General features: G+C 42.4%; 1 pseudogene; it reads left to right on the top strand.

Annotated features, from left to right (window-relative positions):
* Positions 1-4,663: 4,663 nt before the first annotated feature.
* On the top strand, positions 4,664-4,781 carry LOC126199722 (5S ribosomal RNA; annotated as a pseudogene).
* Positions 4,782-288,358: the final 283,577 nt, after the last annotated feature.

Consider the following 288,358-nt stretch of genomic DNA (forward strand, 5'->3'; position numbering starts at 1 on the left):
ACGTTATACGACATGACGTCATGTATCAGGTTTCTTTACGTGACGCAATGCGTTACATTACATGGCATGGATACTAACACACTAATACTACAAGTAAAGAAGCACGAATATGGCAAGATGTTTTGATTAAACGTCACCGAAGCTAACTCGAAAAGCTAGTTCCCTTCTTTTACATTCCCAACTCTGTCGCCATATTCGTCTTTTCTTGTGCTACGACAGGAGCATTTTTCATTCTGCTATTACATATAGGACAAAAAATTTGTTCAGAAATGAATCAGTGAAAACAAATACATCAAGTTACAAAAAATGGTTCAGATGGCTCTGAGCACTATGGGACTTAACTGCTGAGGTAATCAGTCTCCTAGACTTAGAACTACTTAAACCTAACTAACCTAAGGACATCACACACATCCATGCCCGAGGCACGATTCGAACCTGCGACCGTAACGGTCGCGCGGTTCCAGACTGTAGCTCCTAGAACCACTCGGCCACTCCGGCCGGCCTACATCAAGTTTATTGTAGTTTTATTAGGAATAAAGAAAATTAATTCCGTTAACAATAAATTGAGTTACATATGGTTATATAAAGTTGCGTTAAAGTAAAGATTAATTTTTGGCTATGTACAATATTTTTTCTTAATTTTACAGTATTACTTCGTTACACATTTGGAGGATAACAGTTTTAATAACATTAACCCAATTCTTCCATTTCTTTCGTATTCACATCAACTGCGTAATGTCTTCTTCCGTCTTCGACAATGTCATTTTCTCCGTCACAGTCATCAACGTCAGTAATAAGGATGTCGCCGGCCGGGGTGGACGAGCGGTTCTAGGCGCTACAGTCTGGAACCGCGCGACCTCTATGGTCGCAGATTCGAATCCTGCCTCGGGTATGGGTGTGTGTGATGTCCTTAGGTTAGTTAGGTTTAAGTAGTTCTAAGTTCTAGGGGACTGATAACGTCAGAAGTTAAGTCCCATAGTGCTCAGAGTCATCTGAACCACTTTAATAAGGGTGTCAGTGGGAACATCGGTACAGAGTTGGTCTTTGCGTAGTTTGCAAATAGCGGTCCACGTAACGCTTTTCATGGCACTATGAGCCATATGTGCAGTAAATAGTTTTCTACAGTTCCCAGATGCTGCTTCTTTAGTAGCCGACTTTTGAAACCTTTCACTCCCAGTGCAGTAGACGTGGTGGGTTGTTTCTTCAAGCTTGCACCTGCAAGTAAGTTCTCAGGGAATACAGTCGAGCAGATGCTTCCGAAAGAGGTAACGGAGTGAGCCTGAGTTATGACTCTGATATATATTTTTCAGTGACTTGATAGCGAAGCACATTACCGGCTATTTTTCATCTTCGCAGTACAGGGCTGCTATCAACTTCCGTCCAGCCTCACCAGCTACATCGGCAGTAGATTAGAATTGCTGAATATCTCTGCTGTTTTCTGTAGATTGGCTCTCATCTCTAGCACCTTGAGGAGTTTCATAAGTTTTACTTTGCTGAAAAACGACGAAGTCGCATCGCAGAAGGCGTATAGTAACAGATAGAGTCTTTCGATGCTTAGACAGCTTGAAATTTAATGGGCTGTAGACAACGCTGATCCGTGCTTGGCTCGTGTTCGTTCCATCTCTTATTTAACACACTGTTTTTAACGTACTGCCGCCTCGTTATGTTAATTTTCAATTACTGGTGTCACTGAGTTGCTGCCTCGCCTGCCCGTGAGCGGCAGCAGCAGCGCTTGTCGATATAGGCCCTGCCGTATTATCTTTGCTGGACTGCTATCACTTTCTGGCCGTCGTGTGTCGTCCAGTGGGTTGCAACGCGCGAGCAGTGCAGTTCGGACCTGACAGTGAAGTCAGTTGGAACTCGCCAGCAGTGGAGTTCGGACCGGGCAGTGTTTGAGTTGGCACGCGGCACAAGTTCAGTCGGGATGCGGCAGCAGTGAGGCCCGGACCACCATGACTCGCCCGACGGTTGCCGACACACACGATTGGAGTGGGGACGACTTTTGGTTGGTCGTCGGTCGGTCGTCTTGTCGGACGACGTGTATTTGGCCGGCGATCGGTTATGGGTTGGCTGTGTGTGCCGACTCGTGATTCGTCCTTGTTTTGCTCAGCCACTGCCGTTAGCTTTGCCTAGTTAGTTCTTCGTGCAAGTGTTCGTGAAACTGTGTGTAGTTTGTGTCCTTTGACTGACAAGTTATTTAATGATTGTCGGCGTACTGGCTCTGAACTGGCCGGTTGGCGTGGAGTAGCGAGGAACGACAGGGTAGCCATCACTCGCCCCAATTGCAGACACACGCGTTATAGTGGCAACTACTTTGCTTGGCCGTTTGGTCGGTCGTCTGATTAGACGACGTGTATTTGGGTCGTCCAACACGTATGGGTTGTCTGTGATCCGTTCTGCTTGTTGTTCCAGTCTCCGCTGTTGGCGTCGTTTGAGTTTTGGTGCAAGTGTGGAACTGATCTTGATCATTGGTCTGTTGACTGTCAGTTGGGTTCCCAGTGGATTGAAAATGCTTGCGCCAACTGCCTGTCTCACCTAGGCGAGAGTTAGTGTTTGAATTCCAGGCTGACCCTCGAACATCTCAGCGCCCTTGGGTGTACTACCCTATTTTTTTTAAAATTTGTTCTTGTTATTTGTACTTGTATGGCATCTAGCCGATTTTTTTACAATTAGAGTTGTTTTGCCCTTAAGCCTAGTTCCAAAGAACTGTGTCACCTAAGGCCTTTGGCATTTTAAAAAGTTTAATGTTGTTGAATTTTAAGTCTTGGGCCTTCAGCCGATTTTGAGTTTGAGTTGTTTGCTTTTAAGGCCTTCGTCCTAAATTAAAGAACTGTTTCACGTAAGGCCTATGGTATTTAAAAAAATTAATGTTACGGAGTTTTAAGTGTTAGGCCTTCAGTCGATTTGAATTTAACTTGTTTACTTCAGCCTAACTAAAGAACTGTTTTAAGATAAGGTTTGCGTTTTAAATTTCTGGTTATGCTTGCGTTTTAAGTTATTGGACTTGTAGGGCTTCCTATTAGGGTAGTGGCCGTTATTAAAGATGAATAAAATATATTATGTGACAGTGACGGCTAACTTGTATTTATTGCAAATTATCTCACGATAGAAATTAAATCATATTGAACAACTCATGAACGAAAACAAATTAAACAAATTGTACACTGTTCTTAGATATACTACACTGGTAAGATTGGCTCTCAGCTCTTAATATTAAGTTGATGCGAAGTTAGATTTAATTATGCCCCTGGATAAGCAAATGGTAAATGCGATCTGACTGCGTTATTTTAATCTCTTTTGTGTCTGAAATAATATGTACTTCAAACACCACCACCAAGAAACAAACCAAACAACATGCAAAAAGACAAATAACGAATAACGAATCGTAAGCAAAACTGCACGGATGCTCAGTGGATGGCAAGAACACGATCCAACAACTATTTCAGAACTTTACTGCCGGTGCTGCAAGTTTTACAATACCGTCTATCAGCGTGCTGGCTCCGTCGATATTGCTTGGGCGACGACTGCAGCTGCGAAGTCGCTGAAATGGGATGAGTCTCTCAAATATCTTGAGCAGAATAAACTACTCAGAAACTGCTAACAGCACAAGCCCTATATTTCCTCTAAATGGTATACAACGCTTTCAAGACTGGCTCAACAACCTTCAAGGTGCAGCCCAGTGTGTCTTGTACTAACGTGCAATACCAGTATGACAGCTCTGTGCACTGGTTGACTACGTTCAGTGGTGACTGCCAGCCTATAAGGCGGAATCAACTGCAATTATACTAGTAGTCAATGCAATGCCTATCGTGGACGCCGATGTCCTACTGTAGCTGCAGACTCTAGATCATACACAGCACAGTCTTCAGAATCTAAGTCCCTATCTCAGAGCTACCGAACTTTGCGACTGTCCACTTTCACGGCACAAGACGCTCTCCCCCTGCCTCGCTCTGAACCATGCTCTCTTGCGACAATCTTGCCGCCAAACTCTAATCAGCCAATCCCGACGCTGCAAAGGCTTCCCACATCTCCCTCGCGGAGTGATACAATTTCTCCACCTATCCAAAAATTACTCTGTTCAAACAGCGGGTGTTGACCCTCAGCGTTTCCCGCACTTTCTTATGAACTGCCCAATCAGAGCTCAGCCCATTTGCCGCTAAAACAGCACGCGACCGGGCGGCGGCAGCGCGTACGTTGGACGCTCTCTGTCTGCCGACATTTCCCCTCTCTATCTTACCTGGCATCCGGCGGCGTTCCTTTTGATGCTTGCAGGTCAGGGGCCGCATCCCCTGGGACCCGCGGCCCCTGCACAATGCTCTTCCGGCGCTCACCGGCCTTCGCCTCCCCGCCTCCACTGGCAAAACCACTTTGCTTACACCTACAGCATGCAACTAAATAGTATCATTACCAAAGCCCGTATTATTTCAGACATGTGTCTAATCATCACGTATCTCTAATACACCTAATAAGACTAATTAACCATTATATGGGTTTATTTACTTCAGATATGCAGAATAATCTGCGAAATGAACGTCACAAATGAAAGCCACCTTTCAGCCTTTAGTCGTTTTTAAATTAAAGTGGCTTTCAACTGGTAATTAAGTCCCAAAGATTAAAGCTGTTGTGTTACAAAAAATTTTTTTGGGCTCTTGTAACGTTTGAGGGCAACGGCCGTGCCGCAGTGGATACACCGGTTCCCGTGAGATCACCGAAGTTAAGCGCTGTCGGGCGTGGTCGGCACTTGGATGGGTGACCATCCAGGCCGCCATGCGCTGTTGCCATTTTTCGGGGTGCACTCAGCCCCGTGATGCCAGTTGAGGAGCTACTCCACCGAATAGTAGCGGCTTCGGTCAGGAATACCATCTTAACGACCGGGAGAGCGGTGTGCTGCCACACGCCCCTCATATCCGCATCCTCAACTGAGGGTGACACGGCGGTCGGATGGTCCCGATGGGCCACTTGTGGCCTGAAGAAGGAATGCTTTGTTTTTAGTGAGTGCTTGTAATGTTTGATCAAATATAAAGTTGTATGTTCGAGTGTAACTGACAGCCCCTTATTTTGGCCCCTTTCCGCAATTTATCCTATCTGTCCTCTCCTGCGGGATTAGCAGGGTGTTTCAGTCATGTCCGCCTTTGTGTGGCTTCAGTAGAAAAATATTGGGGGACAATGGGGCAGAAGCGGTCAGAATCACAAGAAGGGAGGAGGTGTCCCTAACTACCAGCTGGTTGTAATTAAAGTAGAGCAACTCATGGAAATTCAGCGTGGGTTGTAATTATCGTATGGAAACGATACATGGTAGATATGCTAACGCGTTAATGCGGAGCCGATTTAGGCTGGAAAATAAATTAGTTTCAACTGTGGCCAACAGGTGAGAATCTGGCGCTGTTCACTGTCCGTATGACCTTATGACATCCACGCATTATCTGACTAGTCATAACGTGCGTGAGCACTACGGCTCTTGAGAAGAGAGGCCGTGCGCTGTTAGTGAGACTGTTTTATGTGAACGTCAGCAATTGCAGTGCTGCATTGACAGAGTATCTCCAACAGAAAGGTCTGAGAAGAGACCCTACGTCGTGTAATGGTTTAAGGAAGACGATAGCGTGGCGTGGTATATGCAAGAGGGAGTCGTCCTATCCCAGTGGAAGTTACTGACGATGTTGCTTGTAATCTGGTAGTCAGGGAGAGGCAGCATAAGGCAACGATTGTGGATGGTGCTTTAATCAGCTACCGTTGGCTACAGTAAACACATACACTTTATTTGAAGAAATAACTTTCAATAGTCATTTTAAAAGATTTTACTACACTGACGGCTGAAGGCCTTACTAAGAAAGAATTCAAAATTCTTTTTTAAATTCGCTAACGGCCACAAACAACTTCAGAATACTCAACAGCTGAAAGCCTGAACTACAAGTGAGGAAGGCAGTTACACATTAACAAATACTAAGACATTTTCTTCTTAAACAATCAAAACCTGTAACAAGCTATAGTAACAGCTGAAGGTCTTATTATGAAAGAATTTGCAAATTATTTGTCGGCTGAAGGTCACAAGCAATTTCAGAATACTCAACGGCTGAAAGCCTGAATTACAAGTGAGGAAGGCAATTACACGTTACAACATTAGGGTAAATTTTAAACAATTATAACAACTTGACCAAGTAAGATGGAGTGGTCCACAGACAGTCCTCCCTGGATCGACCTGAGGAAGGTGACTACAGCTGTGTAAGCGGTGAGACAGGCAGCCAAGAGTAACGTTCACCTAAGGAGGGCAACTCAAACTAGAGACGGTTTAAACGCCGATCAACCTTCTTAGCAAATCCAACTAACGCCAGGTAACCAGTACAACCATGGAATAATGCAGGCGAGAGCGAAGTGACAGCACTACATCTCCAAAATGCAGTGTTTAAAACACCAAAGGGCAGAACGAACCACTATAACCCAGGTACACAACGAAAACAATTATCCATACCCAAATCAAGGACGCTGTCAAATTACACGCCATGCCGGACAGCATCGGAAAGACGAGCAAAAGTACACTGTCGCAAAATACGCCAGCTGGGGCGTTAGCGGCCACTAGGCAGTAAGATACCCCTGGTTGCACTTCAGCAATAATAACACAAAATCCAAACAAAGATCAAGCAGTAGAAGGCGGCTAATAGCTTCCGCCAACCTGACAGGCTCCACTTACTGCGGTTGGTCTCACTGACCATGGGAGCAGCAACACGCAAACAATAGAGAGACCACAAACACTAGAGGTTTCAGTACTGGATAAGGTTCACTCAACTTGATACATCCTGGGTTCGGTCTCGGCTACAGCCCCCCAGTCCGACAGTGCCTGCACGCCGCCAGCGGTCCTGACCTGCCCTTGCGCTGCGGACCTCCTCGCTGCTCTGTCCGAAGCCCAACTGCCCGACACAAACGACGACCCGGAAATACTAGTTGAGGCACCAAAGATAGTACCACAGTACTGGCTATCGAAAATCACTGCTGCTGCCACTCGCGGACAAACAATACTAGCTAACTCAGTGGTGCCATTAATACACTCCTGGAAATGGAAAAAAGAACACATTGACGCCGGTGTGTCAGACCCACCATACTTGCTCCGGACACTGCGAGAGGGCTGTACAAGCAATGATCACACGCACGGCACAGCGGACACACCAGGAACCGCGGTGTTGGCCGTCGAATGGCGCTAGCTGCGCAGCATTTGTGCACCGCCGCCGTCAGTGTCAGCCAGTTTGCCGTGGCATACGGAGCTCCATCGCAGTCTTTAACACTGGTAGCATGCCGCGACAGCGTGGACGTGAACCGTATGTGCAGTTGACGGACTTTGAGCGAGGGCGTATAGTGGGCATGCGGGAGGCCGGGTGGACGTACCGCCGAATTGCTCAACACGTGGGGCGTGAGGTCTCCACAGTACATCGATGTTGTCGCCAGTGGTCGGCGAAAGGTGCACGTGCCCGTCGACCTGGGACCGGACCGCAGCGACGCACGGATGCACGCCAAGACCGTAGGATCCTACGTAGTGCCGTAGGGGACCGCACCGCCACTTCCCAGCAAATTAGGGACACTGTTGCTCCTGGGGTATCGGCGAGGACCATTCGCAACCGTCTCCATGAAGCTGGGCTACGGTCCCGCACACCGTCAGGCCGTCTTCCGCTCACGCCCCAACATCGTGCAGCCCGCCTCCAGTGGTGTCGCGACAGGCGTGAATGGAGGGACGGATGGAGATGTGTCGTCTTCAGCGATGAGAGTCGCTTCTGCTTTGGTGCCAATGATGGTCGTATGCGTGTTTGGCGCCGTGCAGGTGAGCGCCACAATCAGGACTGCATACGACCGAGGCACACAGGGCCAACACCCGGCATCATGGTGTGGGGAGCGATCTCCTACACTGGCCGTACACCACTGGTGATCGTCGAGGGGACGCTGAATAGTGCACGGTACATCCAAACCGTCATCGAACTCATCGTTCTTCCATTCCTAGATCGGCAAGGGAATTTGCTGTTCCAACAGGACAATGCACGTCCGCATGTATCCCGTGCCACCCAACGTGCTCTAGAAGGTGTAAGTCAACTACCCTGGCCAGCAAGATCTCCGGATCTGTCCCCCATTGAGCATGTTTGGGACTGGATGAAGCGTCGTCTCACGCGGTCTGCACGTCCAGCACGAACGCATTACAAGACGCCAAGTTATGAACGGCAAGAACGCGAGACGCATACGGCTCATTGCTGTTACTATAACTGACCGTGCATCGTGTGTACTGGATAGTGCTGGTGCTCATGCAGTGTCAAGAGAATTCTCCATCCCTTAAGCAACAGTACGGGAAATTTTGTGGTCTATTTTACACTGGTACTCCTACAACATTGAGTCGGTGCAGTAGCTAAAATCTCATGATCCGCAGCGACGTTCTGAATATGCTCTCCAGCTTCTGGCACGGATCGAAGTTGACCTGTGGCCGAGCAATATTCTATGGAGTCACGAGGCTCAGTTTACTCTACAGACTACAGTGACTAGACTGCACTGTCGAATTTGGGGTACTGTTAGACCATGTATTCTGTACGAAGAGCCATTGTACTAGCCGTATTTGACCGTGTTATGGATTCACAAGCACCTTTACTCTCTGTCCGTTCTTTTTTGCAGCGAATATATCCAGAGAACCTGTCAAATGGACTGTGACTTCTGCACTTTATCGAGACATTTATGTGCAGCATGTTATTCCTGCTTTGGAACAGAGCAGTTGTTTGGAAAACACTGTTTTCAAGCGAGATGGGACAATACCTCATGTCGCTCGCCCAGTGAAAGATCTACTTAATGCAACCTTCCACGAACGTGTTATCTCCAGAGATTTTCCAAATGCATGGCCTGCAAGATCACCCGATCTGAATTCATGTGGCTTTTGGGTTATCTAAAATAACGTGTTTATCAGGGTTGTGTTCGGTCTCTACCTGTTCTGAAGGCCACAGGAACACATTGCTCAGATTGCACCAGAACTGCAGCGAGCAACTGTTGACCACGTCGTTTTACAGATGCAGCATCTTGTCGATGTCTCCGGTGCTCATGTTGAACACATTGTGTAAGGGCGATTAATAATATAATTAGTATTATGCCTTTCTCACCTGGTTCTCTTCCCACGTCCGATTCCTAATCCATTAGATATGACTACATTTCTATACGTCTTTCTTGCCTTTACAGCACCAGATTGGTGCCTGGTGACCAAACTCGGAACTAATTTTTTTCCAGCGTGAATCGGTTCCGTACTAAAGCATTAAAATATTTACGTAGTTGCGGTGCCATAGGCTAATTACAGTCCACACTGGATCTCCGTGAGCAGCTGCAATTTAATTACAACTACACAGTACAATTACAGTAGCGGCGTCATCATCACCTTGCTTAATATTGAAGGGCTCACAAGGGAACCTCCCCATCGCACCCCCCTCAGATTTAGCTATAAGTTGGAACAGTGGATAGGCCTTGAAAAACTGAACACAGATCAATCGAGAAAACAGGAAGAAGTTGTGTGGAACTATGAAAAAAATTAGCAAAATATACGAACTGAGTAGTCCACGTGCAACATATGCAACTTCAAGGGTAACATGCAGCCAGGAGCGCCGTGGTCTTGTGGTTAGCGTGACTAGCTGCGGAACAAGAGGTCCCCGAGTGAAAAATTTACTTAATTTATTTTCGCAAAGTTATGACCTGTCCGTTCGTTCATTGACGTCTCTGTTCACTGTAATAAGTTTGGTTTCTGTGTTTTGCGAACGCACCGCAAAACCGTGCGATTAGTAGACGAAATGACGTGCCTCTCCAATGGGAACTGAAAACATTTCATCGCAAGGTCATAGACCAACCGATTCCTCCACAGGAAAACACGTCTGATATATTCTATACGATACTGTTGACGGCATGTGCGTCACATGACAGTAATATGTTGTCGACCCACCTAACTTGCACGCTTGGCGAATGGGTAAAAAGATTCTTCTACCTTGCCCGATTTAGGTTTTCTTGTGGATGTGATTATCACTCCCAAAAAAGTGATCGCATCGGACGGACAGACGGACAGATAATAATTGTCTGTAAACAAAAAATTAAAATTTTCAGCCGCGAGAAGACTTGAACCATGGACCTCTTATTCCGCAGCTAGTCACGCTAACCACATTTTTTTTCCAGCTGGATTTATTAGTCATAACATTCCACAGTAGTACATATTATTCAACTGACATTTAAAATTAGTAAAACAAAGGTTCCTTGGCATTTAAAAATAAAAAAAAAATAAAAGTCTAAACCAGATAGTGATGTTCGTCACTTGATCGTATTTGTTTTTCAAAGATCAAATTGTCTCTCGTTTCTTCATGTTCTGAATCGCATCATCAAAAATGGTGTTCACATGACTGTTCTTCTGAGGAAGTTGGCGTATGTATCATAATAATTATTCATGCGTAGTAGCTTGTGATGCTGGTCGGAAATGTACGTCCAAAAATCTCCTTCGCTCCTTTCTTTACTGGACAGCAGGTAAAATACCGCGTGTCCCTTCAACCAGTTGACGGCATTTTTCTTCCAGGTGGGGTATAGCTCCTCTTCCGGGTATAAAAGGCACGCTGGCGTTATCAAATACGGCGGTTTTCTCTGCATAGCTGCTAATTTTTTTCTGACTGACAACCATATATTATTCGCATTTCCACAGACAAATTGATGTTCATCTGTATCAATCAGGTTGCAAGTGGTACACAAAGGGGAATCAGCCAGGTGAATGGAATGTAGTCTGGAGTTCGTTGGAAATTTCCTATTCACAAAGTAGTACCACAATGACCGCACTTTTGTTGGTAAATACGGGTGGTGTATGTTCCTCCAGATATCATGCCAAGAGTGACCGACGTATTTTTGTTCTATGATGTTCTTGGTCTGAAAGTTCATTAAGTTTTGGTATATTTTCTTGACTTTGATGACATCTTTCTCGGGTATTCCCAGTCCAATGTAGCTATATTCTACGAAGAAATGTTTTAGGTGGTAAAGTTCATTTGGGATGTGGTGAACGTCTATTGGGGCGTCCTGGCTGGCCGGCGCTATTTCATTTAACAAGAATGCGGTGACACTGTCGACTGACCGCTTCCACAGTTTATATGTTTTACAGACGTACAATGCTTGTGCTTTATTGTACACGTCTGTGAGATTCAATCCACCATTCCCAGTCGGTAGAGTCAATGTTTGGTACTTGACTTTGAAGATGTGGCCGCGGCTGACGAAATGGCCAAAAGCAGCCAAAATCCTGTTCGCCACTTCCCTCGGCATTGGCAGGGCTTGAGCCATGTAATTTAATTTAGAGGACAAATAGATGTTGACGAGAGCGACTCTTTGTATCTCATCAAGAGTACGGAGATTGTGCTGACGTATACAGGCACGGATGGTGTTGAGGATTCTTCTGTAATTAACTGCGATGGTCTGCCGAATATTCCTTGTGTACTCCACTCCAAGACATGTCATGGTGACAATTTCCTTTATTGGCCCATGAATGGGAACTCCTAATCCGCTTCCAATATTCATTATGCCAGACTTATTCCTATTCATTTTCGCACCAGATACTTGTTCATATTTATTTATTATGTCGAGTGCTTTCTCTATCTCGTCGTTGTCTTTGACAATAAATGCAATGTCATCGGCATATGCTCTGCAGACAATCCTACGGCCGCGTGTAGTGAATCCTTGTAGGTTGTGGCTCAGGCGAAAAAGCAATGGCTCGATTGCTATTGCAAAGAGTGACATAGACATCGGGCACCCTTGTCGCACCGAACTTTTCATTACAATGGGCCTACTGGACTGACCGTTTACCATAACTATCGATGTTGACTTCTGCAGAAGATTTGTAATAATGTTGATAAAACCTTGCGGGAAGTTCATGGCACGCATGGTGTGAAAAAGATAAGCATGATCGACTCTATCGAATGCTTTCTCAAAGTCCAATGATACGATGGCGCATTTTATTTTACAGGCTGCGGCAATGGAAATAATATCTCTGTAGTCGCACAGTGTTTGGTAAATTGATCTGTCTTTTCCTACGCTCGATTGATATGATCCAGTGACTGTGTTCAATACTGATTTTAATCTTTCGTTTATGATGCGGGCAAATATTTTATAGTCCGAATTTAGGAGAGTGATTGGCCTAAAATTTGTTACAGATTTTCCTGCAGGATGTTTCGGGATTAGAACAATGGTTCCTTCTAGGAAGTCGCGTGGGACGCCATTGGCGGGATTCATTAATTCGTTACAGATACACGCTAATTTGGGAATCAACTGCCTTCTGAACATTTGATAGAACTCGGCCGGGATTCCATCAGGCCCAGGAGTCTTATTTTTCGGGCTTCGTGTTATAGCGTCTGCGACTTCTTCTTCTGTAATTTCAGTTAACAAGTTGTTTGCTTCTACCGGGTCGAGCCTGCGTGTGAATCCCGTCATGAGGTCATTGTCCACCGGGATATCCATTGTCGTTTTGCCTAATAACTCTGCGAAGTACTTGTGAATTTCGTTCTTGATGTCACTTTGCTGCGTCAGTAACCTGCCGTCAGAAGATCTTAGTTCGGTTATTATTTTCCTGCGTTGCCCCTTCCTCTCATTAATCACATGATATATAGATGTTTGCTCTCCTTTTACAGCATCGTGAAGTCCTGCTCTTACTTTATGACCTTCCAGCTGTTTCCGCTTCAGTCCGAGAAGTTTAGCCTGAATCCGTTTTATTTCCACGAAGTTGGCGATTACGGACTCATCAGATTGATATAGGTCACGAAGGACTTGGAAGTAGTATTCCATCGTCCGTTTTTGCCAAACACTTTTCTCGCGGGAGTAATTCATCAGCGATTTTCTTATCGCGGGTTTCACACATTTCATCCACCATGCCAGTGCCGAGGTATAGGAAGTGAATTTGTTCTCGCACGCGTTCCATACGTTATTGAATATTTCGTGGTATTCAGGGTCTTTTAGATGCTCCACGTTCAACTTCCACAAGCCTCGTCCCCTGTACGTTTCTTGCCGTTTTAAGTTCATGGTACATATGTATGCAGCGTGATCCGAAAAGATAGTGGGCCATAACTCTGTCTGGAGAACGTGCGTTTCCAGGTCGACTGTTACATAGATCCTGTCGATGCGACTAGCGGAGTGATTCGTAATATGAGTGAAACCCGGCAATGCACCGTTCTTGAGCTCCCAGGTGTCAATTAAGCGGAGTTCTGTAATTACGGCTCCGAGTTCTGCACAGTTATTAAAATGCGGCGTCTGGTCTTTTGGAGACAGCACACAATTATAATCACCTCCAAAAATGATATGCTCGTAGCGGCCACCGAAAAGGGGAACTATATCATCTTTATAAAATTCAGCTCTTCGCCTCCTGTTCCCGGTGCCAGATGGTGCATAAATATTTATAAAACGCGTATTGTGAATGGTGACAGCTAGACCTCTGGCGTTTACCAGTTTCTCGACATCTTTGATGATAATTCCTTCTTTGGCGAGTATCGCAGTTCCGAGGTCACTGTCGCTCCCTGGATTTACGACTGCATTGTAACCTGTGATGGCAATCAGTCTAATATCTGTTACTTCTTGTAACATAATAACATCAATATCAGCGGCGTAGAGCATGTCTTGCAAGTTCTTAAGGTTTAATTCGCTACGGATCTTGTTTAGATTCAAAGTCCCGATTCTATAAGCTTGTAATGAATTCATGATTAATTAAGTAAGTATACAAGTCGTTATGGCCCACTGTCGACAAAGCCTAAGGTTTTCCATGTAATGGCCGAGACGATGTCTCGTCCCCCATTTGCTTGTCTTTCTGCACTGGAATCTTTCCTCCTGGTAGGTGTGACACTTCCTTCATTTTTCCGTGTGTATACCGTCAAATCCTGCATATGTCCAAGCAAATCTGAACATGTCCTGGAATTTTGGAGAGCGAAGTTGATTATGTGTTAGTGCCTGAACTTTGATAATTGACTGAAAATAAAAAATTAAACTTTTTGCTCGAAGGAAGACTTGAACCAAGAACCTCTTGCTCCGCAGCTTCACACGCTAACCACAAGACCACGGCGCTCCTGGCTGCGTGTCACCCTTGAAGTTGCATATATTGCACGTGGACTACTCAGTTCGTATATTTTGCTAATTTTTTTCATAGTTCCACACAACTTCTTCCTGTTTTCTCGATTGATCTGTGTCCAGTTTTTCAAGGCCTATCCACTCTGCCAACTTATAACTAAATCTGAGGGGGGTGCGATGGGGAGGTTCTCTTGTCAGCCTCAAGTTGTGCAGTCAATAGAGAAATGAGGCGCTGTTTATTGTGGTCGCACGACAGAAACAACTCTTTTGCCATGGTTACTGCACTGTTAAAACAGTTGTTCAAATGGCTCTGAGCACTATGGGACTTAGAACTACTTAAACCTAACTAACCTAAAGACGTCACACACATCCATGCCCGAGGCAGGATTCGAACCTGCGACCGTAGCATCAGCGCGGTTCCTGACTGAAGCGCCTAGAACCGCTCGGTTACAGCGGCCAGCTACTGCACTGTTGGTGGAGTTCTTTTGGTGGTTCTGCTCGGCCGCTCAGCTGGTTCCTTTACTTGTCACATCAGGGTAGCCATCGAACACAATCGTGATCTTTCTGCCACACCAACGCTTGATGTAATCTACATACTTTGTTATCATCGAAGAAAATAGTTCTTTTGCTTTCCATGCCATTCTATGCAAGAGATATCCTCCGTCTACAACGAACTCTACAATTTCGAAGTCAATTGGGTCTTCGAGGGGATCAAACAACTTGCAAAACGCAGCTTTTTGTGTTTTTCGCATACCTGCGCAGGCAGGGAACGGATGTTCTGAAAAGTAAACGAACGTTAGTGACCAACAGAAGTGACCATTCAAATGGAGGAAGAAAGTTGTTGATCGTTAACCATGCGATTGAATAAAGGCTGTATCTACTAACCAGCTAGGAATTTTTGTCACTTTTTCTGACTTTTTAAAGCACAACTTGATGCTCTACAGCTTTTCCCGTATAAACTTTTCCTTTAAATTGGCCAGTTCCCAGATGCTGCAGGTTTTGTAGCGACTGAACGAGTGTTTTTCGAGAACAGTGAAAATTGCCGGTCTCTCACGTAGCTTTTCTAGGGAAAAGCAAAGTTGTGATAAGCAATCGATGCAGCATTTAACGTTCCACATTTGTGCTAACCTTAGCTTTTTAGATTAAACGCTTAATATCTGAGAAATCTGAAAAAAAAAAACGAGACAAAGTCAGAGGTTTTCGTGGTTCTCTTCTCATCAGTGCCGAAGCTCCGCTCGGAGGAAACTGAGATTATCCGTATCACAGGTCTGCTTGAGTGATTAAAACAGTTTCTAAAATTCAGCTTGGAAGGCAACGCGCTTTTTGGAGCTAATTATATTGGCCTATACGGTTTCTGTCTCGTATCTGCAGTTCGTGTGCATGCACACAAGAAAATTACACTAATAAGTGATTTAGTTTTCATGTAAAGTATCCAGCTGTTCGCGTATTGAATACTGATTACTCTATTGATAGAATGTATCTTTGAAACGAATAATGGCGTAGAAAATACAAAGATTCGTATCGACGTGGATATATAACTGTCTACCATTCAACAATAAAGGGACTCTTGATGTGCAAAAAGCTGAATAGAATCATTCTCTCTATTTTGTCGCTTCATCGAAGCCGAGCGGTAATTGCTATTAAAGCAGCATGTTGCAAAAATACTGCACAATGACGTGACGAAAGTCATGGGATACGAGGTGTGGCTAGAAAGAAACCGGACTAGTACTGGTGAAACAATAAACCGAATGCAATAAGGCTGAAAGTCGCGTGGCCTGTCACGTGACTCTCGCTCCGCCTACTGCTCGAGTTTCATCTGCCTCCTGCACTCAGTCTGCCCGTGGCGTCTGTTTTAAGTAGTTGACGTTTTGTCTGTGCGTCGGAAAATGTTGAGTGTACAGAAAGAACAGCGTGTTAACATCAAATTTTGTTTCAAACTAGGAAAATCTGCAAGTGAAACGTTTGTAATGTTACAACAAGTGTACGGCGATGATTGTTTATCGCGAACACAAGTGTTTGAGTGGTTTAAACGATTTAAAGATGGCCGCGAAGACACCAGTGATGACACTCGCACTGGCAGACCATTGTCAGCAAAAACTGATGCAAACATTGAAAAAATCGGTAAACTTGTTCGACAAGATCGCCGTTTAACAATCAGAGCAGTGTCTGAGTTAACAGGAGTTGACAAGGAAAGTGTCGAACAAGTTTACCGATTTTTTCAATGTTTGCATCAGTTTTTGCTGACAATGGTCTGCCAGTGCGAGTGTCATCACTGGTGTCTTCGCGGCCATCTTTAAATCGTTTAAACCACTCAAACACTTGTGTTCGCGATAAACAATCATCGCCGTACACTTGTTGTAACATTACAAACGTTTCACTTGCAGATTTTCCTAGTTTGAAACAAAATTTGATGTTAACACGCTGTTCTTTCTGTACACTCAACATTTTCCGACGCACAGACAAAACGTCAACTACTTAAAACAGACGCCACGGGCAGACTGAGTGCAGGAGGCAGATGAAACTCGAGCAGTAGGCGGAGCGAGAGTCACGTGACAGGCCACGCGACTTTCAGCTTTATTGCATTCGTTTTATTGTTTCACCAGTACTAGTCCGGTTTTTTTCTAGCCACACCTCGTATCACCTAATATCGTGTCGGATCTCCTTTTGACCTGCGGGGTGCAGAAGCTCGACGTGGCATGGACTGGCCATGACATTGGGAGTCTCCTGAAGGAATATTGAGCCATGGTGCCTCTATAGTCTTCCGCAATTTCGAAAACGTTGCCGGTGCAGGATTTAGTGCACTAGCTGACCTCTCGACTACGTCCCACAAATGTTCGATGAGATTCATGTCCGGCAATGTGGGTGGCCAAGTCATTCGCTCGAATTGTCCCGAGTCTTCTGCATCCATAAAAATTCCGTCGTTGTTTGGGAATATGAATTCCATTAATGGCGACAAATGATCTCCAAACAGCCGAACATAACCATTTCAAGTCAATGATCGGTTCAGTTGGACCAGACGCACCAGTCCATTCCATGTAAACACAGCCCACACCATTATGGAGCCACCACCGCCTTGCACAGTTCATTGTTGACAACATGCGCCCCTGTCGTCGTGGAGTCTGCGCCAGACTCGAAGCCTACCATCAGCTCTTACCGACTGAAACTGGGACTCATCTGTCCAGACCACCGTTTTCCAGTCGTCTGCAGTCCAGCCAATATGGTCAGGAGCCCAGGAGAGGCACTGCAGGCGATATCATGCTGTTAGCAAAGGCACTCGCGCCGACCGGTCGTGTGCTGCGGTAGCCCATTAAGGGGCTCCGGAACGCCCTATACTTGCAATGTTAAAATAACGCTTATAAATTACATCTTTCCTCACAAAGTATTTGAGGTAGGAAGTTGAACTTTTTACAGATTATTTATTGGAATATGGGCTACAACTTAACACAGGGATTTTACAAAATTTTAGTTCAGTTATTAAAGATGATTTTTTTTTCAATTGTTATGAAAATTCACAACATTTTTTTGCAATTTGTTTATTTATATATTCAAAAATATACAGTTTTTTGGAAAAAAAGCTGTGATAAATTATGCAGAAGGTACTGTGTAACATTTACTGAAAGTTTGAAACAAATATGTTTGGAAGATCCTTAGAAAACATGTAATTAATATGAGAAAATAAAAGTTTTGGGAATCGAGCGACAAAGATTGGATTAACTTTTTAGTGCATTCCAGGTCCATAGGATGGATTATCTTCATCCTCTGCAAACTCCTCCTCCAGCTTCCTCTTGTTCCTCCTCCTATTTACTCTTGCTTGTATTTCTAGACTCTTTACAGCCCTGTCTGCAGCCCGAAGGCGTTCCTTGTCTAAAGCAAGCATCGCTCGTACCATGTTAGAACCTATCTTCATTCCCATATTTCTAAATACCTTGCTCCTTACAATGTTGCCATCATTGAAAGTCGCAACAGCATCATACACACCAAAGTGAAGTGTTTCTATTCCAACAAATACAGTCTTGGGGATTCTCGACCATATAACACTATTTACACTTTCACTGGGATTTTGAGTTTTTCCGTGAATACACTTTTTCAACAGTTCAGGTGCTGCTAAGTCTCTGAAAGTAGGTTTTATCACCTCCATTATTGCATGAGGCAGACTATGCTTATGAGTGTACACTTCACCAGTTAGCAATCCTTTGTTATATTTACACCAACTGTCTTCTTCTTTGGGACACAAGCTATGTTGGGGATTTTCATCGTCTTTATTGTTTACAGTAATAACACATACCTTTGGCTTTCCAACATTTCTCCTTTTCTTAAAAGCCTTCAGAGGATTTCTAATAACTTTACTTTTACTCATTATTATACTTCACCAAACCAGAGACTCAAGAAACACAATTAATTACGAATATTCTCGAGATAACGACAGAGTAAATAAACATGAAACAATCGACAATCACACCAGCGATATATATTGAACCATCACAGGTTAGCCACAACACAAACTTTATCTCACATCACTAAAATGTACCTGATGAACACGGATGTTAATAATAACACCATTTGAGAGCAGTTTAACAGCGCCACAGTAGGTCACGCCCATGTAGAACACATTTCAAAAAAAAATTTAAAAATAGTTGTAGTCTTCGGAATTGAATAAATTATATATCTATTAAAAGGTAATAGTCTGCAGATTCAGAAAACGCAAAAAAGTAAAAATTGAATTTTTCATGATTTTGAGCCTTTCCGGAGCCCCTTAACGCCAAATATCGCCGTACTGTCCTAAAGGATACATTCGTCGTACGTCCCATATCGATTTCTATGGTTACTACTAATAGTGTTGCTTGTTTGTTAGCACTGACAACTCTACGCAATCGCCGCCGCTCCCGGCCGTTTAGTGAAGTCCGTCGGACTCTGCGTTGTCCATGGTGAGAGGTAAAGCTTGAAATTAGATATTCTCGATACAATCTTGTCGCTTTGAATTTCAGAATATTGAATTCCCTAACGATTTACGAAATGGAATGTCCCATGCGTCTAGCATCATACAACCATTCCACTTTAAAAGCCTGTTAAATCCTGTCGTGCGGCCTTAGACATGTCGGAAACCTTTCCACACGAATCACCCGATTACGAATGACGGCTCATGCAATGCTGTGTTTGTACCTTATGTACGTGATACTACCGTCACGTGAATATGTCTATACCGCTGGCTCTCTTACCTCAGCGTATGTGATGTTGGCTGATGATTTCATTCCGAGAGCAAGAAACAAGACCCACAGCTCAAATCAGTTTACTCTCATTGCGCCTGGCATCTAGTATAATGCTCCCTAAATATGGAAGATTTGTGCACCGTAGCTGTTGCCGATGATGAGCGTAAAATAAATAAATAAAAAATAAGAGAGAGAGTTTTCTCTTTCATTGCCTCTGTTGCAAACGATTGTTCACAGATATAAGTGAATGGTAAGGAACACCGTCGAATTGTCTGCGAAAGCTCTTGCGCTTCCATTCGTTCCGATGTAAACGAGCTTATAGATAGCCTCACTCTTTCGAACTTTCGAGACTATGGCGTAAGTGTGTCACTTGCTACAATGAAGGATCTACATAGCAGCAATTGGTTCTGTGTGCACAACACTTTACAGATGTTTCTGCAAGTAAAAGTCGAGGGGATTGGTTTCAATACCGCCTTGCAGGGCTGATGCACGAAAATCCCGCGGTGCCGTCTAGGACTGTTGATAGTTTTAAAAATATTGGGTATCCGATGTGTCGACATTAAGAACGCTATAACTTCGACTCTCGATATCTCCGCAAAGGTATCGATATATTGATATCTCGAAGGGAAAGATATCGACTTACAAATAAAAATATCGGCTGCCCATTGTAAATACACTCCTGGAAATGGAAAAAAGAACACATTGACACCGGTGTGTCAGACCCACCATACTTGCTCCGGACACTGCGAGAGGGCTGTACAAGCAATGATCACACGCACGGCACAGCGGACACACCAGGAACCGCGGTGTTGGCCGTCGAATGGCGCTAGCTGCGCAGCATTTGTGCACCGCCGCAGTCAGTGTCAGCCAGTTTGCCGTGGCATACGGAGCTCCATCGCAGTCTTTAACACTGGTAGCATGCCGCGACAGCGTGGACGTGAACCGTATGTGCAGTTGACGGACTTTGAGCGAGGGCGTATAGTGGGCATGCGGGAGGCCGGGTGGACGTACCGCCGAATTGCTCAACACGTGGGGCGTGAGGTCTCCACAGTACATCGATGTTGTCGCCAGTGGTCGGCGGAAGGTGCACGTGCCCGTCGACCTGGGACCGGACCGCAGCGACGCACGGATGCACGCCAAGACCGTAGGATCCTACGCAGTGCCGTAGGGGACCGCACCGCCACTTCCCAGCAAATTAGGGACACTGTTGCTCCTGGGGTATCGGCGAGGACCATTCGCAACCGTCTCCATGAAGCTGGGCTACGGTCCCGCACACCGTTAGGCCGTCTTCCGCTCACGCCCCAACATCGTGCAGCCCGCCTCCAGTGGTGTCGCGACAGGCGTGAATGGAGGGACGAATGGTGACGTGTCGTCTTCAGCGATGAGAGTCGCTTCTGCCTTGGTGCCAATGATGGTCGTATGCGTGTTTGGCGCCGTGCAGGTGAGCGCCACAATCAGGACTGCATACGACCGAGGCACACAGGGCCAACACCCGGCATCATGGTGTGGGGAGCGATCTCCTACACTGGCCGTACACCACTGGTGATCGTCGAGGGGACACTGAATAGTGCACGGTACATCCAAACCGTCATCGAATCCATCGTTCTACCATTCCTAGACCGTCAAGGGAACTTGCTGTTCCAACAGGACAATGCACGTCCGCATGTATCCCGTGCCACCCAACGTGCTCTAGAAGGTGTAAGTCAACTACCCTGGCCAGCAAGATCTCCGGATCTGTCCCCCATTGAGCATGTTTGGGACTGGATGAAGCGTCGTCTCACGCGGTCTGCACGTCCAGCACGAACGCTGGTCCAACTGAGGCGCCAGGTGGAAATGGCATGGCAAGCCGTTCCACAGGACTACATCCAGCATCTCTACGATCGTCTCCATGGGAGAATAGCAGCCTGCATTGCTGCGAAAGGTGGATATACACTGTACTAGTGCCGACATTGTGCATGCTCTGTTGCCTGTGTCTATGTGCCTGTGGTTCTGTCAGTGTGATCATGTGATGTATCTGACCCCAGGAATGTGTCAATAAAGTTTCCCCTTCCTGGGACAATGAATTCACGGTGTTCTTATTTCAATTTCCAGGAGTGTATACTGCCCGTTTTAGAGCTGTGTAGTGAAGTATTGGTTTATATTAGATATTCAGTACATCAACAAGATAGCAGCCTGCCTGTGCCCGTTAGAGCAAGAGCTGATACGAAAACGGTGCACGTTCCCGCTTGGCGATAACCACTGTGCTAGCAACGGCAAATGCATTTAAGTGGCGCAAGACGTCCGATGGGTCTGTCCCTTGGTTTCGTCACGTATCGGATTTGTACGGATCACTTTAAGTCGACTGCCCTGTTTTTTCATTTCTACTAATGCCAGTGACCTCTCAGCTGTAGTGTCAAAATTGGGTGGTGAAGCTAAGCGTTGCGGCTTCTGTTGGTAATTCCCGAATGCCGTTAACGTCAGCATTTCCCCCCACACGTCTCCGTCCACCGTAAAGACCAGTCTTGTTGTTTAGATTTTTGTTCATTTACAGAAACTCTTTCTGAAGCATGCCGATGTGAAGTAATAGCAGAGTAGTTACGTTAAAAATTGTTTTATAACGCAACTGCTGTTCTTATTCCATTCACCCCCCCCCCCCCAAAAAAAAATCAACTGGACTTATTCTTTTGTGCCACCTATACTTACTTCACACAGTCAAAGAGAAACACTGGACTTGATGAAAGCTCAAAAAGTAGTAACACGCCTTCACGCAGTGAAAGTAAAATTGTGTTCTACTACAGTTTCAAAAGAACAATTTCAAATATTTACCGAAATTTACGAAAAACTGTAATATAAAATAAAAATATCGGCACGCGATATTGCCTCTTGGTATCGATATATCGCAGTTATATGTATCGCCGCTACATCGGCATTTTTGGGAAGTAATATCGATGTATCGATACACAGGTATTTAATCGACAGCCCTTGTGCACCTGTTATTTATCTCTCTGAATGGACGCATGCTCACGCAGACGCCGTTCCTATGGGCTTTTTTTTTTTAGTTGGGTAACGTTGTGTACCAAGCTATGTGGTCTGCAGCTCCACAAGGCTGATTATTTCCATGCGCTTGACAATAGACTGTCAACTTGTTCCTTTAATGAAGAAGGCGTTTACAGGAGCCGAAATAATGTTGCAGTCAAGAATACTGAAATGTGGCTACAAATACACTGCAATACAGCGGTAGGGCTGGGCAATATTGCTGACAGATCACGCTGTTCCAGGTATGGAGGAGGTGTTGCGAGTGTTGGCCACCAGGAGTGGAGGACATTTCTTGTAACCTGTCCATGTCTGCCCCTGTCCTGTTCTGTAATTCTGCCCTCTCAGTCTCGACGTTGCTTCGTCTTTCTCACACCGACAGCGCTGCAACGCAAAGTCACGTAATCTGAACGGCAAAACAATATTATTTAGCTTCAACTTCTAAACTTTGTGTGCATTCGACTTGCTCGTTGTCTACAGGAATGATGAATACAAAAGAAGCAAGGATTTTATAAATATGAAACCTATACTATGAGCGCGATGTAACACAGAAAGCAATATATACGAAGACAAGAACCTGGAAACGACGTTGTTGCTGCTGCCATCGTAGTAGCCGATATGCGGTTGTGATCCATAACTGTATTCTACAGACGAAGTCTGTTCAATAAATCCCGCAACATTCGTAATTTTGCGCCAATGGTGTGTTGGAGCGAAGTGCGGTTGGCATCTCTAACACTTCCGTGTTTAATTTGGAACTGCCGGAAGTTTCATTGTTGTATATCTGTTCAACATAAGACTAAATATGATGTAAACATTACGCCATGTATTCTTCTGCGTTTGCTTGAATCTCATAGGATTTCGTTTCTTATGGAGGGGAAGCCAAGTTGTGACCAGTACAGTCAAATGCGATCGTAGGTATACGTTTCATGCTATGTCACAAGCGCACAGACTGAGCGATAACGTGGGACAACAACTTTCCCGGCGCATTAAACTCTGACAGCACTGGCCAGCCAAATGGCGCTCCTAACCTGAAATGGTGTGAGCATTTGGAGTTCAGAGGTAAGAAGCGACGAGCAAAGAAACAATATGATGCAAGCGCGTACAGCGAGGATTTCACCGTGCTGTTGAATATTGAAGCCAATGACGGTATTAATTACAGTCAGTCGTCAGGTAATCTCTTAGCTCCTTCCTTATCCGTATCCGAGAAATACGTTTCAGTTCTGGAATTGTCATCTGCTGCGTTGATCACGAGTCGACCAACAACAGATCCATGAATTCACTCAGGCGCCAGATTTTCGCCTCTTCTTTTATGAGGTGCTGTTCCTAACCCTGCCAGTATTCGGCAGCGACATGTCAAAAACTTGCGTGCGTTAGTTCCAGTATGTCTGGCAGCTTAACAGACTTGTTATTTCCCGGGCGAAATCCCTTAACTTGTCTCCAGACCAGTTCTGTTTGGTTCAGGTTGTAATGGAACAGCGGCAAATGTAAAAATGCAGCATTTGTATGGTGTGCTCGATGCTGCAAAAATGATGGTTTTCTGTGTTTCTACGACACTTACGTACATTTGTGCTAAAAAACAATGGACGTAGTCCGAATGAAGAATATTTAGTTTTTCATTTTTGCCTTCAAAAATTAGACTGTTACGTTTTCTTAATTTAATTAACCTTTGATCATAGAATGAAGGCTTTCACGGCAGGTGTTGTCATCATTTAACTCTTCTGGGCTGAGATGCCGTGGTCCATACATAAGACTCTCTAATGTATGGACCACGGCATCTCAGACCGGAAGTGTTAAGTGATGTTAAGTAACCTTTATTGTCTTTCGTAAAATATCGGTAATTAAGAATTTATATTTAAGATGAAAACAGAAATATCCCGTGCAATATGTAATTAGAAACAAGAAGACGTGCATTATTCATAACAAATGATGATGGATTTTATAATTACGAGATGAACGTACTTCAAATTGAACGAGAAAAAAAATAAGACTCAGTCAAGACTTGAACCAGCGAACCATGGCCTGCAGTTTATTATAAAACTTCTATGCTACCGACACTGTTAGAAATACAATCTAAGTTGGGGTCTCAACTGTACGTAATACCCGGCGAAAAACTTCAGAGACGATTATCTCTGTGAATTTATGAAAAACATTAAGAACAACCTATTTCTCGGCACTATTTAACAGTGTTACAAACTCGTGTCTCACTGCGGAACAGTAAGCAACGTCAGACATTTTCACACTGCGTACTAACTGCGCGACAATCAGAGCACAACAGTGCAGAGGCTGTGACTGTACACGATTTTTGAAATAAAAGTTACATAGCTTAAGCGTGATTAAGAAATAAGTTGATGGCTGCTAATACATTTGAATATCTTAAAGTTTCATTTAACGTAACTGAGTAATTATGTGTCATACAAAGTAGGGCCTGCTTCCAAGAGCATAACACCAGTGGTCGGGTGCTATGGCTTCTGCCTAATCATCGCGTTTGCTTTTGTTTACGTCAGGTTTATTCTTGTGATGAACGGACTACAGTTATTGTTCAGTGCTGTGCTGAGTAGGACGTTGAGCGCGCAAATGGCATAGTCAGAAGAGTAATGTGACTGCATTAAGTTTTGCGTGAAACTCAAGAAAATCTTTACAGAGACATACGAAATGATGCAGAAAGCTTACGGTGAGGAGTGGTTAAAACGTACTCGGTGTTACAAATGGTTCACACAGTTTAAAATTGGCCGGACGGAAGTTAAAGATGACCCCCGTTCAGGACGCTAGCCGGCCGTTGTGGCCGAGCGGTTCTAGGCGCTTCAGTCCGGAACCGCGCTCGCTGCTGCTACGGTCGCTGGTTCGAATCCTGCCTCCGGCATGTCTGTGTGTGATGTCCTTAGTTAGACTTAAGTAGTTCTAAGTCTGGGGGACTGATGACCTCAGATGCTAAGTTCCATAGTGCTCAGAGCCATTTGAGCCCTTCGTTCAGGACGCTCTTCTCAGGTCATCATGAATTCGTGGCACAGGGACAAACCGTTAACCGTTTGTATTATCAGGACTTGTTGCGACGGCTCTTGCACCACGACAACGAATCCCAACATTCATCCCTATCCCCATGCCTTACTATTGGAAAAAAAAAAAAAAAAAAAAAAAAAAAGAAGGAAAAAAAAAGAGAGAGAGAGAGAGAGAGAGAGAAACCGGAAGTGTAAACGCCGTTGGGAGCGGTGTATCGATTGTGGAGGAGAGTGTTTCGAAGGAGATCATGAACAATGAGTAAAAGGTAAGGGTAGACAAATTGTGTGGGTAAAGTTCCGGAATTTTTTTTTGAACAGACCTGATAGATCCATAAGACATCTAAACTTTTTCGAGGCATCATCATGTGCCGTGGCAGCTCGTAGAAACGTTTACCAACATGCTACAATATTACAAAAATATATTGTTTCACTATGTCGTCGTGATATGTGGGACTTAATATTGTGGCAATATTATCTTTATCTAGTCCACTAAAATCAAGTATGTTGTTTATTATTTCCGCTGTGTTTCTTTATTAATGCATTAATATATTCTAGATCTTTCACTGAGCCTGTGCCTAACACAACATTGTTCCTGAAGAACAGACATAGGAAGCAAAAACTTGCGTTACAAACACCACAGCCCCAGACGCAACTCTATTCGTACCCTTTCATGATAAATTTCCTTGTATACTCGCCTCTTTTTGCCACCGCCTTTAGTCTTTTGCCTTATAAGGGTAGTAATCATAACTAAATTGAGTATATTAATTTTACATTTATGAAATGAACTGTTTAAATACAGTTAAATTTTGTGATTAATAGTTTAACATGTCGAGGAACAAAATAAAAAAAAATGGTAGGAGCAAGGATCAAACCCGAGCCCCCAAATTTTGAGCCAATGTGGTTGACACTGCACCACGGCATCAAAACGTCAAGTATTGCTCAAAAAACCCTCGTACTACGAGGTGTGGCAAGAAAAAAACCGGACTAGTACTGGTCAAACAATAAAATGAATGCAATAAGGCTGAAAGTCGCGTGGCCTGTCACGTGACTCTCGCTCCGCCTACTGCTCGAGTTTCATCTGCCTCCTGCACTCAGTCTGCCCGTGGCGTCTGTTTTAAGTAGTTGACGTTTTGTCTGTGCGTCGGAAAATGTTGAGTGTACAGAAAGAACAGCGTGTTAACATCAAATTTTGTTTCAAACTAGGAAAATCTGCAAGTGAAACGTTTGTAATGTTACAACAAGTGTACGGCGATGATTGTTTATCGCGAACACAAGTGTTTGAGTGGTTTAAACGATTTAAAGATGGCCACGAAGACACCAGTGATGACACTCGCACTGGCAGACCATTGTCAGCAAAAACTGATGCAAACATTGAAAAAATCGGTAAACTTGTTCGACAAGATCGCCGTTTAACAATCAGAGCAGTGTCTGAGTTAACAGGAGTTGACAAGGAAAGTGTTAGGCAGATTCTTCATGAAAGTTTCAACATGAACAAAGTGTGTTCAAAAATGGTTCCAAAGTGTCTCACAATTGAACAGAAGGAACGCCGAAGAATGATTTGTTCTGACATCCTGGAAAACATTGAAAGTGATCCCACCTTCTTACAAAATGTTATTACTTGCGATGAATCGTGGTTTTTTACTTACGATCCAGAAACTAAACGCCAATCGATGCATTGGAAAACTCCTGGTTCTCCACGACAAAAAAAGCACGAATGTCAAAATCGAAATTCAAGGCAATGATGATTGTTTTTTTTTGACATCAAAGGAATTGTGCACATTGATTGGGTACCAGAGGGACAAACAGTGAATCAGCATTACTACATTAGCGTCCTGGCTACCCTACGTGAGCGAGTACGGAGAGAACGGAACGATTTGTGGAGAAAAAAGTCATGGATCCTTCACCAAGACAATGCCCCAGCTCACAGTGCGTTGTCAGTGAAGACGTTTTTGGCAAAACACAACATTCCCATCTTAGATCATCCACCCTACTCACCTGATTTTGCCCCCTGTGACTTTTTTCTTTTCCCTAAAGTCAAGTCAGCTTTGAAAGGAACTAGATTTGAGACTGTTGAAGCAGTAAAAGAAAAAGCGACGGAAGTAATGTATGGATTTACCGAAAATGATCTGCAGCATTGCTATGAACAGTGGAAAATTCGTATGGAGCGGTGTAGAGACCGAGGAGGAGAGTACATTGAAGGAGATAACATGAAATTGTAAATAATTGTAAATAAATGTTTTCTCCAGCATCAGTCCGGTTTTTTTCTAGCCGCACCTCGTATACACGTCAATTTTTAGATAGCTTTTTACCTTTTCCTATGACGCACTCAGGCGAAATATTCCAGAACCTTGGGAGGATCATAAGGCTGCTTCTATTCACACGGTTTGAGCGTAATCCATGATCACCATCCCACGCTCTTCCTTATTAGATTTAAATCTTTAGTCGGTCTAACTAACTCTTTTGCTTTCGTTCAAGGTCTACTGGAAAGGGTCTCTTTAGCAGATCTACAGAATTCGCCATACTGCTTCCGCAGTACTTTACACGCACTTTCAAACAAAAATACTGACCTGTTGCTGTGGGCAACGTAGCACTCTCCTGCCAGAAAGAATGACGTCGCGTCAGAGAATGCTCCATCGAAAGCAGAGAAGGGAGTATCCGCGTGTCAGTAAACGATCTTCATGAAATTTGGCGGGTGTGTAGAGGCAGCGAAATAAAACTACGCATATTTTTTTGTTTGTGCCCAGTTTCACTTTTAAGATGTAAAACAGACCCGAAAAGGTGATTTGGCCAACTGGATTTGGAGGGAATATCTTAGAAACGGTTATATATAAAACATGTTTCTCATATAAAAGCTGATATGTAATTAACGTTCTTGAAAACGGAGTAATCGAATTCTATAATAATCTGAAATTTTGAAAAATACCCCGCAACTACTAATAAAACTTGAAAAATGAAAACTTTTGTTTCAATATAAACTGAAGAAGCTTTCAAGCTACATACAAACGGGTGTAAAAAGCTGGTGTCTGAAATACCATTTTTGTAAATATGCTGTACATAATGTGATGACAGAGTATTTTCAATCTACCTAATTAAAAACTCTAAACATTCGTTATTAGTTTAGTTATTTATTTTACTTGTATTTGTTTTATGTATAATATTGTTAATTTGCGTTTTACATTTTTTGTAGTTTATCGTTTCACAGTCACGTATTTTGTTAATTTAAAATTACATGCAACTCATTATGATATGAAATCATTACAATAAATATAATCTGTAAGTAAGTGCTTAAAACATAACGTTTTCTTACACAACGCATTTAAATTAAAGAAATTTATTTATATAATATACACAATAGAGAGCACAATATAAAAAAAATTCAGCGAGGTTTCAAATTATCATGGGTGATCTGATAAACATTCTGACCTATGTCAGGCATAATTCAGTACATCGAAATCCGTTGCGAAAAGAACTGATTACGTACTACTGACTGCAGCTTAATTAGACTGTATCTCAAGTGGAGTTTGACACCAAATCATACAACAGTAGTAGATTGGAAAATCTTTTCACAAAGTTCTTCCAACATCGAGAGCTGTTACATTTCAGGACAGTACATGTGCCGTCGAGTCCTTTGGGATCACCAGATTAGAAAGTCCCTAATCAGACGGTTGTTTAACAGATTTCGATGCTGTCACTAGGACATTTGGGGCTTCAAAAAGAGACTCTCGAAGTCTAGGACAAAACTCACCATTTGTTTCTTTGAAAACTGTGAAAAGGCGGGTGGTCAGTGTGAAAAACTGTTTTGACCATCATGCCCAGGACTGGAATTTTTTAGTCTCATGACCCGAAGGGCTCGACGGCACAGGTACACTCGTGAGATGTCTGTGGCTTTCGATGCTGGAAGAACTTCATGAGAAGATTTCCAGATTTAGTTCTGTTGAATGATTATGATACGAACCTCTATTTGAGAAACAATGTGATCAATCTGAACTTACTTGTACATAATAAATTCTCTCCGCCAAGGCTTACTAACGTACTGAAATATGCTTGATACAAATCGGGATATTTAGGAGATCACCCACGACAATTTGACATCCTACTGAATGTTGTCTTACACTGTGTTCTCTGTTATGTACATTTTGTGAAGGAATTTCGTTCATTTTTGGGCATGGTGTGAGAAAACGTTACGTTTTACGTATTTATTTACAGACTGTTTTTGTTGTAATTTCATATCATAATAATGAGCTGCACATAACTCTTAGTTAACAAAATGCAATTACGTAAAACGGTAAACTAAAACTAAAAAAAATGGTAAAATGCAAATTAACAATTTAATACATAAATCAAGTAGAAGTAAAATAAATAACTTGACTAATAATGAATGTTTAGGTTTTTAATTAGGTAGCACATTGTGTACACCGTATTTTCCTAAAATGGAATTTCAGAAACCAGCCTTTTACACATGTATGCATGTAGCTTGAAAGATTCTTTAATTTCTATTGTAGCAAAATCTTTCATTTTTCAAAATTAATTAATAGTTGCGGGGTATTTTGAAAAATTTCAGATCATTACAAAATTCGGCTATACAGTTTTCAAGAACGTTAGATACATATCAACTTCTACATGAGAAACATTTGTTAGATATCATAGTTTCGAAGATATTCCCTCCAAACCTAATATGGTAAATAACCTTTCAGGATCTGTTTTACCCCTTAAAAGCGAAACTGGGCACAAACAAAAAAAAATATGTTTTGCATTACTTTGCCGCGTCTATACACCCACCATGTTTCACCAGGAGCGTTTACTGATATTTGGGTATGTTCCTTTGTGAACTGATCGCAGCCCATCTGATTCACCTTTCAGCTCCCGACACTGATTTCTATTTAACTAGGAACGAGCGCTACAGAATATGTTTTTGTCCGTTTTATTTGGGTACTGGCACACATTCGAAGAGAAATGGCGTTATTTTAATATGATACCCAGGTCACATTCGAAGTACAATGGCATGTTTATAGTGCGTTACTTACAGTCTGCTGCAGCACATTAGCACATTACTGGCCATCACTTATCATGTGTGTTTGAGTGTTCATGGGCAACAACTAGCCAACGGCCCGTTTTTAATAGTGTCTTTTTTACATTACTTTTAGCATGCCATAACTCTGGTTGTAGATGCATAAAAGTTCTTAGTTTTCTCACTTTACTGGTGAACCACAGTTAGATAATAATATAAACATCTGATTCTTATTTGAAAATGTTTTAATGCATTCCAGGAGACTTTCCACCAAAACGTTGCAAACATGTGGCACCAACATACATACTGATGAGATGTGCACTCTCAAGACACATTGAGAAAACCATGCACACCCAGATATTCGACTTTCATTATATGTGCTGCATGTCCCAGTAAATATAGTTTCCATTGTTTCTGTGTCAGTATCAGCCTGATTCATGCACTGCTCCACGGGTAACACATAACACATTTCACAAATACAGATGAAATTATATAAATAAAATGGCTGTACTGATTTGACTGAAGGTTCTTACGTATCCTGTTGCTAATCCAATCTCTTTATAGGAAATTTTTTTCTCCTTTTTCCGAAATAAAGATTATGAGAATAATAAATGATCATTAAACATCGATAATTGGTACAGACATGACATAATAAATCTGTTGTTAGAGTTACGTGGGAGTTGTGGTGTCACCGCCAGACACCACACTTGCTAGGTGGTAGCTTAAATCGGCCAAGGTCCATTAGTACATGTCGGACCCGCGTGTCGCCACTGTCAGGATCGCAGACCGAGCGCCACCACAAGGCAGGTCTCGAGAGACTGACTAGCACTCGCCCCAGTTGTACGACGACGTTGCTAGCGACTACACTGACGAAGCCTTTCTCTCATTTGCCGAGAGACGGTTAGAATAGCCTTCAGCTAAGTTAATGGCTACGACCTAGCAAGGCGCCATTTGTACCATTGCATGAATCTCAAGATAGTCTCACTTGTATCATCAAGAATGCCGTATACCAAAGGACGATATAAAAGTTAAGTGTTCTAGTAGCTACGTTCTTTTCTTTATCACATTCATTACGAATCCTGTTCCAGACTTCGCGCCAGTCGGCGTGTGTGTACGTGTGCCCTTTCGGCTACCCGTCTCTGTGGACTGGCTGCCTTGTCAGTCCACTACAGGAGTAAACAAAAATGTGCTAGCAGCGACATACGATCCACAGAGCTCGCGCATTTGAAACTAACGCTTACTCACTAGGCTTGATTAATAACTAGGCTTGATTAATAACCTCATTCAAAACATGCAGTATATACTGATCAGCCAGAACACTATGACCACCGAAAAAATGGTTCAAATGGCTCTGAGCTCTATGGGACTAAACTTCTGAGGTCATAAGCCCCCTATAACTTAGAACTACTTAAACCGAACTAACCTAAGGATATCACACACATCCATGCCCCAGGCAGGATTCGAACCTGCGGCTGTAGCGGTCGCGTGGTTCCAGACTGTAGCGCTTACAACAGCTCGGCCACCCTATGACCACTGAGTTGTTATCGATACAAACCCGTCCAGGCACCCGACTGCTAGTCAGGCACACGCACGGTGCCTGTCGTATCAGTGATCGTGCCGTCCGTGTGTAGAATGGGTAAGGCGCGCGATCTATCTGAGGTTGACCGAGGGCAGATTGTGGTGGTCTGGAGGCTCCGCACGAGCGTTTCGCAAACTACAGGACTTATCGGGTGTTTCGTAGTGCTGTGGTGGGTGTCTTCAACACGTGGCGAAACCAAGGTGAAACTATGTCCAGACGTAAACTGAAATCATCGAGTAAAACTGAAGTGATATCAGGTGTTCCCCAGGGAAGCGTCCAGGGACCTCTGCTGTTCCTGATCAGTATAAATGACCTGCGTGACAATCTGAGCAGTTCTCTTAGGTTGTTCGCAGATGATGCTGTAATTTACCGTCTAGTAAGGTCATCCGAAGACCAGTATCAGTTGCAAAGCGAATTAGAAAAGGTTGCTATATGGTGTGGCAGGTGGCAGTTGACGCTAAATAACGAAAAGTGTAAGGTGATCCACATGAGTTCCAAAAGAAATCCGTTGGAATTCGATTACTCGATAAATAGTACAATTCTCAAGGCTGTCAATTCAACTAACAAGGGAACCTCCCCATCGCACCCCCCTCAGATTTAGTTATAAGATGGCACAGTGGATAGGCCTTGAAAAACTGAACACAGATCAACTGCGAAAACAGGAAGAAGTTGTGTGGAACTGTGAAAAAATAAGCAAAATATACAAACTGAGTAGTTCAAGGGAATATAGGCAACATTAAGGACGACGGGATCGCAGGAGCGCCGTGGTCTCGTGGTAACGTGAGCAGCTGCGGAACGAAAGGTCCTTGGTTCAAATCTTCCGTCGAGAGAAAAGTTTAATTTTTATTTTCAGTTTATGTGACAAACTCTTATGTTTTCATCAATTTTTTGGGAGTGATTATCACATCCACAAGAAAACCTAAATCGGGCAAGGTAGAAGAATCTTTTTACCCATTCGCCAAGTGTACAAGTTAGGTGGGTCGACAACATATTCCTGTCATGTGACGCACATGCCGTCACCAGTGTCGCATAGAATATATCAGATGTGTTTTCCTGTGGAGGAATCGGTTGACCTATGACCTTGCGATCAAATGTTTTCTATTCCCATTGGAGAGGCACGTCCTTTCGTCTACTAATCGCACGGTTTTGCGATGTGGTCGCAAAACACAGAAACTAAACTTATTACAGTGAACAGAGATGTCAATGAACGAACGGACAGATAATAACTATGCAAAAATAAAGAAAGTAAAATTTTTAGTCGAGGGAAGACTTGAACCAAGGACCTCTCGTTCTGCAGCTGCTCACGCCACCACTTTTTTTTTTTTTTTTTCAGCTGGATTTATTAGTCATAACATTCCACAGTAGTACATATTTTTCAATTGACATTTAAAAGTAATAAAACAAAGGTTCCTTGGCATTAAAAAAATTATAATAATAAAAATAAAAATAAAAATAAAAATAAATCCAAGTCTAAACCAGATAGTGATGTTCGTCACTTGATCGTATTTGTTTTTCAAAGATCAAATTGTCTCTCGTTTCTTCATGTTCTGAATCGCATCATCGAAAATGGTGTTCACATGACTGTTCTTCTGAGGAAGTTGGCGTATGTATCATAATAATTATTCATGCGTAGTAGCTTGTGATGCTGGTCGGAAATGTACGTCCAAAAATCTCTTTCGCTCCTTTCTTTACTGGACAGCAGGTAAAATATCGCGTGTCCCTTCAACCAGTTGACGGCATTTTTCTTCCAGGTGGGGTATAGCTCCTCTTTCGGGTATAAAAGGCACGCTGGCGTTATCAAATACGGCGGTTTTCTCTGCATAGTTGCTAATTTTTTTCTGATTGACAACCATATATTATTCGCATTTCCACAGACAAATTGATGTTCATCTGTATCAATCAGGTTGCAAGTGGTACACAAAGGGGAATCAGCCAGGTGAATGGAATGTAGTCTGGAGTTCGTTGGAAATTTCCTATTCACAAAGTAGTACCACATGGACCGCACTTTTGTTGGTAAATACGGGTGGTGTATGTTCCTCCAGATATCATGCCAAGAGTGACCGACGTATTTTTGTTCTATGATGTTCTTGGTCTGAAAGTTCATTAAGTTTTGGTATATTTTCTTGACTTTGATGACATCTTTCTCGGGTGTTCCCAGTCCAATGTAGCTGTATTCTACGAAGAAATGTTTTAGGTGGTAAAGTTCATTTGGGATGTGGTGAACGTCTATTGGGGCGTCCTGGCTGGCCGGCGCTATTTCATTTAACAAGAATGCGGTGACACTGTCGACTGACCGCTTCCACAGTTTATATGTTTTACAGACGTACAATGCTTGTGCTTTATTGTACACGTCTGTAAGATTCAATCCACCATTCCCAGTCGGTAGAGTCAATGTTTGGTACTTGACTTTGAAGATGTGGCCGCGGCTGACGAAATGGCCAAAAGCAGCCAAAATCCTATTCGCCACTTCCCTCGGCATTGGCAGGGCTTGAGCCACGTAATTTAATTTAGAGGACAAATAAATGTTGACGAGAGCCACTCTTTGTATCTCATCAAGAGTACGGAGATTGTGCTGACGTATACAGGCACGGATGGTGTTGAGGATTCTTCTGTAATTAACTGCGATGGTCTGCCGAATATTCCTTGTGTACTCCACTCCAAGACATGTCATGGTGACAATTTCCTTTATTGGCCCATGAATGGGAACTCCTAATCCGCTTCCAATATTCATTATGCCAGACTTATTCCTATTCATTTTCGCACCAGATTCTTGTTCATATTTATTTATTATGTCGAGTGCTTTCTCTATCTCGTCGTTGTCTTTGACAATAAATGCAACGTCATCGGCATATGCTCTGCAGACAATCCTACGGCCGCGTGTAGTGAATCCTTGTAGGTTGTGGCTCAGGCGAAAAAGCAATGGCTCGATTGCTATTGCAAAGAGTGACATAGACATCGGGCACCCTTGTCGCACCGAACTTTTCATTACAATGGGCCTACTGGACTGACCGTTTACCATAACTATCGATGTTGACTTCTGCAGAAGATTTGTAATAATGTTGATAAAACCTTGCGGGAAGTTCATGGCACGCATGGTGTGAAAAAGATAAGCATGATCGACTCTATCAAATGCTTTCTCAAAGTCCAATGATACGATGGCGCATTTTATTTTACAGGCTGCGGCAATGGAAATAATATCTCTGTAGTCGCACAGTGTTTGGTAAATTGATCTGTCTTTTCCTACGCTCGATTGATATGATCCAGTGACTGTGTTCAATACTGATTTTAATCTTTCGTTTATGATGCGGGCAAATATTTTATAGTCCGAATTTAGGAGAGTGATAGGCCTAAAATTTGTTACAGATTTTCCTGCAGGATGTTTCGGGATTAGAACAATGGTTCCTTCTAGGAAGTCGCGTGGTATTGCTTTTAGATGTCACGACGCCCAGCCTTTTCGAAACGTAACGCGATCACTGTTCACTATTATTGGAATAGTTCCACATGTGAAGGTTAAAAACCATGGAAATAAATAGTAGTCTTATTTGGTCAAATTTTAAAATACATTTCCATAAGGCACAGCTTTCTGTGTAGTGCAGTGCTTTCGTAATGTCGATTGTTCACTTCTGTATCCAGTGTTGAAGACGTTCATGGGAAGTGTGGTATTCTATTAGAGTTCCAGAGTGGTAATGGAAAATAATATTACGCAGTATTTCTCATCCCCAGCGAATGAAAAGTTTGAGATGTTTGAGGGTGACAATGAAAATAGCTAGTGATGAAAGTAAGGAAAAAAGCGGAAATGAAATCGCGGTGAATGGTGTGTGTGTGTGTGTGTGTGTGTGTGTGTGTGTGTGTGTGTGTGTGAGCAAGTTTTCACAGGAATTTTTCTTGTTTTGTATGCTAGAATAGCCCTCGTATGGTTTGAATTGCGTAGGCATAGCGAGTGCAGTCTCGGCAGAGAGGCTTCGCTGCACAGAGATGAGTTAAAGGTGGTCTTTGCTCTGCGAAGATGTGAGTCAGACTTATCTGTTGACTGCGAGGAGAGGAGGGGAAGCAGACAGTTCAGCTTTGATGTTAGATGTGAACGGTCGAATTTTGGTTTAATAGCAGTAAGGAACAAGTAGGGGCGATTTCAACTGGAAACTCGCCACCTCGAAGCCAATAAGTCCACTATCACCGAACATTGTACTTCTACGGGTCACTTGATGAAATACGACCAAACAAAAACTATGCCCAATTCTACAAACTTCTGGAGCTCCATCATCAATGAATCGGAAATACGACTGAGTCCCTTATTAGTCGAGACGACGGTTCCCGGTTAAATTGTGCAGGGAATCCCGTCATAGAAAAACTTCGAGCGTCGTTTGCCACGCGAAGACAATCGATTCGGTATCGATGGAGTCAGCTTCCACCGTGGAAGGCGCGCGTCGCAATGCGCACAGACCTGAGAACTGCCCTTTCGCAACGCCAACTCGACACACCACGCATGTGTCGTCGGTATTTTAAATACGTGAGCACGTGAGCTCAATGCATTTTCTGACAGTATTCACCTGAAGATGGCGAAAAGACACTGCGTCGAAATATCTTGGCAGCAAGTTGCAAACATTCGGCAGTTCACCCGAAATTTTATGGAAACATTAGATGAGTTTCTCCAAAAATTTCATGGAGTAACCGCATTTTCCACACTGATTTAAAATCAGGATTCTGGCAGATCTAATTACACCACAATTGTCGAAAATATACAGACTTCTTATGTCTCAGAATTTCTTATCAATTTTGCGAACTATTTTTCTGTCTTAATATTTCATTTACAACCTTCATCAGAGTTTGAAATCCGTTTTCCCTACCATTTAATGGACAGGATCACTACTTACACCGCCGGCCGCGGTGGTCGTGCGGTTCTAGGCGCTTCAGTCCCGAGCCGCGGGACTACTACGGTCGCAGGTTCGAATCCTGCCTCGGGCATGGATGTGTGTATGCTCTTAGGTTAGTTAGGTTTAAGTAGTTCTAAGTTCTAGGGGACTGATGACCTAAGATGTTAAGTCCCATAGTGCTCAGAGCCATTTTTAGCCACTACTTACACCGACGAAATACTTTTTACTGAGGAAACCTTCTCGAACTATTACTCGGGGTCCCGGGTTCGCTTCCTCGCGGGGTCAGGGATTTTCACTTGCCTCGAGATGACTAGGTGTTTGTATTGTACCCATCATTTCATCATGATTCATGAATGTGGCGAGATTGGACTGAGTAAAGGTTGGGAATTTGTATGGGTACTGATAACCGTGCAGTTGAGCGCTCCACAAACCAAACATCATCATCATCATCATATTACTGGAAACATTTTCAAATCATGGAATTACGGTCAATTTAAGCACATCAGAGTTTGGAAAATCATGTATTACATTTTTAGGTTATATCATTTCAGCTTCTGGTATTGAACCCGATTCAGACGAACTTCACACCCTTCGTGACGTTGCAGTTCTACTATTAAACGTCAAACTAGGCGTTTTTTAGGCCTCGTCAATTTATTTCGCCGTTTCATTCAGTACATAGCTCTGGTCACTCCAAGATTATATTAGTTGAGTGGAAAAAATTGAAATTGGTTTTTGGATGAACAAGCAGGAAAGAAATTTGATAAATTGAAAGAAGCCTTACTAAATGCATCTTTACTTTCTCACCCGGAACTTTCGCATGATTTTTGCATTGCGACTGACAGCTCAAAGACGTTAATGCGTTTCAAAAAATAGAGGAAAATGATGTTATTGTTACTAAGAGCCTTACATTTGCCACTCGTGTTCTTTCCGCTTCTGAATGAAGTTATTCAGTCACAGAACTTGACACATTAGCTCTCATTTGGGCTTTTACAAAATATCGATAGTTTTTATTTGGTAGACATACAAAAGTATACACATACCACCGTGCGCTACAATTTCTTATGATCGTCAAACCTTATCATGATCATTTGGGGAGGTAGGCATTATAATTATAGGAATTTCATTCCGCGGTTTTACACATCGCTGGAAAAGAGAATGCTGTTGCTGACGTCTTTCACAATATCTTGCTTGCTCATGGATGGTTCATCCACAGAATTCTGTCAGTCCAATTATAGTCTTCCATACATAAAACATTGCTTTCCAAAATTATGTTTCTGCTTTAAAGGAGATTGCGAAAGAACAAGATAAAGGTCCCATATGGAAGAATATCAAGCAACTGTTGGGAGACACAAACAGCTCGACAGCTAGAATTATTTTTTTGGTTAGGAACAACAATCTTTTCCAACATTTGAAACCTGACAACGATATGTGGCTCGTTTGCATTCCACATGATTTGGTCAACAAGTTATTTGGTACATTCATCTTAGGTATGCACACTACGGAGGGAGAAAAGTTTTCAGGTACTTTGTCAGACCTCGTACTTTCTCAACACAGGAAAACGCATATAACATGTTCTAACCAGATGTAAACTTTACCAAAAAGCTAAAAAATCCACCACATCGTTCCAGTTAAATTACATCATTTAGCATTCATGGGCCATTACGGACCCATTGCAGTCAGCAGACTAGGTTTTTCGTATATTTTTGTGGCTATAGAACTCACATCAAAATTTGTCTTTTACACCTCTTCGTAAAGCGACTGTGAGAACTGTTTCTGCAACATGTACCAAGGATTTTGCAAGAGAAGCGGAACTTGTCGACAAAGTTATCTCCGACAATGGACCTCGTTTGTTCGGTTCTTTGGATATGTACATTGAAAAATAAAAAAAAATGGCACCAACTTCCATTTTCTGATACCATGTTTCTTTTAACTTATCTGAGAGAATCGTGAGACATAGGAAACTTACGCGGACTGTGGGGTCACACAAAGCACACAGGATGGGATAGGTATATTCAAACCTTTTAGGACACCATAAATTCTTTACGTAATGATTTCACTGTCTCCGCATTTGGTACGGAAATACAAACTGCCTAGAAAAATCAAAGAAACGGTTCCTTTTCCAGAGTCACAATGCTTCGGACGTAATGACGGCATTTAAATTGCTCTTAAAAACATAAAACAGCATCAAAAAAGAGAAAACATCTACAGGAGAGGAAATTGGAGAATAAAGAATTCAGAGTAGGTCTAAAGGTTTCAGTCCGCTCTCACTAATTATCATGCAAATCAATGAACAAATTTCAAAAACTCTCTTTAATCTAAAATGGATCATTCCGTATTCGCCAAACAGCTCACCCGAATGCGACTGAGGTCGAAACATGGTGCACAAAAAAAGAAAAGAATCTCGTGGTGCATACGACATTTACAAAGTAAAACATTTCGTACAGTAATTCTTCGAGCATTGTTTTATGTTAGTCAGTACACATTTCTTAGCAAAGTCATGTTGTGACACACGTGACTTTCTCATTTACGAGTGGACTATTGAAAATAAGTAGAAATTAAGTCATGAGCCATCTCATCCTATGTATGTGCAGATCATTATTTTTCTCCCTTAGAAGACTCGCAAGAGGTTGACCATTTTTTTATTTCCTTACTTTGTTAATATGATTTATTTTAGTGTTGCAGATATAAATTATAATGTTACTTATAATGAAACTTGCTAGAAGTATGTGTCACACAAAGAGTCTGGCAAAGTTACATTGCAAAAAAGGAACCAGAAATTTTAGTCTAGTAGAAACGCGTAATTGCACAAAACCGTGAGCGTTGGAAGGTAACATTGAGCACTGTTTAAAGCAATGGAATTTTTTTTTACAGGCTGACACAGTGAATTACGCAATAATTGGACTGTATTTGGCATGTGTTGACAGTAAGCAATTGTGGATCAGACAGAGAAGTTTTGGTTGCATTTAACATTTTTTGTTTCTAACTGGAGAAGGTTTCTTATTTTCAGGATAGAGTGCTGAACAGAGTAATAAAGAGTTACAGTATGTGATAGAAGAAAAAAATGGTTCAAATGGCTCTGAGCACTATGGGACTCAACTGCTGTGGTCATAAGTCCCCTAGAACTTAGAACTACTTAAACCTAACTAACCTAAGGACAGCACACAACACCCAGCCATCACGAGGCAGAGAAAATCCCTGACTCCGCCGGGAATCGAACCCGGGAACCCGGGCGTGGGAAGCGAGAACGCTACCGCACGACCACGAGATGCGGGCTGATATAAGAAATTATGAGTTTATCAACCTTTTTGGACGGCATGATGTAGTCTCTGATTTTGTGGATTTATGACTTATGTATTTGAGGAGATATGTTTTAAGATTTCAGGAGATATGCAATGAGTTCAGGGACTGTTAGGGATTGCGTGATGATTTGCTCGTAGTGGACACTTTCAGTCGTTGTGGTTTAGTGATTTTTGTCTGGGTTAGATTTCTTATGAATGGAGACGAGGTGTGTCGGGAAATTTGATAGATTTACTATGATGAGGACTTTTTGATCTATAAGCATTTTTCTGTATGGATAGTGATATTTATGAGAGATGACACTTCTGTTCATATGCTTGATTTGACAACTATCTGGTTTTGCTTGTCCTAACAATTTTTCTTTCTCGCTTAACAGGTGAATGACTTTGTAACTTTTTTGCTCAGGTTAACAGTTTTAATTATGTTTGCTAAACCATGCAGCACAACTATTCTTTTCATTAATTATGTATAGCTGTAAGGCATTTTTTTTTGGTACCACTTTGTCTTTCTTTTACATTTCTGGTGTACTAAACATTTTTTAGATGATGACGATTAGTTAGCATGTGCATGGAATAAGCATCTGTGGCCATGTTTTCGCTTTCATTATGTTTTGTGATTGTCTGACGACTGACGCTTTAATATAAATAATTTCTTTTGACAGATACAACAATAACTTTGTGCGTAAACCTTTATTCCCTTCCTTCATCGACTTCCCTTCTAAATAGTTGATCGATCTAGTAATTTTTGTAGGAAATATTATTATGTTTTTGATTACTGTAAACTGTAAGTAAGGCAAACTTCAGGAAGCTTTTACTTTTGTAATTGTATTTTGACATATTTTCGTACGATAATGCTATGATTTTTAAACTCAATTCACATCTTGTATGCGTACAATGTTTTATTCGTGTTTTCTTATCCTGAATAGTGTGTAACACTGTTGTAAAGAATTTCATTTGTGTGGTGCTATGCAACCTTTATGGCAATTTGTCAACTTTAGCTATATATCGTGGAGTCTTGAATGCCACTACCAAACTCATTCTCTTATGGAAATTTACTTTAGGTTTTTGTTTGCATATCCGTACAGTAACACGCAAACATTTCAATTTTTATTCTAGCTTCTAATTTACTCATTTGTAACATTGTTCGTCTATTGTGTATTATGCTGCGTCAGATCATTCATGGAAATATTTAAACATACTCTTCTGCACTGTAAGACACATATGCAACGAATGGACGTTTTTTTACGACGACGATATGACAGGTCATTTCAGCTACATATATGCAATTATTTCAGACGTTTCGTTAACTAGTGCTAGGTTTCCACCTTGCTATTTAACTTTACAGTACCGTTGTAAGAGACATTGGTTCTGGAATATTTATGGACCAATACTACATCTTCTGAGCCTGCTCTTTGTCTCCTCACAAATAAACCAGTACAATGACGCAAGTCATACAATGTTTATGAACTGAGTCGTCGACAAAATGTGTCTACTTTAAGATACACTTCGACGAGTTTTCTTTAGTGGTGTACAGTTTTCGCAATGGTGGAAAAAACTGTGACATTTCAGTGAAGTTTTATCTTCATCTTTGTGTTGCAACAGAGATGTTAAATTAGACTCAAATATTGTGTGTAGAATAAAACAATCAACCAATTACCACAAATGATATTATCACATTTGTTTTCTTACTGATGCCTTGAGCAAGCTGAAGTTTATGAGGGCGTTTGTGAGCCTGTACAAAATGATTTAAAACAATTTGTCAAGGACTTTCAGTGCCCCTGGGCACGAAAATTGAAAACAATTTGCAAATATTGTGAATCGTGTTACCTTTTTATGCTATTACGGTTCTCAGTCCGTCACTTCTACATATGCACTTGGTTTTTTAATTTCATTAGCGAAATTTGCAGGATAATTACAGAGCTCATTGAAACCTAATGGTAGTCAAAGGAAGGCAGGATTCGGCTACGATTGTGGACGGGACCATAATCAGTTACTATTGGTTGCCTTTTACAGTTACACACAATTTATTTTAAACCACTAATTACAAACTGAACAATAAATAAAAAATACCACACGTTATTAATGAAGGAATAATAATGTAAATAATAGTGTTTTCAGTGAGTTACAATTCAGCAAATCACCATTAAATACAGATACAACTGAAGATGTTTTAAAAGCCAGCCACTGTGATCTGGGCAGAAGGCCTTACACGCCAGGAATGGCAATAAATTAAGAATTGTTTAAAACTCGCTGCAACTTACAAATTACATGTATTGAAATATTAAAGGCAAGTCACCACAAACACAGCAGACGGCATCAGACCCCAGGAATGGCAGTAAATAAGGTTCTAAAGGCTTACTGCGTAAATAAAAAAACTAGACTAAAATTTTAAAACAAGTACCCACAATCACGGATGAAGGTCTTACATGCCAGGAATGGCAATAATAAAAAAAATTGAAACCTGATGTAAAAAAGCAAATACAACAGGAAAAACTAATTAAAAAAAAACAAGCAACTGATCCAGATGATACTCCAGGAATCGACCTCTGAGAAAGTCCGGCAAGAAGCACTTTCGCGAGTGATGAGATAGGCAGCCAAGAGTTGTGTACACTTCACAAGCTGGTAACTCAGACTAATGGCAGTCTAACGAATGAGTAATGATAATCTTGCTGAAGCTACCTGATGGCCGATAAACCAAATGCAACGATGGAACAATACGCCGAAGCCGGAACCGGCGGTCTGCACTAAGTCCCTAGAATACTGTGTTTAGAGCGCCCCGAACGAGAAAGGAACCAGTACCACGAGAGAAGAAGAATCACCAACCGGCCTACAATCAAGAAAGCTGTCAAAACTACACGCCACCGGACAGCAGCAGCAAGGCGAGGAAACGTACACTGCCGTTACATACAAGTAGCCCCAGGGCAGGTAACTGGGCCGTTAGCGGCCACCAGGCAAGAAAAATTACCGTTGGTTGAACTTAACAAATAGTAACAAGTTGAGCGCAGTAAATAGTAATAAGAAGTCCAGGAAAGCTAATCAGCTCTGCCTTCCCCAAGCACTCCACTCGCTGCCCTTCGCCTCGGCAACACTACGAGCAGCAACACGAACCCAAGTCACTGGAGAATCACGAGATGTCACAATGGTGGAGGTTTCTCTAGTTGGATTGAAATGCACTCATCTTAAAGCTTGCTGCATCCAGTTTACGACGAGGTCGTGCACCCTCACGACCACAGCCCTTCCATCCGGCAGTCCATGCGTGCCGCCAGCGGTCCCGGCGTGTTCTGGCACTGCGCGGAACTGGCACCTCCTGTGTCTCCAACCCACTCATACGACCCGGCAAAACAACGACGTCGCCCCAAAGATAGGGCAACAGTTACTACATATCGATAATCGCCGCTGCTACCACTAGCGGACAGGCAACGCTTTCGAAACCGAGAGGTCCCAGTCAACACGAGAAGAACACAAACAACCGCAACCAAGCGATACCGTCTGGCCTCCAACAGAGGGCGGAAACCTACAAACAGCAGCAACGAGAGCCCCAGCACGGCTCACTCATCCCGCAAATTTCTGTCCGTAGAGAGCGAGCGATAGTGAAAGGTATGTGTGTAAATTTTTCTTGTTTTGGATATCTGTAATGGCGCTCATAAGGTCTGAATTGCTTAGACATGCGCGTCGACAGAGAAGATGCGCTGCACAGAGATGAGTTACAGGTGATCTTTGCTCTGCCAAGATGGGCCTCAGATTTATCTGTTGATCGTGAGGAGACGAGTTGTGACAGATACATGAGGTTTGGAGTTAGATGTGAACAGTCGACTTTCGGTTTACCTTTGTGAAGAATGGATTACTAGTAACGGTTAAATTCGTTTTATTTGCGGCAACGGTTTCATAATGCAACATTCTTGCATTAATTCAGAATGTCGACAACCATCAGCTGTAGAGCGAAATGACGACATTGAAAATTTATGCCAGACCGGGACTCGAACCCGGATTTTCCGCTTATCGCAAGCAGTCGCCTTACCATTTTGCTATCCGTACACTACTCACGGCCGGATCAAATCTTTCATATGTCGTGAACCATAAGTGTACAACTTGTACTCGTACATCCATTATGTACACTATGTGATCAAAAGTATTCGGCCACCTGACTGAAAATGACTTACAAGTTCGTGGCGACCTCCATGGGTAATGGTGGAATTTAATATGGTGTTGGCCCACCCTTAGCCTTGATGACAGCTTCCTCTCTCACAGGCATACGTTCAGTCAGGTGGTGGAAGGTTCCTTGGGGAATCGCATCCCATTCTTCACGGAGTGCTGCACTGGGGAGAGGTATCGATGTCGGTCGGTGACCTGGGACGAAGTCGGCGTTTCAAAACATCCCAAAGGTGTCTATAGGATTCAGGTCAGGACTCAGTGCAGGCCAGTATATTACAGGGATGTTAATGTCGTGTAATCACTCCGCCACAGGCTGTGCATTATGAACAGGTGCTCAGTCGTGTTGAAAGATTCAACCGCCATCCCCGAATTGCTCTTCAACAGTGGGAAGCAAGAAGGATGACATTCACCAGACATTCACCATACCCACACCCTGCCATCGGATCGGCACATTGTGTACCGTGATTCATCATTTCACACAACGTTTTTCCACTGTTCAATCGCCCAATGTTTTCGTTCCTTACGCCAAGCGAGGTGTGGTTTGACATTTACCGGAGTGATGTGTGGCTTATGAGCAGCCGCTCGACCATGAAATCCAAGTTTTATCGCCTCCTGCTTAACTGCCGTAGTATTTGCAGTGAATCTTGATGCAGTTTGGAATTCCTGTGCGATGGTCTGGATAGATGTCTGCCTATAACACATTACGACCCTCTTCAACTATCAGCGGTCTCTTGTCAGTCGATAGACGAGGTCGGCCTGTACGGTTTTGTACTGTACGTGTCCCTTCACGTTTCCACTTCGCTATCAAATCGGAGACAGTGGACCTAGGGATGTTTAGGAGTGTTGAAATCTCGCGTGCAGACGTATGACCCAAGTGACACCCAGTCATGTGACCACGTTCGAAGTTTGTGAGTTCTGCGGTGTGAAGCATTCTGATCTCTCTCGATGTCTAATGGTCGCTAATATGGAGTATCTGGCACTAAGTGGCAGCACAATACACCTAATATGAAAAACGTATGTTTTTGGGAGTGTCAGGATATTTTTGATCACATAGTGTACATTCCCATACATGTTAAACATTTTACTTCATTTCTTGGTTAGTCGGACATCCAGGTCGGTAATCTTTTTGCTTCTCACTTTTTGTTAGGATTTATCGATCGTTATGAGAGAAACAGATTTAAGAATTAGATTTTGTAGTTTTGTTTAAGGTAAGATTAAACACATGAAGTTTAATTTTTGTAATTCTTGGATTTTAGTTACGTGACTTCAGAGCTATTATTGAATATTCGTTAAACGTTATTAAGTAAAGTGATTGCTGTTGAGTTGATTTAACCGAGAGTCATTGTCCACACCCGAACAATCGATTAGTTTTCAATTTATTTGAAACCATTATCAAAACTTATGAACTAAGAATGATGGCAATGTTTCTAGAGAACGCTTTGCACCTTTCCGTATCTCAATAATTACATTTTGCAGTTCTGTTATGGAGACGTGCTGTAGCTACGAGAGCAGATTGCAAGCCTAGCTTTAAGGTGTGGTAATGCGCACCATTCAAAACAGGAAGCCCAAAGTTTAGCATCTTACAAACAGTTTAACATTAAAACACAATCAACAGTACAGATCTACTTTCACTAGAATACATTCAAACAGATAAAAGTTCACTTGACAACATTCCATATAGGTTCTGACGTCGTGGAGTTCCCTGAGGCAATTTTTATTTCAAGTAGTCGGATAAAGTGCACTTGTCTCGACCGCTACTTGCTTGCAGTTTTGTTTCTTTGCTGCGCTATTTACTAATAATGTGCATTTTCTTGCTGTCCAATGGGATAATTTCTGAAAATTTCTTCATTTATTTTGATTATTTTTCATTGCTATTGTAATTACCATACCACGCAACACAGTAAGTAGCAAGTTGCGTAGCAGTCATACTCAGCCAACATGAAAATTCAAGAAACAACAATACTTTCTGACGAGTCGCTTATTAATGCTACAGACACTAATTCAGAAACAACAATTTTTTGAGTTAGATGCTTTCTTACCAGACTGTCAGGTTACGAGGAGTACGGACAATACATAGAATTTAGATGGGAACATTTTGTAAAGTTAAATATTTCTTTTGATGATGAGACGCGAGACTCCAGATTAAAAGTTACAGATTCCACGCATTCAAACGGTACCACCACACAGACGACGCAAAATTTATCGAAAAACACAGAAATGAATGAAAACACAGGCGAAAAACCAGTTCATTAGACAACAGTTACCATGAACGCTTCGCACAAAACGAACTTGCGCTTATGCTTCAAGACTTATTACAAGAAAGTAATAAAACACTAGCAAATCACTTTTCAAGTCACCTCGAAAGAAAATTACACTAGAAGAAAATAACAAAATAATTTAATCATAATTACAAGAAGGTTGTTGCATTACTCTGTGTTGTGTGTTCTACACTTTAAGTATTGCACTTTAGGTCCTTCTTCAGTATTGTGAAGATATTTTTGCAGCAACGAAGATGATTGCGTTAAGAGACCGAACAACTCATAATTACATTATTACCTTGTATCGAGTCGTCGGAGGCCTTAAGGCCGTTACACCTAAACACGCAGCAGGTGTTTCTGAACAACCTCTGAAACTTTGTCACTGGAGTTCTGGGTAACCCTGTACACAGAGTGGAGACAAAAACATGATAATAAAGACAAAGTAGTGTAAAATGGTGTAAAGGACGCCGAATCGCGTAATATTTTTCCAAAAACCGCAGATCGAAAATGCACCCTTGTGGAGCAACGGCAATAAAGCGACAGCCAGTCAGCGGCAAGTGTACGTATGTTTGCATACGAACGTGTTTAGGAGTGTACAACAGGTCAGTTTTGTCCTACTAAGCGGCTGCTGTGTTATACTGTGGCCATGTCAAGTTTGTTGAGATGTTGGAGAGAGGAAATTGGAGCATTCGCAGTTTAAAAAAGAAGTATATAATTAAGACGAGGCTGGCCAAAGATACATTCATTGCAGATGAACATCACGCTCGAACTCTTACGGGAATGAGCGAGACGCCGCGAGTTATGAGGATAATGGGCAAGGGCACTATGTCAGTCAGTAGTGTGTGGCTACGTATAGAATTTGGATCTGACAGGAGGCGTGCTAGGGTAGTCCCCACAATTGCGATGACCGCTGCGTCTGGATGGCTTAGAGCTCAGAGTCTGCATAGTAAGTAGAAAACCCGGGTTCGAACCCCGATCTGGAACAAATTTTCAACTTTTACCCATTGCTGTGAATCAGAGCCCACTAGCAACTAAATGACATTAATTTCTCTGTGTCTTAATTCTAATGGCTGCAGGCTCAAAATGGTTTCTGCTCTCTTGGACATGTGCGAAAGCCAATTGTTAGCCTATCAACAGACTATGATAATACTAAAAAAGCGCATATTCCCACATAAAACTGCTTGTTAGCCAATCAACAGGCTGTAATACTGCTTAAAAAGCATATTTTTGTGGAAATATACGCTTTTTAAACAGAACAATGCCTATTGACGCTAACGAAATAAAAGTCTTGTCAGAATGTTCGTGGTGTCTGTTGCAGGGTTCTAGTGCGAATCGTTTTCTAGGTATCGTATTTCGGAAGGCTCTCACATTGACACTTGTACAGCAGCAATGGTAGCGCACACTAGACAACAACATAAGTTCCTACAACAGTTATGTTGATTCTGACCCATAACGAGACAACTGACCAACACAGATTGTGTTCAAAAATATCACCGGCAGCAGCAATAAACGCTTGCAGTCTGATAAGGAAAAAGTGCTGTACACGACCCAGCATTTCAGCGGAGATGTCCGAGCAGGTTGCAGTAATAAAAATGGTTGAAATGGCTTTAAGCACCATGGGACTTAACATCTGTGGTCATCGGTCCCCTAGACTTATAACTACTTAAACCTAACTAACCCAAGGACATCACACACATCCTTGCCCGAGGAGGATTCGAACCATAGCAGAAGCGTGGTTCTGGACTGAAGCGCCTACAACTGCTCGGCCACAGCTGCCGGCCTGCAGTAATGTATCGTTGCTTATCATCGGGTGTAGTTATTATGTACTTGTAGACAGCGTCTTTCAGCTTTTTCCACAGAAAAAAGTCTACAGGCGTGGAATCTGGGGAACGGGCCAGTCAAGGTACAGATCCACTGCGTCCAATGCAGCGATTTGGAAACAATCTGTGAATACATGTTGTAGTGCTACGTGCGTTATGGGCTGCACAACAATCATGTTGGTACCACAGGTCCCTTCCAGCCTGCAGAGGAACGTCTTCTTGCATCCATGGAAGATGGTTTGTTAGGCGGCTGTGATACCTGTGCGCGTTCTGTATTCCATTTATGAAAAACACAGCTTTGAGTTGTTGGTTCGCTATCGATGTTGCACTGACGTCAAGGCGGGAAATTCAAATTTTCGAGGGAAACAGGGCAGTTGAGCCATCTCCTCTATCCTAACTCTACTCACGCTATCTCCCACTCCGATGTCGTCACCCACCTCACCCCTGAAAATGCAGTCTCTCTCCAGTTGCCGGAGAGAAAAGTTAAGCCACTGTATTTGATTTATTTTCGGTGGGAAGCTATGGTAAAGATTGCTGCTATTTACACATCCATATGCATAGTGCTACATGAGTGCCTAAAATCGCAATATAGCTCAAATTCACAATAAAAAATTCGAAGTTAGTAGTTGGTGGACTCAAAATAAATAGTAACTCTACACAGAACGCTCTCATACCTACTAGTCGAAATAAATGAAACGGTGAGTGTGCTTAGTTTTTATTTGCTGCTGGAGTGAGGGACATTAAGGCACGTATTTTTTTATTTTCGTCACATTTCACAGCACAGCTCTATAATGAGAAACCCACACTGGTGTATAAGCACAGATGGGAGAATCAGAACTATTAGATATCTAAAAGTTGATGATATGTTTCGAAATCCACAACAGATCGAGGAAAACACACTGACACACAGCAGATCCGGTGTCTAAAAGATGCTTCTAGTATTCAGGCGAGAAAATTGGCTGGAATTTTCGGTGTCCTATAACATATGGTCTCAAGATGCTCTAAAGCCAAATTGGCAGGTGGTGGACAGCTTCCTACTTATAACTGCAGGAAACTTTTATGTTCTGTCGTTCGTTGATCCTAGCGTCATATGAGAGATGTTCACGATATTTCGAAAAATTAAAGAAAAATCTAATGGGAACGCTGCAGTGCTGTATAAGCTAGTACACATGAATTTAACGGCAAACTTCTCAAAAATCTTTCCTAAACGCGCTTACAGATCGTGAACAGAGACTGTACAATGGACGCGTGTGGAGTTGCCAGGCCCGGGTCCGTGAAGCGGCCGGCAAGCATGGCCTCAACTCCCGGGGAGACACTATGTGGAGTCCTATACGAGGTGTGGCTAGAAAAAAACCGGACTAGTACTGGTGAAACAATAAAACGAATGCAATAAGGCTGAAAGTCGCGTGGCCTGTCACGTGACTCTCGCTCCGCCTACTGCTCGAGTTTCATCTGCCTCCTGCACTCAGTCTGCCCGTGGCGTCTGTTTTAAGTAGTTGACGTTTTGTCTGTGCGTCGGAAAATGTTGAGTGTGTTAACATCAAATTTTGTTTCAAACTGGGGAAATCTGCAAGTGAAACGTTTGTAATGTTACAACAAGTGTACGGCGATGATTGTTTATCGCGAACACAAGTGTTTGAGTGGTTTAAACGATTTAAAGATGGCCGCGAAGACACCAGTGATGACACTCGCACTGGCAGACCATTGTCAGCAAAAACTGATGCAAACATTGAAAAAATCGGTAAACTTGTTCGACAAGATCGCCGTTTAACAATCAGAGCAGTGTCTGAGTTAACAGGAGTTGACAAGGAAAGTGTTAGGCAGATTCTTCATGAAAGTTTCAACATGAACAAAGTGTGTTCAAAAATGGTTCCAAAGTGTCTCACAATTGAACAGAAGGAACGCCGAAGAATGATTTGTTCTGACATCCTGGAAAACATTGAAAGTGATCCCACCTTCTTACAAAATGTTATTACTTGCGATGAATCGTGGTTTTTTACTTACGATCCCGAAACTAAACGCCAATCGATGCATTGGAAAACTCCTGGTTCTCCACGACAAAAAAAAGCACGAATGTCAAAATCGAAATTCAAGGCAATGATGATTGTTTTTTTTGACATCAAAGGATTGTGCACATTGATTGGGTACCAGAGGGACAAACAGTGAATCAGCATTACTACATTAGCGTCCTGGCTACCCTACGTGAGCGAGTACGGAGAGAACGGAACGATTTGTGGAGAAAAAGTCATGGATCCTTCACCAAGACAATGCCCCAGCTCACAGTGCGTTGTCAGTGAAGACGTTTTTGGCAAAACACAGCATTCCCATCTTAGATCATCCACCCTACTCACCTGATTTGGCCCCCTGTGACTTTTCTTTTCCCTAAAGTCAAGTCAGCTTTGAAAGGAACTAGATTTGAGACTGTTGAAGCAGTAAAAGAAAAAGCGACGGAAGTAATGTATGGACTTACCGAAAATGATCTGCAGCATTGCTATGAACAGTGGAAAATTCGTATGGAGTGGTGTAGAGACCGAGGAGGAGAGTACATTGAAGGAGATAACATGAAATTGCAAATAATTGTAAATAGATGTTTTTTCCAGCATCAGTCCGGTTTTTTTCTAGCCGCACCTCGTATGTTTTCACAACAGTGTCGTGGTCAATTCTGCAGAATCCAAACACAAATATGCACTCAGCCTCACCTGTAGAAATTGATTGTAGCAAACAGGAGCTGTTGCCGGTCTAGAACAATAGCACACTTTCGCATCAGCTATGGGTGTGCGTGTGTGTGGTATGTTGCTTCTCCAATCCTAAATAACGGACAGTGGCGGTAATTTCACAGACAGTCCTTCTTGAGATACAGCTCTCTAACCTATCCACTGTCAAAAATTCCCTTAAAAGTCCAAGAAAATGAATTAGAGCGTGACATATTCTTAGGCTTTAACTCTCCGACTGTCAGTTTGTAGTGCTTGGGTATAAGATAGTTGCCGAATTACTGTCGGGGCTATTTAAGTACAGTGACGCTGTGTGAGGTACCCTCCTCCAAAATTAATATATGTTTTTTTAAAACTAGCGTTCTTCTGCGCCATATACAGGCCGTACTGATTTCTGAAAGGTACTTCCATATCACTAGCATTTAGACACGATCAACTCGAGCAGTATGTTTCCTTAGTTTTAAATCAGAGCTTAAAAATCAGATTATTTTTAACAGAGGGATCTTCCTACCACATTCCTACAGAAGCTGGATGAGTCCGTGACAAAGTCACTGCCAGGAAGGTATATTTCCGATGAGAGTATGACTAGATGTTTGAAATTCTAAGCAAATAAGCGTAAGCTATACGAAAAAGAATTGTAAAGCCGTCGGCACACGGACCGTGCTGCCGAACGTTAACGTTGAGCGTGCCCAGTTCAACGTGCTGCTCAACGCTCAGGAACGATGCGACTTGTGCATACGGTGCGTGGACCCCAACGTGGTATACGCGATCGCAACGCACTCAAGCGGCAGTTGTGGGATGTTTCTAGCTCGTAAATCGCACTGTTTACTATACGAGGGCGCGTAAAATTCCCACGTTAGCTCTATTAAAATGCACATTTCTTCCATCGTCCACGAAAAGGAAAGTACCATGTCCAATCAATAAGGACACAGGCTTATAAAAGTTCCATTACCAGCAGTGCGTTACAAAATTGGAATACTTTCCGCATAAGATAAACATTATTTCATCATTCCCACATTTTAGTAAAACCCCAAGGTCAGTCTTACTTGATCACTGTTCGTACCCAGTAGCAGAATCTTTGCAACATGTCAATTACGAAGCGTAAAAGAAAAAGGAGAAAAAATACCTTTATACAAGTAGCGTAAGCTGTCCTTTAGATTAAGCCAATCGAACCAAGTCACCCCTCAAAAAAAGGTGAACTTGTATTTACATAAAATCAAACATTACAGTCTATACTTATATTAAACTAATAATAAAGTATCAGAACCTAATAAAAACGCGAATGTTAGGGAAAAAAATGTGTCGTGTCAGGACGCGAACCACCGCCCCAACAAAAAAACCTCATTAGTATACAATGATGCTATTCATTACGCTATACCAACATCACATCTGCTATATCTAATGATAGTACCTTACCTCTTGCCAAAAACTTTAATCGTAGATATTTTACTAACTGAAATTTAATTATAACACATTGTACCAAGAACAATGCGTTTTGGGTGGATCTTCAGTGTGTCGCTGCCTTCAAATAGCCTACTCTTATTATACGCAAGTTACAATAATTATTTTAACGCGAATATGATGTTTCTCATTATTTTATTGGAACGAATCACACAGTTAACAATGAGTTTTGCAGTGATTCTCAATTTGATGGTGCTCGGAACGGCATATATACGTATAGGCTTGAAATGAATGACAATATGGCGCGTCACAACTCTGTACTGAAGCGAGACGGCGTGCGTGTGACGTAGGTGGCGTTGTGCCATGTCATTGGTCAACGCTCAGACGCACGCTGAGAATATCTGACATGCCGGATATTGCTCTGCACGTTCGGAAAGACTCCCGAGCGTGCTATTCCATGCTGTGACGTCAGAAACTCGGCACGCTCAACGCTCAACGTTCGGATGCACGGTCCGTGTGCCGACGGCTTAAGAACTGGTCGCTACTGTAATATTCCAGATAGCTGCTCCATCAGAACAGTAGTTTTAACGTCAGCCATTTCCAGTCTATATGATTTGATCGCGTGTATTTAGATACTTTCTTGATACAACATTTTACAAGGGGTGGAATTTAACAGTTCAGCTCTTAGTACGGGAAACAGAGTTATCACTTTTTCTAGCTCACTGTTCACACGCGACATACCTACCATTTAGAAGGAGCATGCTATTTCTGACCTACATCCACCCCTATAACCCTACCTCTGAAAGGTCGAGAGTTATATTTTCTGTACGCCTTCTTTCTGTTTCTTCGAAAGTATGACCATTATTAAGGATTTTCGTATCGCATTCCTACGACAAAGCCGCTGTCAGGAGGAAGGCTTCCCGGTGAGGTGGTGAATAGACGTTTGAAATTCTAAGAAAATAAGCATAAGCTATAGGAAAAAATTTGTACGAACTAACAGCAACTACAATATTCTAGTCAGGTGCTCCATCAGAACAGAAATTTTTAACCTTAGCCATTTCCAACTTATATCGTTTGATTACGGGTCCTTAGATGCTTTCTTGCTGTTGTTACTGTGTATTCCTACTTCTACCATATTGTCATCCTCATTTAGAAGACATGGTTTCTCAGCTCTGACATACACGAACTTCAGAAATTTACCACATAGATAGTTTCTAAAGCCACGACACACGTCTCACAATCCTGTATCTGATTTCGAAATCTCTGCCTGGCCATGATGTAATATAACTGAAATCTTCCTGTATCTCCCAGCCTTGTCCAAGCATACCTCGTCCTCTTGTGATTCTTGAACAGAGTATTCACTATTATTGGCTGAAATTTATTGCAGAGCTCAATTAGTTTTTCTCCTCTCTCATTCCTAAAATCAAACCCACATTCTCCTGTAACCCTTTCTTCTTCTCCTTCCCCTACAACCGAATTGCAATCCCCCATGACTATTACTTTTTCATCTTCCTTTACATACTGAATTACCCACTAGATATCCTCATATACTTTCTCTGTCTCTTCATCTTCGACTTGTGATGTCGGAATGTGACCTGAAATATTGTTGTCGGTGTTGTTTTGCAATCGGTTCGGTTGAGAACAGCCCTATTACAGAATTTTTCCCAGTAACTCCTCTCTGCTCCATCTTCCTATTCATAACGAATCCTTCTCCCGTTATATCATTTTCTGTTGCTGTTGATACTACCCTGTACTCATCTGTCCAGAAATCCTTGTCTTCTTTCGATTTCACTTCACTGACCCCTACTGTATTTAGACTGAGCCTTGGAATTTCCCTTCTCAGATTTTCTAGCTTCCCCGTCCAATTCAAACTTCCGATATTACACGCCACGACTCGTAGAACGTTCCGTCTTTTTTCATAGTCTCCTCGCCCTTGGAAGTCCGCTCCCGGATATCCGAATGGCGGACTAGTATGGAATCTTTTGCTAATGGAGAGATCATCATGACACTTTTTCAATTACAAGCCACTTGTGTCTTTAACGCAGTGGTTTCCATTTTCTTCTGCTTCCTTATGCAGTTGATCGTTGCTGATTCTTCCGCCTTTAGGGAGAGTGTCCCACGCCCAGGGTAAGAGAGTGCCCTGTACCTCTGTCCAGTCCTCCGTCCTCCTTGATTAGTCCATTGGCTGAATGTGGGTGGCTTCTTACTCCGGAAGTCTTCCGCGTATGTGTACTACCCACGTGTCCCCCGATCGATCCACTGCTGTGGCCGCCCCGGGTACTCCTGCACTGAGGTTGGCCCTTCACCCGTGGTCGAGTGGGAGATCATTCCAAAGTCTGGCAGGCACCGTGGGGCCGATCGTAGGGCCTCCCCGGTTCGTTTGACGAAGGGGTTTCGGGCGTTATCTGTGGCTGTCGAAGTCTCTGAGACGGATGCAGTCGTTCACCCTGTTCCAGATGAAGCTTCTCGGCCCGCGAGGTCTGGGCATTCACAGAGGGTGAGTTTGCTGGTAGTTGGGAGCTCCAGCGCTAGGCGCGTAATGGGGTCCCTTAGGAACATGGCTGCCACGGAGGGGGAGGAAGCCAGTGTGCACTCCGTGTGCATACCGGGGGGAGGCATTCCGGATGTGGAAAGGGTGCTTCCGGATGCCATGAAGAGTACAGGGTGCAGCCAACTGCAGGTGGTGGCTCATGTCGGTACCAATGCGTGTGTCGCTTTGGATCGGAGCAGATTCTCTCTGGTTTCAGGTGGTTTTTTAGGTTAGAGGGTCTCAGGATACCACAGAAAGGGTTCCCATCTAAAAGGGGGCAGGTAAAACACAATAAGCCAGTTGTAGAAACGATCGATATTGTAGTTGTAAATTGTCATAGTTGTGTCGGGAAAGAACCAGAGCTCGAAGCCCTAATAGAAAGCACTGAAGCTTAAATAGTTATACGTACAGAAAGTGTAGTGGACTGACAAGGCAGCCAGTCCACAGTGACGGGTAGCCGATAGGCACACGTACACACACGCCGACTGGCGCGAAGTCTGGAACAGGATTCGTAATGAATGTGATAAAGAAAAGAACGTAGCTACTAGAACACTTAACTTTTATATCGTCCTTTGGTATACAGCAATCTTGATGAGACAAGTGAGACTATCTTGAGATACATGCAATGGTACAAATGGCGCCTTGCTAGGTCGTAGCCATTAACTTAGCTGAAGGCTATTCTAACTGTCTCTCGGCAAATGAGAGAAAGGCTTCGTCAGTGTAGTCGCTAGCAACGTCGTCGTACAACTGGGGCGAGTGCTAGTACGTCTCTCGAGACCTGCCTTGTGGTGGCGCTCGGTCTGCGATCCTGACAGTGGCGACACGCGGGTCCGACATGTACTAATGGACCGCGGCCGATTTAAGCTACCACCTAGCAAGTGTGGTGTCTGGTGGTGACACCACAGAAAGCTGGCTAAAGCCGGAAATAAGTTCAGCCGAAATTTTTTCAAACCAACTAACAGTGTTCAGAAATGACAGATTAAATACTGTTGGTGGTGGAGTACTTACTGCTATCAAAATAGTTTGCCGTACAGTGAAATTGAAGTAGATAGTTCCTGCGAAATAGTGTGGGTAGAGTTTATACTTGACAATCGGACTAAACTAGCGAAATAGTGTGGGTAGAGGCTATACTTGACAATCGAACTAAACTATTAATTGGATCGTTTTACCGACGTGTAAAGCCGGCGGTGGGAATAAAACGTCATCCGAAACTGTGCTGAACGTTTCTTCAGAAAATTATTTTGAAAAATTGGTTCATGAACCTACTCGAAGCCAAAATGGTTGCGAAGGCATACTTGACCTCTTAGCAACAAATAATTCTGGACAAGCAGTGAGTATCATGACGAATACAGCGATTAAAGACCACAAGGCAGTTGCTGCTAGATTGAATACCGTAACACCCAATGGTTCAAGCGGCTCTGTGCACAATGGGACTTAACATCTGATGTCACCAATCCCCTAGAACTTAGAACTACTTAAACCTAACCAACCTAAGGACATCACACACACCCATGCCCGAGGCAGTATTCGAACCAGCGACCGTAGCAGCAGCACTGCTCCGGACTGAAGCGCCTACAACGGCTCGACCACAGCGACCGGCCACAACAATCATAAAGAAATGCAAAGTACATCTATTTAAAAAAAGCTGATAAAATGCTCTTAAAATATTTTTAAGAGACAGTCTCCACTCCTTCGATCTGATCACCTAAGCGTAGAAAAGTTGTGGAATGTTTTCAGAGAGATAGTATCGACGGCAATTGAGAGATATATACCACATAAATTAGTAAGTGGTGATACTGAGCCGGCCGCTCATCTAAGTCCAGAATCTGGAGATGGCCCCAACTCGTTGCAGGCGCCTTTGTGCCAGAGGAGTCAGCCCAGCCTTTGTACACCACTTCCGAGAGTGGTCGCTGCCTGAAGAGGACGCCCTGATCATGCATCAGGCCAGCACGTGTAGGAAGAATTTGCCTCATAACCTTTGGACGCGGCATATGACCGACCGACCTCGCGGGGGATGTCTAGCACTCCGACTATATACGGCACAAGTGCTTCCGTTTTTGGAATCTGTGTGTCTTTGCGGTATATGTAGGACTGCCTGGCGGTCAATAGCTGTATGCAGGATGTGAAAGTGATGATTTTGTATGGTTCACGATATGAACTGTTTTTCCTATAGCGACGTGGCGATATGGCATAGTGCTACAATCCTTTGTAGAGATATAGCTTGACTTGATATCAGTTCCACGCCGAAAAATTCAAGCTTTCCTCGACAGTAACAGAGCATCTCTGGGCATAGTTTCTGTGTTTCAAGACCTGTAGACCACTTTTGCAGGTTTTAACTGTCAGTGCAATATGATCACTGGCAGATAGTTCTCCCACACCTACAATAGCATTTTGGCGGGTCAGTTCAGTAAAAGCCAATCAGGAAGCTCCATTCACAGTAAGTTCCATTACGTTAGAGAGTCTCAAGACATCCTTTATGGGGGGCATAGGAGCCCTACTGACTGGTCCGAACAAGACAGGGCCAGAACAAGGGATCTACGGAAAGTTCCGTGACTTCATAGAGTCCACTGAAGTCTCCTTTGTTCGAGTGTTCAGAGGTAAGTCCAGGCAGACCAACATTCTCTGGTTCGAGCAGGTGGGATGCTGTTCCCCACCCGCCATTGTGGCTTTAGAGCATCTGCAGACGAGCTGTTGTAGGACACCGAAAATTCCAGCCATTTTTCTCACCTGTAGCACAGTGCCTCGAATTCTAGAAGAATCATTTAGATATCCGATCTGCTGCGTGTCTGTTTTCTCCTCGATCTGTTGTGGGTTTAGAAATATGTCATCAAGTCTTAGACATGTAATAGTTCTGATTTTCCCATGTATGGTTAGACACCAGTGTGGGTTTCCCATTCTGGGGCAGTGCCTCGAAAAATGACTAAAATAAAAAAAAAATGTCTTAACACCCCTGACTCCAGCAGCAAAAATAAACTAAGTCCACTCATCGTTTCATTTATTTCGACTTTTAGGTTATGGGAACTTGCTGTGTAGAGATACTATTTATTTTGAATCCACCGATTACTAGTTTCAAGTGATATAGTGAATTTTTTTCCAGCATTATAACACCAGCCTTGTGACATCGTCTTTTTTGGGCCATATTGCGACTTTAGGCACTCGTGTAGCACTATGCATATACACTCCTGGAAATGGAAAAAAGAACACATTGACACCGGTGTGTCAGACCCACCATACTTGCTCCGGACACTGCGAGAGGGCTGTACAAGCAATGATCACACGCACGGCACAGCGGACACACCAGGAACCGCGGTGTTGGCCGTCGAATGGCGCTAGCTGCGTAGCATTTGTGCACCGCCGCCGTCAGTGTCAGCCAGTTTGCCGTGGCATACGGAGCTCCATCGCAGTCTTTAACACTGGTAGCATGCCGCGACAGCGTGGACGTGAACCGTATGTGCAGTTGACGGACTTTGAGCAAGGGCGTATAGTGGGCATGCGGGAGGCCGGGTGGACGTACCGCCGAATTGCTCAGCACGTGGGGCGTGAGGTCTCCACAGTACATCGATGTTGTCGCCAGTGGTCGGCGGAAGGTGCACGTGCCCGTCGACCTGGGACCGGACCGCAGCGACGCACGGATGCACGCCAAGACCGTAGGATCCTACGCAGTGCCGTAGGGGACCGCACCGCCACTTCCCAGCAAATTAGGGACACTGTTGCTCCTGGGGTATCGGCGAGGACCATTCGCAACCGTCTCCATGAAGCTGGGCTACGGTCCCGCACACCGTTAGGCCGTCTTCCACTCACGGCCCAACATCGTGCAGCCCGCCTCCAGTGGTGTCGCGACAGGCGTGAATGGAGGGACGAATGGAGACGTGTCGTCTTCAGCGATGAGAGTCGCTTCTGCCTTGGTGCCAATGATGGTCGTATGCGTGTTTGGCGCCGTGCAGGTGAGCGCCACAATCAGGACTGCATACGACCGAGGCACACAGGGCCAACACCCGGCATCATGGTGTGGGGAACGATCTCCTACTCTGGCCGTACACCACTGGTGATCGTCGAGGGGACACTGAACAGTGCACGGTACATCCAAACCGTCATCGAACCCATCGTTCTACCATTCCTAGACCGGCAAGGGAACTTGCTGTTCCAACAGGACAATGCACGTCCGCATGTATCCCGTGCCACCCAACGTGCTCTAGAAGGTGTAAGTCAACTACCCTGGCCAGCAAGATCTCCGGATCTGTCCCCCATTGAGCATGTTTGGGACTGGATGAAGCGTCGTCTCACGCGGTCTGCACGTCCAGCACGAACGCTGGTCCAACTGAGGCGCCAGGTGGAAATGGCATGGCAAGCCGTTCCACAGGACTACATCCAGCATCTCTACGATCGTCTCCATGGGAGAATAGCAGCCTGCATTGCTGCGAAGGGTGGATATACACTGTACTAGTGCCGACATTGTGCATGCTCTGTTGCCTGTGTCTATGTGCCTGTGGTTCTGTCAGTGTGATCATGTGATGTATCTGACCCCAGGAATGTGTCAATAAAGTTTCCCCTTCCTGGGACAATGAATTCACGATGTTCTTATTTCAATTTCCAGGAGTGTAGATGTGTAATTAGGAGTGATCCTTACTGAGTTTCCCACCAAAAATAAATCGAGTACACTAGGCTAACCTTTCTCTCTGGCAGCTGGAGAGAGGATTACCGTTTTCCGCCATTTTCAGGGCTGGGGCAGTGGTGGGTGGTAGATGACAACATGACAACAGATGACAACCCGTGGGGGACGGGTGAGTGCAGCTAGGGTCATTGAGAAGCTTATCTCACTCTGTGATTTATTCGCAAGGAAATCTTACGCTTTAGTTTGTGGCCTAGTCACCTTTTTAACTAACGAACTATGCTTTATCGTTTTCAATTTGTCCTGTCCTACATTTGGTGTTGGTAATGCGCCTCAGAATGCAACTATAATTACATAAGTTTCCTGAGGATATATAAAATTGCCTTTATTTAATTTCGTATGTCTCAATGACTTGCTGCAAGTCTTGCAATTGGATTTAATTTCTATGACTGGCGTGTTTCCAAAGCAAGCTACGCGAGTTATCCAATCACAGGAAGGGGACGTGCATATAATCCGAACCATGTGCCGTTTCTAGTGAATCTCCACGTCATTGAGTGGTGTGAGCTATGTTAAAAGGTGCAGTGAAGAACTCGACGTCCCGCCTCCTTTCAGGTTCGAGACACGCCTTTTTTGGTCGGATAACTAAGATTCTGAAAACAATGACAAAATTTTGCGTCGTAAGTATTCTGCATTATCGACACACATACGCAGTACCAGGTATTTGTTACTCATTACTTCGGTTATTCGATCTTATCTACATTAAAGTATGGCTACAGCAGGTACACGGGTGCACTGCGCCATTTCAAGTTGCTTGTTTTACAGCTTCCAAGGGCAACGAAAATGAGATATTCAGTGTTTCATATAGTTGCTAACCGAATTTTAAGATTCAAAATTCTGTTATAATCTACTCATTAAGAGGTATAATCTTATGTTAAAGACGAAACACAGTAAGTCAAGTATGAACACTGTATATGTATTCATTGCGCGCAGATCGCCCAAACAGACATCTAGCATTTGAGAACGACAGCACTTAAGTGACTTCAAACAGACTTCCTTAATAATTTCAAACCTTTTTCGAAACTTCCTCTCTACTCCAGTCAAATTGCAGATATACCTTGCAAAAGGTGGGGTAGAAGAGTTTATTTTTTCAACTCGTTCATATGGTTGGAAAGATTAGAAAACCGAGTTTTGCCAACAAAATTTCGCTTGGGAAAACTTTCTGCAGTCAAAAAACTTGGAAAATTTCGGCCTTTTTTAGTTTTTCAAAATATCTGAGTTTCATGTGCCCCTATCGCTATCGCTTTAACGTCTATTTTCTTTTTTAAAGAGCACAAAATTCTCTACAAATTTGATTCTTGCCATTTTTTTCTACTCCCAATGTCTAAGGCACTACAGCGCCTAATAAAATACCAATTTTTCAAATTTTAAGCATAGTGGCAAGATACCTTATTTTTGAACACTATTTTTTCTGTTTCTGTTTGTGTAGTATAAATACATTGTACATCATGTTATATGTTGGAATTAACCACCTCACGTTCAGGTATTCAATTTCTCTGTATGCAACATGAGGATTGCTGGGCACCCAACTATTGTGATTCTTACATCACTAACTCAAGTTCACTATGAGGCACCTCTGCCCTGATATTTGTAAAACTATAAATATAAAAATAGATCACACACACACACACACACACACACACACACACACACACACACACACACACACACACACACACACACAAAATAATTTGTCTCAGGGAACTGAACTATTATTAGCTGCAATAGGCAACCTAATTAGGTAGGTAATTATTCTTGTGTATAAAAGCCATGCAGTTGACATTGAAAATAAGTAGCTTTATTACAATTAAAATACATTGTCAGTTACTAAAAAATGTTGACAGTTCTGTGTGTGCAATACTTGTAATATCGCACTTTAGCGCACTTGAGACAGATATGAGCATCATATCCACCGTTTTGATGGGCCAGGTTCCTCAGTGTCACCAGAAATACCTTGAGTTACGGATTCAGGGTCTGTACGTAGAGCTGATCCCAGATTGACCTCTTCTTTAAACAGCGAGTTAGCCTCAGCAAGTTCGTTGATTTCGTCAGCGGTTTCCTCAACATCCTCCATAACATCTCCTTCACTGTCTTCATATAAAAATTTTGGCACGTTTTCACAGTTGACCCCAATACATTTCTTACAAACTGAAGAACATTTCAAACCCGCTTTTCTGCAGGAGCACGCTCCGCCACAGTTCAATTACATGAGCATTAAACAATGTGAAGAAGTGCTTCAGGTGCTGGATCTTGGCTCATTATAACGGGTATTGGACCGTGGTCACTGTGATTCCAGCCCCATTTCTCAGGAGGTTTCCAGTTTCCCATCCAACTTTGGACTTGTTGGTAAGTCCGCAACGAATGATGTGCAGCATCTTGTGTAGGTGGCAACCGTGCAAGATTCAGTTTGCTTTTTGTGGCAGACGTGGCGAATAGCTGGTACCGTAAATGGTCTAGTGTGTGGGAACTGCTGACACCTCCACTATACAATGCGATAGTAACCTGTTCTTCTGCTGTTATTATTTCTACACGGGTAGCTTGTGGTTTATTGAACGTGCAAAGGGCTGAGGTTAGGTGTTCATTTTTCGCAACAATATTGCAGCACTTAATTTTTCCTTGACCAAAAAAAGCGGATGTTGTATCGCTTCCGCTAAAGGCGTAGGTGAATAGAATATGTTCACTGTCAAACTTGTAAGCTGCAGTGGAAAACCACTTGTCTTCTGCATTTCTTCTTCCTGGCTTTAAGAAAAATAAGTTTTCATTGCCTTGCCCCAAACCGGTCATGAGCAGAAGCAGGTCAACATCTTCTCCTACAATGACAATACTTCCAAAATCTTTGGTTCTTGAAATGGCAGATGTTACAATCATAACGTCAGCATCTTCTTGTGCCTGGAGCAATTCAATGCTACACTCCAGAAATTCCTTTTTAAGAAGTGTGATCAAACGCATCTTGTTTCGTTCGTTGTACAAGAACTAGTCCTGAGGGGACTTGGTTCACCACCTCTGATTCAACCACAATGTCAACCGAAGAATGTTTTTTGGACCTACGAATCCTCTCAGCACTCTTTGTGCTACATTTGTCTCCCTCACATGGATACCCATCAAATACAATAGCAAATTGAGATCCAAAATGACGTTGCAGGTAAGAAACATAGCTTTGGGCTATTGACTTGAAGCAAACATTTCGAGTCCAAGTCACTTTGTGGATAAGGTACCCTCCATCAATGACAAAAAATTTACTCGGTCCACCTGACGAACGAAGGCCAAAGAATAAATACGCTTTTGTCCGCTAAAGAACAATTCCTACATACTTTTTCTTATAACTGATCATTAACGTCAATCAACTGTAGAAAATGTACGGCACCTGCATGCAATCGTATTACATATTGTAACACAAATAAACTTCACGCAATCCGACGTGAATGTCTTCGTAGTTACTGAATATGATGCTGTTTGTCCCGGCCCTGCAGCAGAGTGAGATGGTAAATTTCAATGAATAACATGATGAGTAATATGATTATACTACACAAATAGGAACTGAAATAACAGTGTTCAAAAATTAGGCAATTTGCCACTTTGCTCGAAATTTGAAAAAAAAAATGTCATTTTTTTACGTGCTGTAGCGCCTTAGATACTGGGAGTAGAAAAAATGGTAAGACTCAAATTTTTAGAGAATTTTGTGCTCTTTAAAAAAGAAAATAGACATCAAAGCGATAGGAGCAAATGAAACTGAGACATTTTGAAAAAAACTGAAAAAAGTCCGAAATTTTCTAAGTTTTTTGACTGCAGAAAGTTTTCCCAAGAGAAATTTTGTTGGCAAAACTTGGTTTTCTAACCTTTCCAACAATATGAACGAGTTAAAAAGATAAAATCTTCTACCTCACCTTTTGCAAGGTACAGGCTTTTTTGCTGACAGTTTCACTGGAATACTCTCTCATACTCCCCCACAAAACAATGAAAGAGAAAAAGTTTATTGCGTAATGCATTTTCGCTGCAGTAAAACTTCAGTATCAGGCATGACGTTTTGTTACTTATTTTCTGCTAACCCTATTTGCAACACATTTCGCGTGTTCATATATAACGGTGAATATACCTCCAAAATTATACCACTGTTCAAGAGATGTTGTTGTTGTTGTTGTGGTCTTCAGTCCTGAGACTGGTGTGATGCAGCTCTCCATGCTACTCTATCCTGTGCAAGCTCCTTCATCTCCCAGTACCTACTGCAACCTACATCCTTCTGAATCTGCTTAGTGTATTCATCTCTTAGTCTCCCTCTACGATTTTTACCCTCCACGCTGCCCTCCAATACTAAATTGGTGATCCCCTGATGCCTCAACACATGTCCTACCAACCGATCCCTTCTTCTAGTCAAGTTGTGCCACAAACTTCTCCCCAATCCTATTCAATACTTCCTCATTAGTTATGTGATCTACCCATCTAATCTTCAGCATTCTTCTGTAGCACTACATTACGAAAGCTTCTCTTCTCTTCTTGTCTAAACTATTTATCGGCCAGGCTTTACTTCCATACATGGCTACACTCCATACAAATACTTTCAGAAACGACTTCCTGACACTTAAATCTATACCCGATGTTAACAAATTTCTCTTGTTCAGAACCGCTTTCCTTACCATTGCCAGTCTACATTTTATATCCTCTCTACTTCGACCATCATCATTTATTTTGTTCCCCAAATAGCAAACTTCCTTTACTACTTTAAGTGTCTCATTTCCTAATCTAATTTCCTCAGCATCACCCCACTTAATTCGACTACATTCCATTATCCTCGTTTTGCTTTTGTTGATGTCCATCTTATACCATCCTTTCAAGACACTGTCCATTCCATTCAACTCCTCTTCCAGGTCCTTTGCTGTCTGTGACAGAATTACATGGTCATCGGTGAACCTCAAAGTTTTTATTTCTACTCCATGGATTTTAATACCTACTCCGAATTTTTCTTTTGTTTCCTTCACTGCTTGCTCAATATACAGATTGAATAACATCGGGGAGAGACTACAACCCTGTCTCACTTCCTTCCCAACTACTGCCTGCCTTTCGTGTCCCTCGACTCTTATAACTGCCATCTGGTTTCTGTACAAATTGTAAATAGCCTTTCGCTCCCTGTATTTTACCCCTGCCACCTTCAGAATTTGAAAGAGCGTATTCCAGTCAACATTGTCAAAAGCTTTCTCTAAGTCTACAAATGCTAGAAACGTAGGTTTGCCCTTTTCCTTAATCTAGCTTCTAAGATAATTCGTAGGGTCAGTATTGTCTCACGTGTTCCATCATTTCTACGGAATCCAAACTGATCTTACCCGAGGTCGGCTTCTACTAGTTTTTCTATTCGTCTGTAAAGAATTCGCGTTAGTATTTTGGATCCGTGACTTATTAAACTGATAGTTCGGTAATTTTCACATTTGTCAACACGTGCTTTCTCTGGAGATACAACGTCAGAAACATTGAGATGCGTTTCATACATTGAACTTCTACTCTTTAGATTACACAGCTCTACAAAATAAAAATTTTTTTTCGTTGCCACGGAAGTTTGAACGAAAATGGGATATTGTTATGATACTCATTCCGAGTATATTTGTACTTTTTCCAAATTGGCTCTGGTTTTTGAGATATAGGTTATTTGTGGAAATGAGAGTTTCATGTGCAGGGTCCATATATGGTGTAATGTATTTGCTACCTGTTTTTTAATTAGTGATATTGTACTATCTTTATTAAACAATTGTGCTCAGGGAGTGCATCTGTGTGGTTGAGGATTACATCATGCAAACATCACACTGTCAGCATGTGTTCAGTCCTGTTGTGCGGTGCGTGTGTTGAAGATATCGAGGGTTGGGCAGATTTGAATTCGGCGGTACTCGACATTTATTTGTTGGCCGAGGTAATCCCCGCAACAGCCGATAGGTAGCGTTCAGTGTAAACATGAAAAATGGCGATGGCCGAAAGTCACACACATGTGCAGTGCAGCTTCAAGGAGATAGAACCTTTTCATCGTGACGTAGCAAATAAGAGGTGAGTATCCATTTCACACAAAACAATTAATGATGTTTTTTGGATGTTGGATGTGATTGACATGCAAATACAAGAAAGTTCTGCATAATATGTAGTATTTGTGCAATTTTGTTTTAGGAAAACATGAGTTCTTCACGCCGTCTTTGCGTGAACCATCCAGATGAGTTCTGCTACATTTGTGGTGAATACGTTCTTCAAAAGAACAGGAAGAATATCACTCCTTTTGTGAAGGAAGCGTATCTGGCATATTTCGGAATTAAACTTGGAGATCAAGACAAGGCGTGGGCACCCCATAAAGTTTGTAAATGCTGTGTGGAGTGCTTACGGCAGTGGACAAAACGAAAAAGGAAAAGCTTAAACTTCGGAGTGCCTATGGTATGGCGAGAGCAGAAGAACCATACAGATGATTGCTATTTTTGCATTGTTAATGTGAAAGGTTTTAATAGGTTCAAAAAACGAAAGTGGGAATATCCCGATTTGGAGTCAGCAAGAAGACGGTGGTGCACAGCAACGATGTTCCTGTACCAACCTTCACAACATTACCCACGCTAACATCATCAGATGACGATGTGCACGGCGAGGAATGTACAAGTAGTGGTTCGGAATACGAAGGATGTGAGACACAACCCCAGCAGTTCGACCAGAAGGAGCTCAGTGACTTGATACGAGAACTCAATCTTTCAAAGCAAGCATCAGAACTCTTAGCATCCAGGCTTAAGGAAAAGAACTGTCTTCATCCAAGTGTTAAAATAACAGCTTACCGGACGAGAGAAGAAAACCTTCTTCCATACTTCAACCAAGAAGAGGTTATAGTGTATTGCAGCAATATACCTGGACTTTTACTTGAATTGGGGCTGCCGGAATATAGACCAGAGGACTGGCGTCTCTTCATAGACAGTTCCACTAGAAGTTTAAAATGTGTTCTCCTACACAATGGCAATCGTTACGCATCTATTCCAATTGCCCACTTAACAAAACTTTGTGACGCATATGCTAACATCAAGATGGTTCTGCAGAAAATTCAGTATATGCAGCACCAGTGGTTGATTTGTGTTGATTTGAAAATGGTGAACTTCTTGCTTGGACAACAAAGTGGATACACAAAGCACCCATGTTTTATCTGCATGTGGGATAGTAGGGCAAAGCACGAACATTGGAAGCAGAAAACATGGCCTCCAAGGGAACATATGGCTGTTGGTGAAGCAAACATCATTAATGAACCTCTGGTTAGTAGGGACAAGATTGTTCTTCCACCATTACATATTAAGTTAGGACTAATGAAGCAATTCACCAAAGCTTTAGACAGAAATGGTAATTGCTTCACATACATCTGCAATACGTTCCCTGGAATCAGTAGTGAAAAACTTAAGGCAGGAATATTTGATGGTCCTCAAATTCGCAGGATCATCAACGATACCAATTTTACAAGTGTCATGACTGTCACTGAAGCATCGGCCTGGAACAGTTTTGTCGCTGTTGTAAAATGTTTTTTGGGCAATCATAAAGCTCCCAATTACGAGGAACTGGTCAAAAACATGCTCACTAACTTTCAAAACTTAGGAGCTAACATGAGCATAAAATTGCACTTCCTTCACAGCCACTTGGATCGATTTCCTCGTAATCTAGGTGATTTCAGTGAGGAACAAGGAGAGCGGTTCCATCAAGATATGAAAGGAATAGAGGAAAGATATAAAGGAAGATGGGACAGGCATATGATGGCAGATTATTGCTGGAATCTGCAACGTGACTGTTCTGAAGAGACCTATAAAAGGAAAGCGTGCAGGAAGCGGTTCGTCATGGATGGAAAATGATATACTTATAGAGAAACTTTTCAATTATGTTTTATACGTGGACAAATGCCTATCAGGTTTTCATAGAAGCTATTTATAAAGATTATTTTCTTTTTCATTGTAGTTTGTAGCGATCGAGTTCAGTATTAGCAATTTTTTCTAATTTTTTGAATAAATCATGCATTATCTCAAAAACTAGAGCCAAACTGCATAAATGGTTGCTATATTCGTCCTCAGCATCACTAACCCATCCTAAAGCCACTCAAATATCCTTGGCAAGAAAATGAGTGTTGACCAGTGTTATCTGAGTGGAAGGTTACTGGTTACATAAAAAGCGCCTGAAACACGCCGTTACCACTGAGCAACGATCACTCTCGTGTTTGTTGACAAATTTATGATGCGACAGATGCGGCAACTGCGGACAGGCAATGGCCAGATGCTGCGGTTAAAAATATTTTTCGTTGTCAGATATTATTTCATGCTTAATATCATGTATCATAGTTTGGATGCTTCGGAAAATCTATTCCCCCCGCGGAGGTACTGAAGAGCTACAAAACATGTGTCACTTTATTACTGATTCTTAATATAAAGTGGCGGAATATGGCACTCGGCATTCAACTTAAATCGAGCACTTAGTAAACCCTTAGTAAAAAAACAAAAAAAAAAAAACAAAAAAAATGCGGAGTTACTGTGTAACTGGATTTTAGGTAACGTAGTAATTCAGTAAAACCTGAACCTTCTGCATCAGAAAAGGTTGTAGATCTTTGAGAATCAGTTTTAGGATTAAATCTTTGCCGGCCGCGGTGGTCTAGCGGTTCTGGCGCTGCAGTCCGGAACCGCGGGACTGCTACGGTCGCAGGTTCGAATCCTGCCTCGGGCATGGGTGTGTGTGATGTCCTTAGGTTAGTTAGGTTTAAGTAGTTCTAAGTTCTAGGGGACTTATGACCTAAGATGTTGAGTCCCATAGTGCTCAGAGCCATTTGAACCATTTTGATTAAATCTTTTTATTAGTACCATGTCCATAGGTAATACTACAAAGCGTAAGAGTCTTGTCCGCCATGACTTTTTCATAGAAGGGCTTTCAGTCTGCACAACACACGGATTGGTATCACTTACCTGGGCACTTTCACAATGTTGAGTTGAAGACGGCCGGCCGTTGTGGCGCTTCAGTCCAGAACCGCGCTGCTGCTACGGTCGCAGGTTCGAATCCTGCCTCGGGCATGGATATGTGTGATGTCCTTAGTGTGATGTGGTGAGTCATACAGCCACACCGCCGCCTGAGAGATCGATCCGCCGGATGCGATTCTCTCGATAAACGGAACAGAAGAACGGCTGTGCTAGCTAGAGTACACACCCAGTCGCTGTACTTACGCTCGCCGCGAGGCGCCGCTAGGCCACTTCATGTGCAGCGGGAGGGTAGTGCAGTTGTGCCAGTCTACAGTTGGTAGCCGCGCTCAGTGGTCAGCCAGCGACAATATTAGTTATCGTCTGCAGCTCAGTCATTGCTGCCATCATGTCTTTGTAGCTTCGTTCCAAGTCAGTCTTCAAATTCACCGGATTCGACATTCAAGATTACGAGAGATTAATTCGTCACTGCAAGATTTATGACTTGTAAGTTATGTCATTCTACAGACGCTTAGTCTAGCCGTGTCTTCTATAATTGTCAACGAACTGATCATAGACAACAGCAAAGTTAAGTAATAAATACTTTCCTATTTTGTACTCCTGCTAATTAATTGTGTTTTCCTGTTGTAGTTACCATAGCTGCCGAGCAGTCTTGGCATAGTAGAACCTACGTCTCCACCTCCTTGGCTACCTCATATTTGCCACCTCATGTTGATGGCCTCGATTATGGTGGAAGATCGAGAGCCATCACTTAGGTTAGTTAGGGCTAAGTAGTTCTACGTCTACTTACTGATGACCTCAGATGTTAAGTCCCATTGTGCTTAGAGCCATTTTTGTACTTGAAGACGAGGTAGGGGAGACACAGTAGTGTAGGAAACTGTGGTAGACGTTGGGTCTCTCATGGAAATTAATTATGATGGATAGGGATGGTAGGTCCAGAAATAGAAAATCCGTATTCGGCATTATATTTAGACGAATATTTTGCGACAAGCGTTGGACTACCTATTTTAAATAGAAATAGAATCAAATGGATATTTTTAATCGTTACATGGATAACAAGTAGATAAAAAATGTAAGTTCCAGGACAATAGGACAATTTTGTAAAAATAAAAAAATTGCTCGTTATCACTCAGGATTTTCTTATTTTTCACAAAATTGTCCTATTCCCCCAGAACCTACATTTTTTTATCTACTATCCCTTTTACCTAATGATAATAATATAATAATAACTATAGTAAAAAAATCATTTATTTTGTATACATTTCCCATAGGTGAATGTAATGTAATCAAATAAATGAGAGAATTAACTATTATTTTAAAAAATTTAAAAAAGCATTTTTTACAACTTTTTCTTAGTTCTAAAAAGTGAAAAACATGTTTTTTAATATTATACTAAAGAGTAAGTATATAAAAAGCATTTTTACAACTTTTCTTAGTCCCAAAAATTGTCCTATTTTTGACTTTTGTGAAAAACATGTTTTTTAAGATTATACTAAAGAGTAAGCATATAAAAATCATTTTTTACAACTTTTCTTAGTCCTAAAAATTGTCCTATTTTTGAGTTTTGTGAAAAACAACTTTTTTAAAATTATTTTTAAAACTGTTTAAAAAAAGCATTTTTAGATCATTTTCTTAGCCCCAAAAATTGTCCTATTTTGGACTTCTGTGAAAAACATGTTTCTTACAATTATAATAAAGAATAAGTATATAAAATTATTTATGTTCTGCTTTAGCAGCTATAAGATTATTATGGACTGTTGTTTGTAACATTTTTTTGAAGGACGATTTATTTACAGTTCTACCACATTTACAAGTAAGTTTAATTTTCTTACATTCTATGCATAAATAGCATAGTCCACCTGTTCCATATTTATCTTTGCAAAATACCTAATGTATGTAAGAAAATCACTTCACTTTACTTTTAGATACCTAGTTTCAGCTACTTTTTATTTTTCTGTTTTTTTAACCTTATCCACTTCTAGCTACTTTTTGCAAAAATAATAAATTTTTTCCTCTATAAATGGAAGCTGAAATTACAATGTGTGCTACAAATGAAAAGAAATATTCCTTAACAGAACTTTTGGGAAATAAAGTAAAACCAACTAACGAAAGATTTGGCTTATGGTTGCTTACAGAAAATTTAAATAATAATAATCTTATTACATATATTGGAGATATAATATACACAAATAAAGTACAAAAATTAGAAGGATTTAAACCAAATACAGAACCATTTTGAGATAATATTATGGTAATTAAAATAATAGATTTTATAGTTTGCGAAGGAGAAATGAAAAATGGAAAATTTCTTGTAAAAAAGGAAGCATATGGAAGTTTTAACAGTTTTTTAAGACCTATATTTTCTGCATTTAATTTAGCAAGACATGGAGTTAAAGCAAAAATTCCATATTTATTAGATTCCAATACACAAATAATTAAAGATACTAAACAAATTATTAACAAAGGTATAAAAATTATAGAACAAAAGTATAAAAATCCTGTTGATATTCCTTACAAAATAGAATTAGGAGATGTTAGACTCGATACACTTTTAAGAAAGTTACCAGAGATTTTAGAAGAACTTAAAAAGGAACATTATTATTTATTAGATTTAGACATAACACAGGATTTTGCAGGAATTTTTAACAAGGAAGAAATCGAATACTTAACAAATAATTTTAATTTTAGAATGCAAGGAGAATATAAAGAAAATTGTAATGTAATAGTTAACAACAATAATTATGTTGGAAAAGACTGATTAACATGGATTAATTCTAATTCTGTTCTAAAAGTGCTATATGGGATACAAATAAATCCTTCATTTTTAAGAAAATCTCTATTTTTCTTAATTTCTATAAATTTACTTCTATTATAACCTTTAACACTATATAGAGTTTTTTACCATTTTCGTCACCCAATACACATGAAATATGTAAACTTGTTTTTATCGTTTACCACAAAAGTATAAATATTAAAAACTCCACTTGTAGGGGAATCTATCCATTGTTGTTTAAAATAATTTTTTAATTCTTCTTCTTTATTTGTTGTTCCTTCTCCAAAGTATTTTTGTTTTTTTCCTTTAAAGATTGCGTTTTATCTAAATATTCTAGTTTTCTTTCTTGCATACTTAAATTTTCTAATTCTTGTTCTCGTTCTTTAGTAGATTGTGAATATGGTGTGTTAGTTGGTTTTATTTCTCGAATAGGAAACGTAAGCAGTTTATTAGTTGCATTTATTCTGTTTCTAGATACAAATGGAATAATATTGTTTGTGAAACTTCCTGGCAGATTAAAACTGTGTGCCTGTCCGAGACTTGAACTCGGGACCTTTGCCTTTCGCGGGCAAGTGCTCTACCATCTGAGCTACCGAAGCACGACTAACGCCCGGTACTCACAGCCTTACTTCTGTCAGTATCTCGTCTCCCACCTTCCAAACTTTACAGAAGCTCTCCTGCGAAACTTGCAGAATTAGCACTCCTGAAAGGAAGGATATTGCGGAGACATGGCTTAGCCACAGCCTGGGGGATGTTTCGCACGAGAGCTTCTGTAAAGTGTGGAGGGTAGGAGACGAGATACTGGCAGAAGTAAGGCTGTGAGTACCGGGCGTGAGTCGTGCTTCGGTAGCTCAGATGGTAGAGCAATTGCCCGCGAAAGGCAAAGGTCCCAAGTTCGAGCCTTAGTCAGGCACACAGTTTTAATCTGCCAGGAAGTTTCATATCAGCTCACACTCTGCTGCAGAGTGAAAATCTCATTCTGGAATATTGTTTGTGTTTAGTAATCCCAATTCTTCGATATTTATTTCTTTGGCTATTGTAGAAAACAAAGTATTAGATTTCGAAATATATGTTTCTCCATATTTTATAAAGCATGTTTCTTTTACTGAAATTACATTTTCTGTTTCTTCGAAAATTTCTGTTCAGTTAATAGGCAACAAGTTAAAACTAAATGCAGATAAAACAAATGTAACTAATTTTTCTCTTTATTCTTTATTATTTTTTTTAATTAGTATTTGTATTCCTGTTAATTTCTTTCTATTTCTGTTACCCCTATATACATATTTCACTTCCATACATGGCTACACTCGATACAAATACTTTCAGAAACGACTTCCTGACACTTAAATCTATACTCGATGTTAACAAATTTCTCTTCTTCAGAAACGATTTCCTTGCCATTGCCAGTCTACATTTTATATCCTCTCTAATTCGACCATCATCAGTTATTTTACTCCCTAAATAGCAAAACTCCTTTACTACTTTAAGTGTGTCATTTCCTAATCTAATCCCCTCAGCATCACCCGACTTAATTTGACTACATTCCATTATCCTCGTTTTCCTTTTGTTGATGTTCATCTTATACCCTCCGTTCAAAACACTGTCCATTCCGTTCAACTGCTCTTCCAAGTCCTTTGCTGTCTCTGACAGAATTACAATGTCATCGGCGAACCTCAAAGTTTTTACTTCTTCTCCATGAATTTTAATACCTACTCCGAATTTTTCTTTTGTTTCCTTTACTGCTTGCTCAATATACAGATTGAATAGCATCGGGGAGAGGCTACAACCCTGTCTCACTCCTTTCCCAACCACTGCTTCCCTTTCATGCCCCTCGACTCTTATGACTGCCATCTGGTTTCTGTACAAATTGTAAATAGCCTTTCGCTCCCTGTATTTTACCCCTGCCACCTTCAGAATTTGAAAGAGAGTATTTCAGTTAACGTTGTCAAAAGCTTTCTCTAAGTCTACAAATGCTAGAAACGTAGGTTTGCCATTTCTTAATCTTTCTTCTAAGATAAGTCGTAAGGTTAGTATTGCCTCACGTGTTCCAACATTTCCACGGAATCCAAACTGATCTTCCCCGAGGTCCGCTTCTACCAGTTTTTCCATTCGTCTGTAAAGAATTCGCGTTAGTATTTTGCAGCTGTGACTTATTAAACTGATAGTTCGGTAATTTTCACATCTGTCAACACCCACTTTCTTTGGTATTGGAATTATTATATTCTTCTTGAAGTCTGTGGGTATTTCGCCTGTCTCATACATCTTGCTCACCAGATGGTAGAGTTTTGTCATGACTGGCTCTCTCAAGGCCATCAGTAGTTCTAATGGAATGTTGTCTACTCCCGGGGCCTTGTTTCGACTCAGGTCTTTCAGTGCTCTGTCAAACTCTTCACGCAGTATCTTATCTCCCATTTCATCTTCATCTACATCCTCTTCCATTTCCATAATATTGTCCTCAAGTACATCGCCCTTGTATAAACCCTCTATATACTCCTTCCACCTTTCTGCCTTCCCTTCTTTGCTTAGAACTGGGTTGCAATCTGAGCTCTCGATATTCATACAAGTGGTTTTCTTCTCTCCAAAGGTCTCTTTAATTTTCCTGTAGGCAGTATCTATCTTACCCCTAGTGAGACAAGCCTCTACATCCTTACATTTGTCCTCTAGCCATCCATGCTTAGCCATTTTGCACTTTCTGTCGATCTCATGTTTGAGACGTTTGTATTCCCTTTTGCCTGCTTCATTTACTGCATTTTTATATTTTCTCCTTTCATCAATTAAATTCAATATTTCTTCTGTTACCCAAGGATTTCTATCAGCCCTCGTCTTTTTACCTACTTGATCCTCTGCTGCCTTCACTACTTCATCCCTCAGAGCTACCCATTCTTGTTCTACTGTATTTCTTTCCCCCATTCCTGTCAATTGTTCCCTTATGCTCTCCCTGAAACTCTGTACAACCTCTGGTTCTTTCAGTTAATCCACGTCCCATCTCCTTAAATTCCCACCTTTTTGCAGTTTCTTCAGTTTCAATCTGCAGTTCATAACCAATAGATTGTGGTCAGAATCCACATCAGCCCCTGGAAATGTCTTACAATTTAAAACCTGGTTCCTAAATCTCTGTCTTACCATTAAATAATCTATCTGATACCTTTTAGTATCTCCAGGATTCTTCCAGGTATACAACCTTCTTTTATGATTCTTGAACCAAGTGTTAGCTATGATTAAGTTATGCTCTGTGCAAAATCCTACAAGGCGGCTTCCTCTTTCATTTCTTCCCCCCAATCCATATTCACCTACTATGTTTCCTTCTCTCCCTTTTCCTACTGACGAATTCCAGTCACCCATGACTATTAAATTTTCGTCTCCCTTCACTACCTGAATAATTTCTTTTATCTCGTCATACATTTCATCAATTTCTTCATCATCTGCAGAGCTAGTTGGCATATAAACTTGTACTACTGTAGTAGGCATGGCCTTTGTGTCTATCTTGGCCACAATAATGCGTTCACTATGCTGTTTGTAGTAGCTAACCCGCACTCCTATTTTTTTATTCATTATTAAACCTACTCCTGCATTACCCCTATTTGATTTTGTATTTATGATCCTGTAATCACCTGACCAAAAGTCTTGTTCCTCCTGCCACCGAACTTCACTAATTCCCACTATATCTAACTTTAACCTATCCATTTTGCTTGAAAATGAAATCGCATGTCAGTTGTAGTGTAATATATTTGTCCAATGGATACCCGTTTATCATCTGCATTTCTTCTTGGTGTAGCAGTCTTAATAGCAAGTAGTGTAGATGTACGAGTACAGGCTGCAGTTGCATGGTGGACGACATATGGAAGTTTGGGTCTGGCCGTGAGCCGAGCTGTAAGGCAACTGTTCGCGATAAGCTGAAAATTCAGGTTCGAGCCCCGGTCCGGCACGAATTTTCATCGTCGTTATTCCATTCTAAGCTGATAGATGTCCAACTGCGAATTGGGTATATATTTGAAGTACTGTTGAAAAAGGATGATCGAGAGAAAGCAGCCTTCTATACCCCAGAAGGGCATAACGAATACGAAACATTAGCGGTGGGAATGGTAGACAGTGGAACTACTCTTCAGAGACTGATGCACATAATATCAACAAGACATTAGGGACACAAGAGGTCTGTACATTTGCGTGACATTTTCGTTTTCGGAGCTACGTTAGAAGAGCATAATAACAGACTTCGAGAAGCGTTTGAGAAGTTATGATCGCATCATTTAAATTTAAGGTTAACAAGTGTGAGTTTCTACGGAGATAGAGAGCTGACCTAGGGCACGTAATTACGACAGAAGGAGTAAAACTCGACCCACAGAAGGTGAGATGCTTCAAGAGTATCCAAGACACAGAACCACGAGGCAATTAAAGAGTTTCCTAGGGATCGTTTTATTGGATACTTCAGTCGGATAGCGAAACCGTTACATGAAATATAGGAGAAAGGATGAAACTGTGAATGATCGACTCAGTAATAAGCTCTCCAGGAACTGAAAGTACTTAGTGTCCCCTCCCCCACGTCCTTACAGCCTGATTTTACGATACAGTTTATAATTACAAGGGTTGCTAGTAAGCATTCGATCAGTACCTCATTGAGCCAAGGAGAATCAGGACAGGATTTGCAAACAGACTTTGTGTTGAGAACGACGAACGGCGCCGCGAGTGGATACACTCCATCAAGTCAGAGCTCTTAGCCACGTTGTGGGCAATAAAGCACTATCACTAAAGTGTATGGAAGAAAATTAATTGTATGGACTGATCAAAATGGTTCAAATGGCTCTGAGCACTATGGGACTTAACATCTGAGGTCATCAATCCCCTAGAACTTAGAACTACTTAAACCTAACTAACCTAAGGACATCACACACATCCATGCCCGAGGCAGGATTCGAACCTACGACCGTAACAGTCGCGTGGTTCCGGACAAGCTCCTAGACCCACTGGGCCACAGCGGCCTGCATATACTGTTCACAAACCCTTGAAGTGGTTAGCACATATAAGTGACGCATCATCAAGATTAACGAAATTCATAATTACGTCTTTGTGATAATACACAAAAAGGGATAAGAAAACAGTAGCAGGTGGATTGTCACCAGTACCAAAAGACCTCGTTGAAATCATTAGGAATGCGGGATAGATCGAATAGGAAGAACGAGACGACCAGTAAGCAGTGATTAGAGAAGAGGAAACTGGGTCTTTCTGAACCAAGTCCATGTTCACCGATTGGCGGACGCCGAGGAATCAGCCGGACATACGATCATATTAAAAGGTATAGATCATGGAAAGGTATGAAGAAAGACATAGAATGGTACATTCTAAGTTGCGAGAGCTATCAGAAGAACAAGATCACGCAGGTGAAGACGGGCATAGTGCTGATCGAAATACACAACCAGGTATACGCTCTTTGTGATATCAAAGTAGTCGGACCGCTTCAGATAAAAGAGAACGGGAACAGATATATCGTAACGTTTCAGGGTGCCTTCACGAAAGTAGTTGTAGCAGAGCCTACAGCACAACAGGATGCTGACACAAAGGCGCGAGTTTTTGTGCAGAAACTAATCTGGAATTACAGAATACCGTCGGTGTTATTCAGTGGCCAAGAAGAAAAGTTACCTAAGTGACATCGTAATGAGGTTTTATCTTTTACTGAAGATCGAAACGATTCAATCTTGTGCATACCTTCCGCAATGAATGGAGGACTCTAACAGAGTATCTACGCCATTGTGTGGTAACGAAGCAAGAAAACTGGTATGAACGGCTGCATTTTGCCATTATTGTATATGGCAATGCACCGCATTTAACTATGTTTACTCCATTTGAGCTATTTTCCGGCAGAATATGCAACATTCCCAGGATCCTATAGTGTGATCCAGCCAAAATACAACCTGAGGATTATGTAACGTAAGTGAAGGGAAGGCAACGCCAGATGCACCAGATGGCAAGGAGTTTTAATAAGGAAGGTCACCATAAAAGTAAGCAGTATTATGATCGCACCCCAAATCCCAAGGAATTCAATGTAGTAGTGAAAATATTATTACACGACGAAGGTGTGAGAAGAGACTGGTCAAAGAAGTTAGTAAGCCCATGGCGATGGCCTTTACATCTCGCAAAGGCTCGTGAACCAAATGTAACACCACAATTAATTTACAAGAAAATAACAACAGTACACGCGATCATTTTAAAGCAGTTCATTTAACTGTAGAAGTGTGATGTTGTTGTAAAATCGAGTTCATTTCCTCTGAAAGAAATGGAGTATGCTAAATTATATCTGAAAACTGTTTAAAGAGGGATTTGTGTAAAGGAATTCTAGAGATTTACGTCAGGGAGACAGTGTGATTTGTCTTCGAAGACAGGTCAACCCCGGTAACTTTGACTCTATTGGCCTAATCCGGGAAGCAGAAGCAAAGATTATGAGATGATAGAAGGAAGAAATCAGTGAGAAACATAAAAGTTTGATGCTTAAACGTCTCAGCTGCAGGATTCGGTGCAGAAAGTGAAAAGAAGATAAGAGCTACGACCATGTGTTGCTGAACTGTGATCCAGCTCATGGAAAATCTCACAAGAAGTGCACCCCCGAATTATAATTATTAGTGACTCCAGTGTTTGCTCACCAGATACACAAAATCAAAGATGAAGAGTGGAGGAGATCTGATTATTTATTGTACCTATTTCTGTTACGGGCAGGTATTAATTGTATCACCGAAAAGATCTATGTATGGTTATATTTAAGGAAAGAGAAACCTATGAATATATTTACGAGGGCTATCCACAAAGTACATTACGTTTAGGAATTAAAAATAATTAAAGTATTGGAATTTTTTTTATTATATACAGATGAAAGCCACACTTAAATACTACTTTTCTACATAGTTGCCATTTAAATTGAGGCCGCCTGCGCCTTCAACCACGTGGTTAATCAGTAACCCGGTAGAAATACGATTTTTGTGGATTTCCTGGAAAGAGGCACTACAATAAACTCTCAAAGGTATTGCCAAACTCTGCACAACCTCAGAAGAGCAATACAAAACAAGCGCAGGGGAAAGTTGGGGTCAAAGATCTTGCTGATTCACGACAACGCCCGGGCTCACACGGCAAATGCCACTCGTGAAGTTCTCGAATCTTTTAAGTGGGAGTTGTTTCCTCATCCGCCGTACAGTCCCGACCTGGCACCGAGCGACCTCCACTTATTCCCAGCAATGATGAAGTGGTTGGCTATGCAGCGTTTTGATGACAACGCACAGCTTCAAGAAGAGGTAACCACGTGGTTAAAGGCGCAGGCGGCCGAATTTTACGACGAAGGAATTTCCAAGCTCGTCCACCGTTACGATAAGTGCCTCAATTTAAATGGCAACTATGTAGAAAAGTAGTATTGAAGTGTGGCTTTCATCTGTATATAATAAAAAAATTTCCAATACTTTATTTTTAATTCCAAAACGTAATGTACTTTGTGGATAGCCCTCGTATATGTACACATTGTGTCACGTACATAAGTAACAAATGTAAAATTAGTATCTAAGATTTGAGGTCAAATCTTACCCCAGTAAGGGAGGTGGAACGATGGAATCGTGAAAAGTAGCCAAAAAAAGGAAAATCATCTAAGAACCAATGTTAGCTGTAAGCTTTGTAACTTAGGTAGAGATGCAGAGTGTAAACCGCTTTCGTCAGTCTATTAAGAGGTCACACGCGTTTGGAAACCACTGATATCACGGTCACTACCTGCGAACTGGAGGTAAAAAGGGAAGCAGTCACTTATCATCTACCAGTAAACAGCTCCAAACGCCGTATGTAGAGACTCTCAAACGCCAAGCAAAACAGTGTTCGAGTTTGGAAGTTGGAGAGTTCCAGCGAACAGGACAGATCCAGAGACAGCAGCCTCGGTTGAACGAGCCCACAGCAGGCACGATATGACTCAGCATTGAACTCAGTTAAACTTGTACGCTAAAAAGGACTTGCAAAACCTTGCCTGTGTGTACCTCTGGACTGGGGCTACAGGTTTCCATCGTACATTTGTCTACACGTATCTATGTCTCTGTGTCTCGTTTATTGTGGCGAGTACCTGAGAATAAGGGTTAGATTGGAACAGAAGAATCTACTACTTCCGTGGTTCACGGTCACGTCACATATTACATCACCTTAACAAAGCTATAGGAAACGCTGGCCATTTGTTACAATGAGCCTCCATCTATGTTTTACATTTACTGAAGTTATAAACCGGTCTGTGCTGTTTTGCATGTTCGTTGCTAACAGGTAAAAAACAGACCTGTAAACTAACCCAGAGTCTCGTTTCACCTATTATCTCCATATCTGCCTTCTGAGTCTAACATTCAAGCTGAAAAATCTTAGTTTAACTTCGTCGCCATACCAGTCCTGTATGTGGCCACTCGCTTACCAAGAAACTGGTGACCTTCAATCCTGTGTCAACTCTGATCTGAGCGTGAGCTACTAACAAGGGAACATTTACCCAGTATCAGTAACGATCTTGATGAAATTTGGCGGGTTTGTAGAGAGGGAAAAATAATGCAGTAGTATTTTTCTGTTTGTGTCCAATTGCACTTTTAAGAGCTAAGAAATACCCCGAAATGTAATTTGGCATATTAGGTTTGGAGGGAATATCTTCGAAACGATAACATATAAAAAATGTTTTTAATCCAAAAGTTGGTATGCAACTAACGTGCTTGAAAATCGTATAATCGAATTTTATATGATTTGAAATTTTGCAGAATACCCCGCAACAATTAATTAATGTTGAAAAATCAAAACTTTTCTTGCAACATAAACTAACCACCTTTCAAGGTACATACAGCCGTACGTAAAACACGGGTTTCTGAATTACCATTTTTGGAAAATACGCTATGAACAATGTACTGTCAGAGTATTTTCAACATACCTAATTAAAATATTTAAACATTCATTATTAGTCTAGTTTTTTATTTTACTTATATTTCTCTTCTGTTTTAAATTGTTATTTTACGTTTTACATTCTTTTTTTGTTTTTAGTTTACTATTTCGCACACACATATTTAGTTGATTGAAAATATTAAGTAACCCATTATTATGATACAGAATCATTACATCATTTCAATAATGATCATCTGTAAATAAATACTTAAAACATCAAGTTTCCTTACACCATGCACATAAAATGAACGACATTTCTTTATATAATATACACAATTTCCTTACGTAATATACACGACAGAGAACACAATATAAAGCAAAACTCAGCTGTACTTCAAATTGTTGTGGGTGATCCTCTAAATATCCTGATTTGTATCAGACGTATTTCAGTGATTGGTAAGCCGTGGCAAAGAGAGTTCGTTATGTAGTAGTGAGGCAGATTGATTATACAGTTTCTCAACTGGAGATTGACATCACAATTATTCAACAGAACTAGATCTGGAAATCTTTTCACAAATTTCTTACAACATCGAAGGCTGTATACATCTCACGACAGTACCTGTGACGTCGAGCCCTTCGACATCACCAGATGAACAAGTTCTTTGTCTTCAGATTCTCTATACGGTTCTTTCACATTAACACCCCAAAGAATCTAACAATAACAGACATTTTTTCTCCCTCAATAGGAAAGAATTTTGACCTGTCCGGATGATTGTTTACCTAACTTAGGTGTTGCAGCAAGGACGTCTGGGGCTTCAAAAGAAGTTCTCGAATACTCAGTGCAAACTCACTACTAGTTTCTTTTATGCAAACTCACTACTAGTTTCTTTTAAAACTATGAAACGACTGGCGGTTAGTGTGAAAAAATCGTTTCGACCTTTATGCTCGAGGACAAGAAACATGTTCATCTGATGATCGCAAAGAATGCGACAAAAAAGGGACAAACATAATACGTATACGGCTTTAAACATTGGAAAAACTTGAGAAAAGGAATTCAGATCTAGTTCTGTTGAATGGTTTTGATGTCAGTCTCCGCTTGAGAAACAATGTAATTAAGCTGTAGTCAGTAGTACATAATCAGTTCTTTTCGCCATGACTTACCAATGTGCTGAAATATGCGTGATGCAAATTAGGACATCTAGACGATCCCCCGCGACAATTTGAAATCCTGCTGAATATTGTTTTGTATTGTGTTCTCTGTCGAGTATATTATGTGAAGAAATTTCGTTTATTTGATGTGCACGGTGAAAGAAAACGCTATACTTTAGACATCGTTACTGTAAAAATTTCGTATCATAATTACGAGTTACTTATTATTTTCAATTAACAAATTACATGTATGCGACAGGAAAAATTAAAAAAAACGAGTGTAAAACGCAAAACAACAATTTAGAACATAAAACAGATACAAGAAAAATAAATAACATGACTATAATGAACGTTTAAATATTTTAATTAGGTATGTTGAAAATACTCTGGCAGTACATTTTGTACAGCATGTTTTCAAAAAATGGTGTTTTAGAAACCAGCCTTTTTACACTTGGCAGTATGTAGCTTGAAAACTTCCTTAATTTATGTCTAACAGAATTTTTCAGTTTTCAAAATTAATTAATAGTGGCGGGCTATTTTGCAAAATTTCAAATTATAACGAAATTCGATAATACAGTTTTCAAGAATGTTAATTACATATTAACGTTTTTTATACATAATCGTTTCGAAGATATTCCTTCCAAATCTAATAGACCAAATTACCTTCAGGGGTGTGTTTTACCCCTTAACCCTTTCAGACCCCTTGTCCATTTCAATGGACACTACTTTTCGAGAGTAATATCTCATATCTGAGAGCACAGATGTTTTTAGGATTGCTTGTACGTCGCAATGGAAGTCTTGTGGTTCAATCTGATGGGCGATCCTGCCATCTAGTGGTGAAGTCACGAAGTATTTGGACGTTGTTTGAGACAAGATGGCCGCACAGAGGAAGCATGTAAAAGGTGGTTACATATTTCGACCAATTTTACGTGTTTAAAGGTTAGAGTTCCCCTAGTTTTTAAGTTTTATTTGTCTTAGTAAGGTTTTGGATACTTTCTATAGCAAAATTAGATACATGCTTCGGAAAACACTGTATTATCGACGTTACAAAACTGATGTCCATTGAAATGGACATTTAGTCCCAATGGTTGTTTTTACTTGTGTGCTTGTAATGTGTCTCTGCTATATGAAAATAACTTCTGTGATGCAACTGCGCCTTTTTTTGTAACGTAGGGGACGAAACTAATTTATTTTATGTTACCAAAGGTTCAGTAGATAAAATTCCAAGCATTTATGTACAATATTACAGTAGTTGTACTTGATGTTATTACTTCAGACTTGGTATTTGCGTCTTGTTTCAACACTGTTCATGAAATTGCTTACATCTGACGTATTGATTTTCAGAATTTTATCATATTGAGATGGATGCTTCCCAAATACTGGATTTTCTGATGTCAGGTGAGGTTTCTGACTTAGAGCTCTCAGAAAACGATGAAAGTGGCCCTGATGATGCAGAATCTATTCCACAATGCACTAGACCTGGTATGTAATAATAAAACTATCAATCTCACCTGACTATTATATATATTTTGACCTGGTTGTTGCTATACTGCATTGTCATTTTTAGGTGCTGATGTAGTCACAAACTACGAAGAGGAACAACTGGAAGACGATAGTTGCAGCACAGAAGATGACCAAAATCATACCTATGCACAGGACTCAAATGTTGAAGACTCTATTATTCCATCTGAGTGGGTGTTTACTGAAAAAAGTGATATTAGATGGAGAAGAAAATCGCCTACACTCCAAAGCACACCTATAGGTGAAGAACAGTATTCAGTGCAGCCATCAGTGTGTGTTATGACATCCATTGAATATTTTTCAGAGTACATTTCTCATGCTTGCTTAGAAAATATGGTTGAAAAAACCAACATGTATGCATTGCAACATGGGAAAACATTTACACCGACAAATGTAACGGAAATAAAGGCTTTCCTAAGACTTCATATAATTATGGGATGCTTGAAATACCCCAGAGTTAGACTGTATTGGGATTCAGCATTGCATTTAGATCTCTTTGTGGAAAGTATTTCAAGAGAGAGATTTTTCCAACTGAGATCAAATTTCCATGTAGTTGACAATTTGGCAAGGCCCGAAAATTGCAAAGACAAATTTTACAAAGTGAGACCCATTTATGATTATATTAGACGTAGATGTTTATAACTACAGATTGAGGAAGAATTATGTGTTGACGAGGAAATGATTCCTTTCAAAGGTCATTTAGGACTAAATCAGTATTGTAAGGGAAAGCCTAAACCTTGGTGTATAAAACTGTTTTTATTATGTGGAAGAAGTGGTTTGTGCTATGACTTTCTGTTGTACCAAGGAGATACTCCAGAAATCTCTAACACTTTTGTAAAAAAGTTTGGTTTAGGGGTATCTATTGTTCTAAAACTTGTTGAGAGAATTAACAGGGAACATGCTTATTTATATTTTGATAATTTCTTCACAACATTCAACTTACTAGAAATATTAAAAATAAAAAATATATATGCAGCAGGAACAGCAAGACTATGTTGCATGCCAAATGCACCTTTCACCAGTGATAAGGATTTGAAAAAGAAAGGACGTGGTTTTTCTGAAGAAGTGGTGAGCATGAATGAAGCAGTGATAATGTGTAAAAGGTTTGACAACAGACCAGTAGTTCTGGCATCAAATTTTGTAGGATGTGGTAGTCAAGATGAAGTACAGCGCTGGGAAAAATCAAGAAAGACATATGTTTCTGTCTCACGGCCTGACGTTGTACGTCGTTACAACCATGCTATGGGTGGTGTTGACAAAATAGATATGTTAATTAGCATGTATAGGATTTTTATTAAATCTAGAAAATGGACATTGAGAATGTTGTTCCACGCTGTAGATTTAGCGTGTGTGAACAGTTGGTTGGAATACAAAAGAAATACTGAATCACTGGGAGAGAAAGAGACAATGGATTTGCTTCATTTTAAGATGAGAATAGGAGAGGCTCTTGTAAAAATGGGCACTAGTACCAAAGTGAAACGTGGCAGACCCAGTAGTGATTTACAGGACATAAAAGCAAAAAGAGCAAGAACTGAGATTCGTCCGGCACCAGAGATTCGGAATGATCTTACTGGACATTTTCCTGAGTACCATGATAATACAGAAGCTTCAAGGTGTAAAATGCATAGTTGTAAGAATAAAACTCATGTATTTTGTGAGAAATGTAATGTTCATCTATGTTTTGTCAAAGGAAGGAAATGTTTCAAAATGTTCCACCATGCAGGATGTAACAACCGTTGATACTCTTTGTCCATTACGATGGACATTCTGTAAAATGTAAATAAAATGTTTTCAGTGATTTTGTTGGATTTATTATGTTTCTAATACCCATTTTTACCTATTACAATGAATAGATATTTTTTTTCATGGCTGAGAATAATTTGGGTCTGAAAGGGTTAAAAGTGAAATTGGGCTCTAACTAAAAACACGTAATGCATTATTATGCCCTCTCTACACATCCGCCAAGTTTCATCAAGATCTTTTGTTAACACTTGGGAATGTTCCCTTGTAAGGAAGTACATCGGGACCCTCGTCGGGTTACGACGGCATGTTCTACAGAAGCTTCAATTTTCTTTCGGAAAAGGCTCCACTTGTTGGCCATAATGCGTTCCACCAGCGATCTAGCCGTTGATACCATGTTATTAAATAACCTTTTTTCCTCACTCATTGACAGTCCAGGAAATGGACGTATTAAATTTTCCAATAGGGGAACGGCGCCATCTCCAGTCAACACTAATGAGGCCCTCACTAAAGTTCCAGGCTGTTGTTTCGGTGGTGATCAGATCTGAGGAACAATCAAAATATTGTTGTACAAATCGCTTGTCCTGAATGTTCCACCATCTGTTTGCGTGCCATAGCCTCCAACGTCAATTGCTGTTAATCTCCAGCTAGCTTCGGCAACGGCTATTAAAGCAAGCGACTTTTTTTGCAATTGTAGTATAGTGTACCAGAACGAGGGGAGTACGAGAATTCCGTATGGTGTACATGTGTTGTGCAGCGGTTTGAAGTTGTGGTACAGTGGGAGGCAGTAGTATAGGCCCAAACGTTTCCCACATTGTGGCACACGTTTCATGCACATATTGTGCGACTGTAGTTACAACCATTCGAAACGCCTATGAAATTACTTGAAAAGACATCCCGACTGACAAATAGTTGGAAAAAAAAATAATTGGGCAGAATTTAACCATGCGATCTATCTTTGTAGGATTTGCAATACATTTGCTAAGGACAAGAAATATTGTATTCATTATAAAGTCTAGTTGTTTATTTGTGCGTTTATCCATGTCTGTATTTCTAGGCGAGGCGCGGAAAATTAATGGGGAATACGTACTCGTCACGTTCCACTCGAAACTGAAAAAGACACGTGCAGAACGTTCTGGTGGCTTGCGAGCGTTCCAACCTAACTGGCCATTGTACGAGGTATTGACGTTCTTGACAGACATTATGATTCCACTGCAGATAAAAAGCAATGTTTCACGCAAGAAAGAAACTGCACGTCAACAAGACGACGTACAATTGCCAACGGCTGCTACAGATACACAGTGTGTTTCAGCTGACGAGAGCAACCAGTGTTTATTAGGAGCCAGCTCTCGAAGGCTGTCAGAAAGTTCAGAAGGCCCCCTCATTCTCCCCACATCCAGACAACAAAAATAAGAGACCAAGGAAATCTACAAATACGCAGCTGCTGAATGCAGAAAAACAAAAACTGAAGCTTATTGAGAGACAAATGTCAAAATCGGTGACGCAAGATGACAGTTATCATTTTATACTGAGTATGGTACCCATCATGCAGAAACTATTGCCTGAAGTTCAAGTGAGAGCAACAATTAAAATACAACAGATTTCATTGGATCAGTTGCAACATTCTTCAGTCCTTTACACTGCACATTCTTTCATCTCGTGTTACGGGTCTGAAAATCCTCAAGCTGAGAGCGTCATCTCAAGCCCCACAAGCTTGTGGAAACTTTGACACTTCATGAACATTGTTTCGATTCCGTGTTGGATATGGTGAATTGTCAGAAATCGTTAATTTATGACAGTAAAAAGTGTTCTGTAAATTTAATAATTTATATATACCTGATGGAGCCCACAGTTAATGTCTTCCTTCTGTAACCTACTTGCAACAGAAGACGCTACGTAATCTGTGCCCTTTCTGAAGCAATTCCAGAAGTTACCTTCACCTTTCACACAGTTCTCATCTCCTTGATGGTTTTATGTACCCATACAGATTGATCTGAATTCTGAAAGCACTGTTTTCTACAAGAAATGATTTTACCAAGCCGAGGAAAACGACATCGTTACAAGACTGCTCAACTACCACCCGCTGACCAGATCGCGCTCCATTGAGTGCAGTATCAACTATCTATCGCAACGCTTTGGGGTCTCGGCTTCGGGTAGCGTCCCGTGACATCGCATCGCATAGTGGGCACTGTAAGCTCTAGCTAACTTGCAGGCTACAGTCAGCCAGGCTGCAAACGATCGTATTAACAGGTTATGTCAGTTCGACCAATAATTCGATTAATATAGACGTTCAGAGTCAATAATTTATCATTAGAGTACACAAAAGAAATAATTGCATAAACAGAGAATCAACCAAACCAAAATAGTACGACTATGTGCTGTCAGAAAAGAATTTCTTGATACAAAAATGGGTAAAAATAGCGTAGGAGACAACATAACTTGCAATGATAATCAATAATATAGAACAAAGAAAAGAAATCCCATGGAGCTGAGTGTCAGTCTCCTGCAAACTCGTTTGGCAACATTGCCCAAAAATAATTCTTTTTTTGTCTTTCTTCTGCTTCTTACCGAAGTAGCCTTGGGGAGCAGTGGTAGCTACGTTTTCCTCTTATCTCTTTATTCTCTCTATCACAGTTTTAATGAGATTTTTGCTTCCTCGTTTGCCTCTTTTGGCAAAAATTTAATGACACTGCGTATCTTCACTTGTGCATGATTATGAAGAACTTCCCCTGCAGATGTGGTGTGAGAAGACTCCGATGGCATGCTATGACGTAAATAGAATGCGTGAAACGCTGTGATTGGCAAGGGGCTGTCAACTTAGGCGGATCCCATTTCAGAGCAACGGCGTGGATTCGCCCAGTACTCACCAGGACAGCCAATACGTTCCAATAAAGCCGCACACAAAAATGCGATTTTTCATGCAGTCATACCTCGGATTCTGTTGATCACAGAGATAAGGCTTCAAGTGTTTTGGATAGCCCGTGGCCCAGTGACCATTTGTATACTCCTCAGAAGAACAGGCAAACTGAAGCTGTTCTACTATAAAGGGTCAAAATTTATAAATTTCATACTTCCTCCAGCCAAGGCAAATTGAGCAAATCGGTTGGTTCTTTTGCGTGGTCTTGGTTGGACATTTGGCAGCTTATAAAAGCACTATTTGTTCATGGGCGGTTCCTGAGAAAACCCAAAAAAACCCTTTTTCTGGCTGCGAAAAGAACGAGTTGTGGGTATGACTATGATTTCTATTCATGGCAAAGGCTCGAATTTTCTTCCGTATGCTCTTAAAATGATATTCTCGGGAAATTTGTATCTTTTTTCGGTATCCTTACCTGTTTCCGAGATCCAGAGGTTCAAAGTTATCGTACTTAAGCAGAAAATAGCAAGAAAACCCACTTTTTAGCAGTTTTTCACCATGAACCGCATTATCTAAATAAATAAGCGTAGCAGGTAGTTAAAATTTTAAATCTACATTCTTTACACGTTTTTTTAGAAACCCCAATTACCGGTTTTCGTATATATGTATCCGTTACAAAGATACACCCAAAAAACCATGATTTTTGGGTACTAAAAGTGCCCGTTGTGGGTATGACCATTTCCGTAATTTCTATTCATCACAGGTAGTCGTAATTGTTACCATAAGTTCTTAAGATGATGTTCGCAGTAAATCGTGAAAATTTTTTCGATGTCAATATCGGATACTGATATCGAGTTGTTCAAAGTTATCACGCTTACGCGCGTAAAATACACACGTAATATCCGTTGTGTGGTGTAACTGTATTTTTAGCTCACGTAGTGAAGACATGAGAAGGGTTATAGGGTCATCGCAAGTGTTCTGAGGTCACAAAATTATATTTTCAGTCAGTATATTTTCACCAACAAAACTTTACAATCCATTGTTTTGTACAATGAGTACTTCACACCTATAAAAACATGCCCGAAGTGCTACTGTAGTGACCAAGAAAGGACTGAAATGTGGCTTAAGACGTCTGAAAAGATTTCAGTATGACTTTAAAAAATTTTGCAAAACTGGAGGGTCTGAAAATCCAGTAACGTATTTCTAATAACATTTTTCCTCTTTTAGGATACGTAAGTCGAGTGTTTTTCATTAATTGTGATTGATCTGGAAAGTACACCAAAAAATGTAAAGCAAACGATTTTGTGTTACGCTTATTAATGTCCATATTTATTTGTTTTTTGTATGTGTCAAAGTATTTAAATGTGTAGAAGCATATAAATAAAATGTCAAAGCTTTACCGACCGACAGAATTCGTTTTATATGAGTAGCACACCCCGCTGCAGCGGGGCAAAGAAGGGAACCAACGGAAAAATGTTCCTGTCGCAGCACAAAAAATGAAAATATGCCCCTCTTTAAAAGACTCTGACAGAAAAGTGGGAATCAGTTGACTCAATCCTCATTCCGTCTTCGTCACCAAAAATTTTTGCATGCGAACATACTCGGGATGTTTTAGCGCAAAACATTCTAAACCCTTTCACTCAGACTGTCTTTGTAGTTAAGTCTTTGTACTCAGCATTTTCCGCACAACCACTATCTACATACATCTGCCTCTCACTGTCTCCTGTTTCTCCCAATGATTTACAGTATATCCTTTACTACTATCTCCACCATATCTCAGCAGCTCAAAAATTCTGGGGGCTTGGGGGGTTTATTTTTTTCCCTGCTTAAAATTTCGGTCCAAAATGAATCTTTCCCTATACCCACATGCTGAAATTCCCCGGTTAGGGAGAGTCCTGACTCCCACAAACCTATATATGGTTTCCAATCCGCATTTTTCATTTCCACTGTCTCCTCTCTCTTTTACTCCCACAGGCCCTATCTCCGTCCATCACACTTTCTCTTTTACTGCCACTTTGTCTCACTTACCATGAATGTGTCCTCTCTTTTTTGGTCCCACTGCTGTAGTCTCCACCCATCTCCCTTTCACTGCCGTTTTCTCTCTCCCACCATCACTGTCTCCTCTCTTTTTCTCCCACTGTCGCTGTCTGTTCTCTCTTTCACCGTTAGTGTCTCTCTGATACTGTCTTTCAACACAAAAAAGTGCGGATATGCTCGCGTGCGAAAATGTTTGGTGAGAAATACGGAATGTGGATTGAGATAGCTGGTTCCTCACCCTTCTGTCACATTCTGCTAAAGAGGAGCATATTCGCCTTTTTTTGGGATCCGGCAGTAGCATATTTCCGCTGGTGCGTTTCTGCGCAAGTGGCAGTTATTTAGTGCGATCTCGACTCTGCGTTCACTGAGGATAACGAATTGGATAAATATGAAAACTACTACTCAGCCCTAACCGGGCATAAACTGTGTCCGAGGAAGAAAGCATGTAACGAAGTGATTCAGATGGTAACTAAACGGTACCTCAAGTTTCGTGGAATATTCGTCACTGATTAACGATATGCAACAATCCCAGGGGCAACTCTTTCGTGTTTTCATTCCACCTTTTTTGCAAGTAAGAGTACTCTAAAGCGTGCCAATTGTATAGTCATTGAAGGATATGGTGCTTAAAGGACCATCCCCATGCCAGGTCTGTGTGCTCGAGGCTTGGGAAACGCAACTCACCATCCGGCGGCGACTCCTCTTGGTGCGTCAGGCATATTTAAGTTTAGTGCAGTACAGCAGTGGTTGTACTTCTTCATGTGTTTTAATAAAATATTTTTTGACATTTAAAATAAGCATCACAACTATACAGGGTGGAGAAAAACTGTCTCATCAAATTTTAGCCCTGGATAGTTGATGCCAGTAGGAACCAAAAGTAGTAATGTTGTGTAGGTCGATAACATACCATTTGTAAACTACGGCCAATTGACCGCGGGATTGTCTTGTTGCCGGATACGATGGATAACGTATGACCGCTAATACTTTGCCTGAGGGAAATCGCAACGTACTCAAGGCTACTCAAGGCTGCCCGCACTCTCGGTGGTAGCGTACCAGCCTTCCACTCTGGGGGCCTGGGGGCGTATCCGCCGGGGTTACGACACATCAACTGTAGTTTCATGATAAGACGTACTGGGAACAAACCCGTCGACACCAGCTAGTTCGCGTGCAGAAAGGCTTTTACAAATTGTGTCGGCCCTGAAAAGGGACATTGTTTACTTAAAGCAGGTGCTCGATCTGGCGACTCTCTGACGCGGCACAAGCATGGTAACGTCGAGCGGTGTTTTGCCGAACTCTTTCAAAGATTCCTGGCATTGTTCTGATGTGATTGGCGGCATGTTGAAATCGATCCATTAATTCCTCTTCGTTTCTAGGTGGTTCGCGTCCGGGTGGGTGAACTGGAACCTTGAAGAATCCCCACAGGAAAAAGTCTGGTGGTGTGAGGTCTGGTGATCGCCGGGCCATGTCTTACGAGCACCTCTGTCAGTTACCCGACCGTTTTTCTACGCAAGGGTGGGGCCCCTCCACGCCCACACCAACGTGGTGACCAAACCAAAAGTTCTACTGTCACCTCCGTAAACATGTTAGTTTTTGAATCAGGCGTCACAGGATGCGGGCTGTGATGTTGTCCATGCGTCTGGGTAAGATTACTCATTAACATGGTCCATCAGGAGATAGAAGTGGTCGAAAACGATTGGAGGGTAGCGGTTGTAAGGGCAGAGGAAAAAAAGTGCCAAGGCAAGAGCCAAAGGAAAAAAAACCTCTGCGACAGTAGGACGGGTAGTAAGGGCAGTAGCGGCTTGCTATCTGCGACAGTGCATGCAAGGTGTGGTTGTGTTAGTTCGAGGTTTCGTGCATCGTTACCTTTGTCGTTGTTGGAGCTTGTTGCGGCGCTTGCTGCAGTTGCTGCGTCCCTGCAACAGTTCAAGGTCGTTGTGGATTAGTGGGCGATCGGTCATAGATCGGCTCACAGACGGTGTAGGGGGTGTGTGTGTGGCTGGTTTGCGTGCTGTGTACAGTACGGTTTCCCTGCGGTTGCCTGTTTTTCGGCTTAGTCGCACATCTGGGTTTCCAGTAATAACTGTGTTGCAGGGGCTCGCCAGTACTGTCGTGTTAGCGTTCTATAGACCATAGATGTTCAGTTCCTAGCCAGCAATGTCTTTGGTCTGTTATGCTTCCATCTATGGTTGTGGTCGTAGTTACCCAGAGAAAGGATAAACGGGTTGCGCGAGTGTCTCGTGTTATTGTACAGTCGTGTGGAGAGTTTTTGGAATACCTGCAAGATAGTATCTAGCCGGTATTCCCGGTGAAGGTCCGCGATGCGTGTGTAGCGCGGAGCGTTGCTTATGATTTAGAGTACTTTGTTCTGTATGAGCTGCAGACGGCGCAGGCGAGTTGGCGCAGCGTATCCCCAGACAAGGGCTGCGTACGTCATCAGGGGTCTAATAAGTGTCATGTACATGGACCTAGACACCCTCCTGTTCAGTGTGCTACGCCTGTTAAGCATAGGGTAGAGCTGTTTGAGCCTCGCGTTAGCTTTGTTGGTCACGTGTTGAATGTGGTCCCCCTATAGTAGTTTCCTGTCCAGCCAGACACCGAGGTATTTGACCTTCTCGCGGAAACGTATTGGGCGTGTGTGTAGTGTTATTGAGTTGCAGTGCTGATGTTTGCGCAGTTGTTTCGGTCTTCTAGTGAACAGAACGGCCTCGCACTTATCGACGTTTACTCTAACACGCCATTTCACCAGCCAAGGCTCCGCCGTTCTGAGTGCGGTCTGTAGTCGTGAGTTAATGTTAGACGGCTTCCAACTTGCGCAAGGATGGCAGTGTCATCCGTGCAGATTGCTACCGTCGTGTTAGTTACCCGGCCGTCGAAGAGTTCATTTAAATATCCGCGCACAGCACGACTGTTATGCGGGCGCTCCATCATGCTGCAACCACATGCGTAGTCGTATGTCCAGGAGAACATCTTCCAGCAGGCTGGGTAGAGTTTCTTGCAAAAAGTGAAAGTAATTTTCCCCAGTAAGTCGAGGAGGTAGACGGACCGGCCCAATCAGATGGTCACCCACAATGCCTACCCAGATGTTGAGCAAAAATCGTTCCTGATGTCCACGGCCCTACGTGACGCGAGGATTTCCCCTTGCGCAATAATGAACGTTTAGAGTGCTGTAAAGGCCATCCCAATAAAAAGTGCACTCGTTGGTAAACAACACAATGGCGGGGAAGTCGGGATCTCGAACAACACGTCGCAGGAACCACGGGCAAAACCCTAACCTGTGTTCGTAGTCCGCCACAGGATTTAAGTCTTGAATAGGGTGGAAAGTAAATGGATGCTGGCCGTCATCCCTCAAAACCTCGCAGAGTAGCTGATGAGTGACCCTCATGTCGTGTCCAACCGCTCGAGTTCTTGCCGTAGGTGCTTCTTAGAAGCGCTTGAGAACAGTCTCCTCAAATGCAGCATCCCGTCGTGTTCGAGGTCTTCCAGCATCACCATGATGTCCTGCTAACGAGCCTGCTGCGCCAAATCGCCGGTGAATAGCTGTAAACGTTTGCGGGCGTGGGTCGCGTCTTGCTGGGTACTGTTCCCCATACAACCGTCGAGCTTCATGCGCATTACCGTCAGCTAGTCCATAAACAAAAACAATATCTCGTTGCTCTTCAGATGAATACTGTGCCACCATGCTTACTGTATGACTAAATCGCAGGTGACGTGTGTGAGGTCCGAAGCGAAGCTTACGTGTGAATGCTTCTGACGTGAGGTGGAGACAAACAGCAAGAGTTATTCGATATGTGTGCCTATCACGTTGGGCAGTGACTGGGCGAGGGACGTTTATATGTGTGAACTGACAACCATAGCGCTGTCCGTCCACGGACGAATGGCAACGGCGAAATCCCACGGCCAATAGGCGCGCGTGGCGCCAAGTCTCCGTAGTTTAAAAGTGGTGCGTTGTCGACCTACACAACATTAGTAATTTTGGTTTCTACTGGTATCAGCTATCCAGGGTTAAAATTTCGGGACACAATTTTTCTCCACCGTGTATAGTTGTATTCACGGATGGTTCTAAACAGAAATAGTCCATTGGCTGCTGTGTTATTTTCCTTGAGCCTGTCCTCAAGATTAGATTATCTCAACACTCCACTGCCTTCGATGCCGAATTGTACGCAGTGTTGAGGGCGCTGGAGCAGATGTGATGTGTTGTGCCCACCAAATTCCACGTCTTTTCCGACAGCCTGAGTGCCTTTAACTCGCTACAGCACTTCTACCCAGCAGATAAAGTTATCCAGGATGTCCCCCTCCACGTATAACGACAGCGGAAGAAAGTGTCTATTTGCTGGGTACCACGACCCTTGGGTAATGAGGGAATCGAAATGACAGATGTGGCAGCCAAGAAAGTGATACTCAGATAATTCAGTGTACTATCTCGCTACGTGCTAGCACCTCACTGTTGTGGTGAGAGTCAGGCTTATATGGGAAGAAGAGTGAGTGGAAGTGACATGGTCGTGGTGTATCTTTTTCCAACCACGCAGGTGGGATGAGGTCCTTCTTACTTATACGACACTTCCCTGCGATTCATGGGTTTTCGTTCCAGCGAGAGGACCCTCCAATGTGCGGTGCTTGTGCTGTGCAGGTCATGGTGAGCTACAATTTAGTGGACCGTGTTTTGTATTCAGACAAGAAGGCAGCTGCTGATTTTCCAGCAGTTTTGCCCTCTGTTTTAATTGACAATGACACGAATGTGGTACGAGTTCTAAAGTTTCATGGAATGTCCGAAATGCCCCCTAAAATTTTAAGAAGAAATTTTTAATGTGTTGTGACGGGCTCATCCATGTTTTTTTTTGTAAGTGAGCAGCTAGTTACATTTCCTTGTGTAATTATTTTAGCTTTCCTCTTAGGTTACTTCTGTGTTAATTTCCAGTCTTAGCATATCTGCCGACGTTTGCGCTTTCATGGATGTGAGCCAGTGCGAATTTGCAGATGAAGTGAGTGAGATTGGGAGGGAGTGCGTGTATTTGCGTAAGACTTCCTCTATCCAGTATTATGATTTGTGACTTTGGTAAGTAGGCTGTTTAGGTTTTTATGTTGGTAACGCCACGTAGCGCTCTGTATGAAAATCACTGACTGTGCTGTGTGCAGTCTGTGGCTGGTTGGACTCACTGTTGGAATATTCGCTATTGTAGTGTTAGGCAGTTGGATGTGAACAGCAAGTAGCGTTGCGCATTTCGAGGTGTGTCCGCCAGAAAAAGGAAATTTGTAAAGATGGTTGTAGTGAATTGATATATGTATGATGACTTTTGAACATTATGAAGGTAAATACATTGTTTGTTCTCTATCAAAATTTTTCATTTGCTAACTATGCCTATCAGTAGTTAGTGCCTTCAGTAGTTGGAATCTTTTATTTAGCTGGCAGTATTGGCATTCGCTGTATTGCTGTAGTTCGAGTAACGAAGATTTTAGTGAGGTAAGTGATTCATGAAACGTATAGGTTATTGTTAGTTAGGGCCATTCTTTTGCAGGGATTATTGAAAGATTGCGTTGCGTTAAAAATATTGTGTGTCAGTTTAGTGATGATCAGAGTAAGCAAAGAGAGAAATGTCTGAGTACGTTGAGTTTTGCTCAGCTGTTTGAAAAACAAATAACGTAGGAGTTTATCGGCACAGTAATTCATAATTTTCCAAGGGGGACATTTCACTTTTAAATCACATCCCTTCCTATTAATATTTGTAAGGACGTTGGTAACCTCGCCGTTGAGAGCCTGTAAGCCACAAAAAAGAAAAAAACACACACACACACACACACAGATATAGATGTAGTAAAATCTTGCAGTCACTAATACTGAACTTGAATTTCCGACAGCGATTTAAAAACAGCTATCAGTTTCTGATGACAGAATGTAGATCATCCCACAATTGGACGTGACACGTGACTCAGAAAGAAAGTCACACCATTGTGGATACTGAAACGATACTTGATCTATAAAACGCACAAGAGCAGCGACTGATACAGCCATAGGCGCGTGTTTCATTCACTTCACTTGTAATACGAAAGAAATATAGAAACGGTTTCAATGCAATTTTGCTGTTTGACGTCGCGATCTTTTGAAGCCGCAACAAGCCTTGTTACAAAGTGGACCTCCCGTGAATATTGTTCTCTTTACCTGCGTGACTGTTTAGTTAAAGCTGCAGATCAGGGACACGCAAATCGTCAATCACGCAGCCGTGTGGTGCTAATAATTTAATCCCACCGCAATCGGATTGAATGTGGTGGTGATCAACAAAGGAATTATTGAATAGTGTGCCTCCACCACGTACACAATGAAAACGAAATACAGTGAAAGCCTAAGCAAATTTCCCACAAAGCTAGCGCTGGATAATTACGATCACTCGTTGTAACAACGCTGCTCAAACGCAAACGCACCTGAAACAGCGATAGGTGAACGACAACGCTTATTCACGTCAGACGTTCAACTTAACGCCGTAGTCACAAGTCATGAAAAACGTGGAAGCAGAAATGGAGCTGAGTCATTGTCTCAAGCATCTGTATCGCCAAGGGTGATCCAGAGAGGCCAGGGAAGTGCAGCAAGATGCCCCCCTCGCCCTCCCCCCCCCCCCCGCCCCGATTAGAAAAAATATTTATTATCTATGAAAAACGAAGTCGCATCCCGCACCTTCAACGCATAGTCGTATCATTACAATATCAGCTTGAAAAAGGCACAACATGTAATGAGTAGTAACTAGTAGCAAGTCTATACAGAGACGTGTCTAATATAATCTCAAAAATATTTTGCCGCTGTTGTCCTATCGAACGTAAATGCAATATGACTCAGGATTCTGCATCCTTCCCTTTGCGTTGTATTTTTAATTATAGATTTTTTTCTTATGTTACTTACAAACAGTGTGAGTATAGAATTATCGTGCCCTCATACAATTTAAAAAAATTTAATTCACAGTTAGACCAAAAGGAGAAGTACCTGACGATGTCGTAAATGCCTGCCTCTCCAGAGTACATGACAAATAGGATAGCTAACGGGATATTTGGAGAAGATAACGCCACTTTAAACTGGAGGCCACTCATCATGTAGGCAACCCGGCAGCACACAGAGTCAACGGAAGGGACCAGAATATTGAGAGGACAAACTCAAATAAGACAGGGGAAATATTCCATTGGCGCACATAAAGTACGACAAGAGAATTAATTTAATATTAAGGCAGTCACATGTGGACGGAATTCTCCCAAAAAGAGAGTCCAACCAGGCAATACAGCATCAATGCGCGTGATGTAAAACGTCTTACTGGATTAAACCAGACAGTATTAATGTGACACTGGAAGACCGTGTGCAATCAGATCAGTTGACGGATACAAAAGAGCTCGTTATCAGCAGAAAGGACGTTCGCTAATCAGTTACAGTATGGAGCAATCAGCGAACGAAGCGGCGGCGCCGCCGTAGCAGCGCTGAAAACTTGGTTCTTCCGGCACGAGGAACCGGTGGAATGACTCTGGGGACACATAACAACTGCAAGATAAACAGTTACTGTACATCTCTTGGAATCGTCTCGAACAGAGAATGCCTGTCTCAACAAGTAGTACTTCAGCATTTCAGTAAATGACAGGACCAAGTTACAGCTGACGACTTGTCTCCTGCACTGCAAAGCCAAGCCGCCATATAGTACAGTAGTACTGAAACTGGCTCAGGGAGGCGGTAGTTAGCAAGACGTATGTGACTAAGACTGCACAGTAAAGGGTAGTAGATCTGACACCTCAGCTACTCTGTTTCTCTATAATCTCACTTGTATCTAATAGCTCAATAAAAATGTTATTAGGTCTACAACTTTGCTTCCACCGTTTTGCAATAGACGGCAGTAGCGGAAAGTGGGAGTGAGGTGGTTGGTTATAGGTGTAATACAAGAAGCTTAGGCATCTGTAAACATAATGCCATAAAAATATTAGTCGATTTGTGATTGCATCATAAGGTTATTCTCGATTAAGTACATCAACTGGAATCACTCAACAGAGGAAAGTCCACTGGACCTGACGGGATACCAATTCGACTCTACACAGAGTACGCGAAAGAACTTGCCCCCCTTGTAACAGCCGTGTACCGCAAGTCTCTAGAGGAACGGAGGGTTCCAAATGATTGGAAAAGAGCACAGGTAGTCCCAGTCTTCAAGAAGGGTCGTCGAGCAGATGCGCAAAACTATAGATCTATATCTCTGACGTCGATCTGTTGTAGAATTTTAGAACATGTTTTTTCCTCGAGTCTCATGTCGTTTTTGGAAACCCAGAATCTACTCTGTAGGAATCAACATGGATTCCGTAAACAGCGATCGTGTGAGACCTAATTCGCTTTATTTGTTCACGAGACCCAGAAAATATTAGATACTCGCTCCCAGGTAGATGCTATTTTTCTTGACTTCCGGAAGGCGTTCGATACAGTTCCGCACTGTCGCCTGATAAACAAAGTAAGAGCCTACGAAATATCAGACCAGCTGTGTGGCTGGATTGAAGAGTTTTTAGCAAACAGAACACAGCATGTTGTTATCAATGGAGAGACGTCTACAGACGTTAAAGTAACCTCTGGCGTGCCACAGGGGAGTGTTATGGGACCATTGCTTTTCACAATATATATATAAATGACCTAGTAGATAGTGTCGGAAGTTCCGTGCGGCTTTTCGCGGATGATGCTGTAGTATACAGAGAAGTTGCAGCGTTAGAAAATTGTAGCGAAATGCAGGAAGATCTGCAGCGGATAGGCACTTGGTGCAGGGAGTGGCAACTGTCCCTTAACATAGACAAATGTAATGTATTGCGAATACACAGAAAGAAGGATCATTTATTGTATGATTATATGATAGCGGAACAAACACTGGTAGCAGTTACTTCTGTAAAATATCTGGGAGTATGCGTGCGGAACGATTTGAAGTGGAATGATCACATAAAATTAATTGTTGGTAAGGCGGGTACCAGGTTGAGATTCATTGGGAGAGTGCTTAGAAAATGTAGTCCATCAACAAAGGAGGTGGCTTACAAAACACTCGTTCGACGTATACTTGAGTATTGCTCATCAGTGTGGGATCCGTACCAGATCGGGTTGACGGAGGAGATAGAGAAGATCCAAAGAAGAGAGGCGCGTTTCGTCACAGGCTTATTTGGTAAGCGTGATAGCGTTACGGAGATGTTTAATACACTCAAGTGGCAGACTCTGCAAGAGAGGCGCTCTGCATCGTGGTGTAGCTTGCTCGCCAGGTTTCGAGAGGGTGCGTTTCTGGATGAGGTATCGAATATATTGCTTCCCCCTACTTATACCTCCGGAGGAGATCACGAATGTAAAATTAGAGAGATTAGAGCGCTCACGGAGGCTTTCAGACAGTCGTTCTTCCCGCGAACCATACGCGACTGGAACAGGAAAGGGAGGTAATGACAGTGGCACGTAAAGTGCCCTCCGCCACACACCGTTGGGTGGCTTGCGGAGTATAAATGTAGATGTAGATGTAGAACTTAACATTTCTCGCCATTTGCGGGAAGTTTTAATTTTCTCTTTTAACATGAAGAAATCTGCGGCTGTGTCTCTTAAAATGCTGGGTAAGACCAATGGTGAGGGAAATATTAGTGGAAGAACGTGCAGAGAATGTTTTCAACGCCTTAAGAACGGTGATTTTGATGTCGAAGACCGGCATGGCAGTGGAAGACAGAACGTTTTCGTAGCTACTGAAACAGACTAAGACAGTCACAGAACATCATTATCGAAAGCAGCTGATGCGTTCGAGCCCAGTACTGAAACACAAACGGCCACAATACAGTGAAAGACACGTAAAGGTAACTTTGCAGCAGGTCAGTTCTCGACGCATGCCGCAAAACCCGTCATAATATACATGGAAACGTTGAAATGAGAAGTCTTACCTCTCCCATCGTATTCTCCATACGTTGATGTCTCTCACTACCACTTTTTTCGGTCAGTGGCATACAGTCTGGCTGACCAGCACTTTCGATCATATGAGCAAGTGCAAAATTGAATCAATTCATGGATCCCCACAAAATAAACCTAGTTTTTCCGCCACGGTATTCGTATGCTATCCGAAAGATGGGAGATGGCCAGCGATGGACAATACTATGAATCATAATATTTTTCTAAGTTTTTCACAATAAACCCCCGAACTTCGAGAAAAAACGGCGGAAGCAAAGTTGTAGACCCAGTACATTAAACTGATAATTTACAACATCTGCAGAATCCATCTACAACACTTCTCCTTTACAGTCGTCGGTACTGACATTACCAAACTCCAAGTCAATCAAGGAGATTCATCTCCGATATAAAGGTTGTGAAGGATGAATCCTATTTCAAAAAAGCGCGTCGATGTGGTCAACGTTCTGATTGTGTCACGCAGGTAACACCGACTCAAGAGTGCTGAAAGGCACCAACTGTGTCGGAACGCGACAGAATATGCAGGGGTTGGACAGAAATATGGGAACATCGCGAGAACATAAATGCAGGCGTTAGCCAAGCCTGCAGGTCGCGCTGTTGTATTTGACCGCTAACGGTACCTGTGCAAGTATCAGCCGTAGCCTGAACAATGTTCTGTCTAGTTGTGAGCACATTATGTCGGAGCTAAGTGAATTGGAATGTAGTCGAATTAAGTCGGGTGCTGCTGAGGGAATTAGATTAGGAAATGAGACACTTAAAGTAGTAAAGGAGTTTTGCTATTTGGGGAGCAAAATAACTGATGATGGTCGAAGTAGAGAGGATTTAAAATGTTGACTGGCAATGGCAAGGAAAGCGTTTCTGAAGAAGAGGAATTTGTTAACATCGAATGTACACTCCTGGAAATTGAAATAAGAACACCGTGAATTCATTGTCCCAGGAAGGGGAAACTTTATTGACACATTCCTGGGGTCAGATACATCACATGATCACACTGACAGAACCACAGGCACATAGACACAGGCAACAGAGCATGCACAATGTCGGCACTAGTACAGTGTATATCCACCTTTCGCAGCAATGCAGGCTGCTATTCTCCCATGGAGACGATCGTAGAGATGCTGGATGTAGTCCTGTGGAACGGCTTGCCATGCCATTTCCACCTGGCGCCTCAGTTGGACCAGCGTTCGTGCTGGACGTGCAGACCGCGTGAGACGACGCTTCATCCAGTCCCAAACATGCTCAATGGGGGACAGATCCGGAGATCTTGCTGGCCAGGGTAGTTGACTTACACCTTCTAGAGCACGTTGGGTGGCACGGGATACATGCGGACGTGCATTGTCCTGTTGGAACAGCAAGTTCCCTTGCCGGTCTAGGAATGGTAGAACGATGGGTTCGATGACGGTTTGGATGTACCGTGCACTATTCAGTGTCCCCTCGACGATCACCAGTGGTGTACGGCCAGTGTAGAAGATCGCTCCCCACACCATGATGCCGGGTGTTGGCCCTGTGTGCCTCGGTCGTATGCAGTCCTGATTGTGGCGCTCACCTGCACGGCGCCAAACACGCATACGACCATCATTGGCACCAAGGCAGAAGCGACTCTCATCGCTGAAGACGACACGTCTCCATTCGTCCCTCCATTCACGCCTGTCGCGACACCACTGGAGGCGGGCTGCACGATGTTGGGGCGTGAGCGGAAGACGGCCTAACGGTGTGCGGGACCGTAGCCCAGCTTCATGGAGACGGTTGCGAATGGTCCTCGCCGATACCCCAGGAGCAACAGTGTCCCTAATTTGCTGGGAAGTGGCGGTGCGGTCCCCTACGGCACTGCGTAGGATCCTACGGTCTTGGCGTGCATCCGTGCGTCGCTGCGGTCCGGTCCCAGGTCGACGGGCACGTGCACCTTCCGCCGACCACTGGCGACAACATCGATGTACTGTGGAGACCTCACGCCCCACGTGTTGAGCAATTCGGCGGTACGTCCACCCGGCCTCCCGCATGCCCACTATACGCCCTCGCTCAAAGTCCGTCAACTGCACATACGGTTCACGTCCACGCTGTCGCGGCATGCTACCAGTGTTAAAGACTGCGATGGAGCTCCGTATGCCACGGCAAACTGGCTGACACTGACGGCGGCGGTGCACAAATGCTGCGCAGCTAGCGCCATTCGACGGCCAACACCGCGGTTCCTGGTGTGTCCGCTGTGCCGTGCGTGTGATCATTGCTTGTACAGCCCTCTCGCAGTGTCCGGAGCAAGTATGGTGGGTCTGACACACCGGTGTCAATGTGTTCTTTTTTCCATTTCCAGGAGTGTAGATTTAAGTGTCAGGAAGACGTTTCTGAAAGTATTTGTATGGAGTGTAGCCTTCCATGTATGGAAGTGAAACGTGGACGATAAATAGTTTGGACAAGAAGAGAATAGAAGCTTTCGAAATGTGATGCTACAGAAGAATGCTGAAGATTAGATGGGTAGATCACATAACTAATGAGGAGGTACTGAATAGGATTGGGGAGAAGAGGAGTTTGTGCCACAACTTGAGTAGAGAAAGGGACTGATTGGTAGGACACATTCTGAGGCATCAATGGATCACCAATTTAGTATTGGAGGGCAGCTTGGAGGGTAAAAATCGTAGAGGGAGACCAGGAGATGAATACACTAAGCAGATTCAGAAGGATGTAGGTTGCAGTAAGTACTGGGAGATGAAGAAGCTTGCACAGGATAGAGTAGCATGGAGAGCTGCGTCAAACCAATCTCAGGACTGAAGACCAGAACAACAACAACAACAATGAGTGAATTCGAAAGTGGCCAAATTGTTGGAGCTCTTATGCTGGGTGTTTTTGTAATCATGGCAGCCGAAGTATTTGGTGTTTCAACAGGCAACGTATCGAAGATTTATAACGCATACAAAGAAAGCGGAAAAACGTCATCTGCTAAGTGACAACACGAATGAAACTGTGTGTTAAGTAATCGTGACGGACGGCCATTGAAAAGGACTGTAAAATTTTTTTGAAAACATTATCAGCGATCTTATATTATACAAATAAAAAATATAGAATTAAAAAAAGGCTTGATCGCAAATTACTTTTATCGGAGTGACCGGTTTCAATCCTTAAGGCTCATCTTCAGATTCCGAAATAACATACGTACAGATAGAGGGATCCTTACAGTATCGTATATCCACTGAAATACAATTACACGTACACCCAGAAAGGCAGGCGGACTTCAATGGAGCAAATTGCGCAGACACACGACACTAAACTGACTCCTAAATGGATAAGCAGGGAGTGGTCTTCAATAGCACTAGTCTCCTCACCGTTCTGTGTATGACGTCACTGCTAACCAATCAGAAGTATAGCGTGTACTATTAGCATAAAACGTATTAAATAGTGTTACTAAGATTTGAAGGAGAGTTATAGTTAAAATACATCGTAAAATTGTTATGAAATAGCTTTTCGTCAAAAATAGAAACTGTAATAAATAATTACCTTAAACTAGTCTGGGCTGCCCTCTGTTATCCGTTCCGTGAAATACGTGCTGTTGGCAAAGATGTATGGAATAGATATCAATGGTTGCTGTAGCGATAGAGAGAAGCTACCAGCAAAGATAATCTCTATAGGCCTTGAGGGTTGCCGTAGAAACGGCGTCCTCTATCGATGCGACATTCTGAAAAGCTGGCACAAAGTGCTTTAACAAGAGAAATACGATTTATGTAGACGTTAAGGGTTGCCGCAAAGAGTCTGAAGATGATGATTAATTGAAACCGGTCTCTCCGATAAAAGAAATTTGCGATCAAGAATTTTTTAATTATATATATTTAATGAAAAGGACTGTGACGTAAAATAAAAGGGCGACAGCTGCAAAACTCACTGCAGACTGGAAAGTCGCACTCGTGAACTCTGTGAGCACCGAAACAACACGAACGGAATTCTGCTGGAATTCCAAAACAACACATCAGTGATGCAAACGCCCGTAACAGGAAAACGTGGTGCCGAAGGCATAAAATCTGAACTATGGAGCATTGAAAGAAATTCATTTGGTCGGATGAGTTGTGTTTCACACTGTCTCCGACTTCTGGCCAAGTTTACGTCCAAAGACTGAAACATGGAGGGGTTCGGTGGTGATTAGGGCAGCCATATCGCGTTCTATGGGACCCGTGGATACTCTATAAGGACACGCGATTGGTAAGGATTATGTAACCATCTTAGCTGATTAGGGCCCCTGGAGACATTGCTTGCATCACCCAGAACTAGTTCTGTAAGCCACCACAACCGCCATATCTCAATATTATTGAGCCTTCGTAGTCTGCTTTGGACAGAAGATTGCGTGATTGCTATCCACCTCCATCACCATTACCTGAACTAGGCAATATTCTGCTGGAAGAATGGTATAAGATTCCCCTGAAAACCACACAGAACCCGTATTTATCCATTCCGAGACGACTGGAGGCTGTTTTGAATACCAACAGTTTCCCTAGACATTATTATACATGGTAATGTGATGTTTCCATTTTTTTGTCCACCCCTGTATGTATCTGAACGTTACCTGAAACTTCCTGGCAGATTAAAACTGTGTGCCGGACCGAGACTCGAACTCGGGACCTTTGCCTTTCGCGGGTAAGTGCTCTACCAACTGAGCTACCCAAGCACGACTCACGCCCCGTCCTCACAGCTTTACTTCTGCCAGTACCTCGTCTCCCAACTTCCAAGGTCCCGAGTTCGAGTCTCGGTTCGGCACACAGTTTAAATCTGCCAGGAAGATTCATATCAGCGCACATTCCGCTGCAGAGTGAAAATCTCATTCTGAACGTTACCTGTTTAACAGTAAACTGTTGTTGTTGTTGTTGATGTTGTTGTTGTGGTCTTCAGTGCTGGGACTGTTTTGATGCAGCTCTCCACGCTACTCTATCCTGTGCAAGCTCCTTCATCTCCCAGTGCTTACTGCAACCTACATCCTTCTGAATCTGCTTAGTGTATTGATCTCTTGGTCTCCCTCTACGATTTTTACCCTCCACGCTGCCCTCCAATGCTAAATTTGTGATCCCTTGATGCCTCAGAACATGTTCTACCAATCAGTCCCTTCTTCTTGTCAAGTTGTGGCACAAACTCCTCTTCTCCCCAATTCTATTCAATACCTCCTCATTAGTTATGTGATCTACCCATCTAATCTTCAGCATTCTGCTGTAGCACCACATTTCGAAAGCTTCCATTCTCTTCTTGTCCAAACTATTTATCGTCCACGTTTCACTTCCACACATGGCTACACTCCATACAATTACTTTCAGAAACGACTTCCTGACACTTAAATCTATACTCGATGTTAACAAATTTCTCTTCTCCAGAAACGCTTTCCTTGCCATTGCCGGTCTACATTTTATATCCTCCCTACTTCGACCATCATCAGTTATTTTGCTCACCAAATAGCAAAACTCCTTTACTACTTTAAGTGTCTCATTTCCTAATCTAATTCCCTCAGCATCACCCGACTTAATTCGACTACATTCCATTACCCTCGTTTTGCTTTTGTGGGTGTTCATCTTATATCTTCCTTTCAAGACACTGTCCATTCCGTTCAACTGCTCTTCCAAGTCCTTTGCTGTCTCAGACAGAATTACAATGTCATCGGCGAACCTCAAAGTTTTTATTTCTTCTCCATGGATTTTAATGCCTACTCCAACTATTCTTTCGTTTCCATTACTGCTTGCCCAATATACAGAATGAATAACATCGGAGAGAGGCTACAACCCTGTCTCATTCCCTTCCCAATCACTGCTTCCCTTTCATGTCCCTCGACTCTTATAACTGCCATGTGCTTTCAGTACAAATTGTAAATAGCCTTTCGCTCCCTGTATTTTACCACTGCCACCTCCAGTCAACATTGTCAAAAGCTTTCTCCATGTCTACAAATGCTAGAAACGTAGGTTTGCCTTTCCTTAATCTAATTGCTAAGATAAGTCGTAGGGTCAGTATTGCCTCACGTGTTCCAACATTTCTATGGAATCAAAACTGATCTTCCTCGAGGTGGGCTTCTACCAGTTTTTCCATTCGTCTGTAAAGAATTCACGTTAGTATTTTGCAGCCGTGGCTTATTAAACTGATAGTTCGGTAATTTTCACATCTGTCAACAGCTGCCTTCTTTGGGGTTGGAATTATTATATTCTTCTTGATGTCTGAGGGTATTTCGCCTGTTTCATACATCTTGCTCACCAGATGGTAGAGTTTTGTCAGGACTGGCTCTCCGAAGGCCGTCAGTAGTTCCAGTGGAATGTTGTCTCCTCCCGCGGCCTTGTTTCGACTCAGGTCTTTCAGTGCTAACAGTAAACTACAATGGTGGAAAAAATCGCTACACGAAGAAATAGTTAATGTAGAATAATGAAATTTCTTGAATATATGAATATAGGTAACGTATTTAATTGATTAACGTTGCAAGATTACCGGTTCATGTGAGCGCAAGATAAGCCACTGCAAGTATTAAATCCTGGTACGCCGGCCGCGGTGGTCTAGCGGTTCTAGGCGCGCAGTCCGGAACCGCGCGACTGCTACGGTCGCAGGTTCGAATCCTGCCTCGGGCATGGAAGTGTGTGATGTCCTTAGGTTAGTTAGGTTTAAGTAGTTCTAAGTTCTAGGGGACTGATGACCACAGATGTTAAGTCCCATAGTGCTCAGAGCCATTTGAACCATTTTGAAATCCTGGTACTTTAATAACGAACGTAGCCGCCAGAATGTTGAATTGAAGCACGTCTGTTGCACTGGATTGGTCAATATAGGGATGGTTCTGGATTATGCTGGTACCGTATGTGCTCGAATGGAGACAAAGCTGGTGATAGAACAGGCCAAGGCAACATGTCGACAGTGTAGAGCATTCTGGGTCACAACAGTGGTATGTGGGCTAGCGTTATCCTGTTGCAAAACACCTTTAGAAGGTTGTTCCTGAATGGCAGCACAACATGTCGGTCGGCCGTTGTGACCGAGCGGTTCTAAGCGCTTCAGTCCGGAACCGCGCTGCTGCTACTGTCGTAGGTTCGAATCCTGCCTCGGGCATGGATGTGTGTGATGTCCTTAGGTTAGTTAGGTTTAAGCTGTTCTAAGTCTAGGGGACTGATGATCTCAGATGTTAAGTCCCATAGTGCTCAGAGCCATTTGAAACGTCCCCTTTGGAAAATTATAAATGACTGTGCTGATAAACCTCTACGTTATTTGATTTTCAGACAGCTGAGCAACACTGAACGTATTCAGACATTTCTCTCTTTACTTATTCTGATCAACACTAAACTGACACATAATATTTTTAGCCGCAACGCAATCAGACTTTCAATAATCCCTACAAAAGAATGACCCTGACTAACAATAACCTATACCTTTCATGAATCACTTACCTCACAAAAATCTTCGTTACTCGAACTACTGCAATACAGCGAGCGCCAATACTGCCAGCTAAATAAAAGATTCTAACTACTGAAGGCACTAACTACTGATAGGCATAGTTAGCAAATGAAAGATTTTGATAGAGAACAAACAATGTATTTATCTAAATAATATTCAAAAGTCATCATATATCTATCAATTCATGACAACCATCTTTACAAATTTCCTCTTTCTGGCGGACACACGTCCAAATCGTCCGCTTTCAAAACTATGCCATCTCTCTCCCCACATCCACCACTGCTGGCTGCTTACCTCCAACTGCCGAACGCTACGCTCTGTTAACATCCAACTGCCCAACACTACAATAGAGAATTTTTCAACAATGCAAACCAGCCACAGATTGCACACAGCATAGTCAGTGATTTTCGTACAGAGCGCTACGTGGCGTTACCAACATAAAAACCTAAACAGCCTACTTACACATCTGAACAATAGGTCGAATCGTCAGAGTGAGGTACAGTTCTGCCGTCAGGGTGCGTAAGGTAACTACAAGAACGCTTCTGATGTCATATGAAATCGCATCCAAGACAGTAACTCTAGTGTAGGTCGAGTGTGTTTAGCATGCAGACAGGTTGAGTGTAGGTCCTCAACTGGCCTCCTTCTAATCAACACATGGCCATCACAGGCACCGAGGCAGAACCAGCTTTCGTCAGAAAACATATCACACCTGCACCTTCCCACTTATCAGTTCTTCCTTGACACAACCGAAGTCACAAATAGTATTTGTTTGAGGTCAGTAGAATGCACTTTACAGGGCGTCTTGCTCAGAGCTGTCCTTGAAGTAACCGACTTGTAACAGCTCGAAGTGTCCTGTCGTGTCAACTGCTGCTCAAATTACTTCTGCAGATGCAGTACGATGCACTAGAGCCATACGCAGAACACTATTGTGTTCTCTCTTGGTAGTGTCACGTGGTCTTCTGGAGCTCAGTCTTTTTGCGACCGTACATTCTCGTGACCACCGCCGGCAACAATCATGCACAGTGGCTATGTTCCTGTCAAGTCTTTCCGCAGCATCGCAGCTGGAACATTCAGTTTCTCGTAGCTCCACTACACGACCTCGTTCAAACTCCGTGAGGTACTGATAATGGAACCTTTGTCGCCTTAAAGGCGTTCTTGACTAACGTGAACTAATTACGTCCAGTCTCAAACGTAACTAACCCTCACGATAGTTATAGCGTCCATTTAAAGCAAACCTGATTTGCATCTTTACAGTTGCGCTACTAGCGCCGCCCTTAAGCAACTGGCGCGAAATTTGAATAGACATTGTCTTTTAGATGTAGAAACACGCCTGCAAACTTTCATTTTTGTCGCACAACTGCTTCTTGGTGTTGCGGTTTTTCTTTCATCACGGGATTCCGTGCAAATTTCTTACAAACAATTCTCAGTGAATTAAGTTCATTACATGTTGTACCTATAATGCTGTAGCATTATTATATTTAGTATTTATTTAATAGAATGGCGAGAGCCCCCAGTCGGGCAGGCCGTTCGCCGGGTGCCGGTCTTTCTATTTGACGCCACTTCGGCGACCTGCAGTCGATGAGGATGATGATGAAGACAGCACAACAGCCAGTCCCTAGGTCGAGAAAATTCCCCGACCCAGCCGGGAATTGAATCCAGGCCCAGCGGATTGACAATCCGTCACGCTGACCATTCAGCTAGAGGGGGCGGACATTCATACTTAGCGATTAATACATATAATTCATTCATAGCTTTGAGTTTTCTTATCTTCTCGTTAACCAACTAGCATGACGTAACAACTAAAATTTCGTTTCTTTCTTTGTTGTCCTTTCCTATTTTTCCAGTTCTTCCTGATTTTATCCTAATGTTTGAGCCGTGGTGGCTCGTGTTCCCGCCATATGTATTTACACCCTGTTTTTAACGTATTTCCACCTCACTACATTAATTTAAGTTACTACTGTCACTGAGTTGCTGCATTGACTGACGGTGAGGGGCGTTAGCAGCGCGTATCGATATGTCCCCTCTCGTAGTATCTTTGCTCGACTGCAATTACTTCCCAGTCGTTGTCTGTCGTAAGTCAGTTTCGGAAGGGAGCCCGTGTCGGCAGTTCGGCTTGTGAGTTCGGCTCTGCCAGTGAGTTGGAACGCGTCTGGACCGCAGCCCGGACCTGCCAGTCGGGGAGTTGCAATGCGGCACTAGTGCAGTCGGGTTGGAGCAGTGAGGTCTGCGTCGACATGGCTCGCCCGACCATTGCCGCCACGCATCACTTGAACCGGGCCACTGTCTTGGTGGATCGTCGCTCGGTCGTCCAACCGGACGACGAACTTTGGCTCGCCGATCGTTCCTGAGTCGGCTGTGTTTGCGAACATCGATTCCTGATTTGTTTTCGTGTGTGCTTAGTTACTGTTGGGTATCGTTCAGGTCTTCGTGTAGGTGTTTGTCATGTTGTGTGTGTTGTTTGTGTGATTTTGATTGGCAAGTTATTTTAAAAGTCGCCGGCGTTTTGGCACTGAGAGGTCGGTCGTCTCATCGGGCGACTTGTAACTGGTTCTCTGAGCGCTTCTGGGCCCATTCAATTACCATCTTGAGGAACTTAGCTCGGTCTCTTCTCCGGGCAGGGATATCGGATAGCCAGTGGGCGTGTTTCCTCTGCATGGCTGGATCCGAGCCAGTATTTCTGCCTCGTGGGTCTGGAAGTGAGTGGGAGACGCACCAGCAGTGCAGTTTGGACAGAGCAGCAGTTGTGGATGGACGAGCACGAGTTGTTCAGTTGCTGCGGACCAGGGAAGTTATCTCCATGGGGTGCAGTCGGCTGGGTCCGCTGGCGGTCCATGCGCAGTGTCGGAGCATGTGTGGAGCTGTCTGATCGCTACCAGCTTCGTGGTTCACCGACCCAGTACGTCAAAGCTGAGTAGTGGTTTCAACTACCCAAGCCACGTCCATTCCTGTTGTGGTGGTTCGTTTCGGTGGTTCGCTGTTATGGAGGTTTCCTGTGAGCAAAACCGAGTGTTTCTATTGAAGAAATTTAACCCCCATACGGTGCAATTAACTATATTGGTTGACTACAATTCGAGTGCACCAGCGGAATTTTCTGCCTCGTGGCCGTTAGTGTTCTGGTTACCTGTCGTGGCCACTGACGTAAATTCAGTCAGTGTTCTTTCCTCACATGTTGTCGCTGTCCAAAATGGCGTGTAATTTTGACAGCTAGTACATACATCATTGTGGATTATCACGTTCGTAACCTTTTGTGTTTGAGTTCTCATGTACTGATTGATGACAAGCAATTAAGTACACTCCTGGAAATGGAAAAAAGAACACATTGACACCGGTGTGTCAGACCCACCATACTTGCTCCGGACACTGCGAGAGGGCTGTACAAGCAATGATCACACGCACGGCACAGCGGACACACCAGGAACCGCGGTGTTGGCCGTCGAATGGCGCTAGCTGCGCAGCATTTGTGCACCGCCGCCGTCAGTGTCAGCCAGTTTGCCGTGGCATACGGAGCTCCATCACAGTCTTTAACACTGGTAGCATGCCGCGACAGCGTGGACGTGAACCGTATGTGCAGTTGACGGACTTTGAGCGAGGGCGTATAGTGGGCATGCGGGAGGCCGGGTGGACGTACCGCCGAATTGCTCAACACGTGGGGCGTGAGGTCTCCACAGTACATCGATGTTGTCGCCAGTGGTCGGCGGAAGGTGCACGTGCCCGTCGACCTGGGACCGGACCGCAGCGACGCACGGATGCACGCCAAGACCGTAGGATCCTACGCAGTGCCGTAGGGGACCGCACCGCCACTTCCCAGCAAATTAGGGACACTGTTGCTCCTGGGGTATCGGCGAGGACCATTCGCAACCGTCTCCATGAAGCTGGGCTACGGTCCCGCACACCGTTAGGCCGTCTTCCGCTCACGCCCCAACATCGTGCAGCCCGCCTCCAGTGGTGTCGCGACAGGCGTGAATGGAGGGACGAATGGAGACGAGTCGTCTTCAGCGATGAGAGTCGCTTCTGCCTTGGTGCCAATGATGGTCGTATGCGTGTTTGGCGCCGTGCAGGTGAGCGCCACAATCAGGACTGCATACGACCGAGGCACACAGGGCCAACAGCCGGCATCATGGTGTGGGGAGCGATCTCCTACACTGGCCGTACACCACTGGTGATCGTCGAGGGGACACTGAATAGTGCACGGTACATCCAAACCGTCATCGAACCCATCGTTCTACCATTCCTAGACCGGCAAGGGAACTTGCTGTTCCAACAGGACAATGCACGTCCGCATGTATCCCGTGCCACCCAACGTGCTCTAGAAGGTGTAAGTCAACTACCCTGGCCAGCAAGATCTCCGGATCTGTCCCCCATTGAGCATGTTTGGGACTGGCTGAAGCGTCGTCTCACGCGGTCTGCACGTCCAGCACGAACGCTGGTCCAACTGAGGCGCCAGGTGGAAATGGCATGGCAAGCCGTTCCACAGGACTACATCCAGCATCTCTACGATCGTCTCCATGGGAGAATAGCAGCCTGCATTGCTGCGAAAGGTGGATATACACTGTACTAGTGCCGACATTGTGCATGCTCTGTTGCCTGTGTCTATGTGCCTGTGGTTCTGTCAGTGTGATCATGTGATGTATCTGACCCCAGGAATGTGTCAATAAAGTTTCCCCTTCCTGGGACAATGAATTCACGGTGTTCTTATTTCAATTTCCAGGAGTGTATTTGTGTTGGTCGGTCCGTGGCTATTCCCTGGTTGGGTTCCGACGGGTTAAGTGTAGTTGGGCTCGCCACCTGTCTCATCCAAGTGAACGAGGGAAGACTGACGTCCCTAGAGGCTTTTGAGTGCCGTTGTCTTTGTTGTCTTTCCCACAGCTGTTTAATTATTTGTTTTCAGCGACTTAAATTTTAAGGCTTATGGTTATTATTTCTTTTTTCTTAAAAATTTTGCATAATTAATTGTGGCCTTTCAGTCTTGTAGCCTTATTCTGAAAATTATCTTTCAAGTTGAAAAATTGTGACCTTCTGCCTTTAAAAGTCTGTGGTAACATATTAAAATTTTTTTTAACTTAATTGTGGCCTTCAGCCATTTGCATTGTACCTTGCATATGTTTGTTCTATCTGCTTTACTTTGGGGCTTTCCACCTAGCTGTGATAGATGTTTTTTAATTATTTTATTGCTATTTTTATTGGATTTTTATCTTGTTGATTTGTTTGGAGGCCTTCAGCCGTGAAAGAGTTGCACTTCGTAAAGGTTCGGCTATGTGCCGCTTTGGTTGTAAATGTGTTATTAAATTGCAATAAATTACAGTTAAAAAGAGAAACTGGCCCCAACATTATTTGGCCCTTTCCACAATCCTAATTACCTGTTCTGCCCAGCGGGTTTAGCGGACGTATCACTGTTGTCTTTTCCTTTCTTTCGTTTGTATTTAGCAAAAATCAATGTACTACACTCATCCTCCAACTACAATGAAAATTTAAAAGCACATAATACACACATTCATGCTTTCATCATTGAATCTACTAGTGCTTTCTATGTAGTTAGTGTTTACTAAAGGCAGTAACATTACGTACGGTGGGAGTACGATCACGCTATAGCACGCAGTACCATGTACAAATATGCACTGCAATATATAATATTTATGCTTCGTTGTATTACCTGGCACAAAGCTACCTACCTTAACACTAATACTACAAAGCATACTCAGAAGCAAAAAGTAACACCATTAAAAGCAGAAGTACTTACTCATTCGGCGACAAGATGTAATAAAGTTGACTACTAATTTCGTCAGAAGTTGGTAACATTGAGTTCTCCATTAAATGCGAGAAATTAAGAAAAACTAATGTGAACGCAAAAGTAGAATACGGTCATATACTTTCAGTGTGTTAAAATCGAGAAATTCACACACGGATACGTATGCAGGAACAAATTTCCATAGAAAACTATGCGACTACACCAGCTTCTGTTGTATATGAAACAAAAACAAATATGGAATCGTATACGCCACCCAGTACTACAGATAAGAGCAGTAAATCAAGCAGAATACGAACAACACATTTACAATGGATTTCACAGAGTGCAATACACACAATAAGCCGTAATGAGGAACACAATCTGACGAGACTAGCTTCTCCTTACTGCGAAACGAAAACAAATATGGAATTCTTTAAATGATCGAATACGAAACCGAGAGAATGAATAGACAGATGAACACATTGCAGGTGGCGTGGCAGGTAACCGAGGTCACGTTACCGGAAGCCCCCGTATGACGTTCACTCGGGCAAATATGACAACAAAAGACGGCGCTACAGACTTACGCCGTAAATTGCTTTGAAACCAGCGTCGGATGCCCCAAAGCATTGGCAGACTACTGTTTACGATTCCTTCTTGTTCTTAATTTCTGTATTGTGTACGCAACAGTCGTTTTAAATAGAGAATGTTATAGTGCTTTCGTGAATAACCCCGCGCCAGGAAGGCATTTTCATACTTTTTCTGTTTTTCAATGTGTATTTGATCTAGTAGTACGACGCCTTTTGTTACAGATTTCTTATTTCTTCTGTTCTGAAAGCCTTCTAGAGTTAGTATTTTATTCTTAAAACGGTTTCTGCTTGTTATTACCGATTCTTTTCTGCTCTTTCCTTGTATCTGTAGTCTATGTGTTATCGATTTCTTTTTCCGGAAAGGCAGGAATATTTGTCTCATTAGCCTGTTCTTTTCATTCGGTAGAGGCTTCCAGAGAAGATTAATCTTTCCTTTACCATTACTTCTTATACTTTCACTATATAAACATTCCCATTACTTCTGTATTGTACCTGTTATTTTCCTAATAATCCGTCTATCAACTACCTCTGTTCTGTTCAGCTTACAGCTCTTCATTAAGCACTGATATGCGTATAAGCATTATGGTCTTACTACTGTGCCGCAGTGTTTCAGTTTTGTTTTCCTACATACACGCTTCTTGTAGTAGATGTTTTTGTGAACTGTATGCTGTTTCCATTTTATTATCTCTTACATCTACTGCAATTTTTTCTAGTTTATTTCACTGTACACTTTTTCTAACACATTTAAATTTACTAACTCGCTCTGTTTTAGCTGCTTGTGTTTCTGTGTATTTTGGCACATTGTATGTGTTTGTCATTATTTTTTTCAGCTGATTTTTTAGAACAGCTTCATTCGCTATATTCTCTAGAAAATTTATTTGAGTAACTGTTTACGTCATCTTTTCTGAAAGTATTACAAAATCATCTGCAAAAGAAATTGTACTTCGTCTCCTTCATATCTTGCTCTTCAGCAAAACTGATATGTGTGTACCACTCCTACATCTCCTCCATCCAGGCAGAGAACCTGTGTACCTTCTTGTCTGTCAGCAGCCACGATTTTCATGTTCATACACATAAGGCGTGCATGGGTATTGCAGTAGAGAAGATACGTTACAGCAGTTGCAACACACAGATATGAATTAACAACAGCTGTGCAATGTTACAGGTTAAATATCAATCACATGGCTTAACTCAAGCTATTTGAATCTAAAGAGACTACGACACAGTTGCAATAAGTGGATTTTATCATTCTTATATGCGTGGATAAGTGCATTTAACTGATTCAAACTGGAATATAGATTATACCGGTGTTTAAACAAAGAGGTAGTCATAGAGAAACCGGCGTTTAACATGGATCAATGAAAGTTTCTGTATACACAATTTACTCATAAAACGCACAGAGGTGTTTTAGTGATTTAGATTGATTAGATGTGAGTGCATGAAACATTTACAATTCTAATGGGTCTAGTAACAATAACCTAAGTGAAGATGTTAATGATTGAGGTACTGGAAATGGTGTTCGCATTAGACGCCTTTTATATTTCTCTTTCGAATAACGTGGACGTACTTAATTTTGGATGCTTCTTCTTCTGCATACGTATGAGTCGTGATGTTGAACTAATCATCTTTGCTCTGACTATCTGTTCCAGGAAGAGAAATCCACAGTACTTTTGAATCAGTTAAAAACGTTTCATATTGTGCTATGTATGAACTGTTTCGGCAATATTTTTATACATACTTTCGTTGGTATTCCTAGTTCAATTGTTGGTGCTAGTCTTCTGCTACAGAAGGCCCAAAAGAACGATACAAAGAATAAAACTTCTGATGCAATAAATAAAATTGTTCCTCATCGTAATCCAATTGATACAAATTCTGTATGTAATCCCTGATATCTTCCTTCCCTGACTACATCTTGTCATCATTGAATTATGGTTAATAAAGTAATTCGAAATCCAATTATGAAACGGTTAGTATTAAATAGGTGGAATCATTTTGCTAAGCCTGATACTAGGACTATTGCTCCAATTGCTCCTGTTAATGGTCAAGATCTATAATCTACTAAATTGAATAGGTGGTTTGAGTGAGTTGTTAACATACGTTTAGTAGACTTCTCTAGAATATAAAGTTCTTAAAATTGAGAAAACATAAGCCTGAATTATACATGATCAACGTAACATTTGTTCTAGTTATAGAAAATCACGAAATGCAGCAAACGTCACATTTTTTGAACACATCAATGCCTCATTTAAATTAATCGTAAAACGAAAAAATAATCGATTTATCAAGGATTTTGAATAAATGTAGTTTATGCTTGGTCAGTGAATTTATTTTTCTGTATTCATTTCTTTTCTGTGAAAAAGTCTCTTTCTACAGCGGTTTGCTTAGCTGAGACGTTTTCTATATTATTATTGTGCGATAATTTCGTTTTCCTCCCATCTGCCTTGACTCACAACTAGCATAATCGAAACGAAGCTTGGTGGCGCCGCAATTAAAATATTGAACTTAGATTCGATCGCCCATTCGGCCATCACGATTTGGGATTTCTGTGGTCGCTCAAGACAGATAACGCGATAGTTCCTTTGGGAGGCCGTGGACGATTTCTGATTGCACGCTCCCATAACGGGAGTTTGTGCTCCTCTTCTAATGAAGTCTAGTCGCCTGATGTTGCCTTGTAACGCGTTTACACGTATGTATTACGATGGTAATGTTACTTTCTCTTTCTCCGAGCCAAATAAGGTAACATTACTGCGTTATGGTTCTGTCAATTGCTTTCGTGCACAATCTCTAATCAACAGGAAGCCAGTCTGTGGCAAAATGATTACTGATCTTTCGCCAGGGCTCAGTTAGACGACGAGGGGGCGGGGGGGGGGGGGGGTTTAGAGGGGTTACGGTGGGGGATTGAGAGTTCTCATAGCGCCTCAAATTTGAAGCCGACGGCCAGCATGTTGGTTACTTCAAACTTCTGCAGGAAGTATTCTGATGAAAAATGCCAGCTTGTATCGATTACAGGTGTATTAGTAATTCTGATTATACTCTAAAGTGTAAAAGAATCACATTCGTAAGTGGACTCGTCCAAGCGATATTTTCTTTTAGATACATGAATTTCGATTGCGCTGTTTATTTTTATTGTAGTTGGTTTATTTCTGTCATTTGACTTCAGATTTTCTGTCAGTCCAACTCGAAAAGCTCTTTGGGTGAACGCTGTGAGAAGGAAATATTGGAAACCGACCAAGGATAGCAAAATTTTTTCTCAACATTTTAGGAAAGAGGACATAGCCCGAATATCGGTTTCGTCAGACCATGTTAAGGGAAATGCTGTATTACGAAAGCAGCCTTTTCGCATCACATACTTCTCTTCTTGGTTATTCAAAACGTACAAAAAGAAAGATACACTACCGAAAGAAAGCCGTCGTATTACTGGGTAAAATATGCATTGAAGAACAGAAAGAGTTTGAAAATGTCTTCCTGGCGCGATGTTATTCACGAAAGCACTGTAACACTTTTTATTTAATACAACTGTTGCTTAAACACGACAGAAATTAAGAACAAGAAGGAATCGTAATCAGGAATTGCTGTTTTGGGGCATCTAACATGGCGGCGTCGGTTTCAAAGCAACTAATAGTGTAAATCTGTAGCGTCATCTTCTCTTATTATACTTCCCTGGGTGAAAGTCATATAGGGACTTCCGGTCAGCTGCCAGCCCACCCGGAACGCTGTAAGGTTATCTATCCACCATCTCGGTTTCGTATTGGGTACTGTGTGGATAGTGGACCGTATTTGCAACGTACCTAATGCTTATACATTTAGTAAACCTTGCCTATATAGAATTCACTAATAGATTCAGTGATGAAAACATGAGTGTCTTTATTGTTTGCTTTTAAATTTACATTAGATGTGTGTAGTATATTGATTTCTGCTAAATTATACTGCATGTGGTACATGTTAATAACATGTGAGCACATTTGTGTAATTACTGTTGCATTTTCAGCATTTGCAAGGAGGAATGCCATAATCACTAAAACTACAAAGCTTAGTCACTGGCAGGGAGCAATATCATTCAAAGCAAAAATACGTACTCATCTTGTGACAGCATGTAATAAAGTTGAGTACCAGTTTTGTTAAAAGATGCAGACATCGAATTCTTCACTAAACATGAGAAAGTGCGAAAAACGGGTGCAAATTAAAGTAATGCAGAATGCGCACAATATACTTACAGTATACTTAAACCGACCAAAGTAAGAAAAATAAAAAATAAAAGTTAAATATTGAACTTTAAATTCTCCTTCGACATCCAATTTGCTTTCTCTTGATTTATATTCTCTTAACAATAATAGGATACAGATCGGTATTTAAATATAGTGTTCACGCTTTCTTAACAAAACTTGAAAATGAAAATAATGAGAAAAGAACGGTCAGATGTTTTGTCAAATGATTCGTCTAAACGAAAGAAATAAAATACGTGAGAGTGACATTTGACTCGTCTTGGAATGATGATCCCAATCATGGACACCAAATGTGGTGTCAGGTGAGAATTTAAATCTCAGTGTTTAACTTAGAATCTTTGAATTTTAAAGAATGCTGGATGATATTGGCTGGTTGATTACATAGATCGTGCGGTATGCTGTTCACGGATTTCTATCTTCTGTGACCGATGTGACCGAAGGTGCAAAAAAGTTTCAACAAAGTTTCAAACTCAAGTTTTTTCAATTGGGAATCCTTCAAGAATCAGGAAAGAAAATGCGTGTGCCGCAAGAAGTAATGCTGTTGGCATTGTTTTTGTTCATTCACTTTCCCGAAGAAGAATGAATATAAAAAAGTTGGCTTGGAACCGTAAATCAGAGAGCGGTTCCCATCGAATTGTGGATTCTACTTGGTACCCTTTGTACGTAACTAATATATGAGTTCCAGCTGCCACGGTTCTTCGTTTGTGATTTTAAATATTCAGTTACTTGGTTTTGATAAGCAATATCAGCCACATTTTTGCTTAAGTGTTCAACCTGCTGTACATGATTACGAGTATCATTCAAAGGCACATAATATGTACCTCTCATCTGTTTCCTTTCTTACTTTTGGACAAACCACTTCACAAAATGTTTTTCTAAAAATACTTTTCGTTCATGTTGCAAATTTAATTACTGCGCTGATGTCGCTTATACACCTGGAGTAAAATCAGTCTTGGAAAATTTTAGATGGGCTGTGTAAATATCGTATGCTGACATAAGGTATATATTTTGTGGATTTTGAGCAGCAGTCCTGTTGTTTAATCCATAATTAATCTGTAAAAATCGTTAAAATAATATACCAACATAGTACAGAGAAACTATTTTCCTAGATGAAATTAAAATTAATTAATGTTTTCTTTTTTGAAAAAAAATTATGCTCTCGTGGTTATAAAATATGCACCGGTATTGTTTTAAAATCCTGTATTTGTTTAATGTAAATAATTTTAAGGATTTTATAACAATGGCTAAGCTTTGTTCTACCATTTATATAACTGTGTGGCTTGTTCTATTTTAACAAAATAAAACATTTCTTCCAAAAAGTGCAAAAAACCAAAAAAAGGTGGTGCAGTGAGTGGAATTCTGTTTTACGGTTCTCGAGGTGGAATTCGACGACTGGTCCAGGTTCATTTTTTTTTTTAATTTTCCGATTTTATACTGCATTATATAGTATCTGAAATCCTCATACGACTGTTGCAAAAGGTAATATACAAAAGACATGTAATTTCTTAATACTGGTACTATAGTGAGAGTAGAACTGTTTTTATTATTTCAAATTTAGAAACGTATTTTGCTTTTTAAAGTTCAGTTTGTGCTCTTACCCCACACACCCAACATATTCCCCGATGCTATACGATGCATGACAGCATTGCTATTGACAACATCAGTTCTCTTATCCTTCAGTTTGAATTCCTAGTTATTCTAGGCATGTTTCAAGCATTTAAGTCAGATAGCCACTTCCTGTATTGTTTTGCACTACTTCATTTATTATGTCACTTTCAATTACATTACTTAATGTGAAGAGTAGGTGTAACAGCTCGCCTCACAAGAAATTGGCAAACTTTGTTACTGTTTTCAATACCATTATAAGACAATAAATTGTGTCCTTCAGTCTTCAGTCAGATAAGCACATACTTTTTACTGTGGATATAAGGAACAGTGAAATGAAAACAAGACAGATAGAGAAAAAGTAAGCCAACTGTTTATTATTTCAAACATAATCGCCATAACTGTTAATATGTCTATCCCAGTGTGAGACAAGACAGACAGTGCCTTCATGGAAAAATGTTTATGATTGTCTACGGAACCATGATGATACCCAGACGTCCACCTCTTCCTCCGAAGCAAATCAGCGACCACGAATGTATTGCTTCAGGATTCAAAAAATATGAAAACCGTATGGCGAGGAATCGGGGGATGTGGAGGATGCGTAATGGCTTCCCAGAGCGTAGTCGAAACAACCTTGGCAACTTGAGGATGGGCACTTGTGGGTGGGTATCAGAATGATGCCTTCCGTCCACCCGTTGGTCACTAACTACTGGAAAGTGGCGGCACAATTAACGCACAGCGGTACGTGGACGCTTTGTAAAAACTGAAGAGTGTTATCAAGTTCAAAAGCCCAGGTGTGTTGGAGGTCGGCATCATTCTGTTGCAGGGTAATGACCGCACACATGTTGCGACACGTTGCCTTCTATGAACCATTAACTACTCATCATCATTCTGTTTCTTCAAAAGTATTCCGAAAATTTTTTAGATCATTGACTGCTGGGTGCTAATGACCTCAGTAGTTGAGCGCCCTTAAACCCCAAAATACATGTTATAAAAATGGATCTGTATGTACGTGAGTATCTTTTACATACCTAAACCAATGGACCGATTTCAATCAAACTTGATACACTTATCCGTTAGTATCAGGCAACTGTAGCTGTGGGGGGTGAGAACCACCTACCTGTCATACGTCAGCAGATATCACGTCATAAACAATGAGATGTGTGAGATACTGTCTCATCACCACGACGTTTAAATTTATTATTTCTGTGCTACTAACTATTCGCAGTAAATTTCGCGTAGTATCCATATAATCTGCAGAATATGCTACCCAAATATGTCATTGTATGGCACATAGCTCAAAAGATAGGTCATAAACACTGAGATGCGTGAAAAAATGCCAATCGTGCATGAAGTTTTAAAACATCTATTCTTAACTGCTAAGACACTTGTAACTTAGGAAGTGGGGTACACTTATGATGGAAGCTTAAGGCGCCTGTAACGTCACTCCTTAAACAACAACTGCCAAATTCATTGTTTATTCAAAACAGGTAAGAGACAGTCAACGTGGGCATCTTTTATAAAATATTACAGGTATCCTGCTTCTCAAGCAAGACAGCATGTAGCAATTACCAACAGACTTAAAGAGATGACCCACAGAGGTTTCAAATAAATTACAGTCTCAAGCTGATTTAAAGAAATAGCACATTTTTTTAAAAAAAAATTACAATATGAAGCTAATTTACGAAAAGCATCAGTTCGTTTAGAACTCCCAAAAACCCAACCAGCACAACACGTGACTAGAATTACCATTCATACTCAACAAATTTAAAACTTTTTTTTTTTTTTAAAAAAAGAACAGTACACGAAATAGGCTACGTTTATCAAACAGGCAGAGACCCCAGGCTGCCCTGGGCAAAGGTGACACACGCCGGAAGCAGCAGACCAGCCGTCCAAACAACACCTAAACGCCGGGGCCCAACCGGGAGTCACTTCTAATTAGACGGCACGTCACAGCTTCTGCGCACCGAAGCAGGACGTGGCACCGCACCCACGCACCCAACTCGCAGAAACCAGAACACAAACAGACCGCAGGAGACACGGCAAACACCAACCAAACATCAGTCAATATACGTTAAGAAATTGATTATAAAAAGCACAAACTAATTACTGTTGAGTGAGTGCATTCAATAAGTGCACGTATATAAGGAACTACCTATAAATGACTAGCTTTACAAATTTTAACAGTTAAGACAAATACAAAATTTCAAAGATTTAGCTTAAAGATGCTTGCGCAATGAAATATTTCCATAAAATCTTCCATCTTCTATTACCCTCATAAGGACTGAATTTCCAAAAACAGTAAAACGCGTATTTTCTTATTTCCAACCGAGAAGTAAAATTAAAATTTTGAAAGATTTAGCTTGAAACCTACTTTCATAACGAAATATTCCATGAAACAGCTTAACACCTTTTGCATCCCCTTAGGGGTTGAATTTCCAGTGATAAAGTATTTTTTATTTGTGATGGAGAAGCCATATACCAATTTTCATAGATGTAACTTTGAAAAACGTATAGTCGTTATTTGATACTGATTTATATTAAAAAATTTTCACCAACTGTTTCACCCCCTTAGCGGTTAAGTTTCCAAAAATGCTGGAACACGTATTTCTTTACTTATCATCGAAAAACTATTTACTAATTTTTGTAGGTACAATTTCAAAATTCTCTTAATAGCGATTAATTTTCAAAAGTCCGCCACCAGTAGCTGAAGGTCAGCGCGACAGGCTGTCAATCCTAAGGGCTCGGGTTCGATTCCCGGCTGGGTCGGAGATTTTCTCCGCTGAGGGACTGGGTGTTGTGTTGTCCTAATCATCACCATTTCATCTCCATCGATGCGCAAGTCGCCGAAGTGGTGTCAAATCGGAAGACTTGCACCAGGCGAGCAGTCTACCCGACGGGAGGCCCTCGTCACACTCCATTATTATTATTTTCAAAAGATCTTTCATCTCCATTTTCACGCTCTTAGGGGTCAAATTTCGAAAACTCCAACACCCGCTCCAAATTTCAAGATTCTATCCTCAGTGGTTTAGGCTGGGCTATGATCATTCAGTGAGTCACTCAGCTTGGACATTGCCTTTTATACGGAGACATGAGGCACAAATTGAGTTATATTTTCTTAAATTGCAGCATTTTGTTTAATGAATAATTGATTAACAGCTATAGAAAACTGCATGACAATTTTGTATGTGCTCATATTATTTGTTAGCTGCGACAGAACTTTTGGATGATTTTGTCATGTAATTCATTAATTTTGAGCAAGACTTTTTTGAGCTTTAGGTTGTTCTGTGGGGGATGTGGCAGCTCTGCTCCACATGCTCATGCTCAAGTGTTAATCCTAAAGAGATTTTGAACAGAGTGATGTGAACAAGTTTCCTCTGATTTCAATGCGAAAACATTCGTTTGCAAATATAAATGTAACTTTCTGAATACATCATAATCTATAATCTCTAGAAACAACAGGCTATATCCTGTCTGGCTGACTGACTTACCATCGCCTAGTCCAAACCGCTAAGGATAGAAATTTGAAATGTGCATAAGCTTTAGGTTTATATTGTAGGTGTTTAAGAAGTGACTTTAGAAATTCCAACCATAAAGGGGTTAAATAGGGGATAAAGGATTTTTTGAAAAAATTCTTTGTTAAGAAAATTTTGAAGCTACAACTACGAAAATTGGTATTTGGTTTCTTGGTCAGAAATTGAAACTAAGTCTTTACTTACTTTTATCATTAATACACTGACCTACAGAATTTTCCCTGACAAAGAAAACTCAAGCTTAACTGATTCACTTATTACCCACAATATACAAGCCCAACGCAGTCTGACTGCTACACAGTGACAACATGACTTCCAATAATTAACACCAAAGACTTTCCTGAATTGCAAGAAATCCTAACAATAATAAATACATAGCCCCCTTGGTCCCCTGAGAAAAGTTTACTAAGTGTATTGGGCAGTGGCCAAGACTAAGTTGTTAAAATTTTTATATTATCAATATCAAATAGAGCAGATGCACACAAAGGTTAAGTAATATGCTGTTGGTGAATAAAGTAAAAATTCCCCTCACAGTCCTTAAAGACAGTGCTAATAATTGATCAGAAGAGAAGTCTACCCCAGTTTTACGCACAAAGACTGAGCAGTATATAAAAATGTACAAGTAGTGGGCAACAATGCAGTCTTGAAGAAGTAGTGTTGTCCTCTCCACAGAACCACAGTCCTGAGTCTTGACATGAATATTTCAGTTGGTATAGTAAGATTGGTAATGGGCCACAACAGAGCAGACCCACAGCAGTATCTGTCGAAGTCTCGAAGAATATTGGTAAAATTGGTGGGTCAGCACAGAGCAGACCCACTGTAGTATCAATTAAAGTCTTGAAGAATATTGATAGTATTGATAGATGAGCACAGAGTAAACCCACTACAGTCTTAGTAGAGATTATGATAGTAGTGGACCACGAAAGGTGCAGATCCACTTAAGTCCTTATCGAGATGGCCAGCTACCATCCGTTGCAACAATTAAAGAGTCGTGAGGATAATATAGCAAGTCCATGAACCACCATTGTGTAGTCAGTATTGAAGCATAATACAAGTCCCTGAGCCACCACCTGTGCACTCAGTGATTTTCTTTGCAATATTCTTACAGCCAGCAATGCTGTTAAACAGTCCCTTACTGACGTATCAACATACCTGCAAGCACTAATATAGTCCTATAGTCTCTGAGATTTGATACATATAGTATGACAAACAGACAAATGTGTGCAGTAAAAAGAACCCTGCTATTTAACTAACTTGAGGAACTGGAGTCTATACAATTACAATTTTACAGCATAAGAATACAATTACAAATGTAAAGAAAAATCATTATGGTAAAGAACATGCTAATACAAATAACATTTGTAGTAATACAGGCTTTACAAAAAGATTAGAAATAAGCATAAATACGATTATTACAAAAATTACGACACAAGTAAATAAATTTAAAATGAGAATATCAGTAGAAGCATAACAGAATAAATGTCTGAACATCTTCCTAAAGTAAAGAACATGGTACAAAAACAGAGATTAGGTTTGAGGATAACAGTATTCCTTATCATAGTGAATGCAGCCTAGTATTAGAAGGAAAAAAATCTACCAAATTTATCTTATCAGCTAAACACAAGTAGATAGGAGGAACACAGAGTCACAAGGGTACACAAACATTGTAGGCTAACACAGAAGGAAAGGACAGGATCTGTTTTCAAGTGCAAATGTGTCAAAGTATAAGTGTAAGTGTAAAATCTGATACTGCAGTATTTGTGGTGTGCGTTTTATAGCACTGCTTCATTTTTTTCGTTTCAAGGCAATCATTCATGTACATACCTCCATTAATTTCAACTAACACTACTTCATTTTCGATCAAAACTCTATTCAATTCTCGCAGATCTCTCTTACTTCATTTGTTTCCACAAAAAATCCTATCTAAGCACGCTATCGGTACTTATACTTCCAACTAGTGTTTATACTTCCATAGTTTTCTTACCTCATCTTTCGTTTCCAAGAAGATCCTAACTAAACAAGTTGCCACTATACCCCACCTATATCTACTCATTTCCTCTTTCAAAACTATTGTTCCTCATTATATAATACTCTTTGGTCAGCCCTTTCCCTTATAGCTTCTCAGTGCATTTCTTCCCAACACATCGCAACTAATTTTCTTATATGGCATAGCCTCTCTTAAGCTAACTTAAATATACTGAGCTCAGATACATAAACTAGAGAAAGAGGCAATGCAGCAGCACAAAAAAAAAAAAAATTAACACAAACAACAATGACAAAAATGCAAATTGGCAAAGCAAGCAGCAGCATATCTAAATTATCAAAGCCAATGCAACTTTACAATTAATCTAGGGCAATATGCAGTAAACAAAAAAATAAATCATTGGTAAAACTGGCTTAGCACGGTAATACAAAGCAAAATTCAGTAGGACATCCCCTGACAAAGAGCAGCAGCAAATGCAATAGCTTGCATCTAAACACGACAAAACACAAGCAGAAGAAATATGACAGTAGAGACAGCAATGCAGATGAGGGAAATACGTGTGTAAGTTTACATACCATGTGTGCATCTGTGATCATCAAGACTCTGCAAGCCTGCGGCACAAAGTACACGATCTATACTATCTCGCAAGTGGAATGCAATGATTCTATGTCACAACTTAACACTAAAGTGGTGCACCACAACAACTTATTCTATCAAAAATATTACCAAGTCCTTGAAAAGAAAATTATGTATGCATTTCCTGTTACTAGTCCCTTCTCCTTCTTATAGTTCTTTCCTTTCCAAGTGCTCTTTTTTTTTTTTTTAAGAATGTGGGTCATAAAATTATTATTTAATGGGTCTGTTGACAGAAAGTGTTAACATTAGTATATGTATTACATTTTATTATATAAAATCAATGTTGCAGCGCAGCTAGAAACCAGATGTCAAACAAAATTAGCAAATATGTACAAAGGAAAACATAAAAACATCCTTCCACAGCCATGTAGCATTTCATAATGCTAGTAGAAATTCTCTCAGTTCTTGTAGAGAGACACTTGTCATAATCAGGACTGAATACATAAAAATACTCATCAAATCATAAGCATTTCAATAAGTAGCACAAAGTTTAAACTCCAAAGTGTAATCATATGTTTACAAGTAATAGTGTATGTCATGTTTTTGATGTGTTCTGCAAAGAAATGTCAATAGCGAGGTCAACAGCCTCTCTTTTCTACAGCTATGCGAGCGCTTGTGGAAATGCAGTGAGCTTCAAAGTGGCTTAAGTGGCACCACTGAAGTTGAAACCCAACACAACAATGGGAATATTTCAAGGAGGCTAGCATGCATCCCAGCATAGCAGAGCATTACATCAAGGTCACATATACTCTTTTCCTTACCAACATATTTACGACAACAGTTTCAGCTACAGTGACAGTTTCATAGAAGGTAAAAAAAATCGCAGGTTGAAAAGTTATGGGAGAAGTCTGTAGAAAAGAAATCTCATCAGTAACAGTGTCCAAAAATTTCCATCGGCATTCTGGTTCTCACATACACACATATACTCACTTTTAATGTTGATAATAATCATATTTTGATGGTATCGCAATGGTTCTGAAGACATGTATAAACAGTTCACAGAATGCAAACATAGTACAGTTTCATAAATGCAAAGTAATCCAACTGCCTGCAAGACTTAGCACAACCAGGAGCACCTCCGAAGATGTCCAACGAAGCTTTGGACGAGACGTCAGGGACAGAAGATTTCCATGGACGACGGCCATACAGCCCGGAAGAATTCTCGGCAACTGAAACATCCAGTTGTGAAAGCCTTCATTGTATGATTTGTGTTATAACAGTAGACTTTTGTATGGTAATAGTTTCTGTCTTCAGGAAATTGTGCAGGATGTGACCTGTAATAATTGTTTTCCTGTTTTCGCATCATGCAGTTGTCTGTACCAATTTCCAGTTCTTGCAGAAGTCCCTGAAAAGTTGCGATATCATCTTTACAACGTGCAGCCAAAATAATGTCTTAAGTGTTCAGGCAATTTAACTAAGCAAATGTGAATAAGTTTCGAGAGGCTGTATGGGTTTGACAAATACTGATTCTTGTGTAACATATCTTCAAAATATTTTACAGGACTGGAAAAATTAGACTGTTCGAAATGCTTCATCATTACAATACTGTGTTTTACTTGATTTTGTGTAGCCTGAAACTGATATGCAGAATGGAAGGCATGATAAAAATCTCCTTCACTGTGACAGTCGCGAATAACCGATTACATTTTCTAAATAGCCACACAAATTCTAATCTATGCTCTGATGACAATGAGAAAATTGATGAAACGAAGCTTGTGGATGTATGTCATTTCTAGAATACTTGACTGTTTTAAATTTACGCATTGTGGTGAAGAGCTTTTGGTCAAAGTCGTCGTGTCGCCGAGTCGCAAATCGGTCATTGTTACGTCGTGCCGGCGGTTGCATCTCACAGCTCGGTACGCCCTGCCGAATCCTTTCAAGAATCTCTGAAATACCACGTATAACTACTGTGTGACTTTTCCGTATTTCTAAATCCCTCTTCCCGTGTTGGACTGTGACTATGCCTTGAAATATGTATTTCTTGTATCACCTGTGCCAACTGATCTTGTACTTCCCATATTTCTCTTTTGTGTTACTTATTAACTTGTTTCTGACGCTGTTCAAATTTTCTAATTTCCTCGTACTCCTCTGTGTCAGTAAAGGCTACTGCTCTTGTATCATTTAAATCATCATCTACCTTCGTAGATAATTTTATTAACTGATCCGAAAGTTCGGCTACTTTTTCCCATAACGTACTAATTTCCTCCGTGTTTTTTTTCTGAGCCAAATTTTAGGGTGTCCATTTGTGTCGTAATCGTATCTTATGTGTCCTTTAAGTATTCCTGATTTTTTGAAGTTGCGCGACCGCGTCGGTAGATGCAACAGTCTATTTCAGCCTTAAAGGTGCCATGATTTTCGTGTAAAATGATCTGCGGTTCTCTTATTACTGCTTCATGGTTCTGTAATGTGTCTTCATATCGCAAAAAATAGGCAGAAAATGCTCAAAAATTTGTGTTTTTACATCTTTAGAAATGTTGTAATATTTCGATTCGATTTTGCTTATCTCAGCGGTCAAATCTTCACGTGTTTGTTCAAGTGATTGTTAAATTTCGTCAGTTGTGTCTAACTCTTGAGGTTGTTGCTGAATTTGTTTCTCTGACCAAATTTTGAGTTAATTGCAATAACAATGCATTAGTCACTGAAACAAGTTCGTTTGTGTTATCGTCAGTGCATTTACACCGGCAATATTCGTATATTGAAAAGCAGAGAATGTGTCTTGGCTTAATTGAGAGAAGTGTATTGATTCAAAACCTGAATCTATGGTATTTGCAAGATTTTGGTCTGTTATTTCGCACTCTTGAGGCGAACTGTTACCGATAGAAGAATCGACAATATTTCCCTGTTCACCGTTTCAATTTCTACCCTATTATTTACTGTCTGGTCCATGTCGTTTTGCACTAATACCAAATTATTGACTTGAATATTTGTCAATTCGTTACAAGGTGGTGCTAACAGGCTATGCTCATCGTCATTGTCATTTCTCAATTTCCTTTGCAGACTAGTGTTACACATTTCACCCGCCATGATTATCAAGCTAATATCTTACACACTACCACACAAAAATCATTTTGAAAAGCAAAAATAAGAAGAAACACCAAAATAGCACTGAAAGTAATAAATATCTAATTAGTTGCAAAAGCAACTGTGAGATACTTAGTGCCAATCCACATGCATGCCACAACTACTTTGCTCATGGCAATACAGTACTACAATAAGAAACTGCAACTACAAACGAAATTCCATACATACAATGAAATACTAGCAGTAAACAATAAATAGTTTCTAATCATGCGCTAATTATCCAAACTACAAGGAAATCATAAGATTCCAGTGAAGTATCCTGGCTGGGTCGCCAGGTGAAACTAAATCCTTACTTATTTTTATCATTTAAACACTGACCTACAGAATTTTCCATGACAAAGACAATTGAGCTTAGCCTATTCATTTATTACCCACAATATACAAGCCAAATCCAATGTGACTGCTATACAGTGACAACATGACTTCCAATAATTAACACAAAAGAATGGCTCTGAATTGTAAGAAATCCTAACAATAATAGAAGTCCAAAAAATCTGAAATTAAAGAAATATGAAACTACCTACAACTCTGTTAATTGCCTAAACTCATTTCAATCACAGACTTTATTTTTTTTATAAGTCACTTATCTCACAGAAAATCTTCATACATGAGCTACAGCAACTGCAGCAAGCAGCAACTACAGCCAGCTAAATGAAAAGTTTCTAACTACTATAGACTTACTACTAGGAGGCATATGGTTAGCAAAAGAAAGATTTTGTTGAAGAGCAAACAAGGTATTTAGAAAATTTTACGTTATTCTTGTGACACCCAGTTCCAAAAATTATACTGTTGTCAATAATTACACTACCTAAACATTATCAAAATCATCCATCCTAATTTTACAATACATGTTCTACCAACATAGATTCTCCACTAAGAATATCATGTCCATACACTTCGCTACCCACTCGGTAACTGCTAGTCTGTCCAACCACAGAATCTCTTGCCGAGGGCACAGAGTACTGTCAGCGATTTCAACACAGTCTATAGTGCTGCCAACATATAAACATTCTACTTACAAAATAAATAAATATGTGTTTCAGTATGTTTCTGATTATGGTACGTTACATATGTATTCTAACTAGGTCAGTTTTCTCGCCATTTCTTTGGTGAACGTTGTTAAGGTTAGCTACTAAATTGTATATCCTTAATTCCCATGTGAGGGGTACAAGGTCCACCTAATTTGTCTTGCATAGGCGTGAAATGTCCTCTTTTAATAGAAGTTTGCATATGTTTACGTTTTTAAGCTATGACTACGACGCTTTATTGTGCGTCATTATGTGTGTTCTCACCAAATTTAAATTTGCCTGTCATTCAAGATGTACGAGTAAAATTTAATTGTCTCAAGTCTTGTCTTACGTAAGCCTTGTAGAGTCGCCGGGTTTTGTTTAGCAGTTTTATTACCTTGCTGAATTGCTGCTCCTATTTTTAATATTTCCCTTTATGCTAGATATTAGAGAGTATGGGCGTTTTTGATAGTGAGGACTTCAAGGATTAGCTACCCTGAACTTTCATCAGTAGCAAGATTTAAAAAAAATAGGAGTGGCATTTATGTAAGTTCTTTAGCTCATGATTATGGCACGTCATTCCACGTCGCCTTACGCGTCCGCACTAAATTAAAATTTGCATGCCACTCATGAAAAATTTCATTTAGTTTTACGGTTTTATGCATAAAATTTAAGTTGACCGCTTGAAATTTGGAGTTTTACAACTGTTGTGTGCAGCTTCTGGTTCAATACTTTCTTTACCACTTATAACGTACTCTTAACGCTTTTTATGCAACATTTCTATACTGTTTTTTCCCTTTTTCAGGGTAAATTACTAACTCAAATTGTGAACGGCCGGGCTAGTTGGTCCGGCGTTATTCTTCACGTTTGGCAGTACTATTGCCAGTCTAGTTTACCAGTTTACTTCCTCCTTCGTGTACGCTACTCCGTGCTCTGCTCTCGCTGGCTGTACACCGCATCTCACACTCTCCATCGTGGCGCTCGGGGTTGCAACACAAAATTTAACTGAAATGATAATTAAATCAAGACCGTAAGCTGTCGACAAGCGTTGATATACATCAACGTGGACAGATGAAAATGTGTGCCCCGATCGAGACTCGACCCGGAACCTCCAGCGTACACGGCAGACGCTCCATCCATCCTTTTTTTTTTTTTTTTTTTTTTTGCATTTTGTTCGGTTTTGTTCGTTGCGTTTGGTCTGGGCGTACGTCACAAGACATCCGTTCAAGTTGATTGTTGATTCCTTTACGCAGTTTTTTTTATTACAGAGGGCGAGCAGCCCTCTGACCTGACACGCTGAGCTACCGTGCCTGCGTCTGAGCCACCGAGGGCACAGAGGATTGTGCGACTGCAGGGATTTATCCCTTGCACGCTCCCCGTGGAACCCACATTCCGAACTTAACGTCCACACACTATATTCGTAGTGCCCCCACCCATTACACTCATTACTGAAGAGGTATTTTCCGTCTCTTCTGTAACGCTTCGTTGGGAATATTCCTTCCTGAGGATGTTTCATGTATTACTGGAAGTGCTGTACACTTCTCTTCTGAGATGACAGATAAAAAACCTGGAGAGGACTGAGATGACGTGAGCTTGGAGACCAGGTATAGGCCCTGCCCGACTTAGCCATCCTGAACCTAGCCATCCTCAACCATACTGACTCGTTAGATGTCTTACATCAACAGCAAAATGTGCTGGTTGCGCATCATGCATGTACCACATTCCTCAACCATGGACCACGGATAAAATTTGATTCCAGTTAGACGGGGACATAATCTAAAAGTTTTCATTTCAAACACAAACATGCACTGAAGTCCATGGCTTCTCACAGCCACACATTCACAGTTATCTCACAGACGACTCCTTTGCGGACCCTTGTGCACTGGAACGTTTTTCCTTCTGTTAAGGTACACTTTCACTTGAGTCGGCTGTTACTACTAATTCTGATGAAACTGTATAAATTTTACACCTTTGTTACCATGTAACGCTCCCTTGGGGTATGTCTGAAATCACGAAGTTGTATTGTCACCGTGGAAGGGTGTCCAAACTCTCCCCAAAATTTGATGTCTTGTATTGTTACGTTGCGAGAATGATATCTTCTACTGTTGCCTATGCAACTATTTAAATAAAAATATATTGAAACCAACGAACCCGACAATGTTTCGCAATTGCTAAAAATGGGAATTGCATTTACATCCTAAATTAATTGCCCCTCCTCTCCCCGTCCATCTTCTCTCTCCGCATATCTCCTCTTCCCCCCTCTCTCGGTCCAGTTCAGTTAGCCTGTTCGTATCTCCGTACACCACCTCCTCCGTCCATCTCTACGTGCATAACCTTTTCCCCATCTTTTTCTGTCCATTTCCTTCTGCTCCTTCTCTGTGTCCAATACTGATTGTTCAGTAAAGTATTGTGTAAAAATTTGAAGTAAATCGGTAAGAACTTTTCAACACTTTCGGTAAAAACGTTTCCCCTTTGTATATTACATACGTACGGGTATTTATCTGTTGAATGCGTGTCAAACTGAATCTTTTTTTATGACAACATACGACAACATGTGACAGAAGAACTGTCAAACTGAACGCAAAATCTATTTATTCTCTTTTCCATCCCAAAAATTCCATTACCATCTGCAATTACGAACACACATTTTATATATGTATATAAAATACATCTGGAAAGTCGATATTTGAAACCAATTTCGAAAGATCATGATGTTTGGCAGTTGATTTTAAATATCAGCCGGCTGCTGTGGCCGCGCTGCTGCTACGGTCGCAGGTTCGAATCCTGCCTCGGGCATGGATGTGTGTGATGTCCTTAGGTTAGTTAGGTTTAAGTAGTTGTAAGTTCTAGGGGACTGATGACCACAGATGTTATGTCCCATAGTGCTCAGAGCCATTTTTAAATATCGACTTTCCAGATGAAGTATACAAAAATTTTCTTTCATACAAACCTTGTCCTGACTTGTAAACAAAACAAAGACAAAAATAAACCAAATTCGCCGAGCCGTTCTTAACCGATGGTATTTCACAAATGCGGCAATTGATGTTAATTTCCAACTTTTCCAGTGGATTTTGCAAAAATTTTCTTTCGTAAAAATTTTTCTCTGACAATAACAAATAAAAAAAAGTGTAACAAATCGGTCAAGCCGTTCTCAGGTGATGATCTTTCATACATACGGCAACTGATTTTTATTTACATAGGTTAATGAAAATAACATTGTACGTTCGAAAGGACGGCCGTTTGCGTTACTGACCAGAGCCATCTCGGCTATGGGGACCGTATTTACTCAACGCTAATTTTTAATTGGCAAATATGGATTTTTTTTTATTTTATTGATTTGTGTTTTTGCTATGTTAACTTAATCGCAGCTTTAATAGGCCTCTGTTTTGTCTGTGTCTCCTGTTAGTATTTAGTATTTTCTGAGTGTGCGATTTTGCTTTAAAAGACCTTTGAGAAATGTTGATTAAACTGTTATATATCTCCAACTACCGTTACGACCTTTGAAACCGGTTTTAAAATTTTAGCGGATTTACTCTGTGCACGGCCAGCAGTAGCTCTGGTATTCTAGCACATACACACGTGTGCCTGCTTCGATGAATAAAGGAGCAGTGTGGAGGGCATGGGTGAAGAGGTGACGGTTGCCTCTTACATTCCGTTGGTTCTGTTGGCATTCTACAGATGGCATCACAGTTACAGTGTGGTGAAACAAAATTTATCTTTAAGTAAATTTTGAAAGACGGTCCCTTATTAAATTCCTGCACGTGGAAAAATATCATGCCGCCCTTCGGCACTAACTCGAAATTTCACGAACCATCGGCAGTCAGTGCACGCGTGATGAGAAAAGCGACTGGCGGCGCAGTACCACAGAATGAAAACACGATATGGGAGAAGAGTTACGACGAAGTTAACAGCGAGTCATTCGTGGTAATTGATGGTTTACGAGCAGCAGACGGTGTTTCCTTAAGCGCTGCCAATGCTCATTATTTAAATAAAAATGTGTTAGAATTAAATAAAATAACAGTGTGTTTTACAAATAATTTCTATAACATCTCAGACCTCGATTTGTAACACTTGATGAGATACTCACTCGCGAATGTCGTTTCGCTTTCGCCAGACATTCTGAATTTCTGTCCGTAGTTTTTTGTACGGATGAGAGATTAGCTTGCATGGGCTCACAACGACGTTATTACGTTTTAAATAAATAACCATGCTTGTAGTAATGCAGATAAAAATTTCTTTCGAGTTTCAAAGGCGGTTTCTAAATGTCAAAAATTATTTTCTTGTGAGTCACTTTTGTCCCGAGTTCGTTACTATTTCTCTATTGTAAACTTTACTTGCCATTGTGAGTGTGCGATTTTACAAGGGCGAATCGGAAAGTTAATTACCAAGAATGGGAAAAGAAATACAGTAGAAGAAGAATGGGTAGCTTTGAAAGATGAAATAGTGAAGGCAGCAGAAAATCAAGTAGGTAAAAAAAAAGCACTCCGTCTTCAGAACACAAATTGCCCAACGGGACCATCCGACCGCCGTATCATCCCCAGATGAGGATGCGGATAGGAGGGGCGTGTGGTCAGCACACCGCTCTCCCGGTCGTTATGATAGTTTTCTTTGACCGCAGCCGCTACTATTCGGTCGAGTAGCTCCTCAATTGGCATCACGAGGCTGAGTGCACCCCGAAAAATTGCAACAGCTCATGGCGGCCCGGATGGTCACCCATCCAAGTACCGGCCACGGCCGACAGCGCTTAACATCGGTGATCTGACGGGAACCGGTGTACCCACTGCGGCAAGGCCGTTGCCTAGTAGGTAAAAAGAAGAGGGCTAATAGAAATCCTTGGGTAACAGAAAAGTTACTGAATGTAATTGATGAAAGGAGAAAATACAAAAAGTGCAGTAAATGAAGCAGGTGAAAAGGTATACAAAAGTTTCAAAAATAAGATCAACAGGAGGTGCAAAATGGCTAAGCAGGGAACGGCTAGAGGACAAATGTAAGAATGTCGAGGCATATATCACTGGGGGTAAGATAGATACTGCCTACAGGAAAATTAAAGAGACCTTTGGAGAAAACAGAACCATTTGCATGAATATCAAGAGCTGAGATGGAAACCCAGTTCCAATCAAAGAAGGGAAAGTAGAAAGGTGGAAGGAGCATATAGAGGGTCTATACAAGGACGATGTTCTTGAGGACAATATTATGGAAATGGAAGGGGATGTAGATGAAGACGAAAAGAGGAGATATGATACTGCTTGAAGAGTTTGACAGAGCACTGAAAGACCTAAGTCGAAACAAGGCCCCGGGAGTAGACAGCATTCCATTAAAACTACTGACAGCCGTGGGAGAGCCAGGCCTAACAAAACTCTACCATCTGGTGAGCAAGATGTATGAGACAGGCGAAATACCCTCAGACCTCAAGAAGAATATAATAATTCCAATCCCAAAGAAAGCAGGTGTTGACAGATGTGAAAATTACCGAACTATCAGTTTAATATGCCACGGCTGCAAAATACTAACGCGAATTCTTTACAGACGAATGGAAAAACTAGTAGAAGCCGACCTCGGGGAAGATCAGTTTGGATTCCGTAGACATATCGGAACACGTGAGGCAATACTGACCCTACGACTCATCTTAGAAGCTAGATTAAGGAAAGGCAAAGCTACGTTCCTAGCATTTGTAGACTTAGAGAAAGCTTTTGACAATGTTGACTGGAATACTCTCTTTCAAATTCTGAAGATGGCAGGGATAAAATACAGGGAGCGAAAGGCTATTTACAATCTGTACAGAAACCAGATGGCAATTATAAAAGGCGAGGGGCATGAAAGGGAAGCAGTGGTTGGGAAGGGAGTGCGACAGGGTTGTAGCCTATCCCCAATGTTATTCAATCTGTATATTGAGCCAGCAGTAAAGGAAACAAAAGAAAAATTCGGAGTAGGAATTAAAATCCATGGAGAAGAAATAAAAAGTTTGAGGTTCGCCGATGACATTGTAATTCTGTCAGAGACAGCAAAGGACTTGGAAGAGCAGTTGAACGGCATGGGGAGTGTCTTGAAAGGAGGATATAAGATGACCATCAACAAAAGCAGAACGAGGATAATGGAATGTAGAGGAATTAAATCGAGTGATGCTGAGGGAATTAGATTAGGAAATGATACGCTTAAAGTAGTAAATGAGTTTTGCTATTTGAGGAGCAAACTAACTGATGATGATCGAAGTAGAGAGGATATAAAATGTAGACTGGCAATGGCAAGGAAATCGTTTCTGAAGAAGAGAAATTTGTTAACATCGAGTGTAGACTTAAGTGTCAGGAAATCGTTTCTGAAAGTATTTGTATGGCGTGTGGCCATGTATGGAAGTGAAAAGTGGACGATAAATAGTTTAGACAGGAAGAGAATGGAAGCTTTCGAAATGTGGTGCTACAGAAGAATGCTGAAGATTAGATGGGTGGATCACATAACTAATGAGGACGTACTGAATGGCATTGGGGAGAAGAGAAATTTGTGGCACAACTTGACTAGAAGAAGAGATCGGTTGGTAGGACATGTTCTGAGGCATCAAGGGATCACGAATTTAGTACTGGAGGGCAGCGTGGAGGGTAAAAATCGTAAAGGGAGACCAAGAGACGAATGCACTAAACAGGTTCAGAAGGATGTAGGTTGCAGAGGGTATTGGGAGATGAAGAAGCTTGAACGGGATAGAGTAGCATGGAGAGCTGCATCAAACCAGTCTCTGGACTGAAGACCACAAGAACAATAATTACCAATACAGTGTGTTCGGAAATTCCCGTCATAATCTTTTAGGACTTGGAGTGAGTAGATAATATTTTGTACTGGAAGCCATGTCCGGAACGTAGCGTGTCTGTGGTACAACCATTTGAAAACATGTTGGTAACGCTACCACTTTTAAAAATACTTGATGAGGCGTGACCCATTGTATCACTTATTTTACAATTCCACTCATTAACGGACAAAGAAAATCCTCGTTTACTCGTTGACGGGTTCTTCTCGATGTGATGCATTACGGCCCCTTCCCATTCGGGTGTGTGACTTCTCTTGGAACACCGTAGTCATGCCTGCTGACGGTGAAGGTACGCTTTCTCGAAGCCGTTGTGTAATTGTGACGAAAAGTGTATGCTATGGAGTCGGCTGTTGTTGAGAACGATTGAGCCGTGGAAAAATTTGCTGTTTTGAAGAGCGCGCCGCAGCCCGTAGTGTAAAGCAGTCGCCTTCCGTTTCTGGCGGTGGCGCCGCTGTGGCAATCGCAGCTCTGGTGTCTCCCTCTGGTGGGAAAGGGGAAAGGATGCCCGTTCAGGTGCATTTAAGGGGCGCTATGAGCTCGGCAGTGGGTCAGTCTGAGTCAGAGTCTGGTCAGTTGGTCAGTCGGGGTGAGGCTAGGTCAGTTTCGCGTCACCAGTTGCTGGTCTGTCTCTCGTTCGCATTTGTGCGGGAGTTAGTGTCTGTATGTCGTCGGAGCGCGAGTATGTCTGTCGTTTGGATCAAACTTTAAGCCCAAAAATGAGGCTCTTGCCACTCCGCCAGTAAAAGAACTCAGGTAGTGGTCTCCCGGTCGGGGCTGAGTTTCTGCATCTGAGTCTGCGCGTTAGGCCGCCAGTCTGCTCTAGTTGCTCGGGCAGCGGTCATTGGCGGTTGGACCGGTCGGTTGGTCGGTCGCCCACTGAGACACGAGATAACTTGTCCGCCTTGAGCGTCGGCGCATGTGAAGGCCCCACGTCAGTCCAGTGGGTCGCGCCGAAGGGCGCCACTAGAAGGGGATATTGGCTTCGCGGTCGACGCGAGAGCAACAGGAGTCGGACCACGACATCGGGCTGGCCGGTGCGAGCTGCGACGCCGTGAGACGGGAGATCGGCGTCCGTTGAAGCGGCTGGCAGCGGACGGTTCAGGAGAGCGTTTTGGGGGTGCTGCGCCAGGTCTTCGCCAGAAATCGCAGTTTATTAGAAGTTAAGTGATTGGAGATATGTTGTTTCATTTACTTGTTAAATTCTACTTGTTTTCTTGGTGAGATCACCAGCCGCTTTGTTTTCGGGTCGTCCCACCATTCTTCTCCGTTTGCCCACCCGCGGGAAGGTGGTTATTTGTGAATTGGGTGGTTCGTTTTTTCCATCTGGAGTTGGGGAGGGTTATAGCAATCTGCGGTTCGGGTTGTTCAGTAATCCCCCTGTCAATCTGCCATACGTTAATAGCTGCCTCTGTCATGTTTGTCGGATTCGGTGTTAACGAATTTATAGAATTAAGGTGTAAAGCCGAATTCCTGAAATACGTTTTTATCTTGCCTATCTTCTGGCGAGGCGGTATATGTGTAATGTAGAGCATGTTGGACATTTTATGTAAGTCTGAATTTCATGGGTTTTATTTAAATAGTCATTTTTATAAAGTTGCCACCCTTCCACCGTAAGAGTCCTTTTAAAGACAAATTGCACATTCGGTGGCAAATAATTTCTTAGTGTGAGTGTTTGTACAATTTCCATGCCTTTTACGGGGTGCATAGTTAATATGTTTGTGTCAGTTGTTAAAATGTTTAGTTTAAAGTAATCTGGTGTGTTGCAGATTTGCACCAGTGTAGCCTTTCAGAGGTTGTTGTGAGAGGTCGTGACTACGGCCGTGTTGAAAGGGAGCGGCAAGCTTCTGAGCCCGAATGCTCATACTGTCAATATTGTTCTTTCTGCCTCGAAATAAAATTGTAACTTGATATTTCGAGGGTGCTTTTCTGCTTATAAATTTTAAATCTATTTTTGAAAAGGCTTTTATGAACAAAATTCCTATTTGTCAAAGGTAATTTCATTTTCATCAGTTACTCCCTGACAACTATTTCCACGTACACCTCGTGTGATGAAATGTGTTAATGTTCTTAATGGCTTGGTTCAAATGGCTCTGAGCACTATGGGACTTAACATCTTTGGTCATCAGTCCCCTAGAACATAGAACTACTTAAACCTAACTAACCTAAGGACATCACATAACACCCAGTCATCACGAGGCAGGCAAAATCCCTGACCCCGCCGGGAATCGAACCCGGGAACCCGGGCGTGGGAAGCGAGAACGCTACCGCACGACCACGAGCTGCGGACAATGTTCTTAATGGATCGCTGGTAAATAAAGTAAATTATTTAAGAAAAGGTTTTGAAACACATTAACTTGAATTCTTTAAGAAAAGGTTTTGAAAGCAAATACACGGTTCGTTACTGGTTGCAGCTCTTTCATTACCGTGAGCTTCGCCATTCTGAAGAATCATACCGGTGTGTTCTGAGGACGTGTACTCAGCCAGGTTGCTCTAACACTCACAGACGTGTGGATGAGGTTCGAACCATGTCAGAGGTAGGACAGACGTCAAACCCCACTGTATGAATACTCTATTGCACACCTGCCTAAAAAACATGTTTACAAAAGGCTCTTGCACGCAAACGGTACGTTTCCGGAAATGAGTTCCCATTCAGAATGTTATCCACTCACTCCACTCTACAAATTCTACAAGTTTGTTACGGGAATACACTATATACATAATATTCTACCTACCTCACATCATTTTTCCACATAGTTCTCACACTGGTTTACACATTTGTCCCGTCGCAACACTAAATTTGAGATATCCCTGTGGTAGAACTTGCCAAGATGACTGTGGAACTACCGACGGACTGCTACCTTGGTTTCATCATTGCACGTTAATCGCTGTCATATAGGAACTTCTTCAGCGGATCAAAAACCTGGAAATCACTAGGGGCGAGGTCCGGCATGTATGATGCGTAGTCCAGACTCTCCCAGTGAAATGACTGGAGCTTGTCAGCGGTCCTGAATGCTACACGTGGCCTTTTTGAGGAGGATAACCACGTTCTCTACATAGAGAATCACTCTACGTTTCTTCCTTATGGCAGCCAGCAGTCATGACAGTGCGGAACAGTGTCAACATCGATAGTTGGACATAGTGGCATGAAAGCCAGCAGGAGCGGTCCAAAATACAGGGTTATTACAAATGATTGAAGCGATTTCACAGCTCTACAATAACTTTATTATTTGAGATATTTTCACAATGCTTTGCATACACATACAAAAACTCAAAAAGTTTTATTAGGCATTCACAAATGTTCGATATGTGCCCCTTTAGTGATTCGGCAGACATCAAGCCGATAATCAAGTTCCTCCCACACTCGGCGCAGCATGTCCCCATCAATGAGTTCGAAAGCATCGTTGATGCGAGCTCGCAGTTCTGGCACGTTTCTTGGTAGAGGAGGTTTAAACACTGAATCTTTCACATAACCCCACAGAAAGAAATCGCATGGGGTTAAGTCGGGAGAGCGTGGAGGCCATGACATGAATTGCTGATCATAATCTCCACCACGACCGATCCATCGGTATTCCAATCTCCTGCTTAAGAAATGCCGAACATCATGATGGAAGTGCGGTGGAGCACCATCCTGTTGAAAGATGAAGTCGGCGCTGTCGGTCTCCAGTTGTGGCATGAGCCAATTTTCCAGCATGTCCAGATACACGTGTCCTGTAACGTTTTTTTCGCAGAAGAAAAAGGGGCCGTAAACTTTGAACCGTGAGATTGCACAAAACACGTTAACTTTTGGTGAATTGCGAATTTGCTGCACGAATGCGTGAGGATTCTCTACCGCCCAGATTCGCACATTGTGTCTGTTCACTTCACCATTAAGAAAAAATGTTGCTTCATCACTGAAAACAAGTTTCGCACTGAACGCATCCTCTTCCATGAGCTGTTGCAACCGCGCCGAAAATTCAAAGCGTTTGTCATCGGGTGTCAGGGCTTGTAGCAATTGTAAACGGTAAGGCTTCTGCTTTAGCCTTTTCCGTAAGATTTTCCAAACCGTCGGCTGTGGTACGTTTAGCTCCCTGCTTGCTTTATTCGTCGACTTCCGCGGGCTACGCGTGAAACTTGCCCGCACGCGTTCAACCGTTTCTTCGCTCACTGCAGGCCCACCCGTTGATTTCCCCTTACAGAGGCATCCAGAAGCTTTAAGCTGCGCATACCATCGCCGAATGGAGTTAGCAGTTGGTGGATCTTTGTTGAACTTCGCCCTGAAGTGTCGTTGCACTGTTATGACTGACTGATGTGAGTGCATTTCAAGCAGGACATACGCTTTCTCGGCTCCTGTCGCCATTTTGTCTCACTGCCCTCTCGAGCGCTCTGGCGGCAGAAACCTGAAGTGCGGCTTCAGCCGAACAAAACTTTATAAGTTTTTCTACGTATCTGTAGTGTGTCGTGACCATATGTCAATGAATGGAGCTACAGTGAATTTATGAAATCGCTTCAATCATTTGTAATAGCCCTGTAGTGCCAGAAGTCCGTTGATATCACTTTTCCAGCTGACGGCACTGAGCGGAAACTTTTGTTTTTTTCCACAGACGAACTCCAATGTTTCCACATGTTCTGCTGCTTCGACTTTGGCGTGAAATGCAGTATCCGCATTTCATCGCCTGTAACAATCCGGCCCAGGAAACTGTCACTCATACGGCGTCTTCAACAACTGACGACAGCGCCGCGCCATGGAGCAACCAGCAGATAGGGCTAGTCTGCTACAAGAAAGATCCACCGCTGGGAATAGATACGTTGACTTCGCATTTACAGAAGCAGTTTGGCAGAAAAAATAAGGGCAAATGTTTTCTTATTCACCCTCGTAATTATCTCTGTTTTCCGAAACAGAGCCGGACGCTGTGGCCGAGCGGTTGTAGGCGCTTCAATCCAGAACAGCGTGCGGCTGCTACGGTCGCAGTTTCGAATCCTGCCTCGGGCATGGATGTGAGGGGACTCATGACCTCAGATGTTTTGTCCCATAATGCTTAGAGCCATTTGAACCATTTGAACCGAAACAGAATTTGACGTGCAATCTGGGCTATCCACCCCGCGACCACTCTTAGCTGATCTTGCTGCCCGTCAAAGCCCACCTGTAACAATGCCCTGGCCCTTTCGTTGGTCACCTTCGAGAATCTGATCTGCAAGCGGTACCTTTTCCTAGCGGCATCCCTCCTGTTGAGCATAGAGACCCTAGTACACAGAATCCCATCGCTCAAGAACTTTTATTTACGCTGACGAGACGAAGCATCATGCCCAGCTGCTCAGTGGCGTTTTCGTCCACCTTTTGAACTCAATACAGTAGCGATTTTTGCGTGGCATGGATACGATAAGTCCTTGGTAGGTGTTTCCAGGTATACGGTATCGGATGTCTACACACAGGTCACACAATACCTGTAAAATACGATCCAGTCGTTTGCCGGTGCTTAACGGGCGTCAAATAGTGCTCCAGATGTGTTCCATCAGGTTCATATCAGAGTGGCCAAAGTATCGACATGAGTTTACTATCATTCTCATCGTAGCGTTGTAGCTCTGGCCTTATGAACAGAGTGCTATTGTGAAACTTCCTGGCAGATTAAAACTGTGTGCCCGACCGAGACTCGAACTCGGGACCTTTGCAGGAGAGCTTCTGTAAAGTTTGGAAGGTAGGAGACGAGGTACTGGCAGAAGTAAAGCTGTGAGTACCGGACGTGAGTCGTGCTTCGGTAGCTCAGATGGTAGAGCGCTTGCCCGCGAAAGGCAAAGGTCCCGAGTTCGAGTCTCGGTCGGGCACACAGTTTTAATGTGCCAGGAAGTTTCATATCAGCGCACACTCCGCTGCAGACTGAAAATCTCAGAGTGTTATTGTGCTGGAAGATGTCATCGCTGTTATGGAAGACATCAAACATGAAGAAATGCAGGTAGTTGGCAATAATGTTCACTCTGACTCAAATCTGTAACACATCGCCAGCTACCCTGTTTTACAGAATGGGCGCGTTTCTGAGCACCACGATATGTGATGGGGTGTGAACGACAGACACTATCACCTACTTGTGGTTTCACCGTCCTTAAACCACCTTCTGCTCACATTTATAACAGTAGCATGCGAACAGTCGGCCATCTTCACCGTTTCCGAGATGATCGTCTCCAGGTGCCGAGCCATAACTGTTTGCCCTTTGTTAATGTCGTTTACGCCAGTGGATTTCCGTATTTGCGGCCATATCGTCGCTAGGATGATTCTCGATTCGTCTCTGCTCCGCTTTCAAAGAGGCACTCTGTTGCCCCTACCTATGAGTTTTATGCAACCCCCAGTGCCTTCAAAAACTACACACAAGATTTTCACATTCTCTTGCTCGGTATGCACAAACTGTTAGTCCGATAGAAAAAAAGAATATGAGCTTTCTGTGGAAAATGTAACGTAGTTAAATTGTGTATTGGGAGGCATTTCCGCTGGAAGCTATGGTTTTCGAGTTATTCAAGAAAAACGCGCTTTGGTGTCACTTTTGTAGCCTCCAGTCGAAATGCACCCCAATAAAAAATTTAACTACATTAAATATCCTACAAAAAGGTCCTGCTTATTTTTACAGCAGTACTAATAGTTTGCACATAGTGAGAATACGAAAATCTCGCATATGGTTTTTGAAGGTATTGTGAATTGCACAGGACCCATAGGTTGAGGCAGCTGAATCACCATCTATACTTCATCTAAAGTGTCATATGCCCGCACCGACAGCAGGTGGCATTCAGTCTCGTTTTGGATTATGTGCACAATGTTGTGGTTCATCAGTGTATTTTTGAAAATGAACTAATGCATCCCACTAGCTGACAGTGTAGGTTTGACATGGTGGTCGTGGAAATTTTCTCGTGTGGCCGATAATTACATGGGGTCACTCTGCTAGTGACTCTTGCTAGCGAGCTACACAGGGGTATAATGTCGGCTATTGCGCATCAGCTGGTTCGCCCACAGTCCTCTTCAGATTATGTTTACATTAAGTAGGACAGTAAACCATCCAACTGCTTCCGAAATGTGTCAAAATTGTTTGAGTGACTCCTTGCAGGTATGAAGGTGCTGATGTTGTTCCTCACTCTACTTGACGTCAGTTCTGTTCAGCACATTTGTTGCGCCATCAGGTAAGATGTGCACCTCTTGGATCTAAGCAGTGGAGTACGAATAGTTTTTTTCGTTTGGGGTGGGGGGAGGGAATGGTAAGAAATATATTCAGCGATTTCGTTTAATATGAGTTAGGCAAGCAATTTTCATCAAAATCAATAATAATCCTCTATCTGATAGTGTCGACAGGTGTGTTAGACAGTTGGTGCTACGTTGTTCTACGAAGAGAAACAATTCATTAATATTCAAAATCGTAAATATGGTCGACGTTTATACGTTCTGCTTCTTGGAAGCATGACAAAATATGAATAATCTTCTAAAAGATCGTTTTGGTAGCCGCATTGGCTGTCAGCAGTTCGTATATTACAGGGTGACTTAATTGCATTCTCAGGTGTATACATATAGCTAATTTGACACTGGCTTGTTAAAACACATAGTTTTCCAACGTTGGGATGGCGTTAGAATTGCCAGAACCACGTAAACTGGATGGTTACAATACGAAACATCAAAAATTCCGATGAGTATCAGGCGCAGGCAGTGTACACGGGCACTGTGGGCCACAGGTGTGAACCTCTGAAGAAAAATCAAGAGATGTCCACAGACGATACGTGGTGTGGACTTGAACGTGCCCAATGGGAAGCCCACGCCATCTAACAGACCAACTGACGTAATGTTATAGAAATCTATGGAGCCGACAGTGGATGTCCTAACCGTGAGAAACATATGTTCTAGGCAACAGTTACATTCTTTTAATTTTGAAAAATACATCATATTGCTTGCTCGGAAAATAGTTTTACTTTGAGACGACGTACGAACACGAATTCAAATTTGCGTTAGACAGCAACAGCGATCGGCCATAGATGAATGTTTTATTATCAGTACTACTATTCTACAAGCACTGCTCGAAAGATTTTAACAGAAAAAGGAAAACACGATTTCTTTTTTTTTTAAAGAAGGCATTTATTTTGTTTCCCTTTAGACTCCAAATATTTACATATAATTTACGAACTTAGTTTCTTTTCCACAGTTTAGAAAACAGTTTCTTTCACTTTAATTTATCCCACTCTGTGATGATGAACATGGAGGACTGACTAGTGACTCTCGACTACGTCACCGTTGATTAGAGGTAAGTTTTCAGTCGGCACAAAACAATAATTAACCTACTAGAGGACGCTGGTAATACTGGAACTATCATTATCAATATGACCAAGCAAATAACTTCCTTATACATGTCTTTAACAGTACCACGTCCAATAATAACCTGTTTTTCAGTAGAGGATACATTAAATGGTTGCCCTCCAGTCGTAATGGTTGGCAGCATTTCGAGCTGTACGTGAAGCCTGTACAGATTAAAATCGGCCATCTGTACTCCAAGCAACTGTTCGAAAAGTTGCGTAGAAGGAAGATAAGTATGGGAGGACATAACAAGTATCTCTTAAAGATGGTATAGTCGCTTTACATCCTCCTGATTGACTCTTCGATCAGTCTCATTCAGAAAGAGATCGAGAATTCCAAAAAAATCTTTCTTAAATTCTCGTCCATGAGAGAGCTGTTTCAGGAATAGACGATGCTTCAGTCTCGTTAATATTTTTCTTGACCTTGAGATATTTAGGTCTTTCTGAAGTAGGCGCTTAGAACCATTAGACACACAGCACACTGACGCCAACACATACACACAGGCACATGCATCACGCGCAGACACTAAATTTCCGTTTTCGACACGGTCAGTTGATGACATTATCTAAGAAATAAATCAAAATAGTCCCAACCCCTGGTTCTGATTGCTGTTTTCGAGATTTTTCTCTTGCTTATCACGCGAATGCCGGAACAGGAAGTCCCCTGCCAAATATTCCCAAATGGGACTTCCTCTGCCCTATTGTCAGCCTGCTGGCACGTTTGGCTGGAAAGAACCGCGACTTTTTAGTGGGACGGTCCGCAAGCAGTCCGCTCTGCTCCTTGGAGTGGAGAGTGTAAAGTGAAGAAAAAAGTGCTTATAATAATCTTTGGCGTTTTATAATAGCGTATCAAATGCTTTCGCAATCCTAACATTCACAAGAGCTGCTTTTAGAATATTTACACAACGTTTCTCTCCAGCTGAATTAAAGATTAGATTCAGCAGAGTTTACGAAAGTAATTTTCGTACTCCACATACTTCAGTAACGATTGCCACACGTCGCGCGGTGTGACCGCGCGGTTTGAGGCGTCATGTTACGGACTGCGCGGCCCCTTCCGCCGGAGGTTCGAGTCCTCCCTCGGGCATGGGTGTGTGTGATGTTCTTAGCATAAGTTAGTTTAAGTAGTGTGTAAGTCTAGGGACCGATGACCTAAGCAGTTTGGTCCTTTAGGAATTCACATACATTTGAACATTGCCACACAATAAAAGGTCTCTAAATTTTCGAGCCGCTTCATGTAGCCATGAAGGACTGAACCTGACCATCTTTCGTCTGTAATTGATGTCTACGCCGCATGTGGCTCGGTGCTTCGGTAATGAACCGGGTTCACTGAATTATGTTTAAGTAAATCTGATTCGTTCCGGTAATGCTAAGAACAATTCAGCCTTCGGTGATTATTTGACCTTACCATCGTTAAGAATTTTTTGTTTGAAATATTTTTGGTTGTAAAAAAATTATGGGTGAAGCTTCGATGCCTGGCTTATGACGGAGAAGTGCAAGGAGTTACTACCACCAACAGTACGAAGGCTAGTGAAACAGTGTTACGGTCAAGGCACGTTGAAGAGAACTTCGTTACTACGTTTCTAGCATTTGTAGACTTAGAGAAAGCTTTTGACAATGTTGACTGGAATACTCTCTTTTAAATTCTAAGGGTGGCAGGGGTAAAATACAGGGAGGGAAAGGCAATTTAGTTTGTACAGAAACCACACGGCAGTTATAAGAGTGGAAGGGCATGAAAGGGAAGCAGTGGTTGGGAAGGGAGTGAGACAGAGTTGTAGCCTCTCCCGATGTTATTCAATCTGTATATTGACCAAGCAGAAAAGGAAACTAAAGAAAAATTCGAAGTAGGTTTTAAAATGCATGGAGAAGAAATAAAAACTTTGAGGTTCACCGATGACCATGTAATTCTGTCAGAGACAGCAAAGGACTTGGAAGAGCAGTTGAACGGAATGGATAGTGTCTTGAAAGGAGGATATAAGATGAACATCAACAAAAGCAAAACGAGGATAATGGAATGTAGTCGAATTACATCGGGTGATGCTGAGGGAATTAGATTAGGAAATGAGAGACTTAAAGTAGTAAAGGAGTTTTGCTATTTGGGGAGCAAAATAACTGATGATGGTCGAAGCAGAGAGGATATAAAATGTAGACTGGCAATGGCAAGGAAACCGTTTCTGAAGAAGAGAAATTTGTTAACATCGAGTACAGATTTAAGTGTCAGGAAGTCGTTTCTGAAAGTACTTGTATGAAATGTAGCCTTGTATGGAAGTGAAACATGGACAATAAATAGTTTAGACAAGAAGAGAATAGAAGCTTTCGAAATGTGGTGCTACAGAAGAATGCTGAAGATTAGATGGGTAGATAACATAACTAATGAGGAGGTATTGAATAGAATTGGGGAGAAGAGGAGTTTGTGGCACAACTTGACAAGAAGAAGGGACTGGTTGGTAGGACATATTCTGAGGCATCAAGAGATCACAAATTTATCATTGGAGGGCAGCGTGGAGGGTAAAAATTGTATAGGGAGACCAAGAGATGAATACACTAAGCAGATTCAGAAGAGTGTAGGTTGCAGTAAGTACTGGGAGATGAAGAAGCTTGCACAGGATAGAGTAGCATGGAGAGCTGCATCAAACTAGCCTCAGGACTGAAGACCACAACAACAACATGAACCTATCACCCCTCTGATTGATGGTAATGACCGATTAGAATCTTCAGTGTACTTGAAGCGCTTCAATCACAAATGATATAAACTAGTCGCGCAAAGGATAAATAAATTGGACATGGAGTATAGTAAATTAGAGTCCAAAAACCAAAGCAAAAAAATTAGAATCAAATCCAATTATGAAAATTAATCGGATTTCAAAATTTTCAGTTTTCAAAATTAGATTCTAATGAAAGAACGTCTACATACATGTTTCAATTGGAAGCATGCTGTTGTTTATCTTCAATCAGAACTTCAAAGTCGAGTTCGATTGAGCTCAGCTTAGCTCCCAAGTTATTTTCAAAATTAAGTCTGTTTTTGTATTTATTTTTAATGTACACTAGCTCAGAAAACCCACTTTCGCACTCGTAAATAGCAACAAATGGCACCAAAAATCGGACTCATTGTTTAAAAAGAGAAATGAATTCTGTTTTTGTTCCCATTAAAAAAAAACAGTTTTATTTTTTAAAATATCTTCCATTGTATTGTTACTAGTCACGTCTGGTATTACTTCTTGCGATATTTTTTCTGAAAGTGGATTTCTCTTCCTGTTCTGTTTAGTGTCATCTTCGGAAGAGTACTTTTCAAACACTTTTGTTTAATTATGTATAATAATGTCTCGAACTAAATAGTTCATAGTAACTAGTTTATTGTCTTCCAAAAATGATGTAGGAGTAAGGAATGCGAAAAAATATAGTTCAGTATTTGTGAACTATAAGAGCCAATTTTCTTTTAAAAAACGATAGTTTTCTAGCTGCTAACAACAGTTGTGCCTTTTCCTTGTAGTCCCATATTCAAAATGTGAAACCCGGAAAAGACATGAATTAAAAAGGCCAATCTTGGTAACTACTTATCATCAGCGAAGAAATTCTTCATGTCATTGTTTTTGTCACTAAGAAACTTAAAATCCTCGGACCTCAGTTCGAATGCACGGTTTAAAATCTTGCTGCGATAGAATCATCCTACTTCAATATCAGGAAGCAAGCTGTTAAATTTACCCCGCCCCCCCTCCCCCTCGTATCCTCAAACAATGGCATGAATTGCCCTGAGTTTAGAGCCCTTGAGTTGAAATTTATAGTCTTTACAGCGTCTGTCAGAACAATGCGAAGACTTGCGAGTACAACCATAGAAGTCAATGTTTCTCGGTGTTTTGTACAGTGTGCTCTTAGAGAATCAGGCGCAGGTTACTTTACTTTTGCTACCAGTCTTGTTAAGTGACCATCTGTACAAATACTGACAATTTTTTTGCCAAGAAATGCCTACTTTTAACAAATAAAGATCAATGACACTGAAAATGTTTTCTACTGTAGCAAGTGACTCAAGCTATTTGCAAAATAAAACCCATCTTTTATATCTTAGTGGTGGACAAAACATACAAAATGGAGGAACTACGCCATATCTGTGACATCGGTATTATCGCCTATTTGAAGAGCCAAATAAGTGCACTCTTGCACCTGCAATAACAACGTTTCTATTGAAGAAACATTGCTATTGCAGGTGCACACATCTTCAATTCTTCTTTTTACCATATTGTGTGTAAGAATTTTTTTTCCTTTGGTCTCTTTTTGCCTCAAAACTGCTTGAACCATATCTCTAGCCGCGGTCGGTAAGAGGGACTCACCAAGTGTGTGACGTTTCCTTCGTTTGCAAATCTAAAACTAACCAAGTATGAGGCTTTTGTCAAGTTAGTAACAATGATGACAAAATTTGCCCTGCATTTCGATTTCTCCCGACAGAATGCAGATTTCCTTTGAAAAAAGTCAATGGGTTTACCATCTAGCTCACAGCGCTTTGAAATTTGATAACCTTTTGATGAAGGGGGCTTCATGCTTTGCTTTTAAAGCGTTTCTGAGCGTACCACGCCTTGGGGAACCGGGTTTTCACTCTAAAACCAAACTGTAAGTAATTTTCAGGATACTTGCTGTTAAATGTTATTTTAAGTTTTATAACTGCATTCTTGGATGTAGAAGTAGGTTCCTGGCTTAAAAATCCGTTCATAGTTAACTTAAAACAGAATCACGTGTAAATCACACAATTAAGTTAATTTCAGATCATAGTTATAGTAGTCAAGAATCAGCGTGTTGTAAAACGCACAATCTGGTTCCAGACGCAAGAAGCTCTTTCCTTATTACGATGCCATTTAATATAACGACCAGTAAAGTGACATTAACCATTCACTGCCTAATGACTGCTGCAGCGCAGACATTCGTACACGTCTGAAGTTGGAAATAGTTGCAAAGGGCTAAGAAAACTTTCGAATAACCGCCGACAAGAGCCTCTCAAAATATCGTCAACGTCAAAACAAATGAATCATTCCCTGCCAAGGCAGCGAAAACTGATGAAGGGACGGGTGTGGAGGGTACAGTACGATCTTTCTGCGTACGTTTCGAAACAAACATTCCGTCGTAACCATTATAATTATCCGGGCTGTTATGCCGTGGTCGGTTGACGAATTCTGTGTCGAATCCCAACGTTTCGTCTCCGACTGCGGAAGACATCTTCAAGGGGGTCCGTAGCTCAATGGAAGGTCCAACACACCCACTGGCTCGCTACAGACTTTCATGCTATAGATAATATAAAGTGATGCTCTCATTTACTAAATCACGGAATTTTATGATTAAGCACTACAGAAGGACAACTTATGCTCAGAAGCCATGAAGGTTTCACACAAGAAGAACGCTTAACTCCGTCGTAAATTCGTTTTTTACGTTGTACAGGTGCTTCTTTTATCAATCAGGGTTATTTCTATTATTTTACTTTAAAACTAGGTAATATAAGAGAGTAATTGTAATTATATCGGTACGTGTTTTGTTTACTTGTAAACGTACCACCTGAAATGTTCTTGTGTACCACCAGTAGTACATGCACCACCGTCTGGGAATCCCTGTCATAATCCATATGGGATGGCCCTATGTACGGGGAACTATTGGAAATCCTATATTCCATTGCGATGACATCGTGTGTCGTATTCCTCAGGCAGAAGAACTCGGTGCACGGTATGTACTAGCCCACGATTATTTCTCATGTATCCTTGTAACGGCGTCACCACGCCACGGATCATAGCGCTGTCAGGATACCATTAAGTGTACAGTTTCTCTCCAAGTTAACGTTGTGTGGATAATTACTCCAAGGTATTTTACGGTAAATGCTGTTTCCAGAGGTTAGTCATTAATAGTGGAGCTGTGCAGTAGTGGATTTCTTTTACTATGCGTGTACAATATTTTACATTTATTTACGTTTAATGTCAACTGCCAGAGCCTACACCATTCGTCGACTCTCAGGAGCTCATTCTGCAAATCGTTCCTATCTTTGCTACAGACAACAGTCTCATCTGCGAACAGCCTTAGAGAGCATCTACTAGATCATTTATATATATTGTAAACAATAACGGTCCGTCCCTGGGGAACTCCAGAAATTGCTTTTACGTCTGTCGATTTTGTTCCGTTAAGAGGGACGTATTGAAACCTGCTCCGACAATCGATAATCTCGTATTTTTTACGATAAAAGGCAGTGCGGGACGGTGTCAAATGCCTTCCTGAGGTCAAGGCACGCGGCATCAACATGATAGACATATGGATAACTGCAAAGATAAGAGATGTCGACTCTTGGAAACCGGTGTCGTATGTTCGCCAATAGAAGCGATCTAATTGTGGCCAAGGCGGAGGGGGAGGGGGGGGTTTGCATAACAGTTCTATCTTATTTATAGTAGAGCTGATCACCTCCGTTAGAAGACTAACGTACAGCTGGAAGGTGTCGTCTGTTGTTTTCTTCTCGACATCTCAGTTTTGTGCCCTTAATACGGCTGCATGTATCAGATAGCGCAAGCAAGTTGCCGACTGTTACATGTGTTGCCACACAAGACAGTTTTTAAGTGTTCCAATTCTACCATGGAGTTCCCAGGATATGACATAGTGCAACATTTGTATAACAGAGTTTTTGAGAACCTCACTTCTCTGAGCCAAATGATGGTGACTCGGCCCACGCAGATATGTCCGTATGACTTGTTTATTGTGCTTAATTTTGTACTTCCGCGACAAGAGCTGCAAGGCGACGTGTAGGGCACAGGAATGGTAATAACTCTTTCAATTCGGCTTTTCAGAGCAGCTGTAATGCTGAGGCACTTCCGAAGCAAGAAAGACATGCTCGCTTCGACCGTGCTAATTTCAGAGCGTGCGCTTCGAAACACACTATGCCACGGAAGGCAAGCAGAATACGTTTCTCGCCCTAAGAGAAATGCTTGATATAACATGTCTGATTCCCGCAAACTGGAAAGGGCCCTCATTCAGTTACAAACAATTTTCCGAATTTGGACACGAAAACTTTTGTCCCTCTTCCTTCTCGGGAAACAGAAATTCAATCTGACTGTGGTAGCTCTCGCCCAGCCTCCGAATATGAATTTAGCGATGTATCGGAATTCCGTCCTGGGGTAAACCGTTCCTTGCAAACGATATCGCTAACAATATTCGCGTGCGAATTATAACTTCTGCTCCCTACAGAATACTCCATTTGAATCACGTTGTCGTTCTTCCCAATCCACCATCACCTCTTTTTTTATTTCTCAGAAGCGCCAGCGAATGTCTGAAACGAATCGCAGCCACTCCACATTGTAAATGTACAAAGAGTGAGACGGTGAATATCTGATTAAAACATTGAACTCGTGGGTAGGAGAACTGGGCTGCACATACCCGCTTACTAACTTGCTAAACAAATGAACGTGGTGTACCTACGTTGAATTTTTCTGGCAGATTAAAACTGTATGCCGGACCTAGACTCGAACTCGGGACCTTTTCCTTCTCGAGCAAGTGTTCTATTTTTTTTTCTTTTCTGCTGATCTCATTTGGTTCGTTACATTTGTTCGGGGCGGACGTACCATGACACCTGTTCAAGTTCACTGTTGATCCGTTCACACAGTTTCTTGTTACATAGGGCAGCTAACCGTCTGACCGAACACGCTGAGCATTGAATGTGTTACACAAGCACGACTCACGAGCCGTTCTCACAGCTTTAATTCTGCCAGTACCTCGTATCCTACATTCCAAACTTCACAGAAACTCTTCTGCAAAGGTCCTGAGTTCGAGTCTCTGTCCGGCACACAGTTTTAATCTGCCAGGAAGAGTGAAAATCTCATAAAAATTCTTCACAATATAGTTTTGTTTTTTAAAAAATGTCAGCACAATACATTCACTAAATAATTTTCTTACAGATGAGCAACTGAACTTCTCCGACAGTCTGTATGCGTTACAGTCTTTCAGGATATAAAGAATACATACGACAATGTTGATATTTCTATAATGCGACAACTCCATGTGATCCACGTTTTCTATAGATAATATAAAGTGATGCTCTCATTTACTAAATCACGGAATTTTATGATTAAGCACTACAGAAGGACAACTTATGCTCAAAATCCATGAAGGTTTCACACAAGAAGAACGCTTAAATCCATTACAATCTAGCATAAACTTAAGGGATACAGCTAAACGATTATCTTAACTAGTAATCGTTCTACAGTAAGCGGACGACTTAGCGATACCTGCTAAGAATAAAAACCGGAACTGTGCCTTGGACTAAGTGCAAAGAAGTGTTGACATTGTGGTAACTGGATCGGGACAGGTATGGATGTGGTGCCCGATAAATGTCGTAGGGCTGTCTTTACTGGATACTGCAGACACAGTTCCATTGCTGATTAATAACCACTGTATTTAAGCACCTACTCATGACAAATTTCTGGGTATGCGGCTACACATTCGACTGATATGGCAAAGACGTATCAACAAAGGTGTGTAAGAGAATTAACATCCTAGAAGTACTGTCCTGCACTGACCACGGAACTTACACTAGGACCATCTTATATCTGTACATACGGTTAGTAAGGAACGAGATGGAATATGGCTGGATGTAGTATGACTCCAATTCCACGCACTGTTCTAGACCATATTCAGTCAGCAGCTCTGCGTATTTTTGGAGGTTGAATTAAAACGACACCCACGTCTGCTACGCCAGCGAAATTGGCAAATGATCCCCACTGGTTAGAAGATGTAACCTCATCCATGTTGAGGGTCAGATCCTCTATCAATCGTTAGAACGATAACTAAATCTGATACAGAATAAGGGACACGGGATGAAGAAACCCAAAACCCTACAATCAGCATCATACATACGATCCAGTTACATTAATCTGACCACTGCCTGTCTTTGACGTTAACATGAAATAGGCACTCACGAACGGAAGGTGGCAGATGTAGCAAGGGGGGAAGGGAGGAGGGGTATATAAATCGTGTGTGGGGAAGCAGTGCAGAAATGGAGCGATTCATCTGACATACAAAACGGTATGATCATTGGCTTTCGTGTCAAGGGTAGAAGCATATCCGAAATAGTTAAGTTTGTAAACTGTTCGCCTGCTGCCGTGCTTAAAGTATACTGTTTGTGGTAAAATCGCGCTGTCCAAAACTGACACCAAGGCAACTGTGATCCACCAAGGGCCACAGATGACAGGGGTGAAAGGTGGCAGCAGAAATGTGTATGGACGAATAGACGTGCAACTATTGAGCAACTGACCGCCCAGATTCATACATACTGACTGCTGTTCATCCACGACAAAGGCTGGAATTTTCGCGCCAGTACCGTATCTGGACGCCCAGATGGTAGTTTGCGTGTAAGACGTGAAACGCCTGAAAGCAAACACCTTGCAAAAAGGAGAGAGCGTTATGATCTGGGGAATGTTTTCGTAGGATTCCCTAGGTGGTCTTGTCATTATGGAACGCTCAATGGATCAACACACGTATGCACCTTGAACTGTGAATTTACTTTCAAAATCTTTTCTTAAGGAATTTACTTTATTTAAGATCGATTCACCAAGAACATTAACACATTTAATCACACTAATTGAGCGTGGAAGTAGTTGCCAGGGAGTAACTGATGAAAATGAAATTACCTTTAACAAATGGGAATTTTATTCATAAAAGCCTTTTCAAAAACAGATTTGAAAGTTATAAACAGAAAAGCATTCTCGAAATACCAAGTTACAATTTTATTTAGAGGCAGAAGGAACAATATTGACAGTATGAGCCTTCGGGCTGAGAAGCTTGCCGCTCGCTTTCAACACGGCCGTAGTCACGACCGCTCACAATAGTCTCTGAAAGGCTACACTGGTGCAAATCTGCAACACACCAGATTACTTTAAACTAAACATTTTAACAACTTACACAAACATATTAACTATGCAGCCCGTAAAAGGGATGGAAATGGTACAAACACTCACACTAAGAAATTATTTGCCACCGAATGTGCAACTTGTTTTTAAAAGGACTCTTACGGTGGAAGGGTGGCAAATTTATAAAAATGACTATTTAAATGAAACCCATGAAATTCAGACTTACATAAAATGTCCAACATGCTCTACATTACACATATACCGCCTCGAAAGATGATAGGCAAGATAAAAACATATTTTAGGAATTCGGCTTTACACCTTAATTCTATAAATTCGTTAACACCGAATCCGACAAACATGACAGAGGCAGCTATTAACGTATGGCAGATGGACAGGGGGATTACTGAACAACCCGAACCGCAGATTGCTATAACCCTCCCCAACTCCAGATGGAAAAAACGAACCACCCAATTCACAAATAACCACCTTCCCGCGGGTGGGCAAACGGAGAAGAATGGTGGGACGACCCGAAAACAAAGCGGCTGGTGATCTCACCAAGAAAACAAGTAGAATTTAACAAGTAAATGAAACAACATATCTCCAATCACTTAACTTCTAATAAACTGCGATTTCTGGCGAAGACCTGGCGCAGCACCCCCAACGCTCTGCCGAACCGTCCGCTGCCAGCCACTTCAACGGACGCAGGAAGGCGCGCCGATCTCCCGTCTCACGGCGTCGCAGCTCGCCCCGGGCCGGTCCGATGTCGTGGTTTGACTCCTGTTGCTCTCGTGTCGGCCGCGAAGCCACTACCCCTCGCTATACGGCGCGGCTCACTCGCTGCCACGTGGCGACCTCGCTTGCGCCGACGCTCAAGATGGACAAGTCATCTTGTGTGTCAGTGCACGACCGACCAACCGATCGATCCAACCGGCCTTAAAGGTCGATCCGAACGACAGACACCCTGGCACTCCAGATGGCAGACCGACAATGACTAAGCGATACACTCGGTCGGACCCTCCCCTGCAGAGGAAACATGCCCTCAGGCTACCCGACTGGGAAGAGACCGACCTACCGATCAATCCCACCGCCAATGCCAATTGCCTGAACAAACTCGAGCAGACTGGCGGCCTAACACGTACTAGCACCCGGACGACAGACAGACACTGACTGCCTCACGCTGACCCGGATGACCAACTGACCGACTCGCCGAGACTGACAGACACAGACTGACTCCCTGCCGAGCTCATAGCGCCCCTCAAATGCACGTGAACAGGCAATCTTTGTTTGCCTGCGAAAGGCAAAGGTCCCGAGTTCGAATCTCAGTCCGGCACACAGTTTTAATCTGCCAGGAAGTTTCATATCATCGCACACTCGGCTGCAGAGTGAAAATTTCATTCTGGAGTTCATGCTGATAGACAGTGGGGAAAGATAGTAAAACAGGGTAAGTCGTGGAATTTCGTTATTAATAAACAACAAGTGGAAAACGGTCCTCACATCCTACAGATGTGCAAATGAGAGATTTAACGTCGAAAGAAGGTGTCTCAACTTGATTGGTCTGTATGTATCAGAGGAAGGAAGGGAGGAAGATACAGAGGTGTTCTGTCATACACTGCAGGCAGAAACAGACCAAACTAATACAGTAGTCTATTTAATTATGGCAGGAGGTTTAAATATAGGATTAGAAATATGGGCATAAAAAACGTGGTATCAAAATATGGAGAAGCACCCCTAAACAATAATGGAATAAGAGAATTCTGTAGCTATAAGAAACTGAAGATCACAAGTTCTTTTTCCGAAGAAAAAGAAATATACAAATATTTGCGGAGTGGCAGAGAGCCCAATAACAGACTATTATAATAATCGATGAAAATACCACATGGTTGATACAAGGTACTCGCGTCTACAGGGAAAGCGACATATCTGCAGATCGCTTTCTGATTGTTAGCAATATGAGTGTTTTGAAAAGGTGGAAGAGAAACAGTACAAAGGAGAAAAAAAGGAAAGACAGAAGTCTGAGATAGATACTACAGGATTTCAGTATAAGAGATATTTATTAATGGCGACTGACTAAATACACGTTAGAAGCAGCGAAAGCAGAACACATAGATATAGAATGGAACAACATTAGACAAGGCGTCATAAGAAGAGCTACGGAAGTATTGGGAAATAGTAGAACCAAAAAATTAATCATCTACCTCCAGTAGAACCAAAAAATTAATCATCTCCCTCCTCAGCAGTTTCCAAATTTTATTATTAAACCACGGTGGGCCTTTTTCGTCCATAACCCACTTACACGCCACATGCTCCACCAGGCTGCGATTTACAATCCGTGTAAACTTTGCCCGTAACTCCTCTACGTCCAACATACTGGAGTTATCTGAGGTCGATTCTAGGGATTTGCACTTTCTAGAAAATATACTCTCCTAGCCTTCTTGATGGATTTATTAACCTTAACCATCGTTGCTGAGATGAAATCAAGATCATTAATCCCTGTCTCTAAACTGTCGCCGTCGATTAGGCCTGGCGTTTTTCAAGCTACAAGGTCCTAAATATTTTCATTGCGTGTGGGCTGTCGAACTAGCTATTCAAGATACGTTTTCGGAAAACGTGCAAAAGTACTTTTCAAGACTGCCTGTCCGTTCATGCAATAAATCCTTAGTCATTCCAGTCTACCTGGTAGCTTCATGTCGCCTCCAACTAACGTTTCACAATCCGGGTATTTTCGCGGTAATAAGCGCGTTGTCAAACTAAAATTATCACCAAGGAATCGGGTATCCGGTAAATGCATCCCACAACTAATCTGAGTTCACCCTAACCTGTCACACGCGTCCAGACAACTTCACAATCAGATTCAGTTTCGACGTCGATAGACATTATTCTTAACGACTGCAATGACACTCTCCCTCCTATGGCGTCTAACCCCATTCTGTTTTATTGCATATTCGTATGACGGTTGTCATTGGGGGAAGTGGCAACAAAACGACTATTCACGTTGGGGTGTAGAATATATGAGTCTGGCGATATACCATCTGACTTTCGGAAAAGCATCATCCACACAATTCCGAAGACGGCAAGAGCTGACAAGTGCGAGAATTATCGCACAATCAGCTTAACAGCTCATGCATGGAAGCTGCTTACAAGAATAATATACAGAAGAATGGAAAAGAAAATTAGGAATGCGCTAGGTGACGATCAGTTTGGCTTTAGGAAAAGTAAAGGGACGAGAGAGGCAATTCTGACGTTACGGCTAATAATGGAAGCAAGGCTAAAGAAAAATCAAGACACTTTCATAGGATTTGTCGACCTGGAAAAAGCGTTCGACAATATAAAATGGTGCAAGCTGTTCGAGATTCTGAAAAAAAGTAGGGGTAAGCTATAGGGAGAGACGAGTCATATACAATATGTACAACAACCAAGAGGGAATAATAAGAGTGGACGATCAAGAACGAAATGCTCGTATTAAGAAGGTTGTAAGACAAGGCTGTAGCCTTTCGCCCCTACTCTTCAATCTGTACTTCGAGGAAGCAATGATGGAAATAAAAGAAAGGTTCAGGAGTGGAATTAAAATACTAGGTGAAAGGATATCAATGATACGATTCGCTGATGACATTGCTATCCTGGGTGAAAGTGAAGAAGAATTAAATGATCTGCTGAACGGAATGAACAGTCTAATGAGTACACAGTCTGGTTTGAGAGTAAATCGGAGAAAGACGAAGGTAATGAGAAGTAGTAGAAATGAGAACAGCGAGAAACGTAACATCAGGATTGATGGTCACGAAGTCAATGAAGTTAAGGAATTCTGCTACCTAGGCAGTAAAACAACCAATGACGGACGGAGCAAGGAGGACATCAAAAGCAGGCTCGCTATGGCAAAAAAGGCATTTCTGGCCAAGAGAAGTCTACTAATATCAAATACCGGCCTTAATTTGAGGAAGAAATTTCTGAGTATGTACGTCTGGAGTACAGCATTGTATGGTAGTGAAACATGGACTGTGGGAAAACCGGAACAGAAGAGAATCGAAGCATTTGACATGTGGTGCTATAGACGAATGTTGAAAATTAGGTGGACTTATAAGGTAAGGAATGAGGAGGTTCTACGCAGAATCGGAGAGGAAAGGAATATGTGGAAAACACTGATAAGGAGAAGGGACAGGATGATAGGAAATCTGCTAAGACATGAGGGAATGACTTCCATGGTACTAGAGGGAGCTGTAGAGGGCAAAAACTGTAGAGGAAGACAGAGATTGGAATACGTCAAGCAAATAATTGAGGACGTAGGTTGCAAGTGCTACTCTGAGATGAAGAGGTTAGCACGGGAAAGGAATACGTGGCGGGCCGCATCAAACCAGTCAGTAGACTGATGAAAAAAAAAAAAAATGGTTGTGGGATCCCGACCAACGCGAGATATAGTATTGCGGAGCTATAAACGGCAGTCTCAACGGGACACGATCCTGCAGCAGTCGAATTCCGTCACCTGCTGGAAGAAGTTTTCCCTCCTTTCACAAGCAATAACATAATCATCTCTCAAATAACCCATATTCAAACACTTTTTCTGAATGAGACATCTGTTACCTAATCTTTCCTTACACAGGGTGTCTCAAACCTTTTGTGTCAAATTGAAACAGATGATAGTGGGTCCACAACCGATTATTCTGAGATGTAGAGCCGGCCGAAGTGGCCAACCGGTTCTAGGCGCTACAGTCCAGAACCACGCGGCCGCTACGGTCGCAGGTTCGAATCCTGCCTCGGGCATGGATGTGTGTGACGTCCTTAGGTTAGTTAGGTTTAAGTAGTTCTAAGTTCTAGGGGACTTATGACCTCAGCAGTTGAGTCCCATAGTGCTCAGAGCCATTTGAACCATTTGAGATGTAGAACCAATTGCAGCTTTACTTCTGCCAGTAGCTCGTCTCCTACCTTCCATACTTTACAGAAGATCTCCTGCGAACCTTGCAGGACTAGCACTCCTGAAAGAAAGGATATTGCGGAGACATGGCTTAGCCACAGTCTTGGTGATGTTTCCAGAATGAGGTCCCGAGTTCAAGTCTCTGTCCGGCACACAGTTTTAATCTGCCAAGAAGTTTCATATCAGCACACACTCCGCTGCAGAGTGAAAATCTCATTCTGTAGAACCAATTGTCGGAATTGTATATTTGTTCTTTTATGGACGTAAACAGCGCACATCGCATAACAACGACGTAGCTTAAAGTAATTGTTCAAAGGAACGACAGCCATACATATATCGCAACGGCGTATACAGCTCTGAAGCACTCTTACAAAGATTCCGTGCGTCTTTTGTACACTGAAAGTGGCAGCGGGTGATGAACGGCATACACCCCTGACCACCGCACACATGTACTGCACACAGCTTAGCTCATAGCACGTGCGTCATGTGACGACTGCATGCATCGCACCGGCGCATTAACTTCTGCTGCACGTATAGCACTATCCGTGGTGTCAGTGTCCATTGCATCAAACCTTGTGATGCGTCCACGGTGAGGTGTGTTAGTGTGTACAGTGTATGAGGCGTTGTCAGGGATGGAACGTTATTCGTCACGAGAGTTCCCAGACATGCATCTAATGTACGATGTGACAGGAAGTAGTACCCCTAAAGTAAGAATGCACAGAATACGCTTTCTCAACAGGCGTCATCGTGATTGGGAGAAGTTAAGGGGAGGTTTACTATCTTTTGGTTCAAAAAATCGATTTTTTTAAATTGCGTTTTTGGATCCATAAAATTGTTTAGAATTAATCACTGAAACGGTTTTTCCGAATATGGTACTTAAATGTATGTTATTCGCGGCTGAAAAAAAAATGCACGTGCCTGAAATCATCCTTTTCCACGCACCAGTTTTTCTCGTTCGGATGCCCGCATCTCGTGGTCGTGCGGTAGCGTTCTCGCTTCCCACGCCCGGGTTCCCGGGTTCGATTCCCGGCGGGGTCAGGGATTTTCTCTGCCTCGTGATGGCTGGGTGTTGTGTGCTGTCCTTAGGTTAGTTAGGTTTAAGTAGTTCTTAGTTCTAGGGGACTGAGGACCATAGATGTTAAGTCCCATAGTGCTCAGAGCCATTTGAACCATTTTTTTCTCTTTCGGAGGACGAGTTGTTGTACCGGTGCTTGGGAGGAAACACACAAAATTCAAATGAAAGTTTGAACGCGTGTGTTTGGAAGTTAGCCCACAAGCATTTGCATTCTGGTGCGAACACTGTGGAGGTTGTGACTTTCCTGGCAGTGAGCAGCTTCAACGAAGGGTATTCAGCAATTCTGAAGACCATGACGACGATGGACGTTACCCTGGGGCTCTATTCGACGCAGTTCGCCAAGCATTCGGACGTCCATCGGATTCAAGCTACCGAAATACCACTTGTCACCGGCCGTACGAGCGGCTCTGGAGCAGCGCAGGATGGCCCAGATCGAGCAGAACGCGCTCTATGAGGAAGAGGAAGGACTAGTTTATGTATAGTAGATTGAATGTAAGTTGCATAATATTGCATTAATGTGTAGTCAAAACTTCAAACGCATTTTTCTCGAAATGATTCTTTTTTTATCGCGCGGTATGGTAGCTTCAAATCTACAGAATCGATTGGCATGATTCTTTGTTTCCGACGAAACTCAAGCGAGGTACAACGCCTAAAGAATCTTATATACTTCGCTAACGTCAACTCAGTTTTGATTTCAGACGAGCCGGCTGACCTGTGACATACCCTGCGTGGAAGTCTACATTGAAATTTTGTTTCGTTCCGACGGCACTTCCGCCTTTGCTCTTCGACATTTCCGGTCGAAAAAATTCCAGTTTGTAGAGGAAATAACAACAAACAATTTGAACAAATTTGACATTGATATCTATAACACATCTGAAAAAATTCTCAAAGAACATGCTTTTTTCGGGCCAAACATAGTAATCCTCCCCTTAATCTCTGTGGATACCAGCGTACGAGTGACGGGCTCATTCACGCCACTGAGAGCCGGTCATGGTTCCTGCCGAAGGCATGTCGGAACAAAAGACCTTGAGGAGATGTGGTTGGATCGTGTGGCTGACCTCCCAGCAATAAGCAGCCACCAACTTCACCGTGAAACACACACTTCGAAGGATACAGTGTCAAGAGTTCTGGTGGAACAGGTATTACATGCCTGTCGTAAAGAACTTGTTCGAGCACTGGGACCAACGGATTTTGAGCCCCACATCTATGGATTATCTATCACAGTAGTGTAGTGCCGGACTTTGCGCAGCTTGTATTGTTCACGGATGAAGCCTCGTCCACCTGTGATGGTGTTTTCAACAGCAGCAGCAGTCGTGTCTGTAGTGTCCCCACGCCACCCACATCAGTGGGCACCAGCAGCGGTTCTCTGTCATCATATGGGCGCGTATCGTGCAAGATCACGTAATAGGACCTTATCTGCTGCCCGCATGACTGGTTCACGTTACCTGCTATTCATGCGGGACGTGCTACCACAGTTCTTGGGGACTGTACCCCTTGTTGTCCGGGACAGTACGTGGTTTCAACATGACGGTGCACCAGCTCACTCCGATGTTGATATCTGCGAGCAGTTGAACAACACGTGCCTCATCGTTGGGTTGAAGGGGGGGTCCTCTCCTACAGCCAGCGCGATCGTCGGATCTCACACCTTTGGACTTTTCCCTACGGGGTTATTGCAAGAAGGTGGTATATGAAACACCCGTAGGAAAAGATGAAGACCTGCTTGAAAGGGTCCAAGCTGCCAATCTTCTCGTAGAAAGACATCAGGAATCTTTGAGGCAGTACGGCAGACTTTATGCACGGTTGCTATACGTGTATTTACGAGGCATGTTTTTTAAGTACCGTTTTGAAATTTAAAAAAAAAGACGTGCTAAGATATCTCAATAATTTTATTTGTACATGAAAGCCTGTACCTTAATCTACTTTTCTACATAATTGCCGTCAATATTGAGGCACTTTTCATAACGTTGTACCAGTTTTTGAATACCCTCTTCATAGAAGTCTGCCGCCTGACTTGTTAACCACTGCATCACCACTGTTTTGACTTCTTCATCGTCTTGAAGGCGCTGACCGCCCAGGTGTTTCTTCAAGTGCAGGAACAGATGGTAGTCACTGGCGCAAAATCGGGGCTGTACGGAGGATGATCTAGAGTTTCCCATCGAAAAGATGTGATGAGCTCTTTGGTCTGATTCGCCACATGCGGACGGGCATTTTCTTGCAGCAAAACGACGCCCTTGCTCAACTTGCCACGTCTTTTGTTCTGAACTGAACGGCGCAGGTTGTTCAGTGTCTTACAGTAAGCTGCTGCATTGATTGTCTCATTAAGAGGCAGAAATTTCACAAGATTCCTTTTCTGTCTCAAAAAACTGTGCACATGATTTTCCAGGCAGAAATTGTTTGCTTAAACTTCCCTTTTCTAGGTGAATCTGAAAGCTCAAAAAATGTTGACATGTGTGTGAAATCTTATGGGACTTAACTGCTAAGGTCATCAGTCCCTAAGCTTACACACTACTTAACCTAAATATCCTAAGGACAAACACACACCCATGCCCGAGGGAGGACTCGAACCTCAGCCGGGACCAGCCGCACAGTCCATGACGAATCTGAATGCCGCCATTTCATGGACTGTTGCTTTGATTCTGGTGTGACGTAGGCCACCCATGTTTCATCCTCTGTAACGATTTGGCTTAAGAAATCATCACCGTCGTTGTGGTACCGTTCAAGGAAAGTCATTGCACTGTCTAAACGTTTGGTTTTGTGCACATCCGTCAACATTTTCGATACCCAACGTGCGCACAATTTTCGGTAATTCAAGTGCTCGGTCAAAATGCCATACAAAACACTTCGAGAAACATTAGGAAGGAGGACATCGTAAAGCGTCTGTTTTCTTTCACCTTATTGTCCACTTCCTGCACCAAAATTTCATTAACGACCGAAGGACGCCCACTCCGTTGTTCATCATGCACATTTGTGCGGCCATCTTTAAATGCTCTCACCCACTTCCTTACCATTCCATCACTCATAATGTTTTCTCCGTAAATTGCACAGATCTCACGATGAATATCGATCGCTTTTAGGCCTTTAGCACTAAGAAATCTTATACTTCACAGTCGGCGGGACTCACGATTATCGGAGGCATCTTAAACACTCAGTACACAACGTAAACAAGGAGGAATCAGAGTGTAATGGCGTCAGTGCGTAGACAACAGATGTAGGTACCCAGTGCGCATGCGCAGAACGCCGACCGCAGCGCAGTCTGGAACCGCGCGACCGCTACGGTCGCAGGTTCGAATCCTGCCTCGGGCAAGGATGTGTGTGATGTCCTTAGGTTAGTTAGGTTTAAGTAGTCCTAAGTTCTAGGGGACTGATGACCTCAGATGTTAAGTCCCATAGTGCTCAGAGCCATTTGAACCAGCCAATTCTACCTCAATGCTGTTGCAACTGCCTGCAGTTGATCAGTCGAATGACAGACGACGTAAAATATAAGTGACAATGAAGGATGCTGAAGAAGAAAGAGTTACAAGGGGAGCACACGTTAATATACGCAGCATATTCTGCTGAGGTTAGAAAGAACTTGACGTCAGCTTCAAACGAAGTGAAAGATACTGTCTCTAAAATATCTGGGCATAAGTGCAAGAAATAATGAAACGAGGGCAGTGCAGAGCCGCTGACACCGGACATGGATTTGGAGGCGGTTACTCAGCTAACTGTACTGTCTGAGGGAGATGTTCAGTCTCCAATCGCCCCAGTGTCACAAAACGCTGCTAATTATGTAAAGGCAAGGGTAATGATACAAATTTATTTGCGGAGTTGACAACACGATACGCGCAGAATGTTTTATTCTCTTTCAAACGTTTGCAACGGATGAGGAAACGAGCAAATTTAGAGCAGCCAGAATTAAAAATTTTCCTTTGAAGCGCTCGTTTAGTCTAGCGTGGATCTCATTCTGTGTATCAGAGAGTGCAATATCAGCTCGACAACGTTATAACGCTTCGCGTTCTCTCCATTCTCTTCTCTGCGTAAGTGGAGCGCAAAATTGATCGAGAAATTAGTAAAAAGAAAATGAGAAACGTTCTTCACGTTCAGTAATGTGCTGCGAAAAAACTTCAAGGAATTAGAAATGAATCTTGTGGTCGGCTTGTATTTTCTCTATTTTTGCAATAATATAGCTTAATAACTAAAGTTGTTTCTGTTTCTATTGTTGTTGTTACTGTTGTCGCCAGTTCGAATACTGGTTTGAGGCGCTCTCCATGATAGTTTATGGAAGTAGCTTCAGATCTACATAGCTGTAGCACCGCACAACCAACTGATCTTCTTTACTTTGCTCATATCTTTGTCTCTTCTAACAGTTTTTACCAACCTCCCAGTCCCTCCACACATACTCCCCCACCCTACCCCATATCCAATACACTCTTTCCACATTAACCCAAAATGATTATATCTTGATGCCTGTTGATGTGTCCTGTCAACATGTCGCTTCATTTACTCAAGTTGTGCCATAATAAGCTACAACCACACTCCAATATTATGACAGCCTAGCCAAATGCCATTTTGGAAGCCCCACTATTCGCACACACGACCACAGAAGACACAATAAACATCATATCTGATAGTATGACAGCCCTACAACTGATTAGAAACCATCATAATAATTGTACCAACCACCTCGTTGCAGCACTTGTCGACGATGTGTATCGGATGCAGAGGAATTGTCGCAACGTCGTGATGGTATGGGTGAAAGGCAACTCTGGGCTTTCAAGAAATGAGCAAGTAGACGCCCTAGCTAAGCGAGCGTCTCAGCATGCAGCTATTAAATATGATAAACTCCCCCTCACAGATACGATATCCATGCTCAGAAAGCGGTTTTATTTGGACTGGCAAGAGGAATGGTGGCGAGCATCTAAAATCTAAGGCACTCAGTACGCACTAGTTCATCTCACGATTCCAAGAGTACCATGGTATAAAAAGGCACAAAAATCAAGGAGCTTCACGACAGTTACAGCACGGCTGAAATTTGATCATTGGAAGTTCAACAACCTAAGCGCCACCCCTCTGTGTGTTTGTGGAGAGGAACAAAATCCAATCCATATATTCCTACAATACCGTCGGGACACGTATCACATAAACGTCCTTGCAAGTAATCTTCGGGCTCTAGGTCATGAGTTCCCAAGCAACCTCCAAACCGTGTTAGTATTTTTTTATCTGATTTTGTTCGTTGCATTTGTTCAGAGCGGACCTCCCATGATTCCTGTTCAAGTTCATCGTTGATCCATACACTCAGTTTTTATTATTACGGAGGGCAGCTAACCCTCTGACAGAACACTCGGAGCTACCGTGCCGACTATCCAAGGATAGTAACGTATAAGCTACTGTACGAGTTCAACAGTGCCAAGCTCAAGATATAGCTCCCATCTGCCGCTAATCTACTGCTCTTGGCACTTAGAATGCCAGGGGAAGACCAAAACCTCAGTTAATTTGTTTTATCCCCATTTGCTTCTGTGCAGAATATGGAACGCTCAGCCTCTACATGTATGACACTAAGTACCTCCTATATGTATGTGTCTGAATGTATGTGTATGTCTTCCTTAGCAAGACAAGGTTGTAATACACATCTATTGTTCTTTTAAACAGTTCACCTGTTATGTCCATATGATACTTATAGACCTGCACAAATATTCACTTCTCTATCTAGACTTTTGAAACAATTTTTATAGAACATACGAATAACATTTTATTGTTAATTTAGGTATATAGTCATTAATATGGAGTGAACTGGGAATATCCAAACTGTGTGCCAGTCGCGATTTTATGTCAAATCATTCGTTAATCCTATGTATCTTTGTAACAGGGTAAGCCTTAAAATTATGTCTCCCACGAATTGTCAAAAAAAAAAATTTGTGATACACAGAAAAATTTCGTGCGTTGATCTGGCTGTATGGACATGTTCCGAAAGCTAGTAAATAAAAAAAATGGAGTTGTGCCATAAATATATTTTCTCTGTAATTTGATTTATTATTTCTCCAATAGTTACTCTATCTATCCATTTCATATTCAGCTTTATTCTGTAGCACGACATTTAAATAACTTCTACTCTCTTGTCTACACTATTTATCGTCCATATTTGTCTTCCACAGAACTACTCCAAACGATGACTCAAAGGAAGGCTTCCTCGAACTTAAACGTTTCCAGAAACGCTTGTCTCGCTTCTGCTCGTCTGCACTTTATATCCTCTTTACTTGGTCCATTGTTAGTTACTTGCATGCTCAAATGGCAAAACTCATCTACCACTTTCAGTATCACATTGCCTACTCCAATTCTCTCGGTAGAGTGAGCCGGTTTTGGACTTGAGACGCAGAAGGGGAAGACATAGGAAATCACGAGTTCCCCTCGGCCTCGAATGGTGTGTTTCAAATTCACTGGGCATCTCTTTCCTCTCGACCTGTGTTCTGTGGCCGAGAGCCGTTCTGGAAAAGACGAAGAAGGCGAAGTTTGACAGACAGAGGGACGTAGACTTGTAAGCTTTGTAATTACAGGGGGCTTCAAAATTTAACGAGTTTTACCCTCTCACATTGGATACGGAAGTGACTCTTGCGAAAGGATGCTGGTGAGGAACGAGAGCAAAGTGTAGATACAGGCGAGGGTAGAAAGTTGCATCAGGTGGGAAACATTATACACTCCTGGAAATGGAAAAAAGAACACATTGACACCGGTGTGTCAGACCCACCATACTTGCTCCGGACACTGCGAGAGGGCTGTACAAACAATGATCACACGCACGGCACAGCGGACACACCAGGAACCGCGGTGTTGGCCGTCGTATGGCGCTAGCTGCGCAGCGTTTGTGCACCGCCGCCGTCAGTGTCAGCCAGTTTGCCGTGGCATACGGAGCTCCATCGCAGTCTTTAACACTGGTAGCATGCCGCGACAGCGTGGACGTGAACCGTATGTGCAGTTGACGGACTTTGAGCGAGGGCGTATAGTGGGCATGCGGGAGGCCGGGTGGACGTACCGCCGAATTGCTCAACACGTGGGGCGTGAGGTCTCCACAGTACATCGATGTTGTCGCCAGTGGTCGGCGGAAGGTGCACGTGTCCGTCGACCTGGGACCGGACCGCAGCGACGCACGGATGCACGCCAAGACCGTAGGATCCTACGCAGTGCCGTAGGGGACCGCAACGCCACTTTCCAGCAAATTAGGGACACTGTTGCTCCTGGGGTATCGGCGAGGACCATTCGCAACCGTCTCCATGAAGCTGGGCTACGGTCCCGCACACCGTTAGGCCGTCTTCCGCTCACGCCCCAACATCGTGCAGCCCGCCTCCAGTGGTGTCGCGACAGGCGTGAATGGAGGGACGAATGGAGACGTGTCGTCTTCAGCGATGAGAGTCGCTTCTGCCTTGGTGCCAATGATGGTCGTATGCGTGTTTGGCGCCGTGCAGGTGAGCGCCACAATCAGGACTGCATACGACCGAGGCACACAGGGCCAACACCTGGCATCATGGTGTGGGGAGCGATCTCCTACACTGGCCGTACACCACTGGTGATCGTCGAGGGGACACTGAATAGTGCACGGTACATCCAAACCGTCATCGAACCCATCGTTCTACCATTCCTAGACCGGCAAGGGAACTTGCTGTTCCAACAGGACAATGCACGTCCGCATGTATCCCGTGCCACCCAACGTGCTCTAGAAGGTGTAAGTCAACTACCCTGGCCAGCAAGATCTCCGGATCTGTCCCCCATTGAGCATGTTTGGGACTGGATGAAGCGTCGTCTCACGCGGTCTGCACGTCCAGCACGAACGCTGGTCCAACTGAGGCGCCAGGTGGAAATGGCATGGCAAGCCGTTCCACAGTACTACATCCAGCATCTCTACGATCGTCTCCATGGGAGAATAGCAGCCTGCATTGCTGCGAAAGGTGGATATACACTGTACTAGTGCCGACATTGTGCATGCTCTGTTGCCTGTGTCTATGTGCCTGTGGTTCTGTCAGTGTGATCATGTGATGTATCTGGCCCCAGGAATGTGTCAATAAAGTTTCCCCTTCCTGGGGCAATGAATTCACGGTGTTCTTATTTCAATTTCCAGGAGTGTAGCTGGTCATTCTAAAATTTAACGCATTTTTTCCCCTGCTCCTAAAGACTGTAGGACTTGGGGTAGTGGTTCTCGGGTAGACGGAGTGTGGCCATGTGCGTCGAGGGTGCAGCAGATGGAAGCGCAGACGGGCGGTCGAGAAGAGGGACAGTGTGGCAGCTGATGGCCGCAGTAGGTGTGCCTTCGTGGGTAGATGAAGTCCTCCGTGGTTCTCCGGAAGTCGGTATTTAGGTCATGTTACGGTTGCGTTCTGTCGCTTTCGTGTCTTGGTCACTTGTTTCAGCCAAATTTTAGACGCTATTGGGGTTCAAAGCTATTCAATGACATTAGTCAGTATAAATTTAAAAACGGAATAAATCACGGAATAATGTAGATAGAGAGGTACAAATTGATACACATACTTGGAATGACATGGGGTTTTATTAGAACAAAAAAACAAAAAAAATTGCAAAAGTTCAAAAAATATCCGACAGATGGACCTTCATCTGATCAGAATAGTAATAATTAGCATAACAAAGCAAGACAAATCAAAGATGATGTTCTTTACAGGAAATGCTCAATGTGTACACCATCATTCCTCAACAATAGCTGTAGTCGAGGAATAATGTTGTGAACAGCAGTGTAAATCATGTCCGGAGGTATGGTGAGGCACTGGCGTCGGATGTTGTCTTTCAGCATCCCTAGAGATGTCGGTCGTTCACGATACACTACACTGGACTCGTATTCGGGAGGACGCCGGTTCAATCCCGCGTCCGGCCATCCTGATTTAGGTTTTCCGTAATTTCCCTAAAATCGCTCCAGGAAAATGCCGGGATGGTTCCTTTGTAAGGGCACGGCCGACTTCCTTCACCGTCCTTCCCTAATCCGATGAGACCGATGACCGCACGATACACTTGCGACTTCAGATAACCACAAAGCCAATAATCGCACGGACTGAGGTCTGGGGATCTGGGAGACCAAGCATGACGAAAGTGGCGGCTGAGCACACGATCATCACCAAACGACGCGCGCAAGACATCTTTCACGCGTCTAGCAATATGGGGTGGAGCGCCATCCTGCATAAACGTTCCAGCAGGTGTTTATCAGCCAGGCTGGGGATGATGCGATTCTGTAACATATCACCGTACCTCTCACCCGTCACGGTAGCAGTTACAAAACCAGAATCACGCATTTCCTCGAAGAAAAATGGCCCGATAACGCTAGATGTGGTAAATCCAACCCATACCGTGACTCTCGAGTTTCCACGACAGTTCTAGGATATTCGGTAGCCCGAATTCTGCAGTTGTGGGCGTTGACAGACCCTAGGAGCGTGAAATGAGCTTTGTCGGTCCACAATACGTTACTCAACCAATCGTCATCTTCCGCCATCTTTTGAAACACCCACACCGCAAATGCCCTCCTCTTCACTAAATCGCCAGGTAACAGTTCATGATGCCGATGGATTTTGTACGGATAGCATTGGAGGGTACGCCTCAGTGCCAACCAAACAGCAGTGTATGGAACGCCGGTACAACGTGCGACTGCACGAGCGCTGACTTCCCCGTGCGTAGACGAACCCGCTACAGTCTCCATTTCTTCTCGAACTGTCTCAGCAGCATTACGCCTTGTGCTCGGTCGGCCACTACGGGATCTATCGTCTAAGCAATCCGTGGCTTCGAACTTCGAAATCATTCTCGCCACAGCTGCATTTGTCAACGGACCTTTACCCGTTCGAATCCCCTTCCTATGGCGATAGGATCGTAACGCTGAACCAGCACATTCCCTCTTCTGATAATACAGCTTCACTAAAATCGCCTTTTCAGGTAACGTCAGCATGTTGCGACTGCTGGCGCATTTGATTCTCTCTGTCATTACTGCTCCTTTTATACACAATTGTCATGCGCAGTCACTGACGTTTTGCTGTCCAGCGCCATCTACCGGACATTTTGTGAACTTTTTTTTTGTTCTAATAAAGCCACGTGTCATTCCAAGTATGTGTGTCAATTTTTACCTCTCTATCTACATTATTCCGCGGTTTATTAAGTTTTCAAATTTATACTGACTTTTTGATAACCCGGTAGGTAGATTGAAGTTGGAGAAAAATTGGTGATTTATTGAAGAGAAAGTGCTCCGAAATTTAGCAGCCCAATGAGGCGTTGGTACACCTTATAAAATAAATAAAATAAAATATATATAAATAAAATATTTCAATTATTCACTATTTGTGATGTATATGATTGTGATTGGTTGTAATTGACATTTCCTTATCTGGAACGTGGACGTTTAATTATTCGGAATCAGACGCTTGACAATGGCTATTTGGTAAAGGCAATGTTACTCGTAGTTGACCGTGAAATAAAACTGAAATAATCGGACTTCGTAATTAAATCGTTTCCAAAGACTGCTGCGGTAGGTACGGACTCATAATCTAATCTCAATATTACAATGATTTGCCAGCCATGCCAATACGTCGTACAGAGGTGATTATCTACTGAACATAAAAAAGTTACATAGTTAGTTAAATCAGATATATTCAATGAAATTGCCTACAGTTCATAATCCTACTTACTTTTACAAATACAAATTCTTTTCAGAATCGAGTGCCTAGTGTGGTTGCAACTCGCAGTATTCTTCTATAACAAGAAAATATGGCGGTGCCAGACAATAAAATAAAATACGTGCTTCTCGCACCACTTCTACCCGAGCTCTCTCTTCTTAATCAAACATAAGAGTAACGTAATTATGCTTTTGTTTTATCAGCGACACAGCGCTGCAGTTGTGTGTGCCATAGGCTTTATTTATTTGTCACTGATTATTTATTTAATTAATATTTCGCGTTTCCGCAGAAACTCACGCTCGGCATGCAAATGTGCCTTTATATTGCCCCCTGAATTGCGAGGCGAAAGGACACACCTGCAGGCGAGCAATTCACCTAAAGGCACAAGAAAATCTAAGTTATCTACAACTATTTACATGACTTACATTACACACATTATACACATTATGTACAAAATTTGAATGACGCGGGTGCGCCGTAAAAGTTCTTATGTTGGCAGATAGAGTGCGCGCATGCGCAGAAGCGTCTGTGTGACTCCGGCACTGCCGTTATATTGTACAGTTAGATCACGCGGCACAGTATTGCAGTTCATATTGTTCGTGTGCGCGCGTTTCTAGATCGTTGCACAAAGAAAATATTCAAGCAAGATTTCATATGAAGACTACATTCTATGACAGGTAACTTAGTTTTAAATTTACAATATTTGTTATAACACAATACAACTTAGATTGTTGAATGTTTCTTAGTTACATAGTATTGTTTTGAAATACTTCAAAGAAAAATGTCCGTATGTTTCAGGTGCGTTGACCTATACACATCGTGACGTTATTTCAGTTCATATTCACCTGCTGCACAATAATTTTTTACAGGTTAGTGTCGTCGTGGTAAAGTTTTTTGATCACAGTAACATCGTTGTATAACAACGTGATTAATACATAAGCGTGTCCATTTCCAATTTCCATAATAGTCGTTGTGCTACAGTTCGTTGTGACAAAAAGCATTGTTTTTTACAGATCTGACGTGACCCGTCGAGTAATTGGTCCACGTGCAGTTCGTTTTTTACATTCCGTGGAAGCTTGGTTGCAGAACCTCAGACGGCACATAGCTGGTGTCGATTCTTGGACAGTCCAGGTAAGAGTGTCCGTCACATTTCGAGAACATTTCATTCCCTGAAGTTCCAACCAAAATTCTTCCACCCGTCGTGTTGTTTTCTGGACAGGCACTTTGTGTCCGTTTAATCCAGTTAACATCTTGAAGTTAGGTACTGTAGTAATGTCACTAGACAATGCACGAATTATGCACTTCACATTTTCAGTTTTTTTTTTTTTTGCTGAATATAGCTCACCTAAATGTTCGTAGTTATTAATCAAAGAAATGGTTCATCGCGTTTACATAGGTACGATGCATAATGAATGGCATTAACCGTTTCTTTCACATAGGTTTCTGCGTGGTTGCAGAGTTAGTAATGTTCGTTAATGTCCGTGAACAGTGGTTCACTATGCAATGTCTTTTTGGCACTCGTTTTGTTCCAATTTTTTTTTTACATAGTAACAGTTACATTATACATCATTGAAAGAAAAATAAACATGAGTAATCGTACATATACACGTCACATATTTTCTTAGCATAAACATAATTCAGTTGCACATAAACATGTTTACATCATCATTACATAGCTATGGGTTATTACATTGTGTCACATTTGATTACATGAACTGCAGATATTGACGTCCTCTTTATCGGTTTTGTTGGAATTTTATCGATGTTTATTTTATGATGTCATCTGAAATTAAGATTGGTTAGACACAACATTCATTACATCAGTAGGCAAGACCAGGCATTTTCACTACTCAATAAATATTCAAAATAATAAGAGACGGAAAACTGTTCGATTCCTCGCGTTTTGTGCGTGTGTGTATAGTGTCTGTGTGGCCTTGACTACTGATAGATGCTTTTCGTGTTGAGAGATGTGCGTCTAATCTATTTTTCGAAGTAAAAGATCGCTTCACAGATGACGTCTGTCGGTTCGTCAGGTGTCATACCAAGTCAGTGGTACCTACAGTAACAAATGTTTCGTGAACAATTAATATATCATTCACTGCTACGTAAACATAAATTTTATTTTAATATTCCGTCTTCCAGGTGGTGGCGCGCGCTGAAAGAAGAGTTCTTCTGCCTTCAACTGCGTCACTGGAACCGCTGAAATGAAAATTTCTATACTACTTATTATCTGTGTTGTAGCAACAGAGTTTTTCGAGTTGCTTAGCAATGTTTTGATGGGTATGACTTTGACATTATTCCGCATGAAATGCTCTAAGATCTCGGTGTGCGTATAGCCCAATAATTTTGTTAGTTCTACGATGTTGTAACAGATACGCACCAGGATGCGGTATGTTAATAATTATATAAGGTCCTTCATATAGCAGACGCCACTTAGCGTTGCGTCGTTTTAGTGCTACAGATTTATGATGAGTACGAAGTAGTACAAGCATTCCTACCTCGAATTTTTGTTTTCTTTTTATTGTGTTTCTGTGATGTTTGTTTCGTTCTGTGCGTGATGTGTCAGCGTAGTCAAAACTTCTTTTATTTTCTGTTCTGGTGTGATTTCCTTGTCTGACAACTTAGGTAATGGTTCTATCCACTGATCGTTCTGTTTGCAATTGAACATGATCTCGTTAGGTGTGTAATTTGTATCGTAAATATTGAAGTTATTGTGTACGTCTTCGAAAAGACTTAGGTAGGACACCCAATTAGTATGTTTTGATGAAATATAGGTCCTCATGAATCGGTTTAATTCTCGGAAAAGTCTCTCAGTCGCGTTACATTGTGGACTAAACCTCGAAATAAATATACTTTTAATGTTATTGTCCTTCAAGAAATTTCTCCATTTGTACCCAGAGTAGTATGCTGCATTATCTGACAGAATTGCTTTAGGTTTTCCCACGTGCGTCAGGTAATCACTTGAGAATCTTCGTATTATAGCACTTGCAGTGGCGGATTTTAAAGCATAAAGTTTTACATGTTTAGAAAATATATCGTAAAAAGCTAAGATATATTTGACGCCTCCAGAGCTTGCTGGATGCGGTCCACTGATGTCAGTACACAGAATTTCCAGGGGTTTACTGGGTAAAATAGAATGTAAATCTGTTTTTGTGGATAAATTCTGAGGTTTTGATTTTTGACATATGACACATGTTTTCAGTTCCCTGTAAATTTTTCTTCTCATATTGCTAAAATAACAGTATGTGCTGATCTTTGCTAAACACTTTTTCGTCCCATAATGACCCCAAACTAAGTGTGTGTGCCAAATCAGATTACGTTCAGACTCTTTGGGAATGCATACACACCAGTTAGTAGCATTTGGATGTCGGCGATAAAATAACACATCATTGTGTAACTTGTAATACTTAGTCAAAGGATGATTGTGTTTTTCTACCAGTAATGTTATTATCTTATACCAGTGAGGATCAGATTTTTGTAATTCAGCCATGTTTCTGCACATATCAATATAATATTGGTGATACTGCTTATCTTGCATTAAGAGAATCCTGTAGTCATTTACATTTTCCAAGTCACTGTTGGTATCATTCATACCTTGTGGAAGTCTAGACAAAGCGTCTGCAATGGTGTTGTCCTTACCTCTTATGTATTTAATTTCAAAAGAGTAGTTCTGAAGTGTAACTGCCCATCGTGATAGTCTAGGATGTACAAGTTTACAAGTTAACAAAAATGTCAGGGCCTGGTGGTCAGTGTAAATTACTGTATGTTTTCCAAATAAATAATAATTGAATTTCTTGAATGCCCATACTATGGAAAGTGTTTCTAACTCAGTAGTGGAGTATGTACGCTCACATTCAGATAAAGTACGACTCGCAAACCCAATAATTCTTATCTGTTCCTTTTCTTTATTCTTTACAACTTGAAATAAGCAACATCCCAAGCCAGTACGTGAAGCGTCACAAGTCATACAAAAATCTAAGTTGAAATCTGGATGGCTCAATAAGTTTGCATTCACTAAGGCATGTTTAATTGTATTAAAGTCATTCTGGCACTGTTCTGACCAGATCCAAACTTGATTCTTTCTGAGTAGATTTAGCAGATGTTTACTGTTCAAAAGTGGTTGTGGCAAAAAACGTCTGAAAAATGAACATAGCCCAAGGAATGATTTTAACTGCTTTTTAGTTCGAGGGCTAGGAAAGTTTCTGATAGCATCTAATTTACTGGGATCAGGACGTATGCCCTGTGAATTAATGATATGTCCTAAATATTTTATCTCACTGCAACCAAACTTTGATTTTCTAAGATTGGCTGTGACTCCAGCTTGTGCAAATTTTTCTAAAATTCTTTGAAGTGTGTCAACGTGTTCATTCCAAGACTGTGTAGCTATCAGTATATCATCTACATAGTGTGTGACTGTCTCAACTAAATCGTCGCCAAGCACGGTATCCAGGGCTGTAATGAATACCCCAGAACTGACATTCAGTCCGAAAGGTAGAACACAAAACTGATAGGTTCGCCCCCCGAACATAAATGCAGTATATTTCCGAGAATCAGGAGTGATACCCACCTGCCAAAATGAATTAGCGAGATCTATTGTGGAAAAATATTTTGCATCTAGAAATTTCTGTAATTGCTCTTCTAAATTTTCGGGTTTTGTGTGAACTGGTAAAATTATTTCATTAATTGCTCGTGCGTCTAACACTAACCTAATGCTTCCATTTGATTTTTTGACAACAAGTAGAGGACTACAGTAAGGTGAGGTGGATGGTTCAATGACCTTCCAGTCTAACATTTGTTTTAATTCTTGCCACACAGCAGGTCGTTGAGATAACGGTACGTTATATGTCTTGTGGTAGAAGATCTTGTGAGGCTTAACTTCAATCTTGTACACATACGTGTTGATAACACCTATTCGTTTGGTAAAAACTTGTAAATATTTGGATAACACTTCCTGTAGTTTTATACGTTCATGTGCACTGAGAGCTGTAGCTTCATTTATCTTATCATCAAGCAATGTTTTCAAGTCCATTAGCTCTGTGTCAGATGAGTGTGTGTGCGTGTCTTGAATGTCATTGTCAAGTACTAACTGAACCTTGTACCCTGTACAGTGTTTGTCATGCTTTAGAGTTCTCCTGTCCAAATCAATAATAATTACACTGCCTTTATCCTTTAAGATACATTTACCTTCGGAGAAGTCTATAATGCAGTCCTTCTCGCTCATAATATCTATTCCTAATATGCAATTTGTCACAAGGTTTTGTACAACCAGGAATGGCCATTGTACGGTTCCATTACCTATTTTAATGTTTACAAAAACTTGCTTCGTAACCCTACATGACTTATTACCTAGTGCAGTAGTTATTTTACAGTTTTGGGCAGGAAACTCAGGCACGGGTTCCAATTCACACATCCTTTTATAGAAATTAAAAGACAAAACGCTCACAGCTGCACCTGTATCTAGGATAATAGTAGTTGAAATCCCACCTACTACACCAGTAGTAGATGCTAAAACAATTTCATTTGTGTTTGAACGACATTGTGTACTGTCTTGCAAAAGTTCATCTGATATATTGTTATTGTGGTTGTATCTTATAAATAAAACAGGTAATTTTTGTTTAGAGTTATTAGGCATATCATTATTCTGTTGTTCAAGTGTGGTGTCAAATAACTGATTAACATTGAAGTCGCCCCCCAAGAATTCTTCAGCCACGACCTGGGGCATAGAAGTGACTGTTTCTAGTTTGTTGGATTAGCATTTGTATTAGGTACTGACACAGATTGAGGTTGTGTATCAGGTGTCATTTCTATTATATTCACATTCGGATATTGCCTATTGTGATCTCCAAACTTTTGCGGTTGTTGTTGCTGTTGCGCATTATAACTTACCTGTCGGTCGTAAGATATGCTCCAATTTTGTCCTGGTGGCTGCTGTGGTAAAGCAGTGTTTCAATGAAAGTACTGATCGTTACGAGTCCAGCCTTGACGCTGTCTTGGGCTCGTAGTTATTATTATTTCTATTTCTGTTTGTGCTTTTGTCGTTCCCTTTGTATCCGTTGTTACCGTTGTAGTTATTACCGCGGTGCCTTTTGTATGGATTGCCGCATGAAGTGTTATTACTGTTGTAACTATTGTTTGTATTGGAATACGCGTGTTGATTTTGATTTCCGTATTGAGACGGCATGTGAGTTTGCTGTTTTTGCTGTACCGCGTATCCAACTGTGGGCGCGCCAGAATTGAGTTGGCAAGCCTGCATGTTTTGCATTCCACTAGTGTAAACATTGTGGCTGCTGTTTTGCCGCGCGAAGCGCTGATCTTCAAGTAACATGTCAACCGAATCTAAAGCTGTTAAGAAATAATCTGAATCGTCATCCGGGATATGTAGGAGTTTTTCTTTAATGTTGAAAGGCAATTTGGCCTTCAACGCACGGAGTATATCGCGTGTTGCGACTGGTTCGTCTAAAAAGTGTCCCATGTTCAAGTATTTTTCAAAATATCTGCGTAAGTTGCCATTTTTACTGTTAAAAATTTCAGGTTCTAGAATTTGTCTTCTGAGTCGCTCCTGGACGGATTGCGACCAGAATTTGTTCAGAAAAGCACGCTCAAACTCACTGTACGTGGTACATACGTCAGCTTGACTGTATGCCCAGACAGCTGCATCGCCTTGGATGTAACCGACAATATATGAAATCTTTTTCCGGTCACTCCAAGTGCGTGGAAATGCGTTACTAAAAGATTTAAGAAAAATCACCGGATGAATGGTTCGTTTTTCTGGGATAAAAATCTGAAATTGCCTGTGTTTCATTAAGCTTTCTTCTTCCTTCGCATTGTGATATGGATTTATTCCACTGTAATTACTGCTATGTTCAGCTGGCGAGTAATTACGATAATGTTGCTGTGGTTTACCATGATAATAGCTTGTGTTTGTGTTTGCACATCCTGGTATGTATTGCAGTCGTGGTGTGTTTTGTTCTTGTGTGTTTGTCGTGTGCGGTATGTGTGTGTCATACTCGAATGTATATTGGTTCCTGAACTGTGCATTTTGACTGATATTTTCGTTACATTCAGTCTGTGGTCGATCGGTGAATTCTCTCATGGGTGCAGTGACGGATTGTACTGCATCACTGATCAGCTGTTTGTTATTAGTCATGTATTCCGCTACGGAGTCGTGCACAATTGTTGGTAAATTTTCACGTAAGCATCTATCAAAATGTTTGTCTTTGTTCACTACCCAATCATGAAATTCTTTATTAATGTTTTGAAAATGAGCTGTGGCATCAGATTGTAAGATGTCAGTCAGGTGTTGTTCAACATTGTCAAATTTATTCTGCACGTCAGTAATTCGTCTTTCAAGGTTGTCGTGCACTAAAGGATATGTTTGAATTTGTTCAGTAAGAACTTCACACGTGACATTAAGGTTTTTTACTTGTGTCTGTAAAAGTGCTACGTCAGTTGTAGTCTTTTCTTGTCTCGTATTAAGCTGGGAAAATTTAGTACTGAGTTCATTCATCTGTTTGGTCAGTGTGGCGTCTATAAGTTCCACACGTTTACATAAAGTGTCATTACCTGTCTTGAGTGCTATGAGGTCAGATTTAATTTCGTCATTTTGTGTCTTTAAGGTTGCCATGTTCTCCGCGTTCTGTTTCATTAACATTTGTAACATGTCGGCAATGTTTACCGTTTGCAAGGTCTGTGCCCCCGCCGCGTCATTAGACGTGACGTCATGCATTAACATGGGCTCTGACTGAGACTTTGAAATTTTTGTGGTGGACGGGCTATTGTCAAAGTTTCCGTCAACACTTGCGTCAATGTTTGATAAATCGTCACTACCGGTTGCTGTCGTAAAGTCATTTTCTAACATTTGTCTCTCGTCCGAGTCGGATTGTGTCTGAATAGTACGTCTTTGCTGTTCCATTTTTGCGTATTGATTTCTAGTTATTACCATGCCACACGTGATATATGTTTCAAGAAAATATTTGACACTGATTTTAAAATAAGATGCAGTTGAGCATGAATCGCTCGTAGCAACAATGGCTGTCCGTTAATTTAAAAATATAAACTGAATTTGAGATTATTGGTAATGGCTGCTGGCCATGTTACATCATATCGCACAGAAGTCGGCCATATTGTACACTCGTGTATTGGTATTGTTGCATACGTTATTGTTTAGGGAAAAGTACTGAGAATGGAATTTATTACTGAAAACTGTTATGCGCGAAAGAAACACTACAGAATTTACTGAAAAGCTAATACACTGAATTTATATGTCTGGTCAAGCCTGCTAATGCAAAGATGCTGCGTCTTACCTTATTTTGCTGGAAGTTTCATTGCGTCTTCCGGCAAAACTTTAGAATTGGAAAATATCTTCAGATTTTTGTTATCTCTCATACATTCACGTCCAGGTCAAGAAAGTTGATTTTTGACATGAAACAAAAAGAACAATGTAACAAATGACAAAATAACAAGTCCGACACGCAGTCGCCAATATAAAATAAATAAAATAAAATATATATAAATAAAATATTTCAATTATTCACTATTTGTGATGTATATGATTGTGATTGGTTGTAATTGACATTTCCTTATCTGGAACGTGGACGTTTAATTATTCGGAATCAGACGCTTGACAATGGCTATTTGGTAAAGGCAATGTTACTCGTAGTTGACCGTGAAATAAAACTGAAATAATCGGACTTCGTAATTAAATCGTTTCCAAAGACTGCTGCGGTAGGTACGGACTCATAATCTAATCTCAATATTACAATGATTTGCCAGCCATGCCAATACGTCGTACAGAGGTGATTGTCTACTGAACATAAAAAAGTTACATAGTTAGTTAAATCAGATATATTCAATGAAATTGCCTACATTTCATAATCCTACTTACTTTTACAAATACAAATTCTTTTCAGAATCGAGTGCCTAGTGTGGTTGCAACTCGCAGTATTCTTCTATAACAAGAAAATATGGCGGTGCCAGACAATAAAATAAAATACGTGCTTCTCGCACCACTTCTACCCGAGCTCTCTCTTCTTAATCAAACATAAGAGTAACGTAATTATGCTTTTGTTTTATCAGCGACACAGCGCTGCAGTTGTGTGTGCCATAGGCTTTATTTATTTGTCACTGATTATTTATTTAATTAATATTTCGCGTTTCCGCGGAAACTCACGCTCGGCATGCAAATGTGCCTTTATAACCTCTGGCCGTTATGAAAGCTATTATTCGGCCTGGTATTGGTTGACAGATCTGTTGGATGTCCTCCTGAGGGATATCGTGCCAAACTCTGTCCAGTCCCGAGATGGTTGAAGGGCCCCGCGCATAACGGTCCAGCGTCGTCAGTTGGTGAGAGACCCAGTGACTTTGCTGGTCAATGTACAGGGTGTATCAAAAATGACCGGTATATTTGAAACAGCAATAAAAACTAAACGAGCAGCGATAGAAATACACCGTTTGTTGCAATATGCTTGGGACAACAGTACATTTTCAGGCTGACAAACTTTCGAAATTACAGTAGTTACAATTTTCAACAACAGATGGCGCTGCAAGTGATGTGAAAGATATAGACGACAACGCAGTCTGTGGGTGCGCCATTCTGTACGTCGTCTTTCTGCTGTAAGCGTGTGCTGTTCACAACGTGCAAGTGTGCTGTGGACAACATGGTTTTTTCCTTAGAACAGAGGATTTTTCTGGTGTTGGAATTCCACCGCCTAGAACACAGTGTTGTTGCAACAAGACGAAGTTTTCAACGGAGGTTTAATGTAACCAAAGGACCGAAAAGCGATACAATAAAGGATCTGTTTGAAAAATTTCAACGGACTGGGAACGTGACGGATGAACGTGCTGGAAAGGTAGGGCGACCGCGTACGGCAACCACAGAGGGCGGGCAACGTGCAGCTAGTGCAGCAGGTGATCCAACAGCGGCCTCGGGTTTCCGTTCGCCGTGTCGCAGCTGCGGTCCAAATGACGCCAACGTCCACGTATCGTCTCATGCTCCAGAGTTTACACCTCTATCCATACAAAATTCAAACGCGGCAACCCCTCAGCGCCGCTACCATTGCTGCACGAGAGACATTCGCTAACGATATAGTGCACAGGATTGATGACGGCGATATGCATGTGGGCAGCATTTGGTTTACTGACGAAGCTTATTTTTACCTGGACGGCTTCGTCAATAAACAGAACTGGCGCATATGGGGAACCGAAAAGCCCCATGTTGCAGTCCCATCGTCCCTGCATCCTCAAAAACTACTGGTCTGGGCCGCCATTTCCTCCAAAGGAATCATTGGCCCATTTTTCAGATCCGAAACGATTACTGCATCACGCTATCTGGACATTCTTCGTGAATTTGTGGTGGTACAAACTGCCTTAGACGACACTGCGAACACCTCGTGGTTTATGCAAGATGTTGCCCGGCCACATCGCACGGCCGACGTCTTTAATTTCCTGAATGAATATTTCGATGATCGTGTGATTGCTTTGGGCTATCCGAAACATACAGGAGGCGGCGTGGATTGGCCTCCCTATTCGCCGGACATGAACCCCTGTGACTTCTTTCTGTGGGGACACTTGAAAGACCAGGTGTACCGCCAGAATCCAGAAACAATTGAACAGCTGAAGCAGTACATCTCATCTGCATGTGAAGCCATTCCGCCAGACACGTTGTCAAAGGTTTCGGGTAATTTCATTCAGAGACTACGCCATATTATTGCTACGCATGGTGGATATGTGGAAAATATCGTACTATAGAGCTTCCCAGACCGCAGCGCCATCTGTTGTTGAAAATTGTAACTACTGTAATTTCGAAAGTTTGTCTGCCTGAAAATGTACTGTTGTCCCAAGCATATTGCAACAAACGGTGTATTTCTATCGCTGCTCGTTTAGTTTTTATTGCCGTTTCAAATATACCGGTCAGTTTTGAAACACCCTGTAGAAAGAGGTTTGAAAGCTCGAAGACAAGCATTAGAAACTTTAGTGCTGAAATGTAATGCTAGGATAGCTTGCCAAGAAGGGCAACAAAACAGGCCGCTGAACACTGTCGAAGTACCGCTGTGCTGAAGGGCTCAGCGGATGACAACCATAGGGATTTTGTTGGGAAAACAAACGGCACCCACAACCATTACTCTCAGTTGTTGCAACGTATGGTGATGGACAGTCCGTTTGGTATCCTACCGCTGTCCGGGGCGTCTCCATGCAAGTCTCTGCCTGGAATCTCACTGACTGGAGTAGGTCTTCTGTGAAGAGTCCAGCCTCGAAATGGCCTCCGAAGACCAGCGAAGACGTGTCTGGAGACGCCCCAGATGCTCGGGACAGTGGTGGGATATACCAACCTGACAGTCGTCCACATACGACCAGACAACCAATAGTGACGGTCTGTGGAGCAGATTCTTTACATAGCAAGACCCCATTTATTGTCATCCCCGGCACTCTTACAGCAGAGCGGCACGTTGACCATATTCTACGCCCCAGTTTGTTGTCCTTGATGGCAAGCCATCCTGGGGGCACGTTTCAGCAACATGATGGCCACCAGCATACGGCGAGAGTTTCTACTGCTTGCCTGGAACCTAACGGATCTAGGAGGAAAAATTTGGTGACACTGAACATAACTAGTAGTTATTGTTTGTCGATCACTTGAGGATGCGCTTACAATAGAAGGCTGTTACTCAACAAGTCTTGGGAGAATCCCGAGACTGCAGTAAAACGTAAAGTATACAGCTGGCTAACGCCAGACATGGTACACGCTTTAATTACATGAAATTAGGCTAAGAAGTCTGGTACAGTAAATGCCAGACTATCAAAAGAGTGAAATTGAACGTATAAAAATTGCCAGCTGCAGTCATAAACATATTTACAGTTAAACCATTCATTATACCGCAAATGATTACCAGTTTGATGCAGTTTGTTTGTCCTGTCAATCATCAGTGAAAAACTTGACTTGAGACAAGTGTGTACAGTATTAATATGGTATGCGTGCTATCACGGAATGATTTGAGAATGGGTTCTTGTACCCGAAACCAGTCATCAGTTAAACGGAGATAACTGAATTTCGGAATTTGGGTAGTTTTCTACTTCAAACTGGTTAACACTAGTTGCTGTCCTTTTATGAACCTAGCGTTATGAAAATCCGTATCGAGAGATAAATGATTTTTTGATACACAATAAACCAATAGCCAGTAATAACACTGCACATTAGCCATCATCGCGACAAACAAGAAATATTACAATGTTGTTGTTAAATATTTCGTAATATTAAGTTTACTTAGTGTTCCGAGAAAGACCGTTCTCCACCATTATACTAAGAACAAGAAGCAGTATATAGTTACTAGTGAATCGATTTATTGATCTATGATCAGTGCTCATTACAATATGAGTGAACGTGAGCTATAAGCAAGATATGCAATTACAAATGACACGAACCAGGGTCAGCAGGCACGTCATAACATACGCTGTTAAATGGAAGATCCATTTTAGTTATAGAATGATTAGTATAGGAATGGCGGTCCATTAGCGTATGTGTGAAGTGTTGTATAAATTGTGTAACTTGATGGGGAGTTGTTCGAGCTGTCATTGGAGGAAGTGTCATGACGTTGATGGATGTTGGTGGTGGAAGAGATAGTGTTGGGAGCAGAAGGAACGAAGAGGAGAAGTGCAGTTCCGGACATCGATCGTAAGGGGAGGCTCTAGTTTTATGCCATCGGAAAGTATGGCATAGTGGTGTGATTGAATTTATGTAGCGACGCTTGTTGTCGCATCTCGGATATAAGTTACTGGCATGTGTCTTGTCTTTGCGTTTGTCTTGTGTATATAGGGTTAAGAGAAATCTTTCCATGATAGTTCGTAATCAGTTTTTACCACTGAATGTCAGTGGAAACGAAAGATGTTCCGTCCCATTAGCATAGATGTCGTTAGAGACGATAACTGAACACAGCAGGTGGCGATCAGCGAAAAGAATTTCTAAAAGTTAATACAAGAATTCACTAGAAGTAATTTAGGGAAATGACGCAAAACATAGAACAACATTGCATAACAAGCCTAAAACCGAATTTGTCGTGAATTTTAGTGACATTAGACTTGACTTCTGGATAACTGGACGAGGCGATGCGTATCTAACCAAGAGAATAATCTACCTTGACCCGATATTTCTCCCACTAATAAAGAAATACCATGGTCGTTTCGTATCAGAGTAAAACTATTTTCCTAGCCTAATAAGACTATGGCTCCTTTTGATTGGTTGGTTGATTGATATTGGGGGAGGTGATCAAACAGCGTGGTCATCGGTCTCATCGTACACACATCAAAAAAAGTTTTGCGTTACCTCGGTTCCGAGAGTTCCGGAATCTGCACGGAAAATTGGAATAGAGATTAACATTTTTTCCGCCCGCCTTATTGCTCATAAAAACCGCACATTGCATATTGTACTACCATACAGCGAGACCTTCAGAGGTGGTGGTCCAGATTGCTGTACACACCGGTACCTCTAATACCCTATAGCACGTCCTCTTGCGTTGATGCATGCCTGTATTCGTCGTGGCATACTGGCCACAAGTTCATCAAGGCACTATTGGTCCAGATTGTTCGACTCCTCAACGGCGATTCGGCGTAGGTCCCTCGGAGTGGTTGGTGGGTCACGTCGTCCATAAACAACCCTTTTCAATATGTCCCAGGCATATTCGATAGGGTTCATGTCTGGAGAACATTCTGTCCACGCTAGTCGAGCGACGTCGTTACCTTGAAGGAAGTCATTCACAAGATGGGCACGATGGGGTTGCGAATTGTCGTCCATGAAGACGAATGCCTCGCCAATATGCTGCCAATATGGTTGCACTATCGGTCGGAGGATGGCATTCATGTATCGTACAGCCCTTACGGCGCCTTCCATGACCACCAACGGCATACGTCGCCCTCACATAATGCCACCCCAAAACAGCAGGGAACCTCCACCTTGCTGCACTCGCTAGACAGTGCGTCTAAGGCGTTCAGCCTGACCGGATTGCCTCCAAACACGTCTCAGACGATTGTCTGGTTGAAGGCATATGCGACACTCATCGTTGAAGAGCACGTGATGCCAATCCTGAGCGGTCCATTCTGCATGGTGTTGGGGCCATCTGTACCGCGCTGCATGGCATCGTGGTTGCAAAGATGGACCTCGCCATGGACGTCGGGAGTGAATTTGCGAATTATGCAGCCTACTGCGCACAGTTTGAAACGCAACACGACGTTCTGTGGCAGCACGAAAAGCATTATTCAACACGGTAGCGAGCCATAATCCGCAGTTAGCGGTCATCCACTGCAGAAGTAGCCCTTGGGCGGCCTGAGCGAGGCATGTCATCGACAGTTCTTGTCTCTGTCTCTGTATTTCCTTCATGTTCAAACAACATCGCTTTGGTTCACTCCGAGACGCCTGGACACTTACCTTGTTGAGAGCCCTTCCTGGCACAAAGTAACAATGCGGACGCGATAGAACCGCGCTATTGACCGCCTAGGCATGGTTGAACTACAGACAACAGGAGCCGTGTACCTCCTTCCTGGTGGAATGACTGGAACTGATCGGCTGTCGGACCCCTTCCATCTAATAGGCGCTGCCATTGCATAATAGTTTACATTACTGGGCGGGTTTAGTGCCATCTCTGAACAAAGGGACTTTGTCTGTGATAGAATATCCACAGTCAACGTCTATCGTCAGGAGTTCTGGGAACAGGGATGATGCAAAACCTTACATCTGTTGCTGAATAATTCTTACGGAAGATAAACCCAAGCAACTTTAATATATGTAGCGTAGCCTTTGAACAAAATTGCAACATAAGTGAATGAAACACATATCAAACATTCACACATGGAGGTAAGATACAAGCAGCGGAATTTGTGCAGAAAGGAAAAAGTGTAAGATAATGAATTTCACGAACACGACAGATATGATAAACCCAATACCAATTATGAATAAATCAGAGATACAGAGATAACCATCATAGCTACTAAAGACGAACAACAGATTCGTACACTCAACATCCTCTCTGAACACCGTAGCCGAAGAGAACATAAATGTACCTCATTACACACTTCCGGAAAATAGCTTTGCGAGTGTGAGAATTTGTTTGTAAGTCACATGAATTTAGGGTTGGTTAACTCACAGACAGTTACCGATCGTCGAGTGTTATGATGAAATCAAAAAGGGAAACAAAGGTATAATGTTTTCCACAGCAAGCGCTAATGCAAAATGCAGGGGAAAAGAAACACTATTCTACATAACCCTAACACTTTCACGTTTTTCAGTCATGTGAATACAGCTCGAATATGCGCAGCCTGTTGCAGTCTCACGATTTTGCTGAAGCTGTTCGTCACACGTGGCCATATAAGATTCGCAAGACAAGAAACTATATCATTTCTTCTCAGTGTGCTGCCCGGGACGACAGAGACGAGAATGTTCTGTGCTTATGAACGTAGTCCTCTTTGAAAATTGAAAAAGAAATCGATTTTTTGTCTTAAAATGTTCTCTGGAATGTTTGCGTTATTGTATGTTCATGTCAAGTCCTCCGGAAAGTCTGTTATTGATTTACAAGCGTATTTGTGAAAAAGTGTCTCCGAAAGCCATTTACAGCGGCACAAAAGTTGTTGAAATCGCTGCCATTGTGGCAGCATGTAATTTCAACGATGGGCTAACAGGTATAACGGAAATTACGAAAGTCCTAGAACATTAGATCGGACCAGCCTGTTACGATTTCTGCATAAAAGCGGACGAAAAGGGTATCGAGCGTGCTGAGCAGCGGATGACAGAAGCTGCCAAAGTGGCTCACGGGGCCACCGTAGACACGTAGAAGATGCTGGAGGACTTCATGTTGGATATGGAACGAATGCCCTATGGTATGGGGATGGCTGATTAGAGGTATGTTTAGCTTAACTACAAAAACGTAACCCAAAATTTTAAACGCGTTTTAATCGAAACTGTATTTTTTAAATTGACAGGACACACAACCTTAGAAGGGTAGCGGGTAGTGAAATTTGATGCCATCATTCTAAACTAAATTCTCTATCAGGATTCGTAGTCGTTGTGCGACATGTTCAAAAGTCTATTTTCGTCGTATGCTTTCGTCTTCATTGTTGGGGCGAATAGTTGACATTTCAATACGTCACAATTTCGTTAGACTTTAGTAGTTTGTCAATGATCCTATGTGTGCTCATAGAAAATATATTGAAAACGAACTACACAAAATTATTTTGTTACATGTCTAGCATGAGGGCTTCGGGAATTCCCGCCGATGACCAACGTTCCGGCAGCAAGGGTCCTTCTACCTGATGCAGCCGGTACAGGAATGGTCCGATGTGGACACAGAAATTGTTTCTGAAACACAAAAGTGTAACGAATAAAATTATATCATCATATTTAGCGTTCCTTTTTATTTCAGTCGAAAAAATCACGGGAATCACCTATTTTTTATGTGTTCAAAGATGACTCCTCTTTAAGGTTAATGAGACTTCGGACCGGAAAATATGCGCCCAGTGGTCTGATTGCCCGACATCAGTCAAAACTCCAGCGTTTCCACGAGAGATAGCTGACCGTTCCTGTGCTACGTCTACATCTATGTAGATACTCCACAGTCCATCGTGCGGATCACGGCGGAGGGACCTTATGCTACTACTAGTCATTTCCTTTCCCATTTCACTTGCAAAAAGAGCAAGAGAACAACTATCTATGTGGCTACGTATTAGTCCTAATTCCTCGTATCTTATCTTCGTGGTACTTCCGTTGGCGGCAGACGAGTCGTTCTGAACTCAGCTTCAAATGCTGGTTCTCCAAATTTTCTCAATATAGTGTTCCGCGAAAAGAATGTCACCTTTCCTCCAGAGATTCCCATCTGAGTTCCCGAAGCAAGTCCGTAACGCTTGTGTGTTGTTCGAACCTACTATAGTTCAATTCTTTTATCTTGGCGGCTCGCGCATGCCCGCCCAGACGCGGGAGATTGCTGCGTTGCCAGTTGCACACTACGCACGCGCCAATAGAAGCAGCGCCATAGTATAGCATAGTTCGCAAGCTTACGTTTAGGGGGGAGCGCGCAGTTCATGAAGTAAAGCCACCACGGCCGCGTTAACCCCTTTCGCTGCTACAGAGACGTGCTCCCCGCATTCCGCGCTGTGCGCGATTTTGTCATCACTGCACTGCTCGCCTGTGTGCAAACACACGGTGTTCCGACTTCTTTGACACTCTTGTCATTCTATTTCACAAAAACTATTTGACCCAAAAATTTGATTTTTACACATGTTCTTGGCTGATACCTTCCCCCCATAAATGACTTAATTTTGTTTCGATGTTCAACGCAGTTATTATGCAGCATTAAATATAGTAAACCACTGCACGAAATTTTGAAGAGTTTGCAGAGGTAAAAGTCCATAGCGTATACTTTCCGTATGGTCGATTTTAGTTGACACAATGTTGGGAATGAAATGTGGACAAGATACCTAAATTTCTTATAAAATTACTACATGGAATGCTGCATAATAATTGCGTTGAACATCGAAACAAAATTAAGTCATTTATGGGGGGAAGGTATCAGTCAAGAAGACGTGTAAAACTCAAATTTTTGGTCCAAATAGTTTTTGTGAAATCGAATGATAAGTGTGTCAAAGCAGTGGGAACACCATGTGTCTGTACAGGCGAGCAGTGCAGTTATGACAAAATCGCGCACAGCGCGGAATGCGGGGAGCACGTGTCTGCAGCAGCGAAAGGGTTAACGAAGAGACAAAGCACTAGAAATTAAAAAAAAAAAAAGAAATGCATTCAAACGATTACAATTCGTGAAGTAAGGCACTTTGATGTTGTTTTTAAATAATGAAAATATTAAGCAGCGCACAAGGTTAGAACTCATAACCTTCCCCATGGAAGCCCAACACCTTAATCGTTACGCTAACATAGCTCGTCCAAGTACGGAACGCGATGAGCACTGTAAGACGTCACGCAGAATACTGACAAACATTGTTGGTATGACTATGAATTACTCACGCTTCGTCGAAGTACAGTAGGAAATAAACAATTACTGCTGTTCTTTATTGCGAAGAAGCGGTTCGTGAGATTGATACAAACACCTTTCCTTGCTCGCCTGAATTAGGAGTATTATTGCTTGTTTGGTTTAATTTATTAATAGAATATGAAGCAATTGGTATAAAGAATGCTTTTTCCAAACTTTATATAAAAGAAAGTCTGCTACCAAGACATTGCTTTTGTTCCAATACTTTATTTATGACTGAACGTTTCTAAAACTGAAGACACTCGGCCATGCTATGCACTGCAGTCGAGATCTGGCAACGTCGTTCTCTGTTCATTGGCTGACTGTGTTTTGTGACGTCAGATGCGCAGAACGAACCTAAACTCGGCCGCCAACATAAATGACGCGCACTTTAGTAACAAATCTAGCAGCCTGCCTCTGAATTGCTGCGACATCTTCCATTAAGCCGATGTGCTACGCATCCCAGACACTCGATCAGTACTCAAGAACAGGACGCACTAGCGTCCTATGTGCGGTCTCCTTTACAGATGAACCACTCTTTCCTAGAATTCTTCCAATAAACCAAAGTCGACCGTTCGCCTTCCCTACCGTAATCCTAACATGCTCGTTCCATTTCATATCGCTTTGCGAGGTTACGCATAGATATTTAAACGACTTGACTGCCTCTAACAGGAGATTACTAACTCGTATCCGAACATTAAGGGTTTGTTTTTCCTACTCATCCGCATTAACTACATTTTTCTACATTTGGAGCTAGCTGTCATTCATCACACCAACTAGAAGTTTTATCTGAATCATTTTGTATATCACCTACAGTCACTCAACTTCAACAACTTGCCTTACACCACAGTAACATCAGCAGACAACTGCAGATTGCTGCCCACTCTGTCCCCCAAGTCATTTATGTGCATAGAGAACAACAGCGGCCCTATCCACTTCCCTGGGAAACTCATGGCGTTATCCTTGTCTCTGATGAACACTTGCCATCGAGACCAACATACTGGGTTCTATTAATTAAGAACTCTTCGAGCCACTCACAGATCTGTGAATTTAGTCCATATAATCGAACCTTCGTTAACAGCCTGCATTGCCGCACCGTGTCAAACTCTTTCCTGAAGTCTAGAAATATGGAATCTGCCTTTTGCCTCTCATCCACATTTCGCAGTATATCATGTGACAAAAGGGAAGATGAGATTCTTACGACAGATGCTTTCTGAAGCCATGCTGATTCATGGACATAAATATTCTCGATCTCAAGAAAATTTAGTATATTCGGACTGAGAATGCGTTCAAGGGTTCTTCCGCAGACTTGGTCTGTAATTGTGCGGGTCTGTTCTTTTGCCCTTCTTATGCATAAGAGTCACAAGAGCTTTTTTTCAGCCGCTTGGGACTTTGCGCTGGGCGAGAGATTCGCGATAAATGCAAGCTAGTTAAGGGGCCAAACCTGTAGAAAACTTTTTGAAAAGCCGAAATGGGATTCCATTCGGATCTGATGACTTTCTTGTTTTCATCACTTAGTTATTTCTCTACGCCAGGGACATTCACTATTACGGCGTTCATACAGGTGTACGACTTATGTTCGAATGACGATATGTTTGTACGATTCACGTGCGTGAACTGTTTCTTGAATGTTAAATTTAAAACTTCGGCTTTCGTTTCGATATTTTCAACTGCCACAACAGACTGGTCAATAAGTGGCTGGCTAGAATGCTTAGACCCACTTAGCGATTTTACACAGGACCAGAATTTTTTTGAGTCCCTGCCAGATCTTTTGCTAAGTTATAACGGTGGTGGTTGTATGCTTCGCACATTGCTCTTTTCATACACGCCCGAACCTCTGCTAACCTTTTCTTGTCTTCATTTGTCTGTTTTATTTTGGGATTGCAACAACCTCTGCTTCCCCAGCATGTTCCTAATTTTGTTATTAAGTCATGATGGTTTTTTTCTGACCTTAATCGACTTACTAGGTACAAAATTCACCGAACTACGATTTACAACCTTTTTAAACTTTGTCCATAATTCCTCTACGTCCATCTAATTGGAACTAAGTGATATCAGTTCACTGTATAAGTGAGATGCTAACGACTGCTTATCTGCTGTTTTTAGCAGAACCACTCTCCTAGCCTTCTTAACTGCTTTATTAACTTACGTATCCATAGTTGCTATAATGACATCATGATCGCTATTCCCTGTTTCTATACTGACGTTGTCGATAAGCTATAGCCTGTTTGTAGCTACATGATCTAAGATATTTCCATTTCATGTGGGCTGCCGAGCTAGCTGCTGGAGACAGTTTTCAGGAAACGTGTTCAAAAGTGCTTCTCGTGACTGTCTGTCTGTACCCCTCGCAATAAATCCATAGACATCCCAGTCTTTACTCGGTAGGGTAAGTTACCTCCAACTAGTATTGCATGATCTGGGTATTTACGCGCTAATGATCGTGGACTTTCTTTGAGTGACTGTAGAACTGTCACAGCAGAATCGGGTGGCCTGTCAAAACATCCAAAAATTAACTTGATTTCACCTAGACCTGTTCATGTGATCAGATAACTTTATTGTCAGACTCAACCTCGACGTCAATAGATACAATATTTTTGTCAACTGCAATTAACTCTCCGCACATTGAGAGAGGCAGGCTCAGTGTACAGACTGACAGCACCTGCCGCCGTTGCACGGATCGGCGAACATTTCCGATGTGCGTCTTGTATTTGTGGAAACCAGGAAGCCAGTGGAACCGACTAAACGTTCCGAAGGGGCCCGAGCTTGCTCCCGCAGCTGGAAACGCCCAGCCGAACTTAGATAAGTATATCTCAGATATAGAAAATCGTACTAGTTCAGACATGAATACTAGATCTTCCCCCCCCCCCCCTCCCCCATGAACCATGGACTTTTCCGTTGGTGGGGAGGCTTGCGTGCCTCAGCGATACAGATAGCCGTACCGTAGGTACAACCACAACGGAAGGGTATCTGTTGAAAGACCAGACAAACGTCTGGATGATTGACTGATCTGGCCTTGTAACAATAACCAAAACGGCCTTGCTGTGCTGGTACTGCGAACGGCTGAAAGCAAGGGGAAACTACGGCCGTAATTTTTCCCGAGGGCATGCAGCTTTACTGTATGATTAAATGATGATGGCGTCCTCTTGGGTAAAATATTCCGGAGGTAAAATAGTCCCCCATTCGGATCTCCGGGCGGGGACTACTCAAGAGGATGTCGTTATCAGGAGAAAGAAAACTGGCGTTCTACGGATCGGAGCGTGGAATGTCAGGTCCCTTAATCGGGCAGGTAGGTTAGAAAATTTGAAAAGGGAAATGGATAGGTTAAAGTTAGATATAGTGGGAATTAGTGAAGTTCGGTGGAAGGAGGAACAAGACTTCTGGTCAGGTGACTACAGGGTTATAAACACAAAGTCAAATAGGGGTAATGCAGGAGTAGGTTTAATAATGAATAGGAAAATAGGAACGCGGGTAAGCTACTACAAACAGCTTAGTGAACGCATTATTGTGGCCAAGATAGATACGAAGCCCACACCTACTACAGTAGTACAAGTTGATATGCCAACTAGCTCTGCAGATGACGAAGAAATTGAAGAAATGTATGATGAAATAAAAGAAATTATTCACATAGTGAAGGGAGACGAAAATTTAATAGTCATGGGTGACTGGAATTCGAGTGTAGGAAAAGGGAGAGAAGGAAACGTAGTAGGTGAATATGGATTGGGGCTAAGAAATGAAAGAGGAAGCCGCCTGGTAGAATTTTGCACAGAGCACAACTTAATCATAGCTAACACTTGGTTTAAGAATCATGATAGAAGGTTGTATACATGGAAGAACCCTGGAGATACTAAAATGTATCAGATAGATTATATAATGGTAAGACAGAGATTTAGGAACCAGGTTTTAAATTGTAATACATTTCCAGGGGCAGATGTCGACTCTGACCACAATCTATTGGTTATGACCTGTAGATTAAAACTGAAGAAACTGCAAAAAGGTGGGAATTTAAGGAGATGGGACCTCGATAAACTGAAAGAACCAGAGGTTGTACAGAGTTTCAGGGAGAGCATAAGGGAACAATTGACAGGAATGGGGGAAAGAAATACAGTAGAAGAAGAATGGGTAGCTTTGAGGGATGAAGTAGTGAAGACAGTAGGTAAAAAGACGAGGGCTAGTAGAAATCCTTGGGTAACTGAAGAAATATTGAATTTAATTGATGAAAGGAGAAAATATAAAAATGCAGTAAATGAAGCAGGCAAAAAGGAATACAAATGTCTCAAAAATGAGATCGACAGGAAGTGCAAAATGGCTAAGCAGGGATGGCTAGAGGACAAATGTAAGGATATAGAAGCTTATCTCACTAGGGGTAAGATAGATACTGCCTACAGGAAAATTAAAGAGACCTTTGGAGATAAGAGAACCACATGTATGAACATCAAGAGCTCAGATGGAAACCCAGTTCTAAGCAAAGAATGGAAAGCAGAAAGGTGGAAGGAGTATATAGAGGGTCTATACAAGGGCAATGTACTTGAGGACAATATTATGGAAATGGAAGAGGATGTAGATGAAGATGAAATGGGAGATACGATACTGCGCGAAGAGTTTGACAGAGCACTGAAAGACCTGAGTCGTAACAAGTCTCCCGGAGTAGACAACATTCCATTGGAACTACTGACGGCCTTGGTAGAGCCAGTCCTGACAAAACTCTACCATCTGGTGCGCAAGATGTATGAAACAGGCGAAATACCCTCAGACTTCAAGAAGAAAATAATAATTCCAATCCCAAAGAAAGCCGGTGTTGACAGATGTGAGAATTACCGCAAAATCAGTTTAATAAGCCACAGCTGCAAAATACTAACACGAATTCTTTACAGACGAATGGAAAAACTAGTAGAAGCCGACCTCGGGGAAGATCAGTTTGGATTCCGTAGATATACTGGAACACGTGAGGCAATACTGACCTTACGACTTATCTTAGAAGAAAGATTAAGGAAAGGCAAACCTACGTTTCTAGCATTTGTAGACTGAGAGAAAGCTTTTGACAATGTTGACTGGAATACTCTCTTTCAAATTCTAAAGGTGGCAGGGGTAAAATACAGGGAGCGAAAGGCTATTTACAATTTGTACAGAAACCAGATGGCAGTTATAAGATTCGAGGGACATGAAAGGGAAGCAGTGGTTGGGAAGGGAGTAAGACAGGGTTGTAGCCTCTACCCGATGTTATTCAATCTGTATATTGAGCAAGCAGTAAAGGAAACAAAAGAAAAATTCGGAGTAGGTATTAAAATCCATGGAGAAGAAATAAAACTTTGAGGTTCGCCGATGACATTGTAATTCTGTCAGAGACAGCAAAGGACTTGGAAGAGCAGTTGAACGGAATGGATGGTGTCTTGAAGGGAGGATATAAGATGAACATCAACAAAAGCAAAACGAGGATAATGGAATGTAGTCGAATTAAGTCGGGTGATGTTGAGGGTATTAGGAAATGAGACACTTAAAGTAGTAAAGGAGTTTTGCTATTTAGGGAGTAAAATAACTGATGATGGTCGAAGTAGAGAGGATATAAAATGTAGACTGGCAATGGCAAGGAAAGCGTTTCTGAAGAAGAGAAATTTGTTAACATCGAGTATAGAATTAAGTGTCAGGAAGTCGTTTCTGAAAGTATTTGTATGGAGTGTAGCCATGTATGGAAGTGAAACATGGACGATAAATAATTTGGACAAGAAGAGAATAGAAGCTTTCGAAATGTGGTGCTACAGAAGAATGCTGAAGATAAGGTGGGTAGATCACGTAACTAATGAGGAGGTATTGAATAGGATTGGGGAGAAGAGGCGTTTGTGGCACAACTTGACTAGAAGAAGGGATCGGTTGGTAGGACATGTTTTGAGGCATCAAGGGATCACAAATTTAGCATTGGAGAGCAGCGTGGAGGGTAAAAATCGTAGAGGGAGACCAAGAGATCAATACACTAAGCAGATTCAGAAGGATGTAGGTTGCTGTAGGTACTGGGAGATGAAGAAGCTTGCACAGGGTAGAGTAGCATGGAGAGCTGCATCAAACCAGTCTCAGGACTGAAGACCACAACAACAGCAACAACTAGATCTTCATATTACCCGTATAGATCGTAAAAACATGGTACTGGTCCACAGCTTAGGTACAGTAATGTTAAGCAAGACTTTGTGCTTCAAACTGACAAAGTCGTAAATTATCCGTCGCAATACAAGGGCGTCTCCAATTCACTCACTTTAGTAGGAACTGCCGACTAACAAATCTAAGGCAAGAAGACCCTTTAAACAAATTTCCCGCTAGGTGACACAAGAAGTATTAATAAATACAAAGGGTATTCAATTATAATAAAAGTATTAAGTCAGCATCATTAAATGGGATTCTACAAGCACTTCAGGGTACTGGGAACATCCTCCACTGATTGGTGTTGTTGTTATCTTCAGTCCTAAGACTGGTTCGATGCAATTCACCATGCTACTCTATATCCTGTGCAAGCTTCTTCATCTCCCAGTACCTACTGCAACCTACATCATTCTGAATCTGTTTAGTGTATTCATCTCTTGGTCTCCCTCTACGATTTTTACCTTCACCTCTCCCTCCAATACTAAATTGGTGATTCCTTGATGCCTCAGAACATGTCCTACCAACCGAACCCTTCTTCTAGTTGTGCCACACTCTTCTTCTCCCTAATTCCACTCAATAGCTCCTCATTAGTTATGTGATCTACCCATCTAATCTTCAACATTCTTCTGTAGCACCACATTTCGAAAGATTCTATTATCTTCTTGTCCAAACTATTTATCGTCCAAGTTTCACTTCCATACATGGCTACACTCCATACAAATAATTTCAGAAACGACTTCCTGACACTTAAATCTAAACTCGATGTTAATAAATTTCTCTTCTTCAGAAACGCTTTCCTTGCCATTGTCAGTCTACATTTTATATCCTCTCTACTTCGACCATCATCAGTTATTTTGCTCCCCAAATAGCAAAACTCCTTTACTACTTTAAGTGTCTCATTTCCTAGTCTAATTCCCTCAGCATCACCCGACTTAATTCGACTACATTCCATTAAAAAAAATGGTTCAAATGGCTCTGAGCACTATGGGACTTAACATCTGAGGTCATCAGTCCCCTAGAACTTAGAACTACTTAAACCTAACTAACCTAAGGACAGCACACACATCCATGCCCGAGGCAGGATTCGAACCTACATTCCTTTATTCTTGTGTTGATTTACTTTATGTTCGTCTTATATCCTCCTTTCAAGACACTGTCCATTCCGTTCAACTGCTCTTCCAAGTCCTTTGCTGTCTCTTACAGAATTATAATGCCATCGGCGAACCTCAAAGTTTTTATTTCTACTCCATGGATTTTAATACCTACTCCGAAATTTTGCTTTTTGTTTCCTTTACTGCTTGGTCAATATACAGATTGAATAACATCGGGGAGACGTTACAACCCTGTCTCACTCCCTTCCCAACCACTGCATAAGTAAAATTTAGAAATCGGGAGAAGTCAAAAACTCTACCAGCTTACAGTTTGTGTTTCTCGCGCCAGCAAGCAGGCAGGTAAATGACACGCCCTGGACATCAACCGGTAAAACCGTACGGTGACGTAGAACACCTTAGCGGTTTCCTTCGACAACTCTAGAAAGTCTAGGACACACATCAATTACTTATGCAAGCAAAGCAACGATTAAATTAAAGCCGCTCACATTCGATCTTAAGAACAAAAGGACATCATACTAAGAAATATTAGAATTTTGCCGCAGGGGTAGGGCTTTAATCGTAATTGAGTGGCTATCTATCTCTAACTTCACCAAGAAGTGAAAGATCAGGACAAGGCAGTGACAACGGTGGCAAGGACATGTAATACCTTAGCTTCCAAAATAATAATCTTCATTCCTCACAAAGTTCGGCCCGGGACACCAAGAGGAAAGGCCGAAGAAAATAAAACCTTGCACCTAAGATGACCTACGATAAATCCACGGCTCCAGTTTAAGGTTCATGACGATAGTAAAGCACAGCCAGGGCCATAACACGACGAGACGCGATGACCTGCGATAAATCGGCGGCTCCAGTTTAAGGATGATGACGACAGTAAAGCACAGCCAGGGTTATAACAACACGAGACGCCATCGCCGTGCTGCACACTGCACCACAGACCTTCACAAACTCTCGCGCCAGACTTCATCGACGCAGCCTAACTTGCTTCTCGCGAGGCACCGTTCCTCGCTCCCCGAGCGCCACCTGTTTTCCTCGTAAGGCGGCCGATCAAAGATTCTGCTTTCGGTGGGAGATCCACTCTGAGCGAGCTGCCACTGTTCAAGCACCTCACTCCATTAGATAACTGTGGAGATGCGTGGAATTTAATCCAGGACATTAGCGCAAAGGCTGGTGATTGGAACCCTTAAGCAACCACCTTCCCTCTCTCCTCGGCAAGAGACGGGAAGTGAAAATTTATTCCACCACCAGCTATCTCAGAGACGAATGCCGGTGTACAAAATGGTTCAAATGGCTCTGAGCACTATGGGACTTAACTTCTGAGGTCATCAGTCCCCTAGAACTTAGAACTACTTAAACCTAACTAACCTAAGGACATCACACACACCCATGCCCGAGGCAGGATTCGAACCTGCGACCGTAGCGGTCGCGCGGTTCCAGACTGTAGCGCCTAGAACCGCTCGGCCACACCGGCCGGCGCCGGTGTACAACAGGGGTTATTGAGCTGGTCTATGGTGGACTGTATTTCCTTGGTATAACGGGCGACCTGGTCTTATCATTTTAATATAACAAATGTGTGGTAGTTGTCTTTCCAGACCCTACATGATTTACATTACATAAGAAAATAACAGTAAGATTAAACATAAAAAAGGGAAATATGAGAAACTTGCACCAGCTCTCCAGTTCCTCACATAGGGAAGTAACAGTGATACTAAGCATAAAAGACTGAAATAAGAGAAACTGGCACTAGTCCCATATTTCTTCACATCGGTGAAAAACAATAAGACTAAGCATAAAAGATCGAAACAGGAGTAACTTGGATTAATCGTCCAGTAAGAGTTAGCACAAAAGAATGAAATAAGAGAAACTTGGACTAACCCTCCACTTCTTCACATAGGAAAATAACAGTAAAACTAAGCACAAAAGAGTGAAATAAGAGAAACGGACTAACCGTACTGTTCTTCACATAGGAAAATAAGTGCAAGACTAAGCACTGAAAAGCAAAATATGAGAATCTCTAACAAAGTAAAATAACAGTAAGGCTAAGAAAAAAAGAGTGAAATAAGAGAAACTTTGACTGACCCTTCGGTTTTTCGCACAGGAAAATAGAAGTAGGACTAAGCACAGAAGATTGATACAAGAGAAACTTGGACTACACTATCACCAAAATTATGTCTGTGACAACAAGTGCGCTTGGAATGTGCCTAAAATTTCTACAGGCCGTTAGGAACATTCCGCTATAGCAAGCTGAATGGAAAAAATATTAGTCGCCACTTTAAAAGAGCACACAGGTCACTTTGGAGGAATGTCGACGTTATAGAATTGGTACCAAGTGGTCAGGTGACCCTCTTCCACTGATGTAAGTCACTGTAGTGAAGCTGGGCGTATGTTCCAGTCGGCTGTGTGGAATTAGTGCAGTAAGATGGGTCGACGTGGAGACATAGACCGTCAGAAAGTAGCTTTCGTGTTTGGAGGTGCCCACGACCACACCATGAATGAAGTAGCCCGGTCTGCGGGTGTATCGGCGCGGACTGTCCGATGTGTCTGTACCATTCCTAGCCCTGTGACTTGGTGTGAGAAAAATGGTCGTAAAAATATACCTGACCCCAAAAGGAGACGAGTGCCACGCCCTGTCAGTGACAATCCAGCCTTCTCAGGCTGATCAGGATTTGCTGCTGTCTGCGAACGAAGACCCATCGCAACATGTTTCCCAAAGAACACTGCGAAGGGCCCCCTGCATGCAATGGATATTTGAAACTGGGTACGTCGTAAAAGGCCACTAATAATAGTGGCCCGGCGACGCGTAGTGCGGTCAAACGCGTCGCAATTTTAGCTCTTTTCCAGTTGACGCACTCGTGGTCGTGCGGTAGCGTTCTCGCTTCCCACGCCCGGGTTCCCGGGTTCGATTCCCGGCGGGGTCAGGGATTTTCTCTGCCTCGTGATGACTGGGTGTTGTGTGATGTCCTTCTAAGTTCTAGGGGACTGATGACCACAGATGTTAAGTCCCATAGTGCTCAGAGCCAGTTGACGCAGGGCGACGAGTGGACGAACGGCCCTAAGGTACAGTTTAGGTTTGGCGGTGTTTCTCGCCACTATGCCTTGGGTTTACCGATTCAGGTTACTTTAGAACACGTAAAACAGTCTTGGTTGCACAAGATAGGTTTACTTAATCTTCACATGTGACAAGTTTCGCCTGTTCTAGGTACCATCAATCTGTTAAAAATAACAAGAGGACTATGGAGCACAGGGAAACATTAGTGTTTCAGAGGGTGATGAGGTGTATAAATTTCAACTCATAAAATACAACACCGTAACTGATCATACCGATAATTATTCTTGCTAATCGTAACGGAGGTGTCGAACGTATTAAGAGTCTGGTAGAACTGAGAGATAACAGAGACAGCAACTGTCAATGCTTCATGACAGCTAGAAGCAACATGGAAAAAGGTAATGACAGTATGAGAAAGGAAGCTACTAATGAAAAGTGCGAGGGGTACTACACTTAGGCAAACAGGTATACAGTATTCAGTATGCAGAAAAATCTCGTAAGTGCAAAACACACCCACATAATGGCTAGGCTAATACACCTTTGGCAAATAATGGAACACTAATAAGAACAAAGAAGCAGCTAAAATGTTTGCAAAAATATGAAGCAAAGAAGCCAGAAGCAACGGTAAACTGGAAAACTATCTGTAACGATGATAACTTAGTCATGAAGAAACCACCCCATGTACACAAATATGGTCTGTTGGCAATACTATGAGCACTTGCTGTCATGTCGGGGATTAGTCTGCCAAGTAAGTGTCAAGGTACTGTGGAGCCATAGTGAGGAAAGTCTCACTAGGTAGCGCGCTAATACTTGACTAACTGATGGCTAAGGCTTAAATAAAATAATCAATAAGTAATATAGATGGTATTATCATTTAAAGATACGCATCATAATATTAAAGAATAATTTATGTGTCGAAAAGACTTTTTTATTTAGTAGATTCGGAAATTTGAAAAAGATAAGCTAAGAAATTGCAAACTCTTCCAATAAGTTCAATTTCTTGCCTTTTATGCCTAAGTGAAGGATTTTAAGGTGCTCTAAATCTGGAGGCCGATAGGCAGAGATTTTAGGTGCTGTGCAAAGGGGGAAAATTCTTTCATGTGACCTTTCTTTGTCAGTAGATGCTCGCTAATTCAAGCGGCGAAAGATTTCCCTGTTTGACCGAAACACTCGGTGGAACATTCTGTACACGTAATTTTGTAGACATCTGAGTTCGAGAATAAATTCCTGATACGTTGCTCGTTATGCGGCAGCGAGTATTGCATGGAAGAGCACTACGAAAAATCTAAAGATCAATTACGGCTGCTGCATCAGTGCCACTGCTGTGGTCATGGAGTGGTGTGATTTTGATTCAGGTTAAGGTGAACATCGACCAGGATGTTTATTTCAATTATCGGTCAGCAAATGTTGACCTTTCAAATAACTTCCGCGAATTCAGCCAGGTAACACTTTCAGCGACCGCCGATATTTCGGCGGGAGAACACCCCGCCATATTCAAGGCAAACTGCAACGGACAGGCGACGTACAGGCAAATTTAAAACCTCTGTTCTCAGACTGAAGCAGGAAAGGTAACACACACACTGAACACTAGTGCCACCAAAGATGACCCAAATCAGAGCTATCGATAGTGACACTACGAATTCGCAGGTGAGGTAACATTGACTGTGTCTCTATGTTTTTTGACAAGGGAGAGAACCGGATTCCAAACAGAGTTTATACAAAAACTTCCATCCCTGTTAACGAGGTTGCTCGCTAATTTAATCTCAACTGCCTCCTTAATAACACTGTCCCAATAGCTGGACGTGCATGCCAATATCTCGGTGTTGTTGTATAACACGAGGTGACTAGTGTCCAAGCAATGTTCGGCAATAACAGATCTAATTGGCTGCTGTAATCGTGTGTGTCGTTTATGCTCAGTACATCGGTCCTCCACTGTCCTGATAGTTTGACCAATATATGCCATGCCGCAGCTACAAGAAATACGATATACACTCGCCTTACGCAGACCAAGATCATCCTTAACAGAACTCAAAAGTGCTCTAATTTTAGATAGAGGTCGGAAAACACATTTCACATCGTATTTCCGTAAAATACGACCGATCTTGTTGGAAGTGTTTCCTACGTAAGGCAAAAAGGCAGTAGACTTAGGTGTTGACTCAGAATTATCATCAATCACCCGATGTACAGTTGGTCGATAGCGAAACGCACGTTCAATCTGTCTATCACTATAATGATTTTGACGAAATGCAACTTCAAGATGGGACAGCTCAGCTGGCAAAATCTCAGCGTCAGAAACGACATGTGCCCTGTGTACCAAGGTATCCTAATGGTGGGGTAGGGAGAATGCGAATGCCTTTCTAGAACATGTGAACTCGATCCACCCAAGCATTCGTTTCACGATGGAGGTGGAAGAGGATGGTTGCCTTCCCTTTCTTGACGTGTTGGTTAGGAGGAAGGATGATGGATCATTGGGATGTGCAATCTACAGGAAACGTACTCACACCGACTTGTGCTTGCAGGTGAATAGTTATCACCATCCGGCTCAGAGGAAGGGGTACTTCGTACCTCTGACTTGGGTCATCTTTGGTGGCACTAGTGTTCAGTGCGTGTGTTATCTTTCCTGCTTCAGTCCGGGAACGGAGGTTTTAAATTTGCATGTACGTCGCCTGTCCGTTGCAGTTTGCCTTGAAAATGGCGGGGTGTTCTCCCGCCGAAATATCGGCGGTTGCTGAAAGTGTTACCTGGCTGAAGTCCCGCAAGTTATTTGAAAGTTGTATACACCAGGAGAAACTCAGGACTCACAAATGTTGACCTTTCATCCACATCCTCACTACGAGTTTGGTGTGGACACTGCCGTTTCGCAACAAGACAGCTGCCCTGTCCTCAGGACTGCACAGTTTGTCTAACAAACACTCAGGTACGTCCCACATCGACTGTCACTCTAAATCACACGATCTTCATCCCGCGGAAATTGTCCGGGACAATTTACAACAATGGATGAAAAGTGGTAATCAACATTCCTGCGATCTGGTAGTTCTACGGATCTAATCATCGATGTGTGACTTCAGCTGGATGTGGCATACCTGAAGATTCTTATGATCCTTCTTTCTTGGCGGATTGAGGCCATTATCAAGGCTCGAGGTGGTGTTTCACGGTATTAGCGTCATGTTTCCTGGGAAAGGAATGTTCCCTGGTGGGTCGGAAACATTAACAAGATAAATTACGTATTACGGATGGACAGACATTACATAACAGTTTCTATATCACTAGATTTCACTACGCGATTCGTCGAACGGATCTGGAGCTCTGTCCGAGTTCCAATAACACAATTGCAACAGCTTCCAAACCGTGGTCCAGGCCCGCCGATGTGGCCGAGCGGTTCTAGGCGCTTCAGTCCGGAACCGCCTGCCTCGGGCATCGATGAGTGTTATGTCCTTGGTTAGTTAGGCTTAAGTAGTTCTAAGTTTAGGGGACTGATAACCTCAGATGTTAAGTGCCATAGTGCTTAGAGGCATTTGAACCATTTGAGGTCCCTGTATCTTCAAACGTCGTATCGTCACGGCTGTATGGTGAATGGGGCAAGACTTCCATGCCAATTTTTGCAGTTTAGCCAGAGGTGAAGTCACTGATGTGTGGTCTTGCACTATCAAGCAAAATAAGAACATTCGTGGTAACTTTTGATGGAGGAAGTCACTGAAGACACCTACATTTTTCAGGATTTTCACGTATTGGATATTTATTGTACCCCCTGCCTCCAAAAAATCAACCAGAATCACTCCCTCTGGATGCTATGCAGTGACTACTGGGCCACTCCGCGTTGCATGGACCAACTGCGTTTGCCCCTCAGCTTCGCTAATGCGACGAACCCATCGTTTAACGGTGCTGACATCCACCGTAGCGTCTCAGAGCACCTTCTTCTGTCTTTCAGAAATGCGATGACCTCAGATGTTAAGTCCCATAGCTCTTAGAGCCATTTGAACCATTTGAACCGTGGTCCAGAGTCTTGTGTCGACCTTTGTGGTAGTCACCAAGCACACAAATAAGAAGGAGAGAAGTTGCGATGGCCGGTACAGGAATCCAAAATGATGCTGATTAATACAACACTCTATTTCTAAAAAGAAAATAAACATAACTTCTTTTTATCAAGTGGCTTCCTGTTCCCCCTATTTGCAAGTACTTTAGCCATTATTAGTGGTCGCAGCGCAGGCTAGGTATCGTCTTACTAATAGTACTCACGCTCTCGAAGTCCGCGACCGAAATGGGGCTGACTAGCTATAGGCGGCTGGTTGTGTCAGCGTTGGCAGGAGCGCTCAACTCTGTCTTCCTCGAGGTGCGGCGCTGCCTGTTGTTTCCATTGCCGCGCAGGTCACCGCCTTCTTGATGCTGTTCGCGCGGCGCTGCGGTGGCCGGTGTGCAGTCGATGCTTTAGGACTGCGTAGCATTAATCTGGACTGCCAGTATCCTACCTTGACGTACACAATCTTCATTGTTCGTTACTTGTTGTAACTGAGGCTGTTGGCCTATTGTGCATTGGCTTGGCAGCAGTGCTGCGCCCTGGGTGTTAAGGCTGATACTGTGGCTACCCTGTAGGTACTGCTGCAACTTCCGTGTGATTGACGTTATCAGTTTCTGCCACATGCCTTACTCGCATGTCTGAGATTGCGCCCACGCGCCAGCGACGTTATAACAGAAAACTTTCCCACCGAACTAGTTGAAAAATCAAACAGACCAGTTTTCTGCAAGCCATCGCTGACTTGAACGGTCCTGGCTCTGTGAACACTGTCTCACGCCGACTTTAATTCCTCTCTAAAGATCAAACTAGGGGAACACTCTGTATGAAAGGAGGTGGTTACAATGTATACAAACTACATTGCTTTGGAGAAAAGTAAACAGGACATTAGGGTCAAACTAGCACAGACGAGACCTCTTCTATAAGTCATTTACATAAATCAATCAAGACACAGTTCTTATTAAGCGAATACTACTAATGTCGTTCTCTATTGCTCTCCAGTACGATATAATGCTTCGCCTCCTCGCTGTCGAATGGACGTCAAATCTTAATCTCCTTTCGCTTTTTCGTCCATTCATTGTGTAACAGAAAAACAGTGTCTGCAAACATTAACCTACAATCAAGGTAATAAGTACTTGAATATACCCAGACACTTGACGGATGTTACCGCTTCCAAAGACTGGGCATTTATTTTGCACTCGTACATTAACGGCGATATTCGCCTTGCGTGTAACAAGGCGAAAATCCCTATTAATGTACGAGTGCAAGATACATGCCCTGTCTTTGGAATCGGTAACATCCGTCAAGTATCTGGGTGTGACTATTCGAAATCATCTCAAATGGAATAATCAGAGCCGGCCGGAGTGTCCGAGTGGTTCTAGACGCTACAGTCTGGAACCGCGCGACCGCTACGGTCGCAGGTTTGTATCCTGCCTCGGGCATGAATGTGTGTGATGTCCTTAGGTTAGTTAGGTTTAAGTAGTTCTAAGTTCTAGGGGACTGATGACCTCAGAAGTTAAGACACATAGTGCTCAGAGCCATCTGAACCATTTTTTGGAATGATCAGATTGGTATGGCAAACTCTAGATTGCGGTTTATTGGTAGAATCCTGAAGCGATTCAGTCCTTCAACAAAGGAAATAGCTTACAATTCTTTAATTTGTCCAGTCTTATTGTTCGTCTGTATGGGAACCTTACCAGGTGGGTCTGATTCAAGAGATTGAGAAGGTCCAAAGAAGAGAGGAAAGATTCGTGACCGGTACATTTAGCCATCGCGAGAGCGTTACAAATCTCATAGAAAGATTGAAGTGGGACACACTTGCAGATAGACGGCGCGCTAAACGGAATGGGCTGCTCACTAAATTCCGAAATCCGATCTTCACCGAGGTTGTAGAGCATATATAGATAGTCGTTTTTCCCTCGCATGTTCCGCGAGTGGAACAGAGGGGGGTAATACGACTTTGGCGCGAATTGTGCCCTCCACCACACACCGCTTGGTGGCTAGCGGAGTATTTGTGTAGATGTAGATGTAATTTCTGCAAAAAGATTATGGGGAAGTGATATATAGTCAGTGGTGAAAGTGAGAAAAATACACTCCTGGAAATGGAAAAAAGAACACATTGACACCGGTGTGTCAGACCCACCATACTTGCTCCGAACACTGCGAGAGGGCTGTACAAGCAATGATCACACGCACGGCACAGCGGACACACCAGGAACCGCGGTGTTGGCCGTCGAATGGCGCTAGCTGCGCAGCATTTGTGCACCGCCGCCGTCAGTGTCAGCCAGTTTGCCGTGACATACGGAGCTCCATCGCAGTCTTTAACACTGGTAGCATGCCGCGACAGCGTGGACGTGAACCGTATGTGCAGTTGACGGACTTTGAGCGAGGGCGTATAGTGGGCATGCGGGAGGCCGGGTGGACGTACCGCCGAATTGCTCAACACGTGGGGCGTGAGGTCTCCACAGTACATCGATGTTGTCGCCAGTGGTCGGCGGAAGGTGCACGTGCCCGTCGACCTGGGACCGGACCGCAGAGACGCACGGATGCACGCCAAGACCGTAGGATCCTACGCAGTGCCGTAGGGGACCGCACCGCCACTTCCCAGCAAATTAGGGACACTGTTGCTCCTGGGGTATCGGCGAGGACCATTCGCAACCGTCTCCATGAAGCTGGGCTACGGTCCCGCACACCGTTAGGCCGTCTTCCGCTCACGCCCCAACATCGTGCAGCCCGCCTCCAGTGGTGTCGCGACAGGCGTGAATGGAGGGACGAATGGAGACGTGTCGTCTTCAGCGATGAGAGTCGCTTCTGCCTTGGTGCCAATGATGGTCGTATGCGTGTTTGGCGCCGTGCAGGTGAGCGCCACAATCAGGACTGCATACGACCGAGGCACACAGGGCCAACACCCGGCATCATGGTGTGGGGAGCGATCTCCTACACTGGCCGTACACCACTGGTGATCGTCGAGGGGACACTGAATAGTGCACGGTACATCCAAACCGTCATCGAACCCATCGTTCTACCATTCCTAGACCGGCAAGGGAACGTGCTGTTCCAACAGGACAATGCACGTCCGCATGTATCCCGTGCCACCCAACGTGCTCTAGAAGGTGTAAGTCAACTACCCTGGCCAGCAAGATCTCCGGATCTGTCCCCGATTGAGCATGTTTTGGACTGGATGAAGCGTCGTCTCACGCGGTCTGCACGTCCAGCACGAACGCTGGTCCAGCTGAGGCGCCAGGTGGAAATGGCATGGCAAGCCGTTCCACAGGACTACATCCAGCATCTCTACGATCGTCTCCATGGGAGAATAGCAGCCTGCATTGCTGCGAAAGGTGGATATACACTGTACTAGTGCCGACATTGTGCATGCTCTGTTGCCTGTGTCTATGTGCCTGTGGCTCTGTCAGTGTGATCATGTGATGTATCTGATCCCAGGAATGTGTCAATAAAGTTTCCCCTTCCTGGGACAATGAATTCACGGTGTTCTTATTTCAATTTCCAGGAGTGTACATGTTATACATCATGTGGGCAGAAAGTAATGACGTGAACAACAGTTGACGAAAGAAGTTAGCGTATGGCTGTGCGTGAAAGTGCAAGACGGGCGTATAGCCTGGAACAGTAAATGCGGCAATGAGGGAGCATAGGAGTGGTAAAATCTTAGAGTTACTCAGTGACAGAATTTCTTCAGAGATGTTTGATTTTGTTTCCAATTCCACTTACCGTTTCCACCGTGGCGTGTAGTAACACTATCCTCATAAAATAGTGACTATCTTGTTTATAAATCCGAAAAAAAATGTTCAAATGTGTGTGAAATCTTATGAGACTTAATTGCCACACAGTCCCTAAGCTTACACACTACTTAACCGAAATTATCCTAAGGACAAACACACACCCCCATGCCCGAGGGAGGACTCGAACCTCCGCCGGGACCAGCCGCACAGTGTAAATCCGACTTAATCATATTTTGTTACTATGATTATTATAATTAATATTATTAACGATTATGCTACTTCTAACACAGCAATGCTACTCTTTATCTTCAGAATAATTGGTCTAGAGAACAAATAACTTAGTGATACATTTATTTCGTGAAACTGAGAAGCAATTGCAGTCATAGGTCAGACATCCAGATTTAGCAATTTCGAAGATTACTCCAAAGTGATTAAGCCGAATCGTGCAATCCTTCCTCTGGAAGGGAAACTTTTCGGGAGCGTAAATTTCTGTATCGGGAGTCATTCATCTGGATCTGTGAAGGCTTTGTGATATATAATTCCCCAACGCTACGTCCACTGTTGCAGATTGTCTTCATTAAGATAATCATGTGTGTTCAGCACACAAGGACGTACACTCAGCATCGATTAACACCGCAATAAACACCACTTATAGTTGTTCAAAACAATTTTAGAGCAAAAAATGTCTTCTGTAGTTATTCTCTGTAGGAAGGAAAGTAAACTGATAAAAAGCCTTAATGAAGGGGAAGAAGGAGGAGGAACGAAGGTAACAGTTATTACAGAAATGTAAGTAAGGTAACAGTAAAATAACGACGACATATATTAAAGCCGTAAATAAATAATGAGAAGTGGAGAATAAAGTTATTAACATAGGGTCTATCATACGCATCCGCTTACCATTTTATATGCAAACAGGGCAAAAAATAATTTGAAACTACGAAAATATTACAGATGAATACATCCACATGAAATAACACATGATTCAAATGTTCCACGCCAGTTAAAATGTAGCCTGAGGGACGGTTTGTTTGAAGGCGGCGTTAACGCACGTGAAAATGGAATAATATTGTTATACGAGCCCGAACACGTATGGCAGAACGGGTGGAATTTTCCCTTTTGGTTGCTCACAGATGTGGAATTTTCGTGAAATTTAGCACCAGGCGAAATTACCAGCAAAACTGGAGCTCACATAACATTAGGTCTACGTACGGATGGACGAGTTGTTTGTCAGATCCACAAGCGTTCCCTGTGGCAGCTGTTTGGATCCTCGAGTATTGTTTTCACTAACAGTTCACTAGTTTCTGTTAAGTCATTTGGTGTCTTTCATTTCTTGCGTCAACGGTGAGCCAAATCCCGGAGTATGGATATTTCTTCTTTTCTTCTTTTTTTGGCTTTATTCCATACCTATACGAGTTGGGATGGTTATTCTGGGATTTAAAAATATTAATACTAGAGGTTGGCCTAAAGCCCTTCTAGTCCGTAGTATGGATACTTATTAATAAATTAAATTTAATATTGTCAAGTTAATTTTCTGTTAACGGTTTTAGAACATATAAATAATTTTACGGCGTATCTATGCGTATCACTTGACATTTAACAGCTATAAAGTACCTGTAACCCTCCATCCCCCAGTTTTTGAAGAATCGAACTCCCATGTATAAAACATCCGCTTTACGTATCTCAGTGTTCATGACGTCGTGCAATGAGATAATTTTGCAGGTACATGCAGTGGTAGGAGTGGATACCGTCTGCAAAATTTGTTGCGCTAGAGTTTCTACTAAGTAAGTGACAAAGAAAAATGTCATGCTTAATGCTGGAGCTTTAGGCATGAACAGCGAACATTTAATAATCGAAAAACGTTTTTCCTTTCATTATTTTCTGAGGAGTATGTATGAGAAAATATTTCGAATCGGTTAGAAATTATGTGTAAAGTTTGTTGGAAGTCGCTGTTTCGTTTCATTCTCATACACTGGATGAATGAATTGTGAGTCATTTTTGCGCCATGAATGACGTTGCTTAAAGACGTACATACCTGACTTACGATGTTAAACTTTTAATGCAAGACTATGCATTTTAACGAACAGACTGTGACACAATTTTAAATTCGGTCAATAATTATAAAAAATATTGAAAATCAGAATTTTTTTACCCCTGGAAGCTGTTAGACAAACAATTTGCAACTGGGATCTGGTAATTTGGTCACCGCGTGATCGTTTTAGTTCTTAAGTAGTATAGATAATATTACAGTACTTTGAAACGCTTTTGGCTTGTGTTTGAAAACCATGAAGACATTGTCAAACGCACATTGCACAACGTACGCATTCTTTTTTCTGTGATATTGTATTTTCATATCAATCATTTCGTTTCAACATTAGATTTCATTCGCTAATGCAGGAAGATGCATTATGTCTTCAGCATTAGGTTCGGTCTTTAATAACCCCGTAGAGGATGATAGATTAAAAGATGTGTTTAGTACCATCCTTCTACTTCAGTTATTAAATGCGGAAGTTTGTGCAAAACGTTTTAAAAGTTCCTATCTGTTTTAGGTGAGTGGTTGTTACAATCTATCCAGACAAACAAATGGGTCACATAAGGATGCAACACTTCACCCATTTTCTTTATCTTCAAGTGAGCGTCATGAATCCCACACGAAATACCTACAAGGACACCAACACACAACACACTTTATAAAATTGCTTGCTAATTACAGTCTCACACTGTATATAGAAAATGATGACAGTTAAGAAAAACATATGAGCGATTACTTGGATAAATTTTCAAATAATGTGGTTTTAAACTGTTGGGAAAGAAAACAGAATGAAAGACTCTGCTTTAACATCCAGTTGACGTCGACCTCATTACAGATAGAGCACAAGCTCGTATTTGACAAGGATTGCTAGCATTTGGTTTAAGTACTGTGAAAGAAAGTTGTCTACGTAGAAAATAGCCGGAGACAATCGAAGATTTAAGGTGGAACATATAATGGTAGGACTATAAAATGGTAGTACTTCGTACATTTAAAAACCAGGTTTTAAACTAAAAAAAAAAAAACCATTCTCAGGAACAGATGTGGACTTTGACTATAAGTTACTGGTTAGGAGATGAGAATTAAAGCCGAAGAATTTGCAGAAAGGACGAAAAATAAGGTGATGAGACATGGATAAGTTGACACAAGCAGAGATTGTAAGAATTTCAGTGGGAGCCTTTGGGAACCCCTAAACGATATCGGCGAAAGATATACAGCTAAAGATAACTAGAACTTTCAGCATTGCAACACGTCAGCAATCGTAAGCATCGAAATAATTATAAAAAATCCGCCTCGATTACACAAACTACACCAGATAGTTTGTGCAATCGAGGCGGATTTTTTATAGTTATAAAGATAACTAGCTTCCAGAGATGACAGAATGAAAGGCCTAGAAGGAATTCTACAGTAGTAAACGAGAGAGTTATTAAACTTAACCGATGAAACGACCAAATATGAATGTGCAACAAATGAAGGGGACAATAGAAATACAGGTCTGACATGAAATGCAAAATTGCGAAAAAGCGAATGGACAGAGGAAAAATGCAATGCTGTAGAAGCTTGCACGACTATAAGAAGTATAGGTGACTCGTATAAGAAGATGAAACAAGAAATCTGAACAGAGGACTCTCCCTCACAATTACTGTGATCCTTGAGAGAATCAACCATGACAAAACAGCTCCATCTGATACGTATGACGCATGGGAGAGTGGAAAACGCTCAGAAAATATTCAGATGTGTGTGAAATCTTATGAGACTTAACTGCTAAGGTCATCAGTCCCTACGCTTACATACTACTTAACCTAAATTATCCTAAGGACAAAGACACACACCCATGCCCGAGGGAGGACTCGAACCTCCGCCGAGACCAGCCGCATAGTCCATGGCTGCAGCGCCCTATGACCGCTCGGCTAATCCCGCACGGCGAAAACTCTGCGACTTCGAGAAGGATGTAATAACTTCATCACCAAAGAATGCATGTGTTGACAGATGTATTACCAGACTATCAGTTCAGTATGTTAATACCTCATAATTCTGGCTCTAATTATTTAGTTCGTACAATACCGATTGTCACTCGTTCTATAGCACCTGCAATGAAGCTGTTTGGATTGTACGTGTGAAGATAGACTGTAGTACTGTCTACAGTCAGTAGATGGTGTTGGTGCTTCCCATAGGTGGCGTATTACAGCAGCACTTGCTCCAGCTTGCGAGTACGCTGGTATACTTCGACAAGGCAAATGGAAGCAGAGAGCATGAACAATGGTGGACAGAGCGGTTTCTCTGGAGTGAAGGAGTAACTGCTTCAGACACCCACAAGAGATTAGTAGCCACGTGTGCGCAAACAGAACCGAGTCACAGATCTCTGTTTAGTTGGGTATCAGACTTCAGAGACGGCAGGGAGTATGCTGAAAGGCGCAAAAGCGCTGGGCGTCCAGCAACTGCGCAAAGCTAAAGATGCCCAGCGTGTCAATGACTTGATAATGGGGCACAGGCGAATCACTTTTGCTGAACTACGGAAGGCAACAGGTCTATCACGGAAGACTTCTGCATCATCATCCATGAGGACATGAAGTGCGCACAATGGGATCCCCATTCCATCACCACTGCGCAGAAAAAGAAACATATGGAGATATGCCAACAGTTGGTGCAACAGTATAGTGCAGATCCAGCGGAGTTCTTTGAGCGTCTCGTCACCGTCGACGAATCATGGTTCTTCCACAGGTCACCAGAAAAGAAATGTCACTATTTGGAGTGTAAGTGTTCTGGGAGCCCTCGTCCCAAAAAGTCACGGCTGCTACTATTCGTGCAGAAATAAACGGCGGCTGTGTTCTGCGAACAGACTGGTGTACTGCTGGTGGATTGGCTTCCACCCATTACGACCCTCAACAATGATAGGAACTGCATTTCGCTGAACCAACTCCACCGAAGCATTCAACAATGCTGCCACGGAAAATGGGCCATGGCGTTCAGTTGCAACAAGACAAGCGCGGCCATATACCACTCGCCAGACCATAGCCACCATTGTAAACTATGGTTTACTGTGCTGCCACATCCTCCGGATTTAGCTTCTAGCGATTATGCGCTATTCGACGCAATAAAAGAGATCTTGCAGGGCAAGAAGTTCACCACCAATGAGGAATTTCATCCATTCGTCCACTAGTGGCGCCTGGATACCCCCAAAATAATGGTTTTCTACGCAAGCACGGAAGTTTTTAGCACGATGCCAAAACGCATAAACATTGGCGGGGAATACCTGTAATATAATCTGTGTTCGTTTGTTCAGTACATGGTTCCTGTGAACACGAAAAAAGATAGTGCCACTCAGTTTTGAACGTCAAAAGTATGCATCGGAGATTCATGTGGACGTAGGTTACAGTGGTTCTGCAGGAATGATGAAGTTCTATAGGATAAACTATCATGGGGAGAGGTATCATACCAACCTTCGCAGCCAACCGGTGTGGCCGAGAGCTTCTAGGCGCTTCAGTCTGGAACCGTGCGACCGCTACGTTCGCAGGTTCGAATCCTGCCTCGGGCATGGATGTGTAAGATGTCCTTAGGTTAGTTAGGTTTAAGTAGTTCTAAGTTCTAGGGGTCTGATTGACCTCAGATGTTAAGTCCCATAGTGCTTAGAGCCATTTGAACCAATCAACCTTCGCAATGAATATCATAGCAACGATAAAACCGGATATCGACCATAATCATTACAAAGGAACCAAGCGGGTATTTACCTTGAGCGATCTAGGGAAACCAACCCAGATCTGTATAGCTGGAGAGGCGATGAACTACCGTGATCCCAAACGCCAGTCAACTATCTTAACCACTGCGACGATTCGTTTGGGAAAAGCACACATATTTTGCTAAATATGACATCATAATAACAGTGATATTGTGAGTACAAGCATAAAGAGCAAATTACTCAAAATGTAGACATGCATTTTTTAAATGTCTAATGCTTTTAAATGGAATTTAACTGTGGATCACAAACAAATGGCAAGGGGTCATATGCCAGATTCTGTGAAACGATGTAGTAGAGCAAGCAATGAAGTCCGTATTTTCGAAAATAGTTGAGCATATATCCTACGAGAAATAAAATGCAATATTTGAGACGAATTTGCAATTAATCACTATGAAACATGAGTATTACCGAAATTAAGATATTCCAGATCACTATTCAATATGAAAAAAGTTGTGGTAAGATTTTGACCAGAATTAAGAAGATAATTTCGTAAAGAATGCATACAACTTTTAGTTTACTTAAACCTTCATTTATTTTAGAACTTCTTTCACAATCCGTCAGTGCAGTCTTTCTCCTTCTAAGTGACCAAATTACAAATTCTAAGTAACTTTTCTGTTACATCCAAGACAATGTCTCTGATCATCTGTTGAATGGATCGAGAGAGGGCGATAGAAAGCTTTATTAGGTGAGATATTGTTTCCTCTTTGAGAACTGTTCGATGCATGGTTTACGAATACTCGATCTTGCAGGAAGGTGAAGTATTTCTCTCCAACCGTATTTGGGTGCCTTTCGTCTGACAGAATTTCCCATACTCACTCGAACGTTGTTACGGAAAGTGCTCATTCTTGAGCAACGAGTCAATTTTAGTACTTTTGCTTTGTGAAAGGAGACAAGCCTGCACTTTGACATTAATTTTAACAATCATGAGCTCGTATCTATCATGGGAATGATCAAAATTTAGTATGGTGTTGGAAATGATGTGCAAAAATAGTGAACACCAAAAGATCCTGAAGAATATCCCAGTAGAGGGATCGAAACGTCGATCATGCAGAAGAAATTGATGTGATTTACCATCCTAGAAGATTTTATCTTCAATTACAACGCATACTTACGTTAAAAATACAATAATATTTGTCCTCTAGAAATTTCACAATGAAATAAAAAAATACTGCAAAGTTTGAAGAGTAGTATCTACTGTCGGTCAAATACATGTAATATTTCTGTTACTTTCGCAGGGAAGGAAGAATCACTGTCATATAAAGCAGTTAAACGCATTAATAGTACCGTGAACAGCTGTCCTGCATCGTTTAAATGCGCTATACTGGCGCCCAAAGGCACAACAAAAATAAAAAAAATCACTGCAATGTGAGATACACATAAACAAAATGAAATAACATAATTATACGCAATTAAATTCTAGCCATCAATAGAAACACTTAACAATTCACGTGCTTGACCAACATTAATGCCTTCGATGGTGAAAATGTCATGGATTTAGTTAGGAAACAATTATTGTTATCATCTGTAGGAGAAAATACTGCTGGAAATTTCACAAAAAGATACCGGTAGAAAAAATAATGAAAATGGTAGAATTAGAGACAAAGGAAAACATGAAAAAGGATGATGCCTCTGCGTACAAAGTTCTTCATTAAATTAATTTAGAATCAAAAACGACTGATTGAGAGAATACAGAATAATTATATATAATATTAAAATAACTTCGTGACTGACGATTTGCCACATCAGTTGGTAGGGGTCCAGCCACCGGCAACTATAGTTCTATCATGACCGCAGCATCGTTGAGTTGCCTGCAGATACAGCCTGCCTGTCTGCAGCCCGGCATAACTACACATTCGGTCGATTACAAAGTTATTTTATTCAAATTACACTTTTCATAGAATATGACTTGTAATACGCTACTGGCAATTAAAATTGCTACACCAAGAACAAATGATGATAAACGGGTATTCATTGGACTAATATATTATACTAGAATTGACATGTGATTACATTTTCACGCAATTTGGGTGCATAGATTCTGAGAAATCAGTACCCAGAACAACCAACTCTAGCCGTATTAACGGCCTTGATACGCCTGGGCATTGAGTCAAACAGAGCTAGGATGGCGTGTACAGGTACAGCTGCCCTTGCAGCTTCAACACGATACCACAGTTCATCAAGAGTAGTGACTGGCGTATTGCGACGAGCCAGTTGCTCGGCCACCAATGACCAGACGTTTTCAATTGGTGAGAGATTTGGAGAATGTGCTGGCCGGAGCAGCAGTCGAACATTTTCTGTGTCCAGAAAGGTCCGTACAGGACCTGCAACATGCGGTCGTGCATTAACCTGCTGAAATATAGGGTTTCGCTGGAATCGAATGAAGGGTAGAGCCACGGGTCGTAACACACCTGAAATGTAACGTCCACTGTTCAAAGTGCCGTCAATGCGAACAAGAGGTGACCGAGACGTGTAACCAATGGCACCCCATACCATCACGGCGGGTGATACGCCAGTATGGCGTTGACGAAAACACGCTTCGAATGTGCGTTCACCGCGATGTCGCCAAACAGGAATGCGACCATCATGATGCTGTTAACAGAACCTGGAGTCATCCGAAAAAATGACCTTTTGCCGTTTGTGCACCCAGGTTCGTCGTTGAGTACACCATCGCAGGCGTTCCTGCCTGTGATGTAGCCTCAAGGGTAACCGCAGCCATGGTCTCCGAGCTGATAGTCCATGCTGCTGCGAACGTCGTCGAACTGTTCGTGTAGATGGTTGTTGTCTTGCAAACGTCCCCATCTGTTGACCCAGGGATCGAGACGCGGCTGCACGATCCGTTACAGCCATGCGGATAAAATGCCTGTCACCTCGACTGCTAGTGATAAAAGGCCGTTGAGACCCAGCACGGTGTTCCGTATTACCCTCCTGAACCCACCGATTCCATATTCTGCTTACAGTCATTGGATCTCGACATACGCGAGTAGCAATATAGCGATACAATAAACCGCAATCACGATAGGTTACAATCCGACTTTTATGAAAGCCGGAAACGTGATGGTTCGCATTTCTCCTCTTTACACGAGGCATCACAACAACGTTTCACCAGGCAACGCCGGTCTACTGCTGTCTGTGCATGAGGATTGGGTTGGAATCTTTCCTCATGTCAGCCCGTTGTAGGTATCTCCAACGGCGCCATCGTTGTGTGAATGCTCTGCAAAGCTAATCATTTGCATATCACAGCATCTTCTTCCTGTCTGTAGCACGTCACCTTCGCGGTGTAGCAATTTTAATGGCCAGTAGTGTACAACTGAAGCAACTGCTTCTAATTAATCGTACAGTTGATCGTACAATTAATTGTAAAAACAGGAGAAGAAAAGAATTTAAATAGGCAACAGTGGACTGATTGGCTCTGAGCACTATGGGACTCAACTGCTGTGGTCATAAGTCCCCTAGAACTTAGAACTACTTAAACCTAACTAACCTAAGGACAGCACACAACACCCAGCCATCACGAGGCAGAGAAAATTCCTGACCCCGCCGGGAATCGAACCCGGGGACCCGGGCGTGGGAAGCGAGAACGCTACCGCACGACCACGAGATGCGGGCAGTGGACTGATTGCTGAGCTTGTTACTTATTTATGTTTATCAGTAGGAGTGTGTTTCGTTGCAACTACACACTACATACACGCCGGCTCGGTAACTGGCATGCCGGAAATGTTCTCCTAATTTATCAGTTCCTTTGGTCCTTATACGATAGGCAAATAACCAGAATTCCTCTTTTGGTTTTCGGTGCTGGAATGTTACACTGCAAGTAAAAGCTTGCACTAGCAATAGCCGACGTGCTGTAGCAGTATTCGGAGCGCAAATGTAACGGAAGCTATTCTGCTCTACCTCACAAAGCAAATGCTCCACACTTCGTGTACACATGTTTCTGCGACTAATCGTTTGCATACAGTGACGACATTTACACTTGCTTAACCTTTCCATAGTTTCGCCACACGCCATTGCACTTCACATCTCCAGCTACTTCCGCCAACAACCATCATCCTTCTGTGCTTGACAGTTGATGCATGCATTTGAGAGATTCTCATCTGCAACGATTAATATTTCGCAGTAAACGCTGCTCTTTAACATTCCAAATCTGTAAAATTGCAAGTTTGAATTATTAAACGATAAATTATAGTGTTACTTTTAAAAGAAACATTAGTACGTTACGACGGCCGCTTAAGGTAACGGCTTCTATTTTTTTCTCCTTAATAAAGTAAGTAATATAGTAATCATGAATTTGGTGCACTTCCGGAAACCTCCTTCGACAGGCCATTCCTGGAACTGCACCCTACATCAACAGGTGGCAGCAATGTACCAGTTTAGAAAATTGTCAACATTGACGTACGTATGAAGCAGCGTTCTGTGGCTGACTTTCTTATCGCAAAAGCTGAAACGCTCCATCGCATTTCTGAAAGACAGAAGAAGGTGCTCTGAGACGCTACGGTGGATGTCACCACCGTTAAACGATGGGTTCGTCGCACTAGCGATGCTGAAGAGCAAACGCAGTTGGTCCATGCAACACGGAGTGGCCCAGTAGTCACTGCATAGCATCCAGATGGAGTGATTCTGGTTGATTTTTTGGAGGCAGGGGGCACAATAAACACTATCCAGTACGTGAAAATCCTGAAAAATTTGGGTTATTCAGTGACTTCCTCCATCAAAAGTTACCGCGGATGTTCTTATTTTGCGTGACAGTGTCGGACCTCACATCAGTGACTTCACCTCTGGCTAAACTGCAAAAATTGGCTTGGAAGTCTGGCCCCATTCACCATACAGCCGTGACGATAAGACGTTTGAAGATACAAGGACCTCAAATGAATCAAATAGCTCTAAGCGTTATGAGACTTAACATCTGGGGTCATCAGTCCCCTAGACATAGAACTACTAAAACCTAACTAACCAAGGACATCACAATCCATGTCCGAGACAGGATTCGAACCTGCGACCATAGCATTAGCGCGGTTCCGGACTGAAGCGCCTAGAACCGCTCGGCCACAGCGGCCGGCACAGGGACCTCGAAAAATTATTGCTAGAGGTGGATTACACTGAAATGTGACAAATTACACTACTGGCCATTTAAATTGCTACACCAAGAAGAAATGCAGATGGTAAACGGGTATTCATTGGACAAATATATTATACTAGAACTGACATGTGATTACGTTATCACGCAATTTGGGTGCATAGATTCTGAGAAATCAGTATCCAGATCAACCACCTCTGGCCGTAATAACGGCCTTGATACGCCTGGGAATTGAGTCAAACAGAGCTTGGATGGCGTGTACAGGTACAGCTGCCTATGCAGCTTCAACACGATACCACAGTTCATCAAGAGTAGTGACTGGCGTATTGTGACGAGCCAGTTGCTCGGCCACCATTGAGCAGACATTTTCAATTGGTGAGAGATCTGGAGAATGTGCTGCCCAGGGCAGCAGTCGAACATTTTCTGTATCCAGAGAGCCCCGTACAGGACCTGCAACATGCGGTCGTGCATTATCCTGCTGAAATGTGGGATTTCGCAGGTATCGAATGAAGGGTTGAGTCAGGGGTCGTTACACATCTGAAATGTAACGTCCACTGTTCAGAGTGCCGTCAATGTGAACAAGAGGTGATCGAGACGTGTAACCAATGGCACCCTATACCATCACGCCGGGTGATACGCCAGTATGGCGATGATGAATACACGCTTCCAAAGTGCGTTCACCGCGATGTCGCCAAACACGGATGCGACCATCATAATGCTGTAAACAGAACCTGTTCATCCCAAAAAGTGTTACGTCCCATAGTACTCAGAGCCCTTTTGAACCATCCGAAAAAATGACGTTTTGCCATTCGTGCACCCAGGTTCGTCATTGAGTACACCATTGCAGGCGCTCCTGTCTGTGATACAGCGTGTAAGGGGTCCGTAGGCCCTTACTATAAATTTGCACTCGGCACAGGTCGATAGGGTGAACAATCGATAGTGTCGTGTTGCGAGAGCGATTGTGGAGTTGAGGGTGTGCCATGTTGCGGGTAGAGGTGTGTGGAGGCCAGTTTTTGTAATGCAAGGCTGTAACGACAAGGGGAGTTGCCATCGCCGTGGTTAAACCCCTTTGTACTAGAAATAATATCGGGAAAGTGAAGAAGTATAATTACGGAAGTGGTCAGTGACATTTCTAGTGCCGATATTTTGGTTTCGCGTCTACCGCGCCGGCATCACCTTGGATTGCAGTGTTGGATTGCAGTGTTGGATGCAGTGATGGATTAGCGTGTGACGATAATAGAAAATGAAGAAGCCTGTGCTGAGATTGGCTGTAATTAGATATGTATGACGAAGGCAGTGGCTGTCTCCTCCTTCTTGTGTTTTTGAGACGAATATAGGTTCGTGATTAGTGAAACTGTGTTGGTGTTTTTCTTGTTACCGGACATTTCATTATTACAGTATTGAGAAGGACGAACTGGAAAGTAACAACTACCGTAGCAGTCAATTCCGATTGCCAGCCCCATTAGGTACACGGTCACATTAATAATAATTATTGGGCTGCTATTTCGATCAGATCAGGTCGGGATAAATAAACGGAGGTGTTACAAGCGTCAAGGGTAACCGGAGTCATGGTCTCCGAGCTGATAGTCCATGCTGCTGCAAACGTCGTCGAACTGTTCGTGCAGATGGTTGTTGTCTTGCAAATGTCCCCATCTGCTGACTCAGGGATCGAGACGTGGCTGCACGATCCGTTACAGCCATGCGGATAAAATGCCTGTCATCTCGACTGCTAGTGATACGAGGCCGTTGGGATGGATCCAGCACTTCGTTCCGTATTACACTCCTGAACCCACTGATTCCATATTCTGCTCTCGGTCATCGGATCTCGAACAACGCAAGCAGCAATGTCGCGATACGATAAACAGCAATCGCGGTAGGCTAAAATCCGACCTTCATCGAAGTTGCAAACGTGATGGTACGCATTTCTCCTCGTTAAACGAGGCATCACAACAACGTTTCACCAGGCAACGCCGGTCAACTGCTGTTTGTGTATGAGAAATCGGTTGGAAACTTTCCTCATGTCAGCACGTTGTAGGTGTCACCACCGGTGCCAACTGTGTGTGAATGCTTTGAAAAGCTAATCATTTGCATATCGCAGCATCTTCGTCCTGTCGGTTAAATTTCGCGTTTGTAGCACGTCATCTTCGTGGTGTAGCAATTTTAAAAGCCAGTAATGTAATAGTGAATGTTGTAAGTGGTGTCCTAAGTACTTCGATGTCGCCTAATCTTGCGATGTGATTTTTTGTGGACACTTGTAAAAGAGTCGGCGTATGTACGTCCTTTTCCAAACACGTTGGGTTAATTGTGGTCCCTTGTAACAGCAGCTGTGAATGCAGTAACTCTAGACGAGTTTACAGAAGTATCGGACGAGAATGACTATCGTCTGAATGTTTGTCGTTGCATCCGGAAGCGGATACATTGAAAATTTTAAAAGGTAAACGAAAAGTCTGAGCATAAACATAATTGTAGAAATTGGCCAAGTGCGAACAGGACTCGCGTTCTGAGAATTCCGTATAAGAATAATTTGTGTGTATAGACAGACGATTTTTGCTTGTGATTGATATCGGTACTGGCAACATATTGGTCCCAGGAATTTCAAGACTTTCGAGAGTCTTTTAATTTTATGTTTTAAGTATAAATTGTTTGTGTAATGTCGAATTTGCAATGAGAAAAGATGTTTTCGTTTCGGGTGACATCTTCTTCTTGCGTTACGGCCTCTGTAGGACCACGGGTAGCCCCTTCGTGGACTGCATTTTCCTCTTATTCTCCCAGAACCTCTTCATTCTTTCTCTTCTTCTCTTCAGCTCTTCTTCCGAGATCTTCAGTTGCAGTTTCTCCTGGCGGCTCCAATGGTGACATTCTGATCTTTTCCTGTATTCCTCTCTGCTATTGATCTCCGGCATATTTGTCGGTGAATATTTGTTCCTCGAATTTTCCTTTCCTTCGATCTTCATCTCCAATTCCAACCAGTCCTTCCGAAGTTCAACAACCCACTTGATTCCTGTCTTTCCCCTTGTGCTCCCTGTTGTTTCCCACACTCTCTTCGTCATTCTGTCCATACTCGTCCTAACTACATGCCCAGGAAACCTTGCCCTTTTGAGTATGATTTACCTGGATATTGTTCTCATGTTCCGGTACAATTCTTCCATAGGTCTTCGCATCCACCTCTCTGCACCTCTTTTGGGACCTAGTATTTTTCTCAGTATTTTTTTCTCTTCTTTCTCTAGTTGTTCTGCCCCATTTCTTCCTCGTGTCATCGTCTCAGCAGCATATAATACTGCATTCCTCACTGTTGCCTTGTAGTGGCTTATCTTTGCCTCTGTGGATATATTCTTTTTATTGTATATCTCTCTCGTCATGCAGAAGGCTGACCTCACTTCTTTATCCTCTCTGTTATTCCCTCCTTGCTCCTGTTCCTTCCTGTTATAAATTCTCTCAGGTATTTAAATTTGTCCACCATTTGCACAGTGCCTTCCGGTGTTTCCCAGTCTGCAGTGGTGTTTGATGTATTTGTCTCATTATAGGCGATCCTCAGTCCCACCTTTCTGGCTACCTTACTTAAGTTGTCGAGTTGTGTCTTTGCGTCTTCTTCCGTCTCATTTACTATTGCTATGTCATCTGCAAAGGCTAGGCAGTCCACTTGAGCACTGTTGTCCTTTTTATCCCACACATGGATCTTTGATATTCCCATTTCCTCGTTTATTGCTCTCCACTGCCTAATCACTTCGTCCAGTGCTATATTGAACAACAATGGTGACAATCCATCTCCCTGTTTAACACAAGTCTTGATCTCAAATTCTTCTGACAGTGCATCTCTGAATCTCGCCCTTGCTTTTGTGTCTGGCAGAAATTCTTTTATGAGTTCTTGTGTAGTTCTATCAAGTCCTCTGTTCTTCAGGATCCTAACAAGAGTCTGTCTGTCGATGGAGTTCTATGTGTTTGTGAAGTCCACGAGGGTTATTACTGTCTTTTTGTTTTTTAAGGCCCTATGTTCTATCAGTTGCTCCAGGATAAATATCTGTTCTATAAAACCTCGTCCCTTCCTGAATCCCGCTTGGTAGTCGCCAACTGTACTTTCTACCTGTTCTTCTACTCTCTTGAGCAATAGTTTTGACAGCACCTTGTATCCGACCTTTAGTAGCGATATTCCTCTGTAGTTATCTCTCTTGTCCCCCTTCTTGTGTATCGGTACTACAATTGCATTCTTCCATCCTTCTGGCAACTTCTTTGTTCTCCAGATCTGGTGGATTATGTTGGTCATGTTGTCTATTGCTTTGTTGCCTCCCCACTTTATCATCTCGGCTCCTATATCATCTTCTCCAGTTGCCTTATTATTCTTCAGATCGCTTATGCGTGTGCGACTTCATCCCTGGTTGGAGGGAGTGGCTCTCTCTCTTCTGTGTCAATCCCCAGTTCCAGCTATTCTTCAGGTGGTTCAGAGTTCAGCAGGTCGTGAAAGTGCTCTGCAAAAATCCGACAGTTCTCCTTCGCATTGACAGCCAGCTCCCCTAGGTAGGAGCCCTAACTGGGTGCTACCATCCGTTTACGAGGTTGTTACTCCTCCCCCTCCTTCTTCCCAATGACTTGCGAGATAGGGCCCAGGGCTTTGGACCGGAAATGGCGGAGTTTCGTGTGATATAATTACAGATTAACGATTTCGGATTTTTTTTACTTGTGCTGCAAAACCTTGCTTCTTGCCAAATTTGATAATTATAGGTCAACGAGAAGTACCCTGTAGGTTCTGATGAGTGAGTTGTGAGTAGAAACGTGTATTTCTTACAACACCAAGTAACTGTAGACTTTAGTATGTAACATTAATTTCAACTTGATACGTGTGTCTTTCCCGAGAGAAAGGGGTCTTAACAGTCGAACAGACAGAAAAATGGTTAGACAGACAGACGTGTAAGGATAATGATAGATGTGGCGCTATATAGACTGCTACGGTGGCGTAATGTCTTGCTTAGTAAGCAAAAAGACCCGGCTAGGTTCATGTCCTGGCCGGAATATAAATTTTAATTAATTTCTTCAGATTACATCATTATCGTAGATAAAATTAAGACTCACATGTCTGAAGCATAATTTAATTATATCATATCTATAGACACCATATGGGTTTAGTTTTTACCGATCGAGGTACAGAACCATAAAAAGAGCCCTCTGATTGTACACTATGTGATCAAAAGTATCCGGACACCCCCCCCCCCCAAAAAAAAAAACAAAAGTTTTTCATATTAGGTGCATGTGCTGCCACCTTCTGCCAGGTACTCCATATCAGCGACCATTAGACATCGTGAGAGAGCATATGGGGTGCTCCGCGAAATTCACGGACTTCGAACGTGGTCAGGTGATTGGGTGTCACTTGTGTCATACATCTGTACGCGAGATTTCCACACTCCTAAACATCTCTAGGTCCACTGTTTTCGATTTGATAGTGAAGTGGAAACGTGAAGGGATACGGACAGCGCAAAGTACAGGCCGACCTCGTCTGTTGACTGACAGAGACCCCCGACAGTTGAAGAGGGTCGTAACGTGTAATAGGCAGACATCTACACAGACCATTACACAGGAATTTCAAACCGCATCAGAATCTACTGCAAGTGCTATTACAGTTAGGCGGGAGGTGAGAAAAGTTTTATTTCATGGTCGAGCGGCTGCTCATAATCCACGCATCACACAGGTAAATGCCAAACGACACCTCGCTTGGTGTAAGGAGCGTAAACATTGGACGATTGAACAGTGGAAAAACGTTGTGTGGAGTGAGGAATCACGGTACACAATCTGGCGATCCGTTGGTGTTATGGTGTGGTCGTGTTTTTCATGGAGGGGGCTTCCACCCCTTGTTGTTTTGCGTGGTTCTATCGCAGCACACCTGCATTGATTTTTTAAGCACCTTCTTGCTTCCCGATGTTGAAGAGCAATTCGGGGATGGCGAGTGCATCTTTCAACACGATGGAGCACCTGTTCATAATACACAGCCTGTGGCGGAGTGGTTCCATGACTGACCTGAATCCTATAGGACACCTCTGGTATATGTTGGAACGCCGTGCCAGGCCTCACCGACCGACATCGATATCTCTCCTCAGTGCAGCACTCCATGACGAATGGGCTGCCTTTCCCCAAGAAACCTTCCAGGACCTAATTGAAGGTATGCCTGCGAGAGTGGAAGCTGTCATCAAGTCTGCTAGCACATCGTTGGTGTTTTCTTCTTTAGGCACTGATAGCTATAGACAAATTTTTAGTTGCTCTTCAGAACTATGCACTTTTTGTTTTACTCAGAAAGTGTTATCGTGCATCACTGTTTTCTGTTTGTTTTTGCCACTTAAATTGCAGATTTACCGATCGAGGGCGCCACGAATTTGTAAGTCATTTTCAGCCCGGTGTCCGGATACTTTTGATCACATAGCGTATGTACATACGTAAATGTCATGCCCCTGTAAAATCCGACGGTTCCTTTGGAAATGAAGCTTTACAGTCTTATATGTGAGAAGAAATTTACTAGTTTCTATCTTCATTCATTGGCAATGTGCTTCAAATATACAGAAATGTATGTTATAAGTATAATACTGTGACGTCGAAACCACAATCAAGTTCAAATCCGAAGGCATAGTTGTCAATAAAGCACAAAATGTAGGCCGGAAAACACATTTATTACAATCACCAACGCATAGCCAGAACAAAACTGATCTCGTGGAGGGAGAGTTCAGTTATTTACACAATCATCGAATATTCCACAAAGCTTCTATCTATACGTCCATTCAATATTACAGATTTACATATACAGCAAGCGTAAGATATTGCAAGAACCATTTAGAAAAAAAAATACGAAATACGAATTGTTTGTTGTAGGCGGAGTTTAACGTGTTCACGCCGGTCTGTACCACCAACGGTTTACAATAGACTTTCCCGTGGGGCTGAGGTTCACGCTCGACTCTGCCAATAACGCTACCAGCAATGCAATACCGTGTGATGTATTAACTATCGTCCATGAGCAAAGAACAGTTCTGAATGAAATACTGAGAAGAAAGGATATAGCGGAGACCTGGCTTAGCCACAGCCTGGGGATGTTTCCAGAATGAGGTTTCCACTCTGCAACGGAGTTTGTGTTGATATGAAATTTCCTGGCAGAGTAAAACTGTGTGCCGGACTGAGATTCGAACTCGGTACCGTTTCCTTTCGCAGGTAAGTGCTCCACCGTATGAGTTGCCGTGCTTGGGTAGCTCAGAGGGTAGAGAAATTGCCTGCGATAAGCAAAGGTCCCGAGTTCGAGTCTCTGTCCGCACACAGTTTTAATCTGCCAGGAAGTTTCATGTCAGCGCACAATCCGCTGCGGAGTGAAAATCTCGTTCTGGAATTCAAAATCACGTGAGTAGATTTCTATATGTCTTTCTTCGATCGCTTACTTTAATTATTCTCATTACGCAAGTACCACTGTGTATATAATTTTGACCAAGGGTTTATGACTTCGCGTAACTATTTACCTCTTGAATACGTACCGTCAGATTTCTGAGAGCAGAACTGCAAAGAAAATCAGAATAACTGCCACCTACTGCCTACCCGAATGAAAAGAGAGACCACGAACGTATTACAAATTGTACTTTGTGGCGGTAGGCCTGGGTGGATGAGGGAGTGGTGACGCCAACGAAGTACGATTCCTTACAAAATGATACTCCAAACTATTGTGAAGCTACACTGTCTGACAAAAAAAAAAAAAAAAAAAAAAAAAATTGAGGCACCCACAAGGTGATAAGGAAACGAAATGAATCTTCAAGGTTTGAAAGGGTATATGACGTTCAGTAACAAGTCAAATTTATAGACTACTTCGCAGTATGAGCATACTTGTCAGTAGGACGCTGCATCCTCTCTGCCCTGAATCCATGCACTGATTTAGTTGGGAAGAGCGTCACAAAGCAGTTTTATCTTCTCGTGAGACTAGCTGCCCCACAACTGCTGTAACTGGTCCCTAATATCCTGAATAATGGCACTCAGATGGAGTTGATGTCCGAGAAGGTCCCACACACGTTTTGTCGGGATCAGATCTGGGTTCTTGCTGGCCGCAGGAGAATGTCAATACCACGCAGACTGTCTATAGAGACATGTGCCTTTTTTGGACGAGCAATTTTCTGTTGAGAAGTGGCACAGTGATACTGCCTATGGGTGGCAACACATGAGGACTTAGGATGTCCGCGAGGAACGACTGTGCCGCCAAAGGTCTCTCAAACACTACCAACCATGACTTGAAGTAAAACGCCATTGCTCCCCACACAGTGACACCTATTCAAAACATTTGAAGTTTGGGACCCTTCCCCAGGACGCAGCTATACTGGCTGACGATCGTCATCCAGAGTAGCATAGAAACCGCGACCCATCGTTGAACACAATGGGACGCCACTGAAGAGCAGTCCATGCTTCCCAGTCACGGCAACACCCCAAAAGGAGCCCCCTGAATTGTGGTGTTAACGGTAGCCTTCGGATGGGACAGTAATTCTTCAGTCCCTCAGCTGCTAGGCTAACACCAATGGTGCAGGATGACCCATACTGTCGCAGTCAGTTCGTTAATTCTTTTTTGATGCCAGGCCCAGATGTAAGGGTGTTACGATGTGTTGGGTGCACAGTACAGCGATCCTCCCAGGTGGTGGTCATACGTGTCAACTGGAACGCTGACGACGAATATGCCCGTTTCGCATCCCCAAGCAATCCAACATCGGTCCACAGTCGCTTCGGAATGTGCAAAACATCTGAATATTGCACTATTCGACTAGTCTGCCAAATAGAGACTCACAATCCAGACAGTCTCACACGAGTACATGATATTTTCTTGTCCTTCACAGTGATCACTCAACATCTGACGCTATTCATGCGCTTTCAATATTCTACCAGGACTGGTGACCACACTAAACACGAACAGTACTAACGCACTCTGATGACCATTATACTACTCACAGAGAATTGAAACTCTTATCATTTACTTACCAGCCCATGGTGTGTATATGTACGAAGTTACACTACTGGCCATTAAAATTGCTACACCAAGAAGAAATGCAGATAATAAACGGATATTTATTGGCCGAATATATTATACTAGAACTGACATGTGATTACATTTTCACGCAATTAGGGTGCATAGATCCTGAGAAATCAATACGAAGAACAACCACCTCTGGCCGTAATAACGGCCTTGATACGACTGGGCATTGAGTCAAACAGAGCTTGGATAGCGTGTACAGGTACTGTAAGTAGGCTGTTTAGGTTTTTTTATTGGTAACGCCACCTCAGTATGAAAATCACCGGCTGTGCCGTGTGCAGTCTGTGGCTGCTTTGCATTGTTGTAATACTCAACCATTGTAGTGTTAGGCAGCTGGCTGTGAACAGCGCGTAGCGTTGGGCAGTTGGAGGTGAGCCGCCAGCAGTGGTGGATGTGGGGAGAGAGATGGCGGAGTTTTGTAATTTGTCATGATATCAAGGTAAATACATTGTTTGTTCTCTATTAATATCTTTCATTTGCTAACTATCCCTATCAGTAGTTAGTGCCTCCCATAGTCCGAATCTTTTATTTAGCTGGCAGTAGTGGCGCTTGCTGTATTGCAGTAGTGGGAGTAACCAAGATTTTTGTGAGGTAAGTGATTTCTGAAAAGTACAGGTTAATGTTAGTCAGGGCCATTCTCTTGTAGAGAATTTTGAAAGTCAGATTGCGTTGCGTTAACAAAATATTGTGTGTGGAAAGTCAGATTGCGTTGCGCTAAAAAAATATTGTGTGTCAGGTTAAGCACAGTCATTGTAAAAATTGTTAAAAGGGGAAGTTTCATAAACTACGATATCTATACACAAAGCATTTCACTTTTGTGTATCATGAGGTAAGTACATTGACTTTAGCAGAACTTTGCTTACAGAGGACGATAACTACGACAGTTTCATAGAATTATCTTACAACATGACGCACAGTTTAGCGCTACAGGACACGTATTTGAGTGATTAATTTTATACTTAAAACATTTATTTTAAAGATTTTTTTTTTACAAAGAAAGTTTTCCGTGATACATTTCATTCCATTGCTGTAATCTGTAACACCTGAGGGTATAATTACATTAATCCTCAGGGGGGTACACGCTTACTTTGTGTACCATGTGTGTGGCAACCACAAGGAACCCTAGCTAATATGGTATTTGCTTATACAACTTTACACATCGGTACCATATTTCTCTAACACAGAATTACACAGCTATCTGATTATTTACCTGAGAGAGACAAACATTTATTTTACAACATTAGTGACAGATGTTTACGTAATTACACCGTTGGATAACTTCACACTTACGAAATTGTATTTTGTCTGTACTTTGTCAACTGTTCATACTTTTTCAGAACCATTGTGATACTATGAGAGCGTTGAATGATGTATTTGGTATGAGATCATGATTTTTAAGGTACGTTTGAGGTAGATGACACTTTTGACATGAGCAGAGAATTTTTTTAGGTTTTGAAACTGTTGGAGGAAGCTACGACGATTATGAGAGTTGACTGAGGTATTATGATGTTATTTTTACGACGACGATGTGTATTATGCTGTTGAGGTATGTTTATGATTAATAAGCTAATGTTATATGAAGAATTTGATTATGCTATGTATCTAATGATGAAGTATTGAAGAAGCGTCGACGAATTTGTATATGTGTAATAAGGTAAGGAGTAATGAATAGTGATTAGGGCACTCTGATTTGTGGAAAAGGATGTTGGAAACCAAGAATCGTACTTTAAGAGTTATGAAATGTGTGTAAATGCGTGAATGTATCACAATGCCGACGAAAATTTTTTGGACACTGTTATATTCATGGGATTTTGTTTTTACAGGTTTGCAACGCTAATTCTTGACCTGTGAAATATTTTTATTTAAGACTGCCATTGTAGCGGAAACTGCTGTCGTAAATATTTCCGTACGAAAGTTAAGTGACCACCTGCACGTAATACGTCGTGGGCACACAGCTGTGTCAGACACCTGGGCGACAGCCGCCCGAACAAAAAAAAAGCCATTAGCCTTCCAGGGGCACAGGTAGAAGAAAAAAGAGGCCATTATAATCGCTATTGACGTTCCTTTGTAGAAAGCATCGCAACATTTCACGGCTATTGTCGTGCTAGTTGAGAGAAATGCCATATGGCGACAGAAATGCCTAATGAAATGACGAGAAATATTTTTACATCTGCACACCTGATTACGACAAGCGTCTTTCTACGAGAGTTAACTTATGAAATGTCACATGACTATTGAATGATATTTTTATGCTTTGCCTTTCATAGTTGCTTATTTCATTTGATATTTAGTTTCCAGCTGTTTTGCAGCATGGGTTTTATATAAAAAAAAAATTATTTGCTAATGTGAACACTTTCTGTCAACAGATCTATTAAATAATTATTTTATGACCCATATTCTTCGAAATAGGAGCTCTTGGAACGGAAAGAACAATAAGAAGGGACTAATAACAGGAACTGCATACATAATTTTCTTTTCTAGTACTTAGGAATCTTTTGTAGAATTAGTTTTTGTGGTGCACCACTTTAATTACTTAGACATTAAGATGTGATTATACATTTCCCTTATCTGCATTGTTATCTTTAGTCTACTATTTTTTCTGCTTGAGCTATGTCATGTTTAGGTATAAGTTGCTGCTGTTTGCCAGGCATAGTGTTATTGAATTTGACTTTGTATTATTCTGTTAAGCCAGTTTTACTAATGATTTCTTGTTATTGTTTGCTGCACATTGCCTTAGATTAGTTGTAATATTACAATTGCTTTGCTAATTTCTTAATACTGCTTGCTTCGCAAATCTGCGTTTTTTTTTCATTGCTGTTTATATTATTTGTTTTATGTGATGCTGCATTGCCTCGTCCCTTGGTATATATATATATCTGAGCTCAGTAGATTTAAGTTAGATTAAGAGGGGGAGACTATATAAGAAACTAACTATGATGAATTGGAAGCAATGCATTGACAAGGTATATAAAAAAAGATTTGGGCCTAAATGAGTATTGTACAATGAGCCATATTTATTTTGAAAGACTTATGGTTGGAATACAGAAAAGAGGTACAGATAGGACTTTTTGGGAATAATGATGAACACAGGGAGATCTCCAAGAACAAAAAAGGTTTTGTTCGCACAAAACTGCAGTACCAAAAGTTACACTGAAAACGATCCCTATCCTTTCCTTTTGTGTTATCTCACTATGTGTTTGTGTACTCTTTTATATTTGTGTTTCTCCTGTCTTTATGTGTTTAGCTAATAAGATTTATGTTGTATAATTTTTCAAATACTATGTTATTTACTTTGTAAAGATGTTTAGACATTTATCTGTTCTGTTTTAATGCTCATGTGTGATGTTGATGTTCCAAAAGTTATTCTGATCTTTATGTATGTACTTATGTCATTATTTTTGTAACACTGATGTATATATTTTTATTCTTTTGTAAAGCCCCTATTACCGCAAATGTTATTTGTATTGTTATGTTCTTTAATGATGTGTTTTGTACCTTTGTTATTGTGTTCTTATGTTATAAAATTGTAATTGACAGCAGTTCATCAAATTAAGCAACTTGTAAGTTACATTTCACTGCACACGTTTTTGTTGGTCATAATATATGGACAATATGTGACAAGTAGGGACTGTTAGTGTTTGCACGTGTGTTAATAATTCAGCAAGGGACTGGATAACAGCATTGCTGGTTCTAAGGACAATTCCAAAAACTTTGTGAGTGCACAAGTAGTGGTTATGGACTTGCTATATTATCCGCAAGACTCTTCAATGGTGATTGTGTACCTGCACAGTCATAACAGATGGCTGCTAGCCATCTCTACAAGGACTACAGTGGGTCTGCACCTCTGGTGGCCCACCAATACCGTAATCTCTACCAGGACTACAGTGGGTCTGCTCTGTGATGACCTACACACCAATAGTCTTCAAAACTTCGACTGACTCCGCTGTGGGTTTACTCTGTTGTGGCCCATTACTTGTCTGCATTTCAAGAGTCAGCACTGTCTTTCCGTTGGAAGGACACGACTTCTTCAAGACTGCATGGAAATCCACTACGTCTGTGTGCATTGTCTTTTACTGCTCAGACTTTGAGAAAAACACGGCAATTTTAGTGTGATCAACGATCAGGACTGTCTTTATGGACTGTGAGAAAATTTTTGCTTTTGACCAACATTGTATCAATAAGTGTGTGCATTTGATTTATTTTGAAACATCCCCTTTTAACAATTTTTACAATGACTGTGCTTAACCTGACACACAATATTTTTTTAGCGCAACGCAATCTGACTTTCCACACACAATATTTTGTTAACGCAACGCAATCTGACTTTCAAAATTCTCTACAAGAGAATGGCCCTGACTAACATTAACCTGTACTTTTCAGAAATCACTTACCTCACAAAAATCTTGGTTACTCCCACTACTGCAATACAGCAAGCGCCACTACTGCCAGCTAAATAAAAGATTCGAACTATGGAAGGCACTAACTACTGATAGGGATAGTTAGCAAATGAAAGATATTAATAGAGAACAAACAATGTATTTACCTTGATATCATGACAAATTACAAAACTCCGCCATCTCTCTCCCCACATCCACCACTGCTGGCGGCTCACCTCCAACTGCCCAACGCTACGCGCTGTTCACAGCCAGCTGCCTAACACTACAATGGTTGAGTATTACAACAATGCAAAGCAGCCACAGACTGCACACGGCACAGCCGGTGATTTTCATACTGAGGTGGCGTTACCAATAAAAAAACCTAAACAGCCTACTTACAGTACAGCTGCCCATGCAGCTTCAACACGATACCACAGTTCATCAAGAGTAGTGACTGGCGTATTGTGACGAGCCAGTTGCTCGGCCACCATTGACCACACGTTTTCAATTGGTGGGAGATCTGGAGAATGTGCTGGCCAGGGCAGCAGTCGAACATTTTCTATATCCAGAAAGGCCCGTACAGGACCTGCAACATGCAGTCGTGCATTATCCTGCTGAAATGTAGGGTTTCGCAGGGATCGAATGAAGGGTAGAACCACGGGTCATAACATATCTGAAATGTAACGTTCAAAGTGCCGTCAATACGAACAATAGGTGACCGAGACGTGTAACCAATGGCACCCCATACCATCACACCGGGTGATAGGTCAGTATGGCGATGACGAATACACGCTTCCAATGTGCGTTCACCGCGATGTCGCCAAACACGGATGCGACCATCACGATGCTGTAAACATAACCTGGAGTCATCCGAAAAAATGACGTTTTGCCATTTGTGCACCCAGGTTCGTCGTTGAGTACACCATCGCAGGCGCTCTTGTCTGTGATGCAGCGTCAAGGGTAACCGCAGCCATGGTCTCCGAGCTGATAGTCCATGCTGCTGCAAACGTCGTCGAACTGTTCGTGCAGATGGTTGTTGTCTTGCAAAGGTCCCCATCTGCTGACTCAGGGATCGAGACGTGGCTGCACGATCCGTTACAGCCATGCGGATAAAATGCCTGTCATCTCGACTGCTAGTGATACGAGGCCGTTGGGATCCAGCACGGCGTTCCGTATTACCCTCCTGAACCCACCAATTCCATATTCTGCTAACAGTCATTGGATCTCGACCAACGCGAGCAACAATGTCGCTATACGATAAGTCGCAATCGCGATAGGCTACATACAATCTGACCTTTATCAAAGTCGGAAACGTGATTGTACGCATTTCTCCTCCTTACACGAGGCATCACAACAACGTTTCACCAGGCAACGCCGGTCTACTGCTGGTTGTGAACGAGAAATCGGTTGGAATCTTTCCTCATGTCAGCACGTTGTATGTGGCTCCACCGGCGCCATCGTTGTGTGAATGCTCTGAAAAGCTAATCATTTGCATATCACAGCATCTTCTTCCTGTCGGTTAAATGTCGCGTCTGTAGCACGTCATCTTCGTGGTGTACCAATTTTAATGGCCAGTAGTGTATATCGATGTCCGACTACGTCTTCAGGTTGTGTTAATTTTTGTCAGGTAGTGCATTATTTCGCTGCCAGGCAGGTAACGTCCAGTTGCACGCGAATACTTTGGATACAAAACTTTTGTGGTTTTAGATACTATCTGGTAATAGGAGAAAAACACTAGGAACTGCAGGTACAACGCTACTGGAAACATTAAGAACAAAAAGCCATTTGACATCTTCGGTAGCGAGAAGAATAGTGGCGAAAGGCGAAATACAAAGTCCGCTCAAAAAGTTTCGAGACTGATCTTGCTCTTGGCGTACTAGCAACGTCAGCTCAGAAACTATAGTAGCAGCTTCAGCTAACTCCTGTAAATAAGAGACGTGCATTCGACCAAGTCAGTCGTCTTGTGTACGTGCGGCCGTAATGTATCAACGTTTTTGTGTCACAAATCGCAATGGAGCAACATCTCTAAATGATGATTTCAAGACGATCTCTTATATGTTTTGGAAAAGAGAAAAGAATGTGTAAAATTTTTCTCGCAGACCTTTACTGCCAAACAAAAACAACGACGCGTATATGCCTGCCATGACCTTACTGAAATGGAAAACGCAGATAATTATTCCTGGAACGAATCAGCAGGAGTAAGGACACTTATTGTCGTCAATAGCAATCTAGCGCAAAACGAGAGAGTACAGGAATTCACCTCAAGGATCAACACCAGGACAAGATAATCGACAATTAAACCAATGTGACGAGCAAATTGAACAACGTCCTAAACAAGGACATTTCTGGCAGTTTTACATGGTACTGTGAACATTCTCTGCATTGTCCTATGTGGAGGGAGGCCATGTAGATCCCGTGAAACATTAAAACCACCACAATAACATTTCTCTACTTTTTACCAATGCTACCACGAACCCTTTGGGCCGATGCGGTGCTTTCGAGATCACGACAAACAGTAATCTGTACACATTACACATTTTCCTTTTATGATAAGGAAAGTGTAGCGATGTGGGTTGCAAGTACTGTGCCGGCCGAAGTGGCCGAGCGGTTCTAGGCGCTAATGTCTGGAACCGCGAGACCGCCACGGTCGCAGGTTCGAATCCTGCCTCAGGCATGGATGTGTGTGATGTCCTTAGGTTAGTTAGGTTTAAGTAGATCCAAGTTCTAGGGGACTGATGACCACAGTAGTTAAGTCCCATAGTGCTCAGAGCCATTTGAACCATTTTTTTTTTTTTGCAAGTACTGTCAGCGAAGATCACAAAATTGCATTTCTAAGGTGGGGGACGGGGATTAGGGTGGGTGGAAGTGGATGCATTCCCGTCACCTCGAGGGATATGCCTTTGACAGTGACTCTAGTAGTAGGACATCTACGGAAGCAACGGCAGTTGTTCACGATATGTGCGGGAACATCTCGTTTTAAAGGTGTTCCTGTGCGTTCCCATGATTTGCAGTCCGAAGACTGGTTTAATGCTGCTCTCCGCGTTAGACTACCCTATGCAAGTCTTTTCATCTCTGCACAACTACTGCAAACAGTATCTATTTCAACTTGTTTTCTGTATTCGGCCTATGGTCTCCACCTACAACTTTTACACACTTCTCTACCTTACCAGAACGACGATTCCTTGACGCTTCAGGATGCCTTGTACCAACCGATTCCTTATTTTAGTCAGGTTGAGCCATAAATTCCTCTTCATCGTTCTACTCACCTAATCATCTTCCTTCTTGTGTAGCACCACATTTCGAAGGCTTCCTTTATCTTTATCTGAACGTTTCACTTCCGTAGATGGCAACACTCCGCTCCACTCTTAAATATATATTAAAAATTAGCGAATTTATCTCTCTCGGAAATGTTTCTCTTGCTGTTGCCGGTCTGTATATGATATTCTTCCTAGTTAGGCCATCAGCTGTTATTTTTGTGCCCAAATAGCATATCCATCTACAACTTTTAATACCTTACGCGCTACTACGATTCCTTCAGCTTCCCTCGCATTCCCTTGGTATTTCACAGTGCGAATCGCAGTATTTTCCAAGATAAATTTAAGTGTTATTGGACTAATGGTATAGAAAATCAAAGGATAATGTCATATATAACCAAAAGAACGTAAAAAGTGGTATTTAGTAATTCAACCAATGGAGTAGGGAGGAATCAGGTATGAGGTTCCCCAAGGAGCAGTCTTAGGTCCATTATTGTTCCTCACTCATCTAAACGAGCTTTAATCTAATATACAACAAGGAGAATTTTAGTTATTTTTGGAGATTACGCTAATGTTATAATCAGTCCAAGGATACATACAGAAACAGAAGAAATAATAATCAATGTTCTAAAAATTATTATTGCCGGCGCTCTACGATGGTCTCTCCCTCAGTTCTAATATGACACAGTATATTCGGTTCTGCATGCCTAGTGGTACTACACCAATGACAAGTGTAGCACATGGTGAGAAAATAATAAATAGGGGAGAAGCTTAAAAACTCTTTGGTATCCATACTGATGAGAATTTAAAATGGAAAAAAGCACATTGCAGAATTCCTAAAACAACTTAGTTTGGTCACATTTGCGCTTAGAATCATTACAGATCTTGGTGAGAGACAAATTTTCATTCAATAATGTTATATGGAATAATGTTTTGAGATAACACTTTTTTAAGAGACCTTCTATGGTAAAAAAACGTACTGTAAAAATAATATGTGGTGTTCATCCATGCTCATCTTGTAGACATCAGTTTAAGAAGCTGGGCGTTCTGACTATTGCTTCATAGTATATTTATTCTTTCATGAAATTTGTTGTGAATATAGTTCAGAAGGAATAATGATGTACGTAATTACAATTTCAGAAGGAAAAATGAGATCCGTTCCTCCACATTAAGGTTATCCTTAACACAATATGGTTGCACAATATTGAAAAAAAATTTTAATCGCTTACCCAGTAATATAAAATATATGACAGACAGCAAAGTAAAATCTGAAAACAAATTTGGACAACTTACCTCTTGACAACTTCTTCTATTCTCCAGAAGAATTTCTGTAGTAATATGTAAATGGTGGTAAGTAGGAATTTCTAACTCACATCTGTATGTTTAAAAATTGAAAAAAATTCTTAGACACGTTCTGTATGGAACCACATTTACAAATTAATTTGCGATGTCAATCTAAAATGACTCGTTCCATATTATTATGATTTACTGCGCAAAATGATCCATGGAACATTAATGCGACTATGTTACATGTTTCTCATGATACTTTTGTTGATATTTGTTTTATAATCTCTTTTCAAGATACTATCCATTTCGTTCAACTTCTCTTACAGGACTTCACTGTCTCAGACAGAATCTCAATGTCATCGGCACATTACAGAATTTTTATTTCTTCTCCCTGAATTTTAGTTCCCGTTCTAAATTTCTTCTGAGATTCCTTTACCGCTTGGTAAATGTAAATATATGGCATCGAGGATACAAACTCATCTCATTTCCTTCTCAACTACTGCTCCCCTTTCGTGTCTTTCAACATTCATAACTATCGTCTCCTTTCTGTACAAGCTAAAAATTACCTTCCATTCCTTTTATTTTATCCCTGATGTCTCCAAAATATCAATGCGTGCGGTCCAATGGATATTGTCAAATGTAAATATACTGTAAATACAGGTTTCCTTCTCTTTGACGTATCTTCTGAGGTAAGTCGTATGGCTAGTATTGCCATGTGTGTCCTTCCCTTTATCGTGAACCCGAATTGATCTTCCGTAAGGCCGACTTCTATCCGTTTTTCCACTCTCCTGCAAATAATTTGTCAGTATTTTGCACACTTGGCTTATTGAACTGATTGTTCAGTGATATTCACATCTGACATCAAGTACCTTCCCTGGAACTGTAATTAAATTTCGTGCAGATACTGTTCGAAAAGGTGTAGCGGGCTGCTAATTCCTCGATAGCGGGTCACTGTATCATTGCAGGGCGACTTCAGTCCCTTGAGTAGCAGCGCCCGCAGCACTATGCATTCCACTGCCGATCATCGAAGATGCTAGCTCGCATGAGTATCTCTAAGCGTCGGATATGGATATGGCCGCCTAGTCGTCATGCATAATAAATACTGGAACGCGCTTACATGTTTCACTGCAGGGTAATGCGTGGATCTATTCGTATCAAGCCATCGGGTCACCTGTTAACCGGCTCTGCTGTTCTGCTGTCTAACTTTGGTTCTGCTCTATGTTTTTATTGATTGTGCTGTACAACTGCTTTGGCTTCACTAACTGTCAAGGCCAGGATCTAGAAACGTCAGCGCTCTTCCCACATTCCTCACCCACCACCACTAGTTTGTTTCGACTTTTAATTTATTTAGTTGTCATGTATTTTTGTACCCGCACAAAGTTAAATCAGTAATGCGGAGTAAGTATACTGCAATCACTTCTTACTAAGAAACGAAAAAAGTTAATAATATAGTGTGGCCGGAGGAAAGATGAAAACGTCATATTACGATTGTAAAAAAAAATTAGGAGAAGTTTTCTAAAAATATTAAAAGCCTTTCGTTTGTTTTAGAAGTTGTTAGTTATGAACTTACGTACCATTAACAAACAGTCGGCAAGGACTGCAAAACGACAATTTCGTCTTCAGAAGAAGATCAGCCCTGTCTCGACTTGTCCACTCCATTTCTTAGTTTGCAGCAGAACGGAACTGTTGATAAGTGGCGAATGTGATCTGATATTTTTCGTTTTGGCTACCACCTGGAGAACGTTAGCTGCCATCGTGTGTAGCGCCAGGTGTGAAGTACGGAGGAGGTGGTGCTACGGTTTTCGGCTGTTTTTCATTGTTAGAATGTGCTCAACTTATTGCCATTAGGAATACGTTAAATGTGGAAGAATACGAACACATTTTGCAGCACTGAGTACCGCTTACTATAGAGGAATAGTTCGAAGATGGTGACCGTATCAGCATGACAAGGCACCGTATCATAAAGCAGCAATTATAAGGCGATGGCTTGTGGACAGTAACATTTCTGAAATGGTGTCGTGCCCTCAGAGAACGGAACTGAAACCAATGGAAAACCTTTGGGATGAGTTGGAACGTGCTCTTCGCTCCATTTCCTAGCGTCCAACTTTACTAGCTACTCTGGTTTCGCCTCTCGAAGTAGAATGAGCATCCATTCCTCCACACACATTCATAGACTTCATTGAAAGCGTCCACAGCAGCGTTCACAGGATGTCATACAGGCGAAGGGTAGCATACCCTATGCAAATGTCCACTAATATGTACCCGGATACTTTTGACCAGCCTGTTTAAGGTCAATGTCAAAAGTTTTGTGCTACTTGTTGTTGAATAAAGTAAGTATTTTCTGAAAAAGGAAAACAGTTGCTTCCAGTAGCTGATCTCTCAGATTTGCTCCCCTCAAAGTGCAGAAAACGATTTTCAGCGTTTTACAATGAGTGTTAAATAAATTAAAATGAAATGAATACCTTTGGTACAGGCATTGATATAAGTCAACGGGGAGGGTTGAAAGTGTGTGCCCCGACCGGGCCTCGAACCCGGGATCTTCTGCTTGAATGGCAGACGTCCTATTCATCTTTTTTTTTCATTTTGTTCGATATACACTCCTGGAAATGGAAAAAAGAACACATTGACACCGGTGTGTCAGACCCACCATACTTGCTCCGGACACTGCGAGAGGGCTGTACAAGCAATGATCACACGCACGGCACAGCGGACACACCAGGAACCGCGGTGTTGGCCGTCGAATGGCGCTAGCTGCGCAGCATTTGTGCACCGCCGCCGTCAGTGTCAGCCAGTTTGCCGTGGCATACGGAGCTCCATCGCAGTCTTTAACACTGGTAGCATGCCGCGACAGCGTGGACGTGTACCGTATGTGGTCGGACTTTGAGCGAGGGCGTATAGTGGGCATGCGGGAGGCCGGGTGGACGTACCGCCGAATTGCTCAACACGTGGGGCGTGGGGTCTCCACAGTACATCGATGTTGTCGCCAGGGGTCGGCGGAAGGTGCACGTGCCCGTCGACCTGGGACCGGACCGCAGCGACGCACGGATGCACGCCAAGACCGTAGGATCCTACGCAGTGCCGTAGGGGACCGCACCGCCACTTCCCAGCAAATTAGGGACACTGTTGCTCCTGGGGTATCGGCGAGGACCATTCGCAACCGTCTCCATGAAGCTGGGCTACGGTCCCGCACACCGTTAGGCCGTCTTCCGCTCACGCCCCAACATCGTGCAGCCCGCCTCCAGTGGTGTCGCGACAGGCGTGAATGGAGGGACGAATGGAGACGTGTCGTCTTCAGCGATGAGAGTCGCTTCTGCCTTGGTGCCAATGATGGTCGTATGCGTGTTTGGCGCCGTGCAGGTGAGCGCCACAATCAGGACTGCATACGACCGAGGCACACAGGGCCAACACCCGGCATCATGGTGTGGGGAGCGATCTCCTACACTGGCCGTACACCACTGGTGATCGTCGAGGGGACGCTGAATAGTGCACGGTACATCCAAACCGTCATCGAACCCATCGTTCTACCATTCCTAGACCGGCAAGGGAACTTGCTGTTCCAACAGGACAATGCACGTCCGCATGTATCCCGTGCCACCCAACGTGCTCTAGAAGGTGTAAGTCAACTACCCTGGCCAGCAAGATCTCCGGATCTGTCCCCCATTGAGCATTTTTGGGACTGGATGAAGCGTCGTCTCACGCGGTCTGCATGTCGAGCACGAACGCTGGTCCAACTGAGGCGCCAGGTGGAAATGGCATGGCAAGCCGTTCCACAGGACTACATCCAGCATCTCTACGATCGTCTCCATGGGAGAATAGCAGCCTGCATTGCTGCGAAAGGTGGATATACACTGTACTAGTGCCGACATTGTGCATGCTCTGTTGCCTGTGTCTATGTGCCTGTGGTTGTGTCAGTGTGATCATGTGATGTATCTGACCCCAGGAATGTGTCAATAAAGTTTCCCCTTCCTGGGACAATGAATTCATGGTGTTCTTATTTCAATTTCCAGGAGTGTAGTTCGTAGCGTTCGGTTTTAGCGGACATCACAAGACATCCGTTCAAGTTGATCGTGGTTTCCTTTACTCAGTTTTTTTTATTACATACATCTGAGCCAGAGAGGACACAGAGAGTAGTGCGACTGCAGGGACTTATCTCTGGCACGCCTCGCGTGAGAACCACATTCACAGTTTGTTGCCCCGCACTATATCCATAGTGCCCCTGCCCATCATACTCATTACTCGCGGCTTTACTGCCGATTCCCTTAAGAGTTCGGGCACTGTTTGTGCATCCGCACAGAAGAAGATGGTCAAATGGCCGGTGAGCCTTAACTATATATACTTGAAGATGGTATCTGTTCTTCCGGACATGTCCGAAAGAACAGATACCATCTTCATATATATATAGCATGTTCAATAAATAATGCAACCCATTTCGTTGTCCGCAGCTCGTGGTCGTGCGGTAGTGTTCTCGCTTCCCGCGCCCGGGTTCCCGGGTTCGATTGCCGGCGGGGTCAGGGATTTTGTCTGCCTCGTGATGACTGGGTGTTGTGTGCTGTCCTTAGGCTAGTTAGGTTTAAGTAGATCTAAGTTCTAGGGGACTGATGACCATAGATGTTAAGTCTCATAGTGCTCAGAGCCATTTGAACCATTTTTGAACCCATTTCTTTCTGGAAAAGTTTTATTCAGGATTCCAAAACACCTTATTATTCCCCTTCTTTTTGCTACAAAATCTTTTATCTCAACAAAATCTCCCTTCGATGTGACGTCCTTACGCCACACAGGGATGGCCTGAATGCCCCCAGGGTACCACTCTAGTCGTCGACGTCGGAACCAACTCGTTGCTGCATCAATAACCTCCGCGTCATCGACGTACTGCTTCCCGCGGAGTGTAGCCTCCATTGGGGTGAACAGATGGCAGTGTGAGCTGTAGGGTGGGTGGGGAAGAACAGTCCAACGAAGTTTTGTGACCTCTTCTCCGCAGACTTGTGTGAAGCGTTGCGTTGTCTTACAGAAGTTTATTCAGGGTAACGAAAATTTATTTTAGAAGATATTGTGACATCTTACCCACTTTTCTATTTAAATTTAAACATTTGTCGTAGGGCTCCATAAGCTTTGCCCTGCATTCTCATACTCATTTCCCTCCTAGTCATTGAACCAATCACTAATGTCCTCTTTCAGTTGTCCGTCATTTTAAAAATGTACTTAAATTTGGGAAAAACGTGATAATAATTAAGAGTCAAATCTAGGCTATAAGGCAGACGGTCAAAAAGTTTCCTAAAACTGTCAAACAAAATCCTTCGTCAATCCAACAGAAGGCGGACGACTGATTCCTCGGAAAAGCTCAGTGACGCTGGAAAATAATCCATGCTCTTTGTCTCTCCTTTAGGAGTAAGGCCGATGAGTAGGACGCCTTTATGATTCCAAAACAATATTCCCATAACCTTTTTTCTGAGTCACCATCAGCAACGTTGTTTGTACACTCCTCCAACATCCTTGTCGTACACGATTAGAAATGTTAGCGCAGCTCCCATTGGTTATTTTTTCTATTCATCTGTTAAAAATAGAGTAACGCATTCGGGAAATACTATCCCACAGCCTAAATCAGCCCTAACAGTGTGATAAAGAAGTGTTTGTGAAATATTAGAGAAACACAAAGCTCAGTCTATCAATGGTGAAACTTCTATCCTGTTCAAACACTTCATCAGTCTTTGGTTTCAGTTTGCCGTTCGTAACTGAAAATCGGCATGAACTGGCTGCATTCGCCACTAGGTGTGATGCACCATTCTCAAACTGAAGCCTAATTTATGAAATTTTAATAAGCTTTGGTTATCTGTCTGCCAATATAGATAGGGAATACTATTTGTATTCAGAAATAGTATTACAATACGAACCTCACACTTTCCGGTATAGTTCGTTTTGTTACACATTTTAGAACCGTACAAATAAACAATATAATGAGCATTCGAGATTGTTGTTAGCGTCAGACAATGAGTCGTCGGTAAGAGGAGGGGGGGGGGGGGGGAGAACTGGGCGGATCTCCAGGCCGAGGCGTTCTTTGCTTTTCTAATGACCATCGTGCACATATGCGGCCGTCATATTTGCTTTCAAGAGGAATATACCTTATCTGACTGGCGGATCTTCATGACAATTTTTTTTTTTTTAGCACTATGGGACTTAACATCTATGGTCATCAGTCCCCTAGAACTTAGAACTACTTAAACCTAACTAACCTAAGGACAGCACACAACACCCAGTCATCATTCATGACAATTTTTCAGCTCATGCGTGAGAGAGGACGGATGTCATCTGTGACCATCACGTCCTCTGGATATCAATCAACTCTATATGCTCTTCTGGGATAACATCGAACACAGAGTTATCGCCACTGGTCTGCGGCATCATCGTTACTTCTGGGCATTGTTTACTGTCGTGTTCACCACGGTCACCCTATGCTCGTTGAAGGGGAGATACTGGAAACTGAATGCAGAGCTGCTCATGAATCACGAACTCAAATGAGCTCTCTTTGAGGTGGGTATAGTTGTTGTTTTTGAAAATTAGAACTGCAGACTCTCATGAGTTACATGTGTGAATTGCAGTTATGTTTCTATATTAGACAAGATGGTGGAATACAATCAAATCACAAAATACAATGTCTTGCAGTTTCAGAATCAGGCAACTGATGTCACAAAAATGTATTGGTCGGAGTGTGCAACCAAGGATAACCGGCACGTTTCATTTTGCATACGGCACTACAGGTCGATGAGCTGCTTTCTTAGACGACATGGAAACAGAGGATCATGGCACGCCATGATGGGCAACTAGGTTATAGCATGAATATTGTTTATTAGATAAACAGAAAGTCAAATAAAAAAAACGAGTAAGAAGTTTTTCGTCATTCGACTCATAAGGATGTAATTTTGAAGAGGTGATAATTTTTTTTACAGGTTATAAAAACGTTGAAAACATATGATTGGATATAACTGTATTACTTCAAAATTTATAACACAGACCATCTTCTGATGTCTGCATACAATAGAGAACCAAAACAAGGTACAATCTGTTATCACAAAGAAAAAGTAAATATGGCAGTGAAGATATACAGCTTATTGACAAACTGCAATTTGAAATTGTAATCAGACGTGATAAAACTCGCAGTCATGAATTTCCAAAACACTGGTAACACACGACCTATGATACCTTAAAGTTATTGACTAAACGATAATAAACGAAAGCATAAGTGGAAAACATGAAGACATAAATTATTTTGTTTATGACCTCTGATCATAGCTGATTACATCATTGTATAAAATAAAGTAGGATATTATTTTATGTCATCTTTCATACACATGAAAAAGAATAAGAGGAACCTGAGGACATCACTGTCTCAGTATTGTCTGTGTTTTGAAAATTTGCACCTTGGTGTGATGAATGATTTCTTCCTCCCTGTCTAACACCTTTTCGACGTGTTCTTCACTGAAGATCTCATGTTAATTCAGTTTTGTCAAATGCTTCGTCACTGAATTACGAGACGCTGTATGCACTTTTGCGTTAGTATTAAGTAGAGAGGCTGGCTAGTGCCATCATGATTTGTGACGGTTATGAGTTGTGTAGCATCTGATTACGATTTCGTGGTGTAAGTTTTCAGTAAGTTGTGGTACCTTGACTACAGTATTTACTGTTGTCTTTGTGTTGATGCATTGTACCTTATTACGGATTTCTGCTGGGGAGATAGCCGCAAAGTAAGGATAGTGTGATAGGTGTCGAAATGGAACACAGTGAGACAACAGAATATCGAGGAGGAACATTTGATAGATTTATTACCCTTATAAAGCACTGCGTGAACTGCAAGTCAGAAGTTTCCACCAAGAACAATCTTCTACACAAACTGGCCGGAGCACAATGGGGTAGTCAACATTAAACTCTACGAGCCTATGCAATGGCACTGTACCAGTCTACGGCAGAGTATGCATGTCTGGTTTGCTATAATTCAACACGTGACAAACAGGTGGACATAGCTCTCAATAACACCTGCAGAATCATAACAGGATACCTGAAATCCCCTCCAATCGAAAGGCTTTACGGTATCGCAGAATACCATCACCAAGTGTTTGAAAAGAAATAGCTGCAAATGAGGAAAGAAAGAATGTGGAGCAGGAGAGAATGCGTCCTCTGTATGGACGCTGTAATCTCCCCCGTTCTTCTTAATTCCATCTATTGTCCACATTAGTCTCTTATGAAGATTTGAGGAGAGCGAAGATTAAAATAAACTTTCTAGTTTACTTAGCTTTTCTTGTGGAATTGGCTCCAGTTATTCTTGTCTGAGGGTCTGATTCTTGAAGCCGAAAATGCCACATTTTAGGTCCTCACGGTTGGATTGATCTAAGTAAATTTGAAGATTGTTGTTACACAATTTTTGTGTTTACGTAAATATATTTTCTCATATTTTAGTGTAAAATACAGTCTTTTGCTTTTTCACGTGCACAAAGCCGGAATTACATTGTTCGCACAAAATACAAAAATTCGTTCAATCATATCAGAGGTATACTTACGACTCCCCCACTCTGCGGAAATAACCATATTACAAAGGGTTTACAATTTTCCTTAACAAATGAATTTCTACTAGTTTCTGTTACAGTATTACTTTCAATTATTATTTCATAAATGAATCCAGAAATAACCATAGTAACAAGAACAGTATTGCGCAATTAATAATACTAATTTTAAGTGCGCCAATAGTTCGAAATTTTAAATGTTTATAAGGAAAAAAATTTAATTGTACATTCAGAACTAGTACTTATCGATTGTAACATCGATACTAAAACATTTAAAAAAGTAATCCATTTTAATAAATTTTGGCTTGAAATGTAACATGCTGTGTATAAATTTATATGAAAGTTTTAAGAAAAGCAAGTGAGATTATACTGACCTGTCTAAAATTCGAGAAATAATACTGTTGACGAAAAGTAATAATAGAGGAAGATCTCCCATTACAACACGAACCGCATCTGCAACGACCGAAGTCAAGAAGTAGTCTCCTTACAACATCGACGGCACTTAGATTCGCTACTGAAAACGATATATTGCGACAAAGTGGGCTACGACCTACCTTCCTCATGACTGAAAAAAAGTTTCAGAAACTCTACCTTCTGGCTATGATGGAGAACTGGACGACTTGGAAGTCCCTGAATAGATTTAAATTTGGAGTTCAAAGCTCAAAGATTAATTTGGCAAGATGGGTTTTACACTGATCGAGATGATATTTTTTGTGACTACTGATCAAGATGATGTTTTGTGTGACTGTGGAGAAGTCCAGACTGTTCATCATATACTGCAATGCCGACTGTGTCTACCCTCCAGCTCAGAAGATGAACTTCAACAAGGAAGAGAAAATGCATTGGATGTGGTCAAAAGTACTATAGTCATAACTGTTTATAATATGCATGTCTCTGATATGAGGATAAAAAATTGTTTTCTATTATATGCAGATACCGTAAGATGGTCTGTTAACGACTGTAACCGGCTGTGTAATACATTTTGGAGTAATACAGCTGTGTGCAGTCAGGGGTTTTCCTCATTAGGACATACATATTAAAATTATGTAATTATAACAATTGTAAAACAAGAAAAAATATGAACAGCCTGAGTACGTTCACACATTCTCGGGCTGTCAGGCACAATGCCCCAGAAAATGAGATGCTCTGACAGTTATAGTTGTGGGTGCGCGCCTCGTCGGTTCCAATGTGACACTTTTGGTGCGAGCCTGCTCGCATTGCATACCACTTACTTATTAGGAAAGCTGATTGATCATTGGGTATGAAGAGATTTCTCATACCATGTGCGCCTTATGTCACTTGAAGATTGAAGATCGTTGATCGTTGTGAGTACACGACTCTATGATCACTTTCTTCTTTGTTTTTTTTCTTTTTGATTTAACCAACACCAACTTCGTCAATAAAATAAATCGAATACATCACTAAAGTGAATACATCACTAAATGAGATCGACAGAAAGTGCAAAATGGCTAAGCAGGGATGGCTAGAGGACAAATGTAAGGATGTAGAGGCTTGTCTCACTAGGGGTAAGATAGATACTGCCTACAGGAAAATTAAAGAGACCTTTGGAGAGAAGAAAACCACTTGTATGAATATCAAGAGCTCAGATGGCAACCCAGTTCTAAGCAAAGAAGGGAAGGCAGAAAGGTGGAAGGAGTATATAGAGGGTTTATACAAGGGCGATGTACTTGAGGACAATATTATGGAAATGGAAGAGGATGTAGATGAAGATGAAATGGGAGATAAGCTACTGCGTGAAGAGTTTGACAGAGCACTGAAAGACCTGAGTCGAAACAAGGCCCCGGGAGTAGACAACATTCCATTAGAACTACTGATGGCCTTGGGAGAGCCAGTCATGACAAAACTCTACCATCTGGTGAGCAAGATGTATGAGACAGGCGAAATACCCACAGACTTCGAGAAGAATATAATAATTCCAATACCAAAGAAAGCAGGTGTTGACAGATGTGAAAATTACCGAACTATCAGTTTAATAAGTCACAGCTGCAAAATACTAACGAGAATTCTTTACAGACGAATGGAAAAACTGGTAGAAGCGGACCTCGGGGAAGATCAGTTTGGATTCCGTAGAAATGTTGGAACACGTGAGGCAATACTAACCTTACGACTTATCTTAGAAGAAAGATTAAGAAAAGGCAAACCTACGTTTCTAGCATTTGTAGACTTAGAGAAAGCTTTTGACAACGTTAACTGGAATACTCTCTTTCAAATTCTGAAGGTGGCAGGGGTAAAATACAGGGAGCGAAAGGCTATTTACAATTTGTACAGAAACCAGATGGCAGTTATAAGAGTCGAGGGGCATGAAAGGGAAGCAGTGGTTGGGAAAGGAGTGAGACAGGGTTGTTGCCTCTCCCCGATGTTATTCAATCTGTATATTGAGCAAGCATTAAAGGAAACAAAAGAAAAATTCATGGAGAAGAAGTAAAAACTTTGAGGTTCGCCGATGACATTGTAATTCTGTCAGAGACAGCAAAGGAGTTGGAAGAGCAGTTGAACGGAATGGACAGTGTCTTGAAAGGAGGATATAAGATGAACATCAACAAAAGCAAAACGAGGATAATGGAATGTAGTCAAATTAAATCGGGTGATGCTGAGGGGATTAGATTAGGAAATGAGACACTTAAAGTAGTAAAGGAGTTTTGCTATTTAGGGAGTAAAATAACTGATGATGGTCGAAGTAGAGAGGATATAAAATGTAGACTGGCAATGGCAAGGAAATCGTTTCTGAAGAAGAGAAATTTGTTAACATCGAGTATTGATTTAAGTGTCAGGAAGTCGTTTGTGAAAGTATTAGTATGGAGTGTAGCCATGTATGGCAGTGAAACATGGACGATAACCAGTTTGGACAAGAAGAGAATAGAAGCTTTCGAAATGTGGTGCTACAGAAGAATGCTGAAGATAAGGTGGGTAGATCACGTAACTAATGAGGAGGTATTGAATAGGATTGGGGAGAAGAGAAATTTGTGGCACAACGTGACTAGAAGAAGTGATCGGTTGGTAGGACATGTTTTGAGGCATCAAGGGATCACAAATTTAGCATTGGAGGGCAGCGTGGAGGGTAAAAATCGTAGAGGGAGACCAAGAGATCAATACACTAAGCAGATTCAGAAGGATGTAGGTTGCAGTAGGTACTGGGAGATGAAGAAGCTTGCACAGGATAGAGTAGCATGGAGAGCTGCATCAAACCAGTCTCAGGACTGAAGACCACAACAACAACAACAATCACTTAATAGTCTTTTCGCGCCTGAATACTCGAGTCAGACGCAGCCGATTTCAGGTACTAGTACCTGATAAAGAACCGAAACCTCGCCAAGTACTGTGCTGGAACAAGTTCTGCGGTTTTTCCGATGCCTTTAGATCCGTCAGCGACCCCCGCATGTACTGCAATCTCAAAACAAATGAAGTAAGTACCCGGGACACAGTGACAACATTGGTACGTAGAAAGTTCCATTCATGATAACTTAAATCATTTTCTGGATCACCCAGAATGTCCTGTTTCCTGTTTATACAGAGCAGGGTTTGTAGTTTTCAGAGAACAGCAGTGTTCACTTAACACCGGAAGCGAAAACAGTATTCGCCGAACACAATAGCAACTGCAATGCTTTCCAGAACAGCGTGAAGCGAAAGAGGAAGGTAGCTCTTGTTTTCTATTATTAACTCTGCGGTCCGTAACTTGGGCGTGAAAAGAAGTAAACGCTACCAAACCAACATTACCGCAATACCGCCACAGTAGTTTCCTGGCAGCGCTGTTCTAGTTGAGTGAGAAACAAGTGTGTGTAACTTGTGATGTATACACAGGTTCAATTCGAGTAGCGGTAATTTTCTCAGCAGTCTCTTTTTATTTCTTTCTTGAATTTATTTTCAGTAAGTTTTTAGCGAGAGGCAGTCGATTTCTCGGAAAAGGCACTGTTAAAATTTTTCAGAATGTTAATAATACCAAGCGGAACAAATAAAATTAATTAACTTTTCATTTAATTGACTTAAATGAGATTTCCAGCACAATATTAACAAAGCTTTTAGATTAACAGTTTCGAAGAACAACGTATTAGTTCCATCGTAATGCACTTTGTGTCATCGTATTGAATTCAACAGTCTTAACAGAAATGTGCAAATTTACGCGTTTTTCGATTCTGTAATAGTTCTCTTTTTAATTAGTATGATAGCTAAGAAGTGAAATAGCGAAGAATGGGCAAGCAGCGTTGGAACACTTTGTGCGACATTGAAAGCTGAACCAAGGCCGCATAGGGTTAAGTATAGGCATGGTGATTCCGTGATGATGTCATAAGCTTTCATGGATTATGGAGATGTGCAAATATATCAACTTGAGGTAAGGAACTCTGATGCGGAAACGTTCAAGTAGAAAGTTATAAGTGAATATTTTTCTGGTACCTCTGACGATTGAATACATGGGCCAGTACTGTTTTCGTTTAGACTGTAGGGTGGGCAACTTATGAACAGCCCTTAAGGTATGCTTTTTAGAGCCCATGTTTACTAAACATATTTTCGTTTTGGCCCATAACGACACATCTGAAAGTTTCTCACCCTACAATTTTAGCAACAGCATTACTGGTCCACGTATTCCACTATCAGAGCTATCAGAAGGATTTTCGCTTATAGCTTTCGACTCAGTCGTTTCTGGACCAGGGAACCTGACTTCAAATTGGTACACTTACTGCATTTATTCTTCTCCAACATACCTGAAAGTTTGTAATATCGTCACGAAAACACAATGCATCCCATTTACATATAATGACTGTAAGAACATTTATTTACGATTGTCATGGACCTGAAACGTATGCAATTCCGCTACAAAGACAGAAGAATGATACTGAATGATAGAAAAAGCAATGAGTAATTTCACATAACTCTACAGGTCTTATCAGAAGAATGTTGTTCACTTTCTACGATCATTGTGAACATAAATGTTCTGAGACGGAATGTAAGATAGCACTGAAACTGAATTGGTGAATAGTCTCTCGAAAAAAAGTAACGTTTTATTACATGTACGCAGCAAAAAATGTTTGTCGCGCGGGATTAGCCGAGCGATCTCAGGCGCTGCAGTCATGGATTCTGCGGCTGGTCCCGGCGGAGGTTCGAGTCCTCCCTCGGGCATGGGTGTGTGTGTTTGTCCGTAGGATACTTTAGGTTAAGTAGTGTGTAAGCTTAGGGACTGATGACCTTGGCAGTTAAGTCCCACACGATTTCACACACATTTGAACATTTTTGATAAAAAAAATGTTTCACGAAAACGGAGAAGGTCGAGTAGCCAACCAACTTCAGATACAGTCAACGTAACATAAGTTTTGTTGCCCAATATCATCCTCAAACGCTCAACATCGTTTACGGCGTTACCAACAGGTCGCCATCTTTAACAGGATCAATAAGAAACTGGCTTTGATAACGTAGACGGCATCTGATGCGATAACCTTATCGTATCTTTTACTATCGGTTTGAAGCCCGCCAAGCACAGGCATGTGAGCTGGTAATGTGAAGACATTGTTAATTCTGTTGTTATTTTATTCTCTTCTCTTGTTACGTCACTGTAACATATGAACATTATATGTACCTTCCCCAGATAGCAGGCTAGTATTGATGTTAAAAAGTATAACTGCATATCACTTTTGTTGTGCTTTGTTACTACTTATTATTAACTAGTTTATTTTTGAGTATGGAATATTTCAGTTTCATGTATGTTTTTATACACACATCAAAAAACGTTTTGCATCATACCGGTTCCCAGAACTCCAGGAGAAAGACGTTGACTATGAATATTGTATCACAGACACAGTTCCTTTGACTGTTCAGAGATGTCACTAAATGTGCCGAAAGATGTAAACAACCATGCATGATCAGCGCCTATTTGTCGGAGGGGGTCCGACAACGGATCACTTCCAGTCATTCCACCAGGAAGGAGGTACACGGCTCGTGTTGTCCGCAGTTCAACCATGCCTAGACGGTCAATACTGCGGTTCGATCGCGTCCGCATTGTTACTTTTTGCCAGGAAGGGCTCTCAACAAGGTATGCGTCCAGGCGTCTGGGAGTAAACCAAAGCGATATTGTTCGGACATGGAAGAGATACAGAGAGACAGGATCTGTCGATGACATGCCTCGCTCAGGCCGCCCAAGGGCTACTACTGCTGTGGATGACCACTACCTGCGGATTAAGGCTCGCTACCATGTTGAATAATGCTTTTCCTGCAGCCACAGGACGTCAAACAGTGCGCAATAGGCTGCATGATGCGCAACTTCACTCCCGACGTCCATCTTTTCAACCACGACACCATGCAGCGCGGTACAGATGAGCCAACAACATACCGAATGGACCGCTCAGGATTGGCATCATGTTCTCTTCCCCGATGAGTGTCGCACATGCCTTCAATCAGACAATCATCAGAGACGTTTTTGAGGCAATCCGGTCAGGCTGAATGCCTTAGACACACTGTCCATCGAGTGCAGCAAGGTGGAGGTTCCCTGCTGTTTTCAGGTGGCATTATGTGGGGCCGAAGTACGCCGTCGTGGTCATAGAAGGCGCCGTAACGGCTGTACGATACGTGAATGCCATCCTCCGACCGATAGTGCAACCATATCGGCAGCATATTGGCGAGGCATTCGCCTTCATGGACGACAATTCGCGCCCCTAGCGTGCACAAAAAAATGGCTCTGAGCACAATGGGACTTAACTTCTGAGGTCATGAGTCCCCTAGAACTTAGAACTACTTAAACCTAACTAACCTAAGGACATCACATACATCCATGCCCGAGACAGGATTCGAACCTGCGACCGTAGCGGTCGCGCAGTTCCAGACTGTAGCTCCTAGAACCGCTCGGCCACCTCGGCCGGCTCTTGATGAACTTGTGGATAGTATGCCACGACTACTACAGGCATGCATCAATGCAAGAGGACGTGCTACTGGGTGTTAGAGGTACCTGTGAGTACAGCAATCTGGACCACCACATCTGAAGATCTCGCTGTATGGTGCAACAAAATTCAATGTGTGGGGTTCATGATCAGTGAAAAGGGCGGAAATGACGTTTATGTTGATCTCTATTCCAATTTTCCGTATAGATTACGGAATTCTCGTAACCCAAGTGATGCAAAACTGTTTTTGATGTTTCTAATAACTGTACTGAATGAAACAGCAATAGTTTTATCGATAGTCGTAGAGTCGAGCAGATTGCTTGTGTGTGTGAGAGATTGCGTTAATAGAGAGATGACAGCGGGTCAATCTCTTGTCTGAATACAATGTACCTCGAACATTGATACATTGTGGATACTATGGCCGGCCGGAGTGGCCGAGCGGTTCTGGGTACTACAGTCTGGAACTGCGCGACCGCTACGGTCGCAGGTTCGAATCCTGCCTCGGTCATGGATGTGTGTGATGTTCTTAGGTTAGTTAGGTTTAAGTAGTTCTAAGTTCTAGGGGACTTATGACCTCAGAAGTTGAGTCCCATAGTGCTCAGAGCCATTTGAACAATTTTTTTTGGATACTATGGACTAAATATTTACGTCACATTTTGTTAAGAAAAAATTCATACTGAATTAATCAACCTTTCTAAAATGGTACAGTCTAGTTTTACAATGTTTAATGGTGGTTGTTTGCTTGTTGAGAGCTTGAATTCAGTGGTGTGACGTGAGATGCAAACACTGATGTGATCTATATATTTTCATTTGCAGGCTAATGATACAACTGGGGAATTACGGTAATATGAGTGATTGCATAATATTAAACAGTTTTCAGTATGTGTGTGTTATCCACTAGAACGCGAGTTCTCAGGTGTGACACGTGTGGTGAAAATGGAAGGACTGCATTTTTAGCATTTTTATAGTCCGTGATTGCACACTTTGAAAAGCGCAAACCTAAAGGTAATACTGTAATTGTATCATGTGGCAGAAATGTTATCGCAGAGCGTATACACTGAGGTAATATAAGTCATGGGTTACCTTCTAATATCGTGTCAGACTTCCTTTTTGCAGGCTTAGTGGCGTATCTAGATGTGGCATGGACTCCACAAGTCGTTGGAAATTGTCAGCACAAATATTGCACCACGCTGTCTTTGTATCCGCCCGTAACTGAGAAAGTGTTGGCGATGCAGGGTTTTGTGTACGAGATAACGTCTCGACTATGTCTCACAAATGTTCGGTGGGATGCATGTCGGGCGATCTGGAAGGTCAAATGTTCTTCGAACCAAACGCTAAGAGTTGTGGCCCTGTGACATGGCACATTGTCGTCCACAAAAATTCCATCGTTTTTTTTAGGAACACGAAGTCCATGAATGGCTGTAAATTTTCCCACAGTAGTCGAAAATAATCCTTTCCAATCAATGATCGGTTCAGTTGGAACAGAGGATCCATCACATCCCATTTAAACAGAGCCCACAGCATTGTGGAGCCGTCGTACAGTACCTTGTGGACGACTTGGGACCATGGCTTTTTGGGGTCTGTGCCACACTCGAAACTTACCACCAAATCTTACCAGATGAAATCGCGACTCGTCTGCCAGGCCACGGTTTTGCAGTCATCTACACTCCTGGAAATTGAAATATGAACACCGTGAATTCATTGTCCCAGGAAGGGGAAACTTTATTGACACATTCCTGGGGTCAGATACATCACATGATCACACTGACAGAACCACAGGCACATAGACACAGGCAACAGAGCATGCACAATGTCGGCACTAGTACAGTGTATATCAACCTTTCGCAGCAATGCAGGCTGCTATTCTCCCATGGAGACGATCGTAGAGATGCTGGATGTAGTCCTGTGGAACGGCTTGCCATGCCATTTCCACCTGGCGCCTCAGTTGGACCAGCGTTCGTGCTGGACGTGCAGACCGCGTGAGACGACGCTTCATCCAGTCCCAAACATGCTCAATGGGGGACAGATCCGGAGATCTTGCTGGCCAGGGTAGTTGACTTACACCTTCTAGAGCACGTTGGGTGGCACGGGATACATGCGGACGTGCATTGTCCTGTTGGAACAGCAAGTTCCCTTGCCGGTCTAGGAATGGTAGAACGATGGGTTCGATGACGGTTTGGATGTACCGTGCACTATTCAGTGTCCCCTCGACGATCACAAGTGGTGTACGGCCAGTGTAGGAGATCGCTCCCCACACCATGATGCCGGGTGTTGGCCCTGTGTGCCTCGGTCGTATGCAGTCCTGATTGTGGCGCTCACCTGCACGGCGCCAAACACGCATACGACCATCATTGGCACCAAGGCAGAAGCGACTCTCATCGCTGAAGACGACACGTCTCCATTCGTCCCTCCATTCACGCCTGTCGCGACACCACTGGAGGCGGGCTGCACGATGTTGGGGCGTGAGCGGAAGACGGCCTAACGGTGTGCGGGACCGTAGCCCAGCTTCATGGAGACGGTTGCGAATGGTCCTCGCCGATACCCCAGGAGCAACAGTGTCCCTAATTTGCTGGGAAGTGGCGGTGCGGTCCCCTACGGCACTGCGTAGGATCCTACGGTCTTGGCGTGCATCCGTGCGCCGCTGCGGTCCGGTCCCAGGTCGACGGGCACGTGCACCTTCCGCCGACCACTGGCGACAACATCGATGTACTGTGGAGACCTCACGCCCCACGTATTGAGCAATTCGGCGGTACGTCCACCCGGCCTCCCGCATGCCCACTATACGGCCTCGTTCAAAGTCCGTCAACTGCACATACGGTTCACGTCCACGCTGTCGCGGCATGCTACCAGTGTTAAAGACTGCGATGGAGCTCCGTATGCCACGGCAAACTGGCTGACACTGACGGCGGCGGTGCACAAATGCTGCGCAGCTAGCGCCATTCGACGGCCAACACCGCGGTTCCTGGTGTGTCCGCTGTGCCGTGCGTGTGATCATTGCTTGTACAGCCCTCTCGCAGTGTTCGGAGCAAGTATGGTGGGTCTGACACACCGGTGTCAATGTGTTCTTTTTTCCATTTCCAGGAGTGTAGTATCCTACCGATATGGTCACCAGCGCAAGCGAGGCGCTGCAGGCGATGTCGCGCTGTTAGCAAAGGCACAAGGGTAAGTCGCTTGCTGCCATAGCACATTAACGTTATATTTCGCCACATTGTCCTAACGGATATGCGCGTCGTTTGCCCCACATTGATTCCTGCGGCTATTTCAAACAGTATTGCTTGTCTGTTAGCATTGACAACTCTTCGCAAACGCCCGCTGCTGTCGGTTGTTATGTGTAGGCCGTCGGCCGCTGCGTTGCGCGTGGTGATACGTAATGTCTGAAATTTGGTGTTCTCGGCACATTTTGACAGGGTTGATCTCGGAAAATTGACTTCCATAACGATTTCCGAGATGGAATGTCCCACGCGTATAGCGTCAACTACCATTCCGCGCTCAAAGTCTGCTGATTGCCGTCGTGCGGCCATAATCACGTCGGAAGTGGATCACCTGAGCGCAAATGGCAACTCGTACGCACTGCCCTTTTATGCCATACTACTGCTCAAAGTTCTCTTTAAGTAATAAAAGCCGGCCGGGTTGGCCGAGCGGTTCTAGGCGCTACAGTCTGGAACCGCGCGACCGCTACGGTCGCAGGTTCGAATACTGCCTCGGGCATGGATGTGTGTGATGTCCTTAGGTTGGTTAGGTTTAAGTAGTTCTAAGTTCTAGGGGACTGATGACCTGAGCATTTAAGTCCCATAGTGCTCAGAGCCATTTGAACCATTTTTTGAAATAGTAAAAATACAGCGAAAGTTATCTAAATACATAAAAGTATGGTGAAAGTTATCTAAATAAATAAAAGTAAATACCTGAAGTACTCTCTTTCTGATCGTAAGCCTGAACTGTCGTAATGAAACGTGTGCTTTTGTAATGTGAAAGACAAGTAAAAGTAATTATAGTAGAGCGTCGATTATCCGAAGTAATTGGGGGACATCGGTGTTCGGAAAACTGGTTTGTTCGGATAATCGAACTGTACATGTTTATTTGCCAAAAAGAAGTACTGTACAGTAAATTTATTCAAAAAAAAGGCATCTCTTTTAGTATATTACAAAGTAACATACAAAGGCATCTTCACTAGGAATATATAGCATGTGGCACAGTTTATTAAACAAAAATATATACATATTACATACACATTTTGCATGAACAATAGACACAGTATACAAAATTGACGTTTAAAAAAATCCTTTATTTTGGTCTGTCTAACCAAGCCTACACGTTTACGAGCAGCTAAGTCACGTACTTTTTTCATTACAGATATCTGAAACTGGTCACTTTCATCTTGGACTTCGAACCATCGCAAGGCAGTATCTAAACAAGTGAACGCCTCAGAAGCTGTTGGTATACTTTCATCTTCACTTTCTGGAGCACTGATTGATGAGATGCTGGCGGCGTTATCTTTAACAGTGGCGACGTTTACAATCTCGCTGTCCTGCACGATTTGGTGTCTTGGATCTGCATCATCGATATTCATCACATTCGTGGCTACCTATTTCTTTTACCATACCGAGAATTTCGGACATATCATTCTGTTCGTGATTTTCAATCGTACCTTGTGAATTTTCTTCTGTGTTCAAAACTTTATTCCAGGGTTTCTTCAAATTCTCTTCCTTTACACTATTCCATGCTGCGCTGATCATGTAGGACGCGTCTTTCAAGTCAATATTCTTATGATTTCTTGAGAGACTTTATTCTCCATCCTCTTCTCTTTCTAACAATAACTTACGCAACAATTCTCCTGTAATATCGTTTGTAGGTCTCAATAACGCCTTGATCCATGGGCTGTAATAAGGAGGTTACCTTTATGAACTCGTCTTTTTCGTTTAAAATATCACATGACGGATGAGTTGGTGCATTGTCAAGGAGATGTAGTGTTTTCTCCCTCTTCCCATTCTTTAGCTGATGAGCTTTTACAGAGGGTACGAAAATGTCCAGAAACCACTTCATAAAAATCGTACTATCCATCCAGGCACTCTTTTGTGAGGTGTACACAACAGGCAAGCCTGACATATTAACGTGCTTCAAACAACGTGCTTGGTTTGTGAGTGAGGGGCATGATGGACGGTAGGGTGGGAGAGTAACAGGTGCGAGCGAGTACACAGTTCGGTTAAGCGGTCGTTCGGTTGACCGACGTTCGGATAATCGACGCTCTACTGTAATTGTCTTAACGAAAAAAATGGTTCAAATGGCTCTGAGCACTATGGGACTCAACTTCTGAGGTCATTAGTCCCCTGGAACTTAGAACTAGTTAAACCTAACTAACCTAAGGACATCACAAACATCCATGCCCGAGGCAGGATTCAAACCTGCGACCGTAGCGGTCTTGCGGTTCCAGACTGCAGCGCCTTTAACCGCACGGCCACTTCGGCCGGCTCTTAACGAAAAGGGAAGTCTTTCATACTGTAAAAGGTAGCAACCTGACTGCAAAAATTTTGAACTGTAGAAACTGCCTGAATAGTTAACTTGGACATCAAACCTAGAGTAATTGGCTTTGCAAAATTTGATTACAAAAACTGTCTCTGAATAACATAAGTTCGCTCTGGTTGAATAAATAAAAAAATCATAATATTTTCTTCTTACTTCTGTTCTGCGCAAATCTGAATAACGCGTTGCAGTACTGCTCTTTCTTGGGCGCCGCTATGCTGAAGCTGGAAATTACTGTATCTACAAAGGGACATTCAAGAGGTGCAATAAGTTCCCCGTCAATTACAAAACGAACTGCTTTCGAACATGCTTAGTTGGATGATCCATTAAAAAGAATTGTAAGAGAAAGGTTGGTAAGAAAATGAAATATGCGCATAAATGACAACACTATGTTGTCTTGTATATTGAGAAAAAGTGCTCAAGGCAGATTTTAAATTTAATGAACTTCTCAACATCCATACAATACACTTTCCTATCTCTCAAATCTAACAGCTTTCAGTACAATAACCAAGTTCGTTCGATGACGCAGCAATACCAAAAAAAAGTAACATCATTATTGCATTCATTTGACATTTCATTAGATTACTTCCTTGACAAATCAGCTTCATAATCTTTTCGATTGAACAAAATGATAAATTGAGATATTAAATTTGAATTATGATATTACCATAGCTTCCTCACTAACACTGGTTAACATTATCAGCGGAACTCTAACACAGCTGACCTTCGACAGCTCTCTCTACCAAAGCTAAACATTGTCTGCTCCACTGCGCCCTCGCGCTGCTCAAAGATACTCACTTAACTTCTGCGATACAGCTTACAACATCGCTGCTCGCTAACAATCGATTCAGATACCAAAAATTCATATACCAAAATTATACATGCCACCTGCCGCTGATATAGGATAGTTTTTGTGAGCTCGGTGTACTATTGTGACTGAAATTCGGCAGAAGGTCGGAAAAGACTAAGGATCCATTGAGACTGGATCAAGGGGTAGTCAACAGCAGATCGCTGTGAACAGAAACACAGACAAGAGGAAGCGGACAACGGCAAGGCAGAATAAAAATTCGAATAACAGAGATGTAAAATGTAGCAGAAGCTGAGACCACACCAGCTGTTCGCAGTGAGAGCAATACGAGGACGCAGCGAAATCGCATGGAGTGGCTGAACTTTACTGCCGAAACCGATATTTGGTCATCGAGGGTTGTGTGGCATTCCAGCAGGGGGAGACCAGTGCTGCGGCAAGCCACGCGCGCGCTCGCGAATTTTTCCTTTTCCAGAAGCTGAAAAATGTTGTAAAAGGGCTTCATTTTGGGACTCTGGATAACGTTCAAAAGAATGTGACCGACATGTTACGGGTCCTGACCGTTGAAACCTTTCAGCGCTGCTATCGAGGCTGGGAACAACGACCTCGCCGATGTAAAGATGTCTAAGGAAATTAGTTTGAAGAGCACAATATTACTGTTTGAAAAAAAAAAAAAAAAGAACTTCGGTAGATAAATAGCCAGTCTCATTACTATTCTCACACAACTCGTTCGGAGTGTCTTCGCAAATATTTCATTGAGTGGAGGAATATTTTGACTAATAGCCTGGACGGGAAACGTTCCAGAGAAACGAAAGTAGTATCGGTTATGTCGCAAAGAAGTGTAATAGTACCTCTCGTGTTTTCAGTGTACATAAACGATGTGCCAGAAAGGATTGAGCTGCAGTACAAGATCGTTCGCTCACGCTGTTGTATACAGGAAAGTGTTGTCGTTGATTGTCGTGAGAAATTTCAGAAAGACTTGGACAAAATTTCCATTTCCTGTATCGATTGGTAGTTTTCTTTAGATGCCTATTAATGTAATATAACGCCTACAACAAAGAAAAAGAGATATAATGAGATAGAACGCAATGAAAAGGTTCTTGGTGAACATTTTCAGCACGTCACATCCCGCAAGTACGATGGTGAGTCAAATGAAAACCTTAAATATTTTTTTAAATATTATTTATTGTACAGAAGTGGTACAAAGCTATATCACTTTTCAACATAATCTCCCACACGCTCAATGCAAGTCCTCCAGCGCTTACAAAGTGCATAAATTCCTCTAGAAAAAAAATTCTTTTGGTAGTCCGCGCAAACACTCATGCACCGCGTGGCGTACCTCTTCTTCAGAACGGGACTTCTTTCCCCCAATTGCGTCTTTGAGTGGTCCAAACATACGGAAATGACTTGGGCCAAGGTCTGGCGAGTATGGTGGATGAGGAAGACACTCACAATGCAGGTCTGTGATTGTTGCAACTGTTGTACGGGCAGTGTGGGGCCTTGCATTGTCATGTTGCAAAAGGACACCTACTGACAACAATCCACGTCGCTTTGATTTGATTCAGGCCGCAGATGATTTTTTAGGAGATCTGTGTATGATGCACTGGTGACTGTGGTCCCTCTAGGCATGTAATGCTCCAAAATGACGCCTTTTTCGTCCCAAAAGAGAGTCAGCACAACTTTCCCTGCTGACGGTTCTGTTTGAAACTTCTTTGGTTTTGCTGATCAGGAATGGCGCCATCCTTGCTCGCTCTCTTCCTTTCTGGTTGGTGGAAGTGAACCCAGGTTTCGTCCCCAGTAACGATTCTTGCAAGGAAGCCATCACCTTCTCGTTCAAAGCGCCGAAAAAGTTCTTCACAAGCATCAACACGTCGTTCTCTCATTTCAGGAGTCAGGTGCCGTGGCACCCATCTCGCAGACACTTTGTGAAACTGGAGCACATCATGCACAATGTGGTGTGCTGACCCATGACTAATCTGTAAACATGCTGCAATGTTATTCAGTGTCACTCGGTGGTTTTCCTTCACTATGGCTTCAACTGCTGCCATGTTCTGTGGAGTCACAACTCGTTGTACCTGACCTGGACGAGGAGCATCTTCCACTGAAGTCACACCATTTGCGAACTTCCTACTCCATTCGTAGACTTGCTACTGTGACAAACATGTATCACCGTACTGAACCTTCATTCGTCGATGAATTTCATTTGGTTTCACACCTTCACTATGCAAAAACCGAATAACAGAAAGCTGTTCTTCCTGGTGCAAGTCGCAAATGGGGCAACCATCTTTATACTGATACTGAGGCGGTATGTGTGCATCTGCACTATGCTGCCACCTACAGGCCATTCTGCACGCTGTTTGTAGCACGCTTACCAACTTACAGGATAATGACGCGAAATTTCGATTTGTTATTACAAATTTAAGGTTTTCATTTGACTCATCCTCGTATTTAGGAATAATATTACGAAGTGATGTTGACTGGGACGATCTACGAAAATCAGTATAATTGAAGGGTGAATCACCAGGCGAGGGTAACACATCTTTCACCCCTGAAATAGAACTTATCACCTAAAACGTTCAAGCAGATGTTCAGGCAGGTGAATTAATGCTAAGGCTCGTGGCCCGGCACGGAAATCGCTGGAAGGAGCGAGGATTCGGGCTCAAGTTGGGACACGGCAACGAGGCCGCCGTTCGCAGTGGTTGCGGAGACATGAACCATCATGCCTGTGTCCACAAAAAATCGCCGCTGATGTTCTGGAGCGCTAGTTATATCTGTACGGTTTCGGCATTGGGACAGGTGGGATTTCAAATGCGGGATGATCTGTCAGCGGCTTTGCAGTCTGTAGGCGCTGGTGGCGTAGGACGGTAAGACGCCCTTCGAAACCCCAGGATTTGCCAACTGTTTTAATGTGGCGCTCACCGCTGGTAACAATCGTAACCGGCGTGCACTTCTCCCTGTACGAGTGCGTGCACATTGCTTTGTCAAGGGATATCGCCCAGTGGCCAGGTGAGGTGCTTCAAGGTCTTTAGGGCCATGAGATGGAGAGAATGACCTGCCGTGGAGAGTGGTACTGTTAGTGCTCAGAAACATCGTGAGTCTGGTGTAACGGGCCCATTCGCCTCATGTTATTTTACTGTACATCTGCTACTACTAATCGTTCAGAGTTCTGTAAAACGTTAGTTAAGTCAGCATGTACGAGGTGCTACAATAAAGTAATGAGACTGGTTTTCTTTGCAAGATGTGGCAACCCTGCAGGCCTGCGTAGGCACCACATCTTTGACCTTGGTCTATAAGCTGCTTCCAGTCCAAGCGGCACATCGATGCAACTGCTCAGGCGTGAGTTGTGCTGTAGTAAGTTAACACGTGTTTGTGTCTCTCGTCACGGAAATGGAACCGCATAATATTGAGCAACGGTATGCTATTTCTTTCGGCGTCAAATTTGGTGAAAACGCGTCGACAACTTACGGTAATCTTCAGAAGGCTTTTGGAGAGGAGGTTATGTCAAGAGCTCAGGTTTTTCGTTTGCATAAAATGTTTAGTGAAGGCAGAACGAATGTTGAAGATGAAGACCGCAGTGGACGACCATCAACCTCACGGACTGATGTCAACTTGGGCAGGGTGCGTGAACTCGTACGATCTGATCGAAGATTATCCGTGAAAATGATTGCAGAAGAACTGAACATCAATCTAGAAACGGTTCGTCTAATAATAACTGAAGATCTCGGTATGAGAAAGATTTGTGCAAAAATGGTCCCCAAAAACCTCACACCACAACAGCGAGACACACGGAAAAATGTGGCAGTCGATCTGTTAGAGCAAACGGAAATCAATACAAAATTGGCTCTGAGCACTATGAAACTTAACTTCTGAGGTCATCAGTCATCAGTCACCTAGAACTACTTAAACCTAACTAACCTAAGGACATCACATACATCCATGCCCGAGGCAGGATTCGAACCTGCGACCGTAGCGGTCGCGCGGTTCAAATCCAGAATTGTTGAGCCGTGTTGTTACTGGTGATGAAAGCTGGTTTTTTCAGTATGACCCAGAAACAAAACGCGAAAGTTCGCAATGGTGCTCAAAGGGATAACCCAGACCAAAAAAAGCTCTCATGTGAAAGCCAAAAGTGGAATGCATGCTTGTGTGCTTCTTTGATACCAAGGGAATTGTTCATAAAGAGTGGGTGCCTGCTGCACAAACAGTTAACTAATATTACTACAAAGAAATTTTAGAAAGACTTCCTAAAAGAGTTCTTCGTGTCCGTGTCAACATTGCTGATAATTGGATTCTGCATCACGATAATGCGCCATCCCATACTGTTCTGTCAGTACAGCAATTTTTAACCTCAAAACAAACTTCAGTACTACCACGGCCACCTTACTCACGAGATATCGCTTCGTGCGATTTTTTTCCATTTGCAACAGTCAAAACGACGGTCAAGGGACACCATTTTCAAACAACACAAGATGTCCAAAAAGCTGTAATGAGGGTCTTGGAGGATATTACAGAAGACGAGCTCCAGAAATGTTACCATCAATGGCAGAAGCGCTGAAAAAAGTGTGTGTAATCAGAAGGGAACTACTTTGAAGGAGACAACACTAAACTTGACTACAACGGTAAGCAACATTTTTTTTCACGTTACTCGCATTACTTTATTGTCGCAACTCGTATTTCTTTCTTTTATGTTTTCTTTCCTCTTTTTCTGTTAACATTGCTTATTTTGGAGTGTAATGATTTTGTATGTACAGATGCAATGTAATGTATTACGTAGAATCAATATTGTTATTTACTATATGATGTTAATTCCGTGTGTGTATGTAATTTCATGATAATTTTAGGAGTCTTATCCACTTAGGAACATTAATATCTGTGAGTAATGAGAACCAGAAACAATATATTTCACGGACTCTCTGGAATAAGTTGGGAAAAAAAAATTTCAGTTCTGAAAGCTACGGCCCTTTCACTTGCGTATTCTGTTGGTGAATATTGCTGCCAGTATGGCTGAATAGAGCTCATACAGACAGGATTGATACACAGCTGAATGTGGCCATGAAAAGTATATCTTGCGCAATAAAATCCAACCCCACAGAATGGCTCTCTGTTCTGCCTAATATCGAACCACCGAAGGTACGACGCCAAGCTGCGTGGAAAATGGAATGGGAGAAATGTTCCAGAAACCGCAGCAGCCGCTATACCAGGAGTGTGATGCCATTCAAAGGTACCGACTCTTCTGGAGACTTGGCAAAAGGCTCAGTTCTAAAGAACTCCGGCCGAAAACACCATGGCGGGATGAGTGGTTCACAGTTAATCCTGAGTGTAAAGGTCTCGTTGTTGATGTTACACGACCCCCTCCCTGATTTCACCTACCTAGGAGGTTGTGGACCACCCTAAATCGCATACGTAACAAGCACGGAAGATGCGAGGACTTGAAGCACAAGTGGGGAATCGTTGAAAGTACCAAATGTGGCTGCAGATACCAGTCACAAATAATACACCACACAGTCACACAATGTCTTTCATGAAAACATGCTGGAACCATGTCCAACATACACGAGGTATCTGAGGATACTGTCTCCTGGATGGAAACTTTAGATAGCCCCCTATAACTAACTTCTTGCAAATATTTAAAGAATTATGTATTTTGTATACAAAAATTACGTTTTTCTCTCTTATGTGTAACTCTTCCAAGTTTTTTTTTACTTTATTCTATTCACATGGATAATATTATCTTATAGACTTAATCTAAGACCTTCCTAATCAGGAATGAATGTAATTTATTCTATCTGTACTTTGTGTATATTGTAGTTCCATTAACACCATTGCTGTCCAATTTAAGTAATGTATCCTTGATGCCATACGAAATACATAAAAAAGTGTTACTAAAAGACAATTGCAATGCAACTACGAGTTAAACTGAATATTAAGAGTGAAACGGACTTTCTTCGTGTGGGACAGTGAGCTATCTATGGTCTGGTTTAGTACGCTCAAAGCTGAATTTAAATCAGTGAGAGGACCGAGCACCTGAACGGTTTAATTTTGGTGAAGTGAAAAATAAACGGGCGGACTGTACGTCGGGGTTGGTGCTCGGCCGGACGTCCATTGTTATTTCTGAAAATCCGCGTTCTTAATATTAAATTAACGCTACTGGCCTTGTCCCAGTCTGCTTTTGGACCAATGTGGTTTTATTTATTGGTGAAGGAGTGGCTATTGGCGACTCAATTGAGTGTGTGCACCAGAGGTCTTGCAACCGTCCTCTCAGATTAGCAAGCTACAGAACGCATATACCTGCAATCACACTGTCGACTGTCAACCGAGATTTCATTACTGCGGAGCATCAATACAAATAAACTCCTCTAGTCAAATATTAGTGAAATGTGTTATATAGTTTCAAGTCATTTTCAGTTTACCTTTTAACAGTTCTCCTTCAGTAACACCTCAAATTAAAGTCACATTTGTACTATTAAGTGCAGTTTCAAATGACAGAACTTTACGTAGGAGTGACGCAACAAAGTGTGTTGATCTAACGGTTATGATTTAATTAACAATATCTTTAAGACACTACTGATAAGGATTAAACAATTTTATTCTACTGATGCTGTGACCTCACATAGAGGCACTTATAATCAATTAACAACGACTTTATTCGAAACTGTTTAGAGCTGCATCATTTCAAGCCAAGGCATCACTCATCCATCAGTGCTGACATTATCTTTATGCCAATCGCGGATCAATTATTTGTTTGCTGATAGCAATACTTAATAATTAAAGCTTCCCATCAAGGACGTACTGAATTCCAACAGATCTAAATTCTGTCAGTAATAAGGCAACACATATCAAATTTACTAGTTTTGTGTACAACGAGGTTGCACTGCCTATGCACACATCCATCTTCAATCGCAAACTGTAATCCAGAGTCATTTATTGTTACAGCAGCACTTGCTAAATAATATTTGTAGATTTTATATCTCTTTATGTTTCTCACTTAGAGATATTTATTTTGCATGTGACTGAAGTGTGCTTGTGTACCGTATCTGTGATATCAGTCAACCTTTGTTAGAGATAGATGCAATCTACCAGATAATATCAGAAACACATTAGGTGAGGATAGAAACAGATTGTCCACGGGTTGGATTAAATGGACACGTGTGTGGCGCTTTAATTCTAGCAGTTTATGAGGTATTTTGTGAACGATTTGCTACAGAACCTTTATGTGTTTCGTCCAGTAAAGCACTTTCAAATTTTGCTAGCTAATTGACAAGTTGGGGAAAAGTGTCAGCTGCATATATACTTGCAGGACACTGTATAATCATTACAGAACACGTATCTGAATGACAGCCCCAGCAACATTTTCAGAACCAGTCTTAACTGAACAGCAGAAGTAAATCAAAATCGGTCAAAGTAAAGAAAAAGAAATTAGGTCCGTGGCTGTGGTGTTAGTGTTTCCAACAGCTTTTAACATTTGCTGTTTGAACATCCACATCACACCGTCTGCTTCGGCATTAGAGGACGGGAAAATGGGGGACTAGAAAGGTCCTTCATGCCTTTGAGACACACAATCTGAGAAAGCTGTCACCATGAATTGGATCCCTTTGTCCAACACGATCATCCGTAGAAGCCTTTGATTGCGATAAACTGAACAAGCATGGTAGTGTGACTCCATTACGATGGACGGTAAGCTGAACCATATGGATAGTGTGAGTAACCGTTCACGTCTATTAGCCACATAGAGCTCAGAAAATGGCCCTCAAAATCCAAATCAATGCAGTCCTAGGGGTGATGTGAGGGGGGCCAGGGGGTGACGGATTGAGGTGGTGCTTCCTGATGCTGGGTGCAAGCGGGACATCTGCGCTTTAAAGCCACCATGTTTTTGCGTAAACGTGGCCAGTAAGCACATCGACTCATTAGGGCATTCATCCATGACGCTCCGCACTACCTACGATGGAGCAATTGTAGAACCGAAGGACGATCTGTGCCTGGGATGTTGACATGCTTATTATCTGCCTGAGTGTCCATGAGGTGGACATCGTTGATGGCCCTCAGATGCTGATAGAGGTGGGCTCAGACCCAGAGCTCTGGACTGGATTTCTTTGAAAAGTATGTGGGCCTCTCATGGGGGACTTAGTGCATGAATCTCAGCAAGACTGAGTCACAGCGTGTGCCTGAAGCAATTCGTGCAACCGCAATGGGAAACTCATGCAAAGTTTGTAGCTGTTCTGCTTTTATGTGGAAATATGAGGTTTACTGCTGGTCAGAAACCGGGATTAGTACTGTGGGTAGGCGAGAAAAGTGTCCGAATTTGCTTATTGCATAGTGGGCTTGTATTTAATGGTATAATTGAGGGAGCTGAGGAAAAGCGACCTATGCTGCGTCCGCTGGGCTATCTGTTCTCGAAGTGTGGATCATGGCCCAGAAAATACTACCAGTAGTTTTGTGTCGGTAATTAAAGTGAACGTTGTCAGTAAGAAATAAATATGGAACTTCTTAAAGGCAAAAACCAATCACGAAAGCTTCCTTTTCTATTTGTGATAGTTCTGTTGATTTGGTGTATGTGCAGTCGACTGCTAAGTACTTTCATCTTTACTATGCGTCAGCACCACCCCATTGCCATAAGGGGAGGCATCCATGGCCAGAAGTGCTGGTGAAAATGGCGTAAGGCAGAGTGCGGAACACAGCTAACACTTCAGTTGTCTGAAAGGGCACTCGCAGGCAACCTGACCACTAGTTCCGAAAGTCTTTCTTCTGCAACTGGTTTAGTTGGTACATGATGTGGGCCAGTTGTCGGAGGAACTTTGAATAATAATTATCTATCTTTCCCTAAAAAGCCTTCAGGTAATGCAAGTTCTGGGAGAGAGGGAGATAGTCGATAGCTGTAACTTGCGATCGATATCTTGCGACTATATCTTTTCTTTGCTGTGTAGGTGCACAAGGTATTCTACTCGCTCCTACAAAAACTGGCATTTCTCTAAGTGGCACTTCGTCCCTGCATTACCTAAAGATTTCGCAGGTGGTCCTGACGTGTAGTGCCCACGGCAGTTAACTGCTCTCGAAGACTCCGAGAGCAAGAGGGTCCCCAAAAGGCGAGCACTTGTATTTGATAAAATTAAAATTTAAAACACTCTTGGTCGACGGAACTCACCTAGTAGTGTCCATCCACCTCTCTGGAGTCTGAAGATGACTCCTTCATAGAGTCGAAAACGGTCACTCACTCTAATAAAAAATATTTTAACAAGATCGCGATCAAGACTGATTTAAATTTTAATTTTAACTACTTTTAAGATCGCTGACTATGTTTTCAAAAATCTTACTTGTATTTGTATCAGTTGAAACATGATGGTTTGCGACTAGTCATTCTGCGAGATCTGAAAATATGCTTCAGCACAGTCAGTCTTAGAAAAAATATTCCCTATCGTCAAGCTCTGTAAACAGTCGTCAGGACGTGAAATAGCGTAGATTTCAGACTGTGCCTAGGCGGTGGTTCCGGATCGAAAGTCACCGCAGGGCCTGAGGGAGTCAGTGGGTTTCTTGACCACTAGCAAGGGCGTGGCCCAAGCATTTCTTTTAACTGGTTCAAACAGCGCTGCCTAGTGGAGACGATTGAGTTCCTTCTTAACAGCCATCCATAAGGAGACAAGGATGGGGTGTCCTTAGCAGAAACGAAGCGCTGCCGCGACGCTACGCACGAAGATGTGAGCCTATAAATCAGAAGAGCACCCCAGGCCAAGCTCAGAAATTTGGGGGAAAGGAGCACACAGGGCGTCCAGCTCTTAGAAGGGAATCTCATCGTCGATGGAGAATTCAAACCACGTGAAGTCTAAAACGTGTCCTTTTATTCCATTTTTGAACTGTTAAAGACTACAAAACGCTTCGCTATAATCATGTGAAATCGTTAAAAGAATATGAACCATTAATTTATGCCAAGTGTACAAAAATATTTTACATCACGATTTAAATACGGCATCCAAGAAACAGATTAAATGAAACCATCAGTTGACGTTTTGCAAGCAGGGCTATTATCAGTGATCGCACAGGGGATGTAGAAAGATGATGGAAAGCACGTGGGGGAAAACGAAAATCGAGTTTTGTTTCATTAAATCAGGTGTGGTCAAGACTTCGGCTCATGGGCCATGCCCAGGCACGAGTGTCTCAGTGCCCAGCCCTGTATTACATTTCCCCATCCGCAATGCCATGCTGTATGAGTGGAAGGTGAGGGGAGAGGGAGAAACTGTTAATGAACAGCATTTAAACTGCAGTGCAGTCGCGCTGCAATGACTATGTTTTATATTTCACATTTCTCAACAATATACACTCATGCTCATAAATTAAGGATGATGCTGATACATGGTGAAACAACGCTCTGGTGGGCGGTTTGCGGGTTTAAATCACCTCGGAGTATCACCATGCGGTACATCTCACCTGCGGTCGTCGCACGGTGGCGCTGGTAACAGTCCACATACGCGGAGGTGTGTTGGTGCATGTCAGAACGGTGCAGCGAGTAAGTGTGCATACGGTTTCGGACGTGCAAATGATGACTATGTGTTGAAAATGGCTCAAAGAACACATCTTGATGACGTTACGAGGCGTAGAATACCAGGGCGACTGGAGGCTGGTCAAACACAGCAGATCGTAGCACGGGCCACGGCGCTACAGTACGGGACGTCCACAGTATACAACATCACAAGAAGACCGATATCTCCCATTCTGTACCCGCAGACGGCCACGGAGTACTGCACCTAGCCTTGCTCGGGACCGCAGCCAATGGAACAGTTGTCTCCAGACACAGTCTAAAGACGACTGAACAGACATGGTTTATTCGCCCAGAGACCTGCGAGGTGCATTCCACTGATCGCTGGTCAAAGGAGAGCCCGTAAAGCCTGGTGTCAAGAACACAGTACATGGTCATTGGAGCAGTGGTCCCAGGTTATGTTCACGGACGAGTCAACGTATAGTCTGAACAGTGATTCTCGCCGGGTTTTCATTTGGCGTGAACCAGGAACCCGATACCAACCCCTTGATGTCCTTGAAAGGGACCTGTATAGAGGTCGTGGTTTGATGGTGTGGGGTGGGATTATGATTGGTGCATGTCTTTGACAGAGGAACTGTAACAGATCAGGTGTATTGGAGTGTCAACTTGCACCAGTATGTCCGCCTTTTCAGGGGTGCAGTGGGTCCCACCTTCCTCCTGATGGATGATAACGCACGGCCCCACCGAGCTGCCATCGTGGAGGAGTACCTTGAAACAGAAGATATCAGGCGAATGGAGAGACCTGCCTGTTATCCAGACATAAACCCCATCGAGCACGTCTGGGATGTTCTAGGTCCACGTATCGCCGCACGTCTTCAAACCCCTACGACACTTCAGGAGCTCCGACAGGCACTGGTGCAAGAATGTGAGGCTATACCCCAGCAGCTGCTCGACCACCTGATCCGGAGTATGCCAACCCGTGTGCGGCCTGTGTATGTGTGCATGGTGATCAGATCCCATATTGATACAAGCGCCGGAAACAGTGGCGTTTTGTACCACATGTGTTTTGGGAAAGTTTTCTCAATTTATCACCAATACCGTGGACTTACCGATCTATGTCGTGTGCGTTCCCTGTGTGCCTGTGCTATTAGCGCCAGTTTGGTGTAGTGCAACGTTGTGTGGCACCACATTCTGCCATTATCCTTAAATTATGAGCAAGAGTGTAGATCACAAACAAAACTAATTTTCGGTGTTATTTAATTATTTTTGGGTTGCTGAAGACAAATTTTTTATGTTGTGTGAACTGTCGGCAGTGAACAGATGCAGACAATTTCACAGATTATCGCACTTAAGTTGCCACGTAATCTTGACTTATTTAGTTTCGTAACGGTTGAGCCATGGTGCTTCTTTTCTGGCACACCAACTCTTTGCCACGACTACCGATTATCCGGCTGTACTACGATCTTTGCCCCTGTTGTGATCTGCCGGCGGGTAGTTGGGAGCTGGTCGTCGGACTCGCTACGAGGTGCTAGGACGCGCTTCAGGGAAGGACGGAGCAAACACGCGGGCTCGTCCAGCAGTGACGCGGCCGGTCTACCTTGCAAGACAGTCGCGAATTTGTGGTGCACCTGCCTGATTGTTAGCTTCGGTCGCTGCTCGTCGCATTGCTTTGGCGCGTGTTTTCTCGGAGAGACCCATCCCTCGAGACTATCTCGAACAACGCTCTCCATCGTACGTGTAAGTGGTTCGTCAAACGATTTGCGTTGCAGCCATTGTATTTGTTGGTCGGTTGGTTCTAATGTACGTGTTGTTGAAGTAAGAGCAGCCGGGAGAGTCTGTGTATGCAGACCAGCAGTTACCATTTGCTTTAAAATCCGCTGGTTGGATGGCTATTAAAAGGCAGATTAGCACGAAGGCGTGAGTGTGATTTAGGGTTATTGCATTCAAGCGACGTCCGTGGTATATTTCTGTAAAAGAAAAAAAATCTTTTTGGCAACTAGTTATTCTGTTATTAGTAAAACTTGTATTTGGTAAAGTTAGTCATTTATATGGACTTCTTGGTATACGTGAACTTACTATGGAGACCAGCAGTTACTACTACCTTTAAAATCCGCTGGTTAGATTAGTATTAGGAAGCAGATTAGCACGAAGGTTGCGTGTGATTTTTGGTTATTGCCATCAAGCGACGTCCGGGTGTATTGCTTCAAAAGAAAGAAAATTGTTGCAACCAGTTATTCTGTTATTTGGAAAACCTATATTTGTAAAGCTAGTCATTTATATGTACTTCCTTATATACGTGCACTTATTTAATGCACTCACTCAACAGTAAATGGTTTGTGTATTTTATTGTTTATCAATTTCTTAACGTATATTGATTGATGTTTGCTTGGTGTTTGCCGTGTTTTCTGCGGTCTGTTTGTGTCCCAGTTTCTCTGCGAGTTGGGGTATGTGGGAGCGGCGTCACGTTCTGCTTCGGTGCACAGAAGCTGTGACGTGTCGTCTAATGGGAAGAGACTCCCGGTTGGGCCCCGGTGTTTAGGTGTTGTTTTGGACGGCTGGTCTGGTGCTTCCGGCATTTAAGTTAAGTCACCTTTGCCCAGGGCAGCCTGAGGCCACTGTCCGTTTGATAAACGTAACCTATTTCATGTACATTTTTTTTAAACAAAGAAGGTTTTATATCTGAGTATGAATTGCAGTTATATTCATTTGTTGTGCTGGTTGGGTTTTTGGGGGTTCTGAACGAACTGATGTTTGTCGTAAATCAGCTTAATATTGTAAATTATTTAAAAAAATTCTTGTGCACTTTCTTTAAATCAGCTTCAGACTGTAATTTATTTAAAATCTCTGTGGGTCGTCTCTTTTAGTCTGTTGTTAATTGTTATCTACTGTCTTGCTTGAGAAGCAAGGTATCTGTAATATTTTATAAATGAAGCCCACGTTGATTGTCTCTTGCCTGTTTTGAATAAACAATGACTTTGGTAATTGTTGTTTAAGGAGTGACATTAAAGGAGCCTTGACCTTCCGTCCTATGTGTACCCCTCATCCTCACTTCCTAAGTTACAATCGATAGCAGAACGTGGTTACGATCGACGGACCTCCGGGTTATGGGCTCAGCACGCTTCCACGCCAATTCCCGGCATTGGAAGCATCGGTTTGGATCACAAAACGTTTCTGGAAGTCGGGAACTGCCAAAACCGGAGGTTTCGCAGTTGTGCTCTTAATCACCTCGATGGCACTTTGTTGGCTGTCTCCCCAGGTAAACTCTTGGCCTTTCTTTCTCAATTCATTGAGAGGGGCACCCAACTGTGCGAAATGAGGGACGAACCTACGACAATAATTGGCCTTGCCGATAAATCGCGCGACTTGCTTCTTTGTCCTTGGGGGGCGGAAATTTCTTAATCCCCCTGGTCCGCACTTGACCAATCCTGACTGCGTCGCCTGAGACAAGAAGGCCTAAAAACGAATCTTTGTGTCTAGCAAAAGCAATCTTGGCCGGCTTAACGGTCAATCCAGCCGAACGAAATCTACGCAACACCTGCTCGAGATGGGAAAGGTGTTCTACGAAGGTTTGGCTATACACCACATCATCATCCAGATAGTTGTACACACACTTAAGTTTTAAATCTCCCAAAACACGGTCCAACAAGCGCGACAACGGTAAAATGTCTTTCACACTAATATATCGGTCGTAATCTTGTAGGACTTTTGTAACCAGGAAACGTGGGAACTCTACCTGAGGACAGCAATAAAGATGTCGTGGACAGTTTTAAAGTACAAATATTTTTAATTAAAATGGGCATTGCGTTGCAGGTCGATCAGTTACATCAGCACATGGACAGGGGAGCTTTCAACTGAATCACGGTTCTAGGCACTACAGTCCGGCACCGCGTGACTGCTACGGTCGCAGGTTCGAATCCTGCGTCGGGCATGGATGTGTGTGATGTCCTTAGGTTAGTTAGGTTTAAGTAGTTCTAAGTTCTAGGGAACTGATGATCTCAGGTTGAGTCCCATAGTGCTCAGAGCCATTTGAACCATTTTTTGAACTGAATCAGCAACCGGTCTCGGAAACAGCTCGAAAACAGATGTAACGTGTAGGAAACTATCCTTGTAATACTTTTAAGCATCCAATGAATCCATAAAACGTCGCATTTCATTTAACAGCAGTGAGCTTAGAAAACTGGACTGATTTTGTCAAAATGTGTCCCTCCAACAACGCGGTTTTCCTTTAAAAACGCTGCCACATCAAATCAGAAAGAATTTTTTGTTCACCTTGCAATTTCTTACTGTGAGCAGTGTGCAGTCTTCTTGAAATGCGAGATCTGCAATTTATTCCGAACGTTCTAATTTTCGTTCCTCCACCAATTTTTTCATCATAAATTCAATACGGGCGAGTTTTAAATTGAAAAATCGTTCCAGGTATGACCTTCGACTTAACGAACACGCTTTTTAGTAATATGCGACTGCATAATGTGTACTGAAAGTTCTCGTTCCTCTCTCCTGTCATTCCCATTCATTTTTAAAGGCTTGTGACGATATATGCCCAGACTTATCTTTTCATGCAAACATCCACTGTACCTGTGAACGTCCTTCTTTCCACGAACAAATAGCGAAGGGCGCACAGTGGTGACACCACGATTCTGCTGAACTGAAACAGAGTTCTGCCGACTGAAAAATGCCACCAGCAATATTGAATTAAATATCACGCTGTGCAGAGTACTTCGGGGAAGGAACGAGCAAAGCCGAGGCAGGCAGAGGCTCCGCACGCACACAAAGCACGCGTGATGTTTGACACGCCCTGGCCGGCTCTGCATTAAATACTCTAATCATTTACTAGAGCGTAAGCTCTCCTTTCTTAACTAGCTCATCATGGATCAAAAACAGAGCAACTTACTGATAAGATTCCTTAAAGTGGGACGGTTTTTCCAATAAATATCATAATCAGCAATATCACAATCATTACTCGGAGGGGATAATTCGTGGCTGCACTTTGAGATGTAAAGAGCTCTAAGATTTGTGGCATCCAAGAATTTACAGCACATATGATTCGTATACCAACGAGCAACTTCATTACATGTGTATGACAGGGGAGGCACAAGGTAACTTCGCTGGGTCAATGGGAGAAACCACATTAGGTGGCTACTTGTCACGGATTTTTTGATATTTATTTGGGTAGGAAGAAATGATTTGAATTTAATCAAATTTCGACATCATGTAATCCTATTTCGAATAGTTTTTGTGAATTGATTTGAATAATTTCAACCAAAAATAACGAAGTTACGCTGTGATGTCCGCTGAAGTTAGTGAGTGTAATTCTCCAACTGCGTGCAGTGTAGCCATTCCGATTTTCATCTGAAATCAAAAAGGTTTTGATTTTACATTCATAACTTATTTTATAAGAATAGGAACCTCAATGCAGGTGAAAATAATAAAAGTTAAAGATTTTGCAGGCGTTCGAACAATTTACTTAGATTTACACGATTTTTTTGCTCTAATTATGCAAAGAAAAATACCCTAAAATCATGATATCATCTCACAAATTGGTTCAAATAATTCGTAATCATATTACCAGCTTCCATTGTGATCGGTTCTATACTTTTTGAGTTAGACTCCTCGCAAATATGAACAAAGTCATTTCGAGGTAAACTTGTTTGAAAAATAAATTATCGGAAACTAGAAATTCTAGAAAGTAAACAATAATGTAAAATGCTTACCGATTAATCTGCGATTCCAGCACCATGTAGTAATCCTTCTTCTTCCTCATAGGCTTCGTTTTGCGCTTGCAGCAGTGCTTTCCGAGCTTTCCGATCTTCCTTCCCGCGGAACTTTCTTTTACGGGGCCTAATGCGGCGTTCTTTAGACTCATGGTCACCCATCGGCTGCGAAGACATTTCTCAGTCTCAATTATAAACACACTCGTAGAAGGCTGAGTCAGAACTGACTCCAAGTAAGATGCAACGACGCTCTAACGTAATATAACCGAAATAATCCCTTGTGCTGATGCTTCTAGCACCTTCTGTACCGTTATTTGAAAGGAAAGATACGAAGTCGAGGTTCTTTTTCAAGGCTACGTTAGTATACAAAGCGACTGCGAGGCTGAACCGGTCAATCCTACCTCAGGTAGTACTCCACCCTATCTGCGCTCGAGCCTGTATCCAATGTGCACTCGGATCTATGCTCATAAAATCTAAACGAATGCGAATTTCACTTTGAAATTTTGACAGCATATTCTTGGATAGTTACGCTAACGATTTATGCAATAAAAATTGATTTTTTGAACCTCCTAATGTGGTTTACAACCTTAATTCCCGATAATTATGACGAATCTCAGACTACTATTATCTTCCCTAGCTAGCAACTATTCATAATGATCAAGAATTTATGTAGAACACAATGGTATGGTACCGCTGTAGGTGGTCCTTCACCTTCAGTTCAGTTCAGTTCCCCAAAAACATTAGAATGGTAAAAATCGGCACGTGCAAATGTGGATTATAGAAAAGTCATGGCTGCTCGCGTCATCTGAGAGCGTTTATTCTCTTGGTGGCTGAATTGAAATAATTCAATGATCCCGTACATTGAACTATGAATTAACGGATTCTAACTGAAAAAGAAGTTGTATTAGTTGAGCTCGTAAGGCCACCTCTTAGCACGCTGACTCAGCCAGAGTGCTAACGCCCAACGTTTTAGAAACTTGCGTTAGCCGGCTAATCTGCAAACTGGTCAGTGGACCACAGCCGGTTAGCTTATCAGGTGGAAGTTAGCAAACTGAGAAATAGGTCGTTACCATGCTCCCATGGAAGTTTATTGGACAAATTTTTGACAGAGAAAGCAGGTGAAATTTACAGTTTACCTCGTTCATTTTTATTGGACCAATCGCAAGCTGTGTTTTTAAAAAGAATGGGATGCATATTGTAACTGGCCACCTAAGCCAACACTGAAAACAAACTTCAGCAGAATGTTATCCATCATCTACAAAGAAAGACTAAGACAAAACTAACCTGATTCTACAGTTACAAATGCACATCCCATCATTTACTTATCCACTCATTATAAAGCTCATCCATGGTGGGGATTGTGAAGTAAGGAGAACACAGGTTGCCGATGTGAAGCAGCCGGCCGCTGTGGCCAAGCGGTTCTAGGCGCTTCACTACGGAATCGCGCTGCTGCTACGGTCGCAGGTTCGAATCCTGCCTCGGGCGTGGAAGTGTGTGACATCCTTAGGTTAGTTAGGTTTAAGTAGTTCTAAGTCTAGGGGACTGATGACCTCAGATGTTAAGTCCAACTGTGCTTAGGGCCATTTGAACGATATTTTTGATGTGAAACACAGAAAATCAATACCAGTAATCGATGGTTCCCGACACAGTCTTCTCCCAGTTACGATTTATTTAAAACAAACAGGAGAAGAAAATCTGATAGACTAACTGAATGTAAATCAAGTATTCCCGGTAACAATTACATGAATGTTGCTGTAAAAAAAAATACCCTTTCAAGGCATCCAGACCGAAAATGTTGCCAACCGAATGACCGTCGACAACAAACAGTGATATGAGTCATGTGACCTTCTTGTAAGCTGCGGCGATTGCTGCCGGAGGACAGCTGAACTGTCACCAAACACTAATGTGACAAAAGTCATGGGATAGCAATATACACATATACAGATGGCGACAGTACCGCGTACACGAAGTATAACTGGAAACGCATTGGCGGAGCTGTCATTGTTCTAATGCGATTCATGTGAAAAGATGTCCAATGTGATTATGGCCACATGACGAGAATTAAAAGACTTTGAACGAAGAACAGTAGCTGGAGCTAGATGCATGGGACATTAAATTTCGGAAATCGTTCGGAATTCAATATTCGTAGATCCACACTGTGAAAGTGTGACGATAATACCAAGCCTATGGCATTATCTCTCATTACGGACAACACAGTGGCCGACGGCCTTCACTTAACGACCGAGAGCAGTGGCGTTTCCGTAGAGTTGTCAGTACTAAGAGACAAGCAACACTGCACGAAACAGAAATCACTGTGGGACGTACGACGAACTCTTCGGTTAGGAAAGCGCAGCGAACTTCGGCGTTAACTGGCTACGACAGCAGATGATCGACGCGACTTCCTTTGCTAACAGCACGACATCACCTGCAATGCCCCTGCTGAGCTCGTGATCATATTAGTTGAACCTTAGACGACTGTAAAACCGTGTCCTGGTCAGATGAGTCCCGATTTCAGTTGGCAAGTGCTGATGGTTGGGATGGCATGTGGCGCAGACCCCATGAAGCCATGGACCCTAGTTGTCAACAAGGCACTGTGCAAGCTGGTAGTGGCTCCACAATCGCGTGCCTGTGTTTAAATGGAAAGGACTGGGTCCTCTGGTTCAACTGAACCGATCATTGACTTGAAATAGTTATGTTCGTCTGCTTGGAGACCATTTGCCGGCATTCACGGACTTAAAGTTCCCAAAAAAGAGGGAATTTTTATGGATGAGATTGTGCCATGTCACTGGGCCATGACTGTTCGCGATTGGTTTGACGAACATTCGGGACAATTAGACCAGTGATTTGGTCACCCAGATTGCACGACATGAATCGCATCGAACATTTATGCAATATAATTGAGAGATCAGTTTGAGCACAAAATTCTACACCAGCAACACTTTCTCAGTTATGTATGTTTATAGACGCAGCATGGCTCACTGTGTGTGCAGAGGATCCCGACGACTTGTTGAGTCCATGCCACGCCTACCTGCTGCACTGCGCAGGACAAAAGGAGGTCTGGCACGATATTAGGAGGTGTCCTATGACTTTTGTCACTTCATTGTATGCTACCAATGAACAGCAGGGTGGGGTCAAATGTGGGGAGGTTGAGCGCGGAAATGATAGCTCCTATGTCCACACGAAAAGGAAGTCTTTGTTCGCAATTATGACGTTTACAAACAACGTTTTACTGGAAGGTTTATCCGGGGAACAACTGCCTGAAGATCATGCACCGTACCTTCACGCCTGTAGGGAGCTGACAGCTTATGGCTGACTGCTCTGAGATGTTCATCTTTCCACAACGGGTGCAGTGCGCCCAATGATCTGTACAACCCACACACACGCGTGTGATCTGAAGCAGTCGTGTAATGACGGTTAATGGCGCTGCCCACGCCGATGGGGATTAATTATCTGTTCAGAGAACGTCGGCTCATCGGAAATTGATGAACCGCGATACCGCCGCCTAGAAAGTAGTTTACGAGAATTTTGCAATACTGGGGCGTGATGTAGTGTCTGCATCCATGATACTTGTGATCGAGCGTGAGGTGCTCATTGGCTGTATCCATTATTTCGAAAGAGTGCGAGCGTTTCATAATATCTGCTAATAACGGTCTTTTTTAGTTTAGGCGCTATTAAGCCAATTGGAACAATTTGTCTTGACCTAAGGATTCTGCGTATGAGATTTTGTAGGCTGGGTTCATTCAAGAGAAATCCAACGGCCACTGAGTCCTTGCAAATAAATCACCCAAGCGCACTACAACTGAGCAGGTTTCTTGTGGTAGTGGTGAAATTCGATTCGCGATGCTGCGATGTGGGATCGTTGTGAATAAACGTACAAATTTCGTATGTAAGGGCGACTGGATTTGAAAGAGGAACCAGCTTCTTATATAAGAAAAACGTGTCCGGTGAAGTCGAGGACGTGAAGAACGACCATTCGAGAACCTCACCATTTACCTGAAAGGCAGGCGGCAAAGTGCTCCATCAGCTACTTTAAACACCTGTGAAAATCCTCTTTTGCGTCGTTAAAATCTGGAAACGTGTGTGGACGGCTGTCCGCCTGGGAAAAGGCTACTGACTGTATTGAATGGGTGCCCTCTATCTGCAGCTGATCCTTCAGAAGCTTCATTTCAAGACGAAGATGTAATCTACGCATCCTCCTACACAATTTTGAATGTTCTTGGTAATGAGTAAGGAAAATAAACTGATAGAGGGCATATTGTAAGTGGGCTGCTTCTGTGTTGGCAGCACTGTGTAGCTCCTTGCATTGGATCTCTGACTGTGCTTTTTTTGTAAGAGACTCTGTGGCTGGTTGGACTCGTTGTTGGAAATTAATCGCCAGCAGTGTTGGGCAGTTGGAAGTTAGTCGCCAGCAGTGATGGAAGTGTTGGGCAGTTGGAGGTGAACAGCCAGCAGTCATGGATGTTAAATGTGAGAAGATAGCATAGGTGGAGGGTAGAGGTCTGAAGTGTTAGCGTAGGCTAACGATCTGGAAGTATCCGACTTGGAGACTGATAATTATTCATGATTATATATCTTTCTACTGGATGTCAATGAGGATTTATATTCGAGTTTGAACTGGATGTCACATTATTAAGGTAAAAAATACATTATTTGGTTTGCAACAAAATCTTTCCTTTGCTAACCACATGCCTGTTAATAGTTAGTGGCTTTAGTAGTTAGAATCTTTTATTTAGCTGGCGGTATTGACGCTCGCTGTATTGCAGTAGTTCGCGTAATGAAGATTTTTGTGAGGTAAGTGCTTAATGAAATGTATAGGTTATTGTTAAGATTTAATTTTAGTCAGGGCCATTCTTTTGAATTAATTATTTGAAGCCAGGTTGTAATTTTTTTCAGCAGTCAGATAGCGTTCCGCTAGAATATTGTGGATCAGTGTTGACATAATAAGAAAAAGTAAAAAGAAAGTAGGCTCAGTAAGTTCAGTTTTACTCAGCTGTTTCAGAATCAAATAACGTAGAAGTTTCATCTTCTCAGTCATTCTGCAATTTAAGTACACACACACACAATTAAATAAAGAAGTTTCAACATTACAGTTAAATGACGGGAAGGGTGAAAAATCGGACAAAATGATGGTAGTCGGTTTGTTGTTAATAAAATAGTATCGGACTTCGTATTAAAAATCTATCACCGATCTTGAGTTACGCAATTATTAAGACGACCGACTTGATTCACAATCGCTAACAATTTTTTCTGAAAAAAAAGTTAAGGCAAGAAAATGTTTAAAATAGTAATTATTTAGTTGCTGCATCTCATTAAATTTACATTTATTATAAAACATACAAACAGAATTAAACAACCTACTGTTTAACGTGCAGTTAGGAGGAGCACAAAGAAAGAAAAGACAGTATCAGAAGCTGCGGCTCCAGCACTTGATCTTTAAAGAAAATAGAGTGAAAGTTCAACACAGAGTACTTTTACACTACAGATGTATACAGTCATGTTATCTCTGAATGTGAAGCTGTCAATCATAATCTGTAATGTTTGGTTACAGAGCAACTAATTTTAATGTTGTTGTTGTCTTAAAGTGTTGCTCGAACTGCTGTCACAATTGCTGCCTCAACGACAACTGTTGCTGTTCCAAGGGTTTCAAAATCTTAGCGTCCATGGTACACTACTAAACTTTTACCTCGTCGTCACTTACTATGAACGAAATTCGATGGAAGGTCAACTAAGAGTCTGCTGAGAATGGACCGACGGAGCATGATGTCGTCAACAGCGGTTAGCCGACTGTGAATAAAAAGATAGTCAACAAAAGGAAGGCGGGTAAAGAAAGAGTATGGCAGAATAATAAGTGGAAACGATTAATCCAGAGAGTAAAAACCGTAAGGCATAGCAACAGCTGCGAGCAACCCAACGTGTGCGATGAGAACTATACGAGAGCGCAGTGAAAAAACAACTGAAAAACCAGGGCCACGTTGCGGTGGAAGTTTTAGTATAGCCTCGAGCGCTAAATGGTCATCAAGAGTGGTGTGGTTCTGCAACAGGGAGAGACCAGCAATGCGGCACGTCGACGTACGCACTTGTTGATGTAACAAACGCGCCTGGCGGCCGGGGTCAAGACACATGTTTTCCTGCGGTATTTCAGAGCCGCTGGGCCGGGTTACCACATATACGAACGTTAATGAACTACAATACTAGTTACCTCAGACCAGCGCGTATCTAACTGAGGTCGACGGAGAAATGTTGTCGTCACGAAATGGATCATTTGAATGTCAAGAAGATCTGAAGGCAGTATTTTAACATAAACGGGCCTCGTAAAATAATGTTGCCGCCTTCACCTGACTTCTGATGACATTGGTCGTCATCATCCATCAAACACAGATAAGGAACTTTACACACTGGACTCGCATTCGGGAGGACGACGGTTCAAACCCGATTCCGGCTATCCTGATTCAGGTTTTTCCCTAAATCATTTGAGACAAATACTGGGATGGTTCCTGTGAAAGAGCACGGACGACTTCCTTCCCCAACCTTCGCTAATCCGATGGGACTGATGACCTCGCTGTCTGATGCCCTCCCCCAAATCAACCAACCAAGGAATTTTACAATATTACTCTGCCGTACAGATTTTCCTCCATAAAGGCTGTGAAAGCAGTTGAAACAGTTTCTAACGTAATGTATTTTATTTCTTACTTTTAGGCAAATCATTTCACAAAATATCTCAAGGATCTTTTCATAATTTTTTTAATTTTAATGTTCTGTTCAGAAAGGATGATGTTATTGACAGATTTCCTTACCTAGCGTCTTGTCTTATCGAAATGTCCTGGCTTTGATGCTTGGTTCAAAGGAAACGATTTTTACCGTTACATATCACATAAGTGTCAATCTTTATGCACAAAACAGATCTGACTTCAAAAGTTATGCCTAAGCTTCATGACACCTCATTTACCTACTTTCACGAAACCTCCCAAATTCAGTACTTGATTCGAAGGAAGCCATTTTAAAAATACACATAGCAATGCAACTTTTTTTTACACAAAATAGCTACGCCTTGAACAGGTGTACATTTTGAAACCTCATTTACCATCCTATCGCCTTCTGGTTCTGAAATGTCGTAAATTTAGTACCTGATGAGAAGAAACCTTTTCGTTAGTTTAATATGACACCAATGTAACTTTTTATGCATAAAACAGCTAGGCCCTGTAGAAATAACCTTCTTGACACGTCATTTACATAGCTAGCCATCGCTAGCAGCAGCTGTTCGTGAAATATTTCAGTTTTCTCTCACATCACTAATTACTTTTTCTTAATCGCCCTGATTACTTTCACACTGGTCAATTTGATACCGCATCTGTCCATTTCCCACTCATCTTTTGGCTATGAAAATTCGGACCAAAACACTTCTTGTAATTTGTAGGAAGTCTTGTTTCTACATCTACACCTACATTTACACTCCGCAAGCCACCCTACGGTGTGTGGCGGAGGGCACTTTACGTGCCACTGTCATTACCTCCCTTTCCTGTTCCAGTCGCGTATGGTTCGCGGGAAGAACGACTGCCGGAAAGCCTCCGTGCGTGCTCGAATCTCTCTAATTTTACATTCGTTATCTCCTCGGGAGGTATAAGTAGGGGGAAGCAATATATTCGATACCTCATCCAGAAACGCACCCTCTCGAAACGTGGACAGCAAGCTACACCGCGATGCAGAGCGCCTTTCTTGCAGAGTCTGCCACTTGAGTTTGCTAAACATCTCCGTAACACTATCACGCATCGCACAAACATTTGACTAGAGTAATAACTCAGTCGGTAAGAGTATTGCCTGTGAAAGGCAAGGTTTCCTGTTCGAGTGTCGGTCTTAACCTGTAGGGATGTTTGAAAAGACACGCGTTCCGCTGCAGAGCACATGACTTAGTCTAGTCTCCTGAGTGGATAGTAGGACGTCTGATTCCTCTACGCAACTTCTCACCTGATGGTCTTCTCTGACGCAGCAGCGCTTGTTTTGAGAGGCGCCTGTGTTGTCGCTGGCGGCGCCGCCCACTTTGCCGGGTCAGAGTGTAAACAAAGGAGGCTGAGAGGGCGCCAGATTAGATAGCGCCTTCCTGGCGGCGGCGATGCAAATGGCCGCCGGATTTAGGCCTGAGCGCCCGCCGAGGCCGTCGGATTAAGTGCAGAGAGCAGTCACTATCCGACGCAGTGCGCCAGCCAGGTGCCGACCGGCGATTAAAAAACCATTCCCCCCCCCCCCCCCCCCACACACACACACACTCGCGCCATGAGTGAGTTGTTACATCATTAATTCAGTTTGCTTTCAGTTCGCAGTAGCTAAATGCCTCTAAAAACTTCGCACAGCTCCTCATGTTGCGTGGTTGTAGCTGTGAATATCACACCACAATGAATATTCTGCGATGTTCTGGTAACCATGACACTAATTAAATGATTTACAGTTTCTCATTGAGATGCTGCTAATTTTGTTGACTCTGTCGTACTCTCTTATCTGAGCTACGTCCTTTCATCAACATCTACATCTGTATCCTGCATGCCACCCCGTGGAGTGTGGAGGAGCATATTCCTGCTACCAACCTCCTCGAGTTCCATTCAAATAGCACCATACGCGAGAAGACTGATTGTCGGCGAAATTCCATATGAGCACTAATTTATCTAATTTCCTCGTCGTGGTCATTCGTGAAAGTAAAATATTACGCATCTCTTCTCCGTTAGTACGCGCTCCGAAAATGAACAGTAAGCGATTCCGTGGTGCACAATGTCTGTCTTGTACCGTCTGCCACTAAAGTTTGTAGATCATATTCGTAAGGCTCTCTCGACGACTAAACGATCTCGTAATCAGATCCATCGCTCTTCGTTGGATTTTTTGCTATTTCTTCTATTTATACAGCTCTATAAGGCTCCGAAACCGTCGAGCAAAGCAGAAGAATCAGTCGAACACGCGTTTTTTTAAGTCACTTCTTTCGTTGATGAATCACACTGCCGCATGATCTTTCCAATGAATCACAACATGGAATCCGCTTTTCGGTTTGTTGTATGTAGGCGTTCCATTTCAGATCACTACAGATATGTGTTGTTGTTATGGTCTTCAGTTTGATGCAGCTCTCCATGCTACTGTATCCTGTGCAAGCTTCTTGATCTCCCAGTACCTACTGCAACCTACATCCTCCTGAATCTGCTTAGTGTAGTCATCTCTTGGTCTCCCTCTACAATTTTTACCCTCCGCGCTACCCTCCAATACCAAATTCGCGACCCCTTGATGCCTCAGTACATGTCCTACCAACCGATCTCTTCTTCTAGTCGAGTTGTGCCACAAACTCCTCTTCTCTCCAATTCTGTTCAATTCCTCCACGTTAGTTATGAGATCTACACATCTAATCTTCAGCGTTCTTCTGTAGCACCACATTTCGAAAGCTTCTATTCTCTTCTTGTCCAAACTATTTATCGTCCCCGTTTCACTTCCACACATGGCTACACTCCATACAAATACTTTCAGAAACGACTTCCTGACACTTAAATCTATACACGATGTTAACAAATTTCTCTTCTTCAGAAACGCTTTCCTTGCCATTGCCAGTTTACATTTTATGTCCTCTCTACTTCGACAATCATTAGCTATTTTGCTCCCCTAATAGCAAAACTCATATACTACTTTAAGTGTCTCATTTCCTGATCTAATTCCCTCAGCATCACCTAATTTAATTCAACTACGTTCCATTATCCTCGTTTTGTTTTTGTTGATGTTCATCTTATATCCTCCTTTCAAGACACTGTCCATTCCGTTCAGCTGCTCTTCCAGGTCCTTAGCTGTCTCTGACAGAATTAGAATGTCATCGGCGAACCTCAAAGTTTTTATTTCTTCTCCAGGGATTTTAATTTCTACTCCGAATTTTTTCTTTTGTTTGCTTTACTGCTTGCTCAATATACAGATTGAATAACATGGGGGATAGGCTACAACCTTGTCCTACCAACCGATCTCTTCTTCTAGCAACTTGTGCCACAATCTCCTCTTCTCTCCAATTCTATTCATTTCCTCCTCATTAGATATGAGAGCCGGCCGCGGTGGTCTAGCGGTTCTGGCGCTGCAGTCCGGAACCGCGGGACTGCTACGGTCGCAGGTTCGAATCCAGCATCGGGCATGGGTGTGTGTGATGTCCTTAGGTTAGTTAGGTTTAAGTAGTTCTAAGTTCTAGGGGACTTATGACCTAAGATGTTGAGTCCCATAGTGCTCAGAGCCATTTGAACCATTTTTGAAGATATGTGATCTACCCATCTAATCTTCAGCATTCTTCTGTCGCACCACATTTCCAAAGCTTCTGTTCTCTTCTTGTCCAAACTATTTATCGTCCCCGTTTCACTTCCACACATGTATTGCCTCACTCCCTTCCCAACCACTGCTTCCCTTTCATGCCCATCGACTCTTATAACCGACATCTTGTTTCTGTACAGATTGTAAATAGCCTTTCGCTCCCTGTATTTTACCCCTGCCATCTTCAGAATTTGAAATAGAGTATTCCACTCAACATTGTCAAAAGCTTTCTCGAAGTCTACAAATGCTAGAAACGTAGGTTTGCCTTTCCTTAATCTATTTTCTAAGGTAAGTCGTAGCGTCAGTATTGCCTCACGTGTTCCAACATTTCTACGGAATCCAAACTGACCTTCCCCGAGGTCGGCTTCTACCAGTTTTTCCATTCGTCTGTACAGAATTCGTGTCAGTATTTTGCAGCCGTGACAGATGCATATCATTAGGTATTTTCGGTGGTTACTGTTTCCAGTGATTTCTATCTAATAGTGTAATCGCATGGTAGTGATTTTCTTCGTCTCTTAATGCGTAATACGTCATATTCATTTATGTTCAGAGTCAGATATCAGTCGGCATCTATCGCCGATCATCTGCTGTTCTTACTGCATTTCGCTACGGTACTGAAGCCCTACAATCTTCTTACAGAGAAATGCATCTTTCGCGAATATCCTCACAGAGCTCTAACATTATCAACTAGATTAGTAATATAAATTTTAAACAGCAACTGCTGTATAAAGCTTCCTTTAGATACACCCGAAATTAGTCCTCTATTATAGAAACAGTGCAGCCAACTACTGTTACACTCTCCATACAGCTCCGAATACAGAAAACAATTTCCCGTTGCATCGTGCGATTTACTTTTCTTGTTTTGAGATACAGGATTTTTTAAGTGTAAAACTCAGTCAGAAGGTGCCGTGATCAAGGTACGAGGCTCCTATTATGGGGTTATAACCACACCGAGCTAGGTGACGCTGTGGTTAACACATTGGACTCGCATTCGGGAGCACAACGGTTCAAATTCGCTTCCGATTATCCTGAATTAGCTTTTCCATGATATTCGTAAACTACTTATGGCAAATACTAGCACGGTTCCTTTGAAAGTCCATGGTCGATTTCCATCGTCATCCTTCAGTAATCTAAGCTTGTGTTGCGTCTCTAATGACCTAGTCGTCTATGGGGCGTTAAACACCAATTTTCCTTCCTTCCTTGAAACCTCCTACTAGCCATGAACGTGAAATGCTGGAGTTTTTCTCAAATGCTCAAGACAAAGTGGTTGAGTGAAAACGGTCGCCAAGCATTTCTTGTTCCTTTTTAGTCTACAGGCTTCCTACATGCAGCTGTCCTCGTACGTGACATGGTCCCGTGCCTGTAGGCTCTGCTTACCCTGCCGTAACAGCTACCTGAGAGACGCTTCATTGGAGAACACACGTCTGCGTGCGTTATCAGTGGTTGTTGGTGAGTACTTCGGGTTCTATGGTCGTGGTCCATGCAGCTGTTTTGTTTCCGATATTTCGTCGAGAGCTGCTTTGGACATCTTCAGAGGGGCTCCCCGTTCTGCTGAATCTTGTCGATTGACGTGTCGGACGTGGGAGAGGGACATGAATACTATGAAAAGGGGGCGTTGTAGAAGCTAACTCTTAACTGCCAGAGATTTCCTTGTCAGAGATGAAACTTCTCCGTCGAACAGTCGTCTTCAAAAGTAAAATTGATGTATGCAATCTCTATGTTACTGTCATTGTATCAATAGGTTTCATGGCTTCTACTTTCCTGTTCAAATTGTCCGCAGCTTTATATATTGCAATATGTTCTTTATGTAGATGTGGACAATCGCCTAATAGATAAATTTTCCACGTTGGAAAATCTCACTTCATTATTTGCTGATTTTTCTACTTTACCCATCCGGCAAATGCTTTTGTGTCTCTTCAGACGTCTGTTCATTCTTCTCTTCGTACATCTAATGTAGACCTTGCCACGTGCACATGGATCTTTATATACTCCGTATGCTGACAAAGGAGGGTGTTTATCCTTTACGAAACTAGAACTTAGGGCTTTATGTAGTTTCTTGGATAGCCTGAAAACCTATCTGGGCCGGCCGCTTGGCTGAGCGGTTCAGTCCGGAACCGCGCTGCTGCTACGGTCGCAGGTTCGAATCCTGCCTCGGGCATGGGTGTGTGTGATGACCTTAGGTTAGATAGATTTAAGTAGTTCTAAGTCTAGGGGACTGATGACCTGAGATGTCAAGTCCCATAGTGCTTAGAGCCATTTGAACCATTTGAACCTATCGGATCTTTCATTTCTTTAAAATCTTACCGTGCTATTCACTAAATTAATAAAACAGGGAGAAACTGTGTTCTTCCGTCAAAGGTTTTCATTCTCGACATTCGTCCTACTCTTATTTTCTCACAGAACTTCTTTTCCTGAATAGTTTTTTTTTTTTTTTTTTTTTTTTTTTCTCCGAGATCTACTTCAGAGGTTTTAACTTGGCGTGTACATGTTGTAGTGTGCAAATTATTTTGGCTCTACCACCAAGATTTTTAATGGCATCTTTCATTTGTCTTTGATGATGGTTGGTTCAAATTGAAAATGGTTCAAATGGCGCTAAGCACTATGGGACTTAACATCTGAGGTCATCAGTCCCTTAGACTTAGAACTGCTTAAACCTAACTAACCTAAGGACATCACACACATCCATGCTCGAGGCAGGATTCGAACCTGCGACCGTAGGAGCACCGGGGTTCCGGACTGACGCACATGGAACCGCTCGGCCACAGCGGCTGGCGAGGACGGTTGGATTTATTACGCAGATATCCGCCTGAGTGTACTTTCTCCGAAAAACTTTCTGTTCCAATCTTCCACTTGTCTGCCTGATAACCAAAACATCCAAGAAAGAAATTCCGTTGTCATTTTCCATTTCCATGCCAAACCAGATGTTTGGATTTATTTTACTTAGATAGTAAATGGTTTATTCTAAGGGTTGCTATAAAACTGAAGTTCGTGGCAACTTCTCTTCGCACTAGATCAGCTGGTCACGCATGTGCTGGTCTGGCGTTCGAGAGCTGCGCGAGTCTGTGCATGTGGTGGTGTGTGTCCAGGTGTGTGTCCAGCAGCTACGCCACTCCGAGCATAGTTACGGCACACAGTGAGCCAACTCGCTTCAGCATCTGGACATAAACGTGCACACCGATCCGCCAAAGCATTATGGCTACTGCCACCGCGACGTTGGATGGCGCCTGCTGGCGTTGCGGGCACGAGACGCGGTAGCGAAAACATGTAAGCCGATCAGACACTGACCGGCGATAACCGCAGCTGCAAATGGAGAAATCCATTGAGATAAGAGACGTTGATAATGGGCAGATTCTTATTACGCAGAGCCTGTAAACGAGTATCTCGAAAACGGCGAAGCTGGTCAAATATTCACTGTTACTGGAAATTTGTGGTAAGGTCTTATGGGAGCAAACTGCTGAGGTCTTCGTTCCTCAGCTAACACACTACTTAATCTAACTTAAACCAACTTACGAGAAGGAGAACACACACTGCCATTCCCGAGGGAGGACTCGAACCTCTGGTGGGGGGGTGGGGGGGGGGGGAACCGGCGCGGACCGTGACAAGGCGCCACAGACAGCTCGGCTACTCCACGTGTTACTGTCATGAGTATCTACGGAAAGTGATAGAAGCGAAGTGAAACTACAGCTAGGCGCTAAATGGTTTGACGTCCATGGCTCTTCACAGAACGTGGGATTTGGAGGCTTGCTGCTCTGTAAAGTGGGATAAATGGTTCAAATGGCTCTGAGCACTATGGGACTTAACATCTGAGGTCATCAGTCCTCCAGAATCTAGAACTACTGAAACCTAACTAACCTAAGGACATCACACACATGCCGAAAGAGTACAATGCTGGTGCATGTACAAGTGTTTCGGAGCACACCGTTCATCATACTTTATTGAACATGACGTTTCGCAGCAGGCCATCCCTATGGGTAAGCATGTTGATCCTACGGCATTGCCAATTACTATTGGAGTGAGCAGGGAATCATCGGGATTCGACCGTCAATCAATGGAAACATGTCGGACCTTCGGGCGAATCACATTTTTCCTGCACTATGTCGATGGCCGTATTCACAGCCCCCATCATGAGGTGAATGGTGGCTCCAAACGTGCAGCAAGCCACGTACACAGGCTGTTGGGAGCAGTATTTTTCTATGGGAGACATTCTCCTACACTTGCATGAGACCTGTGGTAATAATCGGAGACACGCTGACTGCTGAGAATCATCTGCATCCCCTAATGCTTTTTTTCCCCTGAAGGCGATGTACACACGGGATGCTCTTCAGATGAAAGACATAAAACATACAATAGAACTCATTTAAAGATAACATAAAGGAGAAAACATGGTGTACATAGATATAAGAAAAGGGGAGAACATTATGGAAGAAAATAGACAAAAAGGGGCGACTGTAAAATGGAGATAAAAACAGTAAAAAAGTAGCACACACAAAAAAACCATACACTGGGGCAATTAAAAGAACACAGGGCGAAGGATGACCGCAGCACAAAAGTATTGACAGATGGCGTAGCACATAACAATGACTGACAGCAACACTATGTACAAGACCAGCACACAATTACAATCACACCTCTCGACGCACAGGAGAACAGCACCAAACACAACACTCACGT

The sequence above is a fragment of the Schistocerca nitens genome, chromosome 8, assembly GCF_023898315.1.
Source record: "Schistocerca nitens isolate TAMUIC-IGC-003100 chromosome 8, iqSchNite1.1, whole genome shotgun sequence".
NCBI classification, from domain to species: Eukaryota; Metazoa; Arthropoda; class Insecta; order Orthoptera; family Acrididae; genus Schistocerca; species Schistocerca nitens.